We start from the raw sequence: 284,782 nt of genomic DNA, 5'->3' as shown, positions 1-284,782 counted from the left end.
CACCCGTGTCACCGGAGAGATCGGCGATCTTCAGTCCGGCTCCCAGGCCGCGACGAGCGCCTTAGATGCCCTCAAGGCGCAGATCGCTGCACTCTCCACAGCGGTCTCCAGGATGAGCGACCACCCTGCCCTGGCCTCGGTCTCTGCCCCCAGCTCGGCCTCCGGTTTCCCCGTTTCTGGTCCCGACGTTCCCCCTCCTCCGAGTCAACCCCCACTGGACCCCCGGTGCGAGCCTAACCTCCCCTGCCCCAAGGCCTTCGGTGGGGAGTTCGAGCTCTGCAGGGGTTTCCTTGGTCAGTGTGAGCTCCTGTTCAAACACCAGCCAGCTAGGTATAGGACAGGAGAGACCAAGGTAGCCCTTGTCATGTCCCTCCTCACCGGCAAAGCCCTCAGCTGGGCCATAGCAGCGGTAGGCCATACCGAGCAGCTCGCCTCGGACTATGGTGCCTTCCGCCGCGAGTTCAATCTGGTGTCCGACCACCCAGCTGACGGGCAGGACGCTGCCGGCCGCCTCCATTCCATCCAACAGGGAGCCAGGTCGGTGGCAGATTATTCCTTGGAGGTAAGGATACTCGCGGCAGACAGTGGGTGGGATGACACTGCGCTCAAGAGCGCGTACAGGAGGGGGCTGAGCGAGCCCATCAAAGATCTCATCGTTCGGGACCGCCCTGCCTCCTTCAACGAGCTCGTCACCCTCGCCCTCCAGATGGACGAACGGCTGTGGGAGCGGCGCCAGGAACGCGCCCCGCGCGCTAGCCCCTCCCATAGACCAACCCCCGTCCGTCCTACCGGTGCCTTCCCTGGGTCAGTGTCCCGTGGGCTCTCTCCACCCTCACACTCCCCCTCGCAACCCTGGGTGGCTTCTGGATCCAGGCCGGAGGAGGAGCCCATGCAGTTGGGTCGGTCACGGCTCCCGCTGGAGGTTAGAGAGCAGAGGATGCATGGCCACCTCTGCCTCTACTGCGGGAGGTCGGGCCACTATATCAAGGCCTGCCCGACTCGCCCAAAAAGACCCGGCTCACTAGTGAGCCTGACGAACCTTCCTCAGCCCCAGCCCAAGAAGGAGCACAACCACCTTTTTCCGGTCACTCTCACCTGGGGTAACCACTCACTGTCTGTTGGTGCACTCCTGGATTCGGGGGCGGACGAGTGTTTGATGGACATCTCGCTGGCCCGGCATTCCACTCGTCCCCCTAGACGCACCCCTCACAGCCCAAGCCCTAGATCAGCGGTCGGGAACCTATGGCTCGCGAGCCATATATGGCTCTTCCGGTGACGGCATATGGCTCCCAGACAATTTTGAGTTGAAAATTATTTTTTTTTCAAAAAAATCAGTTTGGAACTGATTTTAAAATACTTGTGATATTTCTTAATAATACTGTGTCATTTTAAAGTAAACAGAAATTAGTTTTGAAGATAAATTTCACGGGTCACCCGTGGGTCGGGTCGGGAACCAATGGCTCGCGAGCATGTCCGGGTCATTGTAAAGGTGAAGAAATCAATTTTATCAGATAGCCAACTAGTTTATCCGCTTCAACCCTTGTAACGGAAAAGATGGCGAAAAGAAAAAAAGACGATGATTACCGTGCATTCCAGGCTGCATGGACAGAGGAATTTGCATTTGTGGAGAGAGCAGGATCTGCGGTATGTCTAATATGCAATGATAAAATTGCATCGATGAAACGGTCAAATATAAAGCAGCACTTCGATACGCACCATGCTTCATTTGCATCGAAATATCCAGCGGGGGACAGCAGGAAAAGGGCATGCGAGGAGCTACAGCGGAGAGTGCAGACGAGTCAGCAGCAACTACGTGTGTGGACCAAGCAAGGTGACGGGAATTCCGCTAGCTTTGCGGGGGCTTTGGCAATAGTAAGGAATGGAAAGTCATTCACAGATGGCGAGTATGCCAAAACATTCATGCTTGATGTGGCCAATGAACTGTTTGATGCTTCCCAAATAAAGACAAGATTATCAAACGAATAAAAGACATGCCCCTGTCAGCAAGAACTGTGCACGATCGTAGCATCATGATGGCAAATCAAGTCGAGGAAACACAAATTAAGGACATAAACGCCGGGACATACTTTTCTCTCACGTTAGATGAGTCAACAGACGTTAGCCATCTATCTCAGTGCAGTATCATTGCCAGGTATGCTGCAGGTGACACACTGCGTGGGGAAAGCTTGGCTGTTTTGCCAATGAAAGGGACAACAAGAGGAGAGGATTTATTCATGTCTTTCATGGAGTTTGCTAAAGAAAAAAAACTACCGATGGATAAACTTATTTCTGTCTGTACTGAAGGTGCACCCTGTATGTTGGGGAAGAACAAAGGATTTGTAGCGCTTCTCCGTGAACATGAAAAGAGAGCCATCCTAAGTTTTCATTGCATCCTGCACCAGGAGGCGCTTTGCGCTCAGACGTGTGGCCAGGAGCTTGGCGAGGTGATGTCTCTGGTCATTCGAGTGGTCAACTTTATTGTTGCCCGAGCTTTAAATGATCGCCAGTTTAAAGCTCTGTTAGAAGAAGTTGGGAATCATTATCCCGGTCTGCTTTTACACAGCAACGTGCGTTGGTTGTCAAGGGGGAAGGTGCTCAGCCGTTTTGCAGCTTGCCTGAGTGAAATCCGGACTTTTCTTGAAATGAAAGGCGTCAAGCATCCTGAGCTAGACAACACGGACTGGCTCCTGCAGTTTCACTATCTCGTGGACATAACTGGCCATCTGAACCAGCTCAATGTGAAAATGCAAGGTATTGGAAATACAATCTCATCCCTTCAACAAGCAGTGTTTGCATTTGAAAGCAAGCTGGAAGTCTTTCTCAGGGACATTGAAACAGGTCGTCGTCTGCACTTTGAAAGACTGCAACAATTTAGAGATGCATGCTTAGCAAGTGACTCCACTCAACATCTGGATCTCCAGCAGCTAGCTGGCTTTACGTTCAATCTCCTGCAGTCATTCAAAGCACGTTTTGGAGAATTTCGTGCGCGCACTGGTCTTTTCAAGTTCATCACTCATCCACATGAGTGTGCAGTGGACAAAATCGACCTGACATGCATCCCCGGGGTCTCTATCGGAGACTTTGAGCTGGAAGTTGCTGACCTGAAGGCATCAGACATGTGGATGAGTAAGTTCAAGTCACTTAATGGAGAGTTGGAAAGTCTTGCGCGACAGCGAGCAGAGCTGGCGAGGGAACACAAGTGGACAGAAATTAAAAATCTTCAACCTGAAGACCAGCTGATTCTTAAAACTTGGAACGAGCTTCCTGTGACATACCACACAATGCAGCGTGTGAGTATTGCCGTATTGACCATGTTTGGCTCTACATATGCATGTGAACAGTCTTTCTCGCATATGAGGAACATTAAGACCAACCTACGCTCACGTTTAACTGATGGAAGCCTCAACGCCTGCATGAAGCTCAACCTCACCACGTATGAACCAGACTACAAGGCCATCAGAAAAACCATGCAGCACCAGAAGTCGCATTAAAAGTAAGACATATTTAATTTATTATACGTTAAAAATACTATATGGCTCTCAATGAAATATATTTAGAAATATTTGGCTTTTATGGCTCTCCCAGTCAAAAAGGTTCCCGACCCCTGCCCTAGATGGTCGTTCACTTGGTAAGATCACACACAGCACTGCTTCCCTCACTCTTTCGGGTAATCACGTGGAAGCTATCCGTTTCTTGGTTTTGCGCGCCCCTGGTGTTAGGAAGACCGTGGTTGGAACGGCACGATCCCTACATCTCTTGGTCTACTGGGCGGATTTTGGGTTGGAGCGTTGCGTGTCATGCCAACTGCCTTCGCTCCACCCACTCCCCGTCCAGCGGCCTCAGACCCGTGCCTCCTCCCACGGATCTCACTGGTGTTCCTTCCATTTATCACGATTTAGCCCCTGTATTTAGTAAAGACAGTGCACTTTCCCTCACCGTCCCTATGATTGTGCCATAGATCTTTTTTCCCGGGGCCGCCCTTCCCACCGGTCGGTTGTATAACCTCTCCGTCCCGGAGAAGGAGGCTATGCGCAATTATATCAGAGTCCCTGGCCTCAGGAATCATAAGGCCCTCGTCTTCCCCGGTGGCGGCGGGCTTTTTTTTTGTGGCAAAGAAGGAGGGCAGCCTGAGGCCTTGCATAGATTATCGAGTGAAAAATAACTATCCACTCCCCCTTATGAGTTCCACGTTCGAGCCACTCACTCACGCCACGGTGTTCACGAAGCTGGACCTGCGCAGCGCGTACCACCTGGTGCGCATCCGGGAAGGGGATGAATGGAAGACGGCCTTCAACACCCACCTAGGGCATTTCGAGTACCTCGTTATGCCCTTCGGCCTCACCAACGCCCCGGCCGTCTTCCAGGCATTGGTCAACGACGTGCTCCGGGACATGCTGAACACGTTCGCGGTGGTGTACCTGGATGATATCCTCGTGTTCTCCAGGACTGAGGAGGAACACCACCAGCATGTCCGCCTGGTCCTCCAACGGCTGCTGGAGAACAGGCTCTTCGTGAAAGCCGAGAAGTGCGTGTTCCACTCCGCCTCCGTGGAGTTCCTTGGCCACATCGTGGAGAAGGGGCTCGTCCGCACTGACCCCAGGAAGACCCGAGCGGTGGAGGAGTGGGCACGGCCCACCAACAGGACGCAACTCCAGCGCTTCCTGGGGTTTGCAAACTTCTACCGGCGCTTCATCAGGGGGTTCAGCCGTGTGGCCGCCCCCCTCACTGCACTCACCTCCAACCTCCGCCCCTTCTCCTGGACCTCGGAGGCAGAAGCCGCCTTCTTGGCCCTGAAGAGGCTGTTCACAACGGCTCCGGTGCTCGCCCACCCGGACCCGTGCAGGCAGTTCATCGTGGAGATGGACGCATCGGAGCCGTCCTCTCCCAGCGGTCGGAGGAGGACCAGAAGATCCACCCGTGCGCCTTCTCCCGGCGTTTCAGTCCTGCGGAGAAGAATTATGACATCGGCAACAGGGAGTTGCTGGCCGTCCACGCCGCCCTAGACGAGTGGAGATACTGGCTGGAGGGAGCAGGGCAGCCGTTCATCGTATGGTCCGATCACAAGAACCTGACCTACGTACGGACGGCTAAGAGGCTCAACCCCAGGCAGGCGCGCTGGGCTCTCTTCTTCAGCCGGTTCGACTTCACCCTCACCTACCGCCCGGGCACCAAGAACGTCAGGGCAGACGCCCTCTCCCGTCTGTTTTCCGAGGGGTCCCCAGACACCATCCTTCCCCCGGCCCGGGTGGTGGGTGCCGTCACCTGGGGCCATCGAATCAGTGGTGAGAAGCGCCCAGGCAATGGACCCCGGAACCGGCTATTTGGGCCTCCCTCTGTCCGGCCCCAGGTGCTGGAGTGGGGCCACTCCAGCCATCTTGCCTGCCACCCCGGTGTCTACCGAACGGCGGCCTTCATCCGCAGGGGTTTCTGGTGGCCCACCATGGAGGCAGACACCAGAGAGTTCGTGGCAGCCTGCACCACCTGCGCCCGCAGCAAGGCTCTCCAGCAGGTCTCCTGCGCCCCCTTCCTGTCCCCGGCCGACCTTGGTCCCACATTGCCTTGGACTTTGTAACTGGCCTCCCCGTGTCCCAAGGCAATGACACCATTGTCGACCGGTTTTCCAAGGCCGTCCACTTTGTTGCCCTCACCAAACTCCCCTCTGCAGCCGAGACGGCGGACCTTCTCGTCTCCCACGTCGTCCGACCCCATGGGATTCCCCCTGGACATTGTCTCTGACCGTGGTCCCCGGTTCACTTCGAAGGTATGGCAGGCCTTCTGTAAGGGGATTGGGGCCACGGTCAGTCTCTCCTCCGGGTATCACCCCCAGACCAATGGGCAGGCAGAGCGGGCCAATCAAGCCCTGGAGGCGGCTTTGCGTTGCGTTACCACCAGCAACCCCGCCTCCTGGAGCAAGTACCTGCCCTGGGTGGAGTACTCTCTCAACTCCATGGAGAGTTCGGCTACCGGTTTGTCCCCCTTCGAGTGTTCCCTTGGCTATCAACCCCCTCTGTTCCCCCATCAGGAGTTGGAGGTGGCGGTCCCGTCCACGAGGGCCCATCTCCGCCGATGCCGGCGCGTTTGGAAGACCGCCCGGGCCGCTATGTTGCGAGCTACAGAGCGGGCCCAGCGCAGCGCCAACCGGCGGAGAGTGCCGGCCCCAGCTTATCGACCTGGCCAGAGGGTATGGCTCCTGGCCCGGGACCTGCCCCTCCCTACCCTCAACCGGAAGCTGGCTCCCCGCTACGTCGGTCCCTACACCATCGACCGCATCGTCAACCCTTCGGCGGTGCGTCTCCATCTCCCTACCTCACTCAAGATCCATCCCGTCTTCCATGTCTCGCACCTCAAACCGGTAGCCACCAGCCCCCTGTCCAAGCTCCTCCACCCCCCAGGGTCCTCGACGGTGGTGACATGGTCTGGGATGTCGACCAGCTGCTCGCCGTACGCCGCCGGGGGCGTGGGTACCAATACCTGGTGGACTGGGTTGGCTATGGGCCCGAGGACCGCAGCTGGGTTCCCCGGACCTACCTGGCCGACCCCGCACTCCTGGAGGAGTTCTATCGGGCCCATCCCAACGCCATCGGACGGTCGCCCGGTGTCTCCCGTAGGAGGGGGGGTCCTGTTGTGGTTACACCGCCCCGAGCTGCCTCCCCGGCACGTTCAAGCCACTCCCCCAGCTCGGACGTGCCGGAAACATCCGAGCGCTCGGCTCGCGCTCTGAGGAGACGAGCGCTGCACTGCACCAGGTGTTTGCCATCATCCATCAGGCACACCTGTGGCAATCAGGCAGCCTTCTACAAGAAGCCTCCCAGAACGTCTCTCTGTGCTTCGACGTACTGAACCCTGCGGTAAAGTTCTGACAAGCGTTCCTTGCGTTCTGTTTATTCCCCAGTGTCTTATCTTCGTGTCTCTGTTTCCTCCCAAGACTCTCCCACCGCGATTTCCACGGCTCCCCGCGTCTCCCTCGTCCCCAGCGACCTTCACGTTTCTCCCCAGACCTCTCCTGCGATCTCCTCCCTTGTCCCTCTATCTGGACCCCTCCTTTCGGACTCGACTTCCCGGATCTCGGACCTGGACTTTCTCGGACAACCCCTCTTGGATCACGGACTGGACTTTCTCGCCAGGTGCACGCTCATTTTTTCAACACCTCCTGGTCATTTATACATACCGCACCACACATTGGCTAAAAACACTCACACATAGTTATACACGCAAACCACGGGACACCACACATAGTTTATTTACACATCCCACTAACGGAACCCCTTTTTTTTCACCATACATTTCCCTCCCGCAATAAAACCTCCCTTTTGTAGATTTTGAAGTAATCTCGTGTCTGTCTGTCTTGGGTTTCGCCACACGGGTCAGGTTCTTGTGCGCGATTATAACAATTTAGTTCCTTCCAAAGTTTTCTGGAAAAGGTGCAGTCCGAAAATAAATGTGATTGTCTCAATTTGAGTTTTGCACAAAGAACAAGTGGGGTTCATTGTTTTTAAAACCTTCTCAGGTACTGACTCGCTGGGTAAAACTTGTGTAATAATTTAAAGGAAACCTCTTTTATTTTGTTATTTATCAAAAATGTATGTGGTAGCATCCAAACTTTTTTTTCCAACAGATATTAGTAATACATTTACTCCTGTGAGAATGGCATACGGTACAGAGTATATCTTATTGGAAAAAAGCACGAATAGCTCTGTTATTTTTGAGATACAGCAAAACAGATTTTGCCAACTGGAGTGTGAGCAGCGTTCAACAATGGAGAGTCATCTAAACCCACAGAGGAAGGGTTATAAAAGCATCTAAACCCACAGAGGAAGAGTTTTTAAAGAGCATCTAAATCCAGAGGACGAGTTTTTTTAAGAGCATCTAAACCCACAGAGGAAGAGTTTTTAAAGAGCATCTAAATTCACAGAGGAAGAGTTTTTAAAGAGCATCTAAATCCACAGAGGAAGAGTTTTTAAAGAGCATCTAAACCCACAGAGGAAGAGTTTTTAAAGAGCATCTAAACCCACAGAGGAAGAGTTTTTAAAGAGCATCTAAATCTACAGAGGAAGAGTTTTTAAAGAGCATCTAAATCTACAGAGGAAGAGTTTTTAAAGAGCATCTAAACCCACAGAGGAAGAGTTTTTAAGGAGCATCTAAATCCGCAGAGGAAGAGTTTTTAAAGAGCATACAAACTTCAGCAGAAACGGCATCAGAAACGACAGCGGGTTATTTAGGTGAGACAGCGAGGTTAAATTTAAAGTTGAACTCTCCATAATTCCATAGAAGACCCTCCTTGTTGAAGAGCTGACCCACCAACATTATTCTGTTGTCATACCAGTTCTGCAAATACAAAGATTTGTGTTTATAAAGTATATATTTGTTGCTCGAAATTAAACATTTGTAGGGTGAAAATTTGTTTGTAGATTAACGCCCATGAGAGAAGTATCTGTTTATGGAATGCCGAAAGTTTCACAGGGATTTTATCAACATTATAATTACAAAGAATAATAAAATTAAGACCAAGTTTTGAAAATATATAATGTGGAAAGATATTCCAAAATAGAGGTAGGATTCTTTAAATAGGACCTGATCCAATTTATTTTGAATGTGTGATTTAGGGTTGTGAAATTTAAGCCTCCCTTTTCGTAAGCATTCATCACTACTGATTTCCTTAGGTAGTGTTCGATTCCTCCAAACAAAGTTAAATAACAATTCGTCAATGGTTTGAGTGTCCGACTGTCTAAAGCAAAGACAGGGCCGTGTATGTTAGTCGAGATATTCCTTCTGCCTTTGATAGCAAAACTACCCTTCAAGCTCAGGTCCCTTTGGAGCCAGTGATTGAGACGTTTTTTAGTTTTCTTAATTACGGGGTCGAAGTTCAGTGGACATCTTGCGATTTATCTTTTGCAATAATTATGCCTAAATATGTCACACTGTTTTTGACTGGAATGTCACAGATAGATAGGACACACAACCCGCTGGTCATCTCACATAGTTTAGACACACATCCCACTAACAAGACGAACCACGCACCACACACAATATTCTTTATTCTTGTGTTTTTCCTTGTTTAATTTTGTTAAGTCCGCCCTCCCGGCGGCTAAAGACTCCACTGCCTCTGAACTGGGTCTTTTGGTTCCGCTACGGCCGTTGCCATAACAGTACATTCTGGTCAAGATGGAACCAGGCAGTTCAGACGGTGCAACGAGACCCAGCAACATGAAACTATCCTGACCGGCCTAACAGCTCAGCTCGAGACACCGTTTGCTCAGGTTACAGCGAGGCTCGACCAGCTGGACAAATCTGTAGCCCCCTCAGCGTCATCGCCACGGCTCAAGCTCCCGCACCTGTCCTCCAGCCCGCCAGGTGGCGCCTCACCCATAACTCCTGCTCCTGATCACGACCCTAAGTCAGGTGACGTACTCCCTGCAACCCCCAGTTCTCCGGCAGCTCCAGATAGCAGGGAACCCAATCTAGCTAGTCCTAAATCTTTCAAGGGAGATTTCGATTTATGTCGTGGGTTTATTGTTCAGTGTGAATTAGCTTTTACTCACCAGCCTAGTTGATTCATATCAGAGGGAGCCAAGGTAGCATTTATTATGTCACTGTTGTCTGGTAGGCCTCTTAAATGGGCCACCGCTGCGGTAGACCAGAACAGTGTGCTAGCCACTGACTGTAGCTTTCCATAGGGAGTTTAAGTATGTCTTTGAACAGCCTGTAGATGGCCAGAATACCGCCCACACGCCTCCATAGTATCCAAGAGGTTCTCGTTCAGTTGCTGACTACACTGTTTAATTCCGTATTGTTGTCGCTGATAGTGGGTGGGAGGATAAGGCGCTTCTGAGCGCGTACAGGCGAGAGCTTGGTGAAGCAGTCAAGGATGGGATTATGAGAGATAGACTCGATTCCTATAATATTGTGACGTGACAAATAATGGACTTCTCAGCCAACCTTTCAGAGTTAACCAGCAAGCTTTTAATGACCATAAGCCAAGCCAGTCATAACAGACACAAGTTAGTATTAGTCTCAGCTTATTTTATTTTCTTGACCACAGAACCGACCTTAACCTATTTGCCTACTCTTTACACTCATGGTGGGAAATAGCATGCTGTCTAATACAACTTCTCTCATAACGTCCCCATTACCTTCCACCACATCCCCGCTATCTGTAACAGATATGCCCGTTTTTAAGATGTCCAATATCCCACAACATAACCAAAACATTAACACTTAAGTTGCATCGTGGGTAATATGCAAATGAACCCCCTGACTTCGAGCAGGAACACTCCAGTAGAATTTGCCACACTGCCCCCTTCCTTGAAAGACCAAATCCCATGTGGATGGGTCCATCCACCATGAGGGTTTCTTCGGCCGAGCACCTCTCCCATCCCGGGCTGCTCCTTGCCACAGGCTGCTGATGGATGAAGGGGGTGGCTCTGTATCCGCTGCGTCCGAGCCCCCACCCTCGACGTCACTGCTGTTTCATTCCTGGCCAGGGAGGGCAGCTCTGTAAACCCAGTGTCCCCGCCCTCTCCCTGGCCCAAAACAAGGTGCTCTGATGGTAGCTCCTTGCTGACATCCAGGGAGGTTGGCTCTGATCCAGCAGTGTCCTTACCCCCTCCCTGGACCCCGGTAGCCTGGTCTACAGAGGAAGAGGAGTCTGGCACCCCACCTCCTCCCACCGCACTTTCAGTCCCGGCTTGGTCGCTGTCCCGGCTGAAGTAAGGTGCGAGGCGATCTTGGTGAAGGATGACTATCCGAGGGCGGCTATGCAGCTTCACTCTATAGGTAACCTCTGAGATCCTCTTCAGGACGAGGCAGGGCCCCTCCCAATTGCTGTCCAGCTTTGGGGACCGTCCTGTCTTTCGCCGTGGGTTATACACCCATACGTTGTCCCCCTGCTGGTACTCTCTGCGGTGGCAACATACATCATAGGCTCTCTTCTGCCTTTCCCCTGCAGAAGCCATATTCTCTCAAGCCAGCTGACGAGTAGCCTCCATCCGGTCCTGTAGTGCGTCTACATAGTCCGGGCCTGGCAGCCCTTGTACTGATGGGTTTGGCGGCTTGCCAAAGACCAGATCCACAGGCGTCCGTAGCTCCCGACCAAACATTAGTGCAGCTGGGTGCACCCCATAGACTCCTGAGTGGCCGACCGATATGCCATGAGTACCAGGGGCAGATGGTGGTCCCAATCCCTTTGATGCCTCACCGTGAGCATGGCTAGTTGTGTTACCAAGGTCCAATTGAACCGCTCAACCAGGCCATCACTTTGAGGGTGTAGGGGAGTGGTCCTGGTCTTCCGCACCCCAAGGCGCCGACACATCTCCCCAAACACCTGGGATTCAAAATTGCGCCCCTGGTCACTGTGCAACTCCTCGGGCACCCCAAACCGGGTAAGCATCCCCTCAATGAGGCAGTCTACCACCGTGGCTGTAGATTGGTCAGGGATGGCATAGGCCTCGGGCCACTTGGTGAAATAATCCATCACTATGAGGATGTAATGATTACCATCCTCTGTCACAGGGAATGGCCCAACCACATCCACCCCAATTCTTTCCATGGGCGCCCCCACCCTGCATTGCTGCAGGGAGGCGTGGGATTGCCCAACCGGCCTCTTCTTTGCATTGCAGGTGTTGCAGTTACGGCAGAACCGCTCCACGTCTCGCCACATCTCCCCCAGTAGAATCTTTCCTGCAGCCGCCGCAGAGTTTTGGTAATGCCGAAGTGTCCCACTCCAGGGGGGCCATGAACTGTGCTTAACACTTGCTGTTGTAGTGCGTGGGGAACAACTAGTTGCCAGGTACTGCCTCCCCTCCTTGGCTCTTCCCACACGCGATAGAGGCACCCCTCATGAAGCATGAGTGAGTTCCACTGTCCCAGCAATGCCTTGGTGGTGGGGGAGTGGGGACCTGCCATCTCTCTACTTGGGACCTCTTTATGTGCTAGCCAACGTATCACGGGTCCCAGGTGGCTATCCCGACTTTGGAGTTCCCTTATCTTGGTTGGTGACATCTCCTCCAGTGGCGCACTTGGGACCACAAGTGTTCGCACTGTGACACGATTCACCCGTTGCTGTTCTCAAGTCTCCAACCGGCTACAATGGCGGCAGGCTTGATCAGAACAGGGGCGTCTGGAGCGAGCATCAGCATTATTGTGTCGGCTGCCTCTTCGGTGCTCCGTGGTGAAGGTAAATCCCTGCAAGGCTTCTATCCATCTGGCTACCTGCCCTTCTGGTTCTTTGAAGCTAAGCAGCCAGCGGAGCGATGCATGGTCCGTCTCCAGAGGAAGTCCTTTCCATACAGGTAAGGCTTAAAATGCTTTACGGCCTGTACTACTGCAAGGAGTTCTCTCCAAGTCACGCAGTAGTTCCTTTCTTCCTTGCTCAAGGCTCTGCTGTAATAGGCCACCACTCTTTCCCCTTCCCCACTGAGCTGCGACAGGACTGCTTCCACACCTACATCACTGGCATCAGTGTCAAGTATGAATGGCTGCTGCCTGTCTGGGAGGGCTAGCACTGGTGCTAGGGTCAATGCTTCCCGGAGTATCTGAAAGGAGCTCTCACATGCTTCAGTCCAGTGAAACCGTCGTCCCTTCTCGGTGAGCTGGTGGAGCGGACGGACTTTGTCTGCAAAGGCGTGCACGAACCGACGGTAGTATGATGCCAGTCCCAGAAAACTCCTCACATCCTTTCCTGAGGTGGGCGTTGGCCAGTCCCTGGCTGCAGTGACCTTGTCAGGGTCTGTGGACACACCTCCGGGCCCCACCACATGTCCAAGGAACCTTGTCTCCCGCTGCAATAGATTGCATTTTCTCGGATTCAGTCGTAGGTTGGCTGCCTTGATGTGTTCGAGCACCAGTCGGAGGTTGGAGAGGGCCCCTGTAAACGTAGCTGCATGCCCCAGGAAGTCATCCAGGTACACCACGCAGGCAGAGCGAGGGATGGGGCCAAGGACACCTCCATGAGGCGTTCAAATGTGGCCGGGCTGTTACATAAGCCAAATGGCATGACTGTAAACTGCCAGAGTCCTCGGCCAATGGTGAAGGCAGTCTTTGCACGGGATTCTGGGGCCATCTCTACCTGCCAGTACCCACTTCTTAGATCCAGGGAGCTGAACCATTTGGGACCTGCCACACAGTCCAGAGCTTCGTCGATGCAGGGGAATGGGTATGAGTCTTTCCAGGTCAGGTTGTTTAGTCGCCGATAGTCCACACAAAATCTGAGGGAACCATCCTTCTTGGTAACCAGCACGGCAGGGGACGCCCACGGGCTATCTGAGGGTTCAATGACGCCTGCAGCTGCCATCTCCTGGATCTTTGCTTCTGCCTCTTGAAACTTCATCAGAGGGAGACGGCGAGCTCTCCAGCAGACTGGGTCCGCATTACCAGTGTCAATGTGGTGCTGTACAAAATTGGTGTGGCCATACTCCAGATCACTCGAAGCGAAGAGGTGTCTGTTCTCTATCAGCAGGTTCCGTACCTGCTCCCCCTCTTCTTGGCTCAAACCCTCCATGCACTTTTGGGACAGTTCTTCCAGTGAAGAGGCCGTTTCTGGTGATGTACCTTCCCATGGCTCTGAAGCCAAACACAAGATTCGTGGTCCACCTGCATTTCCCCCTGGATTGCTGCATATGGTAATGGCCTTCAGCACTTGGTTGCCCACCTCCAGCTGTGGTCTGGCCGCCCGTACCACCGCACCAGTGCCTCTCAAGGCATCCAGTCCAAGGATACAGCCCTCTCGTATGTTCGTTAGCCAAAATTCATGCTGTACCTCAATTTCTCCCATCTTAAGGGTCAGTTTACTTCTCCCCTCCATTCTAGCACACTGACCTGTAACTGTCTCCATCTTTACTTCTGTTGGCATCCATTGTACTTCTTCTCCTTGGACCCCTGATCTCACCAAGCTGATGCTGGACCCAGTGTCGACCAGGGCAATGCAGGTATTGCCATTCAGCTGACAGGAGACATGGAGGCTGAAGCCAGCACCAATCCGTCGAATGACTCTGGGACTGTTACTCAGGGGGGAGGTTGTGCGGGCCGGCCAGTCCCCCTCTAGGCCGACCCTTGGTCGTTTCCCGGTTCAGAAGTGGCGGCTACTTGGGTGACAGGCCTCCGTACTCGTTGGTAGAAGCGTCTGTTTGTCTTCTGACACTCCTTTCTTTGGTGCCCTGGTTTCCCACAGCCCCAGCACAGAAATGGCTCTGCTCTTCGTGCTGCCAGGATGGATGTGCGTGGCTCTCCTCACTCTCCTGCAGTGCCCGCACATGATGGTGCAGTGTGGGGACCGCTCCTTTTTCCGCCATAATGGCCTCCACCTCCTCTGCCCTATGCAGCGCCTCTTCAATGGTGAGTGGCTTGGCCAGCCACACCTGTTGCCTGAGGTGAGGTGGCTGTAGAGCCCATAGGAAGAAATGCAGGGCCAGGCATTGGATGGCAGTTCGGGGCATATCAGGATACGCACGGCTCACCAGGCATTGAATGTCAGCCACCAGGGTACCCAACTTCTCCTGGCCGTGTCTCTGTCTTGAATGGAGTTAATCCCGGGGGCTAATCAGTGATTGGGTGTTGCCAAACCGGCGACCTAGGGCAGAGGTTAGCGCCCCCAGTGATATCTCTCCAGCCACCAGGTCTAGGAGTGCCTGCCTTGCTTCTCCCTCCAGGGCTGCTGCTAAGTTGACTACTTGCTGGTTTTCTGTCCATCTCATCACCCCAGCAATCAGGTTGAACTGAGCAAGCGATTTCCATACGTCCCCCGGCCAACGTTTGCTGTCTAGAGAAGTCCATCCCGCTTCTGACACCAATGTGACGTGGACAAATAATGGACTTCTCAGCCAACCTTTCAGAGTTAACCAGCAAGCTTTTAATGACCATAAGCCAAGCCAGTCATAACAGACACAAGTTAGTATTAGTCTCAGCTTATTTTATTTTCTTGACCACAGAACCGACCTTAACCTATTTGCCTACTCTTTACACTCATGGTGGGAAATAGCATGCTGTCTAATACAACTTCTCTCATAATGTCCCCATTACCTTCCACCACATCCCCGCTATCTGTAACAGATATGCCCGTTTTTAAGATGTTCAATATCCCACAACATAACCAAAATATTAACACTTCAGTTGCATCGTGGATAATATGCAAATGAACCCCCTGACTTCGAGCGGGAACACTCCAGTAGAATTCGCCACAATACCGTCCTCGATCTGGCTCTTATGATGATGGATCAGAGCCTGCCCGAGCGGCGTAGTCAGTGTTCCTCTGTCCCTCCTCACAAGTCAGCCTCTGTGTTAGGTAGGTCCAGTAGCAGTCCTTCTTCCCCTGTTTCCCGTGTATGCTCTCCTAATGCATCCCATAGTTTCCCCGTGCTGCCTCCTGTCCTCGCTGTGTCCAGGGCTGAGGAGGAGCCCATGCCGGGGATCCGGTTACGTCTCTCCCTCGAGGAGTATGACCAGCGGTTCCGGGACTGCCTCTGCTTGTACTGTGGACAGTCTGGGCACTTCATCTGGGGTTGTCCTGCGCGACCAAAAGACAGGGCTTACTAGCTAGGGGAGTCCTAGTAAGCCTGGCGACACTCCCCCAGAATAGGCTTACTCAAAACAGACTCTTCCCCACTCTCTTCTCATGGCACAAACAAACTCTCACTGTCAGCGCTCCCCTGGACTCTGGGGCGGATGAGTTTCATCGACGCCACTCTGATCTGGCAGGTTGGTATCCCTCTCGTTCCCCTGGGCACGCCTCTTATCACTCAGGCCTTGGATGGTCACTCCCTCAGGGCTATCACTCACAGTACTGACTCTCTCTCCATCTCTCTCTCCGGCAATCATGTCGAGACTACCCGGCTCCTTGGGTTACACGTTCCCACAGCCCCTCTCGTGTTAGGTAGACCCTGGCTCGAGAGACATAACCCCCAGGTCTGCTGGGCTACTGGTAAAATCCTGCAGTGGAGTGGTGAATGCCACGCCAACTGCCTCCAGTCAGCTCCCTCCCTGTCCAGTGGTCCTAAGCTCGAGCCTTCTCCCCCTGACCTCAATGGAGTCCCCTCCATCTACCACGACCTGCCCAGTGTGTTCAGTAAATAACGCGCCCTCTCTCTTCCTCCACATCGGCCTTATGACTGCACCATTGAACTCCTCCCTGGGGCCATTCTTCCCTCCAGGCGGTTATACAACCTCTCCCTCCCTGAGAAGCAGGCTATGCAGGACTATATCATGGAGTCCCTGACCTCATGTATCATCCACCCTTCCTCATCCCTGGTGGCAGTGGGGATCTTCTTCGTGAAGAAGAAGGGTGGAGATCTCCGACCCTGCGTAGATAACCAGCAGTTAAATGACATCACTGTCAAGAATAAATACCCGTTACCCCTCATGAGTTCCACCTTCGAGCCCCTCACCCACGCTACCATCTTTATTTTTTTTAATAAATTTATTTCTGATTTTTCCCTTTTTTCTCCCAATTTAGTGGCCAATCGATCCCTATTTTAATTCAAACACCCACCCAACTGCATCTCTCCGGCCGGCAGTCTCGAAGGAGACCGCCTCCCCACTTTCGTGACAAGGCGACTCCAGGCCGAACCACTGCTTTTTCCGACACACGCAGAGACGCATTCATGTGACGAACACAAGCCGACTCCGCCCCCCTCCCGAAGACAGCGTTGCCAATGATTGCTGCTTCATCGAGTCCGGCCATAGTCGGATCTGACGAGACCGGGGCGCGAACCCCAGTCCCCAATGGGCAACTGCATCGACACAAAGCCGATGCTTAGACCGCTACACCACCGCGGACCCCCTCCCACGCTACCATCTTTGCAAAACTGGACCTCCGCAGTGCCTACCATCTCGTGCACATCAGGGAGGGCGATGAGTGGAAAACAGCATTCAACACCCATCTCGGCCACTTTGAGTATTTGGTGATGCCTTTCGGGCTCACCAATGCCCCCGCCATCTTCCAGGCTCTGGTTGACAACCTCCTCAGAGACATGATTAATGTCTTCTTCGTGGTGCACCTGGATGAAATCCTCGTGTTCTCCACAACAGAGAGGGAACACCACCAACACATCCGCCTGGTCCTCCAACGATTGCTGGAGAACCGGTTCATTGTCAAGGCAGAAAAGTGCCTGTTTCACACCGCCTCCGTGGAGTTCCTTGGGCACATCATGGAGATAGGTCAGACCCGTGTGGACCCGAGGAAAATCAAGGCGGTGGAGAAGTGGCCCAGGCCCAACGACTGTCAGCAGCTACGACTCTTCCTTGGGTTTGCCAACTTTTACAGGTGGCAAACCGAGTAGCTGGTCCTCTCACCTCCACTCTCCACCACTTCTCCTGGACTCTGGAGGCGGAGACTCCATTCTAGGCCCTGAAGAGCCTGTCCACGGCGGCTCCGGTGCTGATCCACCCAGATCCATCTCAGCAGTTCACTGTGGAGGTGGACACATTGGACATGGGCATTGGAGCCGTCCTCTCTCAGTGATCAGAGGAGGACCAGAAGACCCACCCATGCACCTTCCTGTCCTGGCGCTTCACCCCCACAGAACGCAACTACGACATAGGGAATCATGAGTTGCTGGCTGTCTTCGTGGCTTTGGAGGTGTGGAGACACTGGCTAGAGGGGGCTCAACAGCCATTCCTTGTTTGGTCTGATCACAAGAATCTGACCTACGTCAGGACGGCAAAGAGGCTGAATTCCCGCCAAGTGCACTGGGCCCTCTTCTTCAGCCGGTTCAATTTCACCCTCACCTACTGCCTGGGTTCCCACAACACCAAGGCTGACGCGCTCTCCTCTCTGTTCCCGGGGGAAGCCCAGGGCACTCCTGATACCATCCTTCCTCCAGCCCGGGTGGTGGGTGTCGTCACCTGCGTTATTGACTTAGTGGTAAGAATGGCCCAGCGCGTTGTTTGTTTGAAGGAACTTTTGTGTCACACCACCCACTTCCTGTAGGGGCTTTGACTAGCGTAACGTTGTTGACGTTGTCATCTCTGAGGGCAGGAATACCGGCTCAACTAGACTCATTTCACGTAGAAAAATCACGCGTGCACGTCATCGGTGTTGCTGTAACCGGAATGGTTTCTTTATTTTGTGCATGTTTTTTATAGACCAAAGGTCAACGCCCTCTAGTGCTGACATCAGTATAAGCACATACACATGATCTTGGCCTAGCCTATATTTTAACACCCCCACTTGCTCTATACTGTACACATCAGTCAAAAAACATACTGTCACAACACAATATGTCTGGTAGTTACATACATTAGGTTACTTTACACTTTTTTCCTTTTTTTTGGCCTGGTAGGTTTCAGAACTGTCTGCATTGTCTTTGATTGTATAAACTCAACGACCCCCCCCCCCCACTGCTTTTTTTAAAAAAAATGTTTACCTTCTGGCAGTGTGGTCAGTGTGAAAGTATCATTTTCCATAAGAGAATCCATTTCCTCCTTCATAGCACTAGCCCACATTTCTGACCACTCTGGAGCAGTAGTCAATATTGGTTAATATCTGGTCATTACACTCAACTTCACATTCATAGTCTTCCTATCTGTTTTGGAGTAACGTGCCCCATGAATCTCTCTCTGTTCTGTCTGTGTGTCCTCATTACTCTCTAGATTTTCAATTTTAGGCTCCTGGCTCTCTTTTTGGACTCTGGTCAGCCATCTTGGCCTTTGGCACGGGGGATACATATTCCTTCCCATGAAAATCATCATCAATAATTTCTGGATGTGTTTGGTGTTCAATGCCACTTTTTGTGACACATTTGACTAGCCTGTGTTTTGGGACCTTCCCAGTGTCTGGGTAGTAGACTAGGTATGAGGGGCTATTCTCATCATATCCTACAAATTTCCCCTTTTCACACCATGAATCTAACTTTTTCTTGTCTTGCTTATATGCATAGCACACTGAACCAAACACTCATCTTTGACACATCAGGCTTTTTGTTATGCTTGCGCACCAGAACCTGACCCGTGTGGCGAAACCCAAGACAGACAGACACGAGATGACTTCAAAAGCTACAAAGGGAGGTTTTATTGTGGGAGGGAAATGTATGGTGAAAAAAGGCGTTCTGTTAGTGGGATGTGTGAATAAACTATGTGTGTTGTCCCGTGGTTTGCGTGAATAACTATGTGTGAGTGTTTTTAGCCAATGTGTGGTGCGGTATGTAAATGACCAGGAGGTGTTGAAAAAATGTGCGTGCACCTGGCGAGAAAGTCCAGTCCGTGATCCAAGAGGGGTTGTCCGAGAAAGTCCAGGTCCGAGATCCGGGAAGTCGAGTCCGAAAGGAGGGGTCCAGATGGAGGGACAAGGGGGGAGATCGCAGGAGAGGTCCGGGGAGAAACGTGAAGGTCGCTGGGGACGAGGGAGACGCGGAAATCGCGGAGGGAGAGTCTTGGGAGGAAACAGAGACACGAAGATAAGACACTGGGGAATAAACAGAATGCAAGGAACGCTGGAGGGCTTGTCAGAACTTTACCGCAGGGTTCAGTACGTCGAAGCACAGAGACGTTCTGGGAGGCTTCTTGTAGAAGGCTGCCTGATGGATGATGGCAAACACCTGGTGCAGTGCAGCGCTCGTCTCCTCAGAGCGCGAGCCGAGCGCTCGGATGTTTCCGGCACGTCCGAGCTGGGGGAGTGGCTTGAACGTGCCGGGAAGGCAGCTCGGGGCGGAGTAACCACAACAGGACCCCCCCCCTCCTACGGGAGACACCGGGCGACCGTCCGATGACGTTGGGGTGGGCCCGATAGAACTCCTCCAGGAGTGCGGGGTCGGCCAGGTAGGACCGGGGAACCCAGCTGCGGTCCTCGGGCCCATAGCCAACCCAGTCCACCAGGTATTGGTACCCACGCCCCCGGCGGCGTACGGCGAGCAGCTGGTCGACATCCCAGACCATGTCACCACCGTCGAGGACCCTGGGGGGTGGAGGAGCTTGGACAGGGGGCTGGTGGCTACCGGTTTGAGGCGCGAGACATGGAAGACGGGATGGATCTTGAGTGAGGTAGGGAGATGGAGACGCACCGCCGAAGGGTTGACGATGCGGTCGATGGTGTAGGGACCGACGTAGCGGGGAGCCAGCTTCCGGTTGAGGGTAGGGAGGGGCAGGTCCCGGGCCAGGAGCCATACCCTCTGGCCAGGTCGATAAGCTGGGGCCGGCACTCTCCGCCGGTTGGCGCTGCGCTGGGCCCGCTCTGTAGCTCGCAACATAGCGGCCCGGGCGGTCTTCCAAACGCGCCGGCATCGGCGGAGATGGGCCCTCGTGGACGGGACCGCTACCTCCAACTCCTGATGGGGGAACAGAGGGGGTTGATAGCCCAGGGAACACTCGAAGGGGGACAAACCGGTAGCCGAACTCTCCATGGAGTTGAGCGAGTACTCCACCCAGGGCAGGTACTTGCTCCAGGAGGCGGGGTTGCTGGTGGTAACGCAACGCAAAGCCGCCTCCAGGGCTTGATTGGCCCGCTCTGCCTGCCCATTGGTCTGGGGGTGATACCCGGAGGAGAGGCTGACCGTAGCCCCAATCCCCTTACAGAAGGCCTGCCATACCTTCGAAGTGAACTGGGGACCACGGTCAGAGACAATGTCCAGGGGAATCCCATGAGGTCGGACGACGTGGGAGACGAGAAGGTCCGCCGTCTCGGCTGCAGAGGGGAGTTTGGTGAGGGCAACAAAATGGACGGCCTTGGAAAACCGGTCGACAATGGTCAGGATGGTGTCATTGCCTTGGGACACGGGGAGGCCAGTTACAAAGTCCAAGGCAATGTGGGACCAAGGTCGGCCGGGGACAGGAAGGGGGCGCAGGAGACCTGCTGGAGGGCGATGGAGAGCCTTGCTGCGGCCGCAGGTGGTGCAGGCTGCCACGAACTCTCTGGTGTCTGCCTCCATGGTGGGCCACCAGAAACCCCTGCGGATGAAGGCCGCCGTTCGGTAGACACCGGGGTGGCAGGCAAGATGGCTGGAGTGGCCCCACTCCAGCACCTGGGGCCGGACAGAGGGAGGCCCAAATAGCCGGTTCCGGGGTCCATTGCCTGGGCGCTTCTCACCACTGATTCGATGGCCCAGGTGACGACACCCACCACCCGGGCCGGGGGAAGGATGGTGTCTGGGGCGTCAGGGGACCCCTCGGGAAACAGACGGGAGAGGGCGTCTGCCCTGACGTTCTTGGTGCCCGGGCGGTAGGTGAGGGTGAAGTCGAACCGGCTGAAGAAGAGAGCCCAGCGCGCCTGCCTGGGGTTGAGCCTCTTAGCCGTCCGTACGTAGGTCAGGTTCTTGTGATCGGACCATACGATGAACGGCTGCCCTGCTCCCTCCAGCCAGTGTCTCCACTCCTCTAGGGCGGCGGGGACGCCCAGCAACTCCCTGTTGCCGATGTCATAATTCTTCTCCGCAGGACTGAAACGCCGGGAGAAGAAGGCGCACGGGTGGATCTTCTGGTCCTCCTCCGACCACTGGGAGAGGACGGCTCCGATGCCCGTGTCCGATGCGTCCAACTCCACGATGAACTGCCTGCACGGGTCCGGGTGGGCGAGCACCGGAGCCGTTGTGAACAGCCTCTTCAGGGCCAAGAAGGCGGCTTCCGCCTCCGAGGTCCAGGAGAAGGGGTGGAGGTTGGAGGTGAGTGCAGTGAGGGGGGCGGCCACACGGCTGAACCTCCTGATGAAGCGCCGGTAGACGTTTGCAAACCCCAGGAAGCGCTGGAGTTGCGTCCTGTTGGTGGGCCATGCCCACTCCTCCACCGCTCGGGTCTTCCTGGGGTCAGTGCGGACGAGCCCCTTCTCCACGATGTGGCCAAGGAACTCCACGGAGGCGGAGTGGAACACGCACTTCTCGGCTTTCACGAAGAGCCTGTTCTCCAGCAGCCGTTGGAGGACCAGGCAGACATGCTGGTGGTGTTCCTCCTCAGTCCTGGAGAACACGAGGATGTCATCCAGGTACACCACCGCGAACGTGTTCAGCATGTCCCGGAGCACGTCGTTGACCAATGCCTGGAAGACGGCCGGGGCGTTGGTGAGGCCGAAGGGCATAACGAGGTACTCGAAATGCCCTAGGTGGGTGTTGAAGGCCGTCTTCCATTCATCCTCTTCCCGGATGCGCACCAGGTGGTACGCGCTGCGCAGGTCCAGCTTCGTGAACACCGTGGCGTGAGTGAGTGGCTCGAACGTGGAACTCATAAGGGGGAGTGGATAGTTATTTTTCACTCGATAATCTATGCAAGGCCTCAGGCTGCCCTCCTTCTTTGCCACAAAAAAGAAGCCCGCCGCCACCGGGGAAGACGAGGGCCTTATGATTCCTGAGGCCAGGGACTCTGATATAATTGCGCATAGCCTCATTCTCTGGGACGGAGAGGTTATACAACCGACCGGTGGGAAGGGCGGCCCCGGGAAAGAGATCTATGGCACAATCATAGGGACGGTGAGGGGGGGGAGGGAAAGTGCACTGTCTTTACTAAATACAGGGGCTAAATCGTGATAAATGGAAGGAACACCAGTGAGATCCGTGGGAGGAGGCACGGGTCTGAGGCCGCTGGACGGAGTGGGCGGAGCGAAGGCAGTTGGCGTGACACGCAACGCTCCAACCCAAAATCCGCCCAGTAGACCAAGAGATGTAGGGATCGTGCCGTTCCAACCACGGTCTTCCCAACACCAGGGGCGCGCAAAACCAAGAAACGGATAGCTTCCACGTGATTACCCGAAAGAGTGAGGGTGAGGGAAGCAGTGCTGTGTGTGATTTTACCAAGTGAACGACCATCTAGGGCTTGGGCTGTGAGGGGTGTGTCTAGGGGGACGAGCGGAATGCCGGCCTGCTGGGCCAGCGAGATGTCCATCAAACACTCGTCCGCCCCCGAATCCAGGAGTGCACCAACAGACAGTGAGTGGTTACCCCAGGTGAGAGTGACCGGAAAAAGGTGGTTGTGCTCCTTCTTGGGCTGGGGCTGAGGAAGGGTCGTCAGGCTCACTAGGACACCCCTCACTAGTGAGCCGGGTCTTTTGGGGCGAGTCGGGCAGGCCTTGATATAGTGGCCCGACCTCCCGCAGTAGAGGCAGAGGTGGCCATGCATCCTCTGCTCCCTAACCTCCAGCGGGAGCCGTGACCGACCCAACTGCATGGGCTCCTCCTCCGGCCTGGATCCAGAAGCCACCCAGGGTTGCGAGGGGGAGTGAGGGTGGAGAGAGCCCGCGTCCTGCCCGTCAGCTGGGTGGTCGAACACCAGATTGAACTCGCGGCGGAAGGCACCATAGTCCGAGGCGAGCTGCTCGGTATGGCCTACCGCCGCTATGGCCCAGCTGAGGGCTTTGCCGGTGAGGAGGGACATGACAAGGGCTACCTTGGTCTCTCCTGTCCTATACCTAGCTGGCTGGTGTTTTGAACAGGAGCTCACACTGACCAAGGAAACCCCTGCAGAGCTCGAACTCCCCACCGAAGGCCTTGGGGTAGGGGAGGTTAGGCTCGCACCGGGGGTCCAGTGGGGGTTGACTCGGAGGAGGGGGAACGTCGGGACCAGAAACGGGGAAACCGGAGGCCGAGCTGGGGGCAGAGACCGAGGCCAGGGCAGGGCAGGGTGGTCGCTCATCCTGGAGACCGCTGTGGAGAGTGCAGCGATCTGAGCGGTGAGGGCATCTAACGCGCTCGTCGCGGCCTGGGAGCCGGACTGAAGATCGCTGATCTCTCCGGTGACACGGGTGAAGGCAGTAGTAAGCTCTGAGTTGCGAGAGGCAAGTTGGTAACTGACTTCTTACTACTGCCTCTAGGGGAACGGGGCTCTGGGGCGTCACAGGGACCGTCCGCTCCTTGGGTTTGCCTGGGTCCATAATGGCTTCGACGTTCTGTTATGCTTGCGCACCAGAACCTGACCCGTGTGGCGAAACCCAAGACAGACAGACACGAGATGACTTCAAAAGCTACAAAGGGAGGTTTTATTGTGGGAGGGAAATGTATGGTGAAAAAAGGCGTTCCGTTAGTGGGATGTGTGAATAAACTATGTGTGGTGTCCCGTGGTTTGCGTGAATAACTATGTGTGAGTGTTTTTAGCCAATGTGTGGTGCGGTATGTAAATGACCAGGAGGTGTTGAAAAAATGTGCGTGCACCTGGCGAGAAAGTCCAGTCCGTGATCCAAGAGGGGTTGTCCGAGAAAGTCCAGGTCTGAGATCCGGGAAGTCGAGTCCGAAAGGAGGGGTCCAGATGGAGGGACAAGGGGGGGAGATCGCAGGAGAGGTCCGGGGAGAAACGTGAAGGTCGCTGGGGACGAGGGAGACGCGGGGAGCCGTGGAAATCGCGGAGGGAGAGTCTTGGGAGGAAACAGAGACACGAAGATAAGACACTGGGGAATAAACAGAATGCAAGGAACGCTGGAGGGCTTGTCAGAACTTTACCGCAGGGTTCAGTACGTCGAAGCACTGAGAGACGTTCTGGGAGGCTTCTTGTAGAAGGCTGCCTGATTGCCACAGGTGTGCCTGATGGATGATGGCAAACACCCGGTGCAGTGCAGCGCTCGTCTCCTCAGAGCGCGAGCCGAGCGCTCGGATGTTTCCGGCACGTCCGAGCTGGGGGAGTGGCTTGAACGTGCCGGGGAGGCAGCTCGGGGCGGAGTAACCACAACACTTTTTCCCTGTCAGCATGTAGTATGGAGTCTGTTTCACACGTCTGTTGTAGCACTTGTTCCAAATTACTGCAGCAGCCATCACAGCATATGTCCACAACTTCTTAGGTAAGTTGCTCTCGATTAACATGCACCTTGCCATTTCAAACAGTGTTCTCCAATTCCTCTCAGCAGTCCCATTTTGATGGGGTGAGTAAGGTGCTGAAGTCTCGTGTCTAATGGCATTCTTATGTAGCACACTTGATAAGAATGACACTTACAAGGGCTGGTGTTTTTGTTGTTTTACTCCATCTGTCAAATAGACATTACAGAGGACACGTTTTCAGAGCATGGCTCACTATACGAACGGCAACACTCATCTGACGACTCTATGTCCCAGAGTGCACGGCGAGAGCCAGCACTACGTCACACAGGCTAGAAGCAATTAACCTGCAGTGCCCTCCTGTGGCGAGAACCGGCTATCACAACAACACAGCAGACAATTCTCCTCTTTACTATTAGTGAGTGGTCAATGAAGGTAAGTATATAAAATAAAAATAGATGGGGGGCTACTAAATCCCAAGTACCCCACACTCTCCCCTCAAAAAGATAATGGCGTCCCGACATAACAAATCTACCAGTCCACATTGCATAACTTTTCATTGAAAAGATAGGTTATTACTAAGCAGGAGTCAATCTGGATACTGTACTGTAATCAGTCATAACATATAACACACATCTCCTATTAATGGTATATGTTTGCAGTAAATAATGTGCACTTGAATCCACTGCTTCGTCCGTCTTGAGGCCGGGGAGCTATAGTATCTGACTAAAAGCAAATAACTTTGTAATAGTAATATCCCTGGTGGTAACAGGTGTGTTCTAAAACCCCAATGCTACAGTAACTCTGTGTCTGGTGATCACAGGACAACTAAAATCACATAGCTATAACAATTGTAACATGTCAAAAGTTTTTTTTGTTTTTTTTTGTTTTTTTTGTTTTTTTTGTTTTTTTTTCATTTATTTATTTATACTGAGTTGTCTGATTTGCTTATCTACCAGACACACTAGGCTGCCCTAGTCTGTGATAAGTAAACACTGGTGTAGGTTTTCTATTTCTCAAAGGATATGCTTTTTCTCTGGCAGGCTGCACAGCTTCCCCTGGAGGAGGCTGCAAGGCATCTTCTGGTGGAGGCTGCAAGGCATCTTCCAGGCTCTTGTCGTCATCGGGCTCATCCTCTTCTTCAGCTCCAGATGTCTCGCCATTCTCTGACACTGTCCCATTGTCCTCTATTGTTGCAGGCTGCTCCGCAAAATCCTCTTCATCTTGACCGTCTCTTTCCTCCGGATAGAACTCCAAGGCATCTGGGCTCAGCTGACTCTGGATCCGCTCACTGGCTCTGACTGTTGGTCGTCCCACGATGCATCTCCAGTTATCCTCATCATCTGAGTCACTGTCCTGTTCCTGGTTCCACTGCATTTGTCTGTCTGTCTTCTTTCTCTCCCGTCTAGGTTTCACAGGTAAGTCCTCTTCTCTTGGTTCCACCGGCAGGAAGTCGCATGGCAGAAGAAGGTTCCTATGCATGATTCTGGTTCGTCCTTTTCCATTCTCCGGCTTCAGCTCATACACAGGGCTGTCGGCGTGCTTCCTCTGTGTTACTACATGCACCTGGTCCTCCCAGAATGGTCTTAATTTCCCCGGTCCTCCTTTCTCGTTCAGGTTGCGGATGAGAACCCTGCATCCGGCATACAGCTCTGTCCCGTGGGCCTTTTTGTCGTATAGTGTTTTGTTTCTGGCCCCCTCCTTCCGTGCTGTCTCTGATGCTAGGCGATAGGCGTCATTCATGCGGGCCTTCCACTTCTCTGCATATTCTTGATGGGATAGTGCCTGGTCCTTTGCTCTAAGGCCAAACATCAGGTCAATGGGAAGTCTTGGATTTCTGCCGAACAACAGATAGTAAGGTGCAAATCCGGTCGCTTCATTTCGGGTGCAGTTGTATGCATGTATCACCTTTGGGAGTGACGCTTTCCAATCCGTTTTCGCAACCGCTGGCAGGTTTCTCAGCATCGCCAGAACCGTTCTGTTGAAACGCTCGACCTGACCATTTCCTTGCGGGTGATACGGTGTTGTGTGAGAACCCCTGACTCCACTGTACTCCTGCAGCTTGGCGAAGAGCTTATTGTCAAACTCCTTCCCTTGGTCATGGTGCAGCGTCGCCGGGAAACCAAATCTCAGCACAAAGTCCCCGAATACCTTCTCTGCGGCGGTCTTGGCAGCTTTGTTTCTGCATGCATAGGCTTGAACAAAACGGGTAAAGTGGTCCATAACCACCAGTATATACTCGTACCCTCCCTTACACTTCTCTAAGTGTAAGAAGTCAATGGAGACCATCTCAAATGGGTGTGTGGTCACGATGTTGGTGAGAGGGGCTCTGGTTGGTTTGTTGGGGCGCTTGGTCTTCAGGCAGCTACACACCTGTGTGATGTAATGTTCCACATCTTTCTGCATGTGAGGCCAATAGAAACGGTCCCTCAACAGGTGCAACACCCTCTCCACGCCTAGATGGCCCAGGTCTCTGTGCAGTTCTTTATATACCAGCTCATGGAACTTTTTCGGCAGGACTAGCTGAGTTCGGGTAGCTGTTTTCCGGCGCAGGATGCCATCATCATCAAGGCACAGCCGATGCTTCTCTCTCATGAGTGTCGCAACACCCCTGCTCGCACACTGTGTTTTTCCCCGAGGCCACTGATTGGAGGTTATGTACTTCAGCACCTCACCAATGACAGCATCCTCCCTCTGGGCGTCTCTCACCGTCTGACTGGGTATCTCTGCCACAGGTGATGTATGTTCCTTCTCAAACTCGGCTAGTGCTGTGGCTATGGTTACCGGACACATCCAAGGCTCAGCTCTCTCCAGCTGTACTGACAGCGCCTGGGTCACACTGTTCATGACCTCGGGGTGTACTTCTTGTGAACAGGTCTGCATGTACTGCTCCATCGGCATGCGTGAGAGGCCATCTGCGTCCCCATTGGCTCGTCCAGGCCGGTACTTGATAGAGAACTGGAAATCGGCTAACTCTGCTACCCACCTGTGGGTGGTCGCATTCAGTTTGGCTGTCGTGAGCACATAGGTGAGGGGATTATTGTCTGTGTAGACAGTGAATGATGGAGCGTGGTAGAGGTAATCTCTAAATCTCTCACATATGGCCCATTTCATCGCGAGGAACTCCAACTTCCCTGAGTGGAGATGGTAGTTCTTCTCAGGAGTTGTCAGTGTCCTAGACCCATACGCGATGACTGCCAGCCCACCCTGTGACTGTCTTTGATACAATACTGCCCCGAGGCCCTCTCGTGACCCGTCGCAGTGAAGGATAAAGGGCTGTTCAAAGTCTGGGTAGCCCAACACTGGTGGCTGGATGAGGAATTCAATCAACTGACAGAGGACCTGTTGGTGTTCAGCTGTCCACTTAACTGGGTGAGAGGAGGGCAGATGGTCTCGGGAGCCCTTCCTCCCCTTGTCCTTTCTCTTTTGTTTGAGCTTCCCCGCTGCTGTCTTCTCTGGGGTGAGGAGGTCATAGAGAGGCCTTGCGATTCGGGAGAAGTTAGGTATGTAGGGCCGGTAATACGAGATGAATCCCAGCATCTTCCTGAGCTCTCCGATGGTCGTAGGTTCTCTCTCCTTCAGTGCCTGGACCGGGGCCACATCAGCGGGGTCCATTGTGTATCCATCCTTGGTCACAAGCCTTCCCAGGAACCTTACTTGGTTTTTGAAGAGTTCACATTTTCTTGCCGTCAGCTTGATTCCATGGCTTCTGTAGCGGTGCAGTACTCTTCTCAGGTGCTGGAGGTGTTCGTCGAATGTGGTTGAGTGGACCAGGTTGTCATCTAAATACGGCTGACAAATGTTGTCCCTCAGCCCAATCAAACATTCCTCCATGGACCTCTGGAACTCTGCTGGTGCTGAGGACAGTCCGAAGGGAATTCTCACCCATTCATATAATCCCCACGGGGTGATGAATGCAGTCAGTGGACGGCTGGACTCCTCAAGAAACCCCTGGTGATATGCCTTCCCCTGATCCAAGACAGAAAACCAGGCACTCCCCTTCAGGCTGTCGAGCATATCCTGGATGCGTGGTATTGGATGGCGGTCTGGGATGGGCCTCTTGTTCAACTCACGGTAGTCACAGCAGAGGCGGAGGCTCCCATCCTTTTTCCGCACACACACGATTGGGCTTGAGTAGGGTGATTTTGACTTAGTTATCCAGCCTCTGTTCAGTAAATCCTCGAGGTATTCCTTCACTTCTTTATGAAGAGGCTTTGGGACTGATGTGTATGTCCGCTTCACCGGTGTGGTGTCACTCAGGCGGATCTTGAGCTGGAGTGATGGAATAGTCCCCACATCATGGTCATCGCGTGCGAACACACTACTCTCCTCCCGCAGTAGCTCTCTCACCTGCAGTTGTTGTTCAGGTGTCAGGTGGTTCAGAGGGACAGGCGGGTCCCATAGATCTTCCTCCTGGTGTTCCGTCTTGACATCACCTGGCCCTTTCAGCTTTGTTGTGTCTCTAATCACAGGTCTTCGTTCTGTACCTGTTGTGGAGGTCCCTGGGATGACTGGGTTCACTGTACTAGTCCCATCCACATCCAACGGCTTCACGGCGGCAGGGTAGATGGCTCTAGTTCTTTGGGTCTGCCCCAGGGGAGTCCGTGGCGGCAGTGTGATGTCATGAGCTGTGACGTTAGTCACTGGGACAGCGATGCGTGACCAGGTTCCCTTCTGTAAACATACAATGTTTTCATCCACCTTCAGGCCCTCTGGCCACTTTGGGTTCACATTAGGCTCAAAGAGGACGTTCTGGTCTGCTTGGAGGGGCCCTGCTCTAACACCACACTTAACAATCTTTGTCTGGCCCGCCGGAATAGTCATGCTTTCTCGGCCCACTTTAACCATCCCCTCACCTTCCATATCATCTTGGCTGTTTATCAGCTTCACGAGGACTTCAGCCTTCTTGTAGTCAACCGCGAACGCAATGCTTAGTGCCTTTGTGATTACACTTGATGGCTGTCCAGCTCCAGACTCTAACAGGTGTTCAATTACATTGTAACCGATGATCGGTTCTTCTGCGGTGCCCTGGTGTGTGGTTACTAGTATTGGCACAGTGAGTTCCATTGGTGGAGTCTGAGTGGTGCTATTCGGTGCTAACTGGACAGTCACTTCCACCCATCCAGAGAAAGGAATGGTTGTCTGGTTTGCTGCTTTACCAGTCAGGGTGCCAGGGCCAAGGATCTCTTCTGTGCTTCTCACCTTGGTGTGTGGGAGATGTTTTCTCCTCCATTCTTCACTGATTAGGCAGACCTGCGACCCGGTATCCCACAATGCCTGTGTGGCTACACCATCAATGTAACAGTTTATCATGTATTTCTTTCCAATTAGGTTCAGCAGCTGTGACTGGCGTTTTGAGGAGATATGACTCACTGTGGGTGCTTGCTGTTCCCGCCCTGCCTCGTCTCGCTGTCGGGCAGACACTCTGGCTTCTAGTAGCTGAATACTGTCGTCGATGAGCTTGCTGGTGACAGTACAGCTAGACGTGTCTACCTGCTCCGATTTTTCAGGCCTCTGAGCTCTACACCCTCTTGAAAGATGGCCACTCTGTCCGCATTTGAAACAGTGGTTGCACTGGTCGCCCCTTTCACTGTCTTGACAGGCTTTGCATCCGCGCTTCCTCACAGGCTGCTGCTGACGAGAAGGTCTTTGGCCAGAGGAGTGGTTCATGGCTTTTCTCATCTGTTCCATTTCTCCTTTCAGCTGTTGGATTATCTCGTAGAACGCAGACTCCTTTTGGTTCCCTGCCTGTGTCTTAAGGGCTTTCACACTCGCGGATGTTGATGGTGACGACTCCTGACCCCCGACCACTGCAGCTTCCGCTCCTAGATACTGATGTGCCTCAGCTCGCACTTCCCGCACTCTGGTTTCCTTACTGTGGGAGCTCTTCTTGAATTTCCGCTGTCTCTCTGACTCGAAACTTGCGGCCTCTATCATCTTAACAATGAGAACATCATCAGTAGTTGCTTGATCATCGAGATAGCTCTTGAGCTGATATTTTACCTGGTCACTCACTAGCCCAGTTCCCACAGCTCTTAGGAACTTCTTCTGTATCAGTTCAGGGCTGTATTGTTCATCAGAGCCAGGCTCTCTCGCTGCTGCTAAGAGTCTCTCTTTACATGCTATGGCTCGGAACAGGAAGTTCTGTGGTGACTCCTGACTGTCCTGTGTGATGTTGATTAGTCGGTGATATAGGTCCACAGAGCTATCCTCTTTGAAATGGCCTTTCAGAATGGTCCTCAGCTGAGGGAGGGTGAGTTCGGTTTTGATCTCTAACAAGTCACGGAGAGTCAGCCCAGGGCTGATGGCTCGGATTACAGCCTCTATTATCTCCAACTCGCTGTGGCCTTTTCTCACCCCCATATCAATCTGATGCGTAAGATTTATATAAGACAACTTGTCTATCTGCCCCCGTTCTCCTATTTGGCCATTTATCTTAAAGTCTCTGCGTATGGTTACTTCAGGGGGTTGGATTACTGACGGGATTGGGTTTGAAGGTTGACTAGGTCTACTGGGTTCTTTAAGACTTAGTTTCTCACTGAGGCGTGATATCTCTTCCTCAAGCGCTTTTGTGGATGCAGTAAAGCTGGACTGTAAGGCCTGATATTGTTCATGTAAGCTTGCCAATTCAGCAGCATCCTTGTTAGTACTGTCTGCACCTGCACCAGTATGTGACTCCGCCCCTCTCTGCTTCATTTCACTAGAGAGGTCCACTAGTCTGGACAGAAACTGACGTGCTACCTCTTCATCCTCCTTCTCAATTGCTTCATCCACAGTTTCACTAATAAGTCTGATCAGCGCATGCCTCTTTGTCTGGTTTTCAGTGGGGACTTTAGCAATAACACACACCTCTTTTAACTGGTCCAGCCCTAACTGCAGGAGGGTCTCACTCAGCCTGTCTTGCAGTTGCTCAAGCTCCAGTTCCATTGTTGGTCACGTGTTCTCACTCCGCTCCCCACTTCTTCTCCTGACAATGGTGGCAATGGCGCTGATCCCGGGTTTCGGCACCAATATTTGTAGCACACTTGATAAGAATGACACTTACAAGGGCTGGTGTTTTTGTTGTTTTACTCCATCTGTCAAATAGACATTACAGAGGACACGTTTTCAGAGCATGGCTCACTATACGAACGGCAACACTCATCTGACGACTCTATGTCCCAGAGTGCACGGCGAGAGCCAGCACTACGTCACACAGGCTAGAAGCAATTAACCTGCAGTGCCCTCCTGTGGCGAGAACCGGCTATCACAACAACACAGCAGACAATTCTCCTCTTTACTATTAGTGAGTGGTCAATGAAGGTAAGTATATAAAATAAAAATAGATGGGGGGCTACTAAATCCCAAGTACCCCACACTTACTAAGTAAAGACTGAAAATCCTGCCCTGTGAACTCTGTGCCATTATCTGACCTTCTACACTTGATCTTCCCAGCTATGTCAGCTATGAACTTTTCAGTAGCTTTGGCAGTAGCACTCTTTGTTTTCAGGAAATACACATAGACTACTCCTGAGTAATCATCAGTAAATGCCAGAGTATATCTGAACCCATCTTTAGCCTCTTGCTCTACGGGGCCGCATAAGTCAGTGTGAACTAAATCCAATGCTGCTTTTGCCCTGGCGTCTGGTTCTCTGTTTCTACTCTGAGCACATTTCCCTGGTGTGCACAATTCACAGTTTAGTATAGACTTATCACATTTTCCCTTACTTTTCATTCCCTCTACTACATTTCCCAACTTTGACACATCCTCATAGTTACAGCGATCTAGTATTTCGTGCCAGGTTTGTATATCATAGCATCCACGACAACCATCACCTTGTTCATCATCTACAGTGTTCAGATAGTAAAGTCTATTGTACACTTTGATGTCAAACCTGGTGCCCTCCTTGTGGATGAGGTGGTTGTGTCCTTCCCGGAAGTTGACTGCAGCTCCGTTGCTCGTCACTGCTTTAACAGAGAAAATGTCTTGTGGATATGATGGAATATACAGCGCCTTCTTCAGCGCTGTCTTCACCCGGCGACCCTCAGTGTCCAGCAGGCATACCTCCGCTTCACCTCTCCTCAGCACGACGCTGCTTGTTTCCGTCCCGTCAGCCAACTCCAAAACGTGTGTCTCTGGCTGGAAACTGTCGTCAGACCTCCTAAACTTTCCCATGTCGGTGATCATGTGTGCCGTTGCGCCCGTATCCACCATCAGACCCCGCTGTTTTACTCCACTGACCTGACAGTCATCAGTTTTGAAAGCGAGAGTGTGATCCTGTGCATCCACTACTTGTCTCACGTTGTCTCGTCTTCTCCGCCTGCAGGGGGCATCTCTGAGTGGCGCTCTGGCAAACACCGCACCACTGTCTCTGTGCTGGACGCTCGCCTCCAGTAACATTGCGTGTCCGGGCTTTGTGTCCCTTCTGGCCGCAGTTGTAGCAGGGCATCTCCGAGCTCTTGTCTTTCTCTCTCCCCCTCACTCTCCTTGTTGAGCTGCTTGTCTTCATCCCGTTGTCACCATTCGGGTTGCCATTAAACTTCTCCGTGCTCTCATAACTTCTCAGCTTGTTTTGAACTCAGCAGAAGTTATCTTCTCATCACCCTGCGTTATGTGGATGGAAAACGGCCTAAATGATTCGGGCAAGCCTTCCAGAATCACAGCAATTAACAGTCCCTCGCTAAGAACCTCGTCTCATGTCTCAGCGCTGTTACAGCCGTTTCTGCACGCATGACGTGTTGCGTGGCGGTCTCATCTGCCGCTTTCTGGAGAAACGTTAGCTCTGCTGTGTAGAGGCTCATCACACCTGGCTTCCCTTTGCCAGCGTAGTGGTCCCTCGGTATCTGCAACGCTTTTCTTCAATCGTCGGCGGCTTCTCTCATAATCAGGGAGAGACTTTTGTCGTCCAAAAATTGTATCAGTCCAGCATAGGCATCTTCATTTTTCTTTGCATCTTCGGCGACCACGTCCTCATTTTCGTCGTCATCTGGCTCTTGCAATATGGTCTCCTTAAGACCGAGCAAACGCAGATGGCCTAAAAAATTGGTTTCCCATAACTCTTCATTTTCCTCATCTCCGTCGAAGCATAGTTTGTAATAAATCACGGAATGCCCAGTCAAACGGAGCAGGTTAGGTGTCCACTTTATTCAGCTAACAGGTCAGCTCACATGGATGCAACATGACCTTCACACATAGTCTACTGTCGTAAAACCCCTTTCATGTACAGCAACATCTCACAGTTTCTGTCACTGTTGTGCACATTACCGTATTAACTGTAACATTATGACGTCTCCCCCTTTTAGTTTTTCTTTCAGATATAACATTATTTTAAACATTATGTAAACAGTGCTATTCCTCTGTAGCATCAATAAAGCTCTTAGCACACTGAGAGCAACAATAAGGCTTCAACATTCAGTTTAACATTTCACAACCTATTGCACTCTGGAACTCTTTTGACATTTCCAAATAACTCCTTAGTTATATAGTTTACCATCTGAAACTTTTTTTTCTTTTCTTCCCCATTTTCTTCCCCGCTATTTCATAAATGAATATCCCCCCAAAGGCCATGAGATGTGAGAACACAGTCACTCACAAGTCCAGTCTAACAACTGATTTAATGACCCGTCCAGACCTGGTCTGTGACAGTTTCTCTGTACCAGCATGTATGCTGACACTGGGGGTGTGTGGACCAGTCCCCTGACCAACTGTGTCGTAAGGCTCTTGACTGGCATCCTTGCAAACAGGTGAGACAGGCGCTATGCTCCCAGCTGACTCTGGAGCAGGCATTGCCTGGAGATGGTGACGGTTACGCCGGAACGTTCCACCGTGCTGTGTCTCAATGAGGTAAGAGCGTGGTGTGACACTCTCACTGGTCACTACTGCAGGAGTTGTCCAGGATTTCTGGTGGTCCAGCTTGGTGAGACCATGACCACCTGGCTGCAGTGGAGTTAGGGATCTCACCCCGTGACGTTGGTTATAATAGAAGGCTGGCTTCTTCTTTTCGGCCTTGTCCTTCTGCTTGATCCGTTGCAAATTAGGCCATCTAGGTTGCAGGTTTCTCTCAAGGGTAGGAAGCGTCGTCCTGATCTTCCGGCCCATTAGGCGCTCAGCTAGGCTGGCTCCCGTGGTGCTGCACGGAGTCGACCTGTAGCACATAAGTGCAATGAGAGGGTCCCTCTGTTTTAGGATTCTCTTTGCAGTCTGCACAGCCCTTTCAGCGTGACCATTTCCTTGTGCGGTGTGCAGGCTCGAGGTGATATGTTTAAAATCGAGCTCACGAGCCAGGTCTTGAAACTCGGCGCTCGAGAACTGTGGCCCATTGTCACTCACAACCACATCTGGTATGCCGTACCGGGCACATGTTGCTTTTAGCTTCAGAGCGACTTGAGCACTGGTTGTTGTTGTCATGTGTAGAATCTCTATGTATCTAGAGTAGTACTCTGAGATAACTAAATAGTTCTGTTTGTTGTACTCACACAGGTCCAGAGCTGTACGCTTCCATGGCCTGTCAGGGGGCGGAGTAGAAATTAATGGCTCCTTTTGCTGTGCTCTTCTTGACTCACAGCAAAACTGACATGACGAGACCTTGTGTTTTATCTGTGAGGAAATGCCCGGCCACCAGACAGAGGCGTTTGCTCTCTTCTGACATTTTGTGAGGCCCTGATGTCCATCATGAATCCTATCGAGAATGTCTGTCCTCAATGTCTCAGGTATCACTATTCGGCATCCCCTAGTAACCATTCCCTTATACTCTGAAAGCTCACTTTTCATTGGAAAATACTCTCTTATGTTACCTGGGACTTTACTCACGTGTCCAGGCCACCCTGACCTGATGTGTCTGATCACCGTCTGTAGCGTCTCATCCGCTGCTGTTGCTGCTCTGATGCTGGCCAGCTTCTGTGGAGTAGCAGGCATGTTCTCAATGATAGCTGCGATGTAGCACTCCACATCTGATTGTGTGTCCCTCTCGTTCTCCATGTGGCACACAGGGCTCCTTGACAGTGTGTCTGCCACAACCAGTGTCTTTCCAGGTGCATACTCAGCTATGGGTTTAAACCTCATGAGCCAAATAAGAAGTCTCTGGCACCATAATGGAACATTGTCTAAGTCCTTGCTGTTCATTAGTGGGACCAACGACTTGTGGTCTGTCACTAGTTTGAAACTCTCGAGGCCATAGAGGTATTTTTCACACCGCTCGCAGGCCCAGACACACACCAAACACTCTTTTTCGATCTGCGCGTATCTGGTTTCCGCATCAGTCAATCTCCTGGAGCAGTATGCTACTGGCTTCCAGTCTTCCCCATGGAGCTGCAGTAGCACGCCACCAATCCCATAGCTACTTGCATTAGCTGAGAGTGCGGTGGGTTTGTTGACGTTGTAGAATGTCAACACAGGCGATGTCAGTAGGAGCTCTTTAAGCTTCTCAAACGCTGTCTGTTGTGCTGGCCCCCAGCTCCATGCTGTCTTGGACCTTAGCAGCTCATGCAGTGGTTGGCCCACTGTGAATAGGTTTGGCACGTATTTACTGAGATAGTTCACCATGCCAAAGACATGTTTCAGGTCCTGCACATTCTCTGGTGTGGTAAGCTCTCGGATAGCCTCCACTTTGGCTGGATCTGGTCGCACGCCAGCGGCATCGATCACATGTCCCAGAAAGTGAAGCTGTTTCTGCCTCAACACACACTTTTCCTTGTTGAGCTTAAGTCTAGCGGACTCGACTCTCTCCAGGACTTTTTGAAGCCGAAGGTCGTGTTCTTCCATGTCCCTTACATACACGACTATGTCGTCCATGTACACAGCTTCCCCCTGTAGGCCATGCAGTGTCTGTCATTTTTCTTTGAAATATCTCTGGTGCGCTCGTTATTCCAAACGGTAAGCGTCAGAAACAGTACCTGGCGAATGGAGTGATGAACGTCGTCAGCCTGGCACTGTCGCTGTGGAAAGGGATCAGGAAAAATCCCGAGGCTGGAGAACACCATTGCTCCACTCAGCTTGGCTATGATCTCCTCCGGTGTAGGTAAGATGAATCTCTCTCTCTTGACCTGTTCATTCAGTTTCTTTAGATCCACGCATATTCACACTTTTCCAGACCTTTTCAGGACGGGCACCATAGGGGCACACCAATCTGTTACCTCCTCTACGTATAATGCCATTCTCCTCCATCCGGCGCAGCTCCTCTCTAACCTTGTGTATTAGCGGTATTGGGACCCTGCGCGCTGTGTGCACTGCATATGGTGTGGCATTGTCCTTTAACTGTATCTTTACAGGCTCTGTCTTGAGAGTGCCATGCTCTCCAAATGCATTATGGACCTCCTCGACTCGCTTCACAAGGCCCATCTCTGATGCAGTGAAACGGCTGAGTATGTTATTGACACTCTGCCCTCTGATAACATACACTGGGAATGAATATGACTTGCGCTTGTACATGGTGCATGCTTGAAATTGCCCTTGACAATTCAATTGACCTCTTGGACTGCATAGTGAAATGTTGGTCTGCTTTAATTCTCTCTCTGGAATTAGCATATTGAAAGTCTCTTCACACATAACACTAGCGTCTGCTCCAGTATCAATCTTAAACTCCACTGGTGTTGCACCAATGAGAAGCTGCACTGTCCTTTTTTCATCACTCAAGTTTGCATTCACTGATCCCAGAAAGTATGCATTCTGCTCATCAGTCTGTAACTTCACTCACCGATTTGCTCTTACACATTCTCTCCCAGTGTCCATTTTTGTTGCACTTGTTGCATGCTGATTTGAACGCTGGGCATCTTTCCTGGTTTTTGTGTTGCATTTTCCCACATCTGCCGCACTTTCCTCCGTATTTCTGAAGTCTTTGCCTCCTTTCTATTTAGCGTTACGTTGCCATTTCGGGGTTTTCTTCCACGCGCCCTGTGCGTGAACCTCTTGCACAGCTGCTGCAGCGCTTGTAGCTTCCCCTTGCTTGCTAGTTTGCATGCTAACGGTCTCTGACTGACGTACTGACTGTATTGTTTGTGCTAGCGTGAGATCATTCATGAGTTGCAACTTACGAGAATGCTCTTTATCTAGAATCCCTACCACGATCCGGTCCTGAATATTCTCATCCCTGTTGATCCCGAACTCGCAGCGCTCTGACAGCTCATGAAGGGCTCTGAAAGCTCATGAAGGGCTCTGACAGCTCATGAAGGGCTCTGCTTCCTCTCCTGGCTGCTGCCCCCGCTGGTGGAAAATGGCTCGCTCGTGGATTATATTGCGTTTAGGGGAAAAGTACTCGTTGTATTTATCCATGACTATACTGTAATCCTTCTCGTGTGCTGCTTCAGCAAAAGTGAAAGACTTGAAAATATTCTCTGCTTCGCTCCCCATCGCATATATTGGAGAACTAACTTGTACTTCACCGTCCTCCTTGTGGAGCTTGGTCGCCATTCTGAATCTCTCGAAGCGTCTTTTCCAGTCAGTCCATTCCGTCGGTTTATCAAAGCTAAAGTGTTCTGGTGGGCTAAATTTCGCCATAATTCACTATCTTTGTGAATATATGCCTCACTTCTGACACCATGTAATAAATCACGGAACGTCCAGTCAAACGGAGCAGGTTAGGTGTCCACTTTATTCAGCTAACAGGTCAGCTCACATGTATGCAACATGACCTTCACGCATCCAGTCTACTGTCGTAAAACCCCTTTCATGTACGGCAACATCTCACAGTTTCCGTCACTGTCGTGCACATTACCGTATTAACTGTAATACTATGACATAGTCTGTACCATCGGCTTCCACCTCCCCTTCTGGGCCCATAACCTATTGACGTTGTCATCTCTGAGGGCAGGAATACCGGCTCAACTAGACTCATTTCACGGGGAAAAGTCACGCGTGCACTTAATCGGTGTTGCTGTAACCGGACTGGTTTCTTTATTTTGCGCATGCTCTTTTATAGACCACGGGTCAACGCCCTCTAGTGGTGACATCAGTATAAGCACATACACGTAATCTTGGCCTAGCCAATATTCTAACAAACGTCCAGCCCCCTGCGTAGCACAAGGCGTCCAAGCAACGCCTTCTGGTTGGCTGCTGCAGTGTTCTTAGTTGTTGGCTCTACAGTGAACTGGGAACTGTGGTGTCTGACGCCAACCAGAGACTATAGAACACGTATTTTTTTATTTGCCCAACATATGCAAGAGAGCGATTCATACTGGAGCAAAAAGGAATCATGCACATGGACTTAAACTCAATTTTCACAAGGCACACTGGGAATGATGTATTTAATTATATCTTCACCTTTCTCAATGATACTGGACTGATGATGGGAAGGCTATGAATTAAGGACTCTTTAATGTAACAGTAGGTGGCGATAACGCTCCATCTGGTTGCAATTTGCCAATAAACACAAGAAGGAGAAGGAGGAGGAGGAGGAGGAGAAGGAGGAGGAGGAGGAGGAGGAGCCGGTGCTATTTTAACCGTGCTCAGTAAACGATGGTGGATTAGCCAGATACCGTGTGGGAATGACTTAGCGTCCGTTCATGAAAGTAACGTTAACTGTTTTAAATAACTTACCGGGGGCTTATTGCAGACATCGGTCTGTTTTAAATAACTTACCGAGGGTGTATTGCAGATATCGGTCTGTTTTAAATAACTTACCGGGGGCGTATTGCAGATATCGCTGCAAAAACACACCCGTGTATTTAGCCCATATCGGTCGACTCGCTGAGTTGGTACGAGTTAGTAGACATCATCGCTCGTGTTAGTGCCAGGATTAGTTAACTATCAGTTGTGGCGCCGAGGTTTCTCAGTCAAGATACAAACCCGGCAGGTCGACATGTTTCATATGTGTCAGAGAAGAAGGAAGCGGTCTGGTCTGGGTTAGCCTGACGCCATGACGAACCAACAGCTGGCCTGTGAGCACAACCCTGCTGCACAGGTAAGACTACCGTCACCATGCCAACCTGTACTGAGCTAGCCGCTAGCTAGCCGCTAGCTAGCCGAGCTCGCAGGTTAGCAGCAAGCCGAGCTCTCGCTATTTCCACTCCCATTAGCATTTAATCCATGTTGTATGTATATGTATGTGTTGTCCAGTTTAGTTGTATGGCCCTGCATCACAGGTGGGTCCCAGAGGGACATTCAGGTCGCAATGAATCAAAAAAAAAAAACGCAGGTAGAGCAGCACCATAGCAGGGCGCCACCTTGTTTGTTTACAAGCGCATGACATTCTTATTCTTACAATGAGTACAATGAAGAAAAAAAAATCAAACCCATATAGATTACAGAATTATCAAGATTATGGTGACACTTTATTACAGTTATTGGTATTCAACGCTCTTTAACGAATGTGAAAATACCGTTGTATATATTTGATAAACCGTTTTTGTGGCAGGGAATTTGTACTGTGCAGCTGCAAACACAACCTCTCACCTCAACTGTTTAGGATACCTAGGTAGTACAGACAAAGATGCTATGCAATATGATCAATTCCAATGAGATCCCTTTTATAAAAGAAATAACAGGGAAGACATACACAATATAAATATTGCCCTATACTTGCTGATGCCCTAAACTGTAGAAATATCCATATTGGTGATTTTGTTCCCCTCCTTTGAACATCATGCTATACTGTTAAAATCCCAACCCCCTGGGCTTGTAATAGCAATATATAGACCCCCCTAAACAGTGTCCTATCTTTTTAGATGACTTCACCAAAATGTTGTCCTGTCGTCAGTACCAATTATGACAACATTATGGTCACAAGGGCTTATGGCCATACCACCCTGATAACACCCAATCTCGTCCTATCTCAGAAGATAAGCAGGGTCGGGCCTGGTTAGTACTTGGATGGGAGACCGCTTGGGACCGGGTCATGACCCCCCCCCCCAAGTCCATATCCCTGGGATCCTAGGTTGAGCAAATCCTGGGATATCATGCCTTCATATGGGGAATTTGTGCCATCTCTTGGCAGGGAAAGGTATGACAGCTCTAGGCTAGATCAGTGTGCTAGAGTGCTTGCCCTGTAAACGGAAGATTGCTGGTTCAATTCCCCGACCGGGTCATACCAAATACTCTAAAAATGATATCCATTGCCTCCCTGCTTGACACTCGGCATCTAGGTTTCTATTTAATGAAAGTAAATGGGGACTACAGGTGGAAACAATTAATCTTGCTTACTGTGGTGTATTAACAGTTCATCATCTGTTCTCTGTTCATTATTACATGCTGCCTCATCATTGCACCATTCCAGACTTAGCTTGTGAGACAGTCTCGCAAGCTTCGTCTGTATATTTTGCTTGTGACATGGCAAAAGGGAGACCTCAACATTCCAAATAGAAAATGGCTACCTAAATGATGCCATAGAAGAAAAGGTTATTCTATGACATAGCAAAAGGGAAAGGTCCATTAACAGGACATTAACATTTACATTTACAAAGATTGCAATGTAAATTTCATTTCAACACATCTTTGTAAACACCCCACAGTAAGAAACACAGACAAATGTATCATTGCCATTATTATATTTGTATCATTATGCTAAATTATATGCCAAATAAGCACATTTTACTAACAACTTGTTATCTAGAAGTCAGTCAATTGGATTGTTTTGAGTGGCAATCTCAGGTTAATCTGATGTTTCCAGATGACCCAGCCTTCCCACACAAGTCTTCATTCCATTCATTTCAGGTCGCATTCAAGTAAGCGTGCTCAGATTTCAGATTTTTATTGACTAACTGGATTGATTCCCAGAGGCTTACTGGATAGTTTTGACAGCATCTCCTAGGATAAGAGGCACGGCACCAAAGCAGAAGACACTTCCTCTCATGGTCGCTTCCAGTCATTATGGGGACATCTTATTTCAACAATACTAAACTTGCATTTAGTACACACACGGACATTGACAAATCTTTTATTGACAAAATCATTATTTTATTATTACTTATCAACTCACCAAATTTTAACAGTTTAAACAGCAGAATTAAAATGAAAAAAAAAGACGGTGGGCATTTTTCTTCTCCGTAAATTATTGTTTCATTTTAAAAAATCTCCATCTTACAGAGACCCATAAGAAATCACACATGTTAAAGCAGAATACAATTTTGCAAACAAATTAACAACTTCAAATATTATTAAAATAACATAAAAATATATATTTTAAAATACAAATTTAAATATTTCTTTTTGTGTTACTGTTGGCATGTTGACCTCATCACTACATTGACTCGAGAGCTTTGCCTAATGACAGACAATCCCACACTTCTCAACATTAAAATGTCCCATGTTTGTCCTTTGTTTAAACTACCTATACTATGATCAATATAATTAGCCTTTTCACAACATTATGCACCTCTTTTAAACATTACCTAGGACTTACCTTGCAGTGCAATAACTTTAAAATAACAGTGCATAACAGAACTTTGCAAAATAAAATGTAAAAGAAAAAACTGAGCCACAAATAAGTTAGAGAGACCCAATATCGAGGTATTAAGGCATAGCATAGGAGTGAAATCCAAAGTGAAAAGATGAAGCTCGCGACACTGCAGACTCTTCAAAATAATTAAAGCATTTATTTCTGCTAACGTGACATGTTTCCAGACCAGCTCTTCATTGACAGCTTCATCTTTTCACTTTGGATTTTGCTCTTAGCTCAGCACCTGCCCTGGCCGTGGCCGTTCCTCACCTTCCATAGCAGAAGAGTGAGCCTAATTATTTCCTCTTTTCCAGTTCCTCATCTACAACACTTTTAAAGTGCTCATAGCTCGTGTACACAACACCTTCAAAACCAGTAGTAGTGGATTTCCTAGTTACTGGGCAATAGGTGAATATCTTCTGGCTACTCCCAGCCAGCAGCTTTCTCCTTGGAGGGTGTGTACCGCTTCCGCTGCCCACCACACTGAGGTACTTGGCAAGCACTGCATGGCCTCCTTGACTTGTTGGGCGTGACTGGTTTGGTTGTTGGTGCGGGGGGCAGTGCTACCACTGTGAAACTCTGACTGCATGATGGCCCGTGAAAACTGATGTTTGGAGCCTGAGGCTGTGCAGGAACCACCAGGAGCACAGATGCCCCCAACACTACAGCTCGAATGATGGTGGCCGTGGCAGGCTTTGGCTGAAGGGGTTGGTGTAGCTCCGCTGGCTGTGGCAGGCTTTGGCTGAATGGGTGGGTTCGCAGGCTCAGCAGTGGCAGACTCTTGATGAATGGGTCGGCTCACAGGCTCCGGCTCTTCAAAATCCAACCTGCAAATATAAAGCATACGATAAGATTAATGTGCATTTACTTTCATTACCACTTAAAAAACTACTCACATCATTTAAAGGTGTACTTGGCTGTTTCGAGCATTAAAAATGAGATATATAGTGATGACATAGAAAATCACACTACGTGATCGCCCAGACCCCACTAGATATATGGTCGATTCAAAACACAACTTAATTAATTAGATTATCTGATATTCTGCAGAGGTTCCTTTCTGTTTACATATCTGTTGTGGTTTGAGTGAAACCATAACAAAAACACAAACAGAATGGTAACTCTGCAGAAAATTGGACAATCTAGCTTTGTTCTTTTCAATAGACCGTTTATCTAGTGGGGCCTAAGTGATCTTTAAGTATAATTATCTGTGTAATCGCTTAACATTTTATTTTTAATCGAGCAAACAGCCTACTCACATCATTTAATCTCTGTAAAGATGTAAACATCTTACCTTCTCCTCTCACCACGCCTTTTCCGAGCGACGTGACGAGGCTGCCGATACTGCACACTGGTTCTCCTTCGGTGCATGGGTTTTCATGTGGCGTGTAAGGTTGGACTTCTCAGTGAAGACCTTGTCACACACACTGCACTGATTTACTCTGTCCATGTTGTTGTTCACCTGGTGGAATGAAACATGAAGAAATATAAGTAATTTGTCTAAAAGCCCATTAGTATTCTAATAGCCTATTTTGCTATCCAAAACCATGTGTATCCTAGTCCTATGAGTTAAACTCATTTTATTTTGTAGGCTACTCTCAAATGGCTTACCTTTTAATTGTTAAAACTCAAATAGATTCTATAGATTGCCCAGTATCACACAACACTGTGTTGATACAACAATATTAGAAAGTGCAATTTAATTTACATGACACTGCACACACACAATATTTCTACAGCAGTTACCGTAAAGAAACCCTTTCTCAAATACAGTTGAAATGAAACTTCAAGAGAATTATTGGGAGACAATATAGAATAGAGGGTAACGTTAGCCTACAATCCACTCGTTCCTCAGAGGCTGTTTTGTATCGGCTGAGGGGCTGAGAAACATAGGCCTACAGCCCGAATTGAGCTGCCGGTAACTTCAGTGGTACACATCAAGTTAGATAAGACAATAATATTGTAAGCTGGACTGTTTTTGGACTGAATAAAGCTAATGAAAGTGTGTGATTTCATGTTTTCTGGCGAGGCTAACAACGGTAGCTTACCGAGACTTAGCCAAGTCGCGCATCTCGAGTAACGTTAGACTGACTGACACTGTTGTCCGATTTCCTAATAATCTCTTAGTAAAACGAAAACAGCTTAATCCATAACAAGAACTTATGTTAAGTATGCAAAAGATCGCTATTAAATTTACCTGGAGTCCCGAAAAATGGCAGGGAGATGGACATCAGTTGAGTTGACACTTGACAGTAGGCTAGCACGCTGTCAGTCGATCGGCCCTTGACGAGGCACGCTGATTGGTCGTTGGGGACGGGTGTGCTGCTTAACTACTGGACGCTGAAAGCTCAACCTCGCTCAACCATTGGTCCAGTTGAGGGAAAACCTCGCTCAACGATTGGTCCAGTTGAGGGAAAACCTCACTCAACCATTGGTCCAGTTGAGGGAACCTCGCTCAACCATTGGTCCAGTTGAGGGAACCTCGCTCAACCATTGGTCCGGTCGAGGGCCGATAAGGACTTGGAGGAGCTTTCGCTTGGGACCACCAGATGCTGTAAAGGCGGCATGGAAAGCAGTGGTTAGCGCGGTCGCCTCACAGCAAGAAGGTCCTGGGTTTGAGCTCCAAGGTTGTCCAACCTTCAAGGTTGTCCTGGGTCGTCCTCTGTGTGGAGTTGAGTTTGCATGTTCTCCCCGTGTCTGTTTGGGTTTCCTTCCACAGTCCAAAGACATGCAGGTCAGGTGAATCGGCTGTACTAGATTGTCTCTAGGTGTGTGTGTGTGTGTGTGTGTGTGTTAGCCCTGTGATGGCATGGCGGCCTGTCCAGGGTGTCTCCCCGCCTGCTGCTCAATGACTGCTGGGATAGGCTCCAGCATCCCCGTGACCCTTAGAGCAGGATAAGCGGTTTGGATAATGGATGGATGGATATGGTTATAGGTGATTTTAACCTACATGTGGATAACGCGGCCGACTCTAAAGCCGCTGAGTTCCTAAATGTGTTGAGCTCTATGGATTTTATTCAACATGTTAATGGGCTGACTCACATTCGTGGGCACATGTTGGATCAAATTGTCACTCATGGTCTAAGGACTGATGTACCTCTGTAATTCACTTGACAGTCTCAGACCACTACTGTATTTTGTTCTCTGCATTGTTATCATCTGGCTTTGTTACTGAGCAAGTTGTTAGGAAACGTTATCTTACCTCTGAAGTGGCTGAAATATTCATAAATCATATTATAAACATATCTCCACAGATCCTTCCTACCTCTTGTGTTGATTTAGTCAACAGTTTTAATAAGCTGAAGACTACCGTTGGCTCTATTGCACCAGACAATCTTAAAGAGATTAAATCTAACCAGAAACACCATGGAGAACTGTGGATATTATTAACTTATAGAAAAACTGTAGAAAAGCTGAGTGTCAATGGAGAAAAACTAAACTGCAAGTCCATTAGCACATTTTTAAAGAACACCTCACTATCTTCAACAAAACAACTAGACATGCAAGATAAGCCCGTTTCTCTAAATTGATTTAAAAAATCATAATAATCCCAGAATGCTTTTCTGAACTGTTAACAGCCTCATACATCCAGCTCCAAAAAGCCACTTTTTCATCACATCAGCATGGAAATGTTAAGAGTTTGCAGCCTTTTTCAGAGATAACAAAAATCAGGTTGGATTTGAACCATGAGTGAGCCCATGTCTTTGGACACTTTCACTCTGCCCAAGACTGCTGCTGTTGATAAAGAAATGGTCAGGAACGAAGTAGTGCAACTAAAACCGTCCACCTGCTCACTTGACCCTGTCCTTACAAGCTGCGTTAAGATGGTGTTTAATTGTCTAGAGAATGAAGTGCTAGTGATTGTAAATCACTCTCTGCTGACTGGTATTTTCCCTCAGGCACTGAAAACTGCCATTGTGACTCCTCTCCTAAGGAAAAGTAACCCGGATCCTTTTGTGCTAAACAATTTCAGGCCAATTTCAAACATTTCCTTGTTTAAGGAAAGTTCTTGGTATTGAAACAGCTAAACGATTACTTAAAGTTCAACAATTTGTTTGAGAAGTTTCAGTCTGGCTTCCATCCTGACCACAGTACCTGAAATGAGTTTACCAGTCTTCAATTCTGAGAGCAGGCTTTTTAAAGCTTACTCAGTCAGGCCACTGAATTCATTATTACCCTCAGTGTTTTACAAGAATATTGTTATGGCTTGCCCATCCCGCGCCTGCAGCCAATCAGCTCATCAGGGCTGGGCTTAAGTCGTCAGGGCTGGGCTTAAGTTTGCTGGTCTCCCAGAGCTCATTGCCAGTTCATGCCGTAACCTCCTCGTTGAAGTGGTCACTCTTCCCTCCCTGTGTATTCCCTCCAAGTTTACCTCAGCCCGTGGATTCACTATTTTCTCTGTGGAGTTTTTCCCTGCGGAATCATCCTGCCGCGTCCCCAAAGTGGATTACCCGTGAGTTTTTCTCATACTTTCTCTGTTCGTCGGGGACTACCCGCAATTCGGCTTACCCGTGAGTTTTCTCGTACTTTCTCTGTCTGTTGGGGACTACCCGCAATTTGGATTACCCGTGAGTCTTCTTGTACTTTCTCTGTTTGTTGGGGACTACCCGCAATTTGGATTACCCGTGAGTCTTCTTGTACTTTCTCTGTTTGTTGGGGAGTACCCGCAAAGTGGATTATCGGGCTCCTTTCGTTGCCGTGCATGTTTTCCGTGTTGACCGTTGTATGAACTACTAATAAAATACGCCAGTTGCGGCGAACCCTATCTCTGCCTGGTGTCGTGCGCTTGGGGTCTTCCACAAACCCTAACAAATATGGTGAGAATTAACATTAAAGTTCATACAGCTTATTTGAAAGATGCAGTGTTCAACAAAATTGTCCTGAAAAAGTCAATCGAGTCACATTTCTTGTAGCTCCTAGCATAGCGTTTCTTAATGGGCATTCAGAGAATGTTGGGGGTGCTGGAAGCATTATTTTGAAAGGGGGGCATTGAGGTATTCCAGGGGACTTGTTTATCACATCAAAATATCAGCAAAATGACACAGAACAAGAAAAAATGCTGCCAGTATTCTGTTGAATACCTCAGCTATACCTTCGCTTACCAATGCACAACTTCCAATGTGTTTATTCTGTTAGAAAGTGTTTTCAAATGAGTCCATGAAACCCTCACATCTCAAGGAGCACCTTACAAAGATCCACCCGGACAAGACCGACAAAGAGCATCCTGTCTTCCAGGCCCTCAAAGAGAAGCATGATAGGAGCACCATCAGGAGTCTCTTCGCTAGGAAGACCAGCCAGAATGAATCATAGAACGCCTTATAACATTCCTCTGGTGACAGCCAAATATGGACAGCCGTTCACAATCAGATAGAAGTTGGTGCTCCCTGCCACCAAGGAGGTCATCTCTACCGTGATGGAGTGTGATCCCACACAGGTGCTGAAATTCATCCCACTCAGCAATGACACCGTGTCACACATGATAAATGAAATGGGCACCAATACAGAGTGGCAGCTGTGTGCCATCCTGCAGGACTCTCCATTCAGCCTTCAGCTGGATGAGACAACCAGTTCTGACAACAACGCTCTGCTGATGATGTAGATCTGCTGTAAAGTGTCTAACAGTCAGGAGATGGCTGAGGAATTTTTCTTTCCAAATATCTGGAAACAGACGCAGCAGACCTGAATGCATATCTACAGGAGAAGTCAATCCCAATCACCAGCATCCTTTGTATGCACTATTGATGGTGCCCCCTCCATAGTTGGCAGGTACCGTGGCTTCACTGCTCTGCTGAAGGGGCAGGTCCTGCGTTTCCATACAGTCCACTGTGTCTTGCACCATCACAACCTTCTGGCCAAATCCAATAGTCCACCTCTCCATGAGTCTCTCAAAGTTGCAGTCAAGGAAATAAGCAAAATAAAAACCCATGCCCTGAATGACAAACCATTCTGACAGCTGTGTCAGGAAAACGATGAGACCTTTGAGCATCTTCTTCTCTTTGAGGGCCAGCGCTGCTGTGCTGGCTCTCAAAAAGAAACTGTCTTGCTCATTTTTGTGAGCTGTTTGACTGCTTCGTGGAATTTCTGGAGGAGGTTGATGCAGCTCTCCAGCTGCTGCGACATCATGTACCTCGCCGGACTTTTTTGAAAGACTAACGAAGTCATGCTGAAGCTCCAAGGACATGGAGTTACTCTGCTCCAGTGTAAGGCGGTCATCCACAGTCTCACCTCCAGGCTGGAACTGTACAGGCAGATTATAAGTAGGAGGCATTTTGCTCATTTCCCGCAGTTTACCAAGGTGATCTACTGTTTTTCAGAATCAACGCTAAATAGATATATGATAATAGGTCTGCTATTATTATAATTGATATATTTTAGTTCTGTTATTGACAGCTGATGATTGCTTATGGCATGAAACAGGCTCATGCTGTCTCATAAAGAATTTACTTGACTAACTGGATTATTTTGCTACTTATTTGTTGAGAACTTTCCCTACCGTTGAGTGTTTCTTTTAACAAAGTTAAACTTTATTTCTGTGGAAACATTGTTGTAATGTTTATTGTATTGACTTGTCTGAAAATATAGGCCCATGTTATAAATATAAAGAAACATTTACTAGCAGATCTTAAATAACCAGTTCAAAATTGGATAGTCTAAAAATCTCCGAGAAGAATTTGCTGATTATACTCATGGCAGGTGTCAGAGGCTCTTACTAGTGACCACCTCCTCATTTACACCGACTACCTGAGGATGGTTAAGGCCGACACGGAGATTTACTTCAGGGACCTCCTGTACCTTAATGTTCCTGTCCAGGTGATGCATCCCTTTCAGGCGGACGTGACCAAATGCAAGCCCACTATCCAGGAGCATCTTGTCGACATCGAGAGTGACGAGGAGGCCCAGGCTATGTTCCGCACCTATGGCTGGGCAGTGTGTGGGTCAGCGATGTCCAGTGTTACGTGGGTCTCTAGGAGAAAACCAGGCTGCTTCTTGCTTTCCCAACAACATGTCTTGTTGAGCAGGGATTCAGCCAGGTTCTCCACATGGAGTCCAAGTACCGCACTTGCTTGGACTTGACAGCCTTAGATGCACTACGGCTGAAACGAACTTTTTTGCAAGTCGCAGTGAAGAAACTGGCAGAGAACCATGAAGCGAAGCTCACACTAACTTTCAAAGCAACATAGGTAGTATTCTTCGAATATTAAGATAAATAAGCCTATGATATAGGCTAGCCTACGTATCCTTTTGCTTTTTTTTCCAGTAGCCGCAGACTTTTTCCTTGTAGGCTGCTGTTGTTTTCCTTGTAGGCTGCTGTTGTTTTCCTTGTAGGCTGCTGTTGTTTTCCTTGTAGGCTGCTGTTGTTTTCCTTGGAGGCTGCTGTTGTTTTCCTGTGAGGGTCCTGTTGTTTTCCTTGTAGGCTGCTGTTGTTTTCCTTGGAGGGTGCTGTTGTTTTCCTTGTAGGCTGCTGTTGTTTTCCTTGGAGGGTGCTGTTGTTTTCCTTGTAGGCTGCTGTTGTTTCCCTTGGAGGGTGCTGTTGTTTTCCTTGGAGGCTGCTGTTGTTTTCCTTGGAGGCTGCTGTTGTTTTCCTTGGAGGGTGCTGTTGTTTTCCTTGGAGGCTGCTGTTGTTTTCCTTGGAGGCTGCTGTTGTTTTCCTTGGAGGCTGCTGTTGTTTTCCTTGGAGGCTGCTGTTTTCCTTGTAGGCTGCTGTTGTTTTCCTTGGAGGGTGCTGTTGTTTTCCTTGTAGGCTGCTGTTGTTTTCCTTGTAGGCTGCTGTTGTTTTCCTTGGAGGGTGCTGTTGTTTTCCTTGTAGGCTGCTGTTGTTTTCCTTGGAGGCTGCTGTTGTTTTCCTTGGAGGGTGCTGTTGTTTTCCTTGTAGGCTGATGTTTTCCTTGGAGGCTGCTGCTGTTTTCCGTTGGAACAATGATGAAATGGTTCTTGTTTGGCATTGTCTAATTGGCTGCTGTCTATGCTCAATAATGAGCCCTAATTAAAGTTTGAATGTCAAATTTCTAACCATTGCATTTGTTTAACATTCATAAATATAATTTTAATCAAATAGCTTTTCTGCGCCCTGGGAAGCTGAGGATATTCCAACTGTCCAGTTAAATCCTCTGTTATGTGGCATTCAGCGACATGCTTTTTCAAAAGACATGCATGTTAGGGTTAATACTCCTGCCTGTACCCCTGAGCAAGGCAATAGGAAGAAGAACTGGAGTTGGTCCCCGAGCACTGCAGCTGCCCACTGCTCCTATACAATAGGATGGTTTAAATACTGAGAACACATTTCACTGTAACATGTACAATGACAAAAAAGCTGCTTTTCTTCTGATGATATAACATAGAATAATAACCACCAATAATATTCAGGGAAGACAGCTGGCCTACATTTCATTTAATTTCATTTATTTATTTATTTATTTGTTTCTTTGTTTGTTTGTGGATTTTTTCTCCCCTATTGTACCTGGCCAATTACCCAACTCTTCCGAGTCATCCCGGTAGCTGCTCCACCCCCTCTGCTGATCCGAGGAGGGCTGCAGACTACCACATGCCTCCTCCCATACATGTGGAGTCACCAGCCGCTTCTTTTCACCTGACAGTGAGGAGTTTCACCAGCGGGATGTAGCGCATGGGAGGATCACACTATTTCCCCCCCAGTCCCCCTCCCCCCTGAAGAGAGGCCCGACCGACCAGAGGAGGTGCTAGTGCAGCGACCAGGACACATACCCACATCCGGCTTCCCACCCACAGACACGGCCAACTGTGTCTGTAAGGACACCCGACCAAGCCGGAGGTAACACGGGGATTTGAACCGGTGATCCCTGTGTTGGCAGGCAACAGAATAGACCGCCACGCCTCCCAGACACCAACTGGCCCTACATTTGAATTGATGGGGGGCGGTAAGGGACCTGGATAATGGATAGGAGGGAACCACTGTTTTAGGGTAACGGCATCCTGCTGAGATGGTCTGTGGTCACGTTTCCAGATCAGTGTTGCTGAAAAGAGCATACACATTAAATTCCTTCCTGTTGCTTTTTACCTCCGATTTAAAAGAAAAAATTGTTTTTCATGAAAAACCCAATAATTTTCCGAGGTGCTAGTATACGGAGAATCTAAATTTGGATCTGTTGAGGCAGAAAAAAGTACATTTTGAAGCATGTCAGGTTCCCAAAATAAGAAAATACCGTACAAAAGGTTTTCTGATAGTCACCAGAAATGATTGACGTTCCCCGTTTGACCGTCCACCATCTTCATTTATCTCAGCAACATTTCCTGTTTATCAAATGCTGTTTCACTAACATGAACTGCTAGATAAATAATGTCCAGGAAAAGAACTGCCCTGTAACAGCCCCTGCTTTGACCTTGTCTTTCAGCAGTGATGTGATGCCACCTTGTGGAGCCTCTTATTCTGGGATGGCCAGCAGTTACCCTGGAAACACAGATACAAAGAGATGCTGCTGCCATGGTAACTGAAGGACACAGAGGCTCTTGTCTTTCCACAGGTGGTGGTTTTAACACACACACACGCACACACACGCACACACACACACACACACTTTAAAACCTTGACTTGTGTCCTTGTCCTTAACGTTGGTCATTGCATCAAGAGGAAGTGGTGTATGTGCAACATGCTCGGCCTACACATACAGTCTGAACTTGACGTTGTGCCAGGAACACAGCAGAGGTGTGCTCAGCTGCAGGAGGAACAGTCCCTCATGCCCTGTTTATGATAATAGGGTGGGGAGAAAGGCCTGAAAACCAATTCTTTTTTTTTAATTCACCCCCCCCCCTTTTTTTTTTTCTCCCCAATTGTACCCAGCCAATTACCCCACTCTTCTGAGCCATCCTGATCTCTGCTGCACCCCCTCTGCTGATCCAGGGAGAGCTGCAGACTACCACATGCCTCCTCCGATACATGTGGAGTCACTAGCCGTTTCTTTTCACCTGACAGTGAGGAGTTTCACCAGGGGGATGTAGCACGTGGGAGGATCACGCTATTCCCCCCCAGTTCCCCCTCCCCCCTGAACAGGCGCCCCAACCGACCAGAGGAGGCGCTAGTGCAGTGACCAGGACACATACCCACATCCGGCTTCCCACCCGCAGACACGGCCAATTGTGTCTGTAGGGACGCCCGACCAAGCCAGAGGTAACACGGGGATTCGAACTGACGATCCCCATGTTGGTAGGCAACGGAGTAGACCGCCACGCTACCTGAAGACAAATTCTAAGTGGAAACGGCTCTGGCAGCTGTGATTTCGGTGCATTTTGGGGGTGTGGTTTAGGTACACTTCCTTTCTGAAGGCAGGTGGAAGATCCAGTCCAGTGATTATATTCAGTCAGGAAAGTCTTTAATTGTGGAATATTATTATATTATTTATGTTGTGACTTTTTTTTTTCAACTTGAAAAGCATCATTTGATTTGCTGTAACTGTTTAAGCACACCATGTATGAACACAAATAACACACAGGAAGTTGAGGGGGCGTGGCCTTTTGAACTTGAAGTCTCTTCATTGATCGCTAGCTATAGCTAGCTGTAGCTACCTAGCTTGCTAGCTTGCATGGTGTTGCAAGGAAACTATTCAAAAACAATCCAACTGGCTGATGATGGTTAATTAACTGACCAATCAACTCAGGGTATTAGATTATGTATTATTTTTTACCAGAAGTAAATTGGTTTTCTGGAGCAGTTTAATTATTCTGACAACCAGAAAGAGAGTTTAAAAAGGCCTTTCTTTATATTTTCACTTCAACTGTACTTCTCCTTTGAAATATCCGCTCATGAGCACGCCTGGTGTGACGATGCCTTCGCCTGGCTACAACCACTGCTGCTATGATCACCGGGAAGTCTGGGAACTGGGCGTCGGTTATGGATTTTCACTCTAACTGCGTGTAGCTATCAGCACTGGTGTTTGTGAATTGGACTTTTTTTGCAGTGAGGCTCATCTGCATAGGAAGGGGCCAATTTTGCGCCAAATGTCAGCATGCTACCTAATTTAAATACGAGCAAATAGCGCTGGAGCATCGACACGCCATGTGCTTGGCAACGCATGTAGGAGTCCATGTCACTATTTGCAGGTGCATATATTACCGGGACCACTACAGACAATTGCAGATGAACATTTAATATCCCACATTCACAGTATAGACACACCACTGACTGTCCCTGTAACAAACTGGCCACAACTTCAAACACTGACCATACGCTGTCAAGCCATAAGTACAATTGTCAATGTGGTACTATGAGCTTTATCACAGTAGTTTTGTATCAGAGTATGTGTACTTTTACCAAAGAAAAATGTCAGAATTTCAGCATATTTCTTCCACCAATGACCTTGTGCTTTTCCCTTTGCACATGTACTACGTTATGTCTGTCTTTCAGTGTATGAGAGTCCAGAACCACTGCCATCAGAAGAGCTGGTAAGTAATGTCGCTGGTCCATGACTACAGTGGATAGTGTAGTTTCTAATGGATAAGCTTGTTAAAGTATACTAGTACTTATGGCATGTTGCCTGATGGTCACCAGCCTGTGGCGCTGACAAGCTGAGTGTCTTTTTACCAACATGATGATGGTCACCAGCCTGCGGTGCTCTTAAGTTGAGCCTACTGTGCTGTTAAGCTGAGTGTCTTTGTACCAACATGATGATGGTCACCAGCCTGTGATGCTGTTAAGCTGAGTGTCTTTGTACCAACATGATAATGGTCAGCAGCCTGCGGTGCTGTTAAGCCGAGTGTCTTTGTACCAAAATGATAATGGTCAGCAGCCTGCGGTGCTGTTAAGCTGAGTGTCTTTGTAACCAACATGATGTGGAGAGTCCTCAGACTCACTGTAGCGTGTACACATATGGTGAAGTGAAAAGCTCTCATGCATGTAGTATTTGAAATAAGACAATCGACCCTGTGCATAATTGTTGTCTGCTGACTTCCAGTTTCTACTGAAGTTGTCACACCAGTCTCCTGTTTGTTGGTTTCTACTGCAGCGGCCATACCAGTTTCCTGTTTGTTGGTTTCTACTGCAGCGGCCATACCAGTTTCCTGTTTGTTGGCGTGTGCTATTGACAATGGCATATTTTTCGCGATGCCTGCAAGATTTACCATGGATAAATGTCAATCCCTGTGTTACCTCTGGCTTGGTCGGGCGTCCCTACAGACACAATTGGCCGTGTCTGCGGGTGGGAAGCCAGATGTGGGTATGTGTTCTGGTCACGCACTAGCATCTCCTCTGGTCAGTCGGGGTGCCTGTTCGAAGATGAGGGGTATCCTCATCCTCATAATGGTGGATGTAACTTGATATGTACAACTGGAAACTTCTCACCCGTTTGCTGGTAGGTGCAGGTGAAAGTGTGTGGACAGTTGTGTGCATGTGGTTGACATTTATCCATGGTAAATCTTGCAGGCATCGTGAAACATATGCCATCATCAATAGCACACGCCAACAAACAGGAAACTGGTGTGATCGCTGCGGTAGAAACTGGAAGTCAGTGGACTACAGTTAGCCACAGAGCTGACTGGCTGCCATTAATAACAGAGCTGTCACTTTTCATCTTTCAGAAAAGACCCCCTACATGTGAAGAAACTGAAGATCACATGTTAAATGGTATGCAATGTGTTTCCAGTTTTTAGAGAAGCAGATGTACTGTACACCACTGTTACATGCTGTCCTGCAGAAGTCTTTTATTTATTTGTTTGTTTGTTTGTTTAGCTCGCAGACCCCAGCAGGGGTCTACTGAAAGCCCATTTGAGGAACTGGGCTCTTGAACTAAAAGTTCAAATATGTTGAATTAATGAAACCCAGAGCTAAGTGCCAACAACACACCTATGCATGGTGGATTGTGTACGATAACAGTCGTCTCTTGTAGGGCAGTTGAAAATCACCTTCAACTCATTGGGCTCCATTTTCATGAAACTTGGTGCAAGTGCAGGTACACACTATGGGCATACCAAATATATATTTAGTAATTTGGCACAGCCCTGATGCAGCAGAGTGCTGTTTATAAAGGGTTGCATTAGGATGAATACATTATAATCAGGTGGAGCTGGGGTGGGTTTTGACTCAGCCAATCAAATCACCTCCTCTTATACCCTTTAAATGTGCTGCAATATTGTCATTTTCCAGATGGATGAAGAGGCAAGTCTATTTGAACAACTCTGCATCAGCATTTACTTGGATGAATGAAATCTGGCAATGGTAAATACTTTGCCCATATCACCACTGTCTTCCAGTTTTAGCTTTTTTTTTTTTAGCTTTTGACGAAACAAGATGCACATTTGAAGCAGCACACAGAATATCATTACTAATCAGACTGGCTTATACAACTCATAAACTGACTGTCAAGTTAGGTTGAGTTTTCTGTGTCATCTACTACTACTGGCTGCTCCCGTTAGGGGTCCCATTAGGTGTCGCCACAGCGGGTCATCCGTTTCCCTCTCTTCCTAACCTGCTGCACGTCCTCCCCAGCTCGGTTCCTTTCAGGTCGGTTTTCTGTCATCATAAGTGCAAATTCTTTGGTTCGTGTCAAATGTAACATCCATATATCATTGTTTTATTCTGAATAACTTACTCAGAACATTGCAGTCAGTGAGTTGTTGCTATTGGTTCAATCATTTATGTCAGTGGGGTGAAATGCATGGGTTAAAATCCAGTAAAATGCATTTGGATAGATGTTCTCATGTGCCTGTGCCTAGATGGCTACACAAAAATAGCTCAGGGCACCTGCGTCTGTGCTTAGACATAGTCTGAGTTGGCTGAGGCTTAAGTTCAATTTCTAACCAAAATGTACCAAATTTGTCCTGCGCCAGTGGATTTGCATTAACACATTCCCAGCTACATCACCATGTGCTTCTACAAAGTGCATCATTTTGGCACAAGCAGGTTCCTTTCAAGCCACAAATTTACCAAACGGACACAAGCTGAAAAATTCACCCTTGTGCAAGAGGAACCTGCCAATCAGCCTGCCTTTGTGCCTCCAGCAGCTCTGCACCAGCACGAAAACAGAGCCCACTGACTTCAGTGTTAATATAATTTGGTACAAATAGAATTCATTTTAATTTCTATCTTAACAGACTGGCTATGACAACTTGTGTCCCAGACAGTTGAACACATCTGAACATCTGAACACAAAGTTTAGTGGGAGAAATGTTTCATCACTCATCAGAAGAGCTAACTTGTCAAGCCAGGACTCCGTGGTCTATACCCATACACCCATCTACAGGCCAGTGGCCACTCTTTCAAGGATGAGGATGTGCACATCCTTGATAGGGAGGAATGCTGGTTTGAGCAGGGAGTCAAAGAGGCCATCTATGTGAAGAGGGAACAACCATCCCTGAACCGGGGAGGGGGGAGGGGGGGTCGGCTAAGAGTACATCTGTTACCACCTTACAATGCTGTGATTGCAACCATTACCCATATGAATAGTACACATGGCCGTTTTAATTCTAATTAATCATCATGGCAATTTGCATATCAAACTGATTGCTAGTTTTGGTTGCAATGCAACTATGCCGGTTTCGGTCATCATGCAAGGATGTGGTTTATAAGGTTTGGGATACCTGCAGTCAGCTGAGACTGACAAAGTCACTTAGATGAGTGGTGAAACGTTTCTCCCACTAAAAATTGTGTCTGGATGAACTGATTCAACTTTCTAGAATTTCCTTACCTGGATTATTGAGCATTCATCAAGACATTTTGACAGCCTTTATGCCCCATAGGTGTTGCCACTGATTCCAGCACTCATTGATGAAGTAATATGCATACCTATTCAAAACAATATTCATCCATCTATCCATCCATTCATCTATCATTCATGCATTCATTTCATTCAGTCATACATACTGTACTGTATTATTTTGACACCTTTGGTGACCAATCCTTGGCTAACAGTAGCATAACATGTGGTGTTCCTTAAGGCGCCATTCAGGGCTCTACACCAATCATCCAAAACATTAAAACCACTGACAGGTAAGTGAATAACACTGATTATCTCGTTACAATGACACCTGTCAAGGGGTGGGATATATTGGGCAGTCAGTTCTTGAAGTTGATGTATTGGAAGCAGGAAAAATGGGCAAGTGTAAGGATCTGAGTGACTTTGACAAGGGCAAAATTGTGATGGCTAGATGATTGGGTCAGAGCATCTCCAAAATGGCAGGTCTTGTGGGGTCTTCCCAGTATGCAGCGGTCAGTACCTATCAAAAGTGGTCCAAGGAAGGACAATCCGTGAACTGGCGACAGGGTAATGGGCACCCAAGGTTCATTGATGCGTGTGGGCAGTGAAGGCTACCCGTCTGGTTCAATCCCACAGATGAGGTACTGTAGCTGAAATTGCTGAAAGAGTTAATGCTGGCTATGATAGACAGGTGTCACACAATGCGTTGCAGCTTGCTGCGTAACTGCAGACTGGTCAGAGTGCCCATGCTGACCCCTGTTCACCGCCGAAAGTGCCTACAATGGGCATGTGAGCGTGAGAACGGGACCATGGAAGAAGGTCTCCTGGTCCATTGAGTACCGTTTTCATTTGGATCACGTGGACAGCCGTTTGTGCCGTTTACCTGGGAAAGTGATGGTACCAGGATGCACTGTGGGACGACGACAAGCCGGTGGAGGGAGTGTGATGCTCTGGGCAATGTTTTGCTGGTAAACCCGAGGCATTCATGTGGACATCAATTTGACACATGCCACCTACCTAAACATCATTGCAGACCAAGTTTACCTATTCATGGCAATGGTATTCCCTGATGACAGTGGCCTCTTTCAGCAGGATAAGGCGCCCTACCACACTGCATAAAATTTTCAGGAATGGTTTGAGGACCATGACAAATATACTGCTCAAAAAAATAAAGGGAACACCTAAAAACACAATATAGACTTCGATGAATGAAATATTTCAGCTGAAAATCTTTATTTATTAGACAGAGGAATGTGTTTAGAGCAAAATAACCTAAGAATGATCAATGGAAATCAAAATCATTAGCCCATTAAGGTCTGGATTCAGAATCATACTCAAAATCAAAGTGGAAAATGAGAACATAGGCTGATCCAACTTCTGTGGAAATTCTTCAAGACGATTCAAAATGACGCTCAGTAGTGTGTGTGGCCTCCACGTGCCTGTATGCACTCCCTACAACGTCTGGGCATGCTCCTGATGAGACGACGGATGGTCTCCTGAGGGATCTCCTCCCAGACCTGGATCAGGGCATCGGTCAACTCCTGGACAGTCTGTGGTGCGACATCGCGTTGGCGGATGGTACGAGACATGATGTCCCAGAGGTGCTCGATTGGATTCAGGTCTGGGGAACGTGCAGGCCAGTCCATAGCATCAATGCCCTCGACATACAGGAACTGCTGACACACTCTGGCCACATGAGGACGAGCATTGTCATGCATGAGCAGGAACCCAGGGCCCACTGCACCAGCATATGGTCTGACAATGGGTCTGAGGATCTCATCCCGGTACCTAATGGCAGTCATGGTACCTCTGGCTAGCACGTAGAGGTCTGTGCGGCCCTCCAAGGATATGCCTCCCCAGACCATCACTGACCCACCGCCAAACCGGTCATGCTGGAGGATGTTGCAGGCAGCAGAACGTTCTCCACAGCGTCTCCAGACTCTCTCACGTCTGTCGCATGTGTTCAGTGTGAACCTGCTCTCATCTGTGAAGAGCACAGGGTGCCAATGGCGAATCTGCCAACCAAGATGTTCTCTGGCAAAAGTCAATCGGGCTGCACGGTGTTGGGCTGTGAGCACAGGCCCCAATTGTGGACGTCGGGCCCTCATACCATCCTCATGCATTCTGTTTCTCACTGTTTGAGCAGAAACCTGCCCATTAGTGGCCTGTTGAAGGTCGTTTTGTAGGGCTCCGGCAGTGCTCCTCCTGTTCCTCCTTGCACAAAGGACCAGATAGCGGTCCTGCTGCGGGGTTGTTGTCCTCCTGCGGCCCCCTCCACGTCTCCTGGTGTACTGGCCTGTCTCCTGGTACCTCCTCCATGCTCTGGACACCTTGCTGGGAGACACATCAAATCTTCTTGCCACAGCACGCATTGATGTGCCATCCTGGATGAGCTGCACTACCTGAGCAACTTCTGTAGGTTGCAGATACCGCCTCATGCCACCTCTAGTGGTGAGGGCACTAGCAAAATGAAAAACTAACCAAAGATCGGCCAGAAAAGATGAGGACAGGCAAATGGTCTGTGGCCACCACCTGCAAATCCATTCCTTTTATAGGGGTTGTCTTGCAAATTGTCTAATTTCCACCTGGTGGAAATTAGACAATTTACCAAAAGGTGAAATTGATTCACAAATCAGTGTTGCTTCCTAACTGGACAGGTTGATATCTCAAAAGTGTGATTGACTTGGAGCTACACTGCATTGCTTATGTGTTCCCTTTATTTTTTTGAGCAGTGTAGTTCAAGGTGTTGCCTTGGCCTCCAAATTCCCCAGATCTCAATCTGATCGAGCATCTGCAGGATGTGCTGAACAAACCGGTCCAATCCATGGAGTCCCCACCTCGCAACTTCAGAATCAGAAATCAGAAACACTTTATTTGTCATTTCATTTCATGTACATCCGCACATGAGATGAAATGAAACATTGTTTCCCCCAGCCCACAGCAGTGCAATACAAAGACAAAAACACATATCCAAAAACTACAAGAACTACAAGAACTCATATACCCAAGCTAACACATATATCTAAACCAGGGGTCAGGAACCTTTTTGACTGGGAGAGCCATAAAAGCCAAATATTTCTAAATATATTTCATTGAGAGCCATATAGTATTTTTAACGTATAATAAATTAAATATGTCTTACTTTTAATGCGACTTCTGGTGCTGCATGGTTTTGCTGATGGCCTTGTAGTCTGGTTCATACGTGGTGAGGTTGAGCTTCATGCAGGCGCTGAGGCTTCCATCAGTTAAACGTGAGCGTAGGTTGGTCTTAATGTTCCTCATATGCGAGAATGACTGTTCACATGCATATGTAGAGCCAAACATGGTCAATACGGCAATACTCACACGCTGCATTGTGTGGTATGTCACAGGAAGCTCGTTCCAAGTTTTAAGAATCAGCTGGTCTTCAGGTTGAAGATTTTTCATTTCTGTCCACTTGTGTTCCCTCGCCATCTCTGTTCGCTGTCGCCCAAGACTTTCCAAGAGACCCCGGGGATGCATGTCAGGTCGATTTTGTCCACTGCACACTCATGTGGATGAGTGATGAACTTGAAAAGACCAGTGCGCGCACGAAATTCTCCAAAACGTGCTTTGAATGACTGCAGGAGATTGGACGTAAAGCCAGCTAGCTGCTGGAGATCCAGATGTTGAGTGGAGTCACTTGCTAAGCATGCATCTCTAAATTGTTGCAGTCTTTCAAAGTGCAGAAGACGACCTGTTTCAATGTCCCTGAGAAAGACTTCCAGCTTGCTTTCAAATGCAAACACTGCTTGTTGAAGGAATGAGATTGTATTTCCAATACCTTGCATTTTCACATTGAGCTGGTTCAGATGGCCAGTTATGTCCACGAGATAGTGAAACTGCAGGAGCCAGTCAGTGTTGTCTAGCTCAGGATGCCTGACGCCTTTCATTTCAAGAAAAGTCCGGATTTCACTAAGGCAAGCTGCAAAACGGCTGAGCACCTTCCCCCTTGACAACCAACGCACGATGCTGTGTAAAAGCAGACCGGGATAATGATTCCCAACTTCTTCTAACAGAGCTTTAAACTGGCGATCATTTAAAGCTCGGGCAACAATAAAGTTGACCACTCGAATGACCAGCGACATCACCTCGCCAAGCTCCTGGCCACACGTCTGACCGCAAAGCGCCTCCTGGTGCAGGATGCAATGAAAACTTAGGATGGCTCTCTTTTCATGTTCACGGAGAAGCGCTACAAATCCTTTGTTCTTCCCCAACATACAGGGTGCACCATCAGTACAGACAGAAATAAGTTTATCCATCAGTAGTTTTTTTTCTTTAGCAAACTCCATGAAAGACGTGAATAAATCCTCTCCTCTTGTTGTCCCTTTCATTGGCAAAACAGCCAAGCTTTCCCCACGCAGTGTGTCACCTGCAGCATACCTGGCAATGATACTGCACTGAGATAGATGGCTAACGTCTGTTGACTCATCTAACGTGAGAGAAAAGTATGTCCCGGCGTTTATGTCCTTAATTTGTGTTTCCTCGACTTGATTTGCCATCATGATGCTACGATCGTGCACAGTTCTTGCTGACAGGGGCATGTCTTTTATTCGTTTGATTATCTTGTCTTTATTTGGGAAGTCATCAAACAGTTCATTGGCCACATCAAGCATGAATGTTTTGGCGTACTCGCCATCTGTGAATGACTTTCCATTCCTTACTATTGCCAAAGCCCCTGCAAAGCTAGCGGAATTCCCGTCACCTTGCTTGGTCCACACACGTAGTTGCTGCTGACTCGTCTGCACTCTCCGCTGTAGCTCCTCGCATGCCCTTTTCCTGCTGTCCCCCGCTGGAGATTTCAACGCAAATGAAGCATGGTGTGTATCGAAGTGCCGCTTTATATTTGACCGTTTCATCGATGCAATTTTATCATTGCATATTAGACATACCGCAGATCCTGCTCTCTCCACAAATGCAAATTCCTCTGTCCACGCAGCCTGGAATGCACGGTAATCATCGTCTTTTTTTCTTTTCGCCATCTTTTCCGTTACAAGGGTTGAAGCGGATAAACTAGTTGGCTATCTGATAAAATTGATTTCTTCACCTTTACAATGACCCGGACATGCTCGCGAGCCATTGGTTCCCGACCCGTGAAATTTATCTTCAAAACTAATTTCTGCTTACTTTAAAATGACACAGTATTATTAAGAAATATCACAAGTATTTTAAAATCAGTTCCAAACTGATTTTTAAAAAAAAAATTTTTTCAACTCAAAATTGTCTGGGAGCCATATGCCGTCACCGGAAGAGCCATATATGGCTTGCGAGCCATAGGTTCCCGACCACTGATCTAAACTAACCAAACAAAAAATCCCTGTCCAGGAGAATGAACGCCAGCCAGGATGACTGTCGGGACTGCTGGTCTGCATGGGCTAGCGGTTAGCTTACCCTGCCCTGCTTCCGCGTCCTGTCAGACTGCCCTTGGCGTTTCCTCTTTGGGTGCAGCTCCGGTCAGGGCTGGGATCCTTGGGCTACAGGACGCAGCAGACCAGGCTACCTCAGCTGATCCAACAGCAGCTCTCCCAGCCAGACCCCTTCGACACACCTCCCCGCACTCCACACGATGACACTAAAAACACAGTCAAGGCTAGACAAGGCCGCCGCCATACCGCCCTCGGTGTTATCGGAACTGCCGGTCTGCATGGGTGAGCAGTTAGCTTAGCCTGCCCCGCTTCCATGTCCTGTCATACCACCCATGGTGTTACCTCTTCAGGCAGAGCTGTGGTCCCTAGGCCTACAGGACACAGCAAACCAAGCTCTCCCAGCCGATCGAGCGCCAGCTGTCCCAGCCATCAAACAAAGACAAACTTAGATGCAGATGAGGACAAAGACACTGCATGGACGGTACTAGGTGAGGCCGCCGTAAACGTGAATTTGCGCCGCCATCTTCCGTTGCTAATGTCTTGGTGCCAGATACCAGAGCACACCTTCAGAGGTCCTGTAGAGTCCACGCCTTGACGGGTCAGAGCTGTTTTGGTGGCATGAGGGGGACCTACACAATATAAGGCAGGTGTATTGGCTGATCGGTGTATGTCTCCCTGAAAAGCTGTTTTATTTTCTGGGTAAATGTGATGGAGAAATGCATTTTAAACATAATTCAAAATAAGATTTTAACCTTGTATTACTTATTATCCATATTATCAAATGCACAATTTCTCCCTCCCCTTTTGAGGGCTTATGATTCTAAAGTTCTCTATCTTTCATTTTCCAACATGCTAGACCCTTTCCTAGAACCACCTTAAAACTTGGATTATTGATCAAATTTTCTATTTTGTCAAGCCCTTTTTAAACTTAGTTTGGATAAACAATCTTAAAATGAATGTTTAGAAGGTGATGCTGATGATTATTATCATTATTATTATTAACGTTGTTGTTATTATTATTATTAGTAGCAGTATCTAGTCAGGTATCCACTCTTTCAGTCATGTATACTTCTTGCGTCTGTACTTCTTGTTAATCAGTGTGTTACTTTCAGTCTTCCCACAGCAGCAAAGAACTCCATGGAAAAACCTTTGTAAATATCTCTGTCTGCCTCTCCAGGTGGGTGGTCCCACAGATCCATCTCGCGTTCTCTGCAGCGTGCTGAAGCCTTGTTCAGAACCACCTTCAACCCCAGGCTGAAGTGGCTGCTGCGGGGGCACAGTCAGGAGGAAGAGCTGGAGGGGGGCTTTGTGGCTGCTCATAACCTTGTTTCCCGTTCCTCCACACGTCTCCTGCGCCTGTTGCAAGGGATGCTGGGAGTGGCAGCTCAGTGGCAGCTGATTGAGTGGAGGGAAATGGTTACTCCCCAGGTGGGTTTCAGGGTCTTAGGTTGGGAGATCAGAAAATGGCGAGGGGTGGGGGGTGGGAATCAATGTGTGTACAAACGGAAGATATTATGGTCATGAGGGGTGATGCTTACTGAACGGTAATAAGTAGTTGTTTTCCTGTTGTTCCAGGTCAGTAAGCTTTTGACAAATTAGATTTGAAGTCAAAGGCCTCGATCATTCCTTTTATCATTTGTTCATGATGCCTGCTCTGTCTGTCTTGGAGTTGTTCATGATGCCTGCTCTGTCTGTCATGAAGTTAACCTCTGACACGCTCAGTAAATTTAGCAACATAGCCACTCATTTTGACGAGTTTACCCAAGTATAACACCCTTTTTCTTGGCTTCCGGGTGGCGTAGCGGTCTATTCTGTTGCCTACCAACATGGGGATTGCCGGTTCGAATGCCCGGTCGGGCATCCCTACAGACACAATTTGCCATGTCTGTGGGTGGAAAGCCTGATGTGGGTATGTGTCCTGGTCGCTGCACTAGCGCCTCCTCTGGTCAGTCGGGGAGCCTGTTCGGGGGGGAGGGGGAACTGGGGGGAATAGTGTGATTCTCTCACACGCCATGTCCCCCTGGTGAAACTCCTCGCTGTCAGGTGAAAAGAAGTGGCTGGTGACTCCACATGTATCGGAGGAGACGTGGTAGTCTGCAGCCCTCCCCGGATCAGCAGAGGGGGTGGAGCAGAGACCGGGATGGCTCGGAAGAGTGGGGTAATTGGCCAAGTATAATTGGGGAGAAAAAGGGGGGAAATCCAAAAATAAATAAATTAATAAATAAACACCCTTTTTCTTCTCTTGCCGCCACCACCAGGTATGTGTAAAAGACCTTTCTCAGGAGGGCTGTGTGCTCCTAAACCCCTCCTCCCCCACCTTACAAGGCCACTACGGTGTTCTGTGGAGGCTTTTAGAGCAGCAGTCCCAGCTGCTGTTGGTACACGAGTACGCCAGGAGGGCACACTCTGCAGCAACCTATGTGTCCAGACTGAGCAGAATACTGAAGAAGCTGGACCTGACACCGGGCCAGGTAAGGCTTTTCATAGCAACTTAAAGGACGCTTAATGCAGTTATTTATCCTGACTGTTACGATGGTAAAACTGTTGAGCTCTACATTTATTTATCCTGACTGTTAACAATGGTAAAACTGTTGAGCTCTACATTTATTTATCCTGACTGTTGCGATGGTAAAACTGTTGAGCTCTACATTTATTTATCCTGACTGTTACGTTGGTAAAACTGTTGAGTTCTACATTTATTTATCCTGAATGTTACGATGGTAAAACTGTTAAGCTCTACATTTATTTATCCTGACTGTTACGATGGTAAAACTGTTGAGCTCTACATTTATTTATCCTGACTGTTGCGATGGTAAAACTGTTGAGCTCTACATTTATTTATCCTGAACTGATGAACTCTATATTTATTTATCCTGAGTGTTAACGATGGTAATTTTGAATAACTGATTGCAAGATTATGAGTTTTGCCATTATCATGATATTGCCGAATATATTCCTGTCCAGAATACATGAATATTTCTGATCTGCAATACCCCTGTGTAAAGAAAAATCAGAATTTAAAAATTTCAGCCTTAAAATGTGAGCACAGCTTAGGCCAGTTTTTCATTTTCATTTGATTATTAAATAAAAAATAAAGATGAATAAAAATGAATTTTTATTTTTATACCTTACTTACAGTTACTGCAGCACACGTAACAGTTTGTGGGCAAAGTAAAATTTTCAACAAACCTTTTAAGTGAGAAAAGCTAACAATTTTAAAACAGTATTTTGTTTAAAAACATCTTCTCTTCTCCCCTCCTCTTTCCAGAACCAGCTCGGTTGCTCTGATTTCACTGTAAGTCTCGGACCCCTGAGCCAGGAACTGCGGGTTCATCTGAGTCACTGGTCTTGTCTGTTTTCAAAGGCCCAGTCTGACATTTATCTGAGACACGGTCTGGCTAAGCAGCCAGGTCGGCTTGCAGAAATGAGGCAGGTTCTGGATTCATTGGGTCTGCAGGCGCTGGTTTTGATGGAGCACCTTGTGTATGTGACTCTCTCACACTTGGCTCAAACCTGGTTCGAATCTGTACCAAGAGAAGTTCTGGACGATATTTTAGCTGGTACCGAACTGTATAACCAAGCAGTAGAAGAGTACAGACAGTATCACAGCGCTACCTTGTGGAGGACTGTAGTCTTACACCAGACAGATTATTACAGACTGCGTTTCCGGTCTCCGAGCAACAAGAGGTGTTATCCTGCGGCCTTCCCTGTGAAAGAGTTGATGAGGATTCTAGCAATCCATCATGGAAAGATTGCAGCCAAGCAGCTTCACCACTGGGCCTCTCAGCAGACCTACCAATGCTGTGAAGCCCACCTTAGTGAAAAGTCTCAACTGTATCCTGAAGCTCTTCCCAACCAGGGGGCCCAACTCTGTTGTGGAGCATCCATGTGGACCTGGAAGCAGCTGGAGTACAGCTACCCTCTTATTACTTTCAACCGACCTCAACCACCCTGTGATTCATCCCTCTATCCACCTCCCCATTCTTCTCTCCGTCCACCTCCACTTCTCCATTCACGTCACTTGCTCCTCAACCCTCACCCTAATTTAGACGGGTCTGTCTTGGAGAACGTCTGTCCTGCATCAACTTCCGTCCAGCAAAGACCAGAGTGCCCTACCAAAGGCCAAACCAGGACTAACACAGATAGGAAGTGCCAGTCCTACATAGGCCTGACTGACTCAACCCAGACAGATGCAAAAGATCTGAAATCAGTCCAATCCAGTACTGGAGAGCCTGTTCCAATACAAACGAGTTTAATTGGCTGTTATGAAGCCCAGACTAACTTAAACATTTCTGAAGCCTTCCAAACTGTTCTGCCTCCTTCTCACAGTCCTTCATTCCTACCTCTCTCAGGATTCTGCCAGCAGGACCAGTCTTCATTGGAACTGCTGTTTCAGGCCCTTGTGTCTTCCAGTGACCTTCTGGCTCCGTTGGTACCACAGACATCCACAACCTCATCAAGTTGCTCCACAGCTGAAATGTTGGTACCAAAAAAATTCAGAGCAGATAAGATGGCACCAAAAAGACAGACTAACTCAATGTCTCTACAAGGAACCAGAACTGATAGTGTGGCACCATTACACATTCAGACTGATTCAGTGGTGTTAAACAGACTGAGAGCACAGCGAAACCCAAACCTGGAGATTTGTCAGCAGGAACAGGCAGAAGCAGAAATGACAACCAGAGAACTCAGTCCCAGGTAATCTCATCATTCATTATTCATTAGACGTTGTGTTTAGTCTTGGAAGCAGCAGGCACAGTTTTTGTTTTTTTAAGATTTTAAGGTTTTGAGAGCTGTCATTTATGAATGTTTATCAGCTTATCATAAGAAAGCACCTCTTATTCTAGTCTGTTCTCGATCATCTTCTCCTCGTAATCGCCTGCTCTGATTCTGTTCACCCTTTCCACTTGTCTTTCACTCCTCTCTCCTCCTTCCTTTTCTCTTTTTGATCTTCTTCACCGGCCCAGTTTACCTCGCCTCTCTTTCCTCTCGCCAGTCCCCCCTTCCAGGTTTGGCCCACCACTGCGTTCCTCTACAGGAGTGAGCGCAGGGCGTGATCACAGAAACATAGCCAGCAGACCCAGTTTAACATTACTGTGCAGAGTGTGTGTTGCAGTAGTGCTGTGTGTGTGTGTGTGTGTGTGTGTGTGTGTGTGTGTGTGTGTGTGTGTGTGTGTGTGTGTGTGTGTGTGTGTGTGTGTGTGTGTACGTACGGTTAGCATGTATGTTCATGTCCATGTTCTTTTCTCAGTAAGGTCCAAAGTAACTATGTCATGCATTATGTGGCTTAAGTTTGGGCAAGAGGGCGTCCAGGTGGTGTAGCGGTCTATTCTACCAACATGGGGATCAGCGGTCAAATCCCCATGTTACTTCCGTCTTGGTCGGGCATCCCTACAGATACAATTGGCCGTGTCTGCGGGTGGGAAGCCAGATGTGGGTATGTGTTCTGGTCGCTGCACTAGCACCTCCTCTGGTCGGTCAGGGCGCCTGTTCAGGGGGAGGGGGAACTGGGGGGAATAGCGTTATCCTCCCACACACTATGTCCCCTTGGTGAAACTCTTCACTGTCAGGAGAAAAGCAACGGCTGGTGACTCCACATGTATCGGAGGAGAAATATGGTAGTCTGCATCCCTCCCCGGATCGGCAGAGGGGGTGGAGCAGCAACCAGGACGGCTCAGAAGAATGGGGTAATTGGCCAAGTACAATTGGGAGAAAAAGGGAGAGAAAAAAAAAGTTTGGGCAAGAGAATCAACAAATTGCATCTATGCCCAAGTATCTATCTAGCTTTAGGAGCTGGTTCTGTGATTGTGATGCCCAGTTCTAGCTAATCTGACTGTGAGATATGTCAGTTCTAGCTAATCTGACTGTGAGATATGTCCTAGCTGGTCTGACTGTATGATATGTCAGTTCTAGCTAATCTGACTGTGAGATATGTCAGTTCTAGCTAATCTGACTGTGAGATATGTCAGTTCTAGCTGGTCTGACTGTGAGATATGTCAGTTCTAGCTGGTCTGACTGTATGATATGTCAGTTCTAGCTAATCTGACTGTGAGATATGTCAGTTCTAGCTGGTCTGACTGTGAGATATGTCAGTTCTAGCTGGTCTGACTGTGAGATATGTCAGTTCTAGCTGGTCTGACTGTATGATATGTCAGTTCTAGCTGGTCTGACTGTATGATATGTCAGTTCTAGCTGGTGTGACTGTGAGATATGTCAGTTCTAGCTGGTCTGACTGTGAGATATGTCAGCTCTAGCTGGTCTGACTGTGAGATATTCCAGTTCTAGCTGGTCTGACTGTGTGATTTGTCAGTTCTTGCTGGTCTGACTGTGAGATATGTCAGTTCTAGCTGGTATGACTCAGTTCCAGCTGGTGTGCCTGTGAGATATGTCAGTTCTAGCTGGTGTGACTGTGAGATATGTCAGTTCTAGCTGGTGTGACTGTGAGATGTGTCAGTTCTAGCTGGTGTGACTGTGAGATGTGTCAGTTCTAGCTGGTCTGACTGTGTGATTTGTCAGTTCTAGCTGGTCTGACTGTATGATATCTCAGTTCTAGCTGGTCTGACTGTATGATATGTCAGTTCTAGGTGGTCTGACTGTGAGATATGTCAGTTCTAGCTGGTCTGACTGTGAGATGTGTCAGTTCTAGCAGGTCTGACTGTATGATATGTCAGTTCTAGCTGGTCTGACTGAGAGATATGTCAGTTCTAGCTGGTCTGATTGTGAGATATGTCATTTCTAGCTGGTCTGACTGTGAGATATGTCAGTTCTAGCTGGTGTGACTGTGAGATATGTCAGTTCTAGCAGGTCTGACTGTGAGATATGTCAGTTCTAGCTGGTCTGACTGTGTTATATGTCAGTTTTAGCTGGTCTGACTGTGAGATATGTCAGTTCTAGCAGGTCTGACTGTATGATATGTCAGTTTTAGCTGGTCTGACTGTGAGATATGTCAGCTCTAACTGGTCTGACTGTGTTATATGTCAGTTCTAGCTGGTCTGACTGTGAGATGTGTCAGTTCTAGCTGGTCTGTGTGCTATGTCAGTTCTAGCTGGTCTGACTGTGTGATGGGTCAGTTCTAGCTGGTCTGACTGTGTGATATGTCAGTTCTAGCTGGTCTGACTGTGTGATTTGTCAGTTCTAGCTGGTCTGACTGTGTGATTTGTCAGTTCTAGCTGGTCTGACTCAGTTCCAGCTGGTGTGCCTGTGAGATATGTCAGTTCTAGCTGGTATGACTGTGAGATGTGTCAGTTCTAGCTGGTCTGACTGTGTTATATGTCAGTTCTAGCTGTTCTGACTCAGTTCCAGCTAGTCTGACTGTGAGATATGTCAGTTCTAGCTGGTCTGACTCTGTAATATCCCAGTTCTAGCTGGTCTGACTCTGTAATATCTAAGTTCTAGCTGATCTGACTGTGGGATACGTCAGTTCTAGCAGGTCTGACTATGTGATATGTCAGTTCTAGCTGGTCTGACTGTGTTATGTCAGTTCTAGCTGGTCTGACTGTGTGATATGTCAGTTTTAGCTGGTGTGACTGAGATGTGTCAGTTCTAGCTGGTCTGACTGTGTGATATGTCAGTTCTAGCTGGTCTGACTGTGTGATATGTCAGTTCTAGCTTGTCTGACTGTGTGATGGGTCAGTTCTATCTACTCTGACTGTGTGATATGTCAGTTCTAGCTGGTCTGACTGTGTGATGGGTCAGTTCTTGCTGGTCTGACTGTGTGAGTTGTCAGTTCTTGCTGGTCTGACTGTGTGATATGTCAGTTCTAGCTGGTCTGACTGTGTGATATGTCAGTTCTAGCTGGTCTGACTGTGAGATATGTCAGCTCTAGCTGGTCTGACTGTGTGATTTGTCAGTTCTAGCTGGTGTGACTATGTGATATGTCAGTTCTAGCTGGTCTGACTCAGTTCCAGCTGGTCTGCCTGTGAGATATGTCGGTTCTAGCTGGTCTGACTGTGTGATATGTCAGTTCTAGCTGGTCTGGCTGTGAGATATCTCAGTTCTAGCTGGTCTGACTGTATGATATCTCAGTTCTAGCTGGTCTGACTGTATGATATGTCAGTTCTAGCTGGTCTGACTGTGAGATATGTCAGTTCTTGCTGGTCTGACTCTATGATATGTCAGCTCTAGCTGGTCTGACTGTGAAATATGTCAGTTCTTGCCGGTCTGACTGTGAGATATGTCAGTTCTTGCCGGTCTGACAGTGAGATATGTCAGCTCTAGCTGGTGTGACTGTGAGATATGTCAGTTCTAGCAGGTCTGACTGTGTTATATGTCAGTTTTAGCTGGTCTGACTGTGAGATATGTCAGTTTTAGCTGGTCTGACTGTGAGATATGTCAGTTCTAGCTGGTCTGACTCAGTTCCAGCTAGTCTGACTGTGAGATATGTCAGTTCTAGCTGGTCTGACTCTGTAATATCCCAGTTCTAGCTGGTCTGACTCTGTGATATCTAAGTTCTAGCTGATCTGACTCTGGGATATGTCAGTTCTAGCAGGTCTGACTATGTGATGTGTCAGTTCTAGCTGGTCTGACTGTGTTATGTCAGTTCTAGCTGGTCTGACTGTATGATATGTCAGTTTTAGCTGGTGTGACTGTGAGATGTGTCAGTTCTAGCTGGTCTGACTGTGTGATATGTCAGTTCTAGCTGGTCTGACTGTGTGATGGGTCAGTTCTAGCTGGTCTGACTGTGTGATGGGTCAGTTCTATCTACTCTGACTGTGTCATATGTCAGTTCTAGCTGGTCTGACTGTGTGATTTGTCAGTTCTTGCTGGTCTGACTGTGTGATTTGTCAGTTCTTGCTGGTCTGACTGTGAGATATGTTAGTTCTAGCTGGTGTGACTATGTGATATGTCAGTTCTAGCTGGTCTGACTCAGTTCCAGCTGGTCTGCCTGTGAGATATGTCAGTTCTAGCTGGTCTGACTGTGTGATATGTCAGTTCTAGCTTGTCTGGCTGTGAGATATGTCAGATCTAGCTGGTCTGACTGTGAGATATGTCAGATCTAGCTGGTCTGACTGTGAGGTATGTCAGATCTAGCTGGTCTGACTGTGAGATATGTGGGATCTAGCTGGTCTGACTGTGAGATATGTCAGCTCTAGCTAGTCTGACTGTGAGATATGTCAGCTCTAGCTGGTCTGACTGTGTGCTATATCAGTTCTAGCTGGTCTGACTGTGTGATGGGTCAGTTCTAGCTGGTCTGACTGTGTGATATGTCAGTTCTTGCTGGTCTGACTGGGAGATATTCCAGTTCTAGCTGGTCTGACTGTGTGATTTGTCAGTTCTTGCTGGTCTGACTGTGAGATATGTCAGTTCTAGCTGGTCTGACTCAGTTCCAGCTGGTGTGCCTGTGAGATATGTCAGTTCCAGCTGGTGTGACTGTGAGATATGTCAGTTCTAGCTGGTGTGACTGTGAGATGTGTCAGTTCTAGCTGATGTGACTGTGAGATGTGTCAGTTCTAGCTGGTCTGACTGTGTGATTTGTCAGTTCTAGCTGGTCTGACTGTATGATATCTCAGTTCTAGCTGGTCTGACTGTATGATATGTCAGTTGTAGGTGGTCTGACTGTGAGATATGTCAGTTCTAGCTGGTCTGACTGTGAGATATGTCAGTTCTAGCTGGTCTGACTGTATGATATGTCAGTTCTAGCTGGTCTGACTGTATGATATGTCAGTTCTAGCTGGTCTGACTGAGAGATATGTCAGTTCTAGCTGGTCTGACTGTGAGATATGTCAGCTCTAGCTGGTCTGACTGTGAGATATGTCAGTTCTAGCTGGTGTGACTGTGAGATATGTCAGTTCTAGCAGGTCTGACTGTGAGATATGTCAGTTCTAGCTGGTCTGACTGTGTTATATGTCAGTTTTAGCTGGTCTGACTGTGAGATATGTCAGTTCTAGCAGGTCTGACTGTATGATATGTCAGTTTTAGCTGGTCTGACTGTGAGATATGTCAGCTCTAACTGGTCTGACTGTGTTATATGTCAGTTCTAGCTGATTTGACTGTGAGATGTGTCAGTTCTAGCTGGTCTGTGTGCTATGTCAGTTCTAGCTGGTCTGACTGTGTGATGGGTCAGTTCTAGCTGGTCTGACTGTGTGATATGTCAGTTCTAGCTGGTCTGACTGTGTGATTTGTCAGTTCTTGCTGGTCTGACTGGGAGATATTCCAGTTCTAGCTGGTCTGACTGTGTGATTTGTCAGTTCTAGCTGGTCTGACTCAGTTCCAGCTGGTGTGCCTGTGAGATATGTTAGTTCTAGCTGGTGTGACTGTGAGATGTGTCAGTTCTAGCTGGTCTGACTGTGTGATTTGTCAGTTCTAGCTGGTCTGACCCTGTAATATCCCAGTTCTAGCTGGTCTGACTCTGTAATATCTAAGTTCTAGCTGATCTGACTGTGGGATACGTCAGTTCTAGCAGGTCTGACTATGTGATATGTCAGTTCTAGCTGGTCTGACTGTGTTATGTCAGTTCTAGCTGGTCTGACTGTGTGATATGTCAGTTTTAGCTGGTGTGACTGTGAGACGTGTCAGTTGTAGCTGGTCTGACTGTGTGATATGTCAGTTCTAGCTGGTCTGACTGTGTGATAGTCAGTTCTAGCTGGTCTGACTGTGTGATGGGTCAGTTCTATCTACTCTGACTGTGTGATATGTCAGTTCTAGCTGGTCTGACTGTGTGATGGGTCAGTTCTTGCTGGTCTGACTGTGTGAGTTGTCAGTTCTTGCTGGTCTGACTGTGTGATATGTCAGTTCTAGCTGGTCTGACTGTGTGATATGTCAGTTCTTGCTGGTCTGACTGTGTGATATGTCAGTTCTAGCTGGTCTGACTGTGTGATATGTCAGTTCTAGCTGGTCTGACTGTGAGATATGTCAGCTCTAGCTGGTCTGACTGTGTGATTTGTCAGTACTAGCTGGTGTGACTATGTGATATGTCAGTTCTAGCTGGTCTGACTCAGTTCCAGCTGGTCTGCCTGTGAGATATGTCGGTTCTAGCTGGTCTGACTGTGTGATATGTCAGTTCTAGCTGGTCTGGCTGTGAGATATCTCAGTTCTAGCTGGTCTGACTGTATGATATCTCAGTTCTAGCTGGTCTGACTGTATGATATGTCAGTTCTAGCTGGTCTGACTGTGAGATATGTCAGTTCTAGCTGGTCTGACTGTATGATATGTCAGTTTTAGCTGGTCTGACTGTGAAATATGTCAGTTCTTGCCGGTCTGACTGTGAGATATGTCAGTTCTTGCCGGTCTGACTGTGAGATATGTCAGTTCTAGCTGGTGTGACTGTGAGATATGTCAGTTCTAGCAGGTCTGACTGTGTTATATGTCAGTTGTAGCTGGTCTGACTGTGAGATATGTCAGTTCTAGCAGGTCTGACTGTATGATATGTCAGTTTTAGCTGGTCTGACTGTGAGATATGTCAGCTCTAACTGGTCTGACTGTGTTATATGTCAGTTCTAGCTGATGTGCCTGTGAGATATGTCAGTTCTAGCTGGTGTGACTGTGAGATATGTCAGTTCTAGCTGGTGTGACTGTGAGATGTGTCAGTTCTAGCTGGTCTGACTGTGTGATTTGTCAGTTCTAGCTGGTCTGACTGTGTTATATGTCAGTTCTAGCTGGTCTGACTCAGTTCCAGCTAGTCTGACTGTGAGATATGTCAGTTCTAGCTGGTGTGACTCTGTAATATCCCAGTTCTAGCTGGTCTGACTCTCTGATATCGAAGTTCTAGCTGATCTGACTGTGGGTTATGTCAGTTCTAGCAGGTCTGACTATGTGATATGTCAGTTCTAGCTGGTCTGACTGTGTTATGTCAGTTCTAGCTGGTCTGACTGTGTGATATGTCAGTTTTAGCTGGTGTGACTGTGAGATGTGTCAGTTCTAGCTGGTCTGACTGTGTGATGGGTCAGTTCTAGCAGGTCTGACTGTGTGATGGGTCAGTTTTATCTACTCTGACTGTGTGATATGTCAGTTCTAGCTGGTCTGACTGTGTGATTTGTCAGTTCTTGCTGGTCTGACTGTGTGATTTGTCAGTTCTTGCTGGTGTGACTATGTGAAATGTCAGTTCTAGCTGGTCTGACTCAGTTCCAGCTGGTCTGCCTGTGAGATATGTCAGTTCTAGCTGGTCTGACTGTGTGATATGTCAGTTCTAGCTTGTCTGGCTGTGAGATATGTCAGATCTAGCTGGTCTGACTGTGAGATATGTCAGATCTAGCTGGTCTGACTGTGAGATGTGTCAGTTCTAGCTGGTGTGACTGTGAGATGTGTCAGTTCTAGCTGGTCTGACTGTGTGATTTGTAATTTCTAGCTGGTCTGACTGTATGATATCTCAGTTCTAGCTGGTCTGACTGTATGATATGTCAGTTCTAGGTGGTCTGACTGTGAGATATGTCAGTTCTAGCTGGTCTGACTGTGAGATGTGTCAGTTCTAGCTGGTCTGACTGTATGATATGTCAGTTCTAGCTGGTCTGACTGAGAGATATGTCAGTTCTAGCTGGTCTGATTGTGAGATATGTCATTTCTAGCTGGTCTGACTGTGAGATATGTCAGTTCTAGCTGGTGTGACTGTGAGATATGTCAGTTCTAGCAGGTCTGACTGTGAGATATGTCAGTTCTAGCTGGTCTGACTGTGTTATATGTCAGTTTTAGCTGGTCTGACTGTGAGATATGTCAGTTCTAGCAGGTCTGACTGTATGATATGTCAGTTTTAGCTGGTCTGACTGTGAGATATGTCAGCTCTAACTGGTCCGACTGTGTTATATGTCAGTTCTAGCTGGTCTGACTGTGAGATGGGTCAGTTCTAGCTGGTCTGACTGTGTGATATGTCAGTTCTAGCTGGTCTGACTGTGTGATGGGTCAGTTCTAGCTGGTCTGACTGTGTGATATGTCAGTTCTAGCTGGTCTGACTGTGTGATTTGTCAGTTCTAGCTGATCTGACTGTGTGATTTGTCAGTTCTAGCTGGTCTGACTCAGTTCCAGCTGGTGTGCCTGTGAGATATGTCAGTTCTAGCTGGTAAGACTGTGAGATGTGTCAGTTCTAGCTGGTCTGACTGTGTTATATGTCAGTTCTAGCTGTTCTCACTCAGTTCCAGCTAGTCTGACCGTGAGATATGTCAGTTCTAGCTGGTCTGACTCTGTAATATCCCAGTTCTAGCTGGTCTGACTCTGTAATATCTAAGTTCTAGCTGATCTGACTGTGGGATACGTCAGTTCTAGCAGGTCTGACTATGTGATATGTCAGTTCTAGCTGGTCTGACTGTGTTATGTCAGTTCTTGCTGGTCTGACTGTGTGATATGTCAGTTTTAGCTGGTGTGACTGTGAGATGTGTCAGTTCTAGCTGGTCTGACTGTGTGATATGTCAGTTCTAGCTGGTCTGACTGTGTGATATGTCAGTTCTAGCTGGTCTGACTGTGAGATATGTCAGTTCTAGCTGGTCTGACTGTGTTATATGTCAGTTTTAGCTGGTCTGACTGTGAGATATGTCAGTTCTAGCAGGTCTGACTGTATGATATGTCAGTTTTAGCTGGTCTGACTGTGAGATATGTCAGCTCTAACTGGTCTGACTGTGTTATATGTCAGTTCTAGCTGGTCTGACTGTGAGATGTGTCAGTTCTAGCTGGTCTGTGTGCTATGTCAGTTCTAGCTGGTCTGACTGTGTGATGGGTCAGTTCTAGCTGGTCTGACTGTGTGATATGTCAGTTCTAGCTGGTCTGACTGTGTGATTTGTCAGTTCTAGCTGGTCTGACTCAGTTCCAGCTGGTGTGCCTGTGAGATATGTCAGTTCTAGCTGGTATGACTGTGAGATGTGTCAGTTCTAGCTGGTCTGACTGTGTTATATGTCAGTTCTAGCTGTTCTGACTCAGTTCCAGCTAGTCTGACTGTGAGATATGTCAGTTCTAGCTGGTCTGACTCTGTAATATCCCAGTTCTAGCTGGTCTGACTCTGTAATATCTAAGTTCTAGCTGATCTGACTGTGGGATACGTCAGTTCTAGCAGGTCTGACTATGTGATATGTCAGTTCTAGCTGGTCTGACTGTGTTATGTCAGTTCTTGCTGGTCTGACTGTGTGATATGTCAGTTTTAGCTGGTGTGACTGTGAGATGTGTCAGTTCTAGCTGGTCTGACTGTGTGATATGTCAGTTCTAGCTGGTCTGACTGTGTGATATGTCAGTTCTAGCTGGTCTGACTGTGTGATGGGTCAGTTCTTGCTGGTCTGACTGTGTGAGTTGTCAGTTCTTGCTGGTCTGACTGTGTGATATGTCAGTTCTAGCTGGTCTGACTGTGTGATATGTCAGTTCTAGCTGGTCTGACTGTGAGATATGTCAGCTCTAGCTGGTCTGACTGTGTGATTTGTCAGTTCTAGCTGGTGTGACTATGTGATATGTCAGTTCTAGCTGGTCTGACTCAGTTCCAGCTGGTCTGCCTGTGAGATATGTCGGTTCTAGCTGGTCTGACTGTGTGATATGTCAGTTCTAGCTGGTCTGGCTGTGAGATATCTCAGTTCTAGCTGGTCTGACTGTATGATATCTCAGTTCTAGCTGGTCTGACTGTATGATATGTCAGTTCTAGCTGGTCTGACTGTGAGATATGTCAGTTCTAGCTGGTCTGACTCTATGATATGTCAGTTCTAGCTGGTCTGACTGTGAAATATGTCAGTTCTTGCCGGTCTGACTGTGAGATATGTCAGTTCTTGCCGGTCTGACTGTGAGATATGTCAGTTCTTGCCGGTCTGACTGTGAGATATGTCAGTTCTAGCTGATGTGACTGTGAGATATGTCAGTTCTAGCAGGTCTGACTGTGTTATATGTCAGTTTTAGCTGGTCTGACTGTGAGATATGTCAGTTTTAGCAGGTCTGACTGTATGATATGTAAGTTGTAGCTGGTCTGACTTTGAGATATGTCAGGTCTAACTGGTCTGACTGTGTTATATGTCAGTTCTAGCTGGTGTGACTGTGAGATATGTCAGTTCTAGCTGGTGTGACTGTGAGATGTGTCAGTTCTAGCTGGTCTGACTGTGTGATTTGTCAGTTCTAGCTGGTCTGACTGTGTTATATGTCAGTTCTAGCTGGTCTGACTCAGTTCCAGCTAGTCTGACTGTGAGATATGTCAGTTCTAGCTGGTGTGACTCTGTAATATCCCAGTTCTAGCTGGTCTGACTCTGTGATATCTAAGTTCTAGCTGATCTGACTGTGGGATATGTCAGTTCTAGCAGGTCTGACTATGTGATATGTCAGTTCTAGCTGGTCTGACTGTGTTATGTCAGTTCTAGCTGGTCTGACTGTATGATATGTCAGTTTTAGCTGGTGTGACTGTGAGATGTGTCAGTTCTAGCTGGTCTGACTGTGTGATATGTCAGTTCTAGCTGGTCTGACTGTGTGATGGGTCAGTTCTAGCTGGTCTGACTGTGTGATGGGTCAGTTCTATCTACTCTGACTGTGTGATATGTCAGTTCTAGCTGGTCTGACTGTGTGATTTGTCAGTTCTTGCTGGTCTGACTGTGAGATATGTTAGTTCTAGCTGGTGTGACTATGTGATATGTCAGTTCTAGCTGGTCTGACTCAGTTCCAGCTGGTCTGCCTGTGAGATATGTCAGTTCTAGCTGGTCTGACTGTGTGATATGTCAGTTTTAGCTTGTCTGGCTGTGAGATATGTCAGATCTAGCTGGTCTGACTGTGAGATATGTCAGATCTAGCTGGTCTGACTGTGAGGTATGTCAGATCTAGCTGGTCTGACTGTGAGATATGTGGGATCTAGCTGGTCTGACTGTGAGATATGTGGGATCTAGCTGGTCTGACTGTGAGGTATGTCAGTTCTAGCTGGTCTGACTGTGTGATATGTCAGTTCTTGCTGGTCTGACTGGGAGATATTCCAGTTCTAGCTGGTCTGACTGTGTGATTTGTCAGTTCTTGCTGGTCTGACTGTGAGATATGTCAGTTCTAGCTGGTCTGACTCAGTTCCAGCTGGTGTGCCTGTGAGATATGTCAGTTCCAGCTGGTGTGACTGTGAGATATGTCAGTTCTAGCTGGTGTGACTGTGAGATGTGTCAGTTCTAGCTGGTGTGACTGTGAGATATGTCAGTTCTAGCTGGTCTGACTGTGTGATTTGTCAGTTCTAGCTGGTCTGACTGTATGATATCTCAGTTCTAGCTGGTCTGACTGTATGATATGTCAGTTCTAGGTGGTCTGACTGTGAGATATGTCAGTTCTAGCTGGTCTGACTGTGAGATGTGTCAGTTCTAGCTGGTCTTACTGTATGATATGTCAGTTCTAGCTGGTCTGACTGTATGATATGTCAGTTCTAGCTGGTCTGACTGAGAGATATGTCAGTTCTAGCTGGTCTGACTGTGAGATATGTCAGCTCTAGCTGGTCTGACTGTGAGATATGTCAGCTCTAACTGGTCTGACTGTGTTATATGTCAGTTCTAGCTGATTTGACTGTGAGATGTGTCAGTTCTAGCTGGTCTGTGTGCTATGTCAGTTCTAGCTGGTCTGACTGTGTGATGGGTCAGTTCTAGCTGGTCTGACTGTGAGATATGTCAGCTCTAACTGGTCTGACTGTGTTATATGTCAGTTCTAGCTGATTTGACTGTGAGATGTGTCAGTTCTAGCTGGTCTGTGTGCTATGTCAGTTCTAGCTGGTCTGACTGTGTGATGGGTCAGTTCTAGCTGGTCTGACTGTGTGATATGTCAGTTCTAGCTGGTCTGACTGTGTGATTTGTCAGTTCTAGCTGGTCTGACTGTGTGATTTGTCAGTTCTAGCTGGTCTGACTCAGTTCCAGCTGGTGTGCCTGTGAGATATGTCAGTTCTAGCTGGTATGACTGTGAGATGTGTCAGTTCTAGCTGGTCTGACTGTGTTATATGTCAGTTCTAGCTGTTCTGACTCAGTTCCAGCTAGTCTGACTGTGAGATATGTCAGTTCTAGCTGGTCTGACTCTGTAATATCCCAGTTCTAGCTGGTCTGACTCTGTAATATCTAAGTTCTAGCTGATCTGACTGTGGGATACGTCAGTTCTAGCAGGTCTGACTATGTGATATGTCAGTTCTAGCTGGTCTGACTGTGTTATGTCAGTTCTTGCTGGTCTGACTGTGTGATATGTCAGTTTTAGCTGGTGTGACTGTGAGATGTGTCAGTTCTAGCTGGTCTGACTGTGTGATATGTCAGTTCTAGCTGGTCTGACTGTGTGATATGTCAGTTCTAGCTTGTCTGACTGTGTGATGGGTCAGTTTTATCTACTCTGACTGTGTGATATGTCAGTTCTAGCTGGTCTGACTGTGTGATGGGTCAGTTCTTGCTGGTCTGACTGTGTGAGTTGTCAGTTCTTGCTGGTCTGACTGTGTGATATGTCAGTTCTAGATGGTCTGACTGTGTGATATGTCAGTTCTAGCTGGTCTGACTGTGAGATATGTCAGCTCTAGCTGGTCTGACTGTGTGATTTGTCAGTTCTAGCTGGTGTGACTATGTGATATGTCAGTTCTAGCTGGTCTGACTCAGTTCCAGCTGGTCTGCCTGTGAGATATGTCCGTTCTAGCTGGTCTGACTGTGTGATATGTCAGTTCTAGCTGGTCTGGCTGTGAGATATCTCAGTTCTAGCTGCTCTGACTGTATGATATCTCAGTTCTAGCTGGTCTGACTGTATGATATGTCAGTTCTAGCTGGTCTGACTGTGAGATATGTCAGTTCTAGCTGGTCTGACTCTATGATATGTCAGTTCTAGCTGGTCTGACTGTGAAATATGTCAGTTCTTGCCGGTCTGACTGTGAGATATGTCAGTTCTTGCCGGTCTGACTGTGAGATATGTCAGTTCTAGCTGGTGTGACTGTGAGATATGTCAGTTCTAGCAGGTCTGACTGTGTTATATGTCAGTTTTAGCTGGTCTGACTGTGAGATATGTCAGTTTTAGCAGGTCTGACTGTATGATATGTCAGTTTTAGCTGGTCTGACTGTGAGATATGTCAGGTCTAACTGGTCTGACTGTGTTATATGTCAGTTCTAGCTGGTGTGACTGTGAGATATGTCAGTTCTAGCTGGTGTGACTGTGAGATGTGTCAGTTCTAGCTGGTCTGACTGTGTGATTTGTCAGTTCTAGCTGGTCTGACTGTGTTATATGTCAGTTCTAGCTGGTCTGACTCAGTTCCAGCTAGTCTGACTGTGAGATATGTCAGTTCTAGCTGGTGTGACTCTGTAATATCCCAGTTCTAGCTGGTCTGACTCTGTGATATCTAAGTTCTAGCTGATCTGACTGTGGGATATGTCAGTTCTAGCAGGTCTGACTATGTGATATGTCAGTTCTAGCTGGTCTGACTGTGTTATGTCAGTTCTAGCTGGTCTGACTGTATGATATGTCAGTTTTAGCTGGTGTGACTGTGAGATGTGTCAGTTCTAGCTGGTCTGACTGTGTGATATGTCAGTTCTAGCTGGTCTGACTGTGTGATGGGTCAGTTCTAGCTGGTCTGACTGTGTGATGGGTCAGTTCTATCTACTCTGACTGTGTGATATGTCAGTTCTAGCTGGTCTGACTGTGTGATTTGTCAGTTCTTGCTGGTCTGACTGTGTGATTTGTCAGTTCTTGCTGGTCTGACTGTGAGATATGTTAGTTCTAGCTGGTGTGACTATGTGATATGTCAGTTCTAGCTGGTCTGACTCAGTTCCAGCTGGTCTGCCTGTGAGATATGTCAGTTCTAGCTGGTCTTACTGTGTGATATGTCAGTTCTAGCTTGTCTGGCTGTGAGATATGTCAGATCTAGCTGGTCTGACTGTGAGATATGTCAGATCTAGCTGTTCTGACTGTGAGGTATGTCAGATCTAGCTGGTCTGACTGTGAGATATGTGGGATCTAGCTGGTCTGACTGTGAGATATGTGGGATCTAGCTGGTCTGACTGTGAGATATGTCAGCTCTAGCTGGTCTGACTGTGTGCTATATCAGTTCTAGCTGGTCTGACTGTGTGATGGGTCAGTTCTAGCTGGTCTGACTGGGAGATATTCCAGTTCTTGCTGGTCTGACTGGGAGATATTCCAGTTCTAGCTGGTCTGACTGTGTGATTTGTCAGTTCTTGCTGGTCTGACTGTGAGATATGTCAGTTCTAGCTGGTCTGACTCAGTTCCAGCTGGTGTGCCTGTGAGATATGTCAGTTCTAGCTGGTAAGACTGTGAGATGTGTCAGTTCTAGCTGGTCTGACTGTGTTATATGTCAGTTCTAGCTGTTCTCACTCAGTTCCAGCTAGTCTGACCGTGAGATATGTCAGTTCTAGCTGGTCTGACTCTGTAATATCCCAGTTCTAGCTGGTCTGACTCTGTAATATCTAAGTTCTAGCTGATCTGACTGTGGGATACGTCAGTTCTAGCAGGGTTGACTATGTGATATGTCAGTTCTAGCTGGTCTGACTGTGTTATGTCAGTTCTTGCTGGTCTGACTGTGTGATATGTCAGTTTTAGCTGGTGTGACTGTGAGATGTGTCAGTTCTAGCTGGTCTGACTGTGTGATATGTCAGTTCTAGCTGGTCTGACTGTGTGATATGTCAGTTCTAGCTGGTCTGACTGTGAGATATGTCAGTTCTAGCTGGTCTGACTGTGTTATATGTCAGTTTTAGCTGGTCTGACTGTGAGATATGTCAGTTCTAGCAGGTCTGACTGTATGATATGTCAGTTTTAGCTGGTCTGACTGTGAGATATGTCAGCTCTAACTGGTCTGACTGTGTTATATGTCAGTTCTAGCTGGTCTGACTGTGAGATGTGTCAGTTCTAGCTGGTCTGTGTGCTATGTCAGTTCTAGCTGGTCTGACTGTGTGATGGGTCAGTTCTAGCTGGTCTGACTGTGTGATATGTCAGTTCTAGCTGGTCTGACTGTGTGATTTGTCAGTTCTAGCTGGTCTGACTCAGTTCCAGCTGGTGTGCCTGTGAGATATGTCAGTTCTAGCTGGTATGACTGTGAGATGTGTCAGTTCTAGCTGGTCTGACTGTGTTATATGTCAGTTCTAGCTGTTCTGACTCAGTTCCAGCTAGTCTGACTGTGAGATATGTCAGTTCTAGCTGGTCTGACTCTGTAATATCCCAGTTCTAGCTGGTCTGACTCTGTAATATCTAAGTTCTAGCTGATCTGACTGTGGGATACGTCAGTTCTAGCAGGGTTGACTATGTGATATGTCAGTTCTAGCTGGTCTGACTGTGTTATGTCAGTTCTTGCTGGTCTGACTGTGTGATATGTCAGTTTTAGCTGGTGTGACTGTGAGATGTGTCAGTTCTAGCTGGTCTGACTGTGTGATATGTCAGTTCTAGCTGGTCTGACTGTGTGATATGTCAGTTCTAGCTGGTCTGACTGTGAGATATGTGGGATCTAGCTGGTCTGACTGTGAGATATGTCAGCTCTAGCTGGTCTGACTGTGAGATATGTGGGATCTAGCTGGTCTGACTGTGAGATATGTGGGATCTAGCTGGTCTGACTGTGAGATATGTCAGCTCTAGCTGGTCTGACTGTGTGCTATATCAGTTCTAGCTGGTCTGACTGTGTGATGGGTCAGTTCTAGCTGGTCTGACTGGGAGATATTCCAGTTCTTGCTGGTCTGACTGGGAGATATTCCAGTTCTAGCTGGTCTGACTGTGTGATTTGTCAGTTCTTGCTGGTCTGACTGTGAGATATGTCAGTTCTAGCTGGTCTGACTCAGTTCCAGCTGGTGTGCCTGTGAGATATGTCAGTTCTAGCTGGTAAGACTGTGAGATGTGTCAGTTCTAGCTGGTCTGACTGTGTTATATGTCAGTTCTAGCTGTTCTCACTCAGTTCCAGCTAGTCTGACCGTGAGATATGTCAGTTCTAGCTGGTCTGACTCTGTAATATCCCAGTTCTAGCTGGTCTGACTCTGTAATATCTAAGTTCTAGCTGATCTGACTGTGGGATACGTCAGTTCTAGCAGGGTTGACTATGTGATATGTCAGTTCTAGCTGGTCTGACTGTGTTATGTCAGTTCTTGCTGGTCTGACTGTGTGATATGTCAGTTTTAGCTGGTGTGACTGTGAGATGTGTCAGTTCTAGCTGGTCTGACTGTGTGATATGTCAGTTCTAGCTGGTCTGACTGTGTGATATGTCAGTTCTAGCTGGTCTGACTGTGAGATATGTCAGTTCTAGCTGGTCTGACTGTGTTATATGTCAGTTTTAGCTGGTCTGACTGTGAGATATGTCAGTTCTAGCAGGTCTGACTGTATGATATGTCAGTTTTAGCTGGTCTGACTGTGAGATATGTCAGCTCTAACTGGTCTGACTGTGTTATATGTCAGTTCTAGCTGGTCTGACTGTGAGATGTGTCAGTTCTAGCTGGTCTGTGTGCTATGTCAGTTCTAGCTGGTCTGACTGTGTGATGGGTCAGTTCTAGCTGGTCTGACTGTGTGATATGTCAGTTCTAGCTGGTCTGACTGTGTGATTTGTCAGTTCTAGCTGGTCTGACTCAGTTCCAGCTGGTGTGCCTGTGAGATATGTCAGTTCTAGCTGGTATGACTGTGAGATGTGTCAGTTCTAGCTGGTCTGACTGTGTTATATGTCAGTTCTAGCTGTTCTGACTCAGTTCCAGCTAGTCTGACTGTGAGATATGTCAGTTCTAGCTGGTCTGACTCTGTAATATCCCAGTTCTAGCTGGTCTGACTCTGTAATATCTAAGTTCTAGCTGATCTGACTGTGGGATACGTCAGTTCTAGCAGGTCTGACTATGTGATATGTCAGTTCTAGCTGGTCTGACTGTGTTATGTCAGTTCTTGCTGGTCTGACTGTGTGATATGTCAGTTTTAGCTGGTGTGACTGTGAGATGTGTCAGTTCTAGCTGGTCTGACTGTGTGATATGTCAGTTCTAGCTGGTCTGACTGTGTGATATGTCAGTTCTAGCTTGTCTGACTGTGTGATGGGTCAGTTTTATCTACTCTGACTGTGTGATATGTCAGTTCTAGCTGGTCTGACTGTGTGATGGGTCAGTTCTTGCTGGTCTGACTGTGTGAGTTGTCAGTTCTTGCTGGTCTGACTGTGTGATATGTCAGTTCTAGCTGGTCTGACTGTGTGATATGTCAGTTCTAGCTGGTCTGACTGTGAGATATGTCAGCTCTAGCTGGTCTGACTGTGTGATTTGTCAGTTCTAGCTGGTGTGACTATGTGATATGTCAGTTCTAGCTGGTCTGACTCAGTTCCAGCTGGTCTGCCTGTGAGATATGTCGGTTCTAGCTGGTCTGACTGTGTGATATGTCAGTTCTAGCTGGTCTGGCTGTGAGATATCTCAGTTCTAGCTGGTCTGACTGTATGATATCTCAGTTCTAGCTGGTCTGACTGTGAGATATGTCAGTTCTAGCTGGTCTGACTCTATGATATGTCAGTTCTAGCTGGTCTGACTGTGAAATATGTCAGTTCTTGCCGGTCTGACTGTGAGATATGTCAGTTCTTGCCGGTCTGACTGTGAGATATGTCAGTTCTTGCCGGTCTGACTGTGAGATATGTCAGTTCTAGCTGATGTGACTGTGAGATATGTCAGTTCTAGCAGGTCTGACTGTGTTATATGTCAGTTTTAGCTGGTCTGACTGTGAGATATGTCAGTTTTAGCAGGTCTGACTGTATGATATGTAAGTTGTAGCTGGTCTGACTGTGAGATATGTCAGGTCTAACTGGTCTGACTGTGTTATATGTCAGTTCTAGCTGGTGTGACTGTGAGATATGTCAGTTCTAGCTGGTGTGACTGTGAGATGTGTCAGTTCTAGCTGGTCTGACTGTGTGATTTGTCAGTTCTAGCTGGTCTGACTGTGTTATATGTCAGTTCTAGCTGGTCTGACTCAGTTCCAGCTAGTCTGACTGTGAGATATGTCAGTTCTAGCTGGTGTGACTCTGTAATATCCCAGTTCTAGCTGGTCTGACTCTGTGATATCTAAGTTCTAGCTGATCTGACTGTGGGATATGTCAGTTCTAGCAGGTCTGACTATGTGATATGTCAGTTCTAGCTGGTCTGACTGTGTTATGTCAGTTCTAGCTGGTCTGACTGTATGATATGTCAGTTTTAGCTGGTGTGACTGTGAGATGTGTCAGTTCTAGCTGGTCTGACTGTGTGATATGTCAGTTCTAGCTGGTCTGACTGTGTGATGGGTCAGTTCTAGCTGGTCTGACTGTGTGATGGGTCAGTTCTATCTACTCTGACTGTGTGATATGTCAGTTCTAGCTGGTCTGACTGTGTGATTTGTCAGTTCTTGCTGGTCTGACTGTGTGATTTGTCAGTTCTTGCTGGTCTGACTGTGAGATATGTTAGTTCTAGCTGGTGTGACTATGTGATATGTCAGTTCTAGCTGGTCTGACTCAGTTCCAGCTGGTCTGCCTGTGAGATATGTCAGTTCTAGCTGGTCTGACTGTGTGATATGTCAGTTTTAGCTTGTCTGGCTGTGAGATATGTCAGATCTAGCTGGTCTGACTGTGAGATATGTCAGATCTAGCTGGTCTGACTGTGAGGTATGTCAGATCTAGCTGGTCCGACTGTGAGATATGTGGGATCTAGCTGGTCTGACTGTGAGATATGTGGGATCTAGCTGGTCTGACTGTGAGGTATGTCAGTTCTAGCTGGTCTGACTGTGTGATATGTCAGTTCTTGCTGGTCTGACTGGGAGATATTCCAGTTCTAGCTGGTCTGACTGTGTGATTTGTCAGTTCTTGCTGGTCTGACTGTGAGATATGTCAGTTCTAGCTGGTCTGACTCAGTTCCAGCTGGTGTGCCTGTGAGATATGTCAGTTCCAGCTGGTGTGACTGTGAGATATGTCAGTTCTAGCTGGTGTGACTGTGAGATGTGTCAGTTCTAGCTGGTGTGACTGTGAGATATGTCAGTTCTAGCTGGTCTGACTGTGTGATTTGTCAGTTCTAGCTGGTCTGACTGTATGATATCTCAGTTCTAGCTGGTCTGACTGTATGATATGTCAGTTCTAGGTGGTCTGACTGTGAGATATGTCAGTTCTAGCTGGTCTGACTGTGAGATGTGTCAGTTCTAGCTGGTCTTACTGTATGATATGTCAGTTCTAGCTGGTCTGACTGTATGATATGTCAGTTCTAGCTGGTCTGACTGAGAGATATGTCAGTTCTAGCTGGTCTGACTGTGAGATATGTCAGCTCTAGCTGGTCTGACTGTGAGATATGTCAGCTCTAACTGGTCTGACTGTGTTATATGTCAGTTCTAGCTGATTTGACTGTGAGATGTGTCAGTTCTAGCTGGTCTGTGTGCTATGTCAGTTCTAGCTGGTCTGACTGTGTGATGGGTCAGTTCTAGCTGGTCTGACTGTGAGATATGTCAGCTCTAACTGGTCTGACTGTGTTATATGTCAGTTCTAGCTGATTTGACTGTGAGATGTGTCAGTTCTAGCTGGTCTGTGTGCTCTGTCAGTTCTAGCTGGTCTGACTGTGTGATGGGTCAGTTCTAGCTGGTCTGACTGTGTGATATGTCAGTTCTAGCTGGTCTGACTGTGTGATTTGTCAGTTCTAGCTGGTCTGACTGTGTGATTTGTCAGTTCTAGCTGGTCTGACTCAGTTCCAGCTGGTGTGCCTGTGAGATATGTCAGTTCTAGCTGGTATGACTGTGAGATGTGTCAGTTCTAGCTGGTCTGACTGTGTTATATGTCAGTTCTAGCTGTTCTGACTCAGTTCCAGCTAGTCTGACTGTGAGATATGTCAGTTCTAGCTGGTCTGACTCTGTAATATCCCAGTTCTAGCTGGTCTGACTCTGTAATATCTAAGTTCTAGCTGATCTGACTGTGGGATACGTCAGTTCTAGCAGGTCTGACTATGTGATATGTCAGTTCTAGCTGGTCTGACTGTGTTATGTCAGTTCTTGCTGGTCTGACTGTGTGATATGTCAGTTTTAGCTGGTGTGACTGTGAGATGTGTCAGTTCTAGCTGGTCTGACTGTGTGATATGTCAGTTCTAGCTGGTCTGACTGTGTGATATGTCAGTTCTAGCTTGTCTGACTGTGTGATGGGTCAGTTTTATCTACTCTGACTGTGTGATATGTCAGTTCTAGCTGGTCTGACTGTGTGATGGGTCAGTTCTTGCTGGTCTGACTGTGTGAGTTGTCAGTTCTTGCTGGTCTGACTGTGTGATATGTCAGTTCTAGCTGGTCTGACTGTGTGATATGTCAGTTCTAGCTGGTCTGACTGTGAGATATGTCAGCTCTAGCTGGTCTGACTGTGTGATTTGTCAGTTCTAGCTGGTGTGACTATGTGATATGTCAGTTCTAGCTGGTCTGACTCAGTTCCAGCTGGTCTGCCTGTGAGATATGTCCGTTCTAGCTGGTCTGACTGTGTGATATGTCAGTTCTAGCTGGTCTGGCTGTGAGATATCTCAGTTCTAGCTGCTCTGACTGTATGATATCTCAGTTCTAGCTGGTCTGACTGTATGATATGTCAGTTCTAGCTGGTCTGACTGTGAGATATGTCAGTTCTAGCTGGTCTGACTCTATGATATGTCAGTTCTAGCTGGTCTGACTGTGAAATATGTCAGTTCTTGCCGGTCTGACTGTGAGATATGTCAGTTCTTGCCGGTCTGACTGTGAGATATGTCAGTTCTAGCTGGTGTGACTGTGAGATATGTCAGTTCTAGCAGGTCTGACTGTGTTATATGTCAGTTTTAGCTGGTCTGACTGTGAGATATGTCAGTTTTAGCAGGTCTGACTGTATGATATGTCAGTTTTAGCTGGTCTGACTGTGAGATATGTCAGGTCTAACTGGTCTGACTGTGTTATATGTCAGTTCTAGCTGGTGTGACTGTGAGATATGTCAGTTCTAGCTGGTGTGACTGTGAGATGTGTCAGTTCCAGCTGGTCTGACTGTGTGATTTGTCAGTTCTAGCTGGTCTGACTGTGTTATATGTCAGTTCTAGCTGGTCTGACTCAGTTCCAGCTAGTCTGACTGTGAGATATGTCAGTTCTAGCTGGTGTGACTCTGTAATATCCCAGTTCTAGCTGGTCTGACTCTGTGATATCTAAGTTCTAGCTGATCTGACTGTGGGATATGTCAGTTCTAGCAGGTCTGACTATGTGATATGTCAGTTCTAGCTGGTCTGACTGTGTTATGTCAGTTCTAGCTGGTCTGACTGTATGATATGTCAGTTTTAGCTGGTGTGACTGTGAGATGTGTCAGTTCTAGCTGGTCTGACTGTGTGATGGGTCAGTTCTAGCTGGTCTGACTGTGTGATGGGTCAGTTCTATCTACTCTGACTGTGTGATATGTCAGTTCTAGCTGGTCTGACTGTGTGATTTGTCAGTTCTTGCTGGTCTGACTGTGTGATTTGTCAGTTCTTGCTGGTCTGACTGTGAGATATGTTAGTTCTAGCTGGTGTGACTATGTGATATGTCAGTTCTAGCTGGTCTGACTCAGTTCCAGCTGGTCTGCCTGTGAGATATGTCAGTTCTAGCTGGTCTTACTGTGTGATATGTCAGTTCTAGCTTGTCTGGCTGTGAGATATGTCAGATCTAGCTGGTCTGACTGTGAGATATGTCAGATCTAGCTGTTCTGACTGTGAGGTATGTCAGATCTAGCTGGTCTGACTGTGAGATATGTGGGATCTAGCTGGTCTGACTGTGAGATATGTGGGATCTAGCTGGTCTGACTGTGAGATATGTCAGCTCTAGCTGGTCTGACTGTGTGCTATATCAGTTCTAGCTGGTCTGACTGTGTGATGGGTCAGTTCTAGCTGGTCTGACTGGGAGATATTCCAGTTCTTGCTGGTCTGACTGGGAGATATTCCAGTTCTAGCTGGTCTGACTGTGTGATTTGTCAGTTCTTGCTGGTCTGACTGTGAGATATGTCAGTTCTAGCTGGTCTGACTCAGTTCCAGCTGGTGTGCCTGTGAGATATGTCAGTTCCAGCTGGTGTGACTGTGAGATATGTCAGTTCTAGCTGGTGTGACTGTGAGATGTGTCAGTTCTAGCTGGTGTGACTGTGAGATATGTCAGTTCTAGCTGGTCTGACTGTGTGATTTGTCAGTTCTAGCTGGTCTGACTGTATGATATCTCAGTTCTAGCTGGTCTGACTGTATGATATGTCAGTTCTAGGTGGTCTGACTGTGAGATATGTCAGTTCTAGCTGGTCTGACTGTGAGATATGTCAGTTCTAGCTGGTCTGACTGTGTGATATGTCAGTTCTAGCTGGTCTGACTGTATGATATGTCAGTTCTAGCTGGTCTGACTGAGAGATATGTCAGTTCTAGCTGGTCTGACTGTGAGATATGTCAGCTCTAGCTGGTCTGACTGTGAGATATGTCAGTTCTAGCTGGTGTGACTGTGAGATATGTCAGTTCTAGCAGGTCTGACTGTGAGATATGTCAGTTCTAGCTGGTCTGACTGTGTTATATGTCAGTTTTAGCTGGTCTGACTGTGAGATATGTCAGTTCTAGCAGGTCTGACTGTATGATATGTCAGTTTTAGCTGGTCTGACTGTGAGATATGTCAGCTCTAACTGGTCTGACTGTGTTATATGTCAGTTCTAGCTGATTTGACTGTGAGATGTGTCAGTTCTAGCTGGTCTGTGTGCTATGTCAGTTCTAGCTGGTCTGACTGTGTGATGGGTCAGTTCTAGCTGGTCTGACTGTGTGATATGTCAGTTCCAGCAGGTCTGACTGTGTTATATGTCAGTTCTTGCTGGTCTGACTGGGAGATATTCCAGTTCTAGCTGGTCTGACTGTGTGCTTTGTCAGTTCTAGCTGGTCTGACTCAGTTCCAGCTGGTGTGCCTGTGAGATATGTCAGTTCTAGCTGGTGTGACTGTGAGATATGTCAGTTCTAGCTGGTCTGACTGTGAGATGTGTCAGTTCTAGCTGGTCTGACTGTGTGATTTGTCAGTTCTAGCTGGTCTGACTGTGTTATATGTCAGTTCTAGCTGGTCTGACTCAGTTCCAGCTAGTCTGACTGTGAGATATGTCAGTTCTAGCTGGTCTGACTCTGTAATATCCCAGTTCTAGCTGGTCTGACTCTGTAATATCTAAGTTCTAGCTGATCTGACTGTGGGATACGTCAGTTCTAGCAGGTCTGACTATGTGATATGTCAGTTCTAGCTGGTCTGACTGTGTTATGTCAGTTCTAGCTGGTCTGACTGTGTGATATGTCAGTTTTAGCTGGTGTGACTGTGTGATATGTCAGTTCTAGCTGGTCTGACTGTGTGATGGGTCAGTTCTATCTACTCTGACTGTGTGATATGTCAGTTCTAGCTGGTCTGACTGTGTGAGTTGTCAGTTCTTGCTGGTCTGACTGTGCGATATGTCAGTTCTAGCTGGTCTGACTGTTTGATATGTCAGTTCTAGCTGGTGTGACTGTGAGATATGTCAGTTCTAGCAGGTCTGACTGTGAGATATGTCAGTTCTAGCTGGTCTGACTGTGTTATATGTCAGTTTTAGCTGGTCTGACTGTGAGATATGTCAGTTCTAGCAGGTCTGACTGTATGATATGTCAGTTTTAGCTGGTCTGACTGTGAGATATGTCAGCTCTAACTGGTCTGACTGTATTATATGTCAGTTCTAGCTGGTCTGACTGTGAGATGTGTCAGTTCTAGCTGGTCTGTGTGCTATGTCAGTTCTAGCTGGTCTGACTGTGTGATGGGTCAGTTCTAGCTGGTCTGACTGTGTGATATGTCAGTTCTAGCTGGTCTGACTGTGTGATTTGTCAGTTCTAGCTGGTCTGACTGTGTGATTTGTCAGTTCTAGCTGGTCTGACTCAGTTCCAGCTGGTGTGCCTGTGAGATATGTCAGTTCTAGCTGGTATGACTGTGAGATGTGTCAGTTCTAGCTGGTCTGACTGTGTTATATGTCAGTTCTAGCTGTTCTGACTCAGTTCCAGCTAGTCTGACTGTGAGATATGTCAGTTCTAGCTGGTCTGACTCTGTAATATCCCAGTTCTAGCTGGTCTGACTCTGTAATATCTAAGTTCTAGCTGATCTGACTGTGGGATACGTCAGTTGTAGCAGGTCTGACTATGTGATATGTCAGTTCTAGCTGGTCTGACTGTGTTATGTCAGTTCTTGCTTGTCTTACTGTGTGATATGTCAGTTTTAGCTGGTGTGACTGTGAGATGTGTCAGTTCTAGCTGGTCTGACTGTGTGATATGTCAGTTCTAGCTGGTCTGACTGTGTGATATGTCAGTTCTAGCTTGTCTGACTGTGTGATGGGTCAGTTTTATCTACTCTGACTGTGTGATATGTCAGTTCTAGCTGGTCTGACTGTGTGATGGGTCAGTTCTTGCTGGTCTGACTGTGTGAGTTGTCAGTTCTTGCTGGTCTGACTGTGTGATATGTCAGTTCTAGCTGGTCTGACTGTGTGATATGTCAGTTCTAGCTGGTCTGACTGTGAGATATGTCAGTTCTAGCTGGTCTGACTGTGTTATATGTCAGTTTTAGCTGGTCTGACTGTGAGATATGTCAGTTCTAGCAGGTCTGACTGTATGATATGTCAGTTTTAGCTGGTCTGACTGTGAGATATGTCAGCTCTAACTGGTCTGACTGTGTTATATGTCAGTTCTAGCTGGTCTGACTGTGAGATGTGTCAGTTCTAGCTGGTCTGTGTGCTATGTCAGTTCTAGCTGGTCTGACTGTGTGATGGGTCAGTTCTAGCTGGTCTGACTGTGTGATATGTCAGTTCTAGCTGGTCTGACTGTGTGATTTGTCAGTTCTAGCTGGTCTGACTGTGTGATTTGTCAGTTCTAGCTGGTCTGACTCAGTTCCAGCTGGTGTGCCTGTGAGATATGTCAGTTCTAGCTGGTATGACTGTGAGATGTGTCAGTTCTAGCTGGTCTGACTGTGTTATATGTCAGTTCTAGCTGTTCTGACTCAGTTCCAGCTAGTCTGACTGTGAGATATGTCAGTTCTAGCTGGTCTGACTCTGTAATATCCCAGTTCTAGCTGGTCTGACTCTGTAATATCTAAGTTCTAGCTGATCTGACTGTGGGATACGTCAGTTGTAGCAGGTCTGACTATGTGATATGTCAGTTCTAGCTGGTCTGACTGTGTTATGTCAGTTCTTGCTTGTCTTACTGTGTGATATGTCAGTTTTAGCTGGTGTGACTGTGAGATGTGTCAGTTCTAGCTGGTCTGACTGTGTGATATGTCAGTTCTAGCTGGTCTGACTGTGTGATATGTCAGTTCTAGCTTGTCTGACTGTGTGATGGGTCAGTTTTATCTACTCTGACTGTGTGATATGTCAGTTCTAGCTGGTCTGACTGTGTGATGGGTCAGTTCTTGCTGGTCTGACTGTGTGAGTTGTCAGTTCTTGCTGGTCTGACTGTGTGATATGTCAGTTCTAGCTGGTCTGACTGTGTGATATGTCAGTTCTAGCTGGTCTGACTGTGAGATATGTCAGTTCTAGCTGGTCTGACTGTGTTATATGTCAGTTTTAGCTGGTCTGACTGTGAGATATGTCAGTTCTAGCAGGTCTGACTGTGGGATACGTCAGTTGTAGCAGGTCTGACTATGTGATATGTCAGTTCTAGCTGGTCTGACTGTGTTATGTCAGTTCTTGCTTGTCTTACTGTGTGATATGTCAGTTTTAGCTGGTGTGACTGTGAGATGTGTCAGTTCTAGCTGGTCTGACTGTGTGATATGTCAGTTCTAGCTGGTCTGACTGTGTGATATGTCAGTTCTAGCTTGTCTGACTGTGTGATGGGTCAGTTTTATCTACTCTGACTGTGTGATATGTCAGTTCTAGCTGGTCTGACTGTGTGATGGGTCAGTTCTTGCTGGTCTGACTGTGTGAGTTGTCAGTTCTTGCTGGTCTGACTGTGTGATATGTCAGTTCTAGCTGGTCTGACTGTGTGATATGTCAGTTCTAGCTGGTCTGACTGTGAGATATGTCAGTTCTAGCTGGTCTGACTGTGTTATATGTCAGTTTTAGCTGGTCTGACTGTGAGATATGTCAGTTCTAGCAGGTCTGACTGTATGATATGTCAGTTTTAGCTGGTCTGACTGTGAGATATGTCAGCTCTAACTGGTCTGACTGTGTTATATGTCAGTTCTAGCTGGTCTGACTGTGAGATGTGTCAGTTCTAGCTGGTCTGTGTGCTATGTCAGTTCTAGCTGGTCTGACTGTGTGATGGGTCAGTTCTAGCTGGTCTGACTGTGTGATATGTCAGTTCTAGCTGGTCTGATTGTGTGATTTGTCAGTTCTAGCTGGTCTGACTGTGTGATTTGTCAGTTCTAGCTGGTCTGACTCAGTTCCAGCTGGTGTGCCTGTGAGATATGTCAGTTCTAGCTGGTATGACTGTGAGATGTGTCAGTTCTAGCTGGTCTGACTGTGTTATGTGTCAGTTCTAGCTGGTCTGACTGTGTTATATGTCAGTTCTAGCTGTTCTGACTCAGTTCCAGCTAGTCTGACTGAGATATGTCAGTTCTAGCTGGTCTGACTCTGTAATATCCCAGTTCTAGCTGGTCTGACTCTGTAATATCTAAATTCTAGCTGATCTGACTGTGGGATACGTCAGTTCTAGCAGGTCTGACTATGTGATATGTCAGTTCTAGCTGGTCTGACTGTGTTATGTCAGTTCTTGCTGGTCTGACTGTGTGATATGTCAGTTTTAGCTGGTGTGACTGTGAGATGTGTCAGTTCTAGCTGGTCTGACTGTGTGATATGTCAGTTCTAGCTGGTCTGACTGTGTGATATGTCAGTTCTAGCTTGTCTGACTGTGTGATGGGTCAGTTTTATCTACTCTGACTGTGTGATATGTCAGTTCTAGCTGGTCTGACTGTGTGATGGGTCAGTTCTTGCTGGTCTGACTGTGTGAGTTGTCAGTTCTTGCTGGTCTGACTGTGTGATATGTCAGTTCTAGCTGGTCTGACTGTGTGATATGTCAGTTCTAGCTGGTCTGACTGTGAGATATGTCAGCTCTAGCTGGTCTGACTGTGTGATTTGTCAGTTCTAGCTGGTGTGACTATGTGATATGTCAGTTCTAGCTGGTCTGACTCAGTTCCAGCTGGTCTGCCTGTGAGATATGTCGGTTCTAGCTGGTCTGACTGTGTGATATGTCAGTTCTAGCTGGTCTGGCTGTGAGATATCTCAGTTCTAGCTGGTCTGACTGTATGATATCTCAGTTCTAGCTGGTCTGACTGTGTGATGGGTCAGTTCTATCTACTCTGACTGTGTGATATGTCAGTTCTAGCTGGTCTGACTGTGTGATTTGTCAGTTCTTGCTGGTCTGACTGTGTGATTTGTCAGTTCTTGCTGGTCTGACTGTGAGATATGTTAGTTCTAGCTGGTGTGACTATGTGATATGTCAGTTCTAGCTGGTCTGACTCAGTTCCAGCTGGTCTGCCTGTGAGATATGTCAGTTCTAGCTGGTCTTACTGTGTGATATGTCAGTTCTAGCTTGTCTGGCTGTGAGATATGTCAGATCTAGCTGGTCTGACTGTGAGATATGTCAGATCTAGCTGTTCTGACTGTGAGGTATGTCAGATCTAGCTGGTCTGACTGTGAGATATGTGGGATCTAGCTGGTCTGACTGTGAGATATGTGGGATCTAGCTGGTCTGACTGTGAGATATGTCAGCTCTAGCTGGTCTGACTGTGTGCTATATCAGTTCTAGCTGGTCTGACTGTGTGATGGGTCAGTTCTAGCTGGTCTGACTGGGAGATATTCCAGTTCTTGCTGGTCTGACTGGGAGATATTCCAGTTCTAGCTGGTCTGACTGTGTGATTTGTCAGTTCTTGCTGGTCTGACTGTGAGATATGTCAGTTCTAGCTGGTCTGACTCAGTTCCAGCTGGTGTGCCTGTGAGATATGTCAGTTCCAGCTGGTGTGACTGTGAGATATGTCAGTTCTAGCTGGTGTGACTGTGAGATGTGTCAGTTCTAGCTGGTGTGACTGTGAGATATGTCAGTTCTAGCTGGTCTGACTGTGTGATTTGTCAGTTCTAGCTGGTCTGACTGTATGATATCTCAGTTCTAGCTGGTCTGACTGTATGATATGTCAGTTCTAGCTGGTCTGACTGAGAGATATGTCAGTTCTAGCTGGTCTGACTGTGAGATATGTCAGCTCTAGCTGGTCTGACTGTGAGATATGTCAGTTCTAGCTGGTGTGACTGTGAGATATGTCAGTTCTAGCAGGTCTGACTGTGAGATATGTCAGTTCTAGCTGGTCTGACTGTGTTATATGTCAGTTTTAGCTGGTCTGACTGTGAGATATGTCAGTTCTAGCAGGTCTGACTGTATGATATGTCAGTTTTAGCTGGTCTGACTGTGAGATATGTCAGCTCTAACTGGTCTGACTGTGTTATATGTCAGTTCTAGCTGATTTGACTGTGAGATGTGTCAGTTCTAGCTGGTCTGTGTGCTATGTCAGTTCTAGCTGGTCTGACTGTGTGATGGGTCAGTTCTAGCTGGTCTGACTGTGTGATATGTCAGTTCCAGCAGGTCTGACTGTGTTATATGTCAGTTCTTGCTGGTCTGACTGGGAGATATTCCAGTTCTAGCTGGTCTGACTGTGTGCTTTGTCAGTTCTAGCTGGTCTGACTCAGTTCCAGCTGGTGTGCCTGTGAGATATGTCAGTTCTAGCTGGTGTGACTGTGAGATATGTCAGTTCTAGCTGGTCTGACTGTGAGATGTGTCAGTTCTAGCTGGTCTGACTGTGTGATTTGTCAGTTCTAGCTGGTCTGACTGTGTTATATGTCAGTTCTAGCTGGTCTGACTCAGTTCCAGCTAGTCTGACTGTGAGATATGTCAGTTCTAGCTGGTCTGACTCTGTAATATCCCAGTTCTAGCTGGTCTGACTGTGGGATACGTCAGTTCTAGCAGGTCTGACTATGTGATATGTCAGTTCTAGCTGGTCTGACTGTGTTATGTCAGTTCTAGCTGGTCTGACTGTGTGATATGTCAGTTTTAGCTGGTGTGACTGTGTGATATGTCAGTTCTAGCTGGTCTGACTGTGTGATGGGTCAGTTCTATCTACTCTGACTGTGTGATATGTCAGTTCTAGCTGGTCTGACTGTGTGAGTTGTCAGTTCTTGCTGGTCTGACTGTGCGATATGTCAGTTCTAGCTGGTCTGACTGTTTGATATGTCAGTTCTAGCTGGTGTGACTGTGAGATATGTCAGTTCTAGCAGGTCTGACTGTGAGATATGTCAGTTCTAGCTGGTCTGACTGTGTTATATGTCAGTTTTAGCTGGTCTGACTGTGAGATATGTCAGTTCTAGCAGGTCTGACTGTATGATATGTCAGTTTTAGCTGGTCTGACTGTGAGATATGTCAGCTCTAACTGGTCTGACTGTATTATATGTCAGTTCTAGCTGGTCTGACTGTGAGATGTGTCAGTTCTAGCTGGTCTGTGTGCTATGTCAGTTCTAGCTGGTCTGACTGTGTGATGGGTCAGTTCTAGCTGGTCTGACTGTGTGATATGTCAGTTCTAGCTGGTCTGACTGTGTGATTTGTCAGTTCTAGCTGGTCTGACTGTGTGATTTGTCAGTTCTAGCTGGTCTGACTCAGTTCCAGCTGGTGTGCCTGTGAGATATGTCAGTTCTAGCTGGTATGACTGTGAGATGTGTCAGTTCTAGCTGGTCTGACTGTGTTATATGTCAGTTCTAGCTGTTCTGACTCAGTTCCAGCTAGTCTGACTGTGAGATATGTCAGTTCTAGCTGGTCTGACTCTGTAATATCCCAGTTCTAGCTGGTCTGACTCTGTAATATCTAAGTTCTAGCTGATCTGACTGTGGGATACGTCAGTTGTAGCAGGTCTGACTATGTGATATGTCAGTTCTAGCTGGTCTGACTGTGTTATGTCAGTTCTTGCTTGTCTTACTGTGTGATATGTCAGTTTTAGCTGGTGTGACTGTGAGATGTGTCAGTTCTAGCTGGTCTGACTGTGTGATATGTCAGTTCTAGCTGGTCTGACTGTGTGAGTTGTCAGTTCTTGCTGGTCTGACTGTGCGATATGTCAGTTCTAGCTGGTCTGACTGTTTGATATGTCAGTTCTAGCTGGTGTGACTGTGAGATATGTCAGTTCTAGCAGGTCTGACTGTGAGATATGTCAGTTCTAGCTGGTCTGACTGTGTTATATGTCAGTTTTAGCTGGTCTGACTGTGAGATATGTCAGTTCTAGCAGGTCTGACTGTATGATATGTCAGTTTTAGCTGGTCTGACTGTGAGATATGTCAGCTCTAACTGGTCTGACTGTATTATATGTCAGTTCTAGCTGGTCTGACTGTGAGATGTGTCAGTTCTAGCTGGTCTGTGTGCTATGTCAGTTCTAGCTGGTCTGACTGTGTGATGGGTCAGTTCTAGCTGGTCTGACTGTGTGATATGTCAGTTCTAGCTGGTCTGACTGTGTGATTTGTCAGTTCTAGCTGGTCTGACTGTGTGATTTGTCAGTTCTAGCTGGTCTGACTCAGTTCCAGCTGGTGTGCCTGTGAGATATGTCAGTTCTAGCTGGTATGACTGTGAGATGTGTCAGTTCTAGCTGGTCTGACTGTGTTATATGTCAGTTCTAGCTGTTCTGACTCAGTTCCAGCTAGTCTGACTGTGAGATATGTCAGTTCTAGCTGGTCTGACTCTGTAATATCCCAGTTCTAGCTGGTCTGACTCTGTAATATCTAAGTTCTAGCTGATCTGACTGTGGGATACGTCAGTTGTAGCAGGTCTGACTATGTGATATGTCAGTTCTAGCTGGTCTGACTGTGTTATGTCAGTTCTTGCTTGTCTTACTGTGTGATATGTCAGTTTTAGCTGGTGTGACTGTGAGATGTGTCAGTTCTAGCTGGTCTGACTGTGTGATATGTCAGTTCTAGCTGGTCTGACTGTGTGATATGTCAGTTCTAGCTTGTCTGACTGTGTGATGGGTCAGTTTTATCTACTCTGACTGTGTGATATGTCAGTTCTAGCTGGTCTGACTGTGTGATGGGTCAGTTCTTGCTGGTCTGACTGTGTGAGTTGTCAGTTCTTGCTGGTCTGACTGTGTGATATGTCAGTTCTAGCTGGTCTGACTGTGTGATATGTCAGTTCTAGCTGGTCTGACTGTGAGATATGTCAGTTCTAGCTGGTCTGACTGTGTTATATGTCAGTTTTAGCTGGTCTGACTGTGAGATATGTCAGTTCTAGCAGGTCTGACTGTATGATATGTCAGTTTTAGCTGGTCTGACTGTGAGATATGTCAGCTCTAACTGGTCTGACTGTGTTATATGTCAGTTCTAGCTGGTCTGACTGTGAGATGTGTCAGTTCTAGCTGGTCTGTGTGCTATGTCAGTTCTAGCTGGTCTGACTGTGTGATGGGTCAGTTCTAGCTGGTCTGACTGTGTGATATGTCAGTTCTAGCTGGTCTGACTGTGTGATTTGTCAGTTCTAGCTGGTCTGACTGTGTGATTTGTCAGTTCTAGCTGGTCTGACTCAGTTCCAGCTGGTGTGCCTGTGAGATATGTCAGTTCTAGCTGGTATGACTGTGAGATGTGTCAGTTCTAGCTGGTCTGACTGTGTTATATGTCAGTTCTAGCTGTTCTGACTCAGTTCCAGCTAGTCTGACTGTGAGATATGTCAGTTCTAGCTGGTCTGACTCTGTAATATCCCAGTTCTAGCTGGTCTGACTCTGTAATATCTAAGTTCTAGCTGATCTGACTGTGGGATACGTCAGTTGTAGCAGGTCTGACTATGTGATATGTCAGTTCTAGCTGGTCTGACTGTGTTATGTCAGTTCTTGCTTGTCTTACTGTGTGATATGTCAGTTTTAGCTGGTGTGACTGTGAGATGTGTCAGTTCTAGCTGGTCTGACTGTGTGATATGTCAGTTCTAGCTGGTCTGACTGTGTGATATGTCAGTTCTAGCTTGTCTGACTGTGTGATGGGTCAGTTTTATCTACTCTGACTGTGTGATATGTCAGTTCTAGCTGGTCTGACTGTGTGATGGGTCAGTTCTTGCTGGTCTGACTGTGTGAGTTGTCAGTTCTTGCTGGTCTGACTGTGTGATATGTCAGTTCTAGCTGGTCTGACTGTGTGATATGTCAGTTCTAGCTGGTCTGACTGTGAGATATGTCAGTTCTAGCTGGTCTGACTGTGTTATATGTCAGTTTTAGCTGGTCTGACTGTGAGATATGTCAGTTCTAGCAGGTCTGACTGTGGGATACGTCAGTTGTAGCAGGTCTGACTATGTGATATGTCAGTTCTAGCTGGTCTGACTGTGTTATGTCAGTTCTTGCTTGTCTTACTGTGTGATATGTCAGTTTTAGCTGGTGTGACTGTGAGATGTGTCAGTTCTAGCTGGTCTGACTGTGTGATATGTCAGTTCTAGCTGGTCTGACTGTGTGATATGTCAGTTCTAGCTTGTCTGACTGTGTGATGGGTCAGTTTTATCTACTCTGACTGTGTGATATGTCAGTTCTAGCTGGTCTGACTGTGTGATGGGTCAGTTCTTGCTGGTCTGACTGTGTGAGTTGTCAGTTCTTGCTGGTCTGACTGTGTGATATGTCAGTTCTAGCTGGTCTGACTGTGTGATATGTCAGTTCTAGCTGGTCTGACTGTGAGATATGTCAGTTCTAGCTGGTCTGACTGTGTTATATGTCAGTTTTAGCTGGTCTGACTGTGAGATATGTCAGTTCTAGCAGGTCTGACTGTATGATATGTCAGTTTTAGCTGGTCTGACTGTGAGATATGTCAGCTCTAACTGGTCTGACTGTGTTATATGTCAGTTCTAGCTGGTCTGACTGTGAGATGTGTCAGTTCTAGCTGGTCTGTGTGCTATGTCAGTTCTAGCTGGTCTGACTGTGTGATGGGTCAGTTCTAGCTGGTCTGACTGTGTGATATGTCAGTTCTAGCTGGTCTGATTGTGTGATTTGTCAGTTCTAGCTGGTCTGACTGTGTGATTTGTCAGTTCTAGCTGGTCTGACTCAGTTCCAGCTGGTGTGCCTGTGAGATATGTCAGTTCTAGCTGGTATGACTGTGAGATGTGTCAGTTCTAGCTGGTCTGACTGTGTTATGTGTCAGTTCTAGCTGGTCTGACTGTGTTATATGTCAGTTCTAGCTGTTCTGACTCAGTTCCAGCTAGTCTGACTGTGAGATATGTCAGTTCTAGCTGGTCTGACTCTGTAATATCCCAGTTCTAGCTGGTCTGACTCTGTAATATCTAAATTCTAGCTGATCTGACTGTGGGATACGTCAGTTCTAGCAGGTCTGACTATGTGATATGTCAGTTCTAGCTGGTCTGACTGTGTTATGTCAGTTCTTGCTGGTCTGACTGTGTGATATGTCAGTTTTAGCTGGTGTGACTGTGAGATGTGTCAGTTCTAGCTGGTCTGACTGTGTGATATGTCAGTTCTAGCTGGTCTGACTGTGTGATATGTCAGTTCTAGCTTGTCTGACTGTGTGATGGGTCAGTTTTATCTACTCTGACTGTGTGATATGTCAGTTCTAGCTGGTCTGACTGTGTGATGGGTCAGTTCTTGCTGGTCTGACTGTGTGAGTTGTCAGTTCTTGCTGGTCTGACTGTGTGATATGTCAGTTCTTGCTGGTCTGACTGTGTGATATGTCAGTTCTAGCTGGTCTGACTGTGTGATATGTCAGTTCTAGCTGGTCTGACTGTGAGATATGTCAGCTCTAGCTGGTCTGACTGTGTGATTTGTCAGTTCTAGCTGGTGTGACTATGTGATATGTCAGTTCTAGCTGGTCTGACTCAGTTCCAGCTGGTCTGCCTGTGAGATATGTCGGTTCTAGCTGGTCTGACTGTGTGATATGTCAGTTCTAGCTGGTCTGGCTGTGAGATATCTCAGTTCTAGCTGGTCTGACTGTATGATATCTCAGTTCTAGCTGGTCTGACTGTATGATATGTCAGTTCTAGCTGGTCTGACTGTGAGATATGTCAGTTCTAGCTGGTCTGACTCTATGATATGTCAGTTCTAGCTGGTCTGACTGTGAAATATGTCAGTTCTTGCCGGTCTGACTGTGAGATATGTCAGTTCTTGCCGGTCTGACTGTGAGATATGTCAGTTCTAGCTGGTGTGACTGTGAGATATGTCAGTTCTAGCAGGTCTGACTGTGTTATATGTCAGTTTTAGCTGGTCTGACTGTGAGATATGTCAGTTTTAGCAGGTCTGACTGTATGATATGTCAGTTTTAGCTGGTCTGACTGTGAGATATGTCAGGTCTAACTGGTCTGACTGTGTTATATGTCAGTTCTAGCTGGTGTGACTGTGAGATATGTCAGTTCTAGCTGGTGTGACTCTGTAATATCCCAGTTCTAGCTGGTCCGACTCTCTGATATCTAAGTTCTAGCTGATCTGACTGTGGGATATGTCAGTTCTGGCAGGTCTGACTATGTGATATGACAGTTCTAGCTGGTCTGACTGTGTTATGTCAGTTCTAGCTGGTCTGACTGTGTGATATGTCAGTTTTAGCTGGTGTGACTGTGAGATGTGTCAGTTCTAGCTGGTCTGACTGTGTGATATGTCAGTTCTAGCTGGTCTGACTGTGTGATGGGTCAGTTCTAGCTGGTCTGACTGTGTGATGGGTCAGTTCTAGCTGGTCTGACTGTGTGATATGTCAGTTCTAGCTGGTCTGACTGTGTGATTTGTCAGTTCTTGCTGGTCTGACTGTGTGATTTGTCAGTTCTTGCTGGTCTGACTGTGAGATATGTCAGTTCTAGCTGGTGTGACTATGTGATATGTCAGTTCTAGCTGGTCTGACTCAGTTCCAGCTGGTCTGCCTGTGAGATATGACAGTTCTAGCTGGTCTGACTGTGTGATATGTCAGTTCTAGCTGGTCTGGCTGTGAGATATGTCAGTTCTAGCTTGTCTGGCTGTGAGATATGTCAGATCTAGCTGGTCTGACTGTGAGATATGTCAGATCTAGCTGGTCTGACTGTGAGGTTTGTCAGATCTAGCTGGTCTGACTGTGAGGTATGTCAGATCTAGCTGGTCTGACTGTGAGATATGTCAGTTCTAGCTGATCTGACTGTGAAATATGTCAGTTCTTGCCGGTCTGACTGTGAGATATGTCAGTTCTTGCCGGTCTGACTGTGAGATATGTCAGTTCTAGCTGGTGTGACTGTGAGATATGTCAGTTCTAGCAGGTCTGACTGTGTTATATGTCAGTTGTAGCTGGTCTGACTGTGAGATATGTCAGTTCTAGCAGGTCTGACTGTATGATATGTCAGTTTTAGCTGGTCTGACTGTGAGATATGTCAGCTCTAACTGGTCTGACTGTGTTATATGTCAGTTCTAGCTGATGTGCCTGTGAGATATGTCAGTTCTAGCTGGTGTGACTGTGAGATATGTCAGTTCTAGCTGGTGTGACTGTGAGATGTGTCAGTTCTAGCTGGTCTGACTGTATAATTTGTCAGTTCTAGCTGGTCTGACTGTGTTATATGTCAGTTCTAGCTGGTCTGACTCAGTTCCAGCTAGTCTGACTGTGAGATATGTCAGCTCTAGCTGGTCTGACTGTGAGATATGTCAGCTCTAGCTGGTCTGACTGTGTGCTATATCAGTTCTAGCTGGTCTGACTGTGTGATGGGTCAGTTCTAGCTGGTCTGACTGTGTGATATGTCAGTTCTTGCTGGTCTGACTGGGAGATATTCCAGTTCTAGCTGGTCTCACTGTGTGATTTGTCAGTTCTTGCTGGTCTGACTGTGAGATATGTCAGTTCTAGCTGGTGTGACTGTGAGATATGTCAGTTCTAGCAGGTCTGACTGTGAGATATGTCAGTTCTAGCTGGTCTGACTGTGTTATATGTCAGTTTTAGCTGGTCTGACTGTGAGATATGTCAGTTCTAGCAGGTCTGACTGTATGATATGTCAGTTTTAGCTGGTCTGACTGTGAGATATGTCAGCTCTAACTGGTCTGACTGTGTTATATGTCAGTTCTAGCTGATTTTACTGTGAGATGTCAGTTCTAGCTGGTCTGACTGTGTGATATGTCAGTTCTAGCTGGTCTGACTGTGTGATGGGTCAGTTCTAGCTGGTCTGACTGTGTGATATGTCAGTTCTAGCTGGTCTGACTGTGTGATTTGTCAGTTCTTGCTGGTCTGACTGGGAGATATTCCAGTTCTAGCTGGTCTGACTGTGTGATTTGTCAGTTCTAGCTGGTCTGACTCAGTTCCAGCTGGTGTGCCTGTGAGATATGTCAGTTCTAGCTGGTGTGACTGTGAGATATGTCAGTTCTAGCTGGTCTGACTGTGAGATGTGTCAGTTCTAGCTGGTCTGACTGTGTGATTTGTCAGTTCTAGCTGGTCTGACTGTGTTATATGTCAGTTCTAGCTGGTCTGACTCAGTTCCAGCTAGTCTGACTGTGAGATATGTCAGTTCTAGCTGGTCTGACTCTGTAATATCGCAGTCCTAGCTGGTCTGACTCTGTAATATCTAAGTTCTAGCTGATCTGACTGTGGGATACGTCAGTTCTAGCAGGTCTGACGATGTGATATGTCAGTTCTAGCTGGTCTGACTGTGTTATGTCAGTTCTAGCTGGTCTGACTGTGTGATATGTCAGTTTTAGCTGGTGTGACTGTGAGATGTGTCAGTTCTAGCTGGTCTGACTGTGTGATATGTCAGTTCTAGCTGGTCTGACTGTGTGATGGGTCAGTTCTATCTACTCTGACTGTGTGATATGTCAGTTCTAGCTGGTCTGACTGTGTGATTTATCAGTTCTTGCTGGTCTGACTGTGTGAGTTGTCAGTTCTTGCTGGTCTGACTGTGTGATATGTCAGTTCTAGCTGGTCTGACTCTGTGATATGTCAGTTCTTGCTGGTCTGACTGTGTGATATGTCAGTTCTAGCTGGTCTGACTGTGTGATATGTCAGTTCTAGCTGGTCTGACTCTGAGATATGTCAGCTCTAGCTGGTCTGACTGTGTGATTTGTCAGTTCTAGCTGGTGTGACTATGTGATATGTCAGTTCTAGCTGGTCTGACTCAGTTCCAGCTGGTCTGCCTGTGAGATATGTCGGTTCTAGCTGGTCTGACTGTGTGATATGTCAGTTCTAGCTGGTCTGGCTGTGAGATATCTCAGTTCTAGCTGGTCTGACTGTATGATATCTCAGTTCTAGCTGGTCTGACTGTATGATATGTCAGTTCTAGCTGGTCTGACTGTGAGATATGTCAGTTCTAGCTGGTCTGACTGTATGATATGTCAGTTCTAGCTGGTCTGACTGTGAAATATGTCAGTTCTTGCCGGTCTGACTGTGAGATATGTCAGTTCTTGCCGGTCTGACTGTGAGATATGTCAGTTCTAGCTGGTGTGACTGTGAGATATGTCAGTTCTAGCAGGTCTGACTGTGTTATATGTCAGTTGAAGCTGGTCTGACTGTGAGATATGTCAGTTCTAGCAAAACTGACTGTATGATATGTCAGTTTTAGCTGGTCTGACTGTGAGATATGTCAGCTCTAACTGGTCTGACTGTGTTATATGTCAGTTCTAGCTGATGTGCCTGTGAGATATGTCAGTTCTAGCTGGTGTGACTGTGAGATATGTCAGTTCTTGCTGGTGTGACTGTGAGATGTGTCAGTTCTAGCTGGTCTGACTGTGTGATTTGTCAGTTCTAGCTGGTCTGACTGTGTGATATGTCAGTTCAAGCTGGTCTGACTGTGTGATATGTCAGTTCTAGCTGGTCTGACTGTGTGATTTGTCAGTTCTTGCTGGTCTGACTGGGAGATATTCCAGTTCTAGCTGGTCTGACTGTGTGATTTGTCAGTTCTAGCTGGTCTGACTCAGTTCCAGCTGGTGTGCCTGTGAGATATGTCAGTTCTAGCTGGTGTGACTGTGAGATATGTCAGTTCTAGCTGGTCTGACTGTGAGATGTGTCAGTTCTAGCTGGTCTGACTGTGTGATTTGTCAGTTCTAGCTGGTCTGACTGTGTTATATGTCAGTTCTAGCTGGTCTGACTCAGTTCCAGCTAGTCTGACTGTGAGATATGTCAGTTCTAGCTGGTCTGACTCTGTAATATCGCAGTCCTAGCTGGTCTGACTCTGTAATATCTAAGTTCTAGCTGATCTGACTGTGGGATACGTCAGTTCTAGCAGGTCTGACTATGTGATATGTCAGTTCTAGCTGGTCTGACTGTGTTATGTCAGTTCTAGCTGGTCTGACTGTGTGATATGTCAGTTTTAGCTGGTGTGACTGTGAGATGTGTCAGTTCTAGCTGGTCTGACTGTGTGATATGTCAGTTCTAGCTGGTCTGACTGTGTGATGGGTCAGTTCTATCTACTCTGACTGTGTGATATGTCAGTTCTAGCTGGTCTGACTGTGTGATTTATCAGTTCTTGCTGGTCTGACTGTGTGAGTTGTCAGTTCTTGCTGGTCTGACTGTGTGATATGTCAGTTCTAGCTGGTCTGACTCTGTGATATGTCAGTTCTTGCTGGTCTGACTGTGTGATATGTCAGTTCTAGCTGGTCTGACTGTGTGATATGTCAGTTCTAGCTGGTCTGACTCTGAGATATGTCAGCTCTAGCTGGTCTGACTGTGTGATTTGTCAGTTCTAGCTGGTGTGACTATGTGATATGTCAGTTCTAGCTGGTCTGACTCAGTTCCAGCTGGTCTGCCTGTGAGATATGTCGGTTCTAGCTGGTCTGACTGTGTGATATGTCAGTTCTAGCTGGTCTGGCTGTGAGATATCTCAGTTCTAGCTGGTCTGACTGTATGATATCTCAGTTCTAGCTGGTCTGACTGTATGATATGTCAGTTCTAGCTGGTCTGACTGTGAGATATGTCAGTTCTAGCTGGTCTGACTGTATGATATGTCAGTTCTAGCTGGTCTGACTGTGAAATATGTCAGTTCTTGCCGGTCTGACTGTGAGATATGTCAGTTCTTGCCGGTCTGACTGTGAGATATGTCAGTTCTAGCTGGTGTGACTGTGAGATATGTCAGTTCTAGCAGGTCTGACTGTGTTATATGTCAGTTGAAGCTGGTCTGACTGTGAGATATGTCAGTTCTAGCAAAACTGACTGTATGATATGTCAGTTTTAGCTGGTCTGACTGTGAGATATGTCAGCTCTAACTGGTCTGACTGTGTTATATGTCAGTTCTAGCTGATGTGCCTGTGAGATATGTCAGTTCTAGCTGGTGTGACTGTGAGATATGTCAGTTCTTGCTGGTGTGACTGTGAGATGTGTCAGTTCTAGCTGGTCTGACTGTGTGATTTGTCAGTTCTAGCTGGTCTGACTGTGTTATATGTCAGTTCTAGCTGGTCTGACTCAGTTCCAGCTGGTCTGCCTGTGAGATATGTCGGTTCTAGCTGGTCTGACTGTGTGATATGTCAGTTCTAGCTGGTCTGGCTGTGAGATATCTCAGTTCTAGCTGGTCTGACTGTATGATATCTCAGTTCTAGCTGGTCTGACTGTATGATATGTCAGTTCTAGCTGGTCTGACTGTGAGATATGTCAGTTCTAGCTGGTCTGACTGTATGATATGTCAGTTCTAGCTGGTCTGACTGTGAAATATGTCAGTTCTTGCCGGTCTGACTGTGAGATATGTCAGTTCTTGCCGGTCTGACTGTGAGATATGTCAGTTCTAGCTGGTCTGACTGTATGATATGTCAGTTCTAGCTGGTCTGACTGTGAAATATGTCAGTTCTTGCCGGTCTGACTGTGAGATATGTCAGTTCTTGCCGGTCTGACTGTGAGATATGTCAGTTCTAGCTGGTGTGACTGTGAGATATGTCAGTTCTAGCAGGTCTGACTGTGTTATATGTCAGTTGAAGCTGGTCTGACTGTGAGATATGTCAGTTCTAGCAAAACTGACTGTATGATATGTCAGTTTTAGCTGGTCTGACTGTGAGATATGTCAGCTCTAACTGGTCTGACTGTGTTATATGTCAGTTCTAGCTGGTGTGACTGTGAGATATGTCAGTTCTAGCAGGTCTGACTGTGTTATATGTCAGTTGAAGCTGGTCTGACTGTGAGATATGTCAGTTCTAGCAAAACTGACTGTATGATATGTCAGTTTTAGCTGGTCTGACTGTGAGATATGTCAGCTCTAACTGGTCTGACTGTGTGATATGTCAGTTCTAGCTGGTCTGACTGTGTGATGGGTCAGTTCTATCTACTCTGACTGTGTGATATGTCAGTTCTAGCTGGTCTGACTGTGTGATTTATCAGTTCTTGCTGGTCTGACTGTGTGAGTTGTCAGTTCTTGCTGGTCTGACTGTGTGATATGTCAGTTCTAGCTGGTCTGACTCTGTGATATGTCAGTTCTTGCTGGTCTGACTGTGTGATATGTCAGTTCTAGCTGGTCTGACTGTGTGATATGTCAGTTCTAGCTGGTCTGACTCTGAGATATGTCAGCTCTAGCTGGTCTGACTGTGTGATTTGTCAGTTCTAGCTGGTGTGACTATGTGATATGTCAGTTCTAGCTGGTCTGACTCAGTTCCAGCTGGTCTGCCTGTGAGATATGTCGGTTCTAGCTGGTCTGACTGTGTGATATGTCAGTTCTAGCTGGTCTGGCTGTGAGATATCTCAGTTCTAGCTGGTCTGACTGTATGATATCTCAGTTCTAGCTGGTCTGACTGTATGATATGTCAGTTCTAGCTGGTCTGACTGTGAGATATGTCAGTTCTAGCTGGTCTGACTGTATGATATGTCAGTTCTAGCTGGTCTGACTGTGAAATATGTCAGTTCTTGCCGGTCTGACTGTGAGATATGTCAGTTCTTGCCGGTCTGACTGTGAGATATGTCAGTTGAAGCTGGTCTGACTGTGAGATATGTCAGTTCTAGCAAAACTGACTGTATGATATGTCAGTTTTAGCTGGTCTGACTGTGAGATATGTCAGCTCTAACTGGTCTGACTGTGTTATATGTCAGTTCTAGCTGATGTGCCTGTGAGATATGTCAGTTCTAGCTGGTGTGACTGTGAGATATGTCAGTTCTTGCTGGTGTGACTGTGAGATGTGTCAGTTCTAGCTGGTCTGACTGTGTGATTTGTCAGTTCTAGCTGGTCTGACTGTGTTATATGTCAGTTCTAGCTGGTCTGACTCAGTTCCAGCTAGTCTGACTGTGAGATATGTCAGTTCTAGCTGGTGTGACTCTGTAATATCCCAGTTCTAGCTGGTCTGACTCTCTGATATCTAAGTTCTAGCTGATCTGACTGTGGGATATGTCAGTTCTAGCAGGTCTGACGATGTGATATGTCAGTTCTAGCTGGTCTGACTGTGTTATGTCAGTTCTAGCTGGTCTGACTGTGTGATATGTCAGTTTTAGCTGGTGTGACTGTGAGATGTGTCAGTTCTAGCTGGTCTGACTGTGAAATATGTCAGTTCTTGCCGGTCTGACTGTGAGATATGTCAGTTCTTGCCGGTCTGACTGTGAGATATGTCAGTTCTAGCTGGTCTGACTGTGAGATATGTCAGTTCTAGCTGGTCTGACTGTATGATATGTCAGTTCTAGCTGGTGTGACTGTGAGATATGTCAGTTCTAGCAGGTCTGACTGTGAGATATGTCAGTTCTAGCTGGTCTGACTGTGTTATATGTCAGTTTTAGCTGGTCTGACTGTGAGATATGTCAGTTCTAGCAGGTCTGACTGTATGATATGTCAGTTTTAGCTGGTCTGACTGTGAGATATGTCAGCTCTAACTGGTCTAACTGTGTTATATGTCAGTTCTAGCTGATTTTACTGTGAGATGTCAGTTCTAGCTGGTCTGACTGTGTGATATGTCAGTTCTAGCTGGTCTGACTGTGTGATGGGTCAGTTCTAGCTGGTCTGACTGTGTGATATGTCAGTTCTAGCTGGTCTGACTGTGTGATTTGTCAGTTCTTGCTGGTCTGACTGGGAGATATTCCAGTTCTAGCTGGTCTGACTGTGTGATTTGTCAGTTCTAGCTGGTCTGACTCAGTTCCAGCTGGTGTGCCTGTGAGATATGTCAGTTCTAGCTGGTGTGACTGTGAGATATGTCAGTTCTAGCTGGTCTGACTGTGAGATGTGTCAGTTCTAGCTGGTCTGACTGTGTGATTTGTCAGTTCTAGCTGGTCTGACTGTGTTATATGTCAGTTCTAGCTGGTCTGACTCAGTTCCAGCTAGTCTGACTGTGAGATATGTCAGTTCTAGCTGGTCTGACTCTGTAATATCGCAGTCCTAGCTGGTCTGACTCTGTAATATCTAAGTTCTAGCTGATCTGACTGTGGGATACGTCAGTTCTAGCAGGTCTGACTATGTGATATGTCAGTTCTAGCTGGTCTGACTGTGTTATGTCAGTTCTAGCTGGTCTGACTGTGTGATATGTCAGTTTTAGCTGGTGTGACTGTGAGATGTGTCAGTTCTAGCTGGTCTGACTGTGTGATATGTCAGTTCTAGCTGGTCTGACTGTGTGATGGGTCAGTTCTATCTACTCTGACTGTGTGATATGTCAGTTCTAGCTGGTCTGACTGTGTGATTTATCAGTTCTTGCTGGTCTGACTGTGTGAGTTGTCAGTTCTTGCTGGTCTGACTGTGTGATATGTCAGTTCTAGCTGGTCTGACTCTGTGATATGTCAGTTCTTGCTGGTCTGACTGTGTGATATGTCAGTTCTAGCTGGTCTGACTGTGTGATATGTCAGTTCTAGCTGGTCTGACTCTGAGATATGTCAGCTCTAGCTGGTCTGACTGTGTGATTTGTCAGTTCTAGCTGGTGTGACTAACTGATATGGCAGTTCTAGCTGGTCTGACTCAGTTCCAGCTGGTCTGCCTGTGAGATATGTCGGTTCTAGCTGGTCTGACTGTGTGATATGTCAGTTCTAGCTGGTCTGGCTGTGAGATATCTCAGTTCTAGCTGGTCTGACTGTATGATATCTCAGTTCTAGCTGGTCTGACTGTATGATATGTCAGTTCTAGCTGGTCTGACTGTGAAATATGTCAGTTCTTGCCGGTCTGACTGTGAGATATGTCAGTTCTTGCCGGTCTGACTGTGAGATATGTCAGTTCTAGCTGGTGTGACTGTGAGATATGTCAGTTCTAGCAGGTCTGACTGTGTTATATGTCAGTTGAAGCTGGTCTGACTGTGAGATATGTCAGTTCTAGCAAAACTGACTGTATGATATGTCAGTTTTAGCTGGTCTGACTGTGAGATATGTCAGCTCTAACTGGTCTGACTGTGTTATATGTCAGTTCTAGCTGATGTGCCTGTGAGATATGTCAGTTCTAGCTGGTGTGACTGTGAGATATGTCAGTTCTTGCTGGTGTGACTGTGAGATGTGTCAGTTCTAGCTGGTCTGACTGTGTGATTTGTCAGTTCTAGCTGGTCTGACTGTGTTATATGTCAGTTCTAGCTGGTCTGACTCAGTTCCAGCTAGTCTGACTGTGAGATATGTCAGTTCTAGCTGGTGTGACTCTGTAATATCCCAGTTCTAGCTGGTCTGACTCTCTGATATCTAAGTTCTAGCTGATCTGACTGTGGGATATGTCAGTTCTAGCAGGTCTGACGATGTGATATGTCAGTTCTAGCTGGTCTGACTGTGTTATGTCAGTTCTAGCTGGTCTGACTGTGTGATATGTCAGTTTTAGCTGGTGTGACTGTGAGATGTGTCAGTTCTAGCTGGTCTGACTGTGAAATATGTCAGTTCTTGCCGGTCTGACTGTGAGATATGTCAGTTCTTGCCGGTCTGACTGTGAGATATGTCAGTTCTAGCTGGTCTGACTGTGAGATATGTCAGTTCTAGCTGGTCTGACTGTATGATATGTCAGTTCTAGCTGGTGTGACTGTGAGATATGTCAGTTCTAGCAGGTCTGACTGTGAGATATGTCAGTTCTAGCTGGTCTGACTGTGTTATATGTCAGTTTTAGCTGGTCTGACTGTGAGATATGTCAGTTCTAGCAGGTCTGACTGTATGATATGTCAGTTTTAGCTGGTCTGACTGTGAGATATGTCAGCTCTAACTGGTCTGACTGTGTTATATGTCAGTTCTAGCTGATTTTACTGTGAGATGTCAGTTCTAGCTGGTCTGACTGTGTGATATGTCAGTTCTAGCTGGTCTGACTGTGTGATGGGTCAGTTCTAGCTGGTCTGACTGTGTGATATGTCAGTTCTAGCTGGTCTGACTGTGTGATTTGTCAGTTCTTGCTGGTCTGACTGTATGATATGTCAGTTCTAGCTGGTCTGACTGTGAAATATGTCAGTTCTTGCCGGTCTGACTGTGAGATATGTCAGTTCTTGCCGGTCTGACTGTGAGATATGTCAGTTCTAGCTGGTGTGACTGTGAGATATGTCAGCTCTAACTGGTCTGACTGTGTTATATGTCAGTTCTAGCTGATGTGCCTGTGAGATATGTCAGTTCTAGCTGGTGTGACTGTGAGATATGTCAGTTCTTGCTGGTGTGACTGTGAGATGTGTCAGTTCTAGCTGGTCTGACTGTGTGATTTGTCAGTTCTAGCTGGTCTGACTGTGTTATATGTCAGTTCTAGCTGGTCTGACTCAGTTCCAGCTAGTCTGACTGTGAGATATGTCAGTTCTAGCTGGTGTGACTCTGTAATATCCCAGTTCTAGCTGGTCTGACTCTCTGATATCTAAGTTCTAGCTGATCTGACTGTGGGATATGTCAGTTCTAGCAGGTCTGACGATGTGATATGTCAGTTCTAGCTGGTCTGACTGTGTTATGTCAGTTCTAGCTGGTCTGACTGTGTGATATGTCAGTTTTAGCTGGTGTGACTGTGAGATGTGTCAGTTCTAGCTGGTCTGACTGTGTGATATGTCAGTTCTAGCTGGTCTGACTGTGTGATGGGTCAGTTCTATCTACTCTGACTGTGTGATATGTCAGTTCTAGCTGGTCTGACTGTGTGATATGTCAGTTCTAGCTGGTCTGACTGTGTGATGGGTCAGTTCTAGCTGGTCTGACTGTGTGATATGTCAGTTCTAGCTGGTCTGACTGTGTGATTTGTCAGTTCTTGCTGGTCTGACTGGGAGATATTCCAGTTCTAGCTGGTCTGACTGTGTGATTTGTCAGTTCTAGCTGGTCTGACTCAGTTCCAGCTGGTGTGCCTGTGAGATATGTCAGTTCTAGCTGGTGTGACTGTGAGATATGTCAGTTCTAGCTGGTCTGACTGTGAGATGTGTCAGTTCTAGCTGGTCTGACTGTGTGATTTGTCAGTTCTAGCTGGTCTGACTGTGTTATATGTCAGTTCTAGCTGGTCTGACTCAGTTCCAGCTAGTCTGACTGTGAGATATGTCAGTTCTAGCTGGTCTGACTCTGTAATATCGCAGTCCTAGCTGGTCTGACTCTGTAATATCTAAGTTCTAGCTGATCTGACTGTGGGATACGTCAGTTCTAGCAGGTCTGACTATGTGATATGTCAGTTCTAGCTGGTCTGACTGTGTTATGTCAGTTCTAGCTGGTCTGACTGTGTGATATGTCAGTTTTAGCTGGTGTGACTGTGAGATGTGTCAGTTCTAGCTGGTCTGACTGTGTGATATGTCAGTTCTAGCTGGTCTGACTGTGTGATGGGTCAGTTCTATCTACTCTGACTGTGTGATATGTCAGTTCTAGCTGGTCTGACTGTGTGATTTATCAGTTCTTGCTGGTCTGACTGTGTGAGTTGTCAGTTCTTGCTGGTCTGACTGTGTGATATGTCAGTTCTAGCTGGTCTGACTCTGTGATATGTCAGTTCCTGCTGGTCTGACTGTGTGATATGTCAGTTCTAGCTGGTCTGACTGTGTGATATGTCAGTTCTAGCTGGTCTGACTCTGAGATATGTCAGCTCTAGCTGGTCTGACTGTGTGATTTGTCAGTTCTAGCTGGTGTGACTATGTGATATGGCAGTTCTAGCTGGTCTGACTCAGTTCCAGCTGGTCTGCCTGTGAGATATGTCGGTTCTAGCTGGTCTGACTGTGTGATATGTCAGTTCTAGCTGGTCTGGCTGTGAGATATCTCAGTTCTAGCTGGTCTGACTGTATGATATCTCAGTTCTAGCTGGTCTGACTGTATGATATGTCAGTTCTAGCTGGTCTGACTGTGAAATATGTCAGTTCTTGCCGGTCTGACTGTGAGATATGTCAGTTCTTGCCGGTCTGACTGTGAGATATGTCAGTTCTAGCTGGTGTGACTGTGAGATATGTCAGTTCTAGCAGGTCTGACTGTGTTATATGTCAGTTGAAGCTGGTCTGACTGTGAGATATGTCAGTTCTAGCAAAACTGACTGTATGATATGTCAGTTTTAGCTGGTCTGACTGTGAGATATGTCAGCTCTAACTGGTCTGACTGTGTTATATGTCAGTTCTAGCTGATGTGCCTGTGAGATATGTCAGTTCTAGCTGGTGTGACTGTGAGATATGTCAGTTCTTGCTGGTGTGACTGTGAGATGTGTCAGTTCTAGCTGGTCTGACTGTGTGATTTGTCAGTTCTAGCTGGTCTGACTGTGTTATATGTCAGTTCTAGCTGGTCTGACTCAGTTCCAGCTAGTCTGACTGTGAGATATGTCAGTTCTAGCTGGTGTGACTCTGTAATATCCCAGTTCTAGCTGGTCTGACTCTCTGATATCTAAGTTCTAGCTGATCTGACTGTGGGATATGTCAGTTCTAGCAGGTCTGACGATGTGATATGTCAGTTCTAGCTGGTCTGACTGTGTTATGTCAGTTCTAGCTGGTCTGACTGTGTGATATGTCAGTTTTAGCTGGTGTGACTGTGAGATGTGTCAGTTCTAGCTGGTCTGACTGTGTGATATGTCAGTTCTAGCTGGTCTGACTGTGTGATGGGTCAGTTCTAGCTGGTCTGACTGTGTGATATGTCAGTTCTAGCTGGTCTGACTGTGTGATTTGTCAGTTCTTGCTGGTCTGACTGGGAGATATTCCAGTTCTAGCTGGTCTGACTGTGTGATTTGTCAGTTCTAGCTGGTCTGACTCAGTTCCAGCTGGTGTGCCTGTGAGATATGTCAGTTCTAGCTGGTGTGACTGTGAGATATGTCAGTTCTAGCTGGTCTGACTGTGAGATGTGTCAGTTCTAGCTGGTCTGACTGTGTGATTTGTCAGTTCTAGCTGGTCTGACTGTGTTATATGTCAGTTCTAGCTGGTCTGACTCAGTTCCAGCTAGTCTGACTGTGAGATATGTCAGTTCTAGCTGGTCTGACTCTGTAATATCGCAGTCCTAGCTGGTCTGACTCTGTAATATCTAAGTTCTAGCTGATCTGACTGTGGGATACGTCAGTTCTAGCAGGTCTGACTATGTGATATGTCAGTTCTAGCTGGTCTGACTGTGTTATGTCAGTTCTAGCTGGTCTGACTGTGTGATATGTCAGTTTTAGCTGGTGTGACTGTGAGATGTGTCAGTTCTAGCTGGTCTGACTGTGTGATATGTCAGTTCTAGCTGGTCTGACTGTGTGATGGGTCAGTTCTATCTACTCTGACTGTGTGATATGTCAGTTCTAGCTGGTCTGACTGTGTGATTTATCAGTTCTCGCTGGTCTGACTGTGTGAGTTGTCAGTTCTTGCTGGTCTGACTGTGTGATATGTCAGTTCTAGCTGGTCTGACTCTGTGATATGTCAGTTCCTGCTGGTCTGACTGTGTGATATGTCAGTTCTAGCTGGTCTGACTGTGTGATATGTCAGTTCTAGCTGGTCTGACTCTGAGATATGTCAGCTCTAGCTGGTCTGACTGTGTGATTTGTCAGTTCTAGCTGGTGTGACTATGTGATATGGCAGTTCTAGCTGGTCTGACTCAGTTCCAGCTGGTCTGCCTGTGAGATATGTCGGTTCTAGCTGGTCTGACTGTGTGATATGTCAGTTCTAGCTGGTCTGGCTGTGAGATATCTCAGTTCTAGCTGGTCTGACTGTATGATATCTCAGTTCTAGCTGGTCTGACTGTATGATATGTCAGTTCTAGCTGGTCTGACTGTGAAATATGTCAGTTCTTGCCGGTCTGACTGTGAGATATGTCAGTTCTTGCCGGTCTGACTGTGAGATATGTCAGTTCTAGCTGGTGTGACTGTGAGATATGTCAGTTCTAGCAGGTCTGACTGTGTTATATGTCAGTTGAAGCTGGTCTGACTGTGAGATATGTCAGTTCTAGCAAAACTGACTGTATGATATGTCAGTTTTAGCTGGTCTGACTGTGAGATATGTCAGCTCTAACTGGTCTGACTGTGTTATATGTCAGTTCTAGCTGATGTGCCTGTGAGATATGTCAGTTCTAGCTGGTGTGACTGTGAGATATGTCAGTTCTTGCTGGTGTGACTGTGAGATGTGTCAGTTCTAGCTGGTCTGACTGTGTGATTTGTCAGTTCTAGCTGGTCTGACTGTGTTATATGTCAGTTCTAGCTGGTCTGACTCAGTTCCAGCTAGTCTGACTGTGAGATATGTCAGTTCTAGCTGGTGTGACTCTGTAATATCCCAGTTCTAGCTGGTCTGACTCTCTGATATCTAAGTTCTAGCTGATCTGACTGTGGGATATGTCAGTTCTAGCAGGTCTGACGATGTGATATGTCAGTTCTAGCTGGTCTGACTGTGTTATGTCAGTTCTAGCTGGTCTGACTGTGTGATATGTCAGTTTTAGCTGGTGTGACTGTGAGATGTGTCAGTTCTAGCTGGTCTGACTGTGAAATATGTCAGTTCTTGCCGGTCTGACTGTGAGATATGTCAGTTCTTGCCGGTCTGACTGTGAGATATGTCAGTTCTAGCTGGTCTGACTGTGAGATATGTCAGTTCTAGCTGGTCTGACTGTATGATATGTCAGTTCTAGATGGTGTGACTGGGAGATATGTCAGTTCTAGCAGGTCTGACTGTGAGATATGTCAGTTCTAGCTGGTCTGACTGTGTTATATGTCAGTTTTAGCTGGTCTGACTGTGAGATATGTCAGTTCTAGCAGGTCTGACTGTATGATATGTCAGTTTTAGCTGGTCTGACTGTGAGATATGTCAGCTCTAACTGGTCTGACTGTGTTATATGTCAGTTCTAGCTGATTTTACTGTGAGATGTCAGTTCTAGCTGGTCTGACTGTGTGATATGTCAGTTCTAGCTGGTCTGACTGTGTGATGGGTCAGTTCTAGCTGGTCTGACTGTGTGATATGTCAGTTCTAGCTGGTCTGACTGTGTGATTTGTCAGTTCTTGCTGGTCTGACTGGGAGATATTCCAGTTCTAGCTGGTCTGACTGTGTGATTTGTCAGTTCTAGCTGGTCTGACTCAGTTCCAGCTGGTGTGCCTGTGAGATATGTCAGTTCTAGCTGGTGTGACTGTGAGATATGTCAGTTCTAGCTGGTCTGACTGTGAGATGTGTCAGTTCTAGCTGGTCTGACTGTGTGATTTGTCAGTTCTAGCTGGTCTGACTGTGTTATATGTCAGTTCTAGCTGGTCTGACTCAGTTCCAGCTAGTCTGACTGTGAGATATGTCAGTTCTAGCTGGTCTGACTCTGTAATATCGCAGTCCTAGCTGGTCTGACTCTGTAATATCTAAGTTCTAGCTGATCTGACTGTGGGATACGTCAGTTCTAGCAGGTCTGACTATGTGATATGTCAGTTCTAGCTGGTCTGGCTGTGAGATATCTCAGTTCTAGCTGGTCTGACTGTATGATATCTCAGTTCTAGCTGGTCTGACTGTATGATATGTCAGTTCTAGCTGGTCTGACTGTGAGATATGTCAGTTCTAGCTGGTCTGACTGTATGATATGTCAGTTCTAGCTGGTCTGACTGTGAAATATGTCAGTTCTTGCCGGTCTGACTGTGAGATATGTCAGTTCTTGCCGGTCTGACTGTGAGATATGTCAGTTCTAGCTGGTGTGACTGTGAGATATGTCAGCTCTAACTGGTCTGACTGTGTTATATGTCAGTTCTAGCTGATGTGCCTGTGAGATATGTCAGTTCTAGCTGGTGTGACTGTGAGATATGTCAGTTCTTGCTGGTGTGACTGTGAGATGTGTCAGTTCTAGCTGGTCTGACTGTGTGATTTGTCAGTTCTAGCTGGTCTGACTGTGTTATATGTCAGTTCTAGCTGGTCTGACTCAGTTCCAGCTAGTCTGACTGTGAGATATGTCAGTTCTAGCTGGTGTGACTCTGTAATATCCCAGTTCTAGCTGGTCTGACTCTCTGATATCTAAGTTCTAGCTGATCTGACTGTGGGATATGTCAGTTCTAGCAGGTCTGACGATGTGATATGTCAGTTCTAGCTGGTCTGACTGTGTTATGTCAGTTCTAGCTGGTCTGACTGTGTGATATGTCAGTTTTAGCTGGTGTGACTGTGAGATGTGTCAGTTCTAGCTGGTCTGACTGTGTGATATGTCAGTTCTAGCTGGTCTGACTGTGTGATGGGTCAGTTCTAGCTGGTCTGACTGTGTGATGGGTCAGTTCTATCTACTCTGACTGTGTGATATGTCAGTTCTAGCTGGTCTGACTGTGTGATTTGTCAGTTCTTGCTGGTCTGACTGTGTTATGTCAGTTCTTGCTGGTCTGACTGTGTGATATGTCAGTTCTAGCTGGTCTGGCTGTGAGATATCTCAGTTCTAGCTGGTCTGGCTGTATGATATCTCAGTTCTAGCTGGTCTGGCTGTATGATATGTCAGTTCTAGCTGGTCTGACTGTATGATATGTCAGTTCTAGCTGGTCTGACTGTGAGATATGTCAGTTCTAGCTGGTCTGACTGTATGATATGTCAGTTCTAGCTGGTCTGACTGTGAAATATGTCAGTTCTTGCTGGTCTGACTGTGTGAGTTGTCAGTTCTTGCTGGTCTGACTGTGTGATATGTCAGTTCTAGCTGGTCTGACTCTGTGATATGTCAGTTCTTGCTGGTCTGACTGTGTGATATGTCAGTTCTAGCTGGTCTGACTGTGTGATATGTCAGTTCTAGCTGGTCTGACTCTGAGATATGTCAGCTCTAGCTGGTCTGACTGTGTGATTTGTCAGTTCTAGCTGGTGTGACTATGTGATATGTCAGTTCTAGCTGGTCTGACTCAGTTCCAGCTGGTCTGCCTGTGAGATATGTCGGTTCTAGCTGGTCTGACTGTGTGATATGTCAGTTCTAGCTGGTCTGGCTGTGAGATATCTCAGTTCTAGCTGGTCTGACTGTATGATATCTCAGTTCTAGCTGGTCTGACTGTATGATATGTCAGTTCTAGCTGGTCTGACTGTGAGATATGTCAGTTCTAGCTGGTCTGACTGTATGATATGTCAGTTCTAGCTGGTCTGACTGTGAAATATGTCAGTTCTTGCCGGTGTGACTGTGAGATATGTCAGTTCTTGCCGGTCTGACTGTGAGATATGTCAGTTCTAGCTGGTGTGACTGTGAGATATGTCAGTTCTAGCAGGTCTGACTGTGTTATATGTCAGTTGAAGCTGGTCTGACTGTGAGATATGTCAGTTCTAGCAAAACTGACTGTATGATATGTCAGTTTTAGCTGGTCTGACTGTGAGATATGTCAGCTCTAACTGGTCTGACTGTGTTATATGTCAGTTCTAGCTGATGTGCCTGTGAGATATGTCAGTTCTAGCTGGTGTGACTGTGAGATATGTCAGTTCTTGCTGGTGTGACTGTGAGATGTGTCAGTTCTAGCTGGTCTGACTGTGTGATTTGTCAGTTCTAGCTGGTCTGACTGTGTTATATGTCAGTTCTAGCTGGTCTGACTCAGTTCCAGCTAGTCTGACTGTGAGATATGTCAGTTCTAGCTGGTGTGACTCTGTAATATCCCAGTTCTAGCTGGTCTGACTCTCTGATATCTAAGTTCTAGCTGATCTGACTGTGGGATATGTCAGTTCTAGCAGGTCTGACGATGTGATATGTCAGTTCTAGCTGGTCTGACTGTGTTATGTCAGTTCTAGCTGGTCTGACTGTGTGATATGTCAGTTTTAGCTGGTGTGACTGTGAGATGTGTCAGTTCTAGCTGGTCTGACTGTGTGATATGTCAGTTCTAGCTGGTCTGACTGTGTGATGGGTCAGTTCTAGCTGGTGTGACTGTGTGATGGGTCAGTTCTATCTACTCTGACTGTGTGATATGTCAGTTCTAGCTGGTCTGACTGTGTGATTTGTCAGTTCTTGCTGGTCTGACTGTGTGATTTGTCAGTTCTTGCTGGTCTGACTGTGTGATATGTCAGTTCTAGCTGGTCTGGCTGTGAGATATCTCAGTTCTAGCTGGTCTGGCTGTATGATATCTCAGTTCTAGCTGGTCTGACTGTATGATATGTCAGTTCTAGCTGGTCTGACTGTGAGATATGTCAGTTCTAGCTGGTCTGACTGTATGATATGTCAGTTCTAGCTGGTCTGACTGTGAAATATGTCAGTTCTTGCCGGTCTGACTGTGAGATATGTCAGTTCTTGCCGGTCTGACTGTGAGATATGTCAGTTCTAGCTGGTGTGACTGTGAGATATGTCAGTTCTAGCAGGTCTGACTGTGTTATATGTCAGTTCTAGCAGGTCTGACTGTATGATATGTCAGTTTTAGCTGGTCTGACTGTGAGATATGTCAGCTCTAACTGGTCTGACTGTGTTATATGTCAGTTCTAGCTGATGTGCCTGTGAGATATGTCAGTTCTAGCTGGTGTGACTGTGAGATGTGTCAGTTCTAGCTGGTGTGACTGTGAGATGTGTCAGTTCTAGCTGGTCTGACTGTGTGATTTGTCAGTTCTAGCTGGTCTGACTGTGTTATATGTCAGCTCTAGCTGGTCTGACTCAGTTCCAGCTAGTCTGACTGTGAGATATGTCAGTTCTAGCTGGTGTGACTCTGTAATATCCCAGTTCTATCTACTCTGACTGTGTGATATGTCAGTTCTAGCTGGTCTGACTGTGTGATTTGTCAGTTCTTGCTGGTCTGACTGTGTTATGTCAGTTCTTGCTGGTCTGACTGTGTGATATGTCAGTTCTAGCTGGTCTGGCTGTGAGATATCTCAGTTCTAGCTGGTCTGGCTGTATGATATCTCAGTTCTAGCTGGTCTGACTGTATGATATGTCAGTTCTAGCTGGTCTGACTGTGAGATATGTCAGTTCTAGCTGGTCTGACTGTATGATATGTCAGTTCTAGCTGGTCTGACTGTGAAATATGTCAGTTCTTGCTGGTCTGACTGTGTGAGTTGTCAGTTCTTGCTGGTCTGACTGTGTGATATGTCAGTTCTAGCTGGTCTGACTCTGTGATATGTCAGTTCTTGCTGGTCTGACTGTGTGATATGTCAGTTCTAGCTGGTCTGACTGTGTGATATGTCAGTTCTAGCTGGTCTGACTCTGAGATATGTCAGCTCTAGCTGGTCTGACTGTGTGATTTGTCAGTTCTAGCTGGTGTGACTATGTGATATGTCAGTTCTAGCTGGTCTGACTCAGTTCCAGCTGGTCTGCCTGTGAGATATGTCGGTTCTAGCTGGTCTGACTGTGTGATATGTCAGTTCTAGCTGGTCTGGCTGTGAGATATCTCAGTTCTAGCTGGTCTGACTGTATGATATCTCAGTTCTAGCTGGTCTGACTGTATGATATGTCAGTTCTAGCTGGTCTGACTGTGAGATATGTCAGTTCTAGCTGGTCTGACTGTATGATATGTCAGTTCTAGCTGGTCTGACTGTGAAATATGTCAGTTCTTGCCGGTGTGACTGTGAGATATGTCAGTTCTTGCCGGTCTGACTGTGAGATATGTCAGTTCTAGCTGGTGTGACTGTGAGATATGTCAGTTCTAGCAGGTCTGACTGTGTTATATGTCAGTTGAAGCTGGTCTGACTGTGAGATATGTCAGTTCTAGCAAAACTGACTGTATGATATGTCAGTTTTAGCTGGTCTGACTGTGAGATATGTCAGCTCTAACTGGTCTGACTGTGTTATATGTCAGTTCTAGCTGATGTGCCTGTGAGATATGTCAGTTCTAGCTGGTGTGACTGTGAGATATGTCAGTTCTTGCTGGTGTGACTGTGAGATGTGTCAGTTCTAGCTGGTCTGACTGTGTGATTTGTCAGTTCTAGCTGGTCTGACTGTGTTATATGTCAGTTCTAGCTGGTCTGACTCAGTTCCAGCTAGTCTGACTGTGAGATATGTCAGTTCTAGCTGGTGTGACTCTGTAATATCCCAGTTCTAGCTGGTCTGACTCTCTGATATCTAAGTTCTAGCTGATCTGACTGTGGGATATGTCAGTTCTAGCAGGTCTGACGATGTGATATGTCAGTTCTAGCTGGTCTGACTGTGTTATGTCAGTTCTAGCTGGTCTGACTGTGTGATATGTCAGTTTTAGCTGGTGTGACTGTGAGATGTGTCAGTTCTAGCTGGTCTGACTGTGTGATGGGTCAGTTCTAGCTGGTCTGACTGTGTGATGGGTCAGTTCTATCTACTCTGACTGTGTGATATGTCAGTTCTAGCTGGTCTGACTGTGTGATTTGTCAGTTCTTGCTGGTCTGACTGTGTGATTTGTCAGTTCTTGCTGGTCTGACTGTGTGATATGTCAGTTCTAGCTGGTCTGGCTGTGAGATATCTCAGTTCTAGCTGGTCTGGCTGTATGATATCTCAGTTCTAGCTGGTCTGACTGTATGATATGTCAGTTCTAGCTGGTCTGACTGTGAGATATGTCAGTTCTAGCTGGTCTGACTGTATGATATGTCAGTTCTAGCTGGTCTGACTGTGAAATATGTCAGTTCTTGCCGGTCTGACTGTGAGATATGTCAGTTCTTGCCGGTCTGACTGTGAGATATGTCAGTTCTAGCTGGTGTGACTGTGAGATATGTCAGTTCTAGCAGGTCTGACTGTGTTATATGTCAGTTCTAGCAGGTCTGACTGTATGATATGTCAGTTTTAGCTGGTCTGACTGTGAGATATGTCAGCTCTAACTGGTCTGACTGTGTTATATGTCAGTTCTAGCTGATGTGCCTGTGAGATATGTCAGTTCTAGCTGGTGTGACTGTGAGATGTGTCAGTTCTAGCTGGTGTGACTGTGAGATGTGTCAGTTCTAGCTGGTCTGACTGTGTGATTTGTCAGTTCTAGCTGGTCTGACTGTGTTATATGTCAGCTCTAGCTGGTCTGACTCAGTTCCAGCTAGTCTGACTGTGAGATATGTCAGTTCTAGCTGGTGTGACTCTGTAATATCCCAGTTCTAGCTGGTCTGACTCTGTGATATCTAAGTTCTAGCTGATCTGACTGTGGGATATGTCAGTTCTAGCAGGTCTGACTATGTGATATGTCAGTTCTAGCTGGTCTGACTGTGTTATGTCAGTTCTAGCTGGTCTGACTGTGTGATAAGTCAGTTTTAGCTGGTGTGACTGTGAGATGTGTCAGTTCTAGCTGGTCTGACTGTGTGATATGTCAGTTCTAGCTGGTCTGACTGTGTGATGGGTCAGTTCTAGCTGGTCTGACTGTGTGATGGGTCAGTTCTATCTACTCTGACTGTGTGATATGTCAGTTCTAGCTGGTCTGACTGTGTGATTTGTCAGTTCTTGCTGGTCTGACTGTGAGATATGTCAGTTCTAGCTGGTGTGACTATGTGATATGTCAGTTCTAGCTGGTCTGACTCAGTTCCAGCTGGTCTGCCTGTGAGATATGACAGTTCTAGCTGGTCTGACTGTGTGATATGTCAGTTCTAGCTGGTCTGGCTGTGAGATATGTCAGTTCTAGCTTGTCTGGCTGTGAGATATGTCAGATCTAGCTGGTCTGACTGTGAGATATGTCAGATCTAGCTGGTCTGACTGTGAGGTTTGTCAGATCTAGCTGGTCTGACTGTGAGGTATGTCAGATCTAGCTGGTCTGACTGTGAGATATGTCAGTTCTAGCTGGTCTGACTGTGAAATATGTCAGTTCTTGCCGGTCTGACTGTGAGATATGTCAGTTCTTGCCGGTCTGACTGTGAGATATGTCAGCTCTAGCTGGTGTGACTGTGAGATATGTCAGTTCTAGCAGGTCTGACTGTGTTATATGTCAGTTGTAGCTGGTCTGACTGTGAGATATGTCAGTTCTAGCAGGTCTGACTGTATGATATGTCAGTTTTAGCTGATCTGACTGTGAGATATGTCAGCTCTAACTGGTCTGACTGTGTTATATGTCAGTTCTAGCTGATGTGCCTGTGAGATATGTCAGTTCTAGCTAGTGTGACTGTGAGATATGTCAGTTCTAGCTGGTGTGACTGTGAGATGTGTCAGTTCTAGCTGGTCTGACTGTGTGATTTGTCAGTTCTAGCTGGTCTGACTGTGTTATATGTCAGTTCTAGCTGGTCTGACTCAGTTCCAGCTAGTCTGACTGTGAGATATGTCAGTTCTAGCTGGTGTGACTCTGTAGTATCCCAGTTCTAGCTGGTCTGACTCTCTGATATCTAAGTTCTAGCTGATCTGACTGTGGGATATGTCAGTTCTAGCAGGTCTGACTATGTGATATGTCAGTTCTAGCTGGTCTGACTGTGTTATGTCAGTTCTAGCTGGTCTGACTGTGTGATATGTCAGTTTTAGCTGGTGTGACTGTGAGATGTGTCAGTTCTAGCTGGTCTGACTGTGTGATATGTCAGTTCTAGCTGGTCTGACTGTGTGATGGGTCAGTTCTAGCTGGTCTGACTGTGTGATGGGTCAGTTCTATCTACTCTGACTGTGTGATATGTCAGTTCTAGCTGGTCTGACTGTGTGATTTGTCAGTTCTTGCTGGTCTGACTGTGTGATTTGTCAGTTCTTGCTGGTCTGACTGTGAGATATGTCAGTTCTAGCTGGTGTGACTATGTGATATGTCAGTTCTAGCTGGTCTGACTCAGTTCCAGCTGGTCTGCCTGTGAGATATGACAGTTCTAGCTAGTCTGACTGTGAAATATGTCAGTTCTAGCTGGTCTGGCTGTGAGATATGTCAGTTCTAGCTTGTCTGGCTGTGAGATATGTCAGATCTAGCTGGTCTGACTGTGAGATATGTCAGATCTAGCTGGTCTGACTGTGAGGTTTGTCAGATCTAGCTGGTCTGACTGTGAGGTATGTCAGATCTAGCTGGTCTGACTGTGAGATATGTCAGTTCTAGCTGGTCTGACTGTGAAATATGTCAGTTCTTGCCGGTCTGACTGTGAGATATGTCAGTTCTTGCCGGTCTGACTGTGAGATATGTCAGTTCTAGCTGGTGTGACTGTGAGATATGTCAGTTCTAGCAGGTCTGACTGTGTTATATGTCAGTTGTAGCTGGTCTGACTGTGAGATATGTCAGTTCTAGCAGGTCTGACTGTATGATATGTCAGTTTTAGCTGGTCTGACTGTGAGATATGTCAGCTCTAACTGGTCTGACTGTGTTATATGTCAGTTCTAGCTGATGTGCCTGTGAGATATGTCAGTTCTAGCTGGTGTGACTGTGAGATATGTCAGTTCTAGCTGGTGTGACTGTGAGATGTGTCAGTTCTAGCTGGTCTGACTGTATGATTTGTCAGTTCTAGCTGGTCTGACTGTGTTATATGTCAGTTCTAGCTGGTCTGACTCAGTTCCAGCTAGTCTGACTGTGAGATATGTCAGTTCTAGCTGGTGTGACTCTGTAATATCCCAGTTCTAGCTGGTCTGACTCTCTGATATCTAAGTTCTAGCTGATCTGACTGTGGGATATGTCAGTTCTAGCAGGTCTGACTATGTGATATGTCAGTTCTAGCTGGTCTGACTGTGTTATGTCAGTTCTAGCTGGTCTGACTGTGTGATATGTCAGTTTTAGCTGGTGTGACTGTGAGATGTGTCAGTTCTAGCTGGTCTGACTGTGTGATATGTCAGTTCTAGCTGGTCTGACTGTGTGATGGGTCAGTTCTAGCTGGTCTGACTGTGTGATGGGTCAGTTCTATCTACTCTGACTGTGTGATATGTCAGTTCTAGCTGGTCTGACTGTGTGATTTGTCAGTTCTTGCTGGTCTGACTGTGTGATTTGTCAGTTCTTGCTGGTCTGACTGTGAGATATGTCAGTTCTAGCTGGTGTGACTATGTGATATGTCAGTTCTAGCTGGTTTGACTCAGTTCCAGCTGGTCTGCCTGTGAGATATGTCAGTTCTAGCTGGTCTGACTGTGTGATATGTCAGATCTAGCTTGTCTGGCTGTGAGATATGTCAGATCTAGCTGGTCTGACTGTGAGATATGTCAGATCTAGCTGGTCTGACTGTGAGGTATGTCAGATCTAGCTGGTCTGACTGTGAGATATGTCAGATCTAGCTGGTCTGACTGTGAGATATGTCAGATCTAGCTGGTCTGACTGTGAGATATGTCAGTTCTAGCTGGTCTGACTGTGAGATATGTCAGTTCTAGCTGGTCTGACTGTATGATATGTCAGTTCTAGCTGGTCTGACTGTGAAATATGTCAGTTCTTGCCAGTCTGACTGTGAGATATGTCAGTTCTTGCCGGTCTGACTGTGAGATATGTCAGTTCTAGCTGGTGTGACTGTGAGATATGTCAGTTCTAGCAGGTCTGACTGTGTTATATGTCAGTTTTAGCTGGTCTGACTGTGAGATATGGCAGTTCTAGCAGGTCTGACTGTATGATATGTCAGTTTTAGCTGGTCTGACTGTGAGATATGTCAGCTCTAACTGGTCTGACTGTGTTATATGTCAGTTCTAGCTGATGTGCCTGTGAGATATGTCAGTTCTAGCTGGTGTGACTGTGAGATGTGTCAGTTCTAGCTGGTGTGACTGTGAGATGTGTCATTTCTAGCTGGTCTGACTGTGTGATTTGTCAGTTCTAGCTGGTCTGACTGTGTTATATGTCAGTTCTAGCTGGTCTGACTCAGTTCCAGCTAGTCTGACTGTGAGATATGTCAGTTCTAGCTGGTGTGACTCTGTAATATCCCAGTTCTAGCTGGTCTGACTCTGTGATATCTAAGTTCTAGCTGATCTGACTGTGGGATATGTCAGTTCTAGCAGGTCTGACTATGTGATATGTCAGTTCTAGCTGGTCTGACTGTGTTATGTCAGTTCTAGCTGGTCTGACTGTGTGATAAGTCAGTTTTAGCTGGTGTGACTGTGAGATGTGTCAGTTCTAGCTGGTCTGGCTGTGTGATATGTCAGTTCTAGCTGGTCTGACTGTGTGATGGGTCAGTTCTAGCTGGTCTGACTGTGTGATGGGTCAGTTCTATCTACTCTGACTGTGTGATATGTCAGTTCTAGCTGGTCTGACTGTGTGATTTGTCAGTTCTTGCTGGTCTGACTGTGAGATATGTCAGTTCTAGCTGGTGTGACTATGTGATATGTCAGTTCTAGCTGGTCTGACTCAGTTCCAGCTGGTCTGCCTGTGAGATATGACAGTTCTAGCTGGTCTGACTGTGTGATATGTCAGTTCTAGCTGGTCTGGCTGTGAGATATGTCAGTTCTAGCTTATCTGGCTGTGAGATATGTCAGATCTAGCTGGTCTGACTGTGAGATATGTCAGATCTAGCTGGTCTGACTGTGAGGTTTGTCAGATCTAGCTGGTCTGACTGTGAGGTATGTCAGATCTAGCTGGTCTGACTGTGAGATATGTCAGTTCTAGCTGGTCTGACTGTGAAATATGTCAGTTCTTGCCGGTCTGACTGTGAGATATGTCAGTTCTTGCCGGTCTGACTGTGAGATATGTCAGTTCTAGCTGGTGTGACTGTGAGATATGTCAGTTCTAGCAGGTCTGACTGTGTTATATGTCAGTTGTAGCTGGTCTGACTGTGAGATATGTCAGTTCTAGCAGGTCTGACTGTATGATATGTCAGTTTTAGCTGGTCTGACTGTGAGATATGTCAGCTCTAACTGGTCTGACTGTGTTATATGTCAGTTCTAGCTGATGTGCCTGTGAGATATGTCAGTTCTAGCTGGTGTGACTGTGAGATATGTCAGTTCTAGCTGGTGTGACTGTGAGATGTGTCAGTTCTAGCTGGTCTGACTGTGTGATTTGTCAGTTCTAGCTGGTCTGACTGTGTTATATGTCAGTTCTAGCTGGTCTGACTCAGTTCCAGCTAGTCTGACTGTGAGATATGTCAGTTCTAGCTGGTGTGACTCTGTAATATCCCAGTTCTAGCTGGTCTGACTCTCTGATATCTAAGTTCTAGCTGATCTGACTGTGGGATATGTCAGTTCTAGCAGGTCTGACTATGTGATATGTCAGTTCTAGCTGGTCTGACTGTGTTATGTCAGTTCTAGCTGGTCTGACTGTGTGATATGTCAGTTTTAGCTGGTGTGACTGTGAGATGTGTCAGTTCTAGCTGGTCTGACTGTGTGATATGTCAGTTCTAGCTGGTCTGACTGTGTGATGGGTCAGTTCTAGCTGGTCTGACTGTGTGATGGGTCAGTTCTATCTACTCTGACTGTGTGATATGTCAGTTCTAGCTGGTCTGACTGTGTGATTTGTCAGTTCTTGCTGGTCTGACTGTGTGATTTGTCAGTTCTTGCTGGTCTGACTGTGAGATATGTCAGTTCTAGCTGGTGTGACTATGTGATATGTCAGTTCTAGCTGGTTTGACTCAGTTCCAGCTGGTCTGCCTGTGAGATATGTCAGTTCTAGCTGGTCTGACTGTGTGATATGTCAGATCTAGCTTGTCTGGCTGTGAGATATGTCAGATCTAGCTGGTCTGACTGTGAGATATGTCAGATCTAGCTGGTCTGACTGTGAGGTATGTCAGATCTAGCTGGTCTGACTGTGAGATATGTCAGATCTAGCTGGTCTGACTGTGAGATATGTCAGATCTAGCTGGTCTGACTGTGAGATATGTCAGCTCTAGCTGGTCTGACTGTGAGATATGTCAGCTCTAGCTGGTCTGACTGTGTGCTATATCAGTTCTAGCTGGTCTGACTGTGTGATGGGTCAGTTCTAGCTGGTCTGACTGTGTGATATGCCAGTTCTTGCTGGTCAGACAGGGAGATATTCCAGTTCTAGCTGGTCTGACTGTGTGATTTGTCACTTCTTGCTGGTCTGACTGTGAGATATGTCAGTTCTAGCTGGTCTGCCTCAGTTCCAGCTGGTGTGCCTGTGAGATATGTCAGTTCTAGCTGGTGTGACTGTGAGATATGTCAGTTCTAGCTGGTGTGACTGTGAGATGTGTCAGTTCTAGCTGGTGTGACTGTGAGATGTGTCAGTTCTAGCTGGTCTGACTGTGTGATTTGTCAGTTCTAGCTGGTCTGACTGTATGATATCTCAGTTCTAGCTGGTCTGACTGTATGATATGTCAGTTCTAGGTGGTCTGACTGTGAGATATGTCAGTTCTAGCTGGTCTGACTGTGAGATGTGTCAGTTCTAGCTGGTCTGACTGTATGATATGTCAGTTCTAGCTGGTCTGACTGTATGATATGTCAGTTCTAGCTGGTCTGACTGAGAGATATGTCAGTTCTAGCTGGTCTGACTGTGAGATATGTCAGCTCTAGCTGGTCTGACTGTGAGATATGTCAGTTCTAGCTGGTGTGACTGTGAGATATGTCAGTTCTAGCAGGTCTGACTGTGAGATATGTCAGTTCTAGCTGGTCTGACTGTGTTATATGTCAGTTTTAGCTGGTCTGACTGTGAGATATGTCAGTTCTAGCTGATTTGACTGTGAGATGTGTCAGTTCTAGCTGGTCTGTGTGCTATGTCAGTTCTAGCTGGTCTGACTGTGTGATGGGTCAGTTCTAGCTGGTCAGACTGTGTGATATGTCAGTTCTAGCTGGTCTGACTGTGTGATTTGTCAGTTCCTGCTGGTCTGACTGGGAGATATTCCAGTTCTAGCTGGTCTGACTGTGTGATTTGTCAGTTCTAGCTGGTCTGACTCAGTTCCAGCTGGTGTGCCTGTGAGATATGTCAGTTCTAGCTGGTGTGACTGTGAGATATGTCAGTTATAGCTGGTGTGACTGTGAGATGTGTCAGTTCTAGCTGGTCTGACTGTGTGATTTGTCAGTTCTAGCTGGTCTGACTGTGTTATATGTCAGTTCTAGCTGGTCTGACTCAGTTCCAGCTAGTCTGACTGTGAGATATGTCAGTTCTAGCTGGTCTGACTCTGTAATATCCCAGTTCTAGCTGGTCTGACTCTGTAATATCTAAGTTCTAGCTGATCTGACTGTGGGATACGTCAGTTCTAGCAGGTCTGACTATGTGATATGTCAGTTCTAGCTGGTCTGACTGTGTTATGTCAGTTCTAGCTGGTCTGACTGTGTGATATGTCAGTTTTAGCTGGTGTGACTGTGAGATATGTCAGTTCTAGCTGGTCTGACTGTGTGATATGTCAGTTCTAGCTGGTCTGACTGTGTGATATGTCAGTTCTAGCTGGTCTGACTGTGTGATGGGTCAGTTCTATCTACTCTGACTGTGTGATATGTCAGTTCTAGCTGGTCTGACTGTGTGATTTATCAGTTCTTGCTGGTCTGACTGTGTGAGTTGTCAGTTCTTGCTGGTATGACTGTGTGATATGTCAGTTCTAGCTGGTCTGACTGTGTGATATGTCAGTTCCTGCTGGTCTGACTGGGAGATATTCCAGTTCTAGCTGGTCTGACTGTGTGATTTGTCAGTTCTAGCTGGTCTGACTCAGTTCCAGCTGGTGTGCCTGTGAGATATGTCAGTTCTAGCTGGTGTGACTGTGAGATATGTCAGTTATAGCTGGTGTGACTGTGAGATGTGTCAGTTCTAGCTGGTCTGACTCAGTTCCAGCTGGTGTGCCTGTGAGATATGTCAGTTCTAGCTGGTGTGACTGTGAGATATGTCAGTTATAGCTGGTGTGACTGTGAGATGTGTCAGTTCTAGCTGGTCTGACTGTGTGATTTGTCAGTTCTAGCTGGTCTGACTGTGTTATATGTCAGTTCTAGCTGGTCTGACTCAGTTCCAGCTAGTCTGACTGTGAGATATGTCAGTTCTAGCTGGTCTGACTCTGTAATATCCCAGTTCTAGCTGGTCTGACTCTGTAATATCTAAGTTCTAGCTGATCTGACTGTGGGATACGTCAGTTCTAGCAGGTCTGACTATGTGATATGTCAGTTCTAGCTGGTCTGACTGTGTTATGTCAGTTCTAGCTGGTCTGACTGTGTGATATGTCAGTTTTAGCTGGTGTGACTGTGAGATATGTCAGTTCTAGCTGGTCTGACTGTGTGATATGTCAGTTCTAGCTGGTCTGACTGTGTGATATGTCAGTTCTAGCTGGTCTGACTGTGTGATGGGTCAGTTCTATCTACTCTGACTGTGTGATATGTCAGTTCTAGCTGGTCTGACTGTGTGATTTATCAGTTCTTGCTGGTCTGACTGTGTGAGTTGTCAGTTCTTGCTGGTCTGACTGTGTGATATGTCAGTTCTAGCTGGTCTGACTGTGTGATATGTCAGTTCTAGCTGGTCTGACTCTGAGATATGTCAGCTCTAGCTGGTCTGACTGTGTGATTTGTCAGTTCTAGCTGGTGTGACTATGTGATATGTCAGTTCTAGCTGGTCTGACTCAGTTCCAGCTGGTCTGCCTGTGAGATATGTCGGTTCTAGCTGGTCTGACTGTGTGATATGTCAGTTCTAGCTGGTCTGGCTGTGAGATATCTCAGTTCTAGCTGGTCTGACTGTATGATATCTCAGTTCTAGCTGGTCTGACTGTATGATATGTCAGTTCTAGCTTGTCTGACTGTGAGATATGTCAGTTCTAGCTGGTCTGACTGTATGATATGTCAGTTCTAGCTGGTCTGACTGTGAAATATGTCAGTTCTTGCCGGTCTGACTGTGAGATATGTCAGTTCTTGCCGGTCTGACTGTGAGATATGTCAGTTCTAGCTGGTGTGACTGTGAGATATGTCAGTTCTAGCAGGTCTGACTGTGTTATATGTCAGTTTTAGCTGGTCTGACTGTGAGATATGTCAGTTCTAGCAGGTCTGACTGTATGATATGTCAGTTTTAGCTGGTCTGACTGTGTTATATGTCAGTTCTAGCTGATGTGCCTGTGAGATATGTCAGTTCTAGCTGGTGTGACTGTGAGATGTGTCAGTTCTAGCTGGTGTGACTGTGAGATGTGTCAGTTCTAGCTGGTCTGACTGTGTGATTTGTCAGTTCTAGCTGGTCTGACTGTGTTATATGTCAGTTCTAGCTGGTCTGACTCAGTTCCAGCTAGTCTGACTGTGAGATATGTCAGTTCTAGCTGGTGTGACTCTGTAATATCCCAGTTCTAGCTGGTCTGACTCTGTGATATGTCAGTTCTAGCTGGTCTGACTGTGTTATGTCAGTTCTAGCTGGTCTGACTGTGTGATAGGTCAGTTTTAGCTGGTGTGACTGTGAGATGTGTCAGTTCTAGCTGGTCTGACTGTGTGATATGTCAGTTCTAGCTGGTCTGACTGTGTGATGGGTCAGTTCTAGCTGGTCTGACTGTGTGATGGGTCAGTTCTATCTACTCTGACTGTGTGATATGTCAGTTCTAGCTGGTCTGACTGTGTGATTTGTCAGTTCTTGCTGGTCTGACTGTGAGATATGTCAGTTCTAGCTGGTGTGACTATGTGATATGTCAGTTCTAGCTGGTCTGACTCAGTTCCAGCTGGTCTGCCTGTGAGATATGTCAGTTTTAGCTGGTCTGACTGTGTGATATGTCAGTTCTAGCTGGTCTGGCTGTGAGATATGTCAGATCTAGCTGGTCTGACTGTGAGATATGTCAGATCTAGCTGGTCTGACTGTGAGGTATGTCAGATCTAGCTGGTCTGACTGTGAGGTATGTCAGATCTAGCTGGTCTGACTGTGAGATATGTCAGATCTAGCTGGTCTGACTGTGAGATATGTCAGATCTAGCTGGTCTGACTGTGAGATATTTCAGTTCTAGCTGGTCTGACTGTGAAATATGTCAGTTCTAGCTGGTCTGACTGTGTTATATGTCAGTTCTAGCTGGTCTGACTCAGTTCCAGCTAGTCTGACTGTGAGATATGTCAGTTCTAGCTGGTCTGACTCTGTAATATCCCAGTTCTAGCTGGTCTGACTCTGTAATATCTAAGTTCTAGCTGATCTGACTGTGGGATACGTCAGTTCTAGCAGGTCTGACTATGTGATATGTCAGTTCTAGCTGGTCTGACTGTGTTATGTCAGTTCTAGCTGGTCTGACTGTGTGATATGTCAGTTTTAGCTGGTGTGACTGTGAGATATGTCAGTTCTAGCTGGTCTGACTGTGTGATATGTCAGTTCTAGCTGGTCTGACTGTGTGATATGTCAGTTCTAGCTGGTCTGACTGTGTGATGGGTCAGTTCTATCTACTCTGACTGTGTGATATGTCAGTTCTAGCTGGTCTGACTGTGTGATTTATCAGTTCTTGCTGGTCTGACTGTGTGAGTTGTCAGTTCTTGCTGGTCTGACTGTGTGATATGTCAGTTCTAGCTGGTCTGACTGTGTGATATGTCAGTTCTAGCTGGTCTGACTCTGAGATATGTCAGCTCTAGCTGGTCTGACTGTGTGATTTGTCAGTTCTAGCTTGTGTGACTATGTGATATGTCAGTTCTAGCTGGTCTGACTCAGTTCCAGCTGGTCTGCCTGTGAGATATGTCGGTTCTAGCTGGTCTGACTGTGTGATATGTCAGTTCTAGCTGGTCTGGCTGTGAGATATCTCAGTTCTAGCTGGTCTGACTGTATGATATCTCAGTTCTAGCTGGTCTGACTGTATGATATGTCAGTTCTAGCTTGTCTGACTGTGAGATATGTCAGTTCTAGCTGGTCTGACTGTATGATATGTCAGTTCTAGCTGGTCTGACTGTGAAATATGTCAGTTCTTGCCGGTCTGACTGTGAGATATGTCAGTTCTTGCCGGTCTGACTGTGAGATATGTCAGTTCTAGCTGGTGTGACTGTGAGATATGTCAGTTCTAGCAGGTCTGACTGTGTTATATGTCAGTTTTAGCTGGTCTGACTGTGAGATATGTCAGTTCTAGCAGGTCTGACTGTATGATATGTCAGTTTTAGCTGGTCTGACTGTGAGATATGTCAGCTCTAACTGGTCTGACTGTGTTATATGTCAGTTCTAGCTGATGTGCCTGTGAGATATGTCAGTTCTAGCTGGTGTGACTGTGAGATGTGTCAGTTCTAGCTGGTGTGACTGTGAGATGTGTCAGTTCTAGCTGGTCTGACTGTGTGATTTGTCAGTTCTAGCTGGTCTGACTGTGTTATATGTCAGTTCTAGCTGGTCTGACTCAGTTCCAGCTAGTCTGACTGTGAGATATGTCAGTTCTAGCTGGTGTGACTCTGTAATATCCCAGTTCTAGCTGGTCTGACTCTGTGATATGTCAGTTCTAGCTGGTCTGACTGTGTTATGTCAGTTCTAGCTGGTCTGACTGTGTGATAGGTCAGTTTTAGCTGGTGTGACTGTGAGATGTGTCAGTTCTAGCTGGTCTGACTGTGTGATATGTCAGTTCTAGCTGGTCTGACTGTGTGATGGGTCAGTTCTAGCTGGTCTGACTGTGTGATGGGTCAGTTCTATCTACTCTGACTGTGTGATATGTCAGTTCTAGCTGGTCTGACTGTGTGATTTGTCAGTTCTTGCTGGTCTGACTGTGAGATATGTCAGTTCTAGCTGGTGTGACTATGTGATATGTCAGTTCTAGCTGGTCTGACTCAGTTCCAGCTGGTCTGCCTGTGAGATATGTCAGTTTTAGCTGGTCTGACTGTGTGATATGTCAGTTCTAGCTGGTCTGGCTGTGAGATATGTCAGATCTAGCTGGTCTGACTGTGAGATATGTCAGATCTAGCTGGTCTGACTGTGAGGTATGTCAGATCTAGCTGGTCTGACTGTGAGGTATGTCAGATCTAGCTGGTCTGACTGTGAGATATGTCAGATCTAGCTGGTCTGACTGTGAGATATGTCAGATCTAGCTGGTCTGACTGTGAGATATTTCAGTTCTAGCTGGTCTGACTGTGAAATATGTCAGTTCTAGCTGGTCTGACTGTGTTATATGTCAGTTCTAGCTGGTCTGACTCAGTTCCAGCTAGTCTGACTGTGAGATATGTCAGTTCTAGCTGGTGTGACTCTGTAATATCCCAGTTCTAGCTGGTCTGACTCTGTGATATGTCAGTTCTAGCTGGTCTGACTGTGTTATGTCAGTTCTAGCTGGTCTGACTGTGTGATAAGTCAGTTTTAGCTGGTGTGACTGTGAGATGTGTCAGTTCTAGCTGGTCTGACTGTGTGATATGTCAGTTCTTGCTGGTCTGACTGGGAGATATTCCAGTTCTAGCTGGTCTGACTGTGTGATTTGTCAGTTCTAGCTGGTCTGACTCAGTTCCAGCTGGTGTGCCTGTGAGATATGTCAGTTCTAGCTGGTGTGACTGTGAGATATGTCAGTTCTAGCTGGTCTGACTGTGAGATGTGTCAGTTCTAGCTGGTCTGACTGTGTGATTTGTCAGTTCTAGCTGGTCTGACTGTGTTATATGTCAGTTCTAGCTGGTTTGACTCAGTTCCAGCTAGTCTGACTGTGAGATATGTCAGTTCTAGCTGGTCTGACTCTGTAATATCGCAGTCCTAGCTGGTCTGACTCTGTAATATCTAAGTTCTAGCTGATCTGACTGTGGGATACGTCAGTTCTAGCAGGTCTGACTATGTGATATGTCAGTTCTAGCTGGTCTGACTGTGTTATGTCAGTTCTAGCTGGTCTGACTGTGTGATATGTCAGTTTTAGCTGGTGTGACTGTGAGATGTGTCAGTTCTAGCTGGTCTGACTGTGTGATATGTCAGTTCTAGCTGGTCTGACTGTGTGATGGGTCAGTTCTATCTACTCTGACTGTGTGATATGTCAGTTCTAGCTGGTCTGACTGTGTGATTTATCAGTTCTTGCTGGTCTGACTGTGTGAGTTGTCAGTTCTTGCTGGTCTGACTGTGTGATATGTCAGTTCTAGCTGGTCTGACTCTGTGACATGTCAGTTCTTGCTGGTCTGACTGTGTGATATGTCAGTTCTAGCTGGTCTGACTGTGTGATATGTCAGTTCTAGCTGGTCTGACTCTGAGATATGTCAGCTCTAGCTGGTCTGACTGTGTGATTTGTCAGTTCTAGCTGGTGTGACTATGTGATATGTCAGTTCTAGCTGGTCTGACTCAGTTCCAGCTGGTCTGCCTGTGAGATATGTCGGTTCTAGCTGGTCTGACTGTGTGATATGTCAGTTCTAGCTGGTCTGGCTGTGAGATATCTCAGTTCTAGCTGGTCTGACTGTATGATATCTCAGTTCTAGCTGGTCTGACTGTATGATATGTCAGTTCTAGCTGGTCTGACTGTGAGATATGTCAGTTCTAGCTGGTCTGACTGTATGATATGTCAGTTCTAGCTGGTCTGACTGTGAAATATGTCAGTTCTTGCCGGTCTGACTGTGAGATATGTCAGTTCTTGCCGGTCTGACTGTGAGATATGTCAGTTCTAGCTGGTGTGACTGTGAGATATGTCAGTTCTAGCAGGTCTGACTGTGTTATATGTCAGTTGAAGCTGGTCTGACTGTGAGATATGTCAGTTCTAGCAAAACTGACTGTATGATATGTCAGTTTTAGCTGGTCTGACTGTGAGATATGTCAGCTCTAACTGGTCTGACTGTGTTATATGTCAGTTCTAGCTGATGTGCCTGTGAGATATGTCAGTTCTAGCTGGTGTGACTGTGAGATATGTCAGTTCTTGCTGGTGTGACTGTGAGATGTGTCAGTTCTAGCTGGTCTGACTGTGTGATTTGTCAGTTCTAGCTGGTCTGACTGTGTTATATGTCAGTTCTAGCTGGTCTGACTCAGTTCCAGCTAGTCTGACTGTGAGATATGTCAGTTCTAGCTGGTGTGACTCTGTAATATCCCAGTTCTAGCTGGTCTGACTCTCTGATATCTAAGTTCTAGCTGATCTGACTGTGGGATACGTCAGTTCTAGCAGGTCTGACGATGTGATATGTCAGTTCTAGCTGGTCTGACTGTGTTATGTCAGTTCTAGCTGGTCTGACTGTGTGATATGTCAGTTTTAGCTGGTGTGACTGTGAGATGTGTCAGTTCTAGCTGGTCTGACTGTGTGATATGTCAGTTCTAGCTGGTCTGACTGTGTGATGGGTCAGTTCTAGCTGGTCTGACTGTGTGATGGGTCAGTTCTATCTACTCTGACTGTGTGATATGTCAGTTCTAGCTGGTCTGACTGTGTGATTTGTCAGTTCTTGCTGGTCTGACTGTGTGATTTGTCAGTTCTTGCTGGTCTGACTGTGTGATATGTCAGTTCTAGCTGGTCTGGCTGTGAGATATCTCAGTTCTAGCTGGTCTGGCTGTATGATATCTCAGTTCTAGCTGGTCTGACTATGATATGTCAGTTCTAGCTGGTCTGACTGTGAGATATGTCAGTTCTAGCTGGTCTGACTGTATGATATGTCAGTTCTAGCTGGTCTGACTGTGAAATATGTCAGTTCTTGCCGGTCTGACTGTGAGATATGTCAGTTCTTGCCGGTCTGACTGTGAGATATGTCAGATCTAGCTGGTCTGACTGTGAGGTTTGTCAGATCTAGCTGGTCTGACTGTGAGGTATGTCAGATCTAGCTGGTCTGACTGTGAGATATGTCAGTTCTAGCTGGTCTGACTGTGAAATATGTCAGTTCTTGCCGGTCTGACTGTGAGATATGTCAGTTCTTGCCGGTCTGACTGTGAGATATGTCAGTTCTAGCTGGTGTGACTGTGAGATATGTCAGTTCTAGCAGGTCTGACTGTGTTATATGTCAGTTGTAGCTGGTCTGACTGTGAGATATGTCAGTTCTAGCAGGTCTGACTGTATGATATGTCAGTTTTAGCTGGTCTGACTGTGAGATATGTCAGCTCTAACTGGTCTGACTGTGTTATATGTCAGTTCTAGCTGATGTGCCTGTGAGATATGTCAGTTCTAGCTGGTGTGACTGTGAGATATGTCAGTTCTAGCTGGTGTGACTGTGAGATGTGTCAGTTCTAGCTGGTCTGACTGTATGATTTGTCAGTTCTAGCTGGTCTGACTGTGTTATATGTCAGTTCTAGCTGGTCTGACTCAGTTCCAGCTAGTCTGACTGTGAGATATGTCAGTTCTAGCTGGTGTGACTCTGTAATATCCCAGTTCTAGCTGGTCTGACTCTCTGATATCTAAGTTCTAGCTGATCTGACTGTGGGATATGTCAGTTCTAGCAGGTCTGACTATGTGATATGTCAGTTCTAGCTGGTCTGACTGTGTTATGTCAGTTCTAGCTGGTCTGACTGTGTGATATGTCAGTTTTAGCTGGTGTGACTGTGAGATGTGTCAGTTCTAGCTGGTCTGACTGTGTGATATGTCAGTTCTAGCTGGTCTGACTGTGTGATTTGTCAGTTCTAGCTGGTCTGACTGTATGATATCTCAGTTCTAGCTGGTCTGACTGTATGATATGTCAGTTCTAGGTGGTCTGACTGTGAGATATGTCAGTTCTAGCTGGTCTGACTGTGAGATGTGTCAGTTCTAGCTGGTCTGACTGTATGATATGTCAGTTCTAGCTGGTCTGACTGTATGATATGTCAGTTCTAGCTGGTCTGACTGAGAGATATGTCAGTTCTAGCTGGTCTGACTGTGAGATATGTCAGCTCTAGCTGGTCTGACTGTGAGATATGTCAGTTCTAGCTGGTGTGACTGTGAGATATGTCAGTTCTAGCAGGTCTGACTGTGAGATATGTCAGTTCTAGCTGGTCTGACTGTGTTATATGTCAGTTTTAGCTGGTCTGACTGTGAGATATGTCAGTTCTAGCTGATTTGACTGTGAGATGTGTCAGTTCTAGCTGGTCTGTGTGCTATGTCAGTTCTAGCTGGTCTGACTGTGTGATGGGTCAGTTCTAGCTGGTCAGACTGTGTGATATGTCAGTTCTAGCTGGTCTGACTGTGTGATTTGTCAGTTCCTGCTGGTCTGACTGGGAGATATTCCAGTTCTAGCTGGTCTGACTGTGTGATTTGTCAGTTCTAGCTGGTCTGACTCAGTTCCAGCTGGTGTGCCTGTGAGATATGTCAGTTCTAGCTGGTGTGACTGTGAGATATGTCAGTTATAGCTGGTGTGACTGTGAGATGTGTCAGTTCTAGCTGGTCTGACTGTGTGATTTGTCAGTTCTAGCTGGTCTGACTGTGTTATATGTCAGTTCTAGCTGGTCTGACTCAGTTCCAGCTAGTCTGACTGTGAGATATGTCAGTTCTAGCTGGTCTGACTCTGTAATATCCCAGTTCTAGCTGGTCTGACTCTGTAATATCTAAGTTCTAGCTGATCTGACTGTGGGATACGTCAGTTCTAGCAGGTCTGACTATGTGATATGTCAGTTCTAGCTGGTCTGACTGTGTTATGTCAGTTCTAGCTGGTCTGACTGTGTGATATGTCAGTTTTAGCTGGTGTGACTGTGAGATATGTCAGTTCTAGCTGGTCTGACTGTGTGATATGTCAGTTCTAGCTGGTCTGACTGTGTGATATGTCAGTTCTAGCTGGTCTGACTGTGTGATGGGTCAGTTCTATCTACTCTGACTGTGTGATATGTCAGTTCTAGCTGGTCTGACTGTGTGATTTATCAGTTCTTGCTGGTCTGACTGTGTGAGTTGTCAGTTCTTGCTGGTATGACTGTGTGATATGTCAGTTCTAGCTGGTCTGACTGTGTGATATGTCAGTTCCTGCTGGTCTGACTGGGAGATATTCCAGTTCTAGCTGGTCTGACTGTGTGATTTGTCAGTTCTAGCTGGTCTGACTCAGTTCCAGCTGGTGTGCCTGTGAGATATGTCAGTTCTAGCTGGTGTGACTGTGAGATATGTCAGTTATAGCTGGTGTGACTGTGAGATATCTCAGTTCTAGCTGGTCTGACTGTATGATATCTCAGTTCTAGCTGGTCTGACTGTATGATATGTCAGTTCTAGCTTGTCTGACTGTGAGATATGTCAGTTCTAGCTGGTCTGACTGTATGATATGTCAGTTCTAGCTGGTCTGACTGTGAAATATGTCAGTTCTTGCCGGTCTGACTGTGAGATATGTCAGTTCTTGCCGGTCTGACTGTGAGATATGTCAGTTCTAGCTGGTGTGACTGTGAGATATGTCAGTTCTAGCAGGTCTGACTGTGTTATATGTCAGTTTTAGCTGGTCTGACTGTGAGATATGTCAGTTCTAGCAGGTCTGACTGTATGATATGTCAGTTTTAGCTGGTCTGACTGTGAGATATGTCAGCTCTAACTGGTCTGACTGTGTTATATGTCAGTTCTAGCTGATGTGCCTGTGAGATATGTCAGTTCTAGCTGGTGTGACTGTGAGATGTGTCAGTTCTAGCTGGTGTGACTGTGAGATGTGTCAGTTCTAGCTGGTCTGACTGTGTGATTTGTCAGTTCTAGCTGGTCTGACTGTGTTATATGTCAGTTCTAGCTGGTCTGACTCAGTTCCAGCTAGTCTGACTGTGAGATATGTCAGTTCTAGCTGGTGTGACTCTGTAATATCCCAGTTCTAGCTGGTCTGACTCTGTGATATGTCAGTTCTAGCTGGTCTGACTGTGTTATGTCAGTTCTAGCTGGTCTGACTGTGTGATAGGTCAGTTTTAGCTGGTGTGACTGTGAGATGTGTCAGTTCTAGCTGGTCTGACTGTGTGATATGTCAGTTCTAGCTGGTCTGACTGTGTGATGGGTCAGTTCTAGCTGGTCTGACTGTGTGATGGGTCAGTTCTATCTACTCTGACTGTGTGATATGTCAGTTCTAGCTGGTCTGACTGTGTGATTTGTCAGTTCTTGCTGGTCTGACTGTGAGATATGTCAGTTCTAGCTGGTGTGACTATGTGATATGTCAGTTCTAGCTGGTCTGACTCAGTTCCAGCTGGTCTGCCTGTGAGATATGTCAGTTTTAGCTGGTCTGACTGTGTGATATGTCAGTTCTAGCTGGTCTGGCTGTGAGATATGTCAGATCTAGCTGGTCTGACTGTGAGATATGTCAGATCTAGCTGGTCTGACTGTGAGGTATGTCAGATCTAGCTGGTCTGACTGTGAGGTATGTCAGATCTAGCTGGTCTGACTGTGAGATATGTCAGATCTAGCTGGTCTGACTGTGAGATATGTCAGATCTAGCTGGTCTGACTGTGAGATATTTCAGTTCTAGCTGGTCTGACTGTGAAATATGTCAGTTCTAGCTGGTCTGACTGTGTTATATGTCAGTTCTAGCTGGTCTGACTCAGTTCCAGCTAGTCTGACTGTGAGATATGTCAGTTCTAGCTGGTGTGACTCTGTAATATCCCAGTTCTAGCTGGTCTGACTCTGTGATATGTCAGTTCTAGCTGGTCTGACTGTGTTATGTCAGTTCTAGCTGGTCTGACTGTGTGATAAGTCAGTTTTAGCTGGTGTGACTGTGAGATGTGTCAGTTCTAGCTGGTCTGACTGTGTGATATGTCAGTTCTTGCTGGTCTGACTGGGAGATATTCCAGTTCTAGCTGGTCTGACTGTGTGATTTGTCAGTTCTAGCTGGTCTGACTCAGTTCCAGCTGGTGTGCCTGTGAGATATGTCAGTTCTAGCTGGTGTGACTGTGAGATATGTCAGTTCTAGCTGGTCTGACTGTGAGATGTGTCAGTTCTAGCTGGTCTGACTGTGTGATTTGTCAGTTCTAGCTGGTCTGACTGTGTTATATGTCAGTTCTAGCTGGTCTGACTCAGTTCCAGCTAGTCTGACTGTGAGATATGTCAGTTCTAGCTGGTCTGACTCTGTAATATCGCAGTCCTAGCTGGTCTGACTCTGTAATATCTAAGTTCTAGCTGATCTGACTGTGGGATACGTCAGTTCTAGCAGGTCTGACTATGTGATATGTCAGTTCTAGCTGGTCTGACTGTGTTATGTCAGTTCTAGCTGGTCTGACTGTGTGATATGTCAGTTTTAGCTGGTGTGACTGTGAGATGTGTCAGTTCTAGCTGGTCTGACTGTGTGATATGTCAGTTCTAGCTGGTCTGACTGTGTGATGGGTCAGTTCTATCTACTCTGACTGTGTGATATGTCAGTTCTAGCTGGTCTGACTGTGTGATTTATCAGTTCTTGCTGGTCTGACTGTGTGAGTTGTCAGTTCTTGCTGGTCTGACTGTGTGATATGTCAGTTCTAGCTGGTCTGACTCTGTGACATGTCAGTTCTTGCTGGTCTGACTGTGTGATATGTCAGTTCTAGCTGGTCTGACTGTGTGATATGTCAGTTCTAGCTGGTCTGACTCTGAGATATGTCAGCTCTAGCTGGTCTGACTGTGTGATTTGTCAGTTCTAGCTGGTGTGACTATGTGATATGTCAGTTCTAGCTGGTCTGACTCAGTTCCAGCTGGTCTGCCTGTGAGATATGTCGGTTCTAGCTGGTCTGACTGTGTGATATGTCAGTTCTAGCTGGTCTGGCTGTGAGATATCTCAGTTCTAGCTGGTCTGACTGTATGATATCTCAGTTCTAGCTGGTCTGACTGTATGATATGTCAGTTCTAGCTGGTCTGACTGTGAGATATGTCAGTTCTAGCTGGTCTGACTGTATGATATGTCAGTTCTAGCTGGTCTGACTGTGAAATATGTCAGTTCTTGCCGGTCTGACTGTGAGATATGTCAGTTCTTGCCGGTCTGACTGTGAGATATGTCAGTTCTAGCTGGTGTGACTGTGAGATATGTCAGTTCTAGCAGGTCTGACTGTGTTATATGTCAGTTGAAGCTGGTCTGACTGTGAGATATGTCAGTTCTAGCAAAACTGACTGTATGATATGTCAGTTTTAGCTGGTCTGACTGTGAGATATGTCAGCTCTAACTGGTCTGACTGTGTTATATGTCAGTTCTAGCTGATGTGCCTGTGAGATATGTCAGTTCTAGCTGGTGTGACTGTGAGATATGTCAGTTCTTGCTGGTGTGACTGTGAGATGTGTCAGTTCTAGCTGGTCTGACTGTGTGATTTGTCAGTTCTAGCTGGTCTGACTGTGTTATATGTCAGTTCTAGCTGGTCTGACTCAGTTCCAGCTAGTCTGACTGTGAGATATGTCAGTTCTAGCTGGTGTGACTCTGTAATATCCCAGTTCTAGCTGGTCTGACTCTCTGATATCTAAGTTCTAGCTGATCTGACTGTGGGATATGTCAGTTCTAGCAGGTCTGACGATGTGATATGTCAGTTCTAGCTGGTCTGACTGTGTTATGTCAGTTCTAGCTGGTCTGACTGTGTGATATGTCAGTTTTAGCTGGTGTGACTGTGAGATGTGTCAGTTCTAGCTGGTCTGACTGTGTGATATGTCAGTTCTAGCTGGTCTGACTGTGTGATGGGTCAGTTCTAGCTGGTCTGACTGTGTGATGGGTCAGTTCTATCTACTCTGACTGTGTGATATGTCAGTTCTAGCTGGTCTGACTGTGTGATTTGTCAGTTCTTGCTGGTCTGACTGTGTGATTTGTCAGTTCTTGCTGGTCTGACTGTGTGATATGTCAGTTCTAGCTGGTCTGGCTGTGAGATATCTCAGTTCTAGCTGGTCTGGCTGTATGATATCTCAGTTCTAGCTGGTCTGACTATGATATGTCAGTTCTAGCTGGTCTGACTGTGAGATATGTCAGTTCTAGCTGGTCTGACTGTATGATATGTCAGTTCTAGCTGGTCTGACTGTGAAATATGTCAGTTCTTGCCGGTCTGACTGTGAGATATGTCAGTTCTTGCCGGTCTGACTGTGAGATATGTCAGATCTAGCTGGTCTGACTGTGAGGTTTGTCAGATCTAGCTGGTCTGACTGTGAGGTATGTCAGATCTAGCTGGTCTGACTGTGAGATATGTCAGTTCTAGCTGGTCTGACTGTGAAATATGTCAGTTCTTGCCGGTCTGACTGTGAGATATGTCAGTTCTTGCCGGTCTGACTGTGAGATATGTCAGTTCTAGCTGGTGTGACTGTGAGATATGTCAGTTCTAGCAGGTCTGACTGTGTTATATGTCAGTTGTAGCTGGTCTGACTGTGAGATATGTCAGTTCTAGCAGGTCTGACTGTATGATATGTCAGTTTTAGCTGGTCTGACTGTGAGATATGTCAGCTCTAACTGGTCTGACTGTGTTATATGTCAGTTCTAGCTGATGTGCCTGTGAGATATGTCAGTTCTAGCTGGTGTGACTGTGAGATATGTCAGTTCTAGCTGGTGTGACTGTGAGATGTGTCAGTTCTAGCTGGTCTGACTGTATGATTTGTCAGTTCTAGCTGGTCTGACTGTGTTATATGTCAGTTCTAGCTGGTCTGACTCAGTTCCAGCTAGTCTGACTGTGAGATATGTCAGTTCTAGCTGGTGTGACTCTGTAATATCCCAGTTCTAGCTGGTCTGACTCTCTGATATCTAAGTTCTAGCTGATCTGACTGTGGGATATGTCAGTTCTAGCAGGTCTGACTATGTGATATGTCAGTTCTAGCTGGTCTGACTGTGTTATGTCAGTTCTAGCTGGTCTGACTGTGTGATATGTCAGTTTTAGCTGGTGTGACTGTGAGATGTGTCAGTTCTAGCTGGTCTGACTGTGTGATATGTCAGTTCTAGCTGGTCTGACTGTGTGATGGGTCAGTTCTAGCTGGTCTGACTGTGTGATGGGTCAGTTCTATCTACTCTGACTGTGTGATATGTCAGTTCTAGCTGGTCTGACTGTGTGATTTGTCAGTTCTTGCTGGTCTGACTGTGTGATTTGTCAGTTCTAGCTGGTCTGACTGTGTGATATGTCAGATCTAGCTTGTCTGGCTGTGAGATATGTCAGATCTAGCTGGTCTGACTGTGAGATATGTCAGATCTAGCTGGTCTGACTGTGAGGTATGTCAGATCTAGCTGGTCTGACTGTGAGATATGTCAGATCTAGCTGGTCTGACTGTGAGATATGTCAGATCTAGCTGGTCTGACTGTGAGATATGTCAGTTCTAGCTGGTCTGACTGTGAGATATGTCAGTTCTAGCTGGTCTGACTGTATGATATGTCAGTTCTAGCTGGTCTGACTGTGAAATATGTCAGTTCTTGCCAGTCTGACTGTGAGATATGTCAGTTCTTGCCGGTCTGACTGTGAGATATGTCAGTTCTAGCTGGTGTGACTGTGAGATATGTCAGTTCTAGCAGGTCTGACTGTGTTATATGTCAGTTTTAGCTGGTCTGACTGTGAGATATGGCAGTTCTAGCAGGTCTGACTGTATGATATGTCAGTTTTAGCTGGTCTGACTGTGAGATATGTCAGCTCTAACTGGTCTGACTGTGTTATATGTCAGTTCTAGCTGATGTGCCTGTGAGATATGTCAGTTCTAGCTGGTGTGACTGTGAGATGTGTCAGTTCTAGCTGGTGTGACTGTGAGATGTGTCATTTCTAGCTGGTCTGACTGTGTGATTTGTCAGTTCTAGCTGGTCTGACTGTGTTATATGTCAGTTCTAGCTGGTCTGACTCAGTTCCAGCTAGTCTGACTGTGAGATATGTCAGTTCTAGCTGGTGTGACTCTGTAATATCCCAGTTCTAGCTGGTCTGACTCTGTGATATCTAAGTTCTAGCTGATCTGACTGTGGGATATGTCAGTTCTAGCAGGTCTGACTATGTGATATGTCAGTTCTAGCTGGTCTGACTGTGTTATGTCAGTTCTAGCTGGTCTGACTGTGTGATAAGTCAGTTTTAGCTGGTGTGACTGTGAGATGTGTCAGTTCTAGCTGGTCTGGCTGTGTGATATGTCAGTTCTAGCTGGTCTGACTGTGTGATGGGTCAGTTCTAGCTGGTCTGACTGTGTGATGGGTCAGTTCTATCTACTCTGACTGTGTGATATGTCAGTTCTAGCTGGTCTGACTGTGTGATTTGTCAGTTCTTGCTGGTCTGACTGTGAGATATGTCAGTTCTAGCTGGTGTGACTATGTGATATGTCAGTTCTAGCTGGTCTGACTCAGTTCCAGCTGGTCTGCCTGTGAGATATGACAGTTCTAGCTGGTCTGACTGTGTGATATGTCAGTTCTAGCTGGTCTGGCTGTGAGATATGTCAGTTCTAGCTTATCTGGCTGTGAGATATGTCAGATCTAGCTGGTCTGACTGTGAGATATGTCAGATCTAGCTGGTCTGACTGTGAGGTTTGTCAGATCTAGCTGGTCTGACTGTGAGGTATGTCAGATCTAGCTGGTCTGACTGTGAGATATGTCAGTTCTAGCTGGTCTGACTGTGAAATATGTCAGTTCTTGCCGGTCTGACTGTGAGATATGTCAGTTCTTGCCGGTCTGACTGTGAGATATGTCAGTTCTAGCAGGTCTGACTGTATGATATGTCAGTTTTAGCTGGTCTGACTGTGAGATATGTCAGCTCTAACTGGTCTGACTGTGTTATATGTCAGTTCTAGCTGATGTGCCTGTGAGATATGTCAGTTCTAGCTGGTGTGACTGTGAGATATGTCAGTTCTAGCTGGTGTGACTGTGAGATGTGTCAGTTCTAGCTGGTCTGACTGTGTGATTTGTCAGTTCTAGCTGGTCTGACTGTGTTATATGTCAGTTCTAGCTGGTCTGACTCAGTTCCAGCTAGTCTGACTGTGAGATATGTCAGTTCTAGCTGGTGTGACTCTGTAATATCCCAGTTCTAGCTGGTCTGACTCTCTGATATCTAAGTTCTAGCTGATCTGACTGTGGGATATGTCAGTTCTAGCAGGTCTGACTATGTGATATGTCAGTTCTAGCTGGTCTGACTGTGTTATGTCAGTTCTAGCTGGTCTGACTGTGTGATATGTCAGTTTTAGCTGGTGTGACTGTGAGATGTGTCAGTTCTAGCTGGTCTGACTGTGTGATATGTCAGTTCTAGCTGGTCTGACTGTGTGATGGGTCAGTTCTAGCTGGTCTGACTGTGTGATGGGTCAGTTCTATCTACTCTGACTGTGTGATATGTCAGTTCTAGCTGGTCTGACTGTGTGATTTGTCAGTTCTTGCTGGTCTGACTGTGTGATTTGTCAGTTCTTGCTGGTCTGACTGTGAGATATGTCAGTTCTAGCTGGTGTGACTATGTGATATGTCAGTTCTAGCTGGTTTGACTCAGTTCCAGCTGGTCTGCCTGTGAGATATGTCAGTTCTAGCTGGTCTGACTGTGTGATATGTCAGATCTAGCTTGTCTGGCTGTGAGATATGTCAGATCTAGCTGGTCTGACTGTGAGATATGTCAGATCTAGCTGGTCTGACTGTGAGGTATGTCAGATCTAGCTGGTCTGACTGTGAGATATGTCAGATCTAGCTGGTCTGACTGTGAGATATGTCAGATCTAGCTGGTCTGACTGTGAGATATGTCAGCTCTAGCTGGTCTGACTGTGAGATATGTCAGCTCTAGCTGGTCTGACTGTGTGCTATATCAGTTCTAGCTGGTCTGACTGTGTGATGGGTCAGTTCTAGCTGGTCTGACTGTGTGATATGCCAGTTCTTGCTGGTCAGACAGGGAGATATTCCAGTTCTAGCTGGTCTGACTGTGTGATTTGTCAGTTCTTGCTGGTCTGACTGTGAGATATGTCAGTTCTAGCTGGTCTGACTCAGTTCCAGCTGGTGTGCCTGTGAGATATGTCAGTTCTAGCTGGTGTGACTGTGAGATATGTCAGTTCTAGCTGGTGTGACTGTGAGATGTGTCAGTTCTAGCTGGTGTGACTGTGAGATGTGTCAGTTCTAGCTGGTCTGACTGTGTGATTTGTCAGTTCTAGCTGGTCTGACTGTATGATATCTCAGTTCTAGCTGGTCTGACTGTATGATATGTCAGTTCTAGGTGGTCTGACTGTGAGATATGTCAGTTCTAGCTGGTCTGACTGTGAGATGTGTCAGTTCTAGCTGGTCTGACTGTATGATATGTCAGTTCTAGCTGGTCTGACTGTATGATATGTCAGTTCTAGCTGGTCTGACTGAGAGATATGTCAGTTCTAGCTGGTCTGACTGTGAGATATGTCAGCTCTAGCTGGTCTGACTGTGAGATATGTCAGTTCTAGCTGGTGTGACTGTGAGATATGTCAGTTCTAGCAGGTCTGACTGTGAGATATGTCAGTTCTAGCTGGTCTGACTGTGTTATATGTCAGTTTTAGCTGGTCTGACTGTGAGATATGTCAGTTCTAGCTGATTTGACTGTGAGATGTGTCAGTTCTAGCTGGTCTGTGTGCTATGTCAGTTCTAGCTGGTCTGACTGTGTGATGGGTCAGTTCTAGCTGGTCAGACTGTGTGATATGTCAGTTCTAGCTGGTCTGACTGTGTGATTTGTCAGTTCCTGCTGGTCTGACTGGGAGATATTCCAGTTCTAGCTGGTCTGACTGTGTGATTTGTCAGTTCTAGCTGGTCTGACTCAGTTCCAGCTGGTGTGCCTGTGAGATATGTCAGTTCTAGCTGGTGTGACTGTGAGATATGTCAGTTATAGCTGGTGTGACTGTGAGATGTGTCAGTTCTAGCTGGTCTGACTGTGTGATTTGTCAGTTCTAGCTGGTCTGACTGTGTTATATGTCAGTTCTAGCTGGTCTGACTCAGTTCCAGCTAGTCTGACTGTGAGATATGTCAGTTCTAGCTGGTCTGACTCTGTAATATCCCAGTTCTAGCTGGTCTGACTCTGTAATATCTAAGTTCTAGCTGATCTGACTGTGGGATACGTCAGTTCTAGCAGGTCTGACTATGTGATATGTCAGTTCTAGCTGGTCTGACTGTGTTATGTCAGTTCTAGCTGGTCTGACTGTGTGATATGTCAGTTTTAGCTGGTGTGACTGTGAGATATGTCAGTTCTAGCTGGTCTGACTGTGTGATATGTCAGTTCTAGCTGGTCTGACTGTGTGATATGTCAGTTCTAGCTGGTCTGACTGTGTGATGGGTCAGTTCTATCTACTCTGACTGTGTGATATGTCAGTTCTAGCTGGTCTGACTGTGTGATTTATCAGTTCTTGCTGGTCTGACTGTGTGAGTTGTCAGTTCTTGCTGGTCTGACTGTGTGATATGTCAGTTCTAGCTGGTCTGACTGTGTGATATGTCAGTTCCTGCTGGTCTGACTGGGAGATATTCCAGTTCTAGCTGGTCTGACTGTGTGATTTGTCAGTTCTAGCTGGTCTGACTCAGTTCCAGCTGGTGTGCCTGTGAGATATGTCAGTTCTAGCTGGTGTGACTGTGAGATATGTCAGTTATAGCTGGTGTGACTGTGAGATGTGTCAGTTCTAGCTGGTCTGACTCAGTTCCAGCTGGTGTGCCTGTGAGATATGTCAGTTCTAGCTGGTGTGACTGTGAGATATGTCAGTTATAGCTGGTGTGACTGTGAGATGTGTCAGTTCTAGCTGGTCTGACTGTGTGATTTGTCAGTTCTAGCTGGTCTGACTGTGTTATATGTCAGTTCTAGCTGGTCTGACTCAGTTCCAGCTAGTCTGACTGTGAGATATGTCAGTTCTAGCTGGTCTGACTCTGTAATATCCCAGTTCTAGCTGGTCTGACTCTGTAATATCTAAGTTCTAGCTGATCTGACTGTGGGATACGTCAGTTCTAGCAGGTCTGACTATGTGATATGTCAGTTCTAGCTGGTCTGACTGTGTTATGTCAGTTCTAGCTGGTCTGACTGTGTGATATGTCAGTTTTAGCTGGTGTGACTGTGAGATATGTCAGTTCTAGCTGGTCTGACTGTGTGATATGTCAGTTCTAGCTGGTCTGACTGTGTGATATGTCAGTTCTAGCTGGTCTGACTGTGTGATGGGTCAGTTCTATCTACTCTGACTGTGTGATATGTCAGTTCTAGCTGGTCTGACTGTGTGATTTATCAGTTCTTGCTGGTCTGACTGTGTGAGTTGTCAGTTCTTGCTGGTCTGACTGTGTGATATGTCAGTTCTAGCTGGTCTGACTGTGTGATATGTCAGTTCTAGCTGGTCTGACTCTGAGATATGTCAGCTCTAGCTGGTCTGACTGTGTGATTTGTCAGTTCTAGCTGGTGTGACTATGTGATATGTCAGTTCTAGCTGGTCTGACTCAGTTCCAGCTGGTCTGCCTGTGAGATATGTCGGTTCTAGCTGGTCTGACTGTGTGATATGTCAGTTCTAGCTGGTCTGGCTGTGAGATATCTCAGTTCTAGCTGGTCTGACTGTATGATATCTCAGTTCTAGCTGGTCTGACTGTATGATATGTCAGTTCTTGCCGGTCTGACTGTGAGATATGTCAGTTCTTGCCGGTCTGACTGTGAGATATGTCAGTTCTAGCTGGTGTGACTGTGAGATATGTCAGTTCTAGCAGGTCTGACTGTGTTATATGTCAGTTTTAGCTGGTCTGACTGTGAGATATGTCAGTTCTAGCAGGTCTGACTGTATGATATGTCAGTTTTAGCTGGTCTGACTGTGAGATATGTCAGCTCTAACTGGTCTGACTGTGTTATATGTCAGTTCTAGCTGATGTGCCTGTGAGATATGTCAGTTCTAGCTGGTGTGACTGTGAGATGTGTCAGTTCTAGCTGGTGTGACTGTGAGATGTGTCAGTTCTAGCTGGTCTGACTGTGTGATTTGTCAGTTCTAGCTGGTCTGACTGTGTTATATGTGAGTTCTAGCTGGTCTGACTCAGTTCCAGCTAGTCTGACTGTGAGATATGTCAGTTCTAGCTGGTGTGACTCTGTAATATCCCAGTTCTAGCTGGTCTGACTCTGTGATATGTCAGTTCTAGCTGGTCTGACTGTGTTATGTCAGTTCTAGCTGGTCTGACTGTGTGATAGGTCAGTTTTAGCTGGTGTGACTGTGAGATGTGTCAGTTCTAGCTGGTCTGACTGTGTGATATGTCAGTTCTAGCTGGTCTGACTGTGTGATGGGTCAGTTCTAGCTGGTCTGACTGTGTGATGGGTCAGTTCTATCTACTCTGACTGTGTGATATGTCAGTTCTAGCTGGTCTGACTGTGTGATTTGTCAGTTCTTGCTGGTCTGACTGTGAGATATGTCAGTTCTAGCTGGTGTGACTATGTGATATGTCAGTTCTAGCTGGTCTGACTCAGTTCCAGCTGGTCTGCCTGTGAGATATGTCAGTTTTAGCTGGTCTGACTGTGTGATATGTCAGTTCTAGCTGGTCTGGCTGTGAGATATGTCAGATCTAGCTGGTCTGACTGTGAGATATGTCAGATCTAGCTGGTCTGACTGTGAGGTATGTCAGATCTAGCTGGTCTGACTGTGAGGTATGTCAGATCTAGCTGGTCTGACTGTGAGATATGTCAGATCTAGCTGGTCTGACTGTGAGATATGTCAGATCTAGCTGGTCTGACTGTGAGATATTTCAGTTCTAGCTGGTCTGACTGTGAAATATGTCAGTTCTAGCTGGTCTGACTGTGTTATATGTCAGTTCTAGCTGGTCTGACTCAGTTCCAGCTAGTCTGACTGTGAGATATGTCAGTTCTAGCTGGTGTGACTCTGTAATATCCCAGTTCTAGCTGGTCTGACTCTGTGATATGTCAGTTCTAGCTGGTCTGACTGTGTTATGTCAGTTCTAGCTGGTCTGACTGTGTGATAAGTCAGTTTTAGCTGGTGTGACTGTGAGATGTGTCAGTTCTAGCTGGTCTGACTGTGTGATATGTCAGTTCTTGCTGGTCTGACTGGGAGATATTCCAGTTCTAGCTGGTCTGACTGTGTGATTTGTCAGTTCTAGCTGGTCTGACTCAGTTCCAGCTGGTGTGCCTGTGAGATATGTCAGTTCTAGCTGGTGTGACTGTGAGATATGTCAGTTCTAGCTGGTCTGACTGTGAGATGTGTCAGTTCTAGCTGGTCTGACTGTGTGATTTGTCAGTTCTAGCTGGTCTGACTGTGTTATATGTCAGTTCTAGCTGGTCTGACTCAGTTCCAGCTAGTCTGACTGTGAGATATGTCAGTTCTAGCTGGTCTGACTCTGTAATATCGCAGTCCTAGCTGGTCTGACTCTGTAATATCTAAGTTCTAGCTGATCTGACTGTGGGATACGTCAGTTCTAGCAGGTCTGACTATGTGATATGTCAGTTCTAGCTGGTCTGACTGTGTTATGTCAGTTCTAGCTGGTCTGACTGTGTGATATGTCAGTTTTAGCTGGTGTGACTGTGAGATGTGTCAGTTCTAGCTGGTCTGACTGTGTGATATGTCAGTTCTAGCTGGTCTGACTGTGTGATGGGTCAGTTCTATCTACTCTGACTGTGTGATATGTCAGTTCTAGCTGGTCTGACTGTGTGATTTATCAGTTCTTGCTGGTCTGACTGTGTGAGTTGTCAGTTCTTGCTGGTCTGACTGTGTGATATGTCAGTTCTAGCTGGTCTGACTCTGTGACATGTCAGTTCTTGCTGGTCTGACTGTGTGATATGTCAGTTCTAGCTGGTCTGACTGTGTGATATGTCAGTTCTAGCTGGTCTGACTCTGAGATATGTCAGCTCTAGCTGGTCTGACTGTGTGATTTGTCAGTTCTAGCTGGTGTGACTATGTGATATGTCAGTTCTAGCTGGTCTGACTCAGTTCCAGCTGGTCTGCCTGTGAGATATGTCGGTTCTAGCTGGTCTGACTGTGTGATATGTCAGTTCTAGCTGGTCTGGCTGTGAGATATCTCAGTTCTAGCTGGTCTGACTGTATGATATCTCAGTTCTAGCTGGTCTGACTGTATGATATGTCAGTTCTAGCTGGTCTGACTGTGAGATATGTCAGTTCTAGCTGGTCTGACTGTATGATATGTCAGTTCTAGCTGGTCTGACTGTGAAATATGTCAGTTCTTGCCGGTCTGACTGTGAGATATGTCAGTTCTTGCCGGTCTGACTGTGAGATATGTCAGTTCTAGCTGGTGTGACTGTGAGATATGTCAGTTCTAGCAGGTCTGACTGTGTTATATGTCAGTTGAAGCTGGTCTGACTGTGAGATATGTCAGTTCTAGCAAAACTGACTGTATGATATGTCAGTTTTAGCTGGTCTGACTGTGAGATATGTCAGCTCTAACTGGTCTGACTGTGTTATATGTCAGTTCTAGCTGATGTGCCTGTGAGATATGTCAGTTCTAGCTGGTGTGACTGTGAGATATGTCAGTTCTTGCTGGTGTGACTGTGAGATGTGTCAGTTCTAGCTGGTCTGACTGTGTGATTTGTCAGTTCTAGCTGGTCTGACTGTGTTATATGTCAGTTCTAGCTGGTCTGACTCAGTTCCAGCTAGTCTGACTGTGAGATATGTCAGTTCTAGCTGGTGTGACTCTGTAATATCCCAGTTCTAGCTGGTCTGACTCTCTGATATCTAAGTTCTAGCTGATCTGACTGTGGGATATGTCAGTTCTAGCAGGTCTGACGATGTGATATGTCAGTTCTAGCTGGTCTGACTGTGTTATGTCAGTTCTAGCTGGTCTGACTGTGTGATATGTCAGTTTTAGCTGGTGTGACTGTGAGATGTGTCAGTTCTAGCTGGTCTGACTGTGTGATATGTCAGTTCTAGCTGGTCTGACTGTGTGATGGGTCAGTTCTAGCTGGTCTGACTGTGTGATGGGTCAGTTCTATCTACTCTGACTGTGTGATATGTCAGTTCTAGCTGGTCTGACTGTGTGATTTGTCAGTTCTTGCTGGTCTGACTGTGTGATTTGTCAGTTCTTGCTGGTCTGACTGTGTGATATGTCAGTTCTAGCTGGTCTGGCTGTGAGATATCTCAGTTCTAGCTGGTCTGGCTGTATGATATCTCAGTTCTAGCTGGTCTGACTATGATATGTCAGTTCTAGCTGGTCTGACTGTGAGATATGTCAGTTCTAGCTGGTCTGACTGTATGATATGTCAGTTCTAGCTGGTCTGACTGTGAAATATGTCAGTTCTTGCCGGTCTGACTGTGAGATATGTCAGTTCTTGCCGGTCTGACTGTGAGATATGTCAGTTCTAGCTGGTGTGACTGTGAGATATGTCAGTTCTAGCAGGTCTGACTGTGTTATATGTCAGTTTTAGCTGGTCTGACTGTGAGATATGGCAGTTCTAGCAGGTCTGACTGTATGATATGTCAGTTTTAGCTGGTCTGACTGTGAGATATGTCAGCTCTAACTGGTCTGACTGTGTTATATGTCAGTTCTAGCTGATGTGCCTGTGAGATATGTCAGTTCTAGCTGGTGTGACTGTGAGATGTGTCAGTTCTAGCTGGTGTGACTGTGAGATGTGTCAGTTCTAGCTGGTCTGACTGTGTGATTTGTCAGTTCTAGCTGGTCTGACTGTGTTATATGTCAGCTCTAGCTGGTCTGACTCAGTTCCAGCTAGTCTGACTGTGAGATATGTCAGTTCTAGCTGGTGTGACTCTGTAATATCCCAGTTCTAGCTGGTCTGACTCTGTGATATCTAAGTTCTAGCTGATCTGACTGTGGGATATGTCAGTTCTAGCAGGTCTGACTATGTGATATGTCAGTTCTAGCTGGTCTGACTGTGTTATGTCAGTTCTAGCTGGTCTGACTGTGTGATAAGTCAGTTTTAGCTGGTGTGACTGTGAGATGTGTCAGTTCTAGCTGGTCTGACTGTGTGATATGTCAGTTCTAGCTGGTCTGAGTGTGTGATGGGTCAGTTCTAGCTGGTCTGACTGTGTGATGGGTCAGTTCTATCTACTCTGACTGTGTGATATGTCAGTTCTAGCTGGTCTGACTGTGTGATTTGTCAGTTCTTGCTGGTCTGACTGTGAGATATGTCAGTTCTAGCTGGTGTGACTCTGTGATATGTCAGTTCTAGCTGGTCTGACTCAGTTCCAGCTGGTCTGCCTGTGAGATATGACAGTTCTAGCTGGTCTGACTGTGTGATATGTCAGTTCTAGCTGGTCTGGCTGTGAGATATGTCAGTTCTAGCTTGTCTGGCTGTGAGATATGTCAGATCTAGCTGGTCTGACTGTGAGATATGTCAGATCTAGCTGGTCTGACTGTGAGGTTTGTCAGATCTAGCTGGTCTGACTGTGAGGTATGTCAGATCTAGCTGGTCTGACTGTGAGATATGTCAGTTCTAGCTGGTCTGACTGTGAAATATGTCAGTTCTTGCCGGTCTGACTGTGAGATATGTCAGTTCTTGCCGGTCTGACTGTGAGATATGTCAGTTCTAGCTGGTGTGACTGTGAGATATGTCAGTTCTAGCAGGTCTGACTGTGTTATATGTCAGTTGTAGCTGGTCTGACTGTGAGATATGTCAGTTCTAGCAGGTCTGACTGTATGATATGTCAGTTTTAGCTGGTCTGACTGTGAGATATGTCAGCTCTAACTGGTCTGACTGTGTTATATGTCAGTTCTAGCTGATGTGCCTGTGAGATATGTCAGTTCTAGCTGGTGTGACTGTGAGATATGTCAGTTCTAGCTGGTGTGACTGTGAGATGTGTCAGTTCTAGCTGGTCTGACTGTGTGATTTGTCAGTTCTAGCTGGTCTGACTGTGTTATATGTCAGTTCTAGCTGGTCTGACTCAGTTCCAGCTAGTCTGACTGTGAGATATGTCAGTTCTAGCTGGTGTGACTCTGTAATATCCCAGTTCTAGCTGGTCTGACTCTCTGATATCTAAGTTCTAGCTGATCTGACTGTGGGATATGTCAGTTCTAGCAGGTCTGACTATGTGATATGTCAGTTCTAGCTGGTCTGACTGTGTTATGTCAGTTCTAGCTGGTCTGACTGTGTGATATGTCAGTTTTAGCTGGTGTGACTGTGAGATGTGTCAGTTCTAGCTGGTCTGACTGTGTGATATGTCAGTTCTAGCTGGTCTGACTGTGTGATGGGTCAGTTCTAGCTGGTCTGACTGTGTGATGGGTCAGTTCTATCTACTCTGACTGTGTGATATGTCAGTTCTAGCTGGTCTGACTGTGTGATTTGTCACTTCTTGCTGGTCTGACTGTGTGATTTGTCAGTTCTTGCTGGTCTGACTGTGAGATATGTCAGTTCTAGCTGGTGTGACTATGTGATATGTCAGTTCTAGCTGGTCTGACTCAGTTCCAGCTGGTCTGCCTGTGAGATATGACAGTTCTAGCTAGTCTGACTGTGAAATATGTCAGTTCTAGCTGGTCTGGCTGTGAGATATGTCAGTTCTAGCTTGTCTGGCTGTGAGATATGTCAGATCTAGCTGGTCTGACTGTGAGATATGTCAGATCTAGCTGGTCTGACTGTGAGGTTTGTCAGATCTAGCTGGTCTGACTGTGAGGTATGTCAGATCTAGCTGGTCTGACTGTGAGATATGTCAGTTCTAGCTGGTCTGACTGTGAAATATGTCAGTTCTTGCCGGTCTGACTGTGAGATATGTCAGTTCTTGCCGGTCTGACTGTGAGATATGTCAGTTCTAGCTGGTGTGACTGTGAGATATGTCAGTTCTAGCAGGTCTGACTGTGTTATATGTCAGTTGTAGCTGGTCTGACTGTGAGATATGTCAGTTCTAGCAGGTCTGACTGTATGATATGTCAGTTTTAGCTGGTCTGACTGTGAGATATGTCAGCTCTAACTGGTCTGACTGTGTTATATGTCAGTTCTAGCTGATGTGCCTGTGAGATATGTCAGTTCTAGCTGGTGTGACTGTGAGATATGTCAGTTCTAGCTGGTGTGACTGTGAGATGTGTCAGTTCTAGCTGGTCTGACTGTATGATTTGTCAGTTCTAGCTGGTCTGACTGTGTTATATGTCAGTTCTAGCTGGTCTGACTCAGTTCCAGCTAGTCTGACTGTGAGATATGTCAGTTCTAGCTGGTGTGACTCTGTAATATCCCAGTTCTAGCTGGTCTGACTCTCTGATATCTAAGTTCTAGCTGATCTGACTGTGGGATATGTCAGTTCTAGCAGGTCTGACTATGTGATATGTCAGTTCTAGCTGGTCTGACTGTGTTATGTCAGTTCTAGCTGGTCTGACTGTGTGATATGTCAGTTTTAGCTGGTGTGACTGTGAGATGTGTCAGTTCTAGCTGGTCTGACTGTGTGATATGTCAGTTCTAGCTGGTCTGACTGTGTGATGGGTCAGTTCTAGCTGGTCTGACTGTGTGATGGGTCAGTTCTATCTACTCTGACTGTGTGATATGTCAGTTCTAGCTGCTCTGACTGTGTGATTTGTCAGTTCTTGCTGGTCTGACTGTGTGATTTGTCAGTTCTTGCTGGTCTGACTGTGAGATATGTCAGTTCTAGCTGGTGTGACTATGTGATATGTCAGTTCTAGCTGGTTTGACTCAGTTCCAGCTGGTCTGCCTGTGAGATATGTCAGTTCTAGCTGGTCTGACTGTGTGATATGTCAGATCTAGCTTGTCTGGCTGTGAGATATGTCAGATCTAGCTGGTCTGACTGTGAGATATGTCAGATCTAGCTGGTCTGACTGTGAGGTATGTCAGATCTAGCTGGTCTGACTGTGAGATATGTCAGATCTAGCTGGTCTGACTGTGAGATATGTCAGATCTAGCTGGTCTGACTGTGAGATATGTCAGTTCTAGCTGGTCTGACTGTGAGATATGTCAGTTCTAGCTGGTCTGACTGTATGATATGTCAGTTCTAGCTGGTCTGACTGTGAAATATGTCAGTTCTTGCCGGTCTGACTGTGAGATATGTCAGTTCTTGCCGGTCTGACTGTGAGATATGTCAGTTCTAGCTGGTGTGACTGTGAGATATGTCAGTTCTAGCAGGTCTGACTGTGTTATATGTCAGTTTTAGCTGGTCTGACTGTGAGATATGGCAGTTTTAGCAGGTCTGACTGTATGATATGTCAGTTTTAGCTGGTCTGACTGTGAGATATGTCAGCTCTAACTGGTCTGACTGTGTTATATGTCAGTTCTAGCTGATGTGCCTGTGAGATATGTCAGTTCTAGCTGGTGTGACTGTGAGATGTGTCAGTTCTAGCTGGTGTGACTGTGAGATGTGTCAGTTCTAGCTGGTCTGACTGTGTGATTTGTCAGTTCTAGCTGGTCTGACTGTGTTATATGTCAGTTCTAGCTGGTCTGACTCAGTTCCAGCTAGTCTGACTGTGAGATATGTCAGTTCTAGCTGGTGTGACTCTGTAATATCCCAGTTCTAGCTGGTCTGACTCTGTGATATCTAAGTTCTAGCTGATCTGACTGTGGGATATATCAGTTCTAGCAGGTCTGACTATGTGATATGTCAGTTCTAGCTGGTCTGACTGTGTGATGTCAGTTCTAGCTGGTCCGACTGTGTGATAAGTCAGTTTTAGCTGGTGTGACTGTGAGATGTGTCAGTTCTAGCTGGTCTGGCTGTGTGATATGTCAGTTCTAGCTGGTCTGACTGTGTGATGGGTCAGTTCTAGCTGGTCTGACTGTGTGATGGGTCAGTTCTATCTACTCTGACTGTGTGATATGTCAGTTCTAGCTGGTCTGACTGTGTGATTTGTCAGTTCTTGCTGGTCTGACTGTGAGATATGTCAGTTCTAGCTGGTGTGACTATGTGATATGTCAGTTCTAGCTGGTCTGACTCAGTTCCAGCTGGTCTGCCTGTGAGATATGACAGTTCTAGCTGGTCTGACTGTGTGATATGTCAGTTCTAGCTGGTCTGGCTGTGAGATATGTCAGTTCTAGCTTATCTGGCTGTGAGATATGTCAGATCTAGCTGGTCTGACTGTGAGATATGTCAGATCTAGCTGGTCTGACTGTGAGGTTTGTCAGATCTAGCTGGTCTGACTGTGAGGTATGTCAGATCTAGCTGGTCTGACTGTGAGATATGTCAGTTCTAGCTGGTCTGACTGTGAAATATGTCAGTTCTTGCCGGTCTGACTGTGAGATATGTCAGTTCTAGCTGGTCTGACTGTGAGATATGTCAGCTCTAGCTGGTCTGACTGTGTGATTTGTCAGTTCTAGCTGGTGTGACTATGTGATATGTCAGTTCTAGCTGGTCTGACTCAGTTCCAGCTGGTCTGCCTGTGAGATATGTCGGTTCTAGCTGGTCTGACTGTGTGATATGTCAGTTCTAGCTGGTCTGGCTGTGAGATATCTCAGTTCTAGCTGGTCTGACTGTATGATATCTCAGTTCTAGCTGGTCTGACTGTATGATATGTCAGTTCTAGCTGGTCTGACTGTGAGATATGTCAGTTCTAGCTGGTCTGACTCTATGATATGTCAGTTCTAGCTTGTCTGACTGTGAAATATGTCAGTTCTTGCCGGTCTGACTGTGAGATATGTCAGTTCTTGCCGGTCTGACAGTGAGATATGTCAGTTCTAGCTGGTGTGACTGTGAGATATGTCAGTTCTAGCAGGTCTGACTGTGTTATATGTCAGTTTTAGCTGGTCTGACTGTGAGATATGTCAGTTTTAGCTGGTCTGACTGTGAGATATGTCAGTTCTAGCTGGTCTGACTCAGTTCCAGCTAGTCTGACTGTGAGATATGTCAGTTCTAGCTGGTGTGACTCTGTAATATCCCAGTTCTAGCTGGTCTGACTCTGTGATATCTAAGTTCTAGCTGATCTGACTCTGGGATATGTCAGTTCTAGCAGGTCTGACTATGTGATGTGTCAGTTCTAGCTGGTCTGACTGTGTTATGTCAGTTCTAGCTGGTCTGACTGTATGATATGTCAGTTTTAGCTGGTGTGACTGTGAGATGTGTCAGTTCTAGCTGGTCTGACTGTGTGATATGTCAGTTCTAGCTGGTCTGACTGTGTGATGGGTCAGTTCTAGCTGGTCTGACTGTGTGATGGGTCAGTTCTATCTACTCTGACTGTGTGATATGTCAGTTCTAGCTGGTCTGACTGTGTGATTTGTCAGTTCTTGCTGGTCTGACTGTGTGATTTGTCAGTTCTTGCTGGTCTGACTGTGAGATATGTTAGTTCTAGCTGGTGTGACTATGTGATATGTCAGTTCTAGCTGGTCTGACTCAGTTCCAGCTGGTCTGCCTGTGAGATATGTCAGTTCTAGCTGGTCTGACTGTGTGATATGTCAGTTCTAGCTTGTCTGGCTGTGAGATATGTCAGATCTAGCTGGTCTGACTGTGAGATATGTCAGATCTAGCTGGTCTGACTGTGAGGTATGTCAGATCTAGCTGGTCTGACTGTGAGATATGTGGGATCTAGCTGGTCTGACTGTGAGATATGTCAGCTCTAGCTAGTCTGACTGTGAGATATGTCAGCTCTAGCTGGTCTGACTGTGTGCTATATCAGTTCTAGCTGGTCTGACTGTGTGATGGGTCAGTTCTAGCTGGTCTGACTGTGTGATATGTCAGTTCTTGCTGGTCTGACTGGGAGATATTCCAGTTCTAGCTGGTCTGACTGTGTGATTTGTCAGTTTTTGCTGGTCTGACTGTGAGATATGTCAGTTCTAGCTGGTCTGACTCAGTTCCAGCTGGTGTACCTGTGAGATATGTCAGTTCCAGCTGGTGTGACTGTGAGATATGTCAGTTCTAGCTGGTGTGACTGTGAGATGTGTCAGTTCTAGCTGGTGTGACTGTGAGATGTGTCAGTTCTAGCTGGTCTGACTGTGTGATTTGTCAGTTCTAGCTGGTCTGACTGTATGATATCTCAGTTCTAGCTGGTCTGACTGTATGATATGTCAGTTGTAGGTGGTCTGACTGTGAGATATGTCAGTTCTAGCTGGTCTGACTGTGAGATATGTCAGTTCTAGCTGGTCTGACTGTATGATATGTCAGTTCTAGCTGGTCTGACTGTATGATATGTCAGTTCTAGCTGGTCTGACTGAGAGATATGTCAGTTCTAGCTGGTCTGACTGTGAGATATGTCAGCTCTAGCTGGTCTGACTGTGAGATATGTCAGTTCTAGCTGGTGTGACTGTGAGATATGTCAGTTCTAGCAGGTCTGACTGTGAGATATGTCAGTTCTAGCTGGTCTGACTGTGTTATATGTCAGTTTTAGCTGGTCTGACTGTGAGATATGTCAGTTCTAGCAGGTCTGACTGTATGATATGTCAGTTTTAGCTGGTCTGACTGTGAGATATGTCAGCTCTAACTGGTCTGACTGTGTTATATGTCAGTTCTAGCTGATTTGACTGTGAGATGTGTCAGTTCTAGCTGGTCTGTGTGCTATGTCAGTTCTAGCTGGTCTGACTGTGTGATGGGTCAGTTCTAGCTGGTCTGACTGTGTGATATGTCAGTTCTAGCTGGTCTGACTGTGTGATTTGTCAGTTCTTGCTGGTCTGACTGAGAGATATTCCAGTTCTAGCTGGTCTGACTGTGTGATTTGTCAGTTCTAGCTGGTCTGACTCAGTTCCAGCTGGTGTGCCTGTGAGATATGTTAGTTCTAGCTGGTGTGACTGTGAGATGTGTCAGTTCTAGCTGGTCTGACTGTGTGATTTGTCAGTTCTAGCTGGTCTGACTGTGTTATATGTCAGTTCTAGCTGGTCTGACTCAGTTCCAGCTAGTCTGACTGTGAGATATGTCAGTTCTAGCTGGTCTGACCCTGTAATATCCCAGTTCTAGCTGGTCTGACTCTGTAATATCTAAGTTCTAGCTGATCTGACTGTGGGATACGTCAGTTCTAGCAGGTCTGACTATGTGATATGTCAGTTCTAGCTGGTCTGACTGTGTTATGTCAGTTCTAGCTGGTCTGACTGTGTGATATGTCAGTTTTAGCTGGTGTGACTGTGAGACGTGTCAGTTGTAGCTGGTCTGACTGTGTGATATGTCAGTTCTAGCTGGTCTGACTGTGTGATAGTCAGTTCTAGCTGGTCTGACTGTGTGATGGGTCAGTTCTATCTACTCTGACTGTGTGATATGTCAGTTCTAGCTGGTCTGACTGTGTGATGGGTCAGTTCTTGCTGGTCTGACTGTGTGAGTTGTCAGTTCTTGCTGGTCTGACTGTGTGATATGTCAGTTCTAGCTGGTCTGACTGTGTGATATGTCAGTTCTTGCTGGTCTGACTGTGTGATATGTCAGTTCTAGCTGGTCTGACTGTGTGATATGTCAGTTCTAGCTGGTCTGGCTGTGAGATATGTCAGCTCTAGCTGGTCTGACTGTGTGATTTGTCAGTACTAGCTGGTGTGACTATGTGATATGTCAGTTCTAGCTGGTCTGACTCAGTTCCAGCTGGTCTGCCTGTGAGATATGTCGGTTCTAGCTGGTCTGACTGTGTGATATGTCAGTTCTAGCTGGTCTGGCTGTGAGATATCTCAGTTCTAGCTGGTCTGACTGTATGATATCTCAGTTCTAGCTGGTCTGACTGTATGATATGTCAGTTCTAGCTGGTCTGACTGTGAGATCTGTCAGTTCTAGCTGGTCTGACTGTATGATATGTCAGTTTTAGCTGGTCTGACTGTGAAATATGTCAGTTCTTGCCGGTCTGACTGTGAGATATGTCAGTTCTTGCCGGTCTGACTGTGAGATATGTCAGTTCTAGCTGGTGTGACTGTGAGATATGTCAGTTCTAGCAGGTCTGACTGTGTTATATGTCAGTTGTAGCTGGTCTGACTGTGAGATATGTCAGTTCTAGCAGGTCTGACTGTATGATATGTCAGTTTTAGCTGGTCTGACTGTGAGATATGTCAGCTCTAACTGGTCTGACTGTGTTATATGTCAGTTCTAGCTGATGTGCCTGTGAGATATGTCAGTTCTAGCTGGTGTGACTGTGAGATATGTCAGTTCTAGCTGGTGTGACTGTGAGATGTGTCAGTTCTAGCTGGTCTGACTGTGTGATTTGTCAGTTCTAGCTGGTCTGACTCAGTTCCAGCTAGTCTGACTGTGAGATATGTCAGTTCTAGCTGGTGTGACTCTGTAATATCCCACTTCTAGCTGGTCTGACTCTCTGATATCGAAGTTCTAGCTGATCTGACTGTGGGTTATGTCAGTTTTAGCAGGTCTGACTATGTGATATGTCAGTTCTAGCTGGTCTGACTGTGTTATGTCAGTTCTAGCTGGTCTGACTGTGTGATATGTCAGTTTTAGCTGGTGTGACTGTGAGATGTGTCAGTTCTAGCTGGTCTGACTGTGTGATATGTCAGTTCTAGCTGGTCTGACTGTGTGATGGGTCAGTTCTAGCAGGTCTGACTGTGTGATGGGTCAGTTTTATCTACTCTGACTGTGTGATATGTCAGTTCTAGCTGGTCTGACTGTGTGATTTGTCAGTTCTTGCTGGTCTGACTGTGTGATTTGTCAGTTCTTGCTGGTGTGACTATGTGATATGTCAGTTCTAGCTGGTCTGACTCAGTTCCAGCTGGTCTGCCTGTGAGATATGTCAGTTCTAGCTGGTCTGACTGTGTGATATGTCAGTTCTAGCTTGTCTGGCTGTGAGATATGTCAGATCTAGCTGGTCTGACTGTGAGATATGTCAGATCTAGCTGGTCTGACTGTGAGATGTGTCAGTTCTAGCTGGTGTGACTGTGAGATGTGTCAGTTCTAGCTGGTCTGACTGTGTGATTTGTCATTTCTAGCTGGTCTGACTGTATGATATCTCAGTTCTAGCTGGTCTGACTGTATGATATGTCAGTTCTAGGTGGTCTGACTGTGAGATATGTCAGTTCTAGCTGGTTTGACTGTGAGATGTGTCAGTTCTAGCTGGTCTGACTGTGTTATGTCAGTTCTTGCTGGTCTGACTGTGTGATATGTCATTTTTAGCTGGTGTGACTGTGAGATGTGTCAGTTCTAGCTGGTCTGACTGTGTGATATGTCAGTTCTAGCTGGTCTGACTGTGTGATATGTCAGTTCTAGCTGGTCTGACTGTGAGATATGTCAGTTCTAGCTGGTCTGACTGTGTTATATGTCAGTTTTAGCTGGTCTGACTGTGAGATATGTCAGTTCTAGCAGGTCTGACTGTATGATATGTCAGTTTTAGCTGGTCTGACTGTGAGATATGTCAGCTCTAACTGGTCTGACTGTGTTATATGTCAGTTCTAGCTGGTCTGACTGTGAGATGTGTCAGTTCTAGCTGGTCTGTGTGCTATGTCAGTTCTAGCTGGTCTGACTGTGTGATGGGTCAGTTCTAGCTGGTCTGACTGTGTGATATGTCAGTTCTAGCTGGTCTGACTGTGTGATTTGTCAGTTCTAGCTGGTCTGACTCAGTTCCAGCTGGTGTGCCTGTGAGATATGTCAGTTCTAGCTGGTATGACTGTGAGATGTGTCAGTTCTAGCTGGTCTGACTGTGTTATATGTCAGTTCTAGCTGTTCTGACTCAGTTCCAGCTAGTCTGACTGTGAGATATGTCAGTTCTAGCTGGTCTGACTCTGTAATATCCCAGTTCTAGCTGGTCTGACTCTGTAATATCTAAGTTCTAGCTGATCTGACTGTGGGATACGTCAGTTCTAGCAGGTCTGACTATGTGATATGTCAGTTCTAGCTGGTCTGACTGTGTTATGTCAGTTCTTGCTGGTCTGACTGTGTGATATGTCAGTTCTAGCTGGTCTGACTGTGTGATGGGTCAGTTCTAGCTGGTCTGACTGTGTGATATGTCAGTTCTAGCTGGTCTGACTGTATGATATCTCAGTTCTAGCTGGTCTGACTGTATGATATGTCAGTTGTAGGTGGTCTGACTGTGAGATATGTCAGTTCTAGCTGGTCTGACTGTGAGATATGTCAGTTCTAGCTGGTCTGACTGTATGATATGTCAGTTCTAGCTGGTCTGACTGTATGATATGTCAGTTCTAGCTGGTCTGACTGAGAGATATGTCAGTTCTAGCTGGTCTGACTGTGAGATATGTCAGCTCTAGCTGGTCTGACTGTGAGATATGTCAGTTCTAGCTGGTGTGACTGTGAGATATGTCAGTTCTAGCAGGTCTGACTGTGAGATATGTCAGTTCTAGCTGGTCTGACTGTGTTATATGTCAGTTTTAGCTGGTCTGACTGTGAGATATGTCAGTTCTAGCAGGTCTGACTGTATGATATGTCAGTTTTAGCTGGTCTGACTGTGAGATATGTCAGCTCTAACTGGTCTGACTGTGTTATATGTCAGTTCTAGCTGATTTGACTGTGAGATGTGTCAGTTCTAGCTGGTCTGTGTGCTATGTCAGTTCTAGCTGGTCTGACTGTGTGATGGGTCAGTTCTAGCTGGTCTGACTGTGTGATATGTCAGTTCTAGCTGGTCTGACTGTGTGATTTGTCAGTTCTTGCTGGTCTGACTGAGAGATATTCCAGTTCTAGCTGGTCTGACTGTGTGATTTGTCAGTTCTAGCTGGTCTGACTCAGTTCCAGCTGGTGTGCCTGTGAGATATGTTAGTTCTAGCTGGTGTGACTGTGAGATGTGTCAGTTCTAGCTGGTCTGACTGTGTGATTTGTCAGTTCTAGCTGGTCTGACTGTGTTATATGTCAGTTCTAGCTGGTCTGACTCAGTTCCAGCTAGTCTGACTGTGAGATATGTCAGTTCTAGCTGGTCTGACCCTGTAATATCCCAGTTCTAGCTGGTCTGACTCTGTAATATCTAAGTTCTAGCTGATCTGACTGTGGGATACGTCAGTTCTAGCAGGTCTGACTATGTGATATGTCAGTTCTAGCTGGTCTGACTGTGTTATGTCAGTTCTAGCTGGTCTGACTGTGTGATATGTCAGTTTTAGCTGGTGTGACTGTGAGACGTGTCAGTTGTAGCTGGTCTGACTGTGTGATATGTCAGTTCTAGCTGGTCTGACTGTGTGATAGTCAGTTCTAGCTGGTCTGACTGTGTGATGGGTCAGTTCTATCTACTCTGACTGTGTGATATGTCAGTTCTAGCTGGTCTGACTGTGTGATGGGTCAGTTCTTGCTGGTCTGACTGTGTGAGTTGTCAGTTCTTGCTGGTCTGACTGTGTGATATGTCAGTTCTAGCTGGTCTGACTGTGTGATATGTCAGTTCTTGCTGGTCTGACTGTGTGATATGTCAGTTCTAGCTGGTCTGACTGTGTGATATGTCAGTTCTAGCTGGTCTGGCTGTGAGATATGTCAGCTCTAGCTGGTCTGACTGTGTGATTTGTCAGTACTAGCTGGTGTGACTATGTGATATGTCAGTTCTAGCTGGTCTGACTCAGTTCCAGCTGGTCTGCCTGTGAGATATGTCGGTTCTAGCTGGTCTGACTGTGTGATATGTCAGTTCTAGCTGGTCTGGCTGTGAGATATCTCAGTTCTAGCTGGTCTGACTGTATGATATCTCAGTTCTAGCTGGTCTGACTGTATGATATGTCAGTTCTAGCTGGTCTGACTGTGAGATATGTCAGTTCTAGCTGGTCTGACTGTATGATATGTCAGTTTTAGCTGGTCTGACTGTGAAATATGTCAGTTCTTGCCGGTCTGACTGTGAGATATGTCAGTTCTTGCCGGTCTGACTGTGAGATATGTCAGTTCTAGCTGGTGTGACTGTGAGATATGTCAGTTCTAGCAGGTCTGACTGTGTTATATGTCAGTTGTAGCTGGTCTGACTGTGAGATATGTCAGTTCTAGCAGGTCTGACTGTATGATATGTCAGTTTTAGCTGGTCTGACTGTGAGATATGTCAGCTCTAACTGGTCTGACTGTGTTATATGTCAGTTCTAGCTGATGTGCCTGTGAGATATGTCAGTTCTAGCTGGTGTGACTGTGAGATATGTCAGTTCTAGCTGGTGTGACTGTGAGATGTGTCAGTTCTAGCTGGTCTGACTGTGTGATTTGTCAGTTCTAGCTGGTCTGACTCAGTTCCAGCTAGTCTGACTGTGAGATATGTCAGTTCTAGCTGGTGTGACTCTGTAATATCCCACTTCTAGCTGGTCTGACTCTCTGATATCGAAGTTCTAGCTGATCTGACTGTGGGTTATGTCAGTTTTAGCAGGTCTGACTATGTGATATGTCAGTTCTAGCTGGTCTGACTGTGTTATGTCAGTTCTAGCTGGTCTGACTGTGTGATATGTCAGTTTTAGCTGGTGTGACTGTGAGATGTGTCAGTTCTAGCTGGTCTGACTGTGTGATATGTCAGTTCTAGCTGGTCTGACTGTGTGATGGGTCAGTTCTAGCAGGTCTGACTGTGTGATGGGTCAGTTTTATCTACTCTGACTGTGTGATATGTCAGTTCTAGCTGGTCTGACTGTGTGATTTGTCAGTTCTTGCTGGTCTGACTGTGTGATTTGTCAGTTCTTGCTGGTGTGACTATGTGATATGTCAGTTCTAGCTGGTCTGACTCAGTTCCAGCTGGTCTGCCTGTGAGATATGTCAGTTCTAGCTGGTCTGACTGTGTGATATGTCAGTTCTAGCTTGTCTGGCTGTGAGATATGTCAGATCTAGCTGGTCTGACTGTGAGATATGTCAGATCTAGCTGGTCTGACTGTGAGATGTGTCAGTTCTAGCTGGTGTGACTGTGAGATGTGTCAGTTCTAGCTGGTCTGACTGTGTGATTTGTCATTTCTAGCTGGTCTGACTGTATGATATCTCAGTTCTAGCTGGTCTGACTGTATGATATGTCAGTTCTAGGTGGTCTGACTGTGAGATATGTCAGTTCTAGCTGGTTTGACTGTGAGATGTGTCAGTTCTAGCTGGTCTGACTGTGTTATGTCAGTTCTTGCTGGTCTGACTGTGTGATATGTCAGTTTTAGCTGGTGTGACTGTGAGATGTGTCAGTTCTAGCTGGTCTGACTGTGTGATATGTCAGTTCTAGCTGGTCTGACTGTGTGATATGTCAGTTCTAGCTGGTCTGACTGTGAGATATGTCAGTTCTAGCTGGTCTGACTGTGTTATATGTCAGTTTTAGCTGGTCTGACTGTGAGATATGTCAGTTCTAGCAGGTCTGACTGTATGATATGTCAGTTTTAGCTGGTCTGACTGTGAGATATGTCAGCTCTAACTGGTCTGACTGTGTTATATGTCAGTTCTAGCTGGTCTGACTGTGAGATGTGTCAGTTCTAGCTGGTCTGTGTGCTATGTCAGTTCTAGCTGGTCTGACTGTGTGATGGGTCAGTTCTAGCTGGTCTGACTGTGTGATATGTCAGTTCTAGCTGGTCTGACTGTGTGATTTGTCAGTTCTAGCTGGTCTGACTCAGTTCCAGCTGGTGTGCCTGTGAGATATGTCAGTTCTAGCTGGTATGACTGTGAGATGTGTCAGTTCTAGCTGGTCTGACTGTGTTATATGTCAGTTCTAGCTGTTCTGACTCAGTTCCAGCTAGTCTGACTGTGAGATATGTCAGTTCTAGCTGGTCTGACTCTGTAATATCCCAGTTCTAGCTGGTCTGACTCTGTAATATCTAAGTTCTAGCTGATCTGACTGTGGGATACGTCAGTTCTAGCAGGTCTGACTATGTGATATGTCAGTTCTAGCTGGTCTGACTGTGTTATGTCAGTTCTTGCTGGTCTGACTGTGTGATATGTCAGTTTTAGCTGGTGTGACTGTGAGATGTGTCAGTTCTAGCTGGTCTGACTGTGTGATATGTCAGTTCTAGCTGGTCTGACTGTGTGATATGTCAGTTCTAGCTGGTCTGACTGTGTGATGGGTCAGTTCTTGCTGGTCTGACTGTGTGAGTTGTCAGTTCTTGCTGGTCTGACTGTGTGATATGTCAGTTCTAGCTGGTCTGACTGTGTGATATGTCAGTTCTAGCTGGTCTGACTGTGAGATATGTCAGCTCTAGCTGGTCTGACTGTGTGATTTGTCAGTTCTAGCTGGTGTGACTATGTGATATGTCAGTTCTAGCTGGTCTGACTCAGTTCCAGCTGGTCTGCCTGTGAGATATGTCGGTTCTAGCTGGTCTGACTGTGTGATATGTCAGTTCTAGCTGGTCTGGCTGTGAGATATCTCAGTTCTAGCTGGTCTGACTGTATGATATCTCAGTTCTAGCTGGTCTGACTGTATGATATGTCAGTTCTAGCTGGTCTGACTGTGAGATATGTCAGTTCTAGCTGGTCTGACTCTATGATATGTCAGTTCTAGCTGGTCTGACTGTGAAATATGTCAGTTCTTGCCGGTCTGACTGTGAGATATGTCAGTTCTTGCCGGTCTGACTGTGAGATATGTCAGTTCTTGCCGGTCTGACTGTGAGATATGTCAGTTCTAGCTGATGTGACTGTGAGATATGTCAGTTCTAGCAGGTCTGACTGTGTTATATGTCAGTTTTAGCTGGTCTGACTGTGAGATATGTCAGTTTTAGCAGGTCTGACTGTATGATATGTAAGTTGTAGCTGGTCTGACTGTGAGATATGTCAGGTCTAACTGGTCTGACTGTGTTATATGTCAGTTCTAGCTGGTGTGACTGTGAGATATGTCAGTTCTAGCTGGTGTGACTGTGAGATGTGTCAGTTCTAGCTGGTCTGACTGTGTGATTTGTCAGTTCTAGCTGGTCTGACTGTGTTATATGTCAGTTCTAGCTGGTCTGACTCAGTTCCAGCTAGTCTGACTGTGAGATATGTCAGTTCTAGCTGGTGTGACTCTGTAATATCCCAGTTCTAGCTGGTCTGACTCTGTGATATCTAAGTTCTAGCTGATCTGACTGTGGGATATGTCAGTTCTAGCAGGTCTGACTATGTGATATGTCAGTTCTAGCTGGTCTGACTGTGTTATGTCAGTTCTAGCTGGTCTGACTGTATGATATGTCAGTTTTAGCTGGTGTGACTGTGAGATGTGTCAGTTCTAGCTGGTCTGACTGTGTGATGTGTCAGTTCTAGCTGGTCTGACTGTGTGATATGTCAGTTCTAGCTGGTCTGACTGTGTGATGGGTCAGTTCTAGCTGGTCTGACTGTGTGATGGGTCAGTTCTATCTACTCTGACTGTGTGATTTGTCAGTTCTTGCTGGTCTGACTGTGTGATTTGTCAGTTCTTGCTGGTCTGACTGTGAGATATGTTAGTTCTAGCTGGTGTGACTATGTGATATGTCAGTTCTAGCTGGTCTGACTCAGTTCCAGCTGGTCTGCCTGTGAGATATGTCAGTTCTAGCTGGTCTGACTGTGTGATATGTCAGTTTTAGCTTGTCTGGCTGTGAGATATGTCAGATCTAGCTGGTCTGACTGTGAGATATGTCAGATCTAGCTGGTCTGACTGTGAGGTATGTCAGATCTAGCTGGTCTGACTGTGAGATATGTGGGATCTAGCTGGTCTGACTGTGAGATATGTGGGATCTAGCTGGTCTGACTGTGAGGTATGTCAGTTCTAGCTGGTCTGACTGTGTGATATGTCAGTTCTTGCTGGTCTGACTGGGAGATATTCCAGTTCTAGCTGGTCTGACTGTGTGATTTGTCAGTTCTTGCTGGTCTGACTGTGAGATATGTCAGTTCTAGCTGGTCTGACTCAGTTCCAGCTGGTGTGCCTGTGAGATATGTCAGTTCCAGCTGGTGTGACTGTGAGATATGTCAGTTCTAGCTGGTGTGACTGTGAGATGTGTCAGTTCTAGCTGGTGTGACTGTGAGATATGTCAGTTCTAGCTGGTCTGACTGTGTGATTTGTCAGTTCTAGCTGGTCTGACTGTATGATATCTCAGTTCTAGCTGGTCTGACTGTATGATATGTCAGTTCTAGCTGGTCTGACTGTGAGATATGTCAGTTCTAGCTGGTCTGACTGTGAGATGTGTCAGTTCTAGCTGGTCTTACTGTATGATATGTCAGTTCTAGCTGGTCTGACTGTATGATATGTCAGTTCTAGCTGGTCTGACTGAGAGATATGTCAGTTCTAGCTGGTCTGACTGTGAGATATGTCAGCTCTAGCTGGTCTGACTGTGAGATATGTCAGCTCTAACTGGTCTGACTGTGTTATATGTCAGTTCTAGCTGATTTGACTGTGAGATGTGTCAGTTCTAGCTGGTGTGTGTGCTATGTCAGTTCTAGCTGGTCTGACTGTGTGATGGGTCAGTTCTAGCTGGTCTGACTGTGAGATATGTCAGCTCTAACTGGTCTGACTGTGTTATATGTCAGTTCTAGCTGATTTGACTGTGAGATGTGTCAGTTCTAGCTGGTCTGTGTGCTATGTCAGTTCTAGCTGGTCTGACTGTGTGATGGGTCAGTTCTAGCTGGTCTGACTGTGTGATATGTCAGTTCTAGCTGGTCTGACTGTGTGATTTGTCAGTTCTAGCTGGTCTGACTGTGTGATTTGTCAGTTCTAGCTGGTCTGACTCAGTTCCAGCTGGTGTGCCTGTGAGATATGTCAGTTCTAGCTGGTATGACTGTGAGATGTGTCAGTTCTAGCTGGTCTGACTGTGTTATATGTCAGTTCTAGCTGTTCTGACTCAGTTCCAGCTAGTCTGACTGTGAGATATGTCAGTTCTAGCTGGTCTGACTCTGTAATATCCAAGTTCTAGCTGGTCTGACTCTGTAATATCTAAGTTCTAGCTGATCTGACTGTGGGATACGTCAGTTCTAGCAGGTCTGACTATGTGATATGTCAGTTCTAGCTGGTCTGACTGTGTTATGTCAGTTCTTGCTGGTCTGACTGTGTGATATGTCAGTTTTAGCTGGTGTGACTGTGAGATGTGTCAGTTCTAGCTGGTCTGACTGTGTGATATGTCAGTTCTAGCTGGTCTGACTGTGTGATATGTCAGTTCTAGCTTGTCTGACTGTGTGATGGGTCAGTTTTATCTACTCTGACTGTGTGATATGTCAGTTCTAGCTGGTCTGACTGTGTGATGGGTCAGTTCTTGCTGGTCTGACTGTGTGAGTTGTCAGTTCTTGCTGGTCTGACTGTGTGATATGTCAGTTCTAGCTGGTCTGACTGTGTGATATGTCAGTTCTAGCTGGTCTGACTGTGAGATATGTCAGCTCTAGCTGGTCTGACTGTGTGATTTGTCAGTTCTAGCTGGTGTGACTATGTGATATGTCAGTTCTAGCTGGTCTGACTCAGTTCCAGCTGGTCTGCCTGTGAGATATGTCCGTTCTAGCTGGTCTGACTGTGTGATATGTCAGTTCTAGCTGGTCTGGCTGTGAGATATCTCAGTTCTAGCTGCTCTGACTGTATGATATCTCAGTTCTAGCTGGTCTGACTGTATGATATGTCAGTTCTAGCTGGTCTGACTGTGAGATATGTCAGTTCTAGCTGGTCTGACTCTATGATATGTCAGTTCTAGCTGGTCTGACTGTGAAATATGTCAGTTCTTGCCGGTCTGACTGTGAGATATGTCAGTTCTTGCCGGTCTGACTGTGAGATATGTCAGTTCTAGCTGGTATGACTGTGAGATATGTCAGTTCTAGCAGGTCTGACTGTGTTATATGTCAGTTTTAGCTGGTCTGACTGTGAGATATGTCAGTTTTAGCAGGTCTGACTGTATGATATGTCAGTTTTAGCTGGTCTGACTGTGAGATATGTCAGGTCTAACTGGTCTGACTGTGTTATATGTCAGTTCTAGCTGGTGTGACTGTGAGATATGTCAGTTCTAGCTGGTGTGACTGTGAGATGTGTCAGTTCTAGCTGGTCTGACTGTGTGATTTGTCAGTTCTAGCTGGTCTGACTGTGTTATATGTCAGTTCTAGCTGGTCTGACTCAGTTCCAGCTAGTCTGACTGTGAGATATGTCAGTTCTAGCTGGTGTGACTCTGTAATATCCCAGTTCTAGCTGGTCTGACTCTGTGATATCTAAGTTCTAGCTGATCTGACTGTGGGATATGTCAGTTCTAGCAGGTCTGACTATGTGATATGTCAGTTCTAGCTGGTCTGACTGTGTTATGTCAGTTCTAGCTGGTCTGACTGTATGATATGTCAGTTTTAGCTGGTGTGACTGTGAGATGTGTCAGTTCTAGCTGGTCTGACTGTGTGATATGTCAGTTCTAGCTGGTCTGACTGTGTGATGGGTCAGTTCTAGCTGGTCTGACTGTGTGATGGGTCAGTTCTATCTACTCTGACTGTGTGATATGTCAGTTCTAGCTGGTCTGACTGTGTGATTTGTCAGTTCTTGCTGGTCTGACTGTGTGATTTGTCAGTTCTTGCTGGTCTGACTGTGAGATATGTTAGTTCTAGCTGGTGTGACTATGTGATATGTCAGTTCTAGCTGGTCTGACTCAGTTCCAGCTGGTCTGCCTGTGAGATATGTCAGTTCTAGCTGGTCTTACTGTGTGATATGTCAGTTCTAGCTTGTCTGGCTGTGAGATATGTCAGATCTAGCTGGTCTGACTGTGAGATATGTCAGATCTAGCTGTTCTGACTGTGAGGTATGTCAGATCTAGCTGGTCTGACTGTGAGATATGTGGGATCTAGCTGGTCTGACTGTGAGATATGTGGGATCTAGCTGGTCTGACTGTGAGATATGTCAGCTCTAGCTGGTCTGACTGTGTGCTATATCAGTTCTAGCTGGTCTGACTGTGTGATGGGTCAGTTCTAGCTGGTCTGACTGGGAGATATTCCAGTTCTTGCTGGTCTGACTGGGAGATATTCCAGTTCTAGCTGGTCTGACTGTGTGATTTGTCAGTTCTTGCTGGTCTGACTGTGAGATATGTCAGTTCTAGCTGGTCTGACTCAGTTCCAGCTGGTGTGCCTGTGAGATATGTCAGTTCTAGCTGGTAAGACTGTGAGATGTGTCAGTTCTAGCTGGTCTAACTGTGTTATATGTCAGTTCTAGCTGTTCTCACTCAGTTCCAGCTAGTCTGACCGTGAGATATGTCAGTTCTAGCTGGTCTGACTCTGTAATATCCCAGTTCTAGCTGGTCTGACTCTGTAATATCTAAGTTCTAGCTTATCTGACTGTGGGATACGTCAGTTCTAGCAGGTCTGACTATGTGATATGTCAGTTCTAGCTGGTCTGACTGTGTTATGTCAGTTCTTGCTGGTCTGACTGTGATATGTCAGTTTTAGCTGGTGTGACTGTGAGATGTGTCAGTTCTAGCTGGTCTGACTGTGTGATATGTCAGTTCTAGCTGGTCTGACTGTGTGATATGTCAGTTCTAGCTGGTCTGACTGTGAGATATGTCAGTTCTAGCTGGTCTGACTGTGTTATATGTCAGTTTTAGCTGGTCTGACTGTGAGATATGTCAGTTCTAGCAGGTCTGACTGTATGATATGTCAGTTTTAGCTGGTCTGACTGTGAGATATGTCAGCTCTAACTGGTCTGACTGTGTTATATGTCAGTTCTAGCTGGTCTGACTGTGAGATGTGTCAGTTCTAGCTGGTCTGTGTGCTATGTCAGTTCTAGCTGGTCTGACTGTGTGATGGGTCAGTTCTAGCTGGTCTGACTGTGTGATATGTCAGTTCTAGCTGGTCTGACTGTGTGATTTGTCAGTTCTAGCTGGTCTGACTCAGTTCCAGCTGGTGTGCCTGTGAGATATGTCAGTTCTAGCTGGTATGACTGTGAGATGTGTCAGTTCTAGCTGGTCTGACTGTGTTATATGTCAGTTCTAGCTGTTCTGACTCAGTTCCAGCTAGTCTGACTGTGAGATATGTCAGTTCTAGCTGGTCTGACTCTGTAATATCCCAGTTCTAGCTGGTCTGACTCTGTAATATCTAAGTTCTAGCTGATCTGACTGTGGGATACGTCAGTTCTAGCAGGTCTGACTATGTGATATGTCAGTTCTAGCTGGTCTGACTGTGTTATGTCAGTTCTTGCTGGTCTGACTGTGTGATATGTCAGTTTTAGCTGGTGTGACTGTGAGATGTGTCAGTTCTAGCTGGTCTGACTGTGTGATATGTCAGTTCTAGCTGGTCTGACTGTGTGATATGTCAGTTCTAGCTTGTCTGACTGTGTGATGGGTCAGTTTTATCTACTCTGACTGTGTGATATGTCAGTTCTAGCTGGTCTGACTGTGTGAGTTGTCAGTTCTTGCTGGTCTGACTGTGTGATATGTCAGTTCTAGCTGGTCTGACTGTGTGATATGTCAGTTCTAGCTGGTCTGACTGTGAGATATGTCAGCTCTAGCTGGTCTGACTGTGTGATTTGTCAGTTCTAGCTGGTGTGACTATGTGATATGTCAGTTCTAGCTGGTCTGACTCAGTTCCAGCTGGTCTGCCTGTGAGATATGTCGGTTCTAGCTGGTCTGACTGTGTGATATGTCAGTTCTAGCTGGTCTGGCTGTGAGATATCTCAGTTCTAGCTGGTCTGACTGTATGATATCTCAGTTCTAGCTGGTCTGACTGTATGATATGTCAGTTCTAGCTGGTCTGACTGTGAGATATGTCAGTTCTAGCTGGTCTGACTCTATGATATGTCAGTTCTAGCTGGTCTGACTGTGAAATATGTCAGTTCTTGCCGGTCTGACTGTGAGATATGTCAGTTCTTGCCGGTCTGACTGTGAGATATGTCAGTTCTTGCCGGTCTGACTGTGAGATATGTCAGTTCTAGCTGATGTGACTGTGAGATATGTCAGTTCTAGCAGGTCTGACTGTGTTATATGTCAGTTTTAGCTGGTCTGACTGTGAGATATGTCAGTTTTAGCAGGTCTGACTGTATGATATGTAAGTTGTAGCTGGTCTGACTGTGAGATATGTCAGGTCTAACTGGTCTGACTGTGTTATATGTCAGTTCTAGCTGGTGTGACTGTGAGATATGTCAGTTCTAGCTGGTGTGACTGTGAGATGTGTCAGTTCTAGCTGGTCTGACTGTGTGATTTGTCAGTTCTAGCTGGTCTGACTGTGTTATATGTCAGTTCTAGCTGGTCTGACTCAGTTCCAGCTAGTCTGACTGTGAGATATGTCAGTTCTAGCTGGTGTGACTCTGTAATATCCCAGTTCTAGCTGGTCTGACTCTGTGATATCTAAGTTCTAGCTGATCTGACTGTGGGATATGTCAGTTCTAGCAGGTCTGACTATGTGATATGTCAGTTCTAGCTGGTCTGACTGTGTTATGTCAGTTCTAGCTGGTCTGACTGTATGATATGTCAGTTTTAGCTGGTGTGACTGTGAGATGTGTCAGTTCTAGCTGGTCTGACTGTGTGATATGTCAGTTCTAGCTGGTCTGACTGTGTGATGGGTCAGTTCTAGCTGGTCTGACTGTGTGATGGGTCAGTTCTATCTACTCTGACTGTGTGATATGTCAGTTCTAGCTGGTCTGACTGTGTGATTTGTCAGTTCTTGCTGGTCTGACTGTGTGATTTGTCAGTTCTTGCTGGTCTGACTGTGAGATATGTTAGTTCTAGCTGGTGTGACTATGTGATATGTCAGTTCTAGCTGGTCTGACTCAGTTCCAGCTGGTCTGCCTGTGAGATATGTCAGTTCTAGCTGGTCTGACTGTGTGATATGTCAGTTTTAGCTTGTCTGGCTGTGAGATATGTCAGATCTAGCTGGTCTGACTGTGAGATATGTCAGATCTAGCTGGTCTGACTGTGAGGTATGTCAGATCTAGCTGGTCTGACTGTGAGATATGTGGGATCTAGCTGGTCTGACTGTGAGATATGTGGGATCTAGCTGGTCTGACTGTGAGGTATGTCAGTTCTAGCTGGTCTGACTGTGTGATATGTCAGTTCTTGCTGGTCTGACTGGGAGATATTCCAGTTCTAGCTGGTCTGACTGTGTGATTTGTCAGTTCTTGCTGGTCTGACTGTGAGATATGTCAGTTCTAGCTGGTCTGACTCAGTTCCAGCTGGTGTGCCTGTGAGATATGTCAGTTCCAGCTGGTGTGACTGTGAGATATGTCAGTTCTAGCTGGTGTGACTGTGAGATGTGTCAGTTCTAGCTGGTGTGACTGTGAGATATGTCAGTTCTAGCTGGTCTGACTGTGTGATTTGTCAGTTCTAGCTGGTCTGACTGTATGATATCTCAGTTCTAGCTGGTCTGACTGTATGATATGTCAGTTCTAGGTGGTCTGACTGTGAGATATGTCAGTTCTAGCTGGTCTGACTGTGAGATGTGTCAGTTCTAGCTGGTCTTACTGTATGATATGTCAGTTCTAGCTGGTCTGACTGTATGATATGTCAGTTCTAGCTGGTCTGACTGAGAGATATGTCAGTTCTAGCTGGTCTGACTGTGAGATATGTCAGCTCTAGCTGGTCTGACTGTGAGATATGTCAGCTCTAACTGGTCTGACTGTGTTATATGTCAGTTCTAGCTGATTTGACTGTGAGATGTGTCAGTTCTAGCTGGTCTGTGTGCTATGTCAGTTCTAGCTGGTCTGACTGTGTGATGGGTCAGTTCTAGCTGGTCTGACTGTGAGATATGTCAGCTCTAACTGGTCTGACTGTGTTATATGTCAGTTCTAGCTGATTTGACTGTGAGATGTGTCAGTTCTAGCTGGTCTGTGTGCTATGTCAGTTCTAGCTGGTCTGACTGTGTGATGGGTCAGTTCTAGCTGGTCTGACTGTGTGATATGTCAGTTCTAGCTGGTCTGACTATGTGATTTGTCAGTTCTAGCTGGTCTGACTGTGTGATTTGTCAGTTCTAGCTGGTCTGACTCAGTTCCAGCTGGTGTGCCTGTGAGATATGTCAGTTTTAGCTGGTATGACTGTGAGATGTGTCAGTTCTAGCTGGTCTGACTGTGTTATATGTCAGTTCTAGCTGTTCTGACTCAGTTCCAGCTAGTCTGACTGTGAGATATGTCAGTTCTAGCTGGTCTGACTCTGTAATATCCCAGTTCTAGCTGGTCTGACTCTGTAATATCTAAGTTCTAGCTGATCTGACTGTGGGATACGTCAGTTCTAGCAGGTCTGACTATGTGATATGTCAGTTCTAGCTGGTCTGACTGTGTTATGTCAGTTCTTGCTGGTCTGACTGTGTGATATGTCAGTTTTAGCTGGTGTGACTGTGAGATGTGTCAGTTCTAGCTGGTCTGACTGTGTGATATGTCAGTTCTAGCTGGTCTGACTGTGTGATATGTCAGTTCTAGCTTGTCTGACTGTGTGATGGGTCAGTTTTATCTACTCTGACTGTGTGATATGTCAGTTCTAGCTGGTCTGACTGTGTGATGGGTCAGTTCTTGCTGGTCTGACTGTGTGAGTTGTCAGTTCTTGCTGGTCTGACTGTGTGATATGTCAGTTCTAGCTGGTCTGACTGTGTGATATGTCAGTTCTAGCTGGTCTGACTGTGAGATATGTCAGCTCTAGCTGGTCTGACTGTGTGATTTGTCAGTTCTAGCTGGTGTGACTATGTGATATGTCAGTTCTAGCTGGTCTGACTCAGTTCCAGCTGGTCTGCCTGTGAGATATGTCCGTTCTAGCTGGTCTGACTGTGTGATATGTCAGTTCTAGCTGGTCTGGCTGTGAGATATCTCAGTTCTAGCTGCTCTGACTGTATGATATCTCAGTTCTAGCTGGTCTGACTGTATGATATGTCAGTTCTAGCTGGTCTGACTGTGAGATATGTCAGTTCTAGCTGGTCTGACTCTATGATATGTCAGTTCTAGCTGGTCTGACTGTGAAATATGTCAGTTCTTGCCGGTCTGACTGTGAGATATGTCAGTTCTTGCCGGTCTGACTGTGAGATATGTCAGTTCTAGCTGGTGTGACTGTGAGATATGTCAGTTCTAGCAGGTCTGACTGTGTTATATGTCAGTTTTAGCTGGTCTGACTGTGAGATATGTCAGTTTTAGCAGGTCTGACTGTATGATATGTCAGTTTTAGCTGGTCTGACTGTGAGATATGTCAGGTCTAACTGGTCTGACTGTGTTATATGTCAGTTCTAGCTGGTGTGACTGTGAGATATGTCAGTTCTAGCTGGTGTGACTGTGAGATGTGTCAGTTCTAGCTGGTCTGACTGTGTGATTTTTCAGTTCTAGCTGGTCTGACTGTGTTATATGTCAGTTCTAGCTGGTCTGACTCAGTTCCAGCTAGTCTGACTGTGAGATATGTCAGTTCTAGCTGGTGTGACTCTGTAATATCCCAGTTCTAGCTGGTCTGACTCTGTGATATCTAAGTTCTAGCTGATCTGACTGTGGGATATGTCAGTTCTAGCAGGTCTGACTATGTGATATGTCAGTTCTAGCTGGTCTGACTGTGTTATGTCAGTTCTAGCTGGTCTGACTGTGTGATATGTCAGTTTTAGCTGGTGTGACTGTGAGATGTGTCAGTTCTAGCTGGTCTGACTGTGTGATATGTCAGTTCTAGCTGGTCTGACTGTGTGATGGGTCAGTTCTAGCTGGTCTGACTGTGTGATGGGTCAGTTCTATCTACTCTGACTGTGTGATATGTCAGTTCTAGCTGGTCTGACTGTGTGATTTGTCAGTTCTTGCTGGTCTGACTGTGTGATTTGTCAGTTCTTGCTGGTCTGACTGTGAGATATGTCAGTTCTAGCTGGTGTGACTATGTGATATGTCAGTTCTAGCTGGTTTGACTCAGTTCCAGCTGGTCTGCCTGTGAGATATGTCAGTTCTAGCTGGTCTGACTGTGTGATATGTCAGATCTAGCTTGTCTGGCTGTGAGATATGTCAGATCTAGCTGGTCTGACTGTGAGATATGTCAGATCTAGCTGGTCTGACTGTGAGGTATGTCAGATCTAGCTGGTCTGACTGTGAGATATGTCAGATCTAGCTGGTCTGACTGTGAGATATGTCAGATCTAGCTGGTCTGACTGTGAGATATGTCAGCTCTAGCTGGTCTGACTGTGAGATATGTCAGCTCTAGCTGGTCTGACTGTGTGCTATATCAGTTCTAGCTGGTCTGACTGTGTGATGGGTCAGTTCTAGCTGGTCTGACTGTGTGATATGCCAGTTCTTGCTGGTCAGACAGGGAGATATTCCAGTTCTAGCTGGTCTGACTGTGTGATTTGTCAGTTCTTGCTGGTCTGACTGTGAGATATGTCAGTTCTAGCTGGTCTGACTCAGTTCCAGCTGGTGTGCCTGTGAGATATGTCAGTTCTAGCTGGTGTGACTGTGAGATATGTCAGTTCTAGCTGGTGTGACTGTGAGATGTGTCAGTTCTAGCTGGTGTGACTGTGAGATGTGTCAGTTCTAGCTGGTCTGACTGTGTGATTTGTCAGTTCTAGCTGGTCTGACTGTATGATATCTCAGTTCTAGCTGGTCTGACTGTATGATATGTCAGTTCTAGGTGGTCTGACTGTGAGATATGTCAGTTCTAGCTGGTCTGACTGTGAGATGTGTCAGTTCTAGCTGGTCTGACTGTATGATATGTCAGTTCTAGCTGGTCTGACTGTATGATATGTCAGTTCTAGCTGGTCTGACTGAGAGATATGTCAGTTCTAGCTGGTCTGACTGTGAGATATGTCAGCTCTAGCTGGTCTGACTGTGAGATATGTCAGTTCTAGCTGGTGTGACTGTGAGATATGTCAGTTCTAGCAGGTCTGACTGTGAGATATGTCAGTTCTAGCTGGTCTGACTGTGTTATATGTCAGTTTTAGCTGGTCTGACTGTGAGATATGTCAGTTCTAGCAGGTCTGACTGTATGATATGTCAGTTTTAGCTGGTCTGACTGTGAGATATGTCAGCTCTAACTGGTCTGACTGTGTTATATGTCAGTTCTAGCTGATTTGACTGTGAGATGTGTCAGTTCTAGCTGGTCTGACTGTGTTATGTCAGTTCTAGCTGGTCTGACTGTGTGATAAGTCAGTTTTAGCTGGTGTGACTGTGTGATATGTCAGTTCTAGCTGGTCTGACTGTGTGATTTGTCAGTTCCTGCTGGTCTGACTGGGAGATATTCCAGTTCTAGCTGGTCTGACTGTGTGATTTGTCAGTTCTAGCTGGTCTGACTCAGTTCCAGCTGGTGTGCCTGTGAGATATGTCAGTTCTAGCTGGTGTGACTGTGAGATATGTCAGTTATAGCTGGTGTGACTGTGAGATGTGTCAGTTCTAGCTGGTCTGACTGTGTGATTTGTCAGTTCTAGCTGGTCTGACTGTGTTATATGTCAGTTCTAGCTGGTCTGACTCAGTTCCAGCTAGTCTGACTGTGAGATATGTCAGTTCTAGCTGGTCTGACTCTGTAATATCCCAGTTCTAGCTGGTCTGACTCTGTAATATCTAAGTTCTAGCTGATCTGACTGTGGGATACGTCAGTTCTAGCAGGTCTGACTATGTGATATGTCAGTTCTAGCTGGTCTGACTGTGTTATGTCAGTTCTAGCTGGTCTGACTGTGTGATATGTCAGTTTTAGCTGGTGTGACTGTGAGATATGTCAGTTCTAGCTGGTCTGACTGTGTGATATGTCAGTTCTAGCTGGTCTGACTGTGTGATATGTCAGTTCTAGCTGGTCTGACTGTGTGATGGGTCAGTTCTATCTACTCTGACTGTGTGATATGTCAGTTCTAGCTGGTCTGACTGTGTGATTTATCAGTTCTTGCTGGTCTGACTGTGTGAGTTGTCAGTTCTTGCTGGTCTGACTGTGTGATATGTCAGTTCTAGCTGGTCTGACTGTGTGATATGTCAGTTCTAGCTGGTCTGACTGTGAGATATGTCAGCTCTAGCTGGTCTGACTGTGTGATTTGTCAGTTCTAGCTGGTGTGACTATGTGATATGTCAGTTCTAGCTGGTCTGACTCAGTTCCAGCTGGTCTGCCTGTGAGATATGTCGGTTCTAGCTGGTCTGGCTGTGAGATATCTCAGTTCTAGCTGGTCTGACTGTATGATATCTCAGTTCTAGCTGGTCTGACTGTATGATATGTCAGTTCTAGCTTGTCTGACTCTGAGATATGTCAGTTCTAGCTGGTCTGACTGTATGATATGTCAGTTCTAGCTGGTCTGACTGTGAAATATGTCAGTTCTTGCCGGTCTGACTGTGAGATATGTCAGTTCTTGCCGGTCTGACTGTGAGATATGTCAGTTCTAGCTGGTGTGACTGTGAGATATGTCAGTTCTAGCAGGTCTGACTGTGTTATATGTCAGTTTTAGCTGGTCTGACTGTGAGATATGTCAGTTCTAGCAGGTCTGACTGTATGATATGTCAGTTTTAGCTGGTCTGACTGTGAGATATGTCAGCTCTAACTGGTCTGACTGTGTTATATGTCAGTTCTAGCTGATGTGCCTGTGAGATATGTCAGTTCTAGCTGGTGTGACTGTGAGATGTGTCAGTTCTAGCTGGTGTGACTGTGAGATGTGTCAGTTCTAGCTGGTCTGACTGTGTGATTTGTCAGTTCTAGCTGGTCTGACTGTGTTATATGTCAGTTCTAGCTGGTCTGACTCAGTTCCAGCTAGTCTGACTGTGAGATATGTCAGTTCTAGCTGGTGTGACTCTGTAATATCCCAGTTCTAGCTGGTCTGACTCTGTGATATGTCAGTTCTAGCTGGTCTGACTGTGTTATGTCAGTTCTAGCTGGTCTGACTGTGTGATAGGTCAGTTTTAGCTGGTGTGACTGTGAGATGTGTCAGTTCTAGCTGGTCTGACTGTGTGATATGTCAGTTCTAGCTGGTCTGACTGTGTGATGGGTCAGTTCTAGCTGGTCTGACTGTGTGATGGGTCAGTTCTATCTACTCTGACTGTGTGATATGTCAGTTCTAGCTGGTCTGACTGTGTGATTTGTCAGTTCTTGCTGGTCTGACTGTGAGATATGTCAGTTCTAGCTGGTGTGACTATGTGATATGTCAGTTCTAGCTGGTCTGACTCAGTTCCAGCTGGTCTGCCTGTGAGATATGTCAGTTTTAGCTGGTCTGACTGTGTGATATGTCAGTTCTAGCTGGTCTGGCTGTGAGATATGTCAGATCTAGCTGGTCTGACTGTGAGATATGTCAGATCTAGCTGGTCTGACTGTGAGGTATGTCAGATCTAGCTGGTCTGACTGTGAGGTATGTCAGATCTAGCTGGTCTGACTGTGAGATATGTCAGATCTAGCTGGTCTGACTGTGAGATATGTCAGATCTAGCTGGTCTGACTGTGAGATATTTCAGTTCTAGCTGGTCTGACTGTGAAATATGTCAGTTCTAGCTGGTCTGACTGTGTTATATGTCAGTTCTAGCTGGTCTGACTCAGTTCCAGCTAGTCTGACTGTGAGATATGTCAGTTCTAGCTGGTGTGACTCTGTAATATCCCAGTTCTAGCTGGTCTGACTCTGTGATATGTCAGTTCTAGCTGGTCTGACTGTGTTATGTCAGTTCTAGCTGGTCTGACTGTGTGATAAGTCAGTTTTAGCTGGTGTGACTGTGAGATGTGTCAGTTCTAGCTGGTCTGACTGTGTGATATGTCAGTTCTAGCTGGTCTGACTGTGTGATGGGTCAGTTCTAGCTGGTCTGACTGTGTGATGGGTCAGTTCTATCTGCTCTGACTGTGTGATATGTCAGTTCTAGCTGGTCTGACTGTGTGATTTGTCAGTTCTTGCTGGTCTGACTGTGAGATATGTCAGTTCTAGCTGGTGTGACTATGTGATATGTCAGTTCTAGCTGGTCTGACTCAGTTCCAGCTGGTCTGCCTGTGAGATATGTCAGTTTTAGCTGGTCTGACTGTGTGATATGTCAGTTCTAGCTGGTCTGGCTGTGAGATATGTCAGATCTAGCTGGTCTGACTGTGAGATATGTCAGATCTAGCTGGTCTGACTGTGAGGTATGTCAGATCTAGCTGGTCTGACTGTGAGGTATGTCAGATCTAGCTGGTCTGACTGTGAGATATGTCAGATCTAGCTGGTCTGACTGTGAGATATGTCAGATCTAGCTGGTCTGACTGTGAGATATTTCAGTTCTAGCTGGTCTGACTGTGAAATATGTCAGTTCTAGCTGGTCTGACTGTGAGATACGTCAGTTCTAGCTGGTCTGACTGTGTTATATGTCAATTTAAGCTGGTCTGGCCAACACCTGTAATTTGGCCTTCTAGCCCTTTGGCCTTTGCTAAACCAACTAGCCACACTCTCCCTAGCCTCAAAATCCTCCAAACTGTGCCCCTCTAAACTGATTCGTATCAGGTCTTCCACTGTGTCTGTGTGGAGTGATGCTCTAACATCTGATTTGATTCTCTTCTGTGAAGAGAATCCTCTCACACACAGCAGATGACACTGGGATGATGAGCAGAATGTGGACGAGGTTCAGTATATTCTGAAAAATATACAAAACACATTCAAACACATTCTCATAAGGGCTGTACAAGCTGTTAAAGTTGTTTTTGATGTCAAAGTTAACATACTGATATCAAAATGTTATTAAAAAGAAAAAGAGTAAAACCTTGTACTCTGAACAGTATGGCTCTCTAGTTAACATTAGCTCCCAAAGGCTGAGGTAGGTCTTGTCCTTGAACATCCTGGCAATCAACAGCTTCAGGCCCACAAACTCCTCTTTCACCAATTCAGTGTTAACACCATTTCTGAAATTGATATGGAATAAACAGCCAATCAGTGTTTAAATTAACATGATTGCTATCAGCACTACTACATACCCTTGGGTAATGGTCCATTATGCTACCTTGTGAGGACAGGGGAGAAGTGATCCAAGAGGAATTCAAGGTCATCAGCACCATGGTCCACTAACTCCTCTTGGTCTTCTGGCCAGCTATCATGGTTAAAGATATTGAAGCATTTGACAGCCTTGCTTGTGGCAGATTGGGTAGCATCCTCTCCTATTGGAAGGATAAATACATTTTATTAAAAATGATTAACATACATTTCTAATCTATCAATGTGTTCATAAGACAAGGGAGTACACTTGCCTAGGAGGCTACAGAATCTTGCTTTCAAGTGTTTTACTGTAGATTTGATTGTTGCCTCCATTGCTCTTTGTAATTTAGTGATAGCAGCACCACCATCCCCTGCCAGCTTAGAGGCTTCCCCACTGAGTGTAACTGTCTGTGTGGGACATAAAGCATAAACACAAATTGTGAGTTAGATATTTTAAATATATATATATATATATATATATATATATATATATATATATATATATATATATATATATATATATATATATATATATATGCATATATTCTTATATAAGAAACAAACCCACAAATGTACCTGGAATTTGTAGAGTGGCATATCCTCCTGCTGCCCCCTCTGCAGCCTAAGGTCAGCCATGAACTGTGACAGTCTGCCCCCAGGCTTAGGTCTTGTAGCCATCACCTCTGTGGTCACCAGCAGGTTTTCAAGAGCACAAACAGCCTGTATAGACATATCAAGCACTTTAATAAATACAGCTGAAGCTAATAACAAACATAATCAAAAATTAAATCCCATTTCATCTCCCTTACCTGTGGTAGGATGGTCTCATTTTTCTGAAGTAGGAGACTAAACTTGGTTATTCCAGCAAAAACATCAGCCAGAAAGTGACAAAAAGCCAAAAAAGTGCCATCTTCCATTGATTTCTTTACCTGTATCATACAGAGCATACTGTATATTCATATAGTCTTCAACATGAATAAACAACCTTCTGGGCAGGGAAAATGACTGACGTTAAAACGGCACTAATTTAGTACATTTCCAGTGGAAATCCACTGACCTTTCTGGCTCGGCCTGCAATATCTGCATTGGCAGAGGACCCTGCCAAATGGTACATATGACAGTAGACGGCAGTGAACTGGCCATGGCCATTCTGTCCAGGTCTGAGGAATGTCTCCAGGGCCCTTGAGACATGTGGAAGCCATCGTGTTCCTTTAACCCCTCCGGGGACTAGGGCATCCACTCCCAGGTCTGCTGCAATGGCCTTCAGCTCCCTCATTGATTTTGGACTAAAATGGTAGGTCTTCCACACCAAATGTAGCAGATCATATACTTGACCAATCATAGCACTGTCCCTCTGAACTGACAACATAGCCAATTCTAATCTGTAAAGATACATCACAATTAACAAATAGATATCAATAGATACATTGATATGAGAACATGCACAAAAGCCTATATATAATTAGGCCTACCTGTGAGGCATACAGTGAAAGGGCACAATGAAATCTCCAGCATCTCTTTGTAAAAGGGCTATGACGCCCCCCTTGTGGCCTAGGTTAACTGCAGCACCATCAGCACCCAGAGCAACCGTTTTCCCCAGCCAATCTGCACACTGATGCCCAAGCGCAGCAAATACTTGCTTTGTGGCAGCATATATTCCTAAAGAATAAAAAGATCATACCGGTCACTAGCCTATAGATTGCAAATGGAAAACTTTATGTGATCTTAGCCTACTTATGTCTGTACATTTTTCATAATATTTAGGAATACTATACAATTGTCTTAAGATTTCTATTTCGTTATGTCTCATGCTGTGATGTGGCTCTGGGCCTTCAAACTTACCTTGTGCATGTCCGTGCTCCACCTCGACATGTCCAATTAATATGTTGACCGGCCTCCCTTTCCGCAAAAGGCGGCTGTAGATTCCTTTGTAGAGACGTCTGTGTCGCCGTCAATCATAAATGACGTATACGTGGCGTTTCCAGCGTCCGCAGCTGTCTTATTTTTCAGTGTGTCGGCTATTACACCAATAAATTGCGCGCATGCCTTGTCATTGCTGTAGGTTGGGTTGACATTTAAGCCGGTTTTCTTCATTAGATGAATGATCTCTGACTTATATGTTGTGAACGGCATTCCCTCCTTGGCAATGTTGTATGCGACATTGAATTTCATGATCATTTCTGATTCCTCTTAGGACCTGATCAATACAGCCTGACACTGAACTGCAGCTGGGCGAGGGGCCGCTGTATTGACACACTTGTCACGGCATGTAGTATGCTTTTTGGACAAGTTGTGCTTTTTTAATGTCTCCATCCGAAACGTTGTCGACTCTCTGACGAATGCACTATTACCGGCCATACTCTGACCACCCTCCCGACAGGAAACACAGTGCATTGCGCTCCGTTCTTTGTCGTACCTCAGCCAGGGAAATTGTTTTAACCAGTCACGCCTGAAAGAATATATTTTGGGCTTTTTGATTTGACTCTCGGGGCCGGGCTCTATCTCAGACTCGGTTGTCTCCTCTGGTTCCGAGTCTGATGTTATCACGGCAGGACCGGGGCTTGGCATTCTCCCAGGGACCGTCACCGAGGGCTCCGTGTCTTGGCTGGATGTAGGCCTACTCTCGGTAGATGAGATGGATGGAGTGACAGTAGGGCTGGTTGAAGGAGTAGGTTTCGTTTTTTTAATGAAAAAACTTTCAATGGCTCTACCTCTCTTCATTTTCACCCGTTTTGTCGCGTAGACCTATAGGCTATTATTTTCCCGTTCAAGGTCTCTGGCGCTCAGCCTGCTCAGGTCGCTCGCATTTTTTGAACTGACACTACTTAGAACAGTGAAAAGGACCACAGCCAATCAGAGGCAAGGACCCGCCCGAGCTCTGTCTCTTATTGGTTTAGACCACGATACCATCAGGAGAACACAGAGAGATGCTGTGTTTGCAAAAGAGATTTCAGTGTTCACCCGAGCAGCATCGGGTGCACCAGTGCCACCTATCATTTTTTTCAGTCGCACTCTTAAAAATGTTGGTCGCACTCTCGAGCCCTGTCTGACTGTGTGATATGTCAGTTCTAGCTGGTCTGACTGTGTTATATATCAGTTCTAGCTGGTCTGACTGTGTTATATATCAGTTCTAGCTGGTCTGACTGTGAGATATGTCAGTTCTAGCTGGTCTGACTGTGAGATATGTCAGTTCTAGCTGGTCTGACTGTGTGATATGTCAGTTCTAGCTGGTCTGACTGTGTGATATGTCAGTTCTAGCTGGTCTGACTGTGTTATATATCAGTTCTAGCTGGTCTGACTGTGTTATATGTCAGTTCTAGCTGGTCTGACTGAGATATGTCAGTTCTAGCTAGTCTGACTGTGAGATATGTCAGTTCTAGCTGGTCTGACTGTGTGATATGTCAGTTCTAGCTGGTCTGACTGTGAGATATGTCAGTTCTAGCTGGTCTGACTGTGAGATATGTCAGTTCTAGCTGGTCTGACTGTGAGATATGTCAGTTCTAGCTGGTCTGACTGTGAGATATGGCAGTTCTAGCTGGTCTGACTGTGAGATATGGCAGTTCTAGCTGGTCTGACTGTGTTATATGGCAGTTCTAGCTGGTCTGACTGTGAGATATGGCAGTTCTAGCTGGTCTGACTGTGAGATATGTCAGTTCTAGCTGGTCTGACTGTGTGATATGTCAGTTCTAGCTGGTCTGACTGTGAGATATGTCAGTTCTAGCTGGTCTGACTGTGTGATATGTCAGTTTTAGCTGGTCTGACTGTGTTATATGTCAGTTCTAGCTGGTCTGACTGGGAGATATGTCAGTTTTACCTGGTCTGACTATGAGATATGTCAGCGTGTAGGACATCATGTAGAACATCATGGTAACAGCTAACTCAGCCGTTGGAAGTTCATACAAAGCAATGTTTTGTTGAAAGAGAACGCCCTGACATGGAATAGTCTTACTAGTGTAGAAATCACACTGATGGGGCGCCCCGGTGGCTCTCCTGGTGGAGCACGTGCCGTGTGGGGCTGGGTCCTTGCCACAGCGGCCTGGGTTTGGGTCCGGCCCAGGTCCTTAGCTACTTGTTGTCCCCTGCCGTTCCTGTCTCTCTCTCGGCCGTCACTGTCAGATGGAGGTGGAAAAGGCCAAAAATAAATAATTAAAGAAGAAATCACACCCATGTGTTGTGAAAGCGGTTGTTGGGCAGGACAACATAATGCACATGACCTTCTCTCAGAAGCCTGGTGTGGTCATCAAGTAAAACTAAAACTGTGACTAAACATGAATACTTTTACTGATTCATTAACAGTAGTTACCAAACAACTTTTAATAAAGATGCCCCTCATGCTGTTGTTACCATACTGAACCCAGAAACTACATGAAGTACAGAAACTACTAAAGAAACTACATGAACTACAGAAACTACTAAAGAAACTACATGAACTACAGAAACTACTACAGAAACTACATGAACTACAGAAACTACTACAGAAACTACATGAACTACAGTAACTACATGAACTACAGAAACTACTACAGAAATTACACTAACTACAGAAACTACATGAACTCCAGAAACTACATCATTTCTGATTATTTTTATTTATTTTTTATTCCATTTGTATAGCACCTTTCTCAAACTCATTGATACTTTAACATAGTCACACAAATTAAACAACAACACAGCCACCCAACAATACATAGGGAGACAAACATAAGACGAGATGCCGGTGATGAAGGATGTATATAATGTGGGCAGAGCGTGGGGGGATTGTTCAGATTTGTTGGTTTCTGTGACTTGTTTCGTTTTTAGTTTTTTGGTTTTAGTTTTAGTTTTTAAACCCCCCCCCTTTTGACCCCAATTGTACTTGGCCAATTACCCCACTCTTCCGAGCCGTCCCGATCGCTGCTCCACCCCCTCTGTTGATCCAGCGAGGGCTGCAGACAGCCACATGCCTCCTCCGATACATGTGGAGTCGCCAGATGCTTCTTTTCACCTGACAGTGAGGAGTTTCACCAGAGGGACGTAGCGCGTGGGAGGATCACGCTATTCCCCTCAGTCCCCCCCCCCCCCCGAAAAAGTGCCCCAACCGACCAGAGGAGGTACTAGTGCAGTGACCAGGACACATACCCACATCCGGCTTCCCACCCGCAGAGATGGCCAATTGTGTCTGTAGGGATGCTCGACCAAGTCGGAGATAATATGGGGATTCGAACTGGCGATCCCCATGTGGGTAGGCAATGGAATGGACTGCTACACTACGGGGACGCCCAGTTTTGTCCGTTTCTCTGCCTTGTTTCTAACCCCACTAAAATCAACTAATGAAAGTAACAATGTTGTCTATGTTGTAAGTAAGTTTCTCATGTTTTTGTTGTTGGTGATCTTAAAGGGAGCATTACTGTGATTACTGTCTTTATGTTCTCTAGCGAGGGAAAGCCAGAAGAGGAGAAAGTGAGGGTAGAAGAGGAGGCGCCACAGGAGCAAGAGTTGTTTGGTCGGCCATGTTCAGTTCAGTGGCTGGACCTGAGCCAGACGTCGGTGTGTGCAGATCTGTTTGCACAGTACCGAGCCATGCTGTGGCCCAAGTGCAGCCAGTCATTCTGGTTGCACCTCCACTTTCCACCAGCAAGTGGTGCTGTGGGAAGCATCAACCTGTGGAACAACTGCAAGAGGTTTCAACTCTTACACATACTTAGTCAGGCCAGCAAAACAGGTATGAAAACAAGAGTTTGGTGAAATATTGTTTGCTAAATGTGGTTATAGTTTTTGCAGTCAACTAACTTGTGGTATTAAATTACCATTGGGCAGGACAACAAGTGTCACAACTATACATAACAATAACTTGTTTAACACGAACATGAAAGTCACATTATGCAATTTTGACTACCCATTTACACGATCCACAGTATTCTGATAAAAGTAAACCCCACATAGTAGTGCGGGCATGGCAGAAAGAAAACCCAATACTGAGTGGTTCTCCATGTGTCACAAAGCCCTTCAATTGTCTTTTTGCCGTAACGTTTTCCACAAGTCTAGAACTGACTTTCTTCCTTTTTTAGCAGATTTGTAACTCTTCAGTTTGGGCAGTGAATGGCCAGATGAGGTACCAGAACTTGTCAGGTGCCTGGTAATATACAGGAGAACATGCCATCACTTCAAACATGGACGGCCCAGTAATACATACCATGTAATCTACTGCCTTATTCTTAGCCTAACCAGTCAGGTCATGATTCGGATTATACATACCTACGTTAAATTCCTAAGGAAGGGCCAGTCTTGAAGAGACAGTCATAACGTGGCTGTAGGAGGCAGTGAGCCAGCTTTCCCTCCACTAACAAGGACACTTCTTAATGTGGCAACCTTTGTTTTATCGCCTACATAAGATGCTTCTCGCTTCTCAGCTACCAGCCCATGCCATAGTGTGCTGCAGTGACTTACCATGCAGGGTTGCAGTGTTCAGAAAGTGTTTAAATCATGAGCAAAGCAGTTTTGTATTGGAACCTGTGCGAATTTAGTACCACCGCTGGATGTAGTACCAGTTACAAGTTACCAGTCCAATGGGGGGGAGCTAGTATCTTACTCTACCACATAATACATTGACAATTAAGAACAAATCTGGAGCGTGTATTTGTCCCAAATATCTAACACTGTTCATTAATTCACTTTAACCATAACCAGTCACCTACTGACAAGGTATCCATCCATACGTCTCCATAAGTTTGTTTTTCCTGATACAGGATTTGAAGTGAATTTGATTCCTTGCAATCCGGTTGAGAGATTGTTAGTAACTTGTATCACTAGTCCCTGGATCATTCCTGGTACATGCTTTCATGGAGCTAAATGTAATAATAATAATGCATTTTAATTATGGGTGCCTTTTAGAGCACTCAAGGACACCTTGCAAAAACACAGTTAAAAACAAGCAGCTCAGTATCAGACATCATAAAATCAAACAAAGCAGGGTATACAATAATAAGTTAATACAACAGATAGGTATAAAATCATCATCTATGCAAAACTCAACATGGGTGTAACCATTAAAGTCGGGATCAGACTGAATATGCCAGTTTGAAAAGGTGCGTTTTGAGATGGGATTTGAAGGTGGAAGGAGAGTCAGTATTACAAATGTCTTGTGGGAGAGAGTTCCACAGTTGGGGGGCAGAATGACTGAAGGCTCTAGGCCCCGTGGTAGTCAAGCGGGCAGATGGTGTAGTGAGTTGGATGGTAGAAGAGGATCTGAGAGTATGGGAGGGTGGGTGGATATGAAGGAGTTTTGGAAAGATACAAAGGTGCTGAGTTATTAAGGGCCGTAAAAGTGAGCAGCAGAATCTTAAACCTGATATGGTATCTAAGAGGGAGCCAATGAGTGATGGTGGTCTATTCTGTTGCCTGCCAACACAGGGATGGCCAGTTCAAATCCTCTGTTACCTCCAGCTTGGTTGGGCATCCCTACAGAAACAATTGGCTATGTTCGCGGGTGGGAAGCTGGATGTGGGTATGTGTCCTGGTTGCTGCACTAGCGCCTCCTCTGGTTGGTCGGGGTGCCTGTTCAGGGGGGAGGGGGAACTGGGGGGAATGGCATGATCCTCCCACATGCTATGTCCCCCTGGTGAAACTCCTCACTGTCAGGAGAAAAGAAGCAGCTGGTGACTCTACGTGTATCGGAGGAGGCATATGGTAGTCTGCAGCCCTCCCCAGCTTGGCAGAGGGGATGGAGCAGCGACCGGGACGGCTTGGAAGAGTGGGGTAATTGGCCAAGTACAATTTGAAGAAAAGGGAGGGAAAAATCCCCCCCCCCCAAAAAAAGAAAAGAACCAGTAAAGAAACACTTTCCAATGCACATCTTGGCCAGTGCCTCTGGCTTGCCACAACAGAGTACACGCTCGACATCAGAAGGATTGCCTCACCCTGTCGCTCTCCCTTCTCTCACTGGTTGGTGAATGAACATCCATTTATTTTTGTCCATAAGTAAACGGTTAGTTTTGGACTTATTTTGTTTCAAGGGTGCTTGTTTTCTTTTGGGGTTTTTTCTTGTGTGACTCTCAACACAGGCTTTGAGAATCCCAAGCCCAAGTTATTACTACTACGGCTACTACTAATGATAATGATAATAATAATAATAAAAAATAATAATGATAATAATAATCCTAATAGTAGAAACAACATCAGCACATAAAAGAACTTTTGCTGACGCAATGGGGGGAAAAAAACCCAGACATTTTGGCCCTTGGCTTTGCATGCATAACATTATTTGGCTCTTGGGGAAAATGAATTGGGGAACCCTGCCAAGCCAAACAGGATAGAATTGCAGTAGTCAATACGGGATGTAATCTTGGTGTGAATGAGAATGGCGGTGCTGTTAGATGTAAACAATGGGCAAAGACGACTAATATTGCGTAAGTGGAAGTATGCAGACCGAGTAACATTGTTGATATGTGTTTCAAAAGATAATGTGCTGTCCAAGATGACACCCAGACTTTTAACTTTAAGGGAAGGAGGAACTATAGAATTGTCAAAAGTCAGAAAAACTATCAAGTTTAGCCAGAGTACATTTAGTATCTACGAGGAGAACCTCAGTTTCATCACTATTAAGTTTGAGGACGTTTTATGAGAACCAGGATTTACTTTCTAGTAAGCAGTCGGAAAGGGAAGTGGGCAGAAGAATGGAGGCTTGGTGGATAGATAGAGCTGGGTGTCATCCATGTCGCAGTGAAATTGAATGCCAGATTTCCTGAAAATGTGGCCAAGAGGTAAAACGTAAATAATAAATAGGAGGGGACCCAAAGCAGAGCCTTGGGGAACACCAGTAGTAACAGGAGAGGACTGTGAGCTCAAATTTTGTTGAGTTGGATAACCTGAGTGTGGCCAGAGAGATATGTTCTAAACCAGGCAAGAGAGATGCCAATGATTCCAATGGAAGCTAATCTGTCTCTGTAGGAGGATGATATGTGAGATGGTATCAAAGGCTACACTCGGATAAAGAAGGATGAGTATGGTTCACAGCCCAAGAGTCAGCAGCCATCAACAGATTGGTGGTTTCACCAAGGCTGTCTGTCTCTGTATTATGAAAGGAGCAAAAACCAGACTGAAATTGTTCAAATTGTTGTCAGTCAAGTGAGCGTGTACCTGAGCTGCAATTGTTCTTTGCAGTATTTTAGAGAGAAATTGTAATGTTTCCAACATTATTCAAATTGTTGGGGTCTACATCAGGTTTCTTGATTATTGGCATTATTGCAGCTGTTTTGAGAGATGAGGGAACAAGACCAGAAGTAAGGGAGGAATGTATAATAGCAGTTATTAAACAAGACAGAGACAGTAGACAGGCTTTACTAAATGAGTAGGAAGGGGGTCTAACTGGCAGGAAGATGATTTGGATTTACGAATGAGACCAGATATTTCAGCAACAGTTTGGAGATTAAAACTAGACAGTGAAGAAAAGAGGGGAACATAGAAAGGTGAATAATGTAAACTGTATGTAGTATTGTTCGAAGAGGTCAATTGCTGGTGAATATTTTCAATTTTGGCATTAAAAAAGGTCATGAATGTGTTACATAGAGCAGTTGAATACAGGTGAGGTGCAATGTACCCTGAACCTCATGGAAACATAGCTTCATATATGTGTACCCACTTTTCTAACCATGTTTGGAGCAAACACTCTTCCTCAGACTTCCTCAGATTTCAAGTGTTTGCTTGAAATGTCACTCTATTTAATAAAGTTACAATTGGGAGCCACTGAGTGCTGATTTGTTTGCATTTTTTCATAGGTTTAACTTTTTTTCTATCCCTCACCCTTCCTCCCTCCCCCCCTGTTTTGGAATGTAGATGTTTCTTCTCTTGGTGGCTGCTACAAGTTATCCACATCAAATTCCTTGTGCACATGTTGCATTTGTGTGATGAAAAACTTTGATTCTAATTCTCAGTTTTTATAACTGTATTTTATAACTGTAAAAAGAAGACTAGTGTAAACAGTTATGATAGGCTGGGAAGTTTTTTTTCCTCCTATTAGTCAAGATTGTGTCCTTGAAAATGAGTAAAATATGCCATCCGCTGTGACCTCCTTTCCATGTGGCCGCCAGTATAAATGGTGTGTGTGCTTTATTCATACATGCCTGTGTATGCATTCTATATAGTGTCTGCTTTACAGCAATATTTACAAGTGTGCATGTTTCTAATGGGGTTTCTGTGTTGTAGGTTTGGTTCTAAAAGAGTGCAGTGCCATGCTGGAGGACTTCAGGCTGCTTCTGTCAGTCAGCACAGCGCATGCACATTGGGACCATGGTTAGTTGAAACGCTATGCTCACACACTCATACATAGTTGGCACCAGGGGTGGTGCGATACTGGATCAAATTTCTGAATCGTTCGATACGGTCTTCATGGGTCGAGATGCTCCCCATTTCGCCAGATCGTGTGTTATTAACACTGGAACGACCGGAATTTCACTCCTACCTAAAACAACCATGGGCAGTCAAAATGACCACCGGTGTTTAAACTCCATATTGTGTCAGGATAAATACCCAGTTGAGATATTAATGCATTACATGTGTTAGTATGTCTGTTAGCAAATGATTGACACCAAAATTAACATTTTAACAACTTTAATACTGTAGCGAATTCAGGGGGCAGCCAGGAATCCGCCGCAGCCGGGAGGCAAACTCGGGTCTCCCACACCACGGGCGACTACGTTAACCAGTCGACTAAAGGGTCCGACCCGTTAACCAATGGGCTAGCGAGTCTACACATCTGTGATTTTTACAATACTATTTTCCAAACAATTTAAAATGGCCACGATCCAGCGCCTGTAAATACTGCAACGTCTTAGTGGTCATCATGGCATGTCTGAAACGGTGGCCGTAACTAGACATGTTGGAATAATACCCGAAAAGCAAAACGGAAAACACATATTGCTAATCTGACAAACGTAACAAGGCCTGTAAAACGTGAAATGTAAAAAAAGAACTGAATGTTGTGAAGGAAATGACGTGAACAACACACGTCATAAATAGTGACATGATGCGCACGATGATGTGCGAAGTACGAGTGGTCATTTTGACGGTTCATGGTCGTTTTAGGTAGATCTTATAACTTTTGTGCAATTGATCTAAAACTCATTTTAATGCAAATATATGCAGTTTTAGGAGCATTCAGGGAGCAGCAGGTCTAGCTTTTATTTTCACAACGTTGTTAAACTTTGAAAATCCAGAATGGTCATTATGACCATCTTGGTCGTTCTAGTAGTTTTTAAAGTTTAACGTTTTAAAGTAAAGCATTTGTGTTACACAACAAGAAAAGATGGCACAAAATGTTGTTAGAACTTTTGCACTGGCATTATGTTTGAATGCGTGTCTTGATAATGCCAAAATGTTGGGCCTAATTCTTAAAATAAATGAAAATAGAGAACTGCATTGGTGTTCTGTCTCTTGCTCACCAAGGATCCACTGTATCGTACTGACTCCTGTGAGTCCTGACTCGTGAGATGGATTGAACCGTGAGATTTGTGAATCATCCCACCCCTAGTAGGCACACGCATGACTTGTTTCTGTTACATGTGTAAAAGCATCAGCGTTTGAATAACAGGGCATCTTGTGAAAAGATTTCCACTACAATAGTTTAGTGAACAACAAAACAAATTAATTTTTTTATATATAAATTTATGGTAACACTTTAGTATGGGGAACATAAAAAACTTAATTACTAGTGAATTAGTAATGATCAAGATGTCACTTTAGTATGGGGAACATATTCTAAGTAACAAAAACTTAATTTACAGTAATTTAACACTATTAACACTTGTAGTTTGGTTTTGTTATGTAAGAACAGACCATATTCATTAAGTGTTAGTAAGGGAGAATAACTCTTCTTGTGGTACTACCACCTTATAAAGTCCATACTAAGCAAAGCATATTGAGATGGTACTACTAATAAGCAATAATTCTGAGGTTATAGAGGGAAAACTCATAGTTAATGGCTTACTGGTTGTATAATAAGGCCATGCAGAATAAGGCATTAATGAGTACGTAATAATGACCAATTAAGAGCCAATATGTTGCTAATTTGCATGCTAATAAGCACCTAATTAATGGTGACTACATTCCCCATACTAAAGTGTTACCAAATTTATTTCTGATTTCTCCCAATTTAGTGGCCAATCATTCCCTATTCTAGTTCAGACATCCACCCTTGTACTGTATGCGTTCACCAACTGCATCTCTCTGGCCGGCAGTCTCAAAGGAGACGCCTCGCCACTTTCATGACAAGGCGAATGCAGGCCGAACCACTGCTTTTTCTGACACACACAGAGACGCATTCATGTGACAAACACAAGCTGTCTCCGCCCCCCTCCCGAAGACAGCGTTGCCAATTATTGCTGCTTCATCGAATCCGGCCATAGTCTGATCTGATGAGACCGGGGCGCAAACCCCGGTCCCCAGTGGGCAACTGCATTGACACAAAGCTGATGCTTAGACCGCTACACCACCGCGGACCTCAAAACAAGTTAAATTTTTACTCTTGCTACTGGTGTTATAACAATTTAATACTGACACCACTGAAACAGATTGCTTGAAGATCTATTCCCTAAAATCACAAAACATTAGATTTAAACATCATGAAGTGCTGGCTGTGAGTCCCATGTTCTTTGTGACTTTTCATCCTCTTCCTCTTTCTCTCTTTCATCTTTCTTTGTCTTAATTTAGTGTTGTGCATGGCTTTGGGCTGGGGTCTCAAAGATAAGTGTCTGTTGGGCTCACAGCCAGATAGCAGTGCTTCATCATTTGGTGATGGAAGCCCAGTGATGACGGCAACAATGGAGAGGTTCCTCCAGCTCCCCCCTCCTCTTCTGTCTTCCCTGCACTGTCACCACTCAGCATACTGCACAGCGCCAGGTGAAATGCAATACACATGCTGCACAACGCCAGGTGAAATGCACATGTTGCACTGTGCAAGGTGAAATGCCATACACATGCTGCACAGCGCCAGGTGAAATGCCATACACATGTTGCACAGTGCCAGGTGAAATGGCATACACATGTTGCACAGTGCCAGGTGAAATGTCATATTCATGCTGCACAGCGCCAGGTGAAATGCCATACACGTTGTACAGCGCCAAGTGAAATGCCATACACATGCTGCACAACGCCAGGTGAAATGACATACACATATTGCACAGTGCCAGGTGAAATGCAATACACATGTTGCACAGCACCAGGTGAAATGCAATACACATGCTGCACAACGCCAGGTGAAATGCACATGTTGCACAGTGCAAGGTGAAATGCCATACACATGTTGCACAGTGCCAGGTGAAATGCCATACACGTTGCACAGCGCCAGGTGACATGCCATACACATGCTACACAGCGCCAGGTGAAATGCCATACACATGCTGCACAGCGCCAGGTGAAATGCCATACACATGCTGCGCAGTGCCAGGGGAAAGGCCATACACATGCTTCACAGCGCCAGGTGAAATGCAATAAACATGCTGCATAGTGCCAGGTGAAATGCCATACACATGTGTTTCTACAACATTTCAAACACTGAATTTAGGGAACGTAGTCTTTTCATTTTCATTTTGCGACCCAAGATGATGAAAACATTGTGGGTATCATTTTTATATGAACACCCAGAAGCCTTGATGAAGTTGCCCTGATAAACCAGCTCAGTGGTGCTCACATATGCAGTGATGTACTGTCTGAGGCACACACACTCAGTGTGCACCCCTATGAGCACCATACAGATAAGTAGCTGTTCTTTAACTTGTTTATTCAGTTTTTACTACAAAGGTACCAGATAAATACCACTATAAACTTCATCAGTTAGTGTTCAATCACTTGCTCAAGTTAAAGGCTTGATATTTGTGGGGGGTTTGGAAAGCAGCTACAGTTCAAACATGCATATGCCCCTTTTCTACTACATGGTACCGGTTCAGCTCGACTTTTTCGTTTTCCATTACTGGAAAGTACCGGCATTTTGGTAACTGTTACCACTTTGCTGGTACCACCTTCATCGAGGTTCCAAAAAAACGGAGCGGGTACCAAAATCAATGCAGACCAACTACACAGAGGGGGTATTATTGCGGTAATAGAAAACGACACTCCGAGTCGAGCCAGTACCATGTAGTGGAAAAGGGGCAGTACATACAGGTAATACAGTTAATGTAGGGATGAATTTAGGTTAATATAGAGAGGAAGATGGGAAGAACAACAGTCCTTGTTTCAAGTCTTTATTTGTGTTTGGTTGGATTTCTAAATGTTTTGGTAGTTTAGGGGCCGCTGTGGACCAGATGGCCCAGTGTGTGGTGTCCCAAATGCTTCCTCTGGATGTTGTTTGGCTTTTACTTCTCTCCGTTTCAGGCATTGTTATTTTGGTGCTCTAAAACTTAAATTAAACTGCAACCCTTTGTTAGCATTCCATGATTAGCATCCTATTTACATCCTATTTTGAACAAAACTATAAACACGAACACTTTTGTTGTTGCTCCAATTTTTCATGAGTTGAAATCAAAGATCTAAAACTTTTTCTATGTACACAAAAGGCCTATTTCTCTCAAATGTTGTTCACAAATGTGTTTAAATCTGTGTTAGTGAGCACTTCTCCATTGCCGAGATAATCATCCACCTGACAGGTGTGGCATATCAAGATGCTGATTAAACAGCAGGATTACTGCACAGATGTGCCTTAGGCTGGTCACAATAAAAGGCCGCTCTAAAATGTGCAATTTTATCACACAGCACGATGCCACAGATGTTGCAAGTTTTGAGGGAACGTGCAATTGGCATGTTGACTACAGGAATGTCCACCAGAGCTGCTGCCCGTGAATTGAATGTTCATTTCTCTACCATAAGCCGTCTCCAAAGTCATTTCCGAGAATTTGGCAGTACATCCAACCGGCCTAACAACCGCAGACCATGTGTAACCATGCCAGCCCAGGACCTCCACATCCGGCATCTTCACCTGCAAGATTGTCTGGGACCAGCCACCCAGACGGCTGATGCAATAATTGGTTTGCGTAACCAAAGAACTTCTGCACAAACTGTCAGAAACCGTCTCAGGGAAGCTCATCTGCATGCTCGTCGTCCTCACCGGGGTCTTGTCCTGACTGCAGTTCATCATCGTAAGTGACTTGAGTGGGCAAATTCTGACCTTCAGTGGTGTCTGTCACTTTGGCGAAGTGCTCTCTTCATGGATGAATCCCGGTTTTCACTGTACCGGGCAAGATGGCATCGTGGGTGAGCGGCTTGCTGATGTCAGCGTTGTGAAAAGAGTGGCCCATGGTGGCAGTGGGGTTATGGTACGGGCAGGCATATGCTACGGACAACGAACACAGCTGCATTTTATTGATGGCATTTTGAATGCACGGAGATACCGTGACCAGATCCTGAAGCCCACTGTGGTGCCATTCCTCCACCACCACCACCTCATGTTGCAGGATGATGGTGCACGGCCCCATGTTGCAAGTATCTGTACACAATTCCTGGAAGCTGAAAACAGCCCAGTTCTTGCATGGCCCGCGTACTCACCGGACACATCACCCGTTGAGCATGTTTGGTGCTCTGGATCAGCGTATACGACAGCGTGTTCCAGTTCCTGCCAACATCCAGCAACTTCACACAGCCACTGAAGAGGAGTGGACCAACATTCCACAATCAACAACCTGACCAGCTCTATGCAAGGAGATGAGTTGCACTGCGTGAGGCAAATGGTAGCCACACCAGATACTGACTGGTTTTCTGACCCCCGGATATCTGTGAAATCCATAGTTCAGTGCCTAATAAATGTCTCTTTTCAACATAAAACTGCACATTTTAGAGTGGCCTTTTATTGTGTGCAGCCTAAGGGCTCAGACACACAGGACACGTCATGTCACGCCCACCGTCGAACGCCAAGTAACTTATTAATTGGAAGCAATGAGAGGTGTCACACTAGCCACGTTCCGTCACGTCCCATGGCTCCGTTCAACGTCAAGAATTACACAGTTTGAATTCTCGATGGCTGACGGATCCGTCAACCAGCCTAGTACATTGTAATAATTAGAAATAAAGTTGATATAATGATATTGGTTCTGCTGTTTACGGACTACTGTTTCAAAATTACGCATCTTGAAGATCCTCTCACTCTCTGCCGTTTGCCGTTAGTGCCGTTGGTCATTTCGCTTTCTCTGCCGCGCGCTCGTGCTGTTTTTACCTACCTTTTCGTGCCTTTGGCCCCGCACGGATACTGTTTTCCGTCCTCTCGCGCTCTACCCATGTCTCTGCCGCACGCAGATGCTGTTTTTACAGCCCTTTGTCAGCTGCGCGTGGGCTGAACATGACGTGACGCGACGTGCGCTGTGAGGCAGGTCAAAAGTAACGTTGACGTAATGTTGATGGCGACATGACGTGACGTGTCCTGTGTGTCTGTGCCTTAAGACACACCTGAGCAATGATCCTGCTTTCTAATCAGCATCTTGATATGCCACACCTGTCAGCTGGATGATTATCTCGGCGAAGGAAAAGGGCTCACTAACACAGATTTAAACACATTTGTGAACAACATGTGAGAGAAATAGGCCTTTTGTGTACATAGAAAAAGTCTTAGATCTTTGATTTCAGCTCATGAAAAATTGGAGCAAAAACAAAAGTGTTGCGTTTATAGTTTTGTTCAGTATAAATACCCAGAGTCCAGTTAGGCTGTGAACTCTTGGGCCTGTATCAGCATCCTATTTAAACTACCCAGAGTCCAGTTAGACTGTGTACTGTTGGGCCTGTATCAGCATCCTATTTAAACTACCGAGAGTCCAGTTAGGCTGTGAACTCTTGGGCCTGTATCAGCATCCTATTTAAACTACCCAGAGTCCAGTTAGACTGTGTACTCTTGGGCCTGTATCAGCATCCTATTTAAACTACCCAGAGTCCAGTTAGACTGTGTACTCTTGGGCCTGTATCAGCATCCTATTTAAACTACCCAGAGTCCAGTTAGGCTGTGTACTGTTGGGACTGTATCAGCATCCTATTTAAACTACCCAGAGTCCAGTTAGACTGTGTACTCTTTGGCCTGTATCAGCATCCTATTTAAACTACCCAGAGTCCAGTTAGGCTGTGTACTCTTGGGCATGTATCAGCATCCTATTTAAACTACCCAGAGTCCAGTTAGGCTGTGTACTCTTGGGCCTGTATCAGCATCCTATTTAAACTACCCAGAGTCCAGTTAGACTGTGAACTCTTGGGCCTGTATCAGCATCCTATTTAAACTACCCAGAGTCCAGTTAGGCTGTGTACTCTTGGGCCTGTATCAGTGCTCTTATCACAGTTTAACCAACAAGAAGCAGATTTATGACCTAATTTCAAATTATATCAAAGTCATAAAATGCTCACCTGTGCATTGTCTGTTCATACCTTTTCCTCTCTTGCTTCCAAACATTCTCTCTGTCCTCCTCCCTGTCTGTACATCATCAGGACCTGATGGTGTCTGTGGCTCCAGGCTCCCTCTGCTTCAGTCTACTGTTAGCCTAGCGTTAGCCTCAGTCCAGACCTCCACATTGTGGGTGATGTCTAAAGCCTATCAGTTCCTCTCTTCATGGACCCTCAACAAGTTCCTGTTGATCACACAAGGAGACCTAAAGGTAGGGGCACTGTAGCATTGTGGGAAAAAACTAATTCTAAAAATAAGAGAAGTATGGCAATATTAAGGGAGACCATTTTTCAACTGGATGATCAAGATACAATCCCCCGAGTCAGCAGACATCTGAACATCTGCTTTGGTCTTTTTGGGATTTAAACTGATATATTACATAGCTCAAGGCGGGAGGGTGGAGGGGGGGGGTGCCGGGGGGTGCCCTCTATGTCCTCTGGCTGGGGCAGTCCCATAGAACACGTAGAGGTTCACTGTTTTCTCAGATCCCCTTCATCAGGAAGTGTAAATAGGACACGGCAACCTGTCCAGCTCTTAGGTCACTTTATTTTAATTTTCTCTGACTACTGAGCTCTCAGCTAGGTTGGAAAACTAACAGCTTCCTCTTTCAGCGACCTAGAGTGTCAGATAATAACTATAAAAAAAGTTTTTTTATTCTCATGCATTGATTTAAGTTTGGGCAGGAATTAGTCCAATAAACATCGTCCATCACGTTTTAACTGGTCAGGTCTGCACCATTTGTTGAAATGAAGTAGAAATGTGACACGGGGCATTTTCAACAACCAGACTCAGTAGGGGCAACATTTCACCAGCCAATTCATTCGGCCAGCAGCCATACCAACATGTACCCTGGCTCTTCCAAATGACAGAAGCTAAGCAGGTGTGGGCTTGGCTAGCTAGTACTTGGATGGGAGACTTCCAGGGAAAAGTGAGTTCCTGCCGGAAGTGGTGTTTGTAGGCCAGTAGGGGGCAGTCTTCCCTCTGGTCCTAATAGAAGCAACTAATATCAAATCCCAGTGCCCCAGTGCAGTGATGGGGACACTGTGTTGTAGGAGATGCCGTCCTTCAGATGAGACGTTAAACCGAGGTCCTGACTCACTGTGGTCATTAAAGATCCCATGGCACTTATCACAAAGAGCATGGGGTCCCCGGGGTCCTGGCAACATTCCCAACCTGGCTCTCTCCATCTGGCCACCTAAACATCCCCCATGTAACTGGCTCAATGACTCCTCCCTCTCCGCCTCAAGCTGACATGTGGTGAGCGCTCCTGTGCAAAATGGCTGCCGTGCATCACCCAGGTGGTGCTACACATTGGTGGTGGTTGAAGTTAGTTACCCCCTTCAATGTGAAGCACTTTGGGTGTCTAGAAAAGCGCTATTTATTATTGTTATTATAATTATTATTTTCTCATCAGCCAAAGCAGTTTTGTTAAAAGAAACATTGACGCTTGTCACCAGCCCAGGTGACTTTTAGAAACAGAAACAGGTTTATTGGCTATGTAGGTTTGCACACATATGGAATGTGACTCTGATTTCATGGCTCTGTGTGTACTCAACATAGAATACTACACACTACAACACAACAATATTCAGATATACGTATACATAAGGACTGACTTATACAGGTGAAAGGAGAGGCAATGAAGTGCAGTGGTGCAGAGAATATATCAGAGATGCTGGAATAGATGTGAGCAGGTTACTTACATACCCGAGGTAGCTGGACATGACAGAGTGTACTGGTATATATAAGTATATGCACAATGTACAGTACAGTGTATACAACATGTATAGTACAGTGTATACAACATGTACAGTACAGTGTATACAACATGTATAGTACAGTGTATACAACATGTACAGTACAGTGTATACAGAAACAATAGAAACAATGATTGTACCGTCTGCAGGTGTTAAGAATGTCACTAGAGAGCCTTCTCCAGCAAACTGAGACCCTGATAATAGATGAAGATCATGTTAACCAGTACCATCAGCATCACCAGCATCATCCCCTTCATCAGGCCTTGCTGAGGCAGCAAATTGGAGCCCTTCGCAAGGCTGTGTCTAAGCTGCAGGTATGTATGATTCCCTATTCCCCACTGCTCGTAACAAATGTAAGCCATATACTCCACAATGAATTGATTTGTCCTGGATGAATATAAAAAAAGTCTGGTTAAAGCAACAAAAGCAACATCCTTTTTGAAGTTTCAAGGGTCAGGTGACATCCCAGCATTGTGTAGCTATATGGATGCTGACGGAGAAGCAATGCTGAATTACTAAATACAGGATTGTGTTTTGAGTGACAAGTACTTGAAATATAACATGGCCGCTAAGAGTGTGTGTGTGTGTGTGTGTGTGTGTGTCAGGGGTTCTCTTCGCTGGCTCTGAAGATCTTCTCCACTGACTGTAAGAGGATGTCAGAGGAGATCTTTGAGCAGACCATGCCCCCTGCAAAACACTGGCGGCTCAGTTTCAACACAGGTAACTCACTAGCTCACTGACAAGCTAAATACCGACCAGACTACACCTTCTACATACCATGTTTATCAAGCTGAACATCGACCAGACTACACCTTCTATATACCGTGTTTATCAAGCTGAGCACCGACCAGACTACACCTTCTAAATACCATGTTTATCAAGCTAAATACCGACCAGACTACACCTTCTACATACCATGTTTATCAAGCTGAACATCGGCCAGACTACACCTTCTATATACCGTGTTTATCAAGCTGAGCACTGACCAGACTACACCTTCTAAATACCATGTTTATCAAGCTAAATACCGACCAGACTACACCTTCTACATACCATGTTTATCAAGCTGAACACTGACCAGACTACACCTTCTGCATACCATGTTTATCAAGCTAAACACCGACCAGACTACACCTTCTACATACCATGTTTATCAAGCTAAATACCAACCAGGCTACACCTTCTACATACCATGTTTATCAAGCTGAACACTGACCAGACTACACCTTCTCCATACCATGTTTATCAAGCTAAACACCGACCAGACTACACCTTCTACGTACCATGTTTATCAAGCTAAACACCGACCAGACTACACCTTCTACATACCAAGTTTATCAAGCTAAATACCGACCAGACTACACCTTCTACATACCATGTTTATCAAGCTGAACACTGACCAGACTACACCTTCTCCATACCATGTTTATCAAGCTAAACACCGACCAGACTACACCTTCTACGTACCATGTTTATCAAGCTAAATACCGACCAGACTACACCTTCTACATACCATGATTATCAAGCTGATCATCGACCAGAGTACACCTTCTACATACCATGTTTATCAAGCTAAATACCAACCAGGCTACACCTTCTACATACCATGTTTATCAAGCTGAACACTGACCAGACTACACCTTCTCCATACCATGTTTATCAAGCTAAACACCGACCAGACTACACCTTCTACGTACCATGTTTATTAAGCTAAACACCGACCAGACTACACCTTCTACATACCATGTTTATCAAGCTAAATACCAACCAGACTACACCTTCTACATACCATGTTTATCAAGCTGAACACTGACCAGACTACACCTTCTCCATACCATGTTTATCAAGCTAAACACCGACCAGACTACACCTTCTACGTACCATGTTTATCAAGCTAAATACCGACCAGACTACACCTTCTACATACCATGATTATCAAGCTGATCATCGACCAGAGTACACCTTCTACATACCATGTTTATCAAGCTAAATACCGACCAGACTACACCTTCTACATACCATGATTATCAGAGCTTTGACATCTAAACTGATCAGTAATACATTCATTAGAGTCAAGTCACTGAGTGCTGCATGTAAATCTGCTTGTAATGTATACTCAGTGTATACATTACAATGTATATTCAGTGTATACTGAGTTAGTAACTCGCACGTGTGCCTTATAAAAAAATTACGTCCATTTCACTTCCCAGGCTCACTTCCTGTATAAACCAATAAATCCACTTGATTTTCTTGGTTCATTTTTCAATTCACAACGTGAATCCAGGCCTGATTCTGGGCTTTTTCATTAAAGAACACAAGCAGTTACCTTTGGAGAGCCATTGCTTAAAGCCTTAAACTTGTGCAGTATTTTCTCCCATACCCACTTTAGTAGAATTCTTCATTTGGCAGCAGTAGCAGTCTCTTTGGAACCTATAAATGGCTAGTTCATGTTTGTTTGCTAATAATAAGAACAAGGTCTATATGTACTGCCCCACACACACACTACAGGACTGTGCAGAACCTGTACTTCTTCTTCTAATAGCTCTCTTATTCACTTTCTTTCTCTACTTTTAGGTTTTCCCAGCAGCCCCAGTGAGTATGCTTCATTGGCAGCTCAGAGTGTGATTGGTCAGGTATTAGAGGGCGTGGCTCCGCTGTCTGACGATGCCCGTATCCAGGCTTTGAGTGTAACCATGACCGCCTTCATGGAGGCCTGGATGGAACATATCCTGAAACAGAAAATCAGATTCAGGTAAACCATTCTGTTAATGATAATTCCAGTATTTTCGCTACCTTTGGTCATTCAGGTGGAAATTTATATGGTTGTATAAGCTTGTTGAGTGATACGTTTATGAACACATCTAGGGCTCTGTTTTGGTGTTAGCAGATGCAAGGTAATTGGCAGTGTCCTCAGGTTTAAGGTGAATTTTTCTCACCTGCGTTCGTTTGGTAATTTCATGGATCGAAAGGAACCCGTTTTACTGCGGTGGGTGGGGATGGTGCAGTGGAGGTGTGCAGCTGGTAGCACTGCTGGTTTCATTCAATTTTAGTGTCCGCTTTGGCTTGTAATTGTGCTTATGCCTCCGCTGCTTCAGACCACGTCTAAGCACACACCAAATCTATCCAAATGTGTTTCAGTGGCTGTCAGCCTTTGCATTTCACCCCACTAAAATACATACCTGTGAAGTGAACTCGTTGCCGTTCAGTGACAATTGCCATTTTTAATGTCAACCAGGTCATTCACGTGACTCGTGTAGATCCAGAGAGTTTTAAAAAATGGTGGTGTGGGGCGGGGGTGCTGCTGAGTGAGTGAAACGAGAATGACTGATTGTGCATTATCTGTCTTTGCTATGAGATTGTCCTTCCCGTCGATCCAGGCTCGTATCAACCTTATTGGATTGTCAAGTCAATAGTGTAGTTTTAGTCATTTCTGTGGCATTTCTATGGGCCAATCAGAACTTTATCGTCTGCTACTGACATCCACCTAAAGACACCCTCTACCCTCCACCTTAGCGAATGTAGAGACACTTTTATTTTCCTAGTAAACATTAACGTGCATTGTCATGTTTGGACTTATCATTTTTGGAGGCTATACAGTGCATCACTTTATTTGCTCAGGCTAAAGTCAATTACACAAGAATGATTGTCCAGGGCATGTAGTGGCTGCTCCTGCCACATCTCTCGGGCAGGGCAATTGTGGCGATGATGGCTAAGTTGACCCGTTCAGTGGGTAAATTAACCGAAGCCTAGGAACATTTGAGTAAGACATAACTTGACATCTGTATCTATGGGTTATTCTCATATTACGTCACATATCACGTGACTGCAACGCAGCCGCCATGTTGGAGGACAATGGCTGCAGTCCATAGGATACTGTGTTGCTCTCACTGTGCGATGCTAAGCATTTTCTAAACAGTCAGAGTGACAGAATGTGTTTCAAGGCTTGATTCATACAGAACAGCTATCGTAGTTAATATTTTACAATGGTTAATTTCTGCACTGGTTTTGGTTGTTCCAATCGAGCTGACAGAGAGGAACAAGTCCTACTTTCACTTTCCAAAGATAACCAGCCATCAAGGAGAAGAAACTCGAAGGTTGTCGGAGGAAAGAAGAAGAAAATGGATATTGAGGATAAGTCGGGAAGATCTTACAGATGAAAAACGATCATGCAGAAGTTAAGATACCTGCTTTTATACAAGGGAAAAAGCAGCTTGGTCCTTTAGAAACTGAGGCAACAAGAAAAATTGCATCTGTCTGCATCCATATGGAGCGTGTCACTGACCTAGTACGCAGAACATGTACAATTTTCCAAGGAATTTTACCAACAGACTACCTCAGTAATAAGGATAGTGCTGGTATGACAACAGTGGATAACATTGCCTTGGTTTCTTGTGCATTGACAAATGTGTGTGACTCAGCCGTTCCTCCAGACTGATACAACTTTCAAGTTATATATTATTCATTGTATAAAACTGTTATAATATAAATTTTTAAGAAACAAAAGTATTTAAAAATAAAGACATTTCAAATGTATTAGACATTTTTCAATTGTGTGTCAATCATCATCATCAGCAGTTATAAGCTAAATCTTAAAATGATATGGTTTGAATATAATAAGTACAAGAGGGAGAGAAACTGCTTTTGTTGTATAAATTTGTCAACATATGGGTCTAACATATTGATAAGTGTGAGTTTTTCCATATATCTCTCCTTGGTTTTTCCATCTAAAGCTTGTACAGAATTCTTGATTGAAGCCATCGAAGAATTACATGCGATTGGCCTAACAGCCAAAAATCCTCAAATTGAATCTGTTCCTTTGTGCCGTTAGGCCAGAACTTTGTAAAATGTATCTTGCAAGCTGTTTTTCGAAGAGTGGATCACAACTGTGATGTTTTATTTCCATACGTTTGTCCGATTTTTGCTTACAATGTTGTTCTTGTAAACACAGATCGACAATGAGAACTTCAGTGTAGACAGTGGTTGCTAAGGTCTAGCTGTCCTCCAACATGGCGGAGCTGTTCGTTGTCGATGAAAAAGTCACATGATTGAGAATAACCCATTGCAGATGCAGCAGGCAGGAGCTGTGGTCATAAGGTCATCAGTGCCTGTTGAGGTGGCAACCTAAGAACCCGCTGGTGGACACCAGTGGTGAGGGAAGCCGTCAGGCTGAAGAAGGAGGCCTTTCAGGCTTGGTTGGCCCAGGGGTCTCCTGAAGCAGCAGACAGGTACCGGGAGGCCAAAAGGGCTGCGGCTTCGGCAGTTGTGGAAGCAAAACCTTGGGTGTGGGAGGAGTTCAGCGAGGCTATGGAGGAGGACTTCAGTTGGCCTCAAGGAAGTTCTGGCAAACAACCCGGCGACTCAGGAAGGGGAAGCAGGGCTTGACTCAGGCTGTGTTCAGCCAGGGAGGGGAACTGCTGACCCGGACCCAATTTTGATTGGCCAAGTCAAAGCCCATCCCAGCTCCACAATGGCATTCATCCTAATCCAACCTCTATCGACTGCGCCATGCTGTCTCAGGTCACCAAATTAACAAAAATATATTTGGCACGCCCATGTGCGCCTGCACTTGTCTGTGTTAGCACTTGTGCCCAGTTTCACAAAAATAGAGCCCCCAGTGTTTGAGTCTATTCTGCCATGTTGCTTTGAATCACTTCACCAAATGCCTCCCTTTCTCTTTCTCCTCAGCATCCAGGGGGCGCTTCAGCTGAAGCAGGACTTCGATTCAATCAGAGAGCTGATTCAGTCAGACCAGTACAGCCTATCAACTGAACTACACCAACGATTGCTCAGCCTGAGGTATCCTTGATGACGTTATGTTGTGTTAGCAGAAGAATCAACAACGCTATGGAATATACAGTGGCTTCCGAAAGTATTCAAACCCCTTCACTTTTTGTTGTAGATTTAATTTTAAAAGGATAAAATTGTAATTTTTGCCCATTAACCTACACTCAATAACCCATGATGACAAAAGTGTAAACATCTTCAGAAAGTTTTGCAGATATATTAAGAATCAAAAACTGAAACCTCATTCATACAAGTATTCAGACCCGACCCTTGATTCAGTACTTTGTTTAGAAGCTCCTTGGCAGTAATTACAGGTTTGAGTCTTGGATAAGTCTATTCAAGCCTTGCACACCTGGATTTGGGCAGTTTATCTCATTCCTCCTGGCAGATCCTCTCAACCTCCATCAGATTAGATGGGAGGCTGTCCAAGATGAAATGCCATCTTCAGGTCTCCCCACAAATGTTTCGGGGTTTAAGTGTGAGCTTTGGCTGGGCCTCTCAAGGACAGTCAGACTTGTCCTTACACCTCTCCAGTGTTGTATTGGCTGTATGCTACAGGTTATTGTTGTGCAGAAAGCTGAACCGTCGCCCCAGTCAGAGGTCGCATGCACTCTGGAGCAGGTTTTCTTCAAGGACCTCTCTGTATTTGTCTGCATTCATCCTGCCCTCAATTCTGACCAGTCTCCCTGTCCCTGCCGCTGAGAAGCACCCCCATAGCATGATGCTGCCACCACCATACTTCACCGTAGGGATGGTACCAGCCAGATGATGAGCAATGCCTGGTGTTCACTACACAGTTCTTGGAGCTCTGCCCAAAGAGTTCAATTTTTTTTGTCTCATCAGAACAGAGAATCTTTATCCTCATGCTCTTGAGTCTTTTAAATGCTGTTTGGCAAACTCCCAGTGGGCTGTCATATACCTTTCACTGCTTTCCGTCTGGTTTCTCTACCATAAAGGCATGCTTGATGGAGTGCTGCTGAGATAGTTGTCGTTCCAGCAAGTTCTCCCATCTCTGCAGAGCTTATCTAAAGTATGTTGGGTTCTTGGTCACTTCCCTGACTGAAGCTCTTCTTGCCGGGTTACTCATTTTGGCTGGACGGCTATCTCTAGGAAGAGTCCTAGTGCTTCCAAACTTCCAGTTCACAATTGTTGAGGCCACTGTGCTCCTGGGAACACTCAAACTTCAGTGATAGTTTTATACCCCTGCCATGATCTATGCCTCACCACAGTTTTATCACGAAAGTCTACAGAGAGTTCCTTGGACTTCATGGCTTGGTTTTTGGCCCGACATGCAGTGTGAATTATGGAACCTTATATACAAAGGTGTGCGCCTTTCCTAACTATGTCCAATCTATTCAGTTTGCCACAGGTGGACTCCAGTCAAGTTCTAGACACATCTCATGGATAATTTAAAGCAAACAGGATGCCCCTGACCGCAATTTGGCATACCAGGCAAAAGGTACTTATGAAAATGAGAGATTTCAGTTTTTGCTGTTCAAAAATTTTCAAATATTTCTAAAAACATGTTTCACTTTGACATTATGGGTTATTTAGCAAAGATTGATGGGCAAAAATTACAATTTTATCAATTTAAAAGTTAAATCCACAACATAATAAAGTGTGCAAAAAGTGAAGGGGTATGAATACTTCCTGAAGCCACTGTACCTAACTCCAATACTTGTTAACTGTCAGAATATTAATAGAGTAGGCCTCGCTCGCACTTCGTGTTCTGTAGAAGGTAAAACACTCATTCTTCTTATTCGCTTTGGGTGGTGGTAAACATTGAAGATCTTTTTGTTGTGGGTCTTTGTAAGATTTGTAAGATTTTAATCCATCTAGCTAAAACTACTTTCTACTTGAGTGGTTTCTTAGGTTAGAAACTCAGCAGCATACGTTGGAGATGTTTTTCTCAGTTATCTACCTACTGACTCATTTGGTCCCCAAGCCGCTTGACCTACATTGCAAAAGCATGTTTGTGTGACTGCATCACTGTTGCCAGTCACAGTGCAACCTCAGATTTGCAATATTGTCTCTTTTTAAGTCAGTCAACCAGTCCCACATAAGCATCAGCCCATCTTTGTCCTCCTGTGTTGTCAAAGAATCCTGAAAAAAGCAGATGAACAAAAGAACTCACAAGCATCTGAATGCTCACTCTGTTTTTATGATCATCAGATGGATTTAAAACCAACTTCTCCACAGTCATGAAGATATTCTTAGACTTATCAAAGCCATGTCCGTCATGACGTTCTGCTGTGCGTTTTATCTCCAGCTGTCCTCTCAGGCAAGCCAACATTTTACATATTTACGTATTTACATGTTTAATTGACAACTTGTAGTAGCGGGTGGCATGGTGGCGCAGTGGTTGGCGCAGTTGCCTCACAGCAAGAAGGTCCTGGATAATGGATGGATCGATGGATGGAACTTGTAGTAGCACATGACTACATATCAGAACAATGTAAACACACAGCCCCACACAGTGTGCTGGCCAGCAGGATGGCGTAATCAGTGGAGAATTCCCTCTGACTAGGTTATTAAAGTGAATTCAAGTTTCAGAATAAGAAACTAGGTATAATATCTAGGAAAAACTGAGCGTAAAAGATTATCAGAATATTTGAATATATAATTTGAACATAAGCAAAGAAGGACGGATTTATTCGTATCTTTCTATGCAAAATGCAAAACGATAACTAACATTCATGGAGATGTGTGACGTGCTGAAATTCTAGCTGGTTTTATGGTGATAACTTCTTCATCCTTCCTGTCTTGCTCTATCTTCATGTCTCTGTCTTCATGTCTTGCTCGATCTTCATGTCTCTGTCTTCATGTCTTGCTATGTCTCTATCTTCCTGTCTTGCTCGATCTTCATGTCTCTATCTTCATGTCTTGCTCGATCTTCATGTCTCTATCTTCATGTCTCTGTCTTCATGTCTTGCTCGATCTTCATGTCTCTATCTTCCTGTCTTGCTCGATCTTCATGTCTCTATCTTCATGTCTTGCTCAATCTTCATGTCTCTATCTTCATGTCTTGTGGAGCTGTGTCCACCATTAATCATCTCAGCTGTGATGAGATGATTCACTCAGTGAACGCTCCAGTTTCACAGAATCAAGCCCTCACCAGCAGTGCTGCTGCTTGCGGGAGCTGACTGACAAACCCACTGTCAAAAGGTTAATGCCCAGAAATACCCCAAACATTCAGAAAGCAAGAAGTAAACACAGGGTCTCCGCAGACAGACACTGACACAGACCACTAGAAGTTTACTACTCAGTCATTACTTATGGCCCATGAGTAAAGTTTTTACTCTTTCAGGGTGGACATCCTGTTCAGTGTGCCTTTAGTTGATAAACTGTTGGTTAAAGCTACTTTGTCAAGTTTTGTTCAAATTACTGAAACCTATGGTGATGCAGGTAATTGTACCCAGATCCAACAGATTCATTCAAATTGAATCGGCATCACTAGTTCTGGTCTGCCAGCACCCTCCAGCCCCCCCACCCCCCACCCCTAAAAAAACAAAAAAACAAAAAAACATGGCTGACCCTGTTAATGGACTCTCTCATTAAGAGTGAATGAACTTCCAGTGTAACGCTACACATTCAATGCATGACGTGTACGTGGAAAACCTGCAGTGTGGAAGTTTTGTCTCCCCCATCTGGCAGTGAGAGTAATTACTTCTCTTCTTTCAGCTGCACCAATGGTTATCCGTGTTTGTCCTCGCTGTCAATTGCTTTCTTTCTTTTCTTCCCTAACTTTAATGGTTTAACTTTAATGTTTTTTTTAACTTTAATGGTTTAAAACACCGAGTTTCTTTTTTCTCTGGAGCGTCAGGAACTTCTCCTGGACACTTCTTAGGTCTTTCCGCCATCGCACCGAGCCCGGAAGCCTTCTGCCAGAAAGTCCTGAAGGCATGCAAACACTTGCGTCACACGGAAGCTCAGCTCTGGCAAATCAGTCGTGGTTGGTTGGTGGCAGGGGTTCCAAGATAGCTTCTGAGTAATTAGTGTATTGATTAACTAGTTATGGAATGTTATAAGTACAGCTAACCCAAAAGTCCCAGGAGAAGTTTGTAAAGTAATCGAAAGCACTTTGAGTGGCTGTTGCAGCTACAAAAGCGCTATAAAAAAATCCAACTTCATTGATTGATTATTAATTAATTTATTATTATTGTTAATAATATTATTAATTATTTATTGATAACTTGTATTAGTTAGTAATTGATGAGTAATCTGAGTAAAGATGAATGGTCAGGAGGTTGAAATTGTTGAGTCATACAAGTATTTGGGCACTATAATTGATAACAAGCTGAACTTTGATTGTAATACCAATTTGTTATGCAAAAGAAGCCAGCAGCTGTTCTTTTGTCTGGGGAAGCTGGCTAAGTTGTGTGTCGACAGGTCCCTGATGACTTTGTTCTACAGATCTTTTATAGAGTCTGTTATTACTTTTTCTTCTATCGGTTGGTATGCCTCTCTCAACCTTAAACAGAAAAATGCACTAACAAAGGTGATCAATGTGTGCAGTAGCATCACAGGTACCTAACAGAAAAGTCCGTCTGATTTATACAACAAGCGGATGTTAAGGAAAGCAGAATCCATCCTGTCTGACAGCACCCCCCCCCCGCACCTCGAGTTTCAGACCTAGAGTTTCACACCTTGCCTTCTGGTTCCTGCTTCAAATACCCAGTAGTCAAAACCAATAGATGGCAACACTCCTTCATGCCCTCAGCCATTTCCACTGCTAAACTCCAACAGTAGGAGGTAATACCAGCTCCACCTGGACACACACTGTTAACATTGTTTACTGCTGCACTGCTTCTTGTTGGCTTTGTTCTGCTCACTACATGTTGTGTTTATTTGTATTTATTTGCCGTACGTAAATGTTGCCGCTGCTACACAATTGCCCCTCTGGGGACAAATAAAACCTACTTGACTTGAGTAAGGTCGATATTGCTGAGTTCCTGTACAAAAAAGTGTTAAAACGGTGAAAAACGAAGACGTAACTTGACTAATTTCACGACAGTTGGACTAACTTCTGTGATGGTTGGAAGCAACCTAATGTTATGTCGTGAAAGAAAAATGCAAGCACAGACCCCCCCACACCAAGGTCACCGTCTGTTTGAACCCCTACCCTCTGGCAAGCGCTACAACAAGGCAGTGTGCACCAGAACCACCAGACGTAGGGACAGTTTATTCCCACATGCCACCATGAACACTCAATAGCATGGTGCAGTTACAGACACTTATTATGTAAATATCATGTAAATACTACCACCCCCTCCTGGTCAAGATGTCTCACTTACATATGTACGATGTGCACTACTACCTCTTTAAACCTGATGTGCAACACAATGTTTGTGCAATACAGATGCACAGTTGTAAATACACATTCAACTGGTGTATAGTGGTTACAATTACTGCTGCTATTGTTGTAGTTGTAACATAGGTATATAATACAGTATGTAGTTGTGAGGTGCATGGTAGGTCGTTGTGAGGTGGATGCTATATTATACTATTTTATCTCATGTACTGGAAATATATATGTACTAGAAGAACCCCGCTACAATGTAGCGGTTTGGTTATCCACCCGTCTAAATTTCCCTCCTCTTCATCCTGCCAGCTAACCGCCGTCCCCCTGCCCCTACCCCCCCCCCCCCACTCAAACTCCCTCCCCCCAAATGCTCAGAATCACCTGAAATGCCGAGAAAAGTGGTTTTTAGTCATTTTTTAAAAATGCATATTTTGCATAATTATGCATAATTATATTTTAATTTTTCTGGTCCTCTCTGGAACAATACCTACCACCTCCAAAAAAAATTAGGATCATAAGTGCATTTTTGCAAAAATGCATATATTTTGCATAATGCCAAAACATTTCTAAGTCCCAGAAATTTTGTTTTATATACAGTGCATCCGGAAAGTATTCACACCCTTTCACTTTCCCCACATTTTGTTATGTTACAGCCTTATTCCAAAATGGATTAAATTCCTTTTTTTCCCATCAATCTACATACAATACTCCATAATGACAAAGTGAAAAAGGTTTTGTAGAGATTTTTGCAAATTTATTAAAAATAAAAAACTGAAATATTGCATGTACATAAGTATTCACACCCTTTGCTATGACACTCACAATTGAGCTCAGGTTCATTCTGTTTCCACTGGTCATCCTTGAGATATTTCTACATCTTGATTGGAGTCCACCTGTAGTAAATTCAATGTATTGGACATGATTTGGAAAGGCACACACCTGTCCGTATAAAGTCCCACTGTTGACAGTGCATGTCAGAGCAGAAACCAAGCCATGAAGTCAAAGGAATTGTCTGTGGACCTCCGGGACAGGATTGTACCGAGGCACAGATCTGGGAAAGGGTAGAAAAAAAACTCTACAGCTTTGAAGGTCCCAAAGAGCACAGTGTTCTCCATCCGTAAATGGAAGAAGTTTGGATCCACCAGGACTCTTCCTAGAGCTGGCCGCCCAGCCAAACTGAGCAATCGGGGGAGAGGGCCTTGGTCAGGGAGGTGACCAAGAACCCGATGGTCACTCTGACAGAGCTCCAGCGTTCCTCTGTGGAGATGGGAGAACCTTCCAGAAGGACAACCATCTCTGCAGCACTCCACCAATCAAGCCTTTATGGTAGAGTGGGCAGACGGAAGCCTCTGCTCAGTGACACATGACAGCCCACTTGGAGTTTGCCAGAAAGCACCTAAAGGACTCTCAGACCATGAGAAACAAGATTCTCTGATCTGATGAAACCAAGATTGAACTCTTTGGCCTGAATGCCAAACGTCACATCTGGAGGAAACCAGGCACCTCTCATCACCTTGCTAATACCATCCCTACAGTGAAGCATGGTGGTGGCAGCATCATGCTGTGGGGATGTTTTTCAGTGGCAGGAACTGGGAGACAAGTCAGGATCGAGGGAAAGATGAATGGAGCAAAGTACAGAGAGATCCTTGATGAAAACCTGCTCCAGAGCGCTCAGGACCTCAGACTGGGGCAAAGGTTTACCTTTTAACACGACAACGACCCTAAGCACACAGCCAAGACAATGAAGGAGTGGCTTCGGGACAAGTCTGTGAATGTCCTTGAGTGACTCAGACTTGAACCCCATTGAACATCTCTGGAAAGACCTGAAAATAGCTGTGCAGCGACGCTCCCCATCTAACCTTACAGAGCTTGAGAGGCTCTGCAGAGAAGAATGGGAGAAATACCCCAAATATAGGTGTGCCAAGCTTGTAGCTTCACACCCAAGAAGACTTGAGGCTGTAATCGCTGCCAAGGGTGCCTCAACCAAGTACTGAGTAAAGGGTGGGAATACTTATGTACATGCAATATTTTAGTTTTTTTTTTTAATAAATTTGCAAAAATTTTTACAAAACATTTTTCACTTTGTCATTATGGAGTATTGTATGTAGATTGATGAGGAAAAAAAGGAATTTAATCCACTTTGGGATAAGGCTTTAACATAACAAAATGTGGGGAAAGTGAAGGGGTGTGAATACTTTCCGGATGCACTGTAGGTGAAATAATCAAAGATGCTCAGAATCATCTGAAATGCCGAGAAAAGCGGTTTTTAGCCATTTTTAGAAAAATGCATGTTTTGCGTATTTATGCATAATTATGCATAATTTTAATTTTTACCTACCACCTCCAAAAAGAATTAGGATCATAAGTGCTTTAGTTTTCGGTCCCGCTATCTACACTAACACCACACACACACACACACACACATTACGAAAATATATGAGTAGGCTAGAAGAACCCCGCTATACAATGTAACGGTTTGGTTATCCACCCGTCTAAATCTCCCTCCTCTTCATTCGGCCAGCTAACCGCCTTCCCCCTGTCCCTAAAGCCCCCCCCCCCACTCCAACTCCCTCCCCCCAAATGCTCAGAATCATCTGAAATAACGAGAAAAGTGGTTTTTAGCCATTTTTAGAAAATGCATATTTTGCATAATTATGCATAATTATTTTAATTTTCTGGTCCTCTCTGGAACAATACCTACCACCTCCAAAAAAAATTAGGATCATAAGTGCATTTTTGCAAAAATGCATATATTTTGCATAATGCCAAAACATTTCTAAGTCCCAGAATTTTTTTTTATATAGGTGGAAAAAATCAAAGATGCTCAGAATCATCTGAAATGCCGAGAAAAGTGGTTTTTAGCCATTTTTAGAAACATGCATATTTATGCGTAATTTTAATTTTCTGGGATTTTTCCCTTACTCTCTGAGACAATACCTACCACCTCCAAAAAGAATTAGGATCATAAATGTTTTAGTTTTCGGTCCCGCTATCTACACTAACTAACACACACACACACACACTAACACCACACACACACACATTACGAAAATATATGAGTAGATAGTGTATACTTCCGGTACATGAATATAGTATAATACAGCAGGGGTATATAACATAGTACATTGTATGGGCATAATGGGTTGTGGCGTCTTGGTATGTATAGTATAGTGTATGGGCAATATAGTATAAGCAGTATATATGGGCAGAGGTTGTTGATTAGTCAACCATAAACAAACTGAATTGTAGCAGCATACCTGTTGTGCATACATGCATGCCTCAGTATGCTGTTGCTGTTCCATTTACTTCTGTTGGTTTTTCTGTGTGTGAGTCTGGAAATGCCAGAAGCTGCTGTGAACTAGAGTCAAATTCCTCGTGTGCACAGGCACGCTTGGCCAATAAAGCTGATTCTGATTATGAAGAATCAGCATCACTAGTTCTGGTGTGGCACCACCCTCCACACCACCCAAAAATAAAATCATTGTTGAGACTGTTAATGGACTTTCTCAGCAGGAGTCAGTGAACTTCCAGTGTAATGCAACACATTCAGTTCATGAAGTGTGTTCATACCTCTGCTCTTCTGCATCTGGCAACTATGGTGAAGCTGGGAAACACCATTCACCTTAGCCTTCTCCAGGACAGTTCATGAAGCATGTTCGTACCTATGCTCTTCAGCATCTGGCAGCTATGGTGAAGATTGGAAACACCATTCACCCTAGCCTTCCCCAGGACAGTTCATGAAGTGTGTTCGTACCTACACTCTTCTGCATCTGGCAGCTATGGTGAGGCTGGGAAACACCATTCACCTTAGCCTTCTCCAGGACAGTTCATGAAGTGTGTTCGTACCTACACTCTTCTGCATCTGGCAGCTATGGTGAGGCTGGGAAACACCATTCACCTTAGCCTTCTCCAGGACAGTTCATGAACTGTGTTTGTACCTACACTCTTCTGCATCTGGCAGCTATGGTGAGGCTGGGAAACACCATTCACCTTAGCCTTCATCAGGACAGTTCATGAAGTGTGTTCGTACCTACACTCTTCTGCATCTGGCAGCTATGGTGAGGCTGGGAAACACCATTCACCTTAGCCTTCTCCAGGACAGTTCATGAAGTGTGTTCATACCTACACTCTTCTGCATCTGGCAGCTATGGTGAGGCTGGGAAACACCATTCACCCTAGCCTTCTCCAGGACAGTTCATGAAGTGTGTTCGTACCTACACTCTTCTGCATCTGGCAGCTATGGTGAGGCTGGGAAACACCATTCACCTTAGCCTTCATCAGGACAGTTCATGAAGTGTGTTCATACCTACACTCTTCTGCATCTGGCAGCTATGGTGAGGCTGGGAAACACCATTCACCTTAGCCTTCTCCAGGACAGTTCATGAAGTGTGTTCGTACCTACACTCTTCTGCATCTGGCAGCTATGGTGAGGCTGGGAAACACCATTCACCTTAGCCTTCTCCAGGACAGTTCATGAAGTGTGTTTGTACCTACACTCTTCTGCATCTGGCAGCTATGGTGAGGCTGGGAAACACCATTCACCTTAGCCTTCATCAGGACAGTTCATGAAGTGTGTTCATACCTATATTCTTCTGCATCTGGCAGCTATGGTGAGGCTGGGAAACACCATTCACCCTAGCCTTCATCAGGACAGTTCATGAACTGTGTTTGTACCTACACTCTTCTGCATCTGGCAGCTATGGTGAGGCTGGGAAACACCATTCACCTTAGCCTTCTCCAGGACAGTTCATGAAGTGTGTTCGTACCTACACTCTTCTGCATCTGGCAGCTATGGTGAGGCTGGGAAACACCATTCACCTTAGCCTTCTCCAGGACAGTTCATGAAGTGTGTTCGTACCTACACTCTTCTGCATCTGGCAGCTATGGTGAGGCTGGGAAACACCATTCACCTTAGCCTTCTCCAGGACAGTTCATGAAGTGTGTTCGTACCTACACTCTTCTGCATCTGGCAGCTATGGTGAGGCTGGGAAACACCATTCACCTTAGCCTTCATCAGGAAAGTTCATGAAGTGTGTTCATACCTATATTCTTCTGCATCTGGCAGCTATGGTGAGGCTGGGAAACACCATTCACCTTAGCCTTCTCCAGGACAGTTCATGAAGTGTGTTCGTACCTACACTCTTCTGCATCTGGCAGCCATGGTGAGGCTGGGAAACACCATTCACCTTAGCCTTCTCCAGGACAGTTCATGAAGTGTGTTCATACCTACACTCTTCTGCATCTGGCAGCTATGGTGAGGCTGGGAAACACCATTCACCCTAGCCTTCTCCAGGACAGTTCATGAAGTGTGTTCGTACCTACACTCTTCTGCATCTGGCAGCTATGGTGAGGCTGGGAAACACCATTCACCTTAGCCTTCATCAGGACAGTTCATGAAGTGTGTTCATACCTATATTCTTCTGCATCTGGCAGCTATGGTGAGGCTGGGAAACACCATTCACCTTAGCCTTCTCCAGGACAGTTCATGAAGTGTGTTCGTACCTACACTCTTCTGCATCTGGCAGCTATGGTGAGGCTGGGAAACACCATTCACCTTAGCCTTCATCAGGACAGTTCATGAAGTGTGTTCATACCTATACACTTCTCCATCTGGCAGCTGTGGTGAGGCTGGGAAACACCATTCACCTTAGCCTTCTCCAGGACAGTTCATGAAGTGTGTTCGTACTTACACTCTTCTGCATCTGGCAGCTATGGTGAGGCTGGGAAACACCATTCACATTAGCCTTCTCCAGGACAGTTCATGTAGTGTGTTCGTACCTACACTCTTCTGCATCTGGCAGCTATGGTGAGGCTGGGAAACACCATTCACATTAGCCTTCTCCAGGGCAGCAGAAAGCAATACACTGAGGGAACGTGTAAACTATATGGATACTTTTCGAATAAGCCATTGTTGTAAATATGTCAGTGACGTAATGTATTTAGGAAATGTGTTTCAATGAGGTACTAGCAAATGAAGTTCTCAGTGATTTATACTACTTATTTCAGACTGACTTTCTTTTGTCAGTGAATTTTGATTTTGACATTATTTTCTTTGTTGTGAATATGAATATAAACCATTTTCTTTTCATTAAGGTGAAGGCTTTTCTCACCCTACCACAAGTCTTGTGCTTTTCTGTGTTGTGGTTAGTTTGTGTCTCAGCCATAGTTCCAACTCCCAGTTAAGATAACTGTAGTGTATTTTTCATGGCTGTAATAAGAAATGGCAATCTTTACCTTCTGATTTCTCTCCCTTTCTCTCTCTCTCTCTCTCTCTCTCTCTCTCTTTCTCTCTCTCAGAGTTTTTCAGCAGGTAGATTCAGCAGTTGTGTGTCTGCTGCAGCAACCCCAGGCCAAACCATATCTACAGTCCACAGGCTTGGAGCTCTGCAGACGATGCTGTAAGTAACTCTGTGTTCACACCTGTTGCTGCAAAATGACTGTTGCTCTTGTCTTCCAGAATCTATTCCTTTAGGCGTGTCCGTGCTTAAATCCAAAATTAGATAGCCAAATTAAATAAGGCAATTTTTTGCCAACTTTGCTCAGCTATCCAACTAGCTACCCAGCTTGATCGCTAAACATCAATTTTTTCATTTCATGCTTTTCAGTGTGATTTTTTTTTTCCCCCGGATATTTCTTTCCATGCATCCTTTTACACATAAAGTCCTTATAGTTGGACAGATGGACATTATAAAACACCAGGAACCTGGAGACTACGGTAATCTCAGTTTTTCCTTTGGAATAAAATTTGAGCAGGAACCAATGCTGTGTATCCATGTACCATGTCTCATGGACAAGTGCTCTATGACTAATTTGCTTGAGTTGTTGCATCATACCATATTTGCATAAAGTTAAACCTTTCTCAACTTTCCGTAGTCACTTTGATTTGTATTGCCCTGTCGCCATTGTCGCTGTCGCTGATGTCTGCTCATGTCACCACATGCCAGTGGAAATGACCGACTGCCTGTTGCTTTCCCGATTTTTTTTTTTTGTAGTAATACATGTGAACTTATATGTACTATCCACAGGCTGGGAGTCTTAAACTACACTGGCTCTGAGTACAACAGTACATGATTATATATTCCATCACGTAAAAGCCGACCTTATAATTTTAATTATAACTAAAAAGAACACTTATCACAGAAAGCTGAATCGGTTCATCTGGACACAACATTTATTAAGAGAAATGTTTCATCACTCATCTAAGTGACCTCTTCACTTCACTTCTGCCACTGTGCTGTTTATAAGGGTGGGGATACCTGCAGTCAGTTGAAACTGAAGAAGTCACTTACCTTTCAAAAAAGGGTTTGCGAACTGGCACCGAACCCGTTCCCTGTTGATGGAGAAGGGCTATTAGATGATTGATGAAACGTTTCTGTCAGTAAATGTGTCCAGATGAACTGACTCAACTTTCTGTGATTTCCTTACCTGGGTTATTGAGCATGCATAAAGATATTTTGACTTTCGGCGAGGATTGCCTTAAACTTGAAAATGAGTATGAGCGAGCAGCGCGTAAGATGGCGGACTACAGGAATCACCTGAGATTCAGCCTCAGGTGCAGACAGAGTGGGATTACACCTAAGAGCCTGCAAATGAAATCTTCTGTCAGGGGTCACCAAGCTAACCAGATCCTACAGAAGGCACAGAGCCAACTGTTGAATGAACGGGTGACACAAACTAATTTTACCATCGATGGTTTGAGAGCCAATGAGGAGCAGATCCAACAGACTCCCGTTGCGTCAAGATGAGAACACCTTCCAACATGTGATTGAGTTCACAGAGAAGGCTCGTGCAGCACAACATGGAAAACCAGGCAGCAAAAGAAGTTCAACCTACTTGCTGCATGCCAGAGACATCAGCAGATAATGGGCGGCGCCCTCAACGGCAGACAGAGAGATGGACACGAGGCACACGCCGACGGTGTGGACAAGTGGGTGAAGAATCTGTCTGATAGACAACTCACCGAGGTGGAGAAAGACATCCTTGCTAAGGGGCTGAATTTTGCTGTCACCGAGGCAAATCCCTAGTGGAACTGATCACAGCCACGGAAGCGGCACAACTGCAGATGAAAATTTCCCCCTGTCTCAGCAATGCAATGCGCCACCGTCCAATATCAGCAGAGACGAGTAGAATGCACTCAGGACTCTCAGTAGACAATAATATCATCATCCTTCCAGCTGACAAAGGCAGATGCATTAAAGCAGACAGACTATCATGAGAAAGTTATGACGTTACTTAGCAACATAAACACGTATGAGCCCCTGAAACGAGATCCAGGCAGTGGTCACAAGAAAAGGGAGATAGATTGTCTGAAGCTGTTAGAACAGGACAATGCTATTGACAATAATTTTGTACCACAGATTATACCCAGGGGAAGCTACACCTAGTCTGTATGGTTTACCTAAGAGACATAAACAGGATGAGCCATTACAGCCTATTGTTTGTATGATTAACTCAGTGACCTATAAAGTTTCTGGCATCTATTCTTAACCCATTGGTAGGCAGTAATGAACATCATATTCACAACACTATGGATGTTGTGGATAAGGTGAGGGACATCATTATGGAGAGGGATGAAACAATGGTCTCTTATGATGTTACGTCTCTCTTCACGTGTGTTCCTGTTGATGAAGCAGTGGAGGTAACCATATGAAATTACAAAATTACCCCACCCTTAGCAATAGGACCACCCTTAACACTAACCAAGTTTGTGTGTTACTGAAGCTGTGTCTTCAAGGCAGTCCTCGTACTTCACATACAGGGGGCAGTACTACAGGCAGACTCGTGTGTGCTATGGGTTCCCGAGTTTCATCTGTAGGGGCCAACTTGTATATGGAGGAAGTGGAAAAGAGGGCTCTGATGACCTATCCAGGGGCACCACCTAGCCATTAGTTCAGATTTCAGAGCCTGGAAAGACTTATCCAGGAGGAGCTTCAGCCCATGGTCAAGCCACTTAGACCCCCTCCAGTTCACCTACCAGCCCCGACTGGGAGTTGAGGGTGCCATCATTTACCTACTTAACCATGCCTATGCCTACCTGGTTAAGCCAGCGAGCACTGTGAGGGTCATGTTCTTGACTTCTCTAGTACCTTCAACACCATCCGGCTGGCTCTATTGGGTGAGAAGCTGACAGCAATGCAGGGAGATGCCCCCCTTGTGTCCTGGATTGTTGACTACCTTACTGGTAGACCACAGTATGTGCGCTTGCAACACTGTGTGTCAAACAGTGGTCAGCAACACTGGGGCTCCGCTGGAGATGTCTTTAAAAAGTTGTGCTTGTAAAGGGTCAAGTAGGCAAATAGTTGGTTTAGAAGCCGACACAATCTTAGTCAAAGTATCCAGAGAGATCGTCTCAAAAGCCGCAATAACAGGGACGATTAGTGACTCAGGAATTTGGTAAGACATGATCTCGTCCTGTTCATCCTCTACATGCTCCCACTCAGTTGTGTCATCAGCTGGCATTGAATATCATTCAGTTGCTATGCTGATGATGCGCAACTATACATTAAAACTACCCCAAATCCCTCTGCTGCCTTCACATGGCTTGACATCTGTCTCGAGCAGATAAGGGCATGGGTAAAGCACAACGTCTTTCAGCTAAACAGCAGCAAAACCAAGGCCCTTTTCATTAGAACCCCTCACCAGGTTAAACGTTCTTCCACAACCCCCTTTCACCATTGCTGGCCAAACCATCTCCCTCTCCTCTTCAATCACCAATATTATTCTTATTGATGCACTCTTCCTCAGGATTCCTGGCAGGAGCCTTCAGATGCTCCAGTACTTCTAGAACAGCACTGCCAGGATCTTGATAAGAGTGTGGAAACACCATTACATCACCCTGATACTGGCTTCCCTGCACTGGCTCCCCATCTCCCACAGAATCAACTTTAGAACCATCCAATTCACCTTCTAATGCATCCATGGCAACGCACCTCCATACCTCAAAGAACTGCTTACCCCACACAATCCCTCCCGCAATCTCTGGTCTGGCAGCAGCTTGCTCCTCCACACACCCAGGATTAAGGTCTGCTCAATGGGAGACTGTTTTGCGGTTTGGGCTGCCAACCCATCTCTGGAATGCCCTCCCAAACCACCTAAGGGCTTCCCACACTGGCTCCCTGTTAAAACAGGCCTTAAAGTGGTGGGTAACTGAGCTCAAATCTGTGTTTTGGGATACCCATACCCCAGGAAAACATATCAGTAACCACCCAGCCAATTCTGTATGATTAAAAATGTTGTGACGTATATAAACCAAAGCTTCAAAAACATGTAAAAAATCTGCAGTGTCCACTGGTTTCAGACTCTGGGGGCGTGGCACCGAAAGGAAGACGGCGACGTCACCAAGGAAGCCGGCCAAAAAATCAAGAAAGGAAAACGGAAAAAGACCCAAAAACAGTCAAACTCCGCAACTCAGTTCTATACATGGTTCAACACATTTTAACATGTCGACAGCAATACATCTCCCACATTTATCAAGTATTTTGAAGCAAATCTGTCAATTTGGTTACCCTGCTCTTTAATCACAGAATTGGCTGGGTGGTTACTGATATGTTTTCCTGGGGTATGGGTATCCTAAAACACAGATTTGAGCTAAGTTACCCGCTGCTTTAAAAATGTTGCGAAGTATATAAAACAAAGCTTCAAAAACGTAAAAATCTGCAGCGTCCACTGGTTTCAGACTCTGGGGGCGTGGCAACGAAAGGAGGACAGCGACGTCGCCAAGGAACCCGGCCAAAAAATCAAGAAAGGAAAACGGGAAAAATACCCAAAAACGGGCAAACTCCGCAAATCAGTTCTATACATGGTTCAACACATGTCTGTGAATGTTCTCATTAATCCAGGTCATGGTTCATGGTTCAACACGTTTTAACATGTCAACAGCAATACATCTCCCACATTTATAAAGTATTTTGAAGCAAATCTGTCAATTTGGTTACCCTGCTCTTTAAGACATATTCAGAAAAGCTTTTAATTTAACGGAGTAGTAACTTTGTTGTCTGTTTTTATTGTTTAAATGCACTGTCCAGCACTTTGAGATTATCTGTGATGATGATGAAAGTTGCTATACAAATAAAATGTATTATTATTATTATTATTGATAAATAGGAGAGTATGCAAGTTCTGTGGATTTTCAATTAATATCCATGTGCATTCAAATAACTTGAATTTTTGCAGCTGGAGAAGTGAGTTCTCGGTCCTGTTCATGGTGTGATATTCATTGCTCGTTTACTCCAAAGGTTTAGTTAACAGTAACGTCTGAGATGGCATACTATTTCACAATATTACAATGTACCATATAAAGACAAAGAAGCACAGCACCAATTTATTGATTTGGTACAGATATGTCAATGCAGCAGATGAACATATACATAATTTAACTCTAACAACTTGTGTTTCTGCGTGTCTGTCTATCCATTTGTTTGTCCATCATACCTTTCAGGCCCTACAACAGGTAGTAGAAGTAGCATTGACACAGCAGTAGGGGGAAGTATAACCAACCTGGAGAGTATGGAAGGAGAGGCCCTAAACCAGTTTGTTCCCTCCCTCTCAACATCTGACAACCCCACAGCAGGACCCAATCCCCCTGGGGAGCCTTACCTTGCTCCAAGGTAATTATTACTTGAATAACCGTTTGACAAGAATAGCAGTGTAATTGACAATGAGTGATTGTCTACAAGAGGATCTTGACTTGAGCACATTAAATCTTCTGTGGTACAATACAACACACTCGAGCAATTTCTGTTTAATCTTGATTGTTGGTTGCCACCATGAGATCTAGAATTTGATTGCTACCACAAGATAACATCATTATGAGAAGATTAACTCTTAAAAGGCAACGTATTACACAATACTGTGCAAAAATATTTTGTTATTTTTTTTAAAGACATTTTTGGTGTTTACTTTTTAGAAGAGATATATGTGATACATGATGTTATGGTGGCATTTGTATTTTATAAGTGTACTTAAATGTACTGTCTGTAGCTTCTGTAGATGGTGGCCTGCAGCACATTTTGAAAAATATGAATAAGTGGGGTAGAGAGTGAGACATAAAAAGGAGATGTGCATCTTTAATAGAGGCTCACTGCAAAATTAGAAAAATATGAATAAGTAGGGTAGAGAGTGAGACATAAAAAGGAGATGTGCAACTTTAATAGAGGCTCACTGCAAAATTACAGTAGCTCATTCACTTGTTTAGTCTAGACCATAAAGAAAGATATGGTCACATAGCAGGTTTACCACTGAAGGTTCAGCACCTTATTCATGAGAAAAGCCAGCGTTGCTGGCTCCAGCTGAAGCCCTTGGGCCAGTAGCCAAGCCTTGAAAGGCAAAGGCCAAGAATGTAAAGGAGACAATGGTTGAAACGTGCAGAGTTCTTGCCAAGTGATCAACATGTCCCTAAGTTTTGAAGCCAACAGCATTTCAACCTGCACAGGGTGCCAAAAGAGGCATTTCTCCATAGACTATCATTGTAAACGAAGACTGAATTTTCCTAATTACGGTGTTTCTGGTGTCCATTCAGCATGTCAATTAAGATTATCATAGATTTTATCATAAAACGCAAATAGTTCTCCGTTGCTTAGAAATGCCCTAAATTATTTTTAAAAAGTCTATTAACCGTAATATGTCACGCGAATGAAGAGTTGAGTGAATTTTATGGTTAAAGCCCCCAAATATGCATGTGTAGATCTGACTACCAAGTCAGGTAAATTTTAAACTTTGATGGAACACATTAATTCTGGTGTTAATATTGACATTTCTTACCAAATTTATAAAAATCAGCATTTCATGGGTTGAAAGTGGCTCAACACGCCAGCTACTGTTTTAAATCGGCATTGAATGTTGCAAAGCCAACGGTGACGTAGAGTTGACCAGTTGGGACTTCTGTGTCATGAAATAAAAAAAAAGAAGAATGTTAACGCCTCTAATCAGGGGTGGAAGACCCACCTCCCTCTTCCATCTGCGGTGCTTCCACGTCGTGGCAGTGGAGGCGTCTTCGCGTGATGGTGTATGACACCGTGCCAGAAGGGGGGCCGGGCCGGTGGAGGGGACCACGGCAGTGTGCGGTGGTGACTCTGGAAGTGCGCCAGGCCATTCTCGCAGATCTCTCCAGCTATTCTAACCCCCCCCCCCCCGAAGCCCCTTGCTCAGGTTCAAGCATTTTTCAGAATGACAAAAGGGGGGGGGGGTTAGGTTCAGACCTGGTGGAGGGGTCACACTTTAATGTTTGGAGATATTCATGTTGGTGTTCCTATAATTGAAGCTGGTATACAAAATGTTGTCGTAGTGTGTACTGTTTTTATTATTACAAGCTAAGAAAATGTGTCTCAGGGTTAGTTTGACTCTCCTTGTGTTCAGGTTTTACCTCTTCTGTTTTGTTTGTCTGCCCTCAGCTTTGCTCTTGGTGCTGCTCAGCAGGAGTGGTTGGACCTGCGGGTCCACAGCAGCTCTGCTCGCTGGAGGCTGCCAGGATTCAGCTGTCTCTCCAAGTCTGAACCCTAAACAGCAGACGTTTACCCTGAAGACACCTGTGAACGGCCAGCAAGTTTGTCCGAACCCTGAAGAAACCAGCCTAACCCCTTCGAATCATATATCCAGATCCAAGTCTCTCAACCCCCAAAAAGTAGACGCCTATATCAGTTGTTTCTGAGCACAGGGGATGTAATGTAAAGATCCTGACCCTGCAACCCAGCTGTGTCGTGACAGTAGGGGGGTTCATGCTGAGGTGCTCGGTCTGTGTTATGCAGTTCTGAAGGGTAGTTTCAGCGCCAGCAGAACCGTTTGTGTACGTGTGTGCACACGTACCTGATAATAAATAGCTATACAAATGCCATCAGATCATTCAGAATCAGATTTATTGCCAAGTACAAGAACATACAAGGACTTTTCCTGGTCTGGTGGTGCAAGAGGGAAAAATAACAGTAAAGACAAAGGTTAAAAAGAAAAAATAATATATAAACATTAAACAAAATAAAAACGAAAGGGAGGTGCAGTCAACAGCGGTTAAGAGTGGAGCATGAGACCACCTGGCAGCCCCTTGTGGCAGGAGCTGTGTAAGTTGAATACTGTTTAAATGTCAATGAAAAATGGTAACTTAAGTGTTTAATGGGATTTTCATTTTGGCCTCGTGGCCAACTAGGAAATAGTTTACAGAGTACACAGACTTTTGCTGTTCTCTGTATGTACATGTATATAATGTCATGAGTAATCTGTGTCCACATGTATACATGTGTATTATTTTCACTTGTTCTCGCATGAAGCACACTGTACTACATGGAGGATTGAGTTTTATGGATGATTGTTGTCACGGCCCGGCTCGGAGGCTGCGACAAAGATGGGAAACCGGATGAGTCTGCTATTCTGCCCCAGCACCTTTATTTACAAAACGATAAAGAACAACCGAATAAACGTGGTAGACAGTAATCAGTGGTATGAGCAGGGAGGGATGTGTGTGTGTGTGTGTGTGTGTGTGTGTGTGCGTGTGCGTGTGCGTGTGCGTGTGCGTGTGTGTGTCCGTCCGCAAACAAAACAACACGAAACAAAACAGCCGCCGCCGCAGTGGAAGAAGCGGAGAGTGAGTCCTGTGGACAAGCGCTGCTTTATAGCAAACCACACTGGGGGGGTGGCTCATGAGCAAAATGACAAGCCTCCGCCCCCGACCAGGATTCTGCCAAACAAAGAAGAACCAGGAAAAAGAACTCAAAACCACAGGCCCACCTAGTGGAGCGGAGGCGTCATCACGTTGTTTAATGACGTAGTATTGAAACGTTTAAAGAAATCTGCAAAAAACAGAGACTTGGTCTGATTTATTAATTATGGATTTATTAATGAATGCACACTTGGAGAAAAGCAGAAAATTGAGGGGGACTGCTAGTCGATTCTTCTCTTCCTTGAAAGATTAGCAGATGACCTTTTATACTCTGTCAGTTTTGTACAGTTCCATAACTCACTGACTTGAAACCAGTATGTTCTCAACATACTGTACCACACTTCTGGTTCAACACACTGGTTCTCAACATACTGTACCACACTTCTGGTTCAACACACTGGTTCTCAACATACTGTACCACACTTCTGGTTCTCAACATACTGTACCACACTTCTGGTTCTCAACATACTGTACCACACTTCTGGTTCTCAACATGCTGTACCACACTTCTGGTTCTCAATGTACTGTACCACACTTCTGGTTCTCAACATGCTGTCCACATTTCTGGTTCTCAACACACTGGTTCTCAACATACTGTACCACACTTCTGGTTCTCAACATGCTGTACCACACTACTGGTTCTCAATATACTGTAACACACTGGTTCACAACATACTGTACCACACTTCTGGTTCTCAACATGCTGTACCACACTTCTGGTTCTCAATGTACTGTACCACACTTCTGGTTCTCAACATGCTGTCCACATTTCTGGTTCTCAACACACTGGTTCTCAACATACTGTACCACACTTCTGGTTCTCAACATGCTGTACCACACTTCTGGTTCTCAACATGCTGTACCACACTTCTGGTTCTCAACACTGGTTCTCAATATACTGTAACACACTGGTTCTCAACATACTGTACCACACTTCTGGTTCTCAACATGCTGTACCACACTTCTGGTTCTCAGTGTACTGTACCACACTTCTGGTTCTCAACATGCTGTACCACACTTCTGGTTCAACACACTGGTTCTCAACATACTGTACCACACTTCTGATTCTCAACATGCTGTACCACACTTCTGGGTCTCAACATGCTGTACCACACCTCTGGTTCTCAACGTACTTTTCCACACTCTAGTTCTCAACATGCTGTACCACACTTCTGGTTCTCAGTGTACTGTACCACACTTCTGGTTCTCAACATGCTGTACCACACTTCTGGTTCTCAACATGCTGTACTACACTTCTGGTTCTCAATGTACTGTACCACACTTCTGGTTCTCAACATGCTGTACTACACTTCTGGTTCTCAATGTACTGTACCACACTTCTGGTTCTCAACATGCTGCACCACACTCCCCCCAAAACTGAATCAGTTCATCTGGACACAACGTTTAGTAGGAGAAACGTTTCATCACTCATCTAATAGACTTCTTCAGTCTCAACTGACTGCAGGTCTCCCAACCCTTATAAACGATACAGTGGCATAACGACCCAAATAGGCACAGTTGCACAGCAACCTAAACCGCGACCATTAACTAGAGTTACAGTGGCCATGTGTACTATTCACAGAGGATTGGGGAATAGTTGCAATCACAGCATCGTAAGATGGTAACAGATGCACTCTTTGCCCCACCCCTCCCCCCCATTCCGTTCAGGGATGGTCGTTCCCTCTTAACACAGATGACCTCGTTGACTCCCCGTTCAAACCAGCGTTCCTTCCCATCAAGGATGTGTCCATCCTAATCCTTGAAAGAGTGGCCACTGACCTGTCTTCCTGGATCACGTGATCCAGGAGTCTACAAAAGTATCAGTCTGAAGGAACTACTGAGTCACACACATTTGTCAATGCACAAGAAACGGAGGCAGTTTTATCTACTGTTGTCATACCAGCACTACCCTTATTACTGAGGTAGCCTGTTGGTAAAATTCCTTGTAAAATTGTACATGTTCTGCGTACTAGGTCAGTGACCCGCTCCACATGGATGCGGACAGATGCAAATTTTCTTTTTGCCTCTCTCTAAAGGACCAAGCTGCTTTTTCCCTTGCGTAAAAGCAGGTATCTTAACTTCTGCATGTACTGTTTCATCTGTAAGACCTTCCCGACTTATCGATATCCATTTTCTTCTTTCCTCTGACAACCTTTGAGTTTCTTCTCCTTGATGGCTGGTTATCTTTGGAAAGTGAAAGTAGGACTTGTTCCTCTCTGTCAGCTCAATTCGATTGGAACAACTAAAACCAGTGCAGAAATTAACCATTGTAAAATATTAACCACGATAGCTGTTCTGTATGAATCAAGCCTTGAAACACATTGTCACACCGACTGACTGTTTAGATAACGCTTAGCATCGCGCAGTGACATGCTAAACGTTTATCCACAGTATCCTATGGATTGGAGTCGTTGTCCTCCAGCATGATGGATGTGTTGCTGTCACGTGATATGTGACGTAAAATGAGAAGAACCCATACTCGTATCTATATGCTGCCTATTTGGCTTCATGTCGTTACCTACAACAGTGTTACAACGAACAACCAAACGAAGCACACCAAAAGATGTGTGTGTGTAGGGGGGGGGGGGGGTTGTTAGGACGATTGGTATAGACGTGTTCCCTTATTTACATGCGTCGGATGTGCGTGCGCATATTGTGAGGCAAAAAGGGCCACGAGTCTTGTGTTTGTAACCATTACTACGTTCATTTCGAAGAGATCATCAGGGAGAAATTGATTTAAAACGAAACGCCTCACAGTTGTTGCGCTGTCGGTTGTACAAATCGTAAAGATGGTAAAAACAAGCATCTGCATTTTTATCGCATGCCGAAAGGGAAAACTCCAATCGAAAAAGACAGGCGATCCGTCGGGAGGACTGGAAGACTGGTTGGAACAGTAAATATTGTTGTGGACTTTCCTTTATCCTTAAATGGGCTCTTGCCCCGGCAACCCCTGGGGAGAATAATCACCGCACAAATATTGGAGAAAACAGAGAATCTTTAATGCATCTGCAGATGGAGAGACATAAGGCCACACAGAGGTTCGTCTGTGTGGATATGCTCTGCCTCTGAGCTGGAGGTAGTGGTTTTTTATAGCACAGTCCGTCCCGTCATACCCTATGTTTCCTGCATTAACTAAGGTGTCGTCTTACAAAGGTATGCAGGAAACCATCTGAGTTAATCATGTTCTATGACACAGGTATGCAGGAAACCATCTGAGTTAATCATGTTCTGTGCCTGGTGAGTGTCTGTAGGTCCATTACTCTTATCTTTGCTGTCCCAGTGCCTGGGACGCGGCAAAGGGGAAGCAATCATGATAAAGTGGCTATGTGACCCCATGGGGGCACGCATAAGAACAATGGGTATGTGTGTCTGCATTGAGTGAGAAGTTTCATACACACAGAGAAGTAGAAAACTACAGAGTGCATACGGAGTGCATATGGAGTACATTTTGTACGCCACAATATCAAACATGAAGATTTGTAGAGAACATTTCATATCTGGTTTATATCCGTTTCTTACACAAATAGGTGTGTTTGAACATACTCTAAATGTTATGCTGTCCTAATTGTTACGGCTCTCGAATGAAGACCAGAGACCAGTGTAGCGAAACCCAAAGGCAGGCAGACACAGAGTACTGAGAAACCCGAAGGCTATTTTAATGCGAGATAAAATAAACAAAGTCCCACAAAATAATAACAGGGGGATCTAAGATGGGGGGGAATGTATGGTGCGGGTAGCGGGGTCCGTTTGTGAGATGTGTGCTATACTACGTGTGTGTAATGAAAGCTGGTGTCTAACTTGCAAAATCTTACCTACGTGTAATAACGGAAATATGTTTGGCGGGGTGTTGTGACGATGTGCTCGCGCCTGGCTACCAAAGTCCAAATCCGTTGAGCGAGCGGTTGTCCGAGGAAGTCCGAGTCCGTGATCCAGAAAGTCAAATCCGAAGAGAGGGGTCCAGGGAGAGAGACGCGGAGGGACACCGCTGGAGGGGGTCCGGGGAAAAGGTGATGGTCGCAGGGGGCGAGGAGCGAGGAAGATGCGGGGAGCCATGGAAGTCGCGGAGGGAGGGTCTTGAGGGAAACAAAAACAGCGAGACGAAACACAGGAGTTAGACACTGGGAGAAACAAAACAACAGTGTGGGAATAGACACGAGATAAAGGTTACTAGGAATCACTGGAATAGGCTTGTCGGAGCTTTACCACAGGGTTCAGTACGTTGAAGCACAGAGAGGCGTTCTGGGAGACTTCTGGTAGAGGGCTGCCTGGTTGCCGCAGGTGTGCCTGATGGATGATGGCAAACACCTGGTGCAGCGCAGCGCTCGTCTCCTCAGAGCGCGAACCGAGCGCTCGGATGTTCCCGGCGCGTCCGAGCTGGAGGAGTGGCTCGAACGTGCCGGCGAGGCAGCTCGGGGCGGTTAAACCACAACATTAGTAGAGCAATTGCCAAACCAAAGTTTGGGTTGTTAATGCCTAGCCTTCCTCAAGTTTGACAATGATTCCATTACCTTTCTTGTGTCATGATGTTTGAGGTTGTGGGAGTGCAGGAATGAGGAGACGGAGAGATCGAGTCGAGTTAATTCCGTTTACTCGCCACACAAAACAACACCGATACAGCACAATCTCTCCTGACAACAAGCTAATGGCTAGGCTGTCGAAAAAATGGTTCCACCACCTGGGAAACTGTAAACCGTGCCTACGTCATAACGCTGAACGTCTTACTTAAAGGAGCAGCAGCCCCTGGTGAATCGATCCTCCATTGTGTATCACCACACAGCCCCCCCCCCCCCAGAATTCACCATCATGAAAAAAATGCAAATCAGTAATGTAACACAACAGTACTCACAAAGTCCGTTGCCCTGTGGGTTGTACGCCGTGGTGCCCTGGAGCTTCACCTCCAGCCCCTCTGCGACTGCAGTCCAGAGCTCCGACGTGAACTGCGGGCCCCTGTTGGAGGTGAGGTCAGCTGGTATGCCAAAATCGGCCACCCAGGACCCGATGAACGCCCAGGCCACCTCAGTAGACGTGGTCGATGACAGGTGAACAGCTTCCAGCCACCTGGTGGTCCTGTCCACCATGGTGAGAAGGTGAGTGAACCCGTGGGAGGGGAGCAGGGGGCCCAACAGGTCCACATTCACATGGTCGAAACGCCTCTCAGGCACCAGGAATGGCGCCAAGGGGGCTTTGGTATGACAGTGTACCTTGGAACGCTGGCACACCACGCAGGAGTCAGCCCAGGCCTTGACGTCCGTCCTGAGGCCGTGCCAGATGAACTTGGCCCCCACCAGCTTAGTGGACGCCTTCACACCAGGGTGGGAAAGGCCATGGATAACGTCAAAAACACGGCGCTGCCAGCCGGTGGGCACCATGGGGCGGGGCTGGCCCGTGGAAACGTCGCAGAGAAGCGTGTTATTGCCACTATCAAACACCACATCCTCCAACCGCAGTCCCGTAGCGGCCGTCCGATAGGCCTAGATGTCCATGTCAGCGGCTTGATCTGCAGCCAGGGCAGCATAATTGTGTCCCAAGTGAACGGACCCTGCCACCGCCCAGGAGAGGCAGTCGGCGACCAAGTTGTCCTTGCCAGCCACGTGCCGGATGTCCGTGGTAAACTCCGAGATGGCAGAGAGGTGACACTGTTGGCGCCCAGACCACGGCTCGGAGGTCTTGGCCATGGCAAATGTCAGCGGCTTGTGGTCGACGAAGGCAGTGAAATGGCGGCCTTCCAACAGGAACCTGAAGTGTCGGGAGGCGAGGAAGAGACCCAGGAGCTCCCGGTCGAAAGTGCTGTACTTCCGCTCGTTGTCCTTAAGCTGTTTGCTAAAGAAGGCAAGGGGCTGCCAGGCGCCGCCCACCCATTGCTCGCACACCGCCCCGACCGCATAGTCAGAGGCGTCGGTCGTGAGGGCAATCGGGGCAGTGGGGGACGGGTGCGCCAGCAAAGCGGCGTTTACCAGCGCAGCCTTGGCGTCGTCGAAAGCTTCGTCCATCCCCGGGGACCAGTCTACCTCGCCCTTGGCTTCCTTGCCCCGCAGGGCCTCGTGCAAGGGCCGCATGCGGTGAGCTGCGTGGGGAATGAACCTGTTATAAAAGTTCACCATGCCCAAGAACTCCTGCAGGGACTTCACAGTGCGGGGGCGCGGAAAACTAGCGACGGCGTCCACTCTGGCAGGAAGCGGAACGGCTCCTTGCGGGGAGATGCGGTGGCCGAGGAAGTCGATGGACAACAGGCCGAACTGGCACTTGGCTGGGTTGACTGAGTCCATGCGCACTGAGCCGCTCGAACAACTGCCGGAGCTGCGTCAGGTGCTACTCTGCAGACGCGCTGGCCATGAGAATGTCGTCCAAGTAAATAAACAAGAACGGCATATCCCGTAGCACAGAGTCCATCAGCCGCTGGAACCTCTGCGCTGCCCCCTTGAGGCCGAAGGGCATCCGCAGGAACTCGAAGAGTCCAAACGGCGTGATGACCGCTGTCTTGGGCACGTCCCAAGGGTGGACCGGTACCTGGTGGGAGCCCCGCACCAAATCCGCTTTGAAAAAGATGGTGGCCCCCGCCAGGTGGGCGGAGAAGTCCTGTATGTGAGGGACGGGGTACCGGTCAGGGGTTGTGGCGTTGTTCAGGCGACGAAAATCGCCGCAGGGGCGCCGACCGCCGTCAGCCTTAGAAACCATGTGCAGGGGGGAGGCCCACGGGCTGTCCGAGCGGCGCACAATGCCGTGGCGTTCCATGGTGGCAAACTCCTCCCTGGCGATCGCGAGCTTAGCAGAGTCTAGGCGCCGAGCACGTGCGTAGACCGGGGGGCCGTCGGTGGCAATATGGTGCTCCACGCCGTGCTTGCCAACCACTGACAAGAACGTAGGTGTGGTGAGGTCAGGGAACTCTGCGAGTAGTCGTTGGTACGTGTCTCCGGTGGCGAGCATGTTTGACAGGCCGAGTGTCCCTGCACCTCCCAGTGTGCACGGGTATGTAGCGAAAGAGACAGCATCGATCAAGCGACAGTTCGTAACATCCACCAGCAGCCTGAAGACGCACAGGAAGTCCGCGCCCAGGAGGGGAACCGACACCGCGGCCATAACAAAGTCCCAGCCGAAACGCTTCCCGCCGAAACACACCTCCACATACCAGGTGCCGTAGGTACGTATGGGCGTGCCGTTCGCGGCATCCATCGGGGGGGCCTTGACCGCCGGCCATGGTGTCCGCGGCCGATGCAGGCAGGATGCTACGCTGAGCCCCCGAATCAACCAGCAGCCGCCGGCCAGATAAGGCGTCCTTGATAAACAACAGCCTGCTGTTCTCGCCGGCGCTCATAGCTGCTATTGAGCGCCCCCTGGCGTTTCCCTGGACGTTGAGGCTGCATGGCGGGCGACACCGCTTGGCACTGGCACCAAACCTGTTGTGGTAATAACACAACCCGCTGACACGCTGGCGGCGGGCAGCCGCGGTGCCCGCTGCGTCCTCCAGAGGCGGGGGCGAGGTCTGGGTGGGGAGCATCGCATGAACGAACCGCTGCCGGTTGGCGAGGAAAATCCTGTCCGCTTCCGCACCCAGAGCGCGGTAGTCTTTGGTGGAGGAGAGGGGGGAGCTGGCTAGCGCTGTGCGCACAGGCGTTGGGAGCTGCCGGAGAAAAATATGGGTGAAAATGAAGGAGGGATCCGCCGAGCCCAAAACGGCCAACATCTTCTCCAGCAGCTCGGAAGGTTTGCTATCGCCGAGTCCGTTGAGTGACAACAGGCGACCCGCCTTCTCCATCTCCGACAGCTGGAAGAGCTGCAAAAGGAAGGCCTTGATGCGCCGTATTTCCCCACAGCCGGGGGGCTTCCAGTAGCCCCATAGCTCGGGCCGTCGTCCGGGCATCCAACGACGCCACCACATGGAAATACCTCGTAACGTCCCGCGTTATTCCTCCCAGCTCGAACTGGGCTTCAATGTGCTGAAACCATGGCCGGGCGGGGACGGTGCTGCCAAAACTCGGGCAACTTCACCGTCGCTGCTGAGATGCTAGCGCTAACATGAGCTGTACCGTTAGCATCCCTCGGAGCCGGAGCGGTGTCGTCATCGCTGTGGGTCGACATGTTCGTTGTCAACGTGCGGGGTCACCGATGCGGGAGTGCAGGAATGAGGAGACGGGAGAGGTCGAGTCGAGTCAATCCCGTTTACTCGCCACACAAAACAACCCCGATACAACACAATCTCTCCTGGCAACTAATATTTGCTAGTAATATTTCATTTGCTAATGTCCCTTACGGCTTTCCGTAGCGCCACAACAAAGTCACGTGATGTACGTAACAACGGAGTGGGAATCTGGTCGGTGAATAAACACCCAACACGAGAGAAGTCGTCTTTGCTTTAGTAATGTTATAAGTTAACATAGCCAGAGGGCACAGATCATTACAGCAACCAGCTGACCAACCGCTAGGCTGCTGCACACATGGCTCCACCCCGGAAACTCTAAGCAGTGCCTACGTCATCACTCTTCCTTAAAGGAGCAGCAGCCCCTGGTGAATCCTCCATCGTGTATCACCACAAGGTCATAATTTGACTCCACTAAGTCAGCTGTCCAGATGCGTTGTATCTGGGTCAGTGTTACAGTGCTGGGAGAGAAAGGTTCTGTTTGTGAGTGTGATGTGCTCAAAGGGGAGAAATATGGTAGAAAGATACAGAACCACTCGTCAGACATCATGTTTTGCCTACAACTGACCCTTCCGCAGATGTCGGCACCTCCTTATTTCCCTGCATACTGCAGAGGGGTCGGGTCGCAGCTGTCTCTCTCTCTCTCTCTCTCTCTCTCTCTCTCTCTCTCTCTCTCTCTCTCTCTCTCTCTCTCTCTCTCTCTCTCTCTCTCTCTCTCTTCCTACCCTGTATGGGGTGAGCCCGTTTGCAAACGCTGACTTAAACTTACTCAGAAAGGCAAGACCGACTCAGGATTTTCTTCTCTTTTTATTACGAAGTTTGCCACCACACACTCAAGTTAATACAAATGAATACGTTTTAAAACAAAACTGATGTCTAACATATTGAAAGGCTGGTTGATGAAGGTTGATGAGGACAACAAGAACAACTTCTAAAGCAGGTAGGTATGTAACAATATCCCACCCTACAAATGTTCTACCTGTAAGACACCAATTACAAATTAGGAAATTGTGTGGCCGTTTCATTTTATGCAAATCACAAAAAGCCAAGAATCGTGTTCAAGTCTGAACAAATCAGCAGATATGTCAAGTAACAGGCACATATCACTACCCAACCCTTAACACCCTGTATCAGGTAGGCCAGCAGCAAGCCTGTTTCTGGTGCCTGAGGTGCCATTGTGATTTCCAGTACCAGGGTTACTGCAGAACCGTCAGAACCCATCCCTTCTCCTCCTCTGACAACACATCCAGCTGCATATACTGCTTGCTGGGCCGCTATAGAAGACTCTGTTGTCTGTTTTAAGAGAAAGAAAAGAAAGACTGGGAAAGTTGCAGATCGAATTAAATGGATATGACTATATGTCTGATTGAGATTAAACTACATTTTTTTTGTAACTTTAATTTTTAATGGCAGTATTGCAAATTACAAATATTCACAGTTTCATAGCAAATATAATAATACAGACAACAACAAAGGAACTAAACAATAATAATAATAATAATAAAAAATAAAATAATAATAATAATAAAATAAAATGATAGTGTGACAAGTGGGTTACTTCTTATTTACATAACATCTTTTGCTAGTTTCATGGTCATGTGGTGTCCTATAAACGTTACATTTGTTCCTCTCTCTTGTACTCAATCCATTTCACCCATTTCGAATCAAGCTTCTCCCCTTGCACCCTCAGTATAAACGTGAATCTTTCCACATTATATATTTCCTCTACCGCACTCAACCACTGTTCTTTCGTAGGTGGATCAATCTTATACCATGCTCTTGTTATAGCTTTCCTACTACCGACAAGCAAGATTTTGACTAGGTACATATCACTACCTTGTACGTTTTCCTCAGTCAGATTCCCCAAGTAAAATACTAATCCAGTCATAGGCACTTCATAACCCAAAATCGTCTTCAGAGCCCCCCATATTTCTTCCCAGTACTCTTTCAACTTGGGGCACTTCCAAAATATGTGAGAATGGTCAGCCCCAACCTGGCCACACTGTCTCCAGCAGTCAGTATGTTCTGGTGCATACCTCCCCTTCACTTTTGGTGTTATGAAGTACCTGATGACATTTTTCCAACCAAACTCCCTCCACAACCTCGAAGCAGTGGCCGAGTGCTGAATCCTACATACATTTTCCCACTCCTCCTCGGTCATCTCCATCTCCAATTCTCTATCCCACTTATCCTTTATATATTTAGTTGAGTTACCCCTGTTCTCAAGCAGTGCTTGGTATAAAGCTGAAATGGCCCTCACTTTCTTCCCTTTATATGCATTAGCCACCAATCGAATCAGCGGGTTCTGTTCTACAGATTTGTCTATTTTCATTTCCTTGGCATAATAATCTTTCACCTGAATATACCTATAATAGTCTCCACCACCCAAATCAAACTTGTCCTTAAGACATTGAAAACTTTGTATCTCCCCTTTATCCACTATAGTACATATTGCCGTGATGCCCCTATACTCCCATCTTTTGAAACTCCAATCATCTTTCCCTGGTTGAAATCTACTGTCATGAGCCAGCCACCTAAGAACCTTGGTTTCTTTTTCCAGTTTGTATCTCTTAATCACAGTGTACCAAATGTCTAGAGTGAATTTAGTGATCTTGTCCAATAGTTTCCCCTGTGTCCTAAAAAGTTCCCTGTCCCCTAATAATATCTGAATCTGAAAGCCCTCCCTCCCTGCTAGCCCTCCCGTTTCCATGTATCTCCATCTGGCTTCATAATTTGAATCACACCAGCATAACACTGCCCTGAGCTGGGCTGCATAATAATAATCCTCGAGATTAGGCACTGCCATTCCCCCTCTCTCTTTGGGCAACTGCATAGTTGTAAATCTAACCCTAGGTCTTTTTCCTCCCCAAATAAAACGAGATATCAATTTATCCCACTCCCTGAATTGATTATGTGGTATTTGTATAGGAAGAGATTGGAATAGGTATAGCAGTCTCGGCAACATGTTCATTTTGACCACTTCTATCCTTGAGCTAAAATCTAGGTTGATTAGTGACCACCTTCTCAGATCCTTGTTTATTTCTTGGTTTATGCGTGAATAATTTGCATTGTATAATTTGTCTATCCCTTTTGTAATGTATACCCCCAAATATTTCATTTTGTCTGAGTCCCATCTGATTTTGAAGCTTTCTTTGATCCCTTTTGGAGGTGAGTAATTCAACGTTAAGATCTGCGTCTTTGTCACATTAATTTTATAACCTGAATAGTGTCCATATTCCTGAAGTAAGCCCTTCAATGCTGGAAAGCTTATACCTGGTTGTGTCATGTAAACTATCAGGTCGTCCGCAAATAGACCCAACTTGTGTTCTGTCCCTCTTATCTCTACTCCCCTGATGTCCTGGTGCTGTCTAATCGCTTGGGCAAAGGGCTCAATGAAGATAGCAAAGAGCGTGGGTGATAAGCAGCTGCCCTGTCGAGTCGATCGTTCTAATATAAACCTATCCGATAAACTCCCATTCACCTTCACTCTTGTGGTTGGTTCTTGGTACAATGCTTTGATGCATTTAACTGAGTTATCATCGAATCCTAACTTTTCTAATACAATGAAAAGGTATGACCAGCTTACAGAGTCAAATGCCTTTTCAGCATCTAAGCTCACCAGGACTGCACTCTATCCACTCCTCTGTGTCTCTTCCACAATATGAATAGTCTTCCTTATGTTGTCCTGCGTTTTGCCTTCCTCTTATAAAGCCAGACTGGTCCTCATCAACAACATCGGTCATGAATGTCCCAAACCTCTTTGACAGTATTGAGGTGTATATTTTATAATCTACATTGACTATGGATATTGATCTGAAACTACTGCACAGTTCTTTGTCCTTCCCTTCTTTTGGAATTGTGGTGATGTTAGCTTCTTTCCAAGAAGGGGGAGTTTTGCCCTCTTTCATGGTATACCTTAATGATGCCATCAATATTGGGCTCAGCTCCTGTCTAAATACCTTGTAAAACTCTGATGGAAATCCATCGCTACCTGCCGACTTGCCATTTTTCAGTCTACTTATTGCTTCCTCTAATTCCTCTTCTGTTATATCAGATGTCAGGAGGCTATTCTGTATTCTTCCTATTAATGGCAGTTCCAGACCATCTAAAATTTCCTTCATCCTATCTGGCTCTGCTGCTGTAGGTTGTGTGTACAATGCTTTGTAATAATCGACAAACACCCTCTCCATGTCCTCTGGTTCTCTTACTAGCTCATCAGTCATGGGGTCCCTAATTTTATGTACAGTGTTTAACTTTTGTTGCATCCTAATTCGTCTGGCTAATAATCTACTTGCTTTCGGCCCTCCCTCATAATAAGACTGCTTCACAAATCTGGCTTTCTTCTCTACTTCTGTCAATAGTAACTGTTCAATCTTCCCTCTGACTTCCTTAACCCTCTCTAGCGTCTCGGTGGTATTCCGTTTTTTATGATGTTCTTCTAGTTTTTTAAGTTGCCCGATTAAGTTTTGATAGAGTTCCAGTCTGGCTCGTTTGAGGAGAGATGCTTGTGCTATTAATTTCCCTCTGATTACTGATTTTAGTGCGTCCCACAAAATAGTCGGATCCACTTCTCCATTATCATTCTCCTCTCTGTATGTAATCATATCTTGTTTTATCTCTTCTACCAATTCCTTATTGTTTAATAGTCCTACATTCATTCTCCACTCAGTCTTCCTCCTCCTGCTGTTCAGGTCCACTGTCAGGTATATAGCACTATGGTCCGACAGGTCCGTTACCCCTATTCTGCATTCCTCCACCCTGTGTCGGTCCCCTGCTGTCATAAAAAGTGATCGATCCTAGAGTAGCTTGAATGTCGATGCGAGTAATGAGTGTAATCCCTGTCTAGTAAGTGCATATCTCTCCACACATCCATAATTCCTCATTCTGACAGTTGTATGTTTATGTATCTACTAATATGCACCCTACTCCTGTTTGTACTTGTAGTGTCTAATTTATGATTGAGTACCACATTGAAGTCTCCTGCGCATATAAGAGTACCTTCTGTTTCCCCTGTTATGATATCAAATATAGTCTCAAAGAATTTCTTATCACTATCTGGTGGTGCATAGACATTGAGTAACGTGACCATAAGCCCTTCCATTCTCCCCTTAACCACCACATACCTCCCCTCCTTATCGCATATCTCCTTAGTTATGTCAAATTTCACAGAATTCTTGATTAAGGTGACCACTCCTCTCCTATTGGTCTGTTTGAATGAACTGTGGAATGTATTATCATATCCAAACCGTTTTAGTTTGTCGTGCTCTTGTGACGACAAGTGAGTTTCTTGTAGAAATATGACCACGGTTCCCTCCTTCCTAAATTTTACTAATACCTTGGCCCTTTTGACTGGGTTGTTCATTCCATTAACATTTAAAGACACCATTTGTATACCCCTATTCATTGTACAGCTCCACAAAAAGCCCTGCCTCAGTTCCCCACATGTCGAGAAACACACACAATAAATCAGTAGCAACCACTAAACTCAACAAATAAACGCAAAAGAACAAGGTTTGGTCTTCCAAGGTAAACGGGGTTTTAAAATCTATACCCCTTCCCCCTGTTGGTGGGCAGGGGGTAAAACCTTTCCTAGTGAAAGCCCCCCCCCCCAAGTGGCGAAGACGTCCATTGCAATGGGTCTCCCAAGCTCACTATAATTGTCCAACATTATCATGCTAAACTCAGTAGCTCCCGGTCAAAACTTGTGGTTCAGAGTTAAATTTATCAACCAGTCTGAACATTGTGGGTATCAAAACCAGATCAAATAACATGACGTTAACCAAAAGAAAATATCCCTTGCACTCAGTTGTAGGCTACCTCGGCCTTTGCGACCGTCGCTTGGTGTCCTTTATAAATGTTATCCTACAAAAGTAAACGTGCACTTGCTATTTCAAACTTTTCTTACTCACCCATAAAAGTCTCGAGTCGAGGATGGCAAGCAATTATAAGTATGTCATGTTCTTTCTCAGTGCTAGCTCCAAGTGCCATCAATGGACACATAGATCACGCTCCCATCCCGTCTCTCAATATTCACCCCATCCCTCAATTGGGGTCTCTCGTTGTTCACGTACCGGGGGGATCTCCGCGCTCTCGTCTCCAGACCCTGGTCCACTTGCGTATTGCTTCCGCTCTCTGCATCAGCGTTGGCCTTTCCTCTCTCTGAACTGGTACCTCCAATCCTCTCTGTCGCGTCGCCCTGGCTGCCTCCTGTGGGTTGTCGTAGACCTTGGTTCCATCGTTCCAGTGGATCCTCAGGGTGGTCATGGGTGATTGGAACCGGAGTCCCTTTTCTTTGAGAATCTTTTTAAGACCGGCGTAGCCCCGACCCTTAGCTGCTACCTCCGCAGGATAATCATGATCAGATGTGACTCGTTGCTCGGCCACCTGCACGTTCTTCTTCCATGCCGTCTTGACGACGTTCTCTTTGACATCAAAGCTCAGAAAGTTCACAATGATGCTCTCGCTGGCTTGTTTTCTGCCGGTCTGGGGGCCAGTGCCCTAGGTGCTCTCTGGATCTGTAGCTCCTCGCCACCAGGCAGATCTAGCTCCTTGTGAATTAGCTCGTCGATATATTTTTTAGCCGAGTCCCCCTCAAGTCCTTCTTTAACTCCCCAAATACGGATGTTGTTTCTTCTTGATCTTCCTTCGAGGTCTGTCAGTTTTTCCTGGAGTCTGGCTTGTTGTTCCATCAGAGCTGTGATACCGTCTCGAGCCTCGGTGTTCCCTTCCTCTGTCTCTCCCACGCGTTCCTCTACCAAGCCCATGTCTTTCCGCTGATCACGAATATCCACCTCAACAGCCGCGATTCTGTTGCTCGTTTCCTCCCTGTAGCTATCCAGGCTCTGCTTCGTCTCCGTTCTGATTTGGCCCATTTCCTCTCTCAATCTTGCCATTTCGTCTCGAACTCCTTTCAGAGCGTCATCCATTTGCTTACTTATCTTGTCCAGTTTAGTTTCCATGTTTTGCTGGCTAGCATCCATTTTAACTTGCATACAAGCTAAGCTAGTCTGCATGCTAGCTTTAAACGTAGCCACCCAGCTAGGCTGCTCGTCACTGCTAGCGTTAGCTGCTAGCACGGGGACCTCGTTGGTTTCTCTTGGCATCGCCGTCGTCTTTTTCTTATTTTGTGCGTCGGTTTTTGGCGGATTGGGCATTTTGTCTCTTTCTTGGCCCCTTGTATTCTTATTCATGCCCTATTCAGACTATTTTAGGAATTTTATACAATTTATTTCTTATTTTGACCGGGAGCTCCTCTTTACTGCTGCCTATCTCCTCATGGCCAAACCGGAAGCCGAGATTAAACTACATTAAACAAAGTCACTTGTGCACTGCTTCTCCTACTCAGGCACAGGAGCTGAACTACAGTTAACTTCTAAATGCTGTTGGACAGGATTATATTTTAAACAAATTGTATATGTGCATTAAACACATGACCAAAATTGTTATTAACCAGAAAGTCCCAGTTTTTTAAGCCTCCATACATAATAACTTGTAAACTAAATCCTTTTTGAGAACTTTATGGACTGGTAAATGAAATAAGTAGAAATTATTTTTCATAAAGTCAGGCATGTCTGGATAGCTGGCTAGCGTTACTTTGAATTGTCTCTGTTGCTTTTTAAAATGTGCTTTAGGCGGGAAAGCTGAAGACGCTCGTTTCAGGTTTACTCGATCTGCGCGGGAGAATCCATGACTTCCGGGCGGAGAAGACGCTTCACAGCAACGCGGTAAAACGACATCGATGACAGGGAGTAGACGCATTCTCGCGCATGCGCTAAACATGCGTTGAACAATCGGGTTTCTGGCACGGGGTTCGAGCGCGTTATTATTTTTCGCACCTGGATTCCGGGAAGACCCGCCCTACTCTATCTCTGATTGGCTAACCCTATCCCTATCCCTAACTCCACCCTAACCCTAACCTTAACCAACCTAATCAACGGAGGCAACGAGTACAAGCCAATCAGAGGCAAAGTTCCCGGGATGCGGGTCGGAAAAAAACAAGGCGGTTCGAGCGGGCAATGACAGACGTCTCCAACCACGTGAGTTCGGCTTTCCGGAGGAGCGCCGGATTGTGCCCAGTGACTGCCGTTATTATTTTATGTTTTATCGGTTTATTTTATGCCTTGTTTGTGTGGTTTGTGTAGGTGTTTTACATCTCTTGCTCACCGTTTTGCTTCCAGAGGATGAGCCGTTTCCAGCTGTAATGTTTGCCTTATTGTTGTACATTTATCGTTTGAATTAAAAAAAGTAAATGCCGTTGAGGCTCATGGGTACTGTAGTTTTTGATATACTAACAGACCCCCAAAAATGTCATTTCTCAGAAACGCCCTCTTCTTTCGTTCAGGTCTGCGCTGTGCTGTCCCACAATGCACAGCGAAAGACGTTATAAAGGGCTGCGGAGCTTCCGTTCTTCCTCTCGAGAACGCTCGCGACGTGGCGTGAGACGGCGGCGGAAGCACGGTGCTCCGGCATGGTGAGGACTTGGTGCGGCGGCGGCGGAAGCGCGGTGCTCCGGCATGGTGAGGACTTGGTGCGGCGGCGGAAGCGCGGTGCTCCGGCATGGTGAGGACTTGGTTAAACTTGGTTAAACTCGGTTAAACTGAAGTTTCCGTCAGATGAGCGAAGACGCCGCCGCAGACGTGCTGATTCGCCGCGACGTGAGTGTCGGTCAGCTCACCCAGAGCGGCGCTACTTTATCTCGCCGCCGGCGCCTGGCGGCAGCGGTCTGCTATGGCGTCAGCAACACGTTGTTTTGCCCCAGGACACGAAATGGTCGCCGTGTTTGTGTCGCCCCCCCGGCGGCGAGGTGAGGGGTGAACAGATCCCCTAGCCCCACACGTGTACAGCGCGTGCAGGTGTGAGTATCTTTATTTTGGAAAGGCGATAAAACGTAGTGGACTTGCAGAGTAGACGCTGCTGCGAGACAGGGTCACATTTCCGGGCTTTCGTTTTTCTCACTTGCCCTCCCTCAGATTGGCCATGATAAGCAATCCCCTTTTCTATTCATGTTGCCCCCCCGCCCCAGATCAGGTTGTCTAATGAAAATGTGCTATGAACGCTTCTTGATGAAGAGAAGAAGCTCGCGGACATGATCCGGTGAGCAGAGTGAAACTTGCTGGTTGCCCAAGACTGGCTTTGTTGTTGCACTTCCACGTGGTGCCTATCAGAACTAAAGACTTGTTGGACTTCAGTCCGAACATTGAACAGCTGAGATGGTAAGTGTGAATAGCAACTTGAAAAATTGATTAAAAAAATAAGTCGAGTAGTATGTGGATGAGCGCAGGCCCCAACCAGGGGAAAGTCTTCCTTTCACCTGGCGTTGATATTTCAGTGTCAGGTAGTGCCTAGAAAGCCAAACCTGTCGTCATCAGTGTGAACTAAATGCAATTCCTCCTTCAGGAGGTGAGGGGAACGATGTGTGATGTGAAAATGGTATTGAAACAGTAATTAATAATGCAGTCTAGGGTTTAGCTCTTCTGAACAATTGCTACAAACGAAGCAAATTGTCCCGTGTATTACAGGCAAGTTGCTCCTGAGCCCTGCTGTCTGCTTGGACAATCTACGTTCACCTTCCAATGGAGGTGAGTCTGGGAGAATGCCCCACACACTTGGTGGGGTATTTGTGTCCAATTGTAGTTGTCTTTCAGGGCGTCCGGGTAGCGTGGCGGTCTGTTCTGTTACCTCCAGCTTGGTTGGGTGCCCCTACAGAGTCTGCGGGTGGGAAACCAGATGTGGGTGTGTGTCCTGGTCACTGTACTAGCACTTCCTCCAGTTGGTCAGGGCACCTGTGAGGGGGGGAGTAGCGTGATCCTCCCACACGCTACGCCCCCCTGGTGAAACTCCTCGCTGTCAGGTGAAAAGAAGCGGCTGGTGACTCCACATGTATGGCAAGGGATGTGGTAGTCTGCAGCCCTACACAGCTTGGCAGAGGGGGTGGAGCAGCGACTGGGACGGCTCGGAAAATAGGGTAATTGGCCAAGTACAATTGGGGAGAAAAGGGGAACAATCTAAAAAAACAAAAAAAACTATTGTCTTTGATTCTATATTTGGAAAACATTCTATCAAGATGTGATGGCGACCCTTGAGGCAGCCTTTCCAGCACTAAGTCAGCTGTCCAGATGTGTTGTATCTGGGTCAGTGTTACAGTGCTGGGAGAGAAAGGTTCTGTATCTGGGCTTGGTGCAGCAGGTTCTGTTTTAGAGTCTGCTTACACTGAGCTGCTGCAGAGCCAGGCCCAACGAGAGTGGACTGTCCTGGTATGTTTGGGCAGGCCTAGTCATAGGTCATACAGTTCTCACACTAAACCCAAAACCTTTCTTCATTTTTTTCATGGAAACAATTTGCTAAGAGATGGGTACACACATGTAGGGCCAACTTACCTTATGATTATCCAAACCATAATCAAAACAAATGCAAATGATCCCCCTGGTTGACCTTCAGGCTAATCGGGGCCATCCCAATGTCACATGTTTGATATTTACAGTATGACATCTGAACTCAATCTTGCTGCTTTATTTTAGCAGTGACAGTAGCGAGAGTCAAGAAGGGCAGGGGAGAGAGGGGATGTCATGCAGCAAAGGGCCCGGGCCGGACTCGAACCCGGGCTGCTGCAGTAAGGACTCAGCCTTATGTGGTACCGCTACCAGGTGAGCCACCAGGGCACTCCATAACAGCGCATTTTCTAACACCACGTTTGACTTATGTTACTTTGTAGAAAGGCAATGTGAAAACTGAAAATCAAGATTTGACCACATGTGCTCGTTCAGTCTGCTGATGTGAAGCATGCCTTCATCAGAATCAGAGATGTGGTGGTTGTATAGAATGTTGGAAGGAAGATTTGAGATGAAGCCAAGCATTTTTCCTTTGAATTGTGTTGCAGATAGTTGCTTATGACTGGCTCTGTGGCTTAGACCGTACGGTGGACTACCATACAGACTTGAGGTAGGTCTGGCAGAGCTCAAATAATACACATGGCTCTTCTTTTCTTAAGGTGGTATGCTATGATGACGACATAACACATCATGCTGACAAAATCCCATGGTGAAACTTGTGGTCTGAGCGTAGTACTGTGCTGTTAGCTTGTCATCAGATCAGGAGGGTATTCCTTGTAGTCTAGTCAGTTAAGGCAAAATGGCTGCAAAAAGTCATTCACATTTGAGCCTATGTTTTTCTGTTAATTTAGAGTCCAATAAAGAAAAAAATGCAAGGAGCCCAAAATTTTAGGTGGGGGAAGTCTCTGAAATGGCCACGCCCACTTTTAAGGCCTGGAAATCAGTATCTCGGCTCCTGAATGTCGCAGAGAGCTGATCATGGGCTCAAAAGAAGCAGAAGCACCACATTTATATAAGCATTATGAACAAACATATACCTCAAAACCTTTACTTTTTCAGATATTTTAAGAAAACTAATTTTTACTGGTCACGTTTCACGTATCAGCTCCTGAAGGTTGTAAAAAGCTATATTTGACATGAATCTCATTCGCTGCCTATGTTATAAAGCATGAAGCACAATACACACACGAATCATGAGTTTAGAAAATATCTTACTTGTCTTCAGCTCCATGTCATGAGAATAGCAGTATCATACACAAGATATCTTAACCCAGGCCAGGTTGCAGTGGGTGGATCCGATCAGCCCCTTTATGCCATCAAGAAGATGATACAGTGGGCCATGGGGGAAGAGTTTTCTCATTCATACTTCGCGTTCATGGGTGGGCTGCACCTTGAGAAGGTTTCTCTTGTCTGTGTTGGGCAGTTGATAAAAGGAACTGGCCTTGATACCATCTTAACCTCAGCTAATCTGAATATCACAGGTCTGACAACTGCTGTCTGCGATGTGAATTCCATAAAGAAGGCTAGATACTGTATTCAACTCCTGGCTGTGGTGCTGGCCAAGAAGAGAGATGAAGCATTTCAGGCAAAACGTCTAGAGGACAACAGTTTGACTTGGAGTAACTGGGTGGCCAATGAAAACAGCCCCATGTTTCACTACTGGAACAATGTTGTTGACACAATCAAGAAGGTTCTTATCTTCATAAGATCCTTTCGAGAGGCAAACTTCATCATGATGATCAGTGCACTTGAGCAGCTCATTCCTCTTTTCTTTGCACTTGATCATACACACTATGCCAGATGGGCATCAGTGTTTCTTCAGGATCTCAAAGAGCTCAAATGGAGACACCCATACTTGTTCAAGGAATTTCTTTCAGGCTCTTTCACAGTAAACACCAGAGACAACCCATTCTCAAAGATTGCATGTGATCAAAAGCAGGAACATAACATAAAGGTCATCAAGTCTGACACTGGATATGTCGATATCATCAATCGGGAAGATCAAGAGTTCTTCAGGAAACTCGAACTTGCGCTACCCGAAATCCAGCGCTACCTAGATGAGGTCGAAGGTCAAGATCCATCACACGGGCACAAAGAAATGCTGGATTCCTTCAAGGAAACATTTTCAAGCCACACACTCAAGGTGTACCAGGGTATCCTTACCAACCCGTTCGATGAAGCTCAGTTCATGAGGTTGAACTCATCCATTCCCTTCCCAGATGTCATAAGTAAAGACTCCAGTTTTGTCTTTACAGTCGGCAAAACTCAGCATGACCAGTTTGTGCAGGAGCGAATTGTATTAAGTAAGAAGGATGTCAATGCAACCATCTCACGAAATGCCCTGAAACTCCCAAGTTCATGTGCAAAAGTCCAACTCGCTAGCCCTGCAATCAAGCCACCCAAAGGAACCTTTGCAAAGCTGAAGGAGGCCTGCAGATCAAGAGAAGAAGAGACAAGGAAGTTATTTGGTGGTGAATTCACAGGTGAAACTAATTGATATAAAGTCAGTTATTCAAATATTTTAGATGTTACTTAAGTCTTACCAGATTTTTAATACAGTGATATTCATTGATTCAATTTCACATTCAAGTTAATTGATTTGACAGTAAGCCCAAGAGTTACACTTAGCTTAACTATTCATTTCAATTTCAGGTTTACCCGACGCCTTGTCAACAAAGGATGGAGATATTTATCATAGCCAAAAGTCTCAAATTCTTAAGGACATCGGTGTACAAGTTCAATCTACATCCTCAGAAGGACTTGTGATAGATTTGTCTGTGCAAGTACGAATCATGGCAAAGTCTCTCACCAAAGGCATGACATTCCAAGACTTTGTAATCAAAGTGTTGAACAGCATTGCCAGGAACGGTCATGAGAAGAAAGCCAATCGTATTGACATTGTGGCTGACCTCTACCAGAATATGAGTATCAAGACTGCGACTAGGAAGAACCGGGGATCAGCAGGTAGTTCACAGATGGCTTTCAGTGAGAATGACACCATGCCAGAATCTAAGCAATTCTTTGAAGCTTTTCTGTCTAATGTAGACAACAAAGTAGCCCTGAATCTAATGTTCGCCAGGATTGCTAAGGCACAAGCGTGGAACTGGGACAAGGAGTTCAGCATCACCTACGGCAGAAAGGTGCTTGCAAACTTCGGCGAAAGCTTCGAGATCCAGCTTTATGACAGCATAGATATGCTTGAGGAGGCTGACAACCGCATCGTTTGCCATGTGATGCACATGCTAAACAAGGGGATCAAGTCAGTTACAGTTAGAACAGTCGACTCCGATGTGGTAGTCATCCTACTAGGGTTCACTACACAGTTCCTATCAGTATGTAATGACTTGCAACTTATAGTTGACTTTGCAGTTCCTGGCAAACGCCAATTCTACTCAATCACAGAAGCACACAAGAAGCTTGGTGGAGATGTGGCCGATGCCATGCCTGTGTTCCATTCTTTTAGTGGCTGTGATTCTGTGAGCGCCTTCTTTGGCCACTCAAAGACTGCTCAATACAAAGCCTGGATAAACCACAGTAAGTCCACAGAACTCACTGCTGCTTTGAGAGGACTAAGTTGCTGCCCTAGTATCGAGACAGTTAAGGAAAGCATGGAAGTTATTGAGCCCTGGGTAATGAGCTGGTACAACAAGACTGGACTGTACAACTGTGTCAGTATAGATGAGCTCAGATTCCAGCTGTTCAAGCACTCAGTTAATGATGAGCTGAGAGACCTACCCCCAAGTCAGGATGCGCTTCTACAGCATCTGTTGAGAGCTACATTCCAGGCAGGATGGCTGTGGGGAAACAGCCTGCTACAACTCCCTTGTCCCCCTGTCATTGAATGGGGTTGGACTACCGAAGGAGAGGAACTCTTCGTCAAGTGGAGCACAGTTTCCACAAGAGATACATTGTCTCAAGTAACAGGGGTGTGTAGTTGCAGATCTAATAAGTGTACCTCATGTTCTTGTGCTGGCAGAGGGATGAAATGTCTCATTTATTGCAAGTGCCTCAGCAAGTGTTTGAATCCAGTCTGATGGGATGTGTGAGGTTAAAATAAAGATTTTTTTGGACCTCACATGGTTTGCTTTGTTTCTTTGGTGGTTACTGGGTTCCTCCTCTTATAACAAAGAGTCAACTTGAATACTAGCACTCCATGAGTAGATGTAACACTTTTACTCAAACAAACTGTATAGCCTTCTTGCACAGATTTGGCTAAAGTTGATTGCATGCTGCTGATCAATTCAATGGAAAAAAGAACATGTTCATGAATAGCTCAAAACGTGAAGGTTTTAGGGCATACAGTATATTTGTTCAGAGCACTAATATAAATAGTTATTTCCACATCTTTTGAGCCCAATATCAACTCGGGGCAACCTCCGAGAGCTGAGCCTGAGATATAGTCCCAGGGCTAAAAAGTGGGCGTGGCCATGTATGTGACCAGTGAAAATTAGTTTTTTGTAAATACCTGAAAAAGTAAAGGTTTTGGGGTATATGTTTGTTCATAATGCTTATATAAATGTGGTGCTTCTGCTTTTGAGCCCATGATCAGCTCTCTGCGACATTCAGGAGCCGAGATACTGATTTCCAGGCCTAAAAAGTGGGCGTGGCCATTTCAGAGACTTCCCCCACCTAAAATTTTGGGCTCCTTGCATTTTTTTCTTTATTGGACCCTAAATTAACAGAAAAACATTGGCTCAAATGTGAATGACTTTTTGCAGCCTTGACCCCATATTTGCCCTTAACTGACCAGACTATTGTGTTTCTAGTGGCTGTTTGCCTTTCAGGTGTGGTGCAGAGCAAGATGTTAGAAAAGGCAGACCTCGCCCTGCAGAAGGTTGAGGTGTTCTCTGGGGTTCTGAGAAGTCTGCATGTGTCCAGTACACCAGGTATGTGTAAAACAGCATGGCTTCAGTCTTGATGTATGCAATATTTAATATTAACTAAGCAATGTCGAACTAGTTGATAAACCCAATCCTGTACTGCCATGGCAGAGGACTTCCCTTTACTGTGGACTCGAGGTTTTGGGAGAAAAACCTCAGGACTTAGGCACAGATTCTGTAGACGCAATCTACAAGGGTCTGACTCGAGACCTGAGACAGTCTTGATATTGAAAGCTTTGAGTAAAATATTATGGAAGAGTAATGTGGTTTTTAAAATGCTGCCTGATAGTCTTGTGCCCTGTTTCCAGTTTGTTCAATGTCCCCCTTCCATCTGGATCACTGGTCCCTCGTCCATCTGGATCACCAACAGAATTGTGCCATGTCCTGACCAACCGACACCTGCCGTCTGGGTTTGGCTTCACTGGCCTGGAAACATCTACTGGAAACGTGTGATTTCTGGACGAACATAACTTCTAATGTACTCCTCAGCTGTCAATCTGACCCCAACAGCATTTTCTGAAACGTTGAAGATGTGAACTTGATTAAGAATAAAATGAACAGTACTATAAAAGGCTTGTCGTTTTCTGTTCATGGACTGTGCATTGTAAAGGTTTGTTGCTCAAGGGTGTGCTGAACTTAAATGGATTTTCATATTGCAGCGTATTGTAGTCTGCGGTAAATTGGACATTCTGCATCACTTGAGCAAGTCTGTTCCCAGAGGTTACCGGCTGCTACGCGGCTTCATTTTCCATCTGCACCATGTCGGGCAGGCTAGATGCAAAAGCAGGTTTTTAGAATTTATACATTTGGGTTTTGTTCCCTGTTGTGTTCTTGAGCCATTAGATCACTTGGCAGCATGATTTATGGTGTACATCCTTGGTGTTGTGGAAGGTGAATTACTGATTTGTGACTTGCATGCTATAGCTGCATGGGCAGATGCGTATGAGATCTTAACAGCTGAGAGGAAAATGTATTGCTATGCATCAAGTCTGTAACCGAGGAATATTGCTCCACTTTGAAAGTCACAAGCCAAGGATTGCCCCATCAACGGGCCATTTACATGAAATAACTGGTTTTAATTCATCAGTTGAAAGAAGCCCCTGACCACATTTGGACTTTACAACGACCTCTAAAAACAAGTATAATTGCCTTAGATAAATGCAAGGGCACTTGTCCCCTTACGTCCTGTGCTTTTCTACTTTGGGGCTATAGTACTGTTTTTTATTTATGTATTTATTTTTTGCCAGGTGATGACGTGAACCCGTATGGTCTGTATCTCCCTTTTACATATGCTTATAATATTGGGCCAGCGGTACTGTGGGCCCTGAGAGCCTGTGCTTCAATAGCTGGCCCAGCTGAGCGTCTGCGTCACTCGGGATCATTGATTCTACAAGGGGTTGAGCACTACTGACCCACTGCCACTGTGTGGTGACAGAAACAGGGTCCAGAAAGACACCTTTACTCGTTGGCAGCTAGTCAAATTCATCCTAGCAGTGGTCACGGCTACATTTGGCCCCAGGGACCGAACGTGTTTCTGTGCCCTAGGAACTGGATGAATGTCTTGAAAATGGACTTTGAGACCATGATTTCCAGCACTACATAATGCAACAATGATAGCATATAGTCAGGGATCCACAGGCTCAATAAAATGGGTTGAACCTGACATGGTCTGCCGTACTTTTTGTTCGTGTTTTTTCTGTTAACTTGGACACTATGGTCCAATAATTGAAGGGTCTGCTCTGCCGGAAATATCGTAAAAAAAAATTGTAGCCATTGTAGTGTATGTTCCCTTCATGTTTTGACAGAAAAATGGGAAAAATTATTTTTTTCTCCAAATCCTCAGTGGGTTGGGTAGGCTGTCAATAAATGCATTCCAGATACATAGAACACATGTGGTGACAACAGCCACTGAAAAAATAACTCTTAAAATAAATTTCTTCATGATTTGGAATCAATTTAATGCAAAAAATTGGTTGTTTTTTCAATAATTTAATCTTTACTTCATTGGCAATCAACTATGGCCCCGAGTTATGACCTCAGTCAATATGCCATTCTTTTCACCACAGTATACTCCTTCCACAGAAGAGATTATAAAAACCCAACCCAAATCATTGGTTCTGTGATGATTTTACTACTAGTTGGCGATCAACAGGCTCAGAACCTCCATAGAATTTTGGGCTACTCTCAAAATTCCGAAAGACATACTGGATATTTAACATGGTTGTTAATGTCCACATTATTAAACATCATGGCCAAGGCGTCTTTTTAATTTTAACATAACCCTGTTCGCCCAAAGGAAATGTGCAACACAAGAAATATAAAACAGCAACATGAGTTTTATTACTTTATTGCGTCAGATGACAACTAATTACAAAAAAATGAAATTAAACTTCAACTGAACAAAATAATTTAACATAACTTGATTAACAAGGTGCAGCAGGTCCCTGTGAGGTGGGATAGTTAGGAGGGTGTCCCACTGCAGATACTGCTCTGGGGACAGACCTTCACCCTCACCACCTGAGGAGACAGCAAACAAGACAGGCAGGGTGGGTTATACAGCAGCAAGCAAACACAAGATGCACCCCCCCCCTCTCTCTCTCACACACACACACACACACAGACACACACAAGGCCTACTTACGTTATGCGTCACTGTCTTCAAGCGCAAGTTCAATCCTTGAACATCTGTTGGGGTCCCCGGTGCAGAGACATGCAATGCCACACTTCACACTGGCTCTTGCACAGCAGCATCCTCGGGCACACATGCTTTTCTTGAAGCGACAGTATTTGCTGTGTTTGAATTCAGAAGGTTTTGCCTCCGTCAGCGTCATGGTTGCCACCAATTTGCCATTGACAAGCTGCCTCCCAAAATCACTGGCAGCCGGGTAGGTTGGCTGAACTATGTGTGCCCGCTTACACACAGCCAACTGATGCAGGGCTCGGCGAAGGTGTAACAGGAAGGCATCTTCAGTTGGTGGAAGGCAACGCATGTCTCCTTTGATGCTCGCAAAGAGATGGGCTCGGAGTGCATCCAGAGTACCACCAAAGTCACTCCTGTCATAGAGTGACACCATGTAACGCCTTGCTGCTGTTATGACCTCTTCCTGAACATCCAGGCTTTCCTCAGGGTCACTGTACCTGCACAGCGGCAGAAGGTGTGTCAGGTGTTTAATGGCAGTTGTGTAAGCCCACCTTTTTCCTCTTCTGTACAGATAGCTCACTGTGTCACATCCGGTAAGTATGTAGGTGCTGAGGAGAAGGGATATAAGATCTGCAGCTGCAACATCATACTGTAACGTGCATGGATAAGAAGACACGCTGGCTGGCGGGTCTGACCCTTTAGTCTAGCGGTAAGCGATGTCTCCTGCGGTGCGGGCGATACCGGTTCGCTTCCCGGCCGCGGCAGTTCCTGTGGTTGCGTTGTCCCCCGAATTCGCTACAATACTTTCCCTGACAGAGTTTTCGTGATGGCATGAACAGGTAGGAAGATATCCATCGTCTTCACCCACAGCTCCTGCAGGCCATTCATGTGTGTGATGTAGTACATGCACATCATGATCACATCTGTGTCAGTCGCAACCACTACAGCCCGTTTGTGGTGCAGAATTTTTACTGAGTATGCAATGTGAGCAAACATCCTGGTATCTGCCTCCTCATGTCTCTCACAGGAAAGTTCTGGAAGCTCAACCTGACAATCCGCTGACAACAGGACAGTGCGACCAGGATCACGGAAGATTCCACCAAGAATAAGTGTGCATCCTGCAGGAAGTGACTTGTTCTGAGCTGCCCATGCGTCTCCCATGTAGTTCAACATATTAGATTATTCAGTGGATTGTGAATGAAGCCTTTCCCTTCAGGTATAGGGAGAGTATCATTTGGCTTGTACTCCTTTATTTTGCTAGGGCAGGTCTTCATCCTCTTCTCTCGTCCCTCCCCTTTCAGTCTTTCAGCAGGGGAGACATCATATCGATCAACAAAGTGGATGCAGTCACACTTGTCTGGGATGATTCCAAGGAGCTGCCGCAGGCACTTTCTTTGCAGTTCATGGAAGGTGCTGCTCCCAAGATGTTGGTAACGTTGAATGAATGCCATGGCATTTACTACCATTACAACAGGCTTGTCAGACAGCGGTAGTCTGTCCACTTCCCCCCATGGGCTGCCAAGGACTGTCTTGATTGCAGCCAGGTAGTCTGCCTTGTTTCCTTTACGCATAGCATAACCTTGGTCAAGGGACGGATCTGGCTCAAACAGGGAGGCTGGGCAACTTGTCCATTCATGACCAAAGACTTCCACCTTCCTGTCTTCATCTAAGTCCTGCACAAAGTACAGGTTCCGGACAACTGCACTCTCTTCCTCGTAGACCTTCTTGGCTTTGAATGCCATGGAGAGTGACTTTTTTGGCTTTGCCGCAAAAGTGGCAAGTTTTATTTGGGCTACTTTCTCACTGTTTGTTTTTCTTGCTGCAGCCAGTGCCTCCAGTCCTTTTTCATGAGCACTCGCCAAGTCTGCAGATGGAGCTTTGTGGCCTGTTGAGATGTTCATCAGCTCCTGTTCTTCCCATGTGAATGGATTGATCATCTGGTTGTTGGTGACATCTGTTATTTCCCTTACACTTTCTGCCTCCTTTGCACCTTGGCTGTTAAAGTCCTGTTTGGTGTCATCCATATCCAGGTGTGCCATAGCCTTTGTCTGCTCTGACACGGCTGTCAGAACTGGAAGAGCTTTCAAGTATTTCTCCATGGCCGCTGGCCGCTGGCTGCTGACTGATGCCAGTGAAGAGTTTTGTCTTGGCATCACGGTTGTAGGTTTTCTCAAGTGCCATGTCTGTCCAGACACCATTGAACTGTCCTTCTGTTTGATGTACAGTGAACTTCCCATCCTTGAATACCCTATGGATGTTTGGAGCCAGTGTAGGCAGGCTTCTCATTGCTTCTAGGTAGTGGGGCAGGCAGGATACATACTTGTAGTGGCCAGCAACTACAAGGTATGGTAACATCTTTTCTACTTCAGCCAGGTGTTCCTCCCAGAGACCTGCACGCTCAGCATGGATGAACCGTTTCAGAATCATCACCATATCCATGTACGTTAGCCATAGCTTTGTGGTAGGTGAGGTACATGCTTCATCAAACTCAGCCATCAAACATGACAGCTTTTTCAGTTGGTCAGTTGCATCAGCACATGCAGAAGATGCCTTCTCTACATCCTCTTCCGACAGGGCATCTAGGAGTAGCTGGACATTGTTGGCAAGCACACACATGTACTCCAGGTCCTTCTCTTCAATGACCAACCATCTGGCAAATGCTTCCCAGTGTAGGGCAAACATGGCTGCATACACCATAGTGTGGGCATGCAGCATTGCATAGTAGTCTTTCCCACTGATGATCTTGTTTGCTGTTCCACGGAGACAGACATCAGCTTCGACCATGATGTGTTCGATTCCAGTGGACTGCATCAAATGCCCAATGGCTCCAAGGAAATTCTGAGCAATGTGGAAGCCACCCATGCGCAAGATAAGTTTGGCATACTTCTCTTGGTTCTTCTTTTGCAGACTCAGAACCACCTCATAGATTGCTTGGTCACATGTGATGATGGCATACTCTTGGCCATGTTTTCTCGACACATCCATGCAGTACTGAACTGACTGGTCAACCATATCTGGGTTTGTTGGTGACTTGGGGAAGAAGGGACCATAGCTGATCACAGTTGCAGGGGTGGCATCTGGGATGAGAAATGCCTGGAATGAACTCCATGTTGGAGCAGCGCAGCGTGGTTTCAGGTCCTCCAAGAGTACAGTAGGGCAGCTATGCACCAAATGCCACAGGATGCTCAGGTGGTCAAGAGGTTCTGCTAGACACACAGGTAGCTTAGGCTCTGTTTCACATCCAACCAGGGAGCGACTCCTTTGACGATCTTTTAGACTGAGGTGGCTTTCCTTGGTTTGACACGGCTGAGAAGATTCCAGGGATGATTGGCGGGGTTTCAGCAGAGGTAAACTAACCATTGGTGTGGGGTCTTCATCTGGATTCTTGTACTGGAATATGACGTGTGTCGTGCCATGCAGTGTTCGTCCATCCTTTGTGTACTCTTGGATGTCAAGGTTATCAAATGCAAACTGTGTGAATCGTCCAACCTTGAGGTTCGTTGGTATGAAGGCACCATCCTTAGTTGCCTGCTCTTTAACTGATTTTTCCATTGTTGTAATATATCTCTGTGCTTCTTGGTAGCTGATGCTGTTCCCAAATCTATTTAGGAGGACACAGTCGACTTGCTTCTGGTTTCCTTGAGGATGTGCAAAGCTGTTCCAACGTGTTTTGGTGTTGGCATCTTGGCAGCTGCTTGGCATACATCCTGGGCAAGGTTGAGAACTTGTTCTTGCTGCTTAGGACTGACTTTCACCCGGCCGTCCTCACCTAACTCTGGGGATGCATCTGTTATCATCCATGCCAGGTGGTTATACAGGTTACAGCTCACTCTTCGGGATGCCTCCAGGTGTGATATCTCTAGCTGCAGTGACGGGTCTTCAGTCATACTTCCAGGCATCCGGTGACTTCCACTGTCTGGAGCCGTTCTGGCTTCTCTTGCCACCTTCAGTGCCTACTAAAATGTACACCATTTTTTTCGCGATGTTTCCGGCAGAGCAGACCCTTCAATTATTGGACCTTAGCGTCCAAGTTAACAGAAAAAACACAACCAAAAAGTACGGCAGACCATGTCAGGTTCAACCCATTTTATTGCGCTTTTGAGCCTGTGGATCCCTGACTAAAAGAGATGAGAATGATGATGAAGTGGAGTGATGATGGGAGTAGTGGTTTACTTGCTCTATGGCATGCAGAGCAAAAGCTTCCACATGATATTGTGATAACGTGTAACTATGAGGAAAGTCCGTGAAATCTGCTTCATTTAGCCTATGAGCAACTTCTGAAAACAATGTTAACCTTTTTTCTAAAGTAAAAAGATGCACCAAGTTGAACTGAATAGTATATATGTTGCACTGGCTCTATTTGTACACTAGCAGAGGTACGTGGGGGTGCCCGAGGAAAATGTTCTCACCAAAACAATCAACACGATGTGATCTTTACGATATAATCGATGATAAAATATAAGATAGTTTATGATATGATACACGTGATAAACGAATGTCGAATAAACGAATCGTATTAACGAAAATGATCAAATGTCACGATTTTCAATCCATTCATCAAGCTTCTTTGCCAATGTGTGTACTAGTCGCTCAGTGCTCAAGCGCCTCAGGGTAAATCACGTTGCATGCCTTCAGGCTAGCATTGACAATTTTAGGTGTAGTACCTCCCTCGACCACTGGAAGGATTTGCCGTAAGTCTCCACAAAGCACCGTTGCAATGCCTCTTTCGCAAATAAATCAAATTTTTTGCTTGGTTTTGGAAATATTTTTCGAATTGTGCAATTCTTGGAAAGTGCTGATTCTAAAGATACCTTTGTTTTTGTTCTACAATGAATATTTCTGGAGTTGTAAGCGAACATACAACAGAACATGAAACAGACATCTTGCAACAACTCCTATTTCTTTTTATCCATAATCCATTTACGGGCCCACTGTCCTACAGTATAGCACTGATTCAAGATGTGTGGACCCTGGTCCTGCTGCAGCACAACATGGGCAGGGCTGTCTTCATGGTGTCAGGTTTTTATTCCTGTCCCCTGGTTTCCCTCTTGGCCTGTCACCAGTACTTGTGGATACCAGCCATTGCATCAAGACAGGAACTGTCAATGTAGTGCTGCAAAGTCTAACATTTTCAACCTATACTTTTTTTAAATATACATTTTACCGAGACAACGAGACAAGTTGAAGATTCACTTTATAGTATATATATATATATATATATATATATATATATATATATGTAGCGTTTTTTCCGAAACCGTAAATGGTGTTGTACGTGCTCAACTAATGAGTAGCGGAATATCAACATCAACATCAAAATATATATATATATATATATATATATATATATATATATATATATATATATATATATATATATATATATATATATATATATATATAATGTACATTGTTTTCTATCTAATTAGATAAACAGCAGCATGGCTCTGAAGCACATTTCAGTTCATCAGCTTAAAGGGTAATTCTGGTGTTTTTAAAACCTTGGCCCCATTTTTCCATCTTGCCAGACACTTCTCCATTCTCAGCTGAGATGGACGGCATAGCGGTGCAACACGTCTGTCGATTTAAGTAAACGCGTTAATTGTTAAGGATTCTGTTATTCTACAGTGTTGTTTGTGTGTTTTTAATAAAAAAACATTTTCCAAAAAGTTTGGTGTATTTGATCACGCTTGTAATCAATCCCGAGGGATTTGGTTGAACGAGGTTCTATCTATGCACTTCCTGTGACATAATAAAAGCTTGTGACAAGTTGTCTTATTGATAAATTATAGATGCTAAGATTGTCATTGGGAGTGACAAAGAAGGAGAGGATTAGGAACGAGTATAATAGAGGGACCGCTCAGTTTGGACGGTTTGGAGACAAAGCAAGAGAGACAAGATTGAGATGGTTTGGACATGTGTGGAAGAGAGATGTTGGGTATATTGGGTGCTGAATATGGAGTTGCCAGGGAAGAGGAGAAGAGGAAGGCCAAAGAGGAGGTTTATGGATGTGGTGACGGAGGACATGCAGGTGGCTGGTGTGACAGGGGAAGATGCAGAGGACAGGAAGAGATGGAAACAGATGATCCGCTGTGGTGACCCCTAACGGGAGCAGCAGCAGCAGCAGCAGCAGTAGTAGTAGTAGTAGCAACAGTAGTAGTAGTAGTAGCAGCAGCAGCAGCAGCAGCAGCAGCAGTAGTAGTAGCAACAGTAGTAGTAGTAGCAGCAGCAGCAGCAGCAGCAGTAGTAGCAGCAGCAGCAGCAGCAGCAGTAGTAGTAGCAGCAGCAGCAGCAGCAGTAGCAGCAGCAGCAGCAGCAGCAGCAGTAGTAGTAGTAGTAGCAGCAGCAGCAGTAGTAGTAGTAGCAGCAGCAGTAGCAGTAGTAGCAGTAGTAGCAGCAGCAGCAGCAGCAGCAGCAGCAGCAGTAGTAGCAGCAGCAGCAGCAGTAGTAGTAGCAGCAGCAGCAGCAGTAGCAGCAGCAGCAGCAGCAGCAGCAGTAGCAGTAGTAGTAGTAGTAGTAGCAGCAGCAGCAGTAGTAGTAGTAGTAGTAGCAGTAGCAGCAGTAGTAGTAGTAGTAGTAGCAGCAGCAGCAGCAGCAGTAGTAGTAGCAGCAGCAGCAGCAGCAGCAGTAGCAGCAGCAGCAGCAGCAGCAGCAGTAGCAGTAGTAGTAGTAGTAGTAGCAGCAGCAGCAGTAGTAGTAGTAGTAGTAGCAGTAGCAGCAGTAGTAGTAGTAGTAGCAGCAGCAGCAGCAGTAGTAGTAGTAGTAGTAGTAGTAGCAGTAGCAGCAGCAGCAGTTGTAGTAGTAGTAGAAGCAGCAGCAGTAGTAGTAGTAGTAGTAGTAGTAGCAGTAGCAGCAGCAGTAGTAGTGGTAGCAGCAGCAGCAGCAGCAGCAGCAGCAGCAGTAGTAGTAGTAGTAGTAGTAGTAGTAGTAGTAGTAGCAGCAGCAGCAGCAGCAGCAGCAGTAGTAGTGGTAGTAGTAGTAGTAGCAGCAGCAGCAGCAGCAGCAGCAGTAGTAGCAGCAGCAGTAGTAGTAGCAGCAGCAGCAGCAGCAGCAGCAGTAGTAGTAGTAGTAGTAGTAGTAGCAGTAGCAGCAGCAGTAGTAGTAGTAGTAGCAGTAGTAGCAGTAGCAGCAGCAGCAGCAGCAGTAGTAGTAGTAGTAGTAGTAGTAGCAGCAGCAGCAGCAGCAGCAGCAGTAGTAGTAGATGGATAAACGATAGACATCATAGACCTACATAAATGTTCATAGGCTCTGAATCCAAGACAGCGCCACTCCAACAAATTTAAGATTTCTCTTTATAATGTCTTTGTCATTTCTCAGTACTCGCATACGTTGATAGGAAATCTTTTTTTTTCTTTGCTGGCACACTAAACACGTTTTCTTCTTCTTCTTCTATATAGTAAATACAAAAACAGATAGTGCCAGGGGATGAGAACATTAACAGAAATCATAAATCAGCTCACAAAAAATGTTATAAAAGGTACATTATAATAATAATAATAACAACAATAATAACCATTGCATGTATATGGTATTAATAGCTTTCTTATTTTTAGAATATAGAATTTTTGTATTGTTTGATTTCATTTTCAAAAATTAAAAACTTAGATTTATGAATGTGTGACTTTAAAAGTAATAAAATCAAGTTGATGATGAAACATTGAGTTGCTTTGCTAGAATTATAAGCAAAGAAACCAAACAATACCTTGTGATAGGATAGGGAAAATTCAGGATCAATATATTGGGAAATATATGTGCTGATATCTTGCCAAAAAAAAGTACAAACGTGGGGACAAGACCAAAATAAATGACATAAATCTTGTGGAACCTGTTGACAAAATGAGCAGTCCACGTCAATGTCCTTTTATATCTTTGTAGAAATAACTTGGAGGGATAAACACGATTAATTATTTTAAAAGTCACTTCCTTAACCTTATTAATAATCAGATATTTAGGAGGTAAGCACCAGATTTTCTTCCAGTTCAGGTCTGAAGGAGAATTATTCCAGTAAGAAACTCCATTTGGAACAGAGACTATTTCTCTTTGTAATAAAACACGTATATCACAGTTATTACTGCTCTTTTTAGAGGAGCAACGGGTCAGACCAACACCAGGAACAGCAGTCAGCTCAGATGCTACTGAGTTTCTGAGCATCAAGACCTAAAGCATGTTCCCTTGGTGGTGTAGGAATACCATACTTGTCTACAAGTTCAGAGTATGACATCAATGTGCCACTAGAACTGAGGCGCTGCTGAACCACATACATTCCATGGATGAACCAGTTTTCCAAGAATAATGATTTGTGTTTATATAATATGTCTCTAAGTGTAGTATCTGTGTGTGTGTGTGTGTGTGTGTGTGTGTGTGTGTGTGTGTGTGTGTGTGTGTGTGTGTGTGTGTGTGTGTGTGTGTGTGTGTTATGTTTATAAATTAAACCAACACGGAACCTGAAAGAGGCGTACGCCACTTCCCACGCAAACTGTGTGACCTATAAAAACAAGCTTGACGGGAGAATGTGCGCACCTGCACGTAAACGCAGATGGTGAGCTGATGATCTGAAGCCAGGTTGTATAATGATGCCTCGCACACATTTTAAGACCAATTTTTTTTTTTTGGCGCATGACATTTTCGGTTTTTTTTATTCGGTTCTTCATCATCCAGTCCCCGCTAGTCCCTGTGATCCTAGGGCGCCCCTAGTTCGTGCAGCATGAACCACACATCGCCTGGGCCTCCGGTACCATCATGGAGTGGAGCTCCTCCTGTCATGCCCAATGTCTCCAGGCTGCTCCCGAACCCCCCCCCCCGACGTGCCCCTAGTGCCCCGCCTCCAGACCTCTCGTCTGTTCCCCTTGAGTACCATGATCTAGGTGAGGTTTTCAGCAAGACCCGGGCCCAATCTCTTCCTCCTCATCGGCCTTATGACTGTGCTATCGACCTCCACTCTGGGGCACCCCTTCCCAGCAGTCGTCTGTACAGTCCGACCATCCCCGAGAAGGCTGCGATGGACGAGTACATCTCCGAGTCCTTGGCAGCGGGGCTCATTCGGCCCTCGTCCTCCCAGGTGGCAGCTGGATTGTTTTTTGTGAAGAAGAAGGACGGGGGCCTCCGACCCTGCATTGACTATCGCCAACTCAATGAGATAACCATCAAGAACAAGTACCCCCTTCCCCTCATGAGTTCCACCCTTGAGCCCCTCACCCAGGCTACTGTCTTCACTAAGCTGGACCTCCAGTGTGCTTATCATCTGGTCCGGATCCGGAAGGGGGACGAGTGGAAGACAGCCTTTAAGACGCCCCGGGGTCATGATGAGTACCTGGTCATGCCGTTCGGCCTCACCAACGCCCCGGCGGTATTCCAGGCTCTCATGAATGACATTCTCCGCGACATGCTCTACGAGTTCGTTGTGGTCTACCTCGATGACATCCTCACCTTCTCCAGGATCCTCAAGGAACAAGTCCAGCATGTCCGCCGGGTACTCGAACGTCTCCTCCAGAAACGGCTCTTCGTCAAGGCAGAGAAGTGCCGGTTCCATTCCTCTTCCGTTGACTACCTGGGCTTCGTCGTTGAGAGGGGACAGACCCGGGCCGACCCCCGCAAGATCCAGGCCGTGGTGGACTGGCCCGATCCCACAACCCGGAAGGAATTGCAGAGCTTCCTCGAGTTTGCGAACTTCTATAGGAGGTTCATCCGGAACTACAGCCGCGTGGCAGAACCTCTCACCAGGCTGACCTCCCCCTCCCAGCCGTTCATCTGGCCCCCGGCTGCCCGCTCGGCTTTCCAGTCCCTCAAGGAGAGGTTCACCAGCGCCCGGGTCCTGCTCCACCCCGACCCCAAGAGGCAATTCATTGTGGAGGTGGACGCTTCGGGCACCGGGTTGGGGGCTCTCCTCTCCCAGCGGTCAGCGTCTGACCAGAAGGTCCATCCATGCGCCTTCTTCTCTCGCCGGTTCCTCCCCGCCGAGGAGAACTACGATGTCGGGAACCGGGAGCTGCTGGCAGTGGTGGCTGCTCTGGAGGAGTGGCGCCATTGGCTGGAGGGGGCGGAACAGCCGTTCACCATCTGGACTGATCATAAGTACTTGACGTTCATCCGGGCAACCAAGCGTCTCAATGGTCGGCACGCATGGTGGGCCAGCTTCCTCAGTCGGTTTGACTTCACGCTGACTTATCGCCCCGAGTCCCGCAACACGAAGGCAGACTCGCTGTCCCGACAACACCCGAGGAGGGAGCCAGCTACAGAGGAGCCGGCTCCCATCCTTCCTGAGGCCAGGGTGGTTGGCGTGGTTACCTGGGGCATCGAGACCGTGGTCAGGCAGGCGTTGCGCTCCCATCCCGCCCCGAGCCACGCGCCTCCACGCCGTATGTTCGTCCCTGACTCAGGCCGGTCCCGGGTTCTTCAGTGGGGCCATGCCAGTCAGTTTGCTTGCCACCCGGGTGTCCACCGCACCTTCACCTTCCTGGCTTGGCGTTTCTGGTGGCCCACCATGAAGAACGACGTCAGGGACTTCGTAGGGGCCTACTCCGTCTGTGCTCGCAGCAAGGCCTCTCACCAGGCACCCGCGGGTCTGCTGCAGCCCCTCCCAACTCCAAGCCGGCCCTGGTCCCATGTGGCGTTGGATTTCGTCTCCGGAATGCCTCCCTCCCAGGGTAACACTGTGATCCTGACTTTGGTGGACCGCTTCAGTAAGGGCGTGCACCTGGTGGCCCTCCCCAAACTCCCATCGGCTTCTGAGACGGCGGACCCCAGTTCGTCTCCCAGGTATGGTGGGCCTTTTGTAAGGGGTTGGGTGCCTCTGTTAGTCTCTCCTCTGGATATCACCCACAGACTAACGGACAGACGGAGAGGATGAACCAGAGCGTCGAGTCCGCCCTCCGGTGCGTTGCCGCCAAGAAGCCAAGCTCCTGGAGCCGGTTCCTCCCCTGGGTCGAGTATGCCATCAACTCCCTGGTCAGCTTTGCCACCGGCCTCTCATCTTTTGGGGCGTCCCTGGGCTACCAGCCGCCCCTCTTTGCTGCGCAGGAGTCGGAAGTGGCAGTTCCCTCCGCGCAGGCCCATCTGAACCGGTGTCGTCGCGTCTGGGAGGTGACCAGAGCTGCTCTGCTCCGGGCAGCTGAGCTCGCCAGTCCCCAGCGCCTACGTACCAACCAGGCCAAAGGGTGTGGCTGTCCTCGAAGGACTTCCCGCTTCAGCCCACCGCGAAGAAGCTGAACCCCGGGCCCTTTGAGATCAGGAAGGTGCTCAGTCCCGCGGCGGTGAGTCTGAAGCTTCCGGCTTCCACGAAGATACATCCTGTTTTTCATGTGTCTCGGGTTAAGCCTGTCTCCCACAGTCCTCTGATACCTCCGGCCCCAGCTCCGCGTCCCCCTGAGATCGTGGATGGGCACCCTCAGTGGAAGGTCCGCCGGCTGCTGGACGTCCGGCGCTGAGGACGGGGGTTCCAGTATCTGCTGGACTGGGAAGGCTACGGTCTGGAGGAAGCCGGGTCTCCTGCCAGCTCATCCTGGACCCTGGGCTGCTCAAGGAGTTTCATCGTTCCCATCCCGACAAGCCTGGCAAGTCGCCTGGTGGCTCCCATGGAGGGGGGGGGGTACTGTTACGACTCGCCCATCCCGCGCCTGCAGCCAATCAGCTCGTCAGGGCCGGGCTTAAGTTCGCTGGTCTCCCGGAACCCGTTGCCAGTTCGTGCCGTAACATCCTCGTTGAAGTGGTTACGCTTCCCTCCCTGTGTATTCTCTCCGAGTTTATCTCAACCCGTGGATTTTCTATTTTCTCCGCGGAGTTTTTTCCCTGCGGAATCACCCTGCCGCGTCCGCAATCTGGATTACCCGTGAGTTTTCCCGTACTTTCTCTGTTTGTTGTTGACTACCCGCAAAGCGACTCGCCGGACTCGTTTCGTTGCCGTGCATGTTGTCCCGTTGGACCTTTGTATGAGCTGTTAATAAATACGCCAGTTTCGGCGAACTCTTTCTCTGCTTGGTGTCGTGCGCTTGGGGTCTTCCACAAACCCTAACAATAAGGCTGCATAAGTAAGTCGGGATATGCCCTTTGATTTTGTTACCAAATTCTTCCTAATGGATAAATCTATTTGAAGCCATATGTAGCCGGGTGGGGATTGATTTCTAAAGTAAAAAAACCACCAGAGGGCGCTGTGCCTTGTGGAGCCTCCCCCAGCGCGAGCTAGAACAGCAGAGATTAAACCGGAAGTTCCGGTTTTTTCGTTCCCTTCCTCAAGTACGCCGGAGTGATCGGCTGTGTTTCTAAGAGCTTGTAGAAGAGGTAGTAACGTTCTATGTTAAAATGGTGTCTAATGCAGAACATATCGAAAGGTTCATGTTAATAATGCTGTGTTAGATGTAATATGTGAGATCTGTTGCCGATTGTAATGTTATACTGTGTGATGTTCGCAGATTTATTGTTAAAGCGTTTCCATGTGTAAAGGATAGCCAAGCAGAGTTAGGCATCCATCACACCATGTGGGGGAGGACCGTGTAAAACGCCATACTTGTGAGTCACATTTATTAGCTACAGATGTTGTGTTTGGAGGCAACTAACTTTGTGCTTTTCATTTGTTTCATTTATTTTCGTGTAACAGGGAGGACCCTGCAGTTGTTTATTGTGCAGTTATTTTATTTGGTTATTTTCTTTCATGTGATTAGGCACTTGTTTGCTAGGTAGTTTCCACCGGCTAGCTACACAAGAGATTAGGCATTTTATAGGCTAAGAGACTGAGATTTATGTTGAGCAGTATCATTGTTGAAACTCAAAATGTATTAATGTCATTTTTCTAAATCATAAAATTGATCGGAATAAAGAACCCTGTTTTTTATGTTGTCTTGGGATATTTAATTTTACCAGGCTGCACATACATCTAGTTTTTTTTCTGTACCTTTCCTGTGATAGGATTGAAATTCAAAGAGCATCTAGAGTCTTTGTCTTTGTTAATAACAATTCCAAAGTAAGTGACTGAATCTACCACAGGAATGTTAGAGATAGAGGGAACATTGCAGTTTTTGAGGGCAAGCAGCTCACACTTACTGATGTAAATACACCAGAGTTAAGTTTCAGTTAATATGTACATAGCAGTAGACATCCCATAATTTCTACACCAAAAGTCTAGTCACTTTAAGTATGTTGCCTCACAACAGTTGGGGGGCGGGGCTAAGGGGCCGTGCAGAGAGACCGGAGTGGGAGACGAGAGCCTGCTGGCACTCGGCCATGAGGGTTTGAGCGTATTAGGCCCTAACGGTGTTTCTGCCTCCAGGTTTGACTGCTGATATTATGTTTAGCTGCCAGCTAACATGTCACTGAAGTCTTGCTAACCTGTAGCATGTGTTTTTGGAGCTAGTCTCGTCAAGTGTATACTGCCACATGCTACTTAGCGGCTAGTTAGCGCCCCTGCTAATGTATGCTAACCCTGCATGCGCGGACATTGAGGCTGCACACAGCGTCACCAGACAGCGCCCCGTGTGGTCGGGAAAGCACGGCTGCTCCTCTGGCAACGAGGGAGCCCCACTGTTTCCCCTCTTAATCGGCTCTAGGGCCGAGGTGGATTTTCCTTCACCATAGTCATCGCTGGAGCAGATGACGTGAGAAGGCCGTCACCGGACATTAAAGGGCAGAGACCTTTGACTTTTCATCAGGGGTGAGTCACCCACGGTTACCGTGCTCAAACCCAGCTCCCATCAGGCCTGCAACGGGGTTGTTTATTTGGTTATTGCCGCTTTTGTTTTTATTTTTATCACGTGGGCCCACACCAGTGAACACTTAATTGTTGTTAGTTTCTGTCAAGTGTTCATTGTGAATGTAAATTCATGCAAATTGATTATTAATGTTTCCTAATTGTGAATACAGGTTTAAAGGGTTAGTGTCTATATTTTTGTTGTTGAGTGAAACTCCTTAGTGCCTTAAAAGAACACTAAAAAGGGGTCTATTTTCATTTCATTTATTATTTTCTACTGCGAATAAATAATACATCTTCATGAAAGGTCATTTCACTTCATTGTCCTGTTAATAAATATGTAATAAATAGAGGGGGTTAAAAGAGTTAAAAGTATAGGATTTTATAGGGATAAGGTTAAAGTTTAAAATACATTTGCATCATAATATCTTAAGTTGGCAGACAATTAATACTTTACTTACCTTTAAGGGGTAATCTACATAAAAATAAAACAAGGTTTATGTTAAAGGACCCAGGGCCCCACCTGTACCTCAGGTAAGGTGATACCAAGAAAGCTCTACACTGATATTTAAACAGAGCCTAGAGGCACTAGAAAATGTTTTAATTGTATCAATGGCAACTGAAACCTGTGAAGCGTCCTTTAAAAATAAAGTGGTATCGTCAGCCAACTGACTTATAATCTCTTTTTCAGCTATTGTGATACCTTTTAAGGGGCTGAGCTTAATGAAGTCAGAGAGTAATTGAGCACAAATTAGAAACAAATATGGCGAGATGGGTCAGCCTTGTCTGAGACCACGATTTAAGTCAAATCTAGGAGAGATGCCTGCGTACAGTTTAATTGAACAGTTTGCTTACTTATACACGTTCTTGATAGCTTGAAAAAGTAAGCACCAAAACCAAATTTCTTCAAGGCCTGAAATATGAAGTTGTGTTCGACTGTGTCAAATGCATTGCAGAAATCTAGAAACAAAATAAAATCATCACTACAGCATAGTCAATAAGGCCAAGAACAAGCCTGATGTGTGTCTATGCCTCATAAAACCAATTTGGGTTTCATCGATAATGTGGTCCAAAACAGCTTTTATGCTTCTGGCAACATTGAAATGACATCTGTCCTCTGCATTTAATCCTTCTTATACACTAGGAGCAGTGGGTGGGGCCAACTCCAGCTATTAGCCTAAGTCTATCCACGGGGTGGGGGTCACTGGGGTAACGATTATGGGTAATACTTCCGGTGTCCAGCGGAAGCAGTATCATAGACCGGCAGCAGCTTTGGCTGAAGAAGCTTTAGCTCGTCTTGTTTGTGGGATGTGTGTCTAAACGATGTGGGATGACCAGCGGGTTGTGTGTCTAGGCTATGTATAAGTATTTACTCTACGTGTGGTGCGGTATGTAAATGGCGTGTCCAATGTATGCAGGCAAAGGTATCCGGGGTCCGTGATCCAAGAGAGAAGTCCAAGATAAGTCCGAGCGTGGTTTTCCAGGGTCTGTAATCAGTGAGAGAGAGTGAGTCCTTTACAGGTCCAAATTCAAAAGCCTGGAGTTCCAAGTGAGAGGTTAGGGTCCGTGGGAGAGGGCAGAGCTCGAGGGGTTCTGAAGTAATACTTGGGGTAGTATTGGTCGAGGATCAATGACCACACCGGGTTATAGAGCTCAGGTTTAATCGTGGCTCAGTAGGCAGACGTAATAACCATACATGGTAGTGGTATAACCATAACAGCCCGGGTTGTACATAACACCTAGTGTAGTTCCAGTGGATATACATGGCGTTATATCACTACATCCCCCCTGTTTAGTTTTCAATTTTTTCAGTATCAAAATACTCTAGAACATTCGGTTATATAAACAAACCAACATATCACACAATTTCAGTATTTGCTCTCCCAGTTGGCCTACCATATCAGTCAGGCGTTGCATGGCAATGCTATCATTCATCGGAGTAGAAGTCTGTGCATCCACCCTCAAAAACTGTTTACTAGGAGACCAGCCCGGGCTCACACTATGCCCCCTGTCCCAAACATCACTAACATGTTCTTGAAGACCACCTGTACTCTCACTTCCATACCCACTAGACAATGTGTTAGCATTCAGACCATTAAAATGAGCACCCCTGCCCCTATTCATGGAGAAGCCTTTAAACCCATTGACCTGACTGTTATTTCCCTCAGCCATGATACCTTTAGAAACATAAAATTAGAAAAAGAAATAATAATAAAACTAGAAATGACAAATGCAGAAAATTGCTCTCACACCACCTGAAAAATACTGAACACTAAACTGTAGTGTGATGTGAGAAAAATATTTCTAAATATAGCAATATAGTACCCTGAAATTAAAGAGAAATGGCTAGACAATGTACAGTGTAGTTACACTTCCTCGTATCAAAACTACCATGGATATATCTTAAATGCAGTGTTAGAGTGTCCCCTAGCGGTCATATACGGAATCACCAGAAAAATCACGCTGCACATTCCAGGAAGACAGCGCAGCGCAGCCTCCTCGGCGATCTGCTTGCGGAGCTGATCTAATTGATCCAGAAGAAGTCACGGCACCAGTGTAACGACCCTCACTTGTGCAGGTGTTCGTGATAGAGATTCAGACCAGGGGTTCCTAACAGTGGCTTTTATTGCCTGTATTCACAAATAAAACAACAATCCATGAGATTTCTGCTGCAACGCGACTGCATACAAGTCTCCAGCGGAGATGGTCTAGTTCTCTCGTGCATGAGCTAGCAAACGATGTTTCTCCTGGCTAACCTCATGCGTTGCATAGCATACTAAACTTACATGGAAATCAAAATGCACAACTCATTAATCTTCGTGTAAACAAAAGTACAAAACAAACTAAACAAAAGGACAGACAGCACTGGCATAGCGCACTGAGTGATCGTCTAGTTTTAACATAGAAATTCTTGACTCTTGCAATATTCATAACCACGTTCTTGCAAATTTACATTATACATAAACCACGTACCTGCATTCACAAATAAAACAACAATCCATGAGGTTTCTGCTGCAACGCGACTGCATACAAGTTTAAAATAGCATAAAAACCACAATAAGAACAATGCTCTCCATAACGCACAGCGCAGCGGGGTTGCCGCCAAAATTATACTTTAACTCGGTTAAAACACTTACAACTCACTTTCTATCGTTACTTTTCGAGAGCATTAGTTAGTACAACTTATATACATTTATATCCAACCCATAGTTTGCAAAGAAAAACATGTTCATTTATTAAAATATCAAATTATTCACGGAGCGCTCCCAAAGCCTGCTTACCTCCAGCGGAGATGGTCTAGCTCTAAGGTACGGGTAGCGCAAATGCCCAAAATGTGTCAAAGCGAGAGGAAACAGACAAACAGTCGCGCAGCCTCATATTTAACCTTAGTGAATGCGGTACAACATCTGGGGTTTACACAAACCATCAAAAAGCATTGGATTACAATAACATGTTAAAATACAAATTTTGGGAGAATTCACTTTATCTGAGTGAGGTCATTTTCAACTCTGTTACACTGGCATTACGCTTTTGGGGGTCTAAGCATGTACGAAGGGAACCGTCTTTCTTTGTGCTGTATGCCAGACTCGAGCACCAGTCTGTGTGCTGTTCTACTTTTCTTAACACATTTTGTTCGACTAGGTTATTCAGTTCATCTTTCAGTTTGTCTTTGATGTGAATGCTGCACTTACGTGGTGGGTCTATGAATGGTTCAGCATCCTTTTTCAGGAAGAGCTTGGCCTTTCCACTGAAGTTGACAATTTTGTCAAACTGGTCTGGGTATGCTCTCTTTAGGTCTGCACTGTTAGATATGGTCATTTTGGGTTTTGTCTGTCTTGTGTTGACTTTTTTCTGGTTGGCATGTCCTTTCTCGGTCACTTCATCTACATTGACAGTCACTAGGTTTAACAGTTCACATGTTGGCAGCCCAACTATGGCTGGCCCTGGTACGTCTACAACGTAGAACTTTGCATTGATCCATTTGGATTCTTTGTACTGGCATGGAATGTCAATGGTGCCTAGGCAGGGGATGGCGTGACCACTGTATGCAGATAGCCTCCTGTTGGTTTTTTTCAGTCGTTTCTGGGTGTATGCATTTTCACCGTACATCTGCTTGAAGGTACGCAATGGGAGTGTGTTGCCTGACGCACCTGTGTCTATCTTCAGACGTAGTGTGTATCCACGACCAGGTAGGTCAGGTGGTGTCACCTTCAGGACTGTGTACGCCTCCTCTCTGGCCGGCTTGCTGTCTATGGAACTGTTTCTGGTAAGTACTTTTGTTCTCATTGTCCGTTTCACTGCTACTCTCTACAGCATGTATGCGAGTCCTGCTCTGTTGCTTTTTGTCTATATAGGTTTTGCGCTTGTGCTGTTTGTCTTGTGGTGTGTGGGACTTACTTCCCCCGCTCCTGCTCTGGCTGGAGCGTTCCTGGCGCTCTCGTTTGGCCTTCCTGCAGCACCGCTCCCAGTGACCTTTTGCACCACACGCATTGCATTCATCATCATATGCAGGACATCGACGTGGTTTGTGGCTTCTCCCACAGTTACGACATATGCGGTCCCTGTCCACAGCGTGGATTCTCTCATTGTGTGACAGGCTAAGTTTGTCTAACTGTTCATTGCCTGCTGTCAGGGCTTCATATTTTCGTCCCTTGGCCAGAACCTCTGCTAAGGAATATCCTTTTGGTTTGCTGTAGAGATCATTCCTCAGGGCATCATCGGGAGTGCTCGCAATAATAAGCTCAATCATATGCTCGTTAAGCTCTTCGTCTGAAAACTGACATTTCTGTGCTAGTGTTCTGGCTCTGGTCACAAAATCATCAATATTCTCATCTGGTTTCTGTCTGTGTTGCATCAGTTGCAGTCTATGGATTCTAAAATTTACGTTCCACTTTAGCTGTTTTTCAAAGAAGTCCCATAGTTTGGCGGGCTTTTTCTTTTCATCATCGGTGAGACCACTGGCGTTCAGTCTTTTTAATCCTTCATCTCCGATTCCACGACATATTTTCCTAGCTTGTTTAGCTGCGCCATTTATTTCTTCATCTTCTAAATACAGAGTCATTTTCTGTTTATACAGTGAAATTGCCTCACCCAGGTCCGGGTCTGACCAATTCATCGTCGGTAGATGCAATGCCATGACGTCTCCTGTTGCTAGCTAGCTAGTTAGCTTTGCGGCTAGCTCAGCTCCTGCGCACTCTTGCTTGAATGATGACAGAAATTATCCACGGACAATTTTATCAGTCTATCTTCATTCTTCATAGAGAGTACTTTACCGCTGCCACCATGAAGTAATACTTGGGGTAGTATTGGTAGAGGATCAATGACCACACCGGGTTATAGACCTCAGGTTTAATCGTGGCTCAGTAGGCAGACGTAATAACCATACATGGTAGTGGTGTAACCATAATAACAGTCCGGGTAGTACATAACACCTAGTGTAGTTCCAGTGGATATACATAGCATTATATCACTACAGGTTCTTGAGGGGACAGGGAAAACGGGATTAAACAGGGCATCAGAAGACACAAAGGAAAACTTGGGTTGACAATTTGACTAGAAGGCACGAGTAAACTAGGTAGGCCAGACAACGTTACTGACTGTCACTTAGGCACGTTCTTGCGACGACACAATGGGTTGGCTGGGATCTTGTAGATTGGTGATGAGCCCATCACTCTCAGGTGTGGTGGTTGTAGATTGTAGACAGGTGCGTTGTTGTTGATTGTGTCTACGCAACGCTCTATGAGCGCGCGCAGATATGCCTGTTGTTTCAGAGACAGATGATGGAGATGTGCTTCGTAACCTCACGGTGGAGCCAGAGGGCCGAGCAGGGGGCTGGACCACAACAGCAACATTACAAAAGACTGAGATTTGAAGTTTACTCGGTTGCAGAGGTGTTCCAAAATGCCATTCAACAAGCGCTGGATCGAATCCCAGGAGTTATCAACCTAAGTGATGACATTTTGTTGTTTGGTAGAACAAGGGCTGCCCATAATCAAGGTCTCGGGGCAACGTTTCAGCAACTGAAGAAGAACCTGACTCTCAATAAGGCCAAGTGCTCATACACACAGACCACTCTGGACTTTTTCAGAAACATATTCGCAGACGGCGGATTCTCGCCTGATACTCAGAAAGTTCAGGCCTTTCATGACGCTGCTGCCCCAACCAATGCCAGTGAGGTCTGTGGCATGACAAATTACAGTGCCCATTTTATTAAGGATTTTGCCACAGTAACTCAACCTTTGAGGGAACTTACTAAAAAAGACTGTTCCTTGGACTTGGACAGAATAGCACCAGAGGTCACTTAATGAGGTGGGAAAAAAAATAGTCTAACAAGTGATGCTGTGATGACCTACTTTGACTCACACAAACTAACTCAACTGGTAGTTGATTTAAGTCCAGTATTTCTTATGGCTGTATTGGCACAAAGAAATGGCCCAAATGAACCGGCTAGATTGATAAGCTTATGCAAGTAGACCGCTCTTCCCCATTGAACAAAATATTCACAAACAGAACGAGAAGCTCTTGACATTGTATGGGGTTATGAAAATTTTTTTACGTATATCTTTATGGAGCACCCTTTACCCTTGTTATGACGCACTCAAAATGTACGGTCACATTTTGTGTAATTTTGTTTGTTTTTATTTTGTGGATGTTCTTCTATATTCTAATAGGAGCCATAATGGTTGATTTTTGCCCTTTTGGACTATAAAGCTTCTTAATAGTACACTGAGAGCCTTTCGGTGTTTCCAGCAGGAGGTAGTGTGGCGCTTTGCTTCTTTCATAGAAACTCTTTGCCTGTGGACCCTCATTGCTTCCTCATTCTGCTGAGTGGAGCTGCATTGAACAGAAGCACCTGTCGCCCGTCTCATTCTTTTTCCCGTTTCTACAGGAGTCTTATCTTGTTTATGGACTCTCGGTCTGAGAGACCTGTAACAGATGTGTGGGGACTCATCCGGGATTGGTGACACCGGTGGTTGTGGAACATTGTTGATCCAGTGACCCCTAAACCTGCGGACCAGTGTGGGACAAAACATCAGAGCAAAGGGCCTCAAGAATCCAGGGCGTCTGATTGCTGCCAGAGCGAGGGACTTTAAGGACCGAGGGCATCCAGTGAGTGTTCACAATGACAGACAACGAGAGGAAGAAGCTGGTTTGGACTATAAAGAAGGTACTCTCTCATCTTTCTGCTGATGAGCTATTCCAGCTTGCAAATTGTGGTGTATTGATAAATGTTCTGTGATTCACTGTTGATACGGAACTACTTATTGTTTACATATTGTTGACCGGATGTAACCCCGCCCAGAAAGGAGATAAATATTAGGTGCAAAAGCGCCAAAACCCACAACTGCGCTCTCCGATGCCTTTTACAGTCAGGTGGCCATGTACAGCCGAGAGATATGAATAAAAGCTCATTTACATAAAGTCATCTCCGGGTACTTTGTCAATAACAACGCAACACTGGCGACGAGGGGGATTCGTTTTTCCACGAAAACTTTTTCTTCTGAGATGGAGAAAAAGGTGTGAGAGAAGAGAGAGCTAACCGGAGCAACGCGCTAGCTAGCAAGCAAAGGAGCAACTAGCAACGTCAGTCACGACATGGCTGTGCTTAGCAGTGAGTCGGGTTTGTGCTTCAACGAGGCTAACGAAAGCTTCAGCACGTACGAGGATCGTTCTGCACAGTTTATTGAAGCCAACGGGATTGAGGAGGGGAAGCAACGAGCTGTGTTCCTATCCGTGGTGGGTGCAAAGACTTTCGCTTTACTGACTGACTTGGTAGCGTCAAAGAAGCCATCGGAAACGCCATTAGCGGATATTTTTAAAGCATTGAGGGACTTTTATGTGCCAAAGAAGAATGTCCTGAGCGAACGTTATAGCTTCCGTGCCCGCAAGCAACACAGTGGTGAGTCTCTAGCCGAGTATGTTGCCGCGCTAAAAGGGTTAGCAGCCTCTTGCGCATTTGGCGCGACGCTAGAAGAACAACTGAGAGATCAGCTAGTATATGGTATCAGTAGTAAAGAGCTGAGAACTACGCTGTTGAGTGCTGCGTATGGACAAGAGCTAAACTGGGCTAAAGTGATGGACACGGTGAACAATTTTGAGTGCACATCCACGAGTCTTAGAGCGTTCCAGCAAGCTCTGCTGAGAACAGACATTGTGAGAGCCAGCAGCTACAAAGGGAGCGCCAGTGCGCGCGGAAACGCGGCACACGACATGAAAAAGGACGCCAGGGACACGGCGTGCTACCGGTGCCTCGGAGAGGGACATCAAGCAGCGACATGCAGGTACAAAGAGTTCCAGTGCAGAGCCTGCAACCGGAAGGGTCATCTGGAGAGGGCGTGCAGGTCCACTGCATCATCGGAGTTGGAGACGGCCAACCAAGGCGGCAGCTCCAGATGGGGACCTAGGACGAGCAGGAGGGCCAATCCTGCAGAGAGGCAGACTCGCTACATCACCAGGGAAGAGTCTCCCCACGAGCAGCAAAGTGCATCGGAGGAAGAGACTGATGATGAGGACTACAGGGCCTCCAACAAAACTCACAAGCTGACCATCATCGAGGTAACAGGGACTGAAAAAGACTTGGGGTTGTTTTACGTTACCGGTAGGCCTAAAAATGATAATGAATATGTCAGACGATATATGGTCATGGTGAGATGTAATGATGTAAAGATCAAAATGGAGGTAGATACAGGCACAGCCATGAGTATCATAAATGAGAAACTGTACAGACAGAGGTTTAGCAAGTGTCAACTAATGCCATGTGATGTAAGTTTAAAAACTTATTCTTCAGAGCCGATTCCATTGTGGGGAGCAAACAGAACAGCTATCTTTGTTAGTGTGTAAGGGACATGGGCCAACACTGATGGGTAGAAACTGGATCCAGTTCTTAAAGTTAGACTGGTCTAGAGTGAACCATGTACCGGTGGTAGTAGATCCACTGACTGAGATGTATCAGAAATACTTCCAGGTGTTTGAGAGAGACAGGGGGGTCATTTCAGGAGTAAAAGCAAGGTTACAGGTGGTTAGCGACGCCACGCCCAAGTTTCGCAAAGCAAGATCAGTGCCTTATGCACTGACTACAGCAGTAGAACAGCAGCTAGACAGACTGCAAGAAAAAGGAGTATGGACCCCGGTAGAATATAGTGAATGGGCTAATCCCATAGTATGTATCCCCAAAACAAATGGAGAAGTCAGAATATGCGGGGATTATAAAGTGACAATAAACCCATGGCTAGAGGTAGACAAATATCCTCTGCCAAAGACACAAGACCTGTTTGCTAAACTAGCAGGTGGCAGGTATTTCACCAAGTTAGACCTCACACAAGCATATCAGCAAGTAGAGCTGGATGATGAATCCAAGCAGTACCTAACTATAAACACGCCTAAGGGGCTGTATCGTCTAAACAGGTTGCCATATGGAGTAGCAAGCTCCCCAGCAATATTTCAACGCTTCATGGATCAGGTATTACAGGGGCTGCCAAGGGTGGTGTGCTATTTAGATGATATACTCATCACAGGGACAACAAAAGCCGAACACTGGGAAAATGTAGAACGAGTGCTGGAGTGGTTACAAGACAGAGGTGTAAGGGTGAACAAAGACAAGTGTGCCTTCTGCCAGCCAAGTGTTACATATTTAGGGCACAAAATAGACAAGGAAGGGTTACACCCCATAGAAGAGAAGGTAACAGCCATAGCAAATGCTCCCACCCCAAAGAATGTCACAGAACTGAGAGCATTCTTAGCCCTACTGACATATTATGGGAAGTTTATGGACAACTTATCCACTATCATAAAGCCTATGACTGAGTTGTTACAGAAAGACAAGCCATGGGTATGGTCTACTAAGTGCCAGGAAGCCTTTGAGAAGGCCAAGAGCCAGTTAACATCAGACACAGTGCTGACTCACTTTGACCCCCAGCTACCACTATTACTAGCGTGTGATGCAAGTGCCTATGGGTTAGGAGCAGTGATAGCACATAGAATGGCAGATGGTAGTGAACGTCCAATTGCATATGCCTCACGCACGCTTAGCAAGACTGAGATCAACTACTCTCAAATTGAGAAAGAAGCACTAGGCATCATTTTTGGGATACAAAAATTTAGGGACTACTTATATGGAAGGAAATTCATATTAGTGACGGATCATAAGCCTTTAGTGAAGATTCTAGGGCCAACAACAGGGGTGCCAGCGTTAGCCGCTGCCCGCCTGCAGAGATGGGCATTACTCCTCTCTGCCTATCAGTATGAGATAGTCTACAAACCCTCCTTACAGCATGCAAATGCAGATGGTCTGTCCAGGCTCCCAGTACTGGGAGAAGCACCAACGAGTAACCCAGAGTACAGTGTCTTGGTTAGAAGCAATGCCAGTCTCAGCCAAAGATATTAAAATCCAAACAGATAAAGACAGGGTGCTCACAAAAGTTAGGCATTTTATACAGACAGGATGGCCTAAACATGTAGCAGATGAAGAATTAAAGCCATACTGGAACAGACGTGACGAGCTCACAGTGGAAGCCGACTGTGTGTTATGGGGTTTACGGGTAATCATACCCATGACACTGAGACCTACACTCTTGAAAGACTTGCATGCAGAGCATTTGGACATTGTGAAGACAAAAGCAGTAGCCAGAAGCCATTTTTGGTGGCCACGCTTAGATCAGGAAATAGAAAATATGGTAAACAACTGTATTTTATGCCAAGCAAACAGACACCTGCCCACCAAAGTGCCCGTACACCCATGGAAATGGCCAGAGCAGCCATGGGAACGAATCCACATCGATTTTGCAGAAAAAAGGAAACAGCAGTTTCTTTTGGTCAGTGATGCGTACTCGCGCTGGCCAGAGGTCAAGCTTATGACCAGTACTACAGCTACAGCCCTAGTAGATGCAATGAGGGGCCTCTTTGCAGCGTGGGGGCTCCCCCAAGTGGTCGTTTCAGATAATGGCCCACAGCTAGTGTCAAGGGAGTTTGAAACCTTCTTAGAACAAAATGGTGTCAAACACATCAAGTCCGCTCCTTACAATCCAGCTTCCAATGGACAGGCAGAAAGGTTGGTCCAGACTTTTAAACAGTCTTTAGAGAAGCAGAAGGAATATGGGTATCCAGTGCAACAGTGCATTGATAGTTTTTTGTTTAGTTATAGGAACACTCCATCAACAACCACAGGGAAATCCCCAGCTGAGCTCTTTCTGAAAAGACAGGTTCGAACCAGGTTGTCGCTGATAAAGCCAAAATTCTCAGCACAGATGCAAGAGAAACACACAAGGGTTACAGGCAGTCCTAGAACCCCCCAGCCCATCAGAAGGTGAAGGTTAGGGATTTTCGGGGAGGGGATGGGAAGAAATGGAAACCAGGGGTGATAGAGCGAGCTCTAGGGCCAGTGACTTACTTAGTCAAGATAGAGGGGCAAACCCTCAAGAAACACATTGACCAGTTGATCACAGATAAGACCACAGACAACACAGGAGACGCAGAATTTGACATTGCAGAACATGTGTTTGTCAGGGCTCCAGAAACAGAGGTGGTACCCAGTGATGAACTGGAAAGAGATGAAGCACCTGCCGCTACTGAAGCACCATGCACCAGACCACAGCGAAACAGGCGAGCACCTGATAGGTTAACTTTATAATCTGCTTAGGAGAAACATAGGTTATAAACAACTGTTCATTGATTGTAAACAACTGTTCATTGAGTGTTGACTGTAATAGGAAAAAACGTCACTGCTGTGGGTGGAAAACGGTTTTTTTTTGTTTCAGATGAAAATATGAGAGGTTTAAAGTTTCTGGGGAGGAATGTTGTGTATTGATAAATGTTCTATCATTCACTGTTGATACGGAACTACTTATTGTTTACATGTTGTTGACCGGATGTAACCCCGCCCAGAAAGGAGATAAATATTAGGTGCCAAAGCGCAAAACCCAGAACTGCGCTCTCCAATGCCTTGACAGTCAGGTGGACATGTACAGCCGAGAGATATGAATAAAAGCTCATTTACATAAAGTCATCTCCGGGTACTTTGTCAATAAGAACGCAACACTGGGTACATTGTATGGCTTGCCTGGAGCTGGCTGATGAAGTACTTCAGTCTTTTTTTATGTTGATGGTGAGGCCGAAGTTGTTGCACGCCTCTGAGACCGTATTGATACTTTGTTGCATGTTGGCTTTGGATGAAGCGTTGAGGGCACAGTCATCGGCAAACAGAAGATCGTTGATGGTTGCTGTTTTAACTAAGGTTTTTGCTTTAAGTTGCTGAAGGTTGAATAGAGAGCCATCAAAACGGTAATTGACAACAATGCCAGCGTCCTCCTCTCTGAAGGCATCTGACAGCATGACTGAGAACATAAGGCTGAACAAGGGGCAAGGACATAGTCTTGTTTTACTCCATTAGCGACAGGGAACGGCTCAGATGCAACTCCATTGTCTTGGACTCTGGCTAGCATGCCATCGTGTAGCTGTCGTACGATGGTGATGAACTTTTTTTATTTTGCCATGATTCTCCAAAGGCTGTCTGCAGACAGTATCAAAGGCCTTGGTCAGATCGACAAAAGTGGAGTACAGGTCAACATTTTGTTCCTGGCATTTTTCTTGAAGCTGGCGGGCAGCAAACACCATGGTCCCGCGTTCTTTCTGGAATCCACATTGACTCTCAGGTAGAAGTCCTCTGTCGAGGTGTACGCTGAGGCGATTTAATAAAACTCTTGTAAGCAGTTTGCCTGCAATGGACAGCAGGGAAATTCCACAGTGGTTATCACATGATTGGCGATTTCCCTTGCGCTTATAGAGGTGGGTAATTGAGGCATCTGTAAAGTCCTGAGGTACTGTTTCAGTTTGCCATATGAGATGAAACAACTGCTGAAGTTTCTTAGCAATCGGCCCTCCTTCTTTATAAATTTCAGCTGGGATGGAGTCTGAGCCAGGCGCTTTTCCGCTTGACAGCTGTCCAATTGCCTTAAGCGTCTCTTCCAATGTTGGAAGGGTGCTCAGCGTCTCATCAGATGGAATTTGGGGTAGTCGATCGATGGCTTCATAGTTGATGGTAGTAGGGCAATTCAAAACATTGCTGAACACTTCAGCAATGTTTTGAAGAACCTCCCATATGTCTGTGATTAGTGTTGTCCCATCTGCGTCAAGGAGCGATGATGAGCCAGCGATGGTAGGACCATAGACTTCTTTCAGGCCACTGTAGAAGTTTTTCACGTCACTTTTGTCTGCAAAGCCCAGTATCTCATCAGCTTTGTTGCTCAGCCATGAATCCTGCATTTGGCGTAGTTTTCTTTGGATAGAGCTGCGGATGTTCCTAAGTGCATCTGTCTTGGCCGTTGACTGGGGGTCTTCGATATGAAGTTTGTAGGCGCAGCGTTTCTCTTCTAACAGCTGGTTTATGTCGGTGCAGTTTTCATCAAACCAGTCTTTGTGTGTGAAGTTAACACTAACGAGGTGAACAAAGAAAAGTGTAATGCTGACACCAATGCTAAAGATGAGCTAATTCATCAGCTGAGCGCTCAAGTACAGACACTAACTCAGTCTGTAAGGTCCCAACAGTCAAATGTCACAACAGCAGCAGTGAAACCATCAACCCAGGGTACCTGTCAATGTCCGAATAAACAGAGCAGACCGTTAAGAAAAGAGAGACTATATGGCTGCCCTAACTGCATTGCCACTTGTCGGACTAACTGCAATCATTGCTTTGACTATGGGGAAGAGGGGCATCGTGCTGTGGGACAATCTGTGACCCACAGTAGTATTCACTTCCACCAATGAACTAGCAAACCAGTACCAGCACAGGTAAACCACAATCTTAGCGTCCCTCCTCATTCACCGTTTAATGTCAAGTCAACATCACAACTAGTAGCTAAGCTAATTGGAGAGAAATGTTTATTGAAATATAACCTGAGTGGGTATGCTGTGACTACTCCTCTAGTTTTTGGCACCCAAATTTGTATTATAGATCGCCCATGGAAGCAAAAATACTTATCTCAGCTGGAAGTGCGCCCTCTCAGTGAGCTTCTGGGAGACAGAGAACTGGATCTCACTACAAATAATGGAGAGCCGATACATATGATGGATGGGTTAAACTCACCTTTAACTTGCCGGGTAACGATGATCCAAGCCTTACCATCAGAGTACCCTTCCTGGTCAGCTGTGTGAGCCTTGTGAGACCGATACTCGGCTTCAATGTGATCCAAGAGCTCATCCTAGGGCAGCAGGGTGGAATTGAAGTTGTTGCTGTTATTGCTAAACTGCTGAAAGAGGCACTGCAGATTGAAAATGACAAAGCTGAGACACTTGTGAACTTTGTACAGACCCAGGAGCCCATTCATGGCTATGCACTGGTAAGAGTTGGTCGGCATGACGTCATAAATAATAGTAATAATAAATTTTATTTGTAAATGCACTTTATATTTCAGAGAAACCTCAAAGTGCTATAAAACAATGGCTAAAATACATCAACAATAATCAGTACACAGTGCAAGTTAAAAGCAATCACAAGGGCGGCAAAAGTACAGTCATCCACAATCCATTCGCGTCTTAAGCTATGACGTAGGCACGTCCCTGTTGCGTAGGCGCGCGCGCGCGAATTTGCTTCCGGCTCCATCGACTTGTTGACAATATGCCTCACTGCTGTGTCCCCCTTTGTTTAAATCGATCAGAGAGTAAAACTGAGACCAAACTGTCTTTCTATCGCTTTCCTCCGAAAGACAAAGATAAGAAGAGGTGGCTGCAGTTAATACGGTAAGTTGCTATTGAAGAAATGCATTGAAAATCGAAGTTTGGCGCCGACTTTTGTGCTAAGTGCAGACTAGCTACCCTGCACTGCAGACTAGCTATTACCGGTAGCTACCCTCTTGTTACCGAAATCCACGTTACATACTAGACAGGTATTTAGATTTTTAGCTAATTCAACAAGCGAGGATCAATATATGTGCTTTTCCATATGTTTTTCTGCTCAATAAGGCTTTAATCAGAGTGTAGTGGAGGGTAAACAAGCATCGGTTAGCCACTTATGTTGTTACTACTACAACCCTGTCTGTGAAGACATACAGTTACTGTAAGCAAGCATTATGTCAGCTACACACTCGGAAAACTGCATTATTCTATGCATTGTTAGCCCATGATTATCTAAAACGAGATGATGCATCTCAAGGGGATTATCATTAAAGAGACTTGGAGTAAATGCATGAATAAGCAGGGGTACATAACGTTAGATAGTCCAGGTGAATGTGCTGTTTCTGCCTGTTTTGTTACAGTAGTTTCACTTCTGACTTTTCCCATATAAATCAAACAATGAAACTTCATATCTACAAAAAATAATGTTTCTGTAGGGAGACTGACATCTAATTCTAAAGCCTTACTATGTAACCTTTCCTTTATGAAAAGGCTATGAAAAGGCTATAATATTTGCCCCCCCCCCCCAAAAAAAAATCTGTATTGTATAGTATGTGAATACAATATAACTTGCCCAATCTGTATGGTAGACTGTTTGTATAATATCATTATACAATCTTTACAGTAGAGTATGTTAACACAATAGAAATTGTGTTTTGAATAATTGATGGTTAAAGTGGCATTCTTTAACTTTTTTTGATAACAAATAAAGTTGATTTTGGTCACAATTTACCACTATCTTTCACTGAAGGAGGTAACAGAGGACTGATTTAGCCTATTTCCCATTCACAAATCCTTCACCATCTGTTACAATGCCCATGTTTGTGACTGTGTCTAACCAGACACAGACACAAAAATGGGCATTGTAGCAGATGCTGAAGATTTCATGAATGGGAAATAGGCTGAATTAGTACAGTGTTACCTCTTTCAGTGAAAGATAGTGGTAAATCTTGACCAAAATCAACTTTATTTTTTATCGAAAAAAGTTAAAGAATGCCACTTTAATTGTTCAAATCCAGGGCAGATGATAAGTTACAATGCAGCTTCAAGTTTTCATTGCCAATCATTTCTAAATCTCTCATTCTTTTTTTTTTTACAGGCGTGATGGCTTTACACCAAGCCCCTGCTCAAGGGTGTGCAGTTGGCATTTTCCAAATGGCAAAGCTGCTGGCCCATCACGTTTTGCTTGGAACGAGGGGAAGACTTTCCCAGGCCACCTCAGCCTTCCACACAAGAAGAGAAAAACAGTACCACTCCCTCCCAGTGGTGAAGAAGGGACAAATGAACTTGAATTACAAAATTCTGACATTGCAACCGCAGAGCCCCCTAGTACTTCAGACAAGCCAACCGCAGACACCCCTAGTACTTCAGACAAGCCAACCGCAGAGACCCCTAGTACTTCAGACAACCCAACCGCAGACACCCCTAGTACTTCAGACAACCCAACCGCAGACACCCCTAGTACTTCAGACAACCCAACCGCAGACACCCCTAATACTTCAGACAACCCAACCGCAGACACCCCTGGTACTTCAGACAACCCAACCGCAGACACCCCTAGTACTTCAGACAACCCAACCGCAGACACCCCTGGTACTTCAGACAACCCTTTTAACAGTGTTGCGCTGCTAGAGATAGAGGTTGACATGTTGAGAAGAGAGAATGAAAAATTGAAAAGAGAATTGGAGAAACAAAAACAGACCTTTTCCTTCAGCCAAATATCTTCCAATCGTGTCAAAGTAAAATATTTCACTGGCTTACCAGATGTTGCTACCGTCCTGGTTTTGGAAGCACTCTTATCTAAGTTTGAGCTACAATATCATTCGAATTGGACAGTCCAGTCTATGCCACTAGTCGATCAGTTGCTACTGACTTTGATGAAGCTCAAACTTAATTCTGGTCATGAAGACCTTGCAACCAGGTTTAATTGCAGTACAGCCACAGTTACCAACATTTTTATCACCATTGTCAGTGCCCTGTATGACATTTTATATGTTGGTATGCTTGAGAACAACATCCCCTCCATAGAGAAGAACCAGGCATCGTTGCCAGAGTGTTTCCGTCCGTTTCCTAACTGTAGGATTGTGCTCGATTGCACAGAGTTAGCAGTCTCCAGGACAGAGAGGCTTGACAAACAGAATCATTTATGGAGCCAGTACAAAAAACGGACCACACAACACACAACGCCTTAATAGGTGTGGCTCCTAATGGAGTGATAACATTTGTCAGTGACTATTATGGTGGAAGTGCCTCAGACAAGGCTATTACATTAGATTCTGGAGTTCTCAATCATCTACGCCCAGGAGACATGGTGATGGCAGATAAAGGCTTCACAATCCGGGACATCTTGCCAGAAGGGGTTTCACTCAACATCCCGTCTTTCCTTGTTAATGGACAGTTCACACAAGAAGAAGTTAAGAAAAACAAACTCATATCCAGTGCTAGGATCCATGTGGAGCGCTCCATTCAGAGGTTGAAATTGTTCAACATTTTGGACAATATCCCATATCAGTTCACTAAAAACATAAACAAAATACTGAAAGTGTGCGTGTGTCTTACCAACCTACAAACACCAATTCTTCGGGAAATAGCATGAAATGACTTGAATAAATGTAAGCAGAATCAGATTCATGTATTTATACTTTTAATAAAGTAATACTGAATTAAGAACACTGCTTGATTTTTTTAATCAAAACACATTTGTAACAAAATACATAGTGCAAAAACTAATGTCACTGTAAAAAGTATAAAGTGCAAAACATCAACATTGGTAACAAAATGCATAGTGCAAAAACTACTGTCAACGTAAAGAAGAGGATCACCATATGATGAATACAACATTTAAATATGCAAATTTGCATATATAAATGATAATGATGTACCGTGCATGTTCACATCATGTATACTTTACATTACTTAACCACTTATCCAACCCATATGGTTGGACAGAGTCCTTCAGGGCTCTAACTAAGTGTCTTGTGTTTTATGTTATTATGTTATGCTCTCCTCGAACCATCACCTTAA

At 46.0% G+C, this 284,782-nt stretch overlaps 1 protein-coding gene, 1 long non-coding RNA gene and 1 other non-coding gene across 5 annotated transcripts; all 3 read left to right on the top strand.

Annotated features, from left to right (window-relative positions):
- The first annotated feature begins 65,384 nt into the window (after positions 1 to 65,384).
- ccdc142 (coiled-coil domain containing 142) lies at positions 65,385 to 227,329 on the top strand. 2 transcript variants are annotated; one of them, XM_056292084.1, is made up of 12 exons: positions 65,385 to 66,728; positions 187,768 to 188,054; positions 192,533 to 192,619; positions 195,035 to 195,223; positions 199,775 to 199,941; positions 201,637 to 201,801; positions 202,093 to 202,207; positions 204,062 to 204,239; positions 207,173 to 207,283; positions 218,871 to 218,971; positions 224,011 to 224,179; positions 225,962 to 227,329. In XM_056292084.1, the coding sequence occupies exons 1-12, from the start codon at positions 65,455 to 65,457 to the stop codon at positions 226,068 to 226,070; spliced, it is 2,952 nt and encodes a 983-aa protein (XP_056148059.1). In that variant the 5' UTR covers positions 65,385 to 65,454; the 3' UTR covers positions 226,071 to 227,329. The 2 variants fall into 2 exon arrangements, with proteins under 2 accessions (XP_056148059.1, XP_056148068.1); XM_056292093.1 differs by lacking the exon at positions 195,035 to 195,223.
- Positions 227,330 to 243,751: 16,422 nt separating this feature from the next.
- On the top strand, positions 243,752 to 251,130 carry LOC130116829 (uncharacterized). Of its 2 annotated transcripts, none has more exons than XR_008810606.1 (6): positions 243,752 to 243,910; positions 244,870 to 244,929; positions 245,869 to 245,994; positions 246,228 to 246,289; positions 250,464 to 250,565; positions 250,868 to 251,130. It is a non-coding gene; the product is annotated as an uncharacterized LOC130116829 (long non-coding RNA). The 2 variants fall into 2 exon arrangements; XR_008810605.1 differs by having other exon boundaries at positions 250,446 to 250,565.
- Positions 245,443 to 245,640, top strand: LOC130127651 (small nucleolar RNA SNORA74). Its single transcript, XR_008811840.1, has one exon. It is a non-coding gene; the product is annotated as a small nucleolar RNA SNORA74 (small nucleolar RNA).
- Positions 251,131 to 284,782: the final 33,652 nt, after the last annotated feature.

Source organism: Lampris incognitus, chromosome 1 (genome assembly GCF_029633865.1).
Source record: "Lampris incognitus isolate fLamInc1 chromosome 1, fLamInc1.hap2, whole genome shotgun sequence".
In the NCBI taxonomy this organism is placed as follows: Eukaryota; Metazoa; Chordata; class Actinopteri; order Lampriformes; family Lampridae; genus Lampris; species Lampris incognitus.
The sequence above is the reverse complement of the archived record's forward strand: the minus strand, read 5'-3'. Positions and strand labels throughout refer to the sequence as shown.

Bases quoted from the DNA above. Each gene is read 5' to 3' on its own strand.
- ccdc142 (XM_056292084.1), top strand. From the start codon at position 65,455: ATGAGGCAGGTTCTGGATTCATTGGGTCTGCAGGCGCTGGTTTTGATG. The intron at 66,729-187,767 runs GTAATCTCATCA...TATGTTCTCTAG, and splicing joins ACCAGAGAACTCAGTCCCAG to CGAGGGAAAGCCAGAAGAGG. The intron at 202,208-204,061 runs GTAACTCACTAG...CTCTACTTTTAG, and splicing joins GCGGCTCAGTTTCAACACAG to GTTTTCCCAGCAGCCCCAGT.